The sequence below is a fragment of the Punica granatum genome, chromosome 7, assembly GCF_007655135.1.
Source record: "Punica granatum isolate Tunisia-2019 chromosome 7, ASM765513v2, whole genome shotgun sequence".
NCBI classification, from domain to species: domain Eukaryota; kingdom Viridiplantae; phylum Streptophyta; class Magnoliopsida; order Myrtales; family Lythraceae; genus Punica; species Punica granatum.
The window spans coordinates 24,540,957-24,774,067 of NC_045133.1; the positions used below are offsets into that span (position 1 = coordinate 24,540,957).

General features: G+C 39.3%; 33 protein-coding genes and 1 pseudogene across 57 annotated transcripts; 13 read left to right on the top strand and 21 right to left on the bottom strand.

The window, feature by feature from the left end:
* Positions 1 to 5,654: 5,654 nt before the first annotated feature.
* Positions 5,655 to 7,359, bottom strand: LOC116212653 (homeobox-leucine zipper protein HAT5-like). Of its 3 annotated transcripts, none has more exons than XM_031547291.1 (4): positions 6,888 to 7,359; positions 6,685 to 6,818; positions 6,252 to 6,438; positions 5,655 to 6,170 (listed from the first exon to the last, which is right to left on the bottom strand). In XM_031547291.1, exons 1-4 carry the CDS (start codon positions 6,945 to 6,947, stop codon positions 5,865 to 5,867), a joined length of 687 nt encoding a protein of 228 aa, XP_031403151.1. In that variant the 5' UTR covers positions 6,948 to 7,359; the 3' UTR covers positions 5,655 to 5,864. The 3 variants fall into 3 exon arrangements, with proteins under 3 accessions (XP_031403151.1, XP_031403150.1, XP_031403152.1); XM_031547290.1 differs by having other exon boundaries at positions 6,252 to 6,491; positions 6,888 to 7,358; XM_031547292.1 differs by having other exon boundaries at positions 5,947 to 6,121; positions 6,252 to 6,491.
* A 3,970-nt stretch (positions 7,360 to 11,329) lies between these two features.
* Positions 11,330 to 14,714, top strand: LOC116215509 (bidirectional sugar transporter SWEET6b-like). The gene is made up of 6 exons (XM_031551247.1): positions 11,330 to 11,502; positions 12,325 to 12,361; positions 12,879 to 13,095; positions 13,578 to 13,739; positions 13,980 to 14,099; positions 14,259 to 14,714. Exons 1-6 carry the CDS (start codon positions 11,460 to 11,462, stop codon positions 14,409 to 14,411), a joined length of 732 nt encoding a protein of 243 aa, XP_031407107.1. The 5' UTR covers positions 11,330 to 11,459; the 3' UTR covers positions 14,412 to 14,714.
* A 1,953-nt stretch (positions 14,715 to 16,667) lies between these two features.
* On the top strand, positions 16,668 to 18,116 carry LOC116214537 (annotated as a pseudogene).
* Positions 18,117 to 18,713: 597 nt separating this feature from the next.
* On the bottom strand, positions 18,714 to 23,539 carry LOC116215508 (deoxynucleoside triphosphate triphosphohydrolase SAMHD1 homolog). 2 transcript variants are annotated; one of them, XM_031551245.1, is made up of 19 exons: positions 23,247 to 23,538; positions 22,457 to 22,494; positions 22,311 to 22,333; positions 21,994 to 22,100; positions 21,819 to 21,870; positions 21,664 to 21,748; positions 21,418 to 21,508; positions 21,117 to 21,155; positions 20,905 to 20,972; positions 20,750 to 20,812; positions 20,611 to 20,666; positions 20,463 to 20,536; positions 20,183 to 20,275; positions 20,000 to 20,101; positions 19,763 to 19,843; positions 19,570 to 19,661; positions 19,440 to 19,455; positions 19,240 to 19,350; positions 18,714 to 19,142 (listed from the first exon to the last, which is right to left on the bottom strand). In XM_031551245.1, exons 1-19 carry the CDS (start codon positions 23,367 to 23,369, stop codon positions 19,041 to 19,043), a joined length of 1,416 nt encoding a protein of 471 aa, XP_031407105.1. In that variant the 5' UTR covers positions 23,370 to 23,538; the 3' UTR covers positions 18,714 to 19,040. The 2 variants fall into 2 exon arrangements, with proteins under 2 accessions (XP_031407105.1, XP_031407106.1); XM_031551246.1 differs by lacking the exon at positions 22,457 to 22,494 and having other exon boundaries at positions 23,247 to 23,539.
* Positions 23,540 to 24,564: 1,025 nt separating this feature from the next.
* On the bottom strand, positions 24,565 to 26,256 carry LOC116215699 (uncharacterized protein At4g28440-like). The gene is made up of 3 exons (XM_031551521.1): positions 25,953 to 26,256; positions 25,394 to 25,616; positions 24,565 to 25,181 (listed from the first exon to the last, which is right to left on the bottom strand). The coding sequence occupies exons 2-3, from the start codon at positions 25,614 to 25,616 to the stop codon at positions 24,988 to 24,990; spliced, it is 417 nt and encodes a 138-aa protein (XP_031407381.1). The 5' UTR covers positions 25,953 to 26,256; the 3' UTR covers positions 24,565 to 24,987.
* A 10,167-nt stretch (positions 26,257 to 36,423) lies between these two features.
* Positions 36,424 to 40,721, bottom strand: LOC116214695 (T-complex protein 1 subunit beta). Of its 2 annotated transcripts, none has more exons than XM_031550116.1 (12): positions 40,541 to 40,721; positions 40,370 to 40,426; positions 40,202 to 40,258; positions 39,984 to 40,049; positions 39,778 to 39,889; positions 39,462 to 39,590; positions 39,290 to 39,361; positions 38,982 to 39,097; positions 38,476 to 38,552; positions 37,604 to 38,089; positions 37,071 to 37,386; positions 36,424 to 36,834 (listed from the first exon to the last, which is right to left on the bottom strand). In XM_031550116.1, exons 2-12 carry the CDS (start codon positions 40,373 to 40,375, stop codon positions 36,688 to 36,690), a joined length of 1,584 nt encoding a protein of 527 aa, XP_031405976.1. In that variant the 5' UTR covers positions 40,376 to 40,426; positions 40,541 to 40,721; the 3' UTR covers positions 36,424 to 36,687. The 2 variants fall into 2 exon arrangements, with proteins under 2 accessions (XP_031405976.1, XP_031405975.1); XM_031550115.1 differs by having other exon boundaries at positions 36,435 to 36,834; positions 40,370 to 40,429.
* A 679-nt stretch (positions 40,722 to 41,400) lies between these two features.
* On the bottom strand, positions 41,401 to 45,034 carry LOC116214272 (formate dehydrogenase, mitochondrial). The gene is made up of 6 exons (XM_031549658.1): positions 44,662 to 45,034; positions 43,291 to 43,462; positions 42,574 to 43,114; positions 42,276 to 42,400; positions 42,043 to 42,155; positions 41,401 to 41,779 (listed from the first exon to the last, which is right to left on the bottom strand). Exons 1-6 carry the CDS (start codon positions 44,749 to 44,751, stop codon positions 41,666 to 41,668), a joined length of 1,155 nt encoding a protein of 384 aa, XP_031405518.1. The 5' UTR covers positions 44,752 to 45,034; the 3' UTR covers positions 41,401 to 41,665.
* Positions 45,035 to 51,618: 6,584 nt separating this feature from the next.
* LOC116215009 (transcription factor WER) lies at positions 51,619 to 52,824 on the top strand. The gene is made up of 3 exons (XM_031550565.1): positions 51,619 to 51,784; positions 51,948 to 52,077; positions 52,231 to 52,824. The coding sequence occupies exons 1-3, from the start codon at positions 51,640 to 51,642 to the stop codon at positions 52,613 to 52,615; spliced, it is 660 nt and encodes a 219-aa protein (XP_031406425.1). The 5' UTR covers positions 51,619 to 51,639; the 3' UTR covers positions 52,616 to 52,824.
* Positions 52,825 to 56,846: 4,022 nt separating this feature from the next.
* Positions 56,847 to 65,376, top strand: LOC116214092 (serine/threonine-protein kinase BLUS1-like). 3 transcript variants are annotated; one of them, XR_004158233.1, is made up of 21 exons: positions 56,847 to 57,122; positions 58,423 to 59,051; positions 59,608 to 59,862; positions 59,982 to 60,106; positions 60,252 to 60,296; positions 60,406 to 60,487; positions 60,585 to 60,653; positions 60,729 to 60,899; positions 60,986 to 61,051; positions 61,507 to 61,575; positions 61,687 to 61,821; positions 61,942 to 62,015; positions 62,727 to 62,996; positions 63,525 to 63,616; positions 63,717 to 63,793; positions 64,133 to 64,230; positions 64,318 to 64,360; positions 64,456 to 64,499; positions 64,707 to 64,768; positions 64,853 to 64,904; positions 65,003 to 65,376. XR_004158233.1 is itself a non-coding variant. In XM_031549374.1 (21 exons), exons 2-21 carry the CDS (start codon positions 58,884 to 58,886, stop codon positions 65,039 to 65,041), a joined length of 2,070 nt encoding a protein of 689 aa, XP_031405234.1. In that variant the 5' UTR covers positions 56,848 to 57,122; positions 58,423 to 58,883; the 3' UTR covers positions 65,042 to 65,376. The 3 variants fall into 3 exon arrangements, 2 of the variants coding, with proteins under 2 accessions (XP_031405234.1, XP_031405235.1); XM_031549374.1 differs by having other exon boundaries at positions 56,848 to 57,122; positions 64,099 to 64,230; XM_031549375.1 differs by having other exon boundaries at positions 56,848 to 57,122; positions 58,430 to 59,051; positions 64,099 to 64,230.
* Positions 65,377 to 66,067: 691 nt separating this feature from the next.
* Positions 66,068 to 69,262, top strand: LOC116214093 (universal stress protein A-like protein). Its single transcript, XM_031549377.1, has 4 exons — positions 66,068 to 66,484; positions 67,996 to 68,117; positions 68,296 to 68,414; positions 68,846 to 69,262. The coding sequence occupies exons 1-4, from the start codon at positions 66,283 to 66,285 to the stop codon at positions 68,952 to 68,954; spliced, it is 552 nt and encodes a 183-aa protein (XP_031405237.1). The 5' UTR covers positions 66,068 to 66,282; the 3' UTR covers positions 68,955 to 69,262.
* A 379-nt stretch (positions 69,263 to 69,641) lies between these two features.
* Positions 69,642 to 73,247, bottom strand: LOC116214091. Its single transcript, XM_031549373.1, has 2 exons — positions 73,055 to 73,247; positions 69,642 to 72,800 (listed from the first exon to the last, which is right to left on the bottom strand). The coding sequence occupies exon 2, from the start codon at positions 72,643 to 72,645 to the stop codon at positions 70,057 to 70,059; it is 2,589 nt and encodes an 862-aa protein (XP_031405233.1). The 5' UTR covers positions 72,646 to 72,800; positions 73,055 to 73,247; the 3' UTR covers positions 69,642 to 70,056.
* Positions 73,248 to 74,806: 1,559 nt separating this feature from the next.
* LOC116215531 (50S ribosomal protein L12, chloroplastic-like) lies at positions 74,807 to 75,840 on the bottom strand. Its single transcript, XM_031551271.1, has one exon. It carries the CDS (start codon positions 75,767 to 75,769, stop codon positions 75,206 to 75,208), a length of 564 nt encoding a protein of 187 aa, XP_031407131.1. The 5' UTR covers positions 75,770 to 75,840; the 3' UTR covers positions 74,807 to 75,205.
* Positions 75,841 to 76,755: 915 nt separating this feature from the next.
* On the bottom strand, positions 76,756 to 81,397 carry LOC116214771 (monodehydroascorbate reductase 4, peroxisomal). 2 transcript variants are annotated; one of them, XM_031550229.1, is made up of 7 exons: positions 81,205 to 81,397; positions 80,203 to 80,254; positions 79,816 to 79,896; positions 79,178 to 79,296; positions 78,629 to 78,848; positions 78,174 to 78,292; positions 76,756 to 77,777 (listed from the first exon to the last, which is right to left on the bottom strand). In XM_031550229.1, exons 1-7 carry the CDS (start codon positions 81,322 to 81,324, stop codon positions 77,046 to 77,048), a joined length of 1,443 nt encoding a protein of 480 aa, XP_031406089.1. In that variant the 5' UTR covers positions 81,325 to 81,397; the 3' UTR covers positions 76,756 to 77,045. The 2 variants fall into 2 exon arrangements, with proteins under 2 accessions (XP_031406089.1, XP_031406090.1); XM_031550230.1 differs by having other exon boundaries at positions 79,178 to 79,324; positions 81,205 to 81,343.
* Positions 81,398 to 84,251: 2,854 nt separating this feature from the next.
* On the bottom strand, positions 84,252 to 86,870 carry LOC116212954 (myb-related protein 305). Of its 4 annotated transcripts, none has more exons than XM_031547719.1 (4): positions 86,601 to 86,861; positions 86,376 to 86,505; positions 84,993 to 85,241; positions 84,252 to 84,749 (listed from the first exon to the last, which is right to left on the bottom strand). In XM_031547719.1, exons 1-4 carry the CDS (start codon positions 86,734 to 86,736, stop codon positions 84,431 to 84,433), a joined length of 834 nt encoding a protein of 277 aa, XP_031403579.1. In that variant the 5' UTR covers positions 86,737 to 86,861; the 3' UTR covers positions 84,252 to 84,430. The 4 variants fall into 4 exon arrangements, with proteins under 4 accessions (XP_031403579.1, XP_031403583.1, XP_031403580.1 ...); XM_031547723.1 differs by having other exon boundaries at positions 84,997 to 85,241; positions 86,601 to 86,853; XM_031547720.1 differs by having other exon boundaries at positions 85,056 to 85,241; positions 86,601 to 86,841.
* A 1,676-nt stretch (positions 86,871 to 88,546) lies between these two features.
* On the bottom strand, positions 88,547 to 91,446 carry LOC116212670 (ADP-ribosylation factor-like). The gene is made up of 7 exons (XM_031547310.1): positions 91,291 to 91,446; positions 90,616 to 90,786; positions 90,358 to 90,428; positions 90,106 to 90,225; positions 89,625 to 89,743; positions 89,219 to 89,300; positions 88,547 to 88,882 (listed from the first exon to the last, which is right to left on the bottom strand). The coding sequence occupies exons 2-7, from the start codon at positions 90,761 to 90,763 to the stop codon at positions 88,877 to 88,879; spliced, it is 546 nt and encodes a 181-aa protein (XP_031403170.1). The 5' UTR covers positions 90,764 to 90,786; positions 91,291 to 91,446; the 3' UTR covers positions 88,547 to 88,876.
* A 2,075-nt stretch (positions 91,447 to 93,521) lies between these two features.
* LOC116214336 (polygalacturonase At1g48100-like) lies at positions 93,522 to 96,266 on the bottom strand. Its single transcript, XM_031549751.1, has 6 exons — positions 95,889 to 96,266; positions 95,410 to 95,541; positions 95,049 to 95,291; positions 94,698 to 94,905; positions 94,422 to 94,612; positions 93,522 to 94,213 (listed from the first exon to the last, which is right to left on the bottom strand). The coding sequence occupies exons 1-6, from the start codon at positions 96,201 to 96,203 to the stop codon at positions 93,824 to 93,826; spliced, it is 1,479 nt and encodes a 492-aa protein (XP_031405611.1). The 5' UTR covers positions 96,204 to 96,266; the 3' UTR covers positions 93,522 to 93,823.
* A 4,788-nt stretch (positions 96,267 to 101,054) lies between these two features.
* LOC116214335 (DNA (cytosine-5)-methyltransferase DRM2) lies at positions 101,055 to 106,222 on the top strand. The gene is made up of 10 exons (XM_031549750.1): positions 101,055 to 101,341; positions 102,011 to 102,061; positions 102,166 to 102,258; positions 102,394 to 102,493; positions 102,574 to 102,620; positions 102,728 to 102,850; positions 103,175 to 103,274; positions 104,142 to 104,230; positions 104,344 to 105,081; positions 105,493 to 106,222. The coding sequence occupies exons 2-10, from the start codon at positions 102,044 to 102,046 to the stop codon at positions 105,925 to 105,927; spliced, it is 1,743 nt and encodes a 580-aa protein (XP_031405610.1). The 5' UTR covers positions 101,055 to 101,341; positions 102,011 to 102,043; the 3' UTR covers positions 105,928 to 106,222.
* Positions 106,223 to 107,622: 1,400 nt separating this feature from the next.
* On the top strand, positions 107,623 to 109,412 carry LOC116214538 (GDSL esterase/lipase At5g14450-like). The gene is made up of 5 exons (XM_031549931.1): positions 107,623 to 107,875; positions 108,036 to 108,236; positions 108,333 to 108,496; positions 108,607 to 108,877; positions 108,983 to 109,412. The coding sequence occupies exons 1-5, from the start codon at positions 107,623 to 107,625 to the stop codon at positions 109,219 to 109,221; spliced, it is 1,128 nt and encodes a 375-aa protein (XP_031405791.1). The 3' UTR covers positions 109,222 to 109,412.
* A 1,621-nt stretch (positions 109,413 to 111,033) lies between these two features.
* Positions 111,034 to 114,416, top strand: LOC116213476 (GDSL esterase/lipase At3g27950-like). Of its 2 annotated transcripts, none has more exons than XM_031548437.1 (6): positions 111,034 to 111,184; positions 111,980 to 112,133; positions 112,335 to 112,725; positions 112,832 to 113,032; positions 113,258 to 113,824; positions 113,938 to 114,416. In XM_031548437.1, the coding sequence occupies exons 3-6, from the start codon at positions 112,476 to 112,478 to the stop codon at positions 114,174 to 114,176; spliced, it is 1,257 nt and encodes a 418-aa protein (XP_031404297.1). In that variant the 5' UTR covers positions 111,034 to 111,184; positions 111,980 to 112,133; positions 112,335 to 112,475; the 3' UTR covers positions 114,177 to 114,416. The 2 variants fall into 2 exon arrangements, with proteins under 2 accessions (XP_031404297.1, XP_031404298.1); XM_031548438.1 differs by lacking the exon at positions 111,034 to 111,184 and adding an exon at positions 111,432 to 111,616.
* A 316-nt stretch (positions 114,417 to 114,732) lies between these two features.
* On the bottom strand, positions 114,733 to 117,858 carry LOC116213475 (phosphoenolpyruvate/phosphate translocator 2, chloroplastic-like). The gene is made up of 9 exons (XM_031548436.1): positions 117,362 to 117,858; positions 116,761 to 116,883; positions 116,327 to 116,479; positions 116,006 to 116,091; positions 115,853 to 115,937; positions 115,635 to 115,754; positions 115,459 to 115,536; positions 115,235 to 115,364; positions 114,733 to 115,113 (listed from the first exon to the last, which is right to left on the bottom strand). Exons 1-9 carry the CDS (start codon positions 117,698 to 117,700, stop codon positions 115,037 to 115,039), a joined length of 1,191 nt encoding a protein of 396 aa, XP_031404296.1. The 5' UTR covers positions 117,701 to 117,858; the 3' UTR covers positions 114,733 to 115,036.
* Positions 117,859 to 118,975: 1,117 nt separating this feature from the next.
* Positions 118,976 to 123,666, bottom strand: LOC116213474 (isocitrate dehydrogenase [NADP]-like). Its single transcript, XM_031548435.1, has 15 exons — positions 123,320 to 123,666; positions 122,892 to 122,935; positions 122,690 to 122,799; positions 122,228 to 122,265; positions 121,943 to 122,020; positions 121,759 to 121,812; positions 121,576 to 121,677; positions 121,390 to 121,478; positions 121,204 to 121,307; positions 121,047 to 121,115; positions 120,838 to 120,953; positions 120,563 to 120,597; positions 120,331 to 120,473; positions 119,978 to 120,100; positions 118,976 to 119,373 (listed from the first exon to the last, which is right to left on the bottom strand). Exons 1-15 carry the CDS (start codon positions 123,603 to 123,605, stop codon positions 119,280 to 119,282), a joined length of 1,485 nt encoding a protein of 494 aa, XP_031404295.1. The 5' UTR covers positions 123,606 to 123,666; the 3' UTR covers positions 118,976 to 119,279.
* A 1,912-nt stretch (positions 123,667 to 125,578) lies between these two features.
* Positions 125,579 to 134,866, top strand: LOC116215015 (polyribonucleotide nucleotidyltransferase 2, mitochondrial). 2 transcript variants are annotated; one of them, XM_031550569.1, is made up of 17 exons: positions 125,579 to 126,010; positions 126,393 to 126,548; positions 126,662 to 126,832; positions 127,209 to 127,334; positions 127,416 to 127,577; positions 127,722 to 127,841; positions 128,004 to 128,141; positions 128,250 to 128,412; positions 128,873 to 128,998; positions 129,332 to 129,462; positions 129,717 to 129,936; positions 130,035 to 130,118; positions 130,498 to 130,577; positions 131,158 to 131,301; positions 133,353 to 133,709; positions 133,811 to 134,020; positions 134,286 to 134,866. In XM_031550569.1, the coding sequence occupies exons 1-17, from the start codon at positions 125,645 to 125,647 to the stop codon at positions 134,388 to 134,390; spliced, it is 2,859 nt and encodes a 952-aa protein (XP_031406429.1). In that variant the 5' UTR covers positions 125,579 to 125,644; the 3' UTR covers positions 134,391 to 134,866. The 2 variants fall into 2 exon arrangements, with proteins under 2 accessions (XP_031406429.1, XP_031406430.1); XM_031550570.1 differs by lacking the exon at positions 125,579 to 126,010 and having other exon boundaries at positions 126,411 to 126,548; positions 126,656 to 126,832.
* Positions 134,867 to 137,947: 3,081 nt separating this feature from the next.
* Positions 137,948 to 142,571, bottom strand: LOC116212727 (cysteine-rich receptor-like protein kinase 42). 2 transcript variants are annotated; one of them, XM_031547385.1, is made up of 7 exons: positions 141,503 to 142,571; positions 140,915 to 141,306; positions 140,323 to 140,436; positions 139,771 to 140,121; positions 139,278 to 139,512; positions 138,940 to 139,087; positions 137,948 to 138,749 (listed from the first exon to the last, which is right to left on the bottom strand). In XM_031547385.1, the coding sequence occupies exons 1-7, from the start codon at positions 141,871 to 141,873 to the stop codon at positions 138,393 to 138,395; spliced, it is 1,968 nt and encodes a 655-aa protein (XP_031403245.1). In that variant the 5' UTR covers positions 141,874 to 142,571; the 3' UTR covers positions 137,948 to 138,392. The 2 variants fall into 2 exon arrangements, with proteins under 2 accessions (XP_031403245.1, XP_031403246.1); XM_031547386.1 differs by lacking the exon at positions 140,323 to 140,436.
* Positions 142,572 to 142,897: 326 nt separating this feature from the next.
* Positions 142,898 to 144,839, bottom strand: LOC116212730 (putative cytochrome c oxidase subunit 5C-4). 5 transcript variants are annotated; one of them, XM_031547389.1, is made up of 2 exons: positions 144,708 to 144,839; positions 142,898 to 143,389 (listed from the first exon to the last, which is right to left on the bottom strand). In XM_031547389.1, exons 1-2 carry the CDS (start codon positions 144,711 to 144,713, stop codon positions 143,183 to 143,185), a joined length of 213 nt encoding a protein of 70 aa, XP_031403249.1. In that variant the 5' UTR covers positions 144,714 to 144,839; the 3' UTR covers positions 142,898 to 143,182. The 5 variants fall into 5 exon arrangements, with proteins under 5 accessions (XP_031403249.1, XP_031403251.1, XP_031403253.1 ...); XM_031547391.1 differs by lacking the exon at positions 144,708 to 144,839 and adding an exon at positions 144,105 to 144,194; XM_031547393.1 differs by lacking the exon at positions 144,708 to 144,839 and adding an exon at positions 144,058 to 144,166.
* Positions 144,216 to 151,622, bottom strand: LOC116212725 (DExH-box ATP-dependent RNA helicase DExH17). 2 transcript variants are annotated; one of them, XR_004157902.1, is made up of 28 exons: positions 151,345 to 151,622; positions 150,983 to 151,166; positions 150,571 to 150,732; positions 150,255 to 150,492; positions 150,120 to 150,156; positions 149,991 to 150,037; positions 149,772 to 149,809; positions 149,644 to 149,665; positions 149,320 to 149,532; positions 149,051 to 149,207; positions 148,923 to 148,974; positions 148,715 to 148,786; positions 148,591 to 148,640; positions 148,395 to 148,512; positions 148,246 to 148,309; positions 148,078 to 148,161; positions 147,865 to 147,990; positions 147,575 to 147,771; positions 147,296 to 147,484; positions 146,959 to 147,210; positions 146,813 to 146,862; positions 146,599 to 146,616; positions 146,410 to 146,492; positions 146,159 to 146,309; positions 146,023 to 146,063; positions 145,597 to 145,944; positions 144,708 to 145,515; positions 144,216 to 144,496 (listed from the first exon to the last, which is right to left on the bottom strand). XR_004157902.1 is itself a non-coding variant. In XM_031547382.1 (27 exons), exons 1-27 carry the CDS (start codon positions 151,410 to 151,412, stop codon positions 145,001 to 145,003), a joined length of 3,579 nt encoding a protein of 1,192 aa, XP_031403242.1. In that variant the 5' UTR covers positions 151,413 to 151,622; the 3' UTR covers positions 144,525 to 145,000. The 2 variants fall into 2 exon arrangements, 1 of the variants encoding a protein (XP_031403242.1); XM_031547382.1 differs by lacking the exon at positions 144,216 to 144,496 and having other exon boundaries at positions 144,525 to 145,515; positions 146,599 to 146,619.
* Positions 151,623 to 158,950: 7,328 nt separating this feature from the next.
* LOC116212728 (protein trichome birefringence-like 19) lies at positions 158,951 to 162,448 on the top strand. Its single transcript, XM_031547387.1, has 3 exons — positions 158,951 to 159,482; positions 161,439 to 161,586; positions 161,671 to 162,448. Exons 1-3 carry the CDS (start codon positions 158,988 to 158,990, stop codon positions 162,237 to 162,239), a joined length of 1,212 nt encoding a protein of 403 aa, XP_031403247.1. The 5' UTR covers positions 158,951 to 158,987; the 3' UTR covers positions 162,240 to 162,448.
* Positions 162,449 to 164,735: 2,287 nt separating this feature from the next.
* Positions 164,736 to 165,964, bottom strand: LOC116214539 (pentatricopeptide repeat-containing protein At1g28690, mitochondrial-like). Its single transcript, XM_031549932.1, has 2 exons — positions 165,866 to 165,964; positions 164,736 to 165,548 (listed from the first exon to the last, which is right to left on the bottom strand). Exons 1-2 carry the CDS (start codon positions 165,962 to 165,964, stop codon positions 164,736 to 164,738), a joined length of 912 nt encoding a protein of 303 aa, XP_031405792.1.
* Positions 165,965 to 166,219: 255 nt separating this feature from the next.
* LOC116214540 (pentatricopeptide repeat-containing protein At2g22070-like) lies at positions 166,220 to 166,867 on the bottom strand. The gene has a single exon (XM_031549933.1). The coding sequence runs from the start codon at positions 166,865 to 166,867 to the stop codon at positions 166,220 to 166,222; it is 648 nt and encodes a 215-aa protein (XP_031405793.1).
* Positions 166,868 to 168,692: 1,825 nt separating this feature from the next.
* LOC116212726 (pentatricopeptide repeat-containing protein At2g13600-like) lies at positions 168,693 to 171,655 on the bottom strand. 2 transcript variants are annotated; one of them, XM_031547384.1, is made up of 2 exons: positions 169,522 to 171,655; positions 168,693 to 169,397 (listed from the first exon to the last, which is right to left on the bottom strand). In XM_031547384.1, the coding sequence occupies exons 1-2, from the start codon at positions 171,601 to 171,603 to the stop codon at positions 169,305 to 169,307; spliced, it is 2,175 nt and encodes a 724-aa protein (XP_031403244.1). In that variant the 5' UTR covers positions 171,604 to 171,655; the 3' UTR covers positions 168,693 to 169,304. The 2 variants fall into 2 exon arrangements, with proteins under 2 accessions (XP_031403244.1, XP_031403243.1); XM_031547383.1 differs by having other exon boundaries at positions 168,693 to 171,655.
* Positions 171,656 to 175,260: 3,605 nt separating this feature from the next.
* Positions 175,261 to 177,307, bottom strand: LOC116213229. Of its 5 annotated transcripts, none has more exons than XR_004158022.1 (3): positions 176,641 to 177,129; positions 175,826 to 175,932; positions 175,261 to 175,686 (listed from the first exon to the last, which is right to left on the bottom strand). XR_004158022.1 is itself a non-coding variant. In XM_031548094.1 (3 exons), exons 1-3 carry the CDS (start codon positions 176,732 to 176,734, stop codon positions 175,520 to 175,522), a joined length of 336 nt encoding a protein of 111 aa, XP_031403954.1. In that variant the 5' UTR covers positions 176,735 to 177,129; the 3' UTR covers positions 175,261 to 175,519. The 5 variants fall into 5 exon arrangements, 3 of the variants coding, with proteins under 3 accessions (XP_031403954.1, XP_031403952.1, XP_031403953.1); XM_031548094.1 differs by having other exon boundaries at positions 175,826 to 175,900; XR_004158021.1 differs by lacking the exon at positions 176,641 to 177,129 and adding an exon at positions 177,139 to 177,307 and having other exon boundaries at positions 175,261 to 175,932.
* An 18,408-nt stretch (positions 177,308 to 195,715) lies between these two features.
* Positions 195,716 to 198,497, top strand: LOC116213932 (high affinity nitrate transporter 2.7). Its single transcript, XM_031549084.1, has 2 exons — positions 195,716 to 196,947; positions 197,812 to 198,497. The coding sequence occupies exons 1-2, from the start codon at positions 195,782 to 195,784 to the stop codon at positions 198,056 to 198,058; spliced, it is 1,413 nt and encodes a 470-aa protein (XP_031404944.1). The 5' UTR covers positions 195,716 to 195,781; the 3' UTR covers positions 198,059 to 198,497.
* LOC116213934 lies at positions 197,568 to 200,345 on the bottom strand. The gene is made up of 7 exons (XM_031549088.1): positions 200,123 to 200,345; positions 199,900 to 200,022; positions 199,644 to 199,733; positions 199,326 to 199,534; positions 199,166 to 199,213; positions 198,494 to 198,674; positions 197,568 to 198,112 (listed from the first exon to the last, which is right to left on the bottom strand). Exons 1-6 carry the CDS (start codon positions 200,208 to 200,210, stop codon positions 198,495 to 198,497), a joined length of 738 nt encoding a protein of 245 aa, XP_031404948.1. The 5' UTR covers positions 200,211 to 200,345; the 3' UTR covers positions 197,568 to 198,112; position 198,494.
* Positions 200,346 to 200,796: 451 nt separating this feature from the next.
* LOC116213933 (chaperone protein dnaJ C76, chloroplastic-like) lies at positions 200,797 to 202,921 on the top strand. 2 transcript variants are annotated; one of them, XM_031549086.1, is made up of 6 exons: positions 200,797 to 200,938; positions 201,035 to 201,236; positions 201,597 to 201,783; positions 201,909 to 202,015; positions 202,157 to 202,355; positions 202,461 to 202,921. In XM_031549086.1, the coding sequence occupies exons 1-6, from the start codon at positions 200,850 to 200,852 to the stop codon at positions 202,598 to 202,600; spliced, it is 924 nt and encodes a 307-aa protein (XP_031404946.1). In that variant the 5' UTR covers positions 200,797 to 200,849; the 3' UTR covers positions 202,601 to 202,921. The 2 variants fall into 2 exon arrangements, with proteins under 2 accessions (XP_031404946.1, XP_031404947.1); XM_031549087.1 differs by having other exon boundaries at positions 201,047 to 201,236.
* Positions 202,922 to 204,641: 1,720 nt separating this feature from the next.
* On the top strand, positions 204,642 to 208,088 carry LOC116214180 (altered inheritance of mitochondria protein 3). The gene is made up of 3 exons (XM_031549510.1): positions 204,642 to 205,117; positions 205,580 to 205,858; positions 206,739 to 208,088. Exons 1-3 carry the CDS (start codon positions 204,806 to 204,808, stop codon positions 207,816 to 207,818), a joined length of 1,671 nt encoding a protein of 556 aa, XP_031405370.1. The 5' UTR covers positions 204,642 to 204,805; the 3' UTR covers positions 207,819 to 208,088.
* The last annotated feature ends 25,023 nt before the right edge of the window (positions 208,089 to 233,111 follow it).

A 233,111-nucleotide genomic window follows, 5' to 3' on the forward strand; every position in this document is an offset into this window, starting at 1 on the left:
TACGAAATAACTTCATATTTCGACCCACTCGGTGCCATTTCACACACTCGACTCTCTCACCATCAATGCCCGAATCTCATTCTCGCTTCTTCACACATCTTCTACCTCACTTCAGTCTCAAATTTCTCTTCAGTTTAGCGCTTTGCCCTTTTTCTCCCACTTCATCCACGAGCTTGTTAGTCTTTCTCTTCACACTTCTCCCTCTTTTGTTTCGATAGAAGAAAACAAATTAAGATTTGCATTTCATTTGACAGATATGAGGCTTTCCTTTTCTTTCTAATAAATTTTCATCACTTATTCACTATATAAACTGCAATAAGTTCAATACGTGATTTTTTTTTAATTCTATTGATGGCCTAGTTTTTAGAAAGAGCAGTTATATATGTGAAGAGGCGGGAGCAGGATCTGAGTATTGATGATGAGGGAGTTGGGTGGGTAAAAAGACACCGAACGGATCGGAGTATGGGTTATTTCGTATGTGGTAAGAGTCTGAACTTACTATTCATCCACATATACCTCACATTGGTCTTCTATTTAATTTTCATGAAAAATTTAAGATCATAATTGGCACTACACCGTAAACGTTGACACAAAAAACAAAATGTTGTGCTATGAAACATATTTTTCCACAAAAGTTATTTGTCTTTGTCAATTTGTATTGTTGTTATATTGTCACACGCATCTTGTTTAGGGTCTCTGATCCGAGGGATGCATCGATTGTCATACTAGCAAAGTCGTTCCTCGATTGTCCATCGAAATATGCAACATGTAAGTCCAGAGGAGAGATAAGAGTGCGTTCCTTTCGGCCTTGCACTATTTTTAAACCGGTGGATTATTGACATAATAAATGTGAGGGCATTTACGTAATTGAGATGCTAGTAAGTCTATTTAGGTGAATATATTAAAGAGTTCTTGGAATTGAAAATTTGAATTTGACAGAGTTTCGAATTTGACGCTCCAACACGACTAGAAAATGAAGTTACTGAAATGATGCCTTATCATCATTTGACAGGGATTACTTAATTAATCGCCAATTAATTAAATTAAATTAAATTAAATATTATAGAGAGATAAGGTCTAGGAAGAGAATCCACGCTGGGATCATGCAATTTATGTGCATTTTGGGTATCATCCTACAATTATTAGTAATTATTGTTTCAATCTGCCATAAATCGTATATATTTTATTAGACAAGCATATATAGAAGCTACCAATTGAGTACAAATTTGAATAATGAACCGGAACCCACCCCGTAACTCTATGGTTCGGTTGCACCGGTATTCAGTCCGAGCTAGAAAATGAACAAACTGTTGAATTGACGGACTTAACGGAACGTATGACAGTTGCATGTATGATCTCTCGTTTCGTATGCACTTTTCACAAAAGAAATTAAAGTCAAGCCTAAAAAGCACTCAATCGGTTTATAACAAGAGCGACATTTAGTGCCATGTGATCTTTTAGTTTTTTGAGATTTCGACCATTTACAAAGTTTAACATTTTTCAATTATAAGAAAAAAAATTATTTTTTAGTTATAATTAAAAATTGTATAATGGTATTTACTTAGAAGTAACTTTTTAGTCGTATAACTCTATACTAAATGCCATGAATTTTCACCGATTAACGAAACAAAGTTAAGAACTTATCGTCGGATAATTCCAAATAAACATAAATTATGGAGGGAATTGGACATATATGAGCAACACATGACCCCATGGAGCATTGAAGCCCTTGATTGTATGTATGTATATATGAATAATGCATTACGCGCGCACCCACCACATGCCATCACTATCCACCTTGTCGGTGCATCGCATTATTCCCTCATGGCTTTCTCTTTCTATTTGGGCAGCTCAAGTCTCCATATTTTAACCGCCTTTTCGCTTTCTCCTCCTCCGCTTCTTCCTCGTCGATTTTCATGCCACCGTTGGCATAATTTGCAATCCTTTTCATCCATTGTATGTTGCGAGACGGAAACCGAACATGCGAGTTTACGACTTGATCGATCTGTCGGGGGTTACAGCTGCCAGAGATGTCGGAGTTGATGAAATGCCTTACTTGGTCTGATATCATGTGTTGATCTATGTTAGTTTTGGCAATAGCTATGACGTTGGGCTCAAAAGGCCAATATCTGAAAGTCATGGGCCCATTTAGTGGGCCACTGATGGACCAAGGTTTGGACAGTCAATTGCTTTAATATTATAAAATTATTTAAGGATCACATTAGACCCAAAAAAAACAAGATTTAGATTTAGAAATTCAGACAACATGAATATAAGCTTGACAATCCCATTAAATTGTTGTCTTGGAAAAAAAAATTGGATTTAAATCAGTGACGTCACTCTTAATTTGAAATCAAAATGTTTTAAATTTGATTCTTATCGGTGAAATAATTCTTCATATATTGTACTTTTATTTCTTTTTGAGGAAGCCGTACTCGTCCATGGATACTTTTCTTACTGATTTCATTCATAAAGTTCAAAGGTTGAATGCAAGATTAAGGGTTTCAGATCAATCTATAACTGTAAGAAGAATGAAGAGAAAAGTAATAGAATCAGACAACAACCTTGGTAAGACCAAACTTGTATGATCTAATCTAACAGCTTATATCGATACATATGCTCTATGCTACTCGACGTTGACAGTTCCAGCATCGATATCTACCCGTACTCCTGCGCAAAAGCCAAGCAAATTGATGGCTAAAAGAATATTTTCATGTATAGAATTTGATCTCAACTATAAAAAGTTTTCCTCCCTTGTCTGGTTTTGCAGAACACATTGAATCGGGTCCACGAACATCGCTGTTAACACACACGATGGGTTCCACATCAATATGAATGATTTTGAAATCGAAAAGACCCGCTAAAGGCTAACGACAACTACATGAAGACAGGGGAAAGGAGTTGGGGGAAAGAAGGAACAGATTCTAACTAAGATATAAACGTGCAATGCTAGTTGAAGTGCTTCGTGAGATTGATTCGAGAGAAAGGTCAAAAGAAAATGATAACAATGGAATTATTCGAAGGCTCTTCAGATGGAATACTTTCTCAATTACCCCATTATCTGAATAATGACAAAGTTTTTCGGTTACAAAGGACGCTCACGTCCTAATATAATAAAAGAAAAATCTTAATAACTAATAAAGAAATACAATAATCCCGTTAGATATCGAACCTATGATTTCTAGATCAACAGGCGAAGACGTGCGCCACTCACAACACCTTCTTTTAATTAAAAAAATCTTATTTGTCACGTTACTTTTGGAAAATTTAGACATTGTAGAGCCACAAAAATGTGCATCAAACACAAAGTGCATGTGGTATTCGTGCTGCGCACATCTTTTTTTGCGGGAGGAACCAAATCTCTGTGCTGATGCTCTAGCCAAGATTGATGCCAATTTGCAGGATAATTTTTGTTATTTTTAAGTGATTCTCGTCGAATTTTTCTTTTGTTCTTTTAGCAGATGCTACTAGTATTCATCGTACCAGGATGGGCAGCCTTCATGCGGTCCAGAACTCTCGATGTAGTATTACTGAGCTTGTGACTTATTAACGCTATGCCTTATTTACACAAACTATTATATTAAACATTATATTATAATAAACAATAAAAACTGGTCCATAGCAGTGAGAGGGAGAGAAGTGATCTTTTACAAACTCTCGACAATATTCCTTTTATAATTTTTTTATTAAAATATTATTATTATTTATTTGTTTACATTTCCTATATTTCTTTTGGGTTTTTATCCTATATCTCATATCTGGAAGTCCAATCAGTTATGACGAATCAAGTTCGACTCGAGTTGGGTCGGTCCACTAAGTAGTAAAACTCCCTTAATCATGAATTTTTTCCGCACAAAATACTCAAATTCGACTCAATAAATAAAATTATTTGTTTATTTACATTTTCTATCATTTTTTTCGAGTTTGTATCATGATATTCAAAAGTCCGATGAGTTCCGATTAATCTAGCTGGAGTTGAGTCGGCCTACTAAGTGGTATAATATTCGCATTTTTATAAATTTTCTCCGTACATAAGACTCGAGTTCGCGTTGCTTACAGTAAATAAATGCTGAAATCACCTGAACCAAGCTACATTGGTTACACATTTCTAATTTATTCCCTTGCATTCTAAATCCTTCCAAGAAAATATTCGTAAAAGGACTTTAAAATAACATATATCTTTTTAAATTTATGACCATTTTTTATTTTATCAAATCATTATTCTAGAGTAATCAAAGTGCATCATTCTCATAGGTGTACACATGGAAAAAAAGAATGTGTGTCTTTAATAAAAAAATAAATTAAACAAATTAATAAAATTGCAAAAAAAAATTGTTTTTTCTTGCTTTTTTCTCATTGATGTTCAGGCTTTTTTAATATATTATATTTCACATAGTTTTTATAACACTTTTTTTTGTCAATAGAATAAGTTATAGCCTATTATAAAGATTTTCATTTTGTAAGATATAAGGTAAATTATTTTCTATATTTCAATGTCCTAATGAATATTAGTAATCAAAGCAATTAAATGACATAAAAAAAATGAGTTTGTAACTATTATAAATGTAAAATTTGGAGTAAGCATAAAAATATATTAACTTATACTTCACGTTAACTATATAAGTTAATATACCTTGTAAAAAGTCTAAAAATTAATAGTTCATTCTATTACTATATATTGATGTTATTATTTATATTGAGTATTGCATAAATTAAAATTACGATCTTATTGATAAAAAAAGTTCCAGTCCCACAGCATGCCCTAGTAAATAAATAAAATACATATTTTGTTATTCATTGAAAACGCCCACCGGACTTACGTCCTCTCTGGGTGAAGTTGGTTCAAGTCGGAAGGAAGCCGGCCATGTATCTTCAAGATCAATCGGTTGTCGGATCCAAAAACGCCGAGCTTTACCACATATTGAGGAGAAGGCAGTTTGAAACAATACAATAATTTCGGGGGTCGAAGCTTCCGATACACATGAATATCGACTATGGTGACCCCGACGCTCAAAGCAACCATCACATGGGATATATATAGATCAGCAAAGTCCCTTACTATCCACTGGGAATATCTTTAAATCCTCCCATACCCAGATGCTTTTTCTTTACCTCATTAACTGTAAACAGTCCTCAATTAAAAAGCTATATGATATAGATTTTTTCCACATCATATATATGAAACACGTGCATTGCTACAATGGGATATCACTAAAAATTTAATAATTAAGTCTGTTGCCACTTAATTAGTAAGGGAGTTAGTTATTTTAATTTACTAAGTCGCATTATTATTTTATAGCTTGCTTATTATATTTTATGCACTTAATTTGTCTTCTTAATAAGTTTTTCGATAAAATCCAGATATTAAAGTATCTTCTCAAATGAGAGATTATTCAATTTACTGCACCTAAGTATTTTATATATGCTAAAAAAAATATTCAGTAAATATCTTATCTATCCCGCAAAAATAAATATCTTATCTAGAATTAATTGACAAAATTCCGTCTTGCACTGTGACTTTTTAATTATCCGCTATGAAAATGTAAATTTCTGTTACATACAAGTCATTCTCTTTCGAAGGCTCTTTGTTGAGGTTAAATCCGTGAAACAATCATATATAATCTCATACTTAGGGAAAATATAGATTCAATCAATCACCTCAAGCTACATAATTCTTTTTTCTTTATTTATTTAATCACAATTTATTCATCTTAATTTAGCGCTGTGCATACATTCACTAATTTTTCCCTGAGTCTCATCAGTAATAGTAGAACGTATATAATACACGCGCGCGCACGCGCACACACAATATATGCTGGCTTAATCAATTTACTAATTTACTATGTTGTCTGATCATCATCAGATTAAGGCCAGGCCCACCAGCCCATAGGTAGCTCACCAAACATGTTACAGAAGTGGCTCTGATCATCGACACCCGAATCGTACTCCTCCGATTTAACCACGTCCATCAGACCACCATCGCCAAGAAAGTACAACCTCGAACTGTTGATGTGCCACGGACACTCCTCATCGACCACGGAGCTCCTACCGCTCCCAGTGTTGAGTCCCTCCTCAGCCTTTAATGGCGTTTCATCTATTGGAGCGACGCAGGGACCTTGCCCTGCGAAACGAAATCTCATGCCATGAAGCTTCTCATTCAAGGATGTCACCTGCATATGTAGACCAGATTTTATCCATCCCTAATGGAAAATCGCCGCAAATCGAGTATATATCATACGAAAATAACATACCTCGGATCTCAGCTTCTCATTATCTTTAACAACGGAGTCGTAATCTATAAGTAGGGAACTGTACAACGACTTAAGGTGATCATAGTTTCGTTCGAGCTGCTTTGTCTTCCATCGTGCACGACGGTTCTGGAACCATATGGCGACCTGCCTCGGCGGCAACGCCAGCATCTTTGAAAGCTCTGTCTTCCTGTCGGGTTCGAGTTTATTCTCAGCCTCGAAAGCAGTCTCCAGGAGATATACCTTTGGTTAATGGAGGTAACGATTGCTTTGTGTCAAACCAATGATTCAGTATAAGGTTCGATATGACCTTAAGTTCACGATAATGTTATTGTACCATGGCAACGACGACGATCACCGCAATAACCATAACAATAAGAACCATATCCTAAAACGACCAGAGCACGGTGTGTTATTGTAAATGAGTGAGGCACACCTGTTCGGCGGAGAGGCGGCGCTTTTTCTCTGGTGACTGATCATCGTAATACTCATCGCCGAACATCTCCTCCGGTGATCCGAAAAATGGCCTCCTATTTGAGGATTCATCCGAAGCCACGACCGATCTTCCTCCTGCAAACAAACATCAATCAGAAATCCTCCATTGAAACAGAGGAAACAGAGCGGGAGAGGAATCTTCACCTCGGAAGAGAGAATCTCCGTTCCCCAGGAAGAGCATGTTTCCCTGACAAGCGGAAGCATCAAAGACGATGCTCCCCGGCTCCATGCTACTCCTTTTCATTACGTCGGCTTGTTTCTATGGCGGATGAGGCTGGTTAAGTGAAACGGGTGAGAGAATTAGGATGGTGAGGAGGGTGAAGTTGTTAGAAGAGCCTGAGCTTGTGGCGGAAGAAGCTCGTTGTCCAGAGCAACCTCGCCGGAGTCTCCACCGGGCATATACAGGACCCCATCAATCCCTTGAAGACCTTCCCCAGCTCCTCCTCTCGGTGGTACGCTTCAAACTGCTTTTTCGACCCGAGAGATCACTCAGCAGAGGAGACAAGCCAATTCCTCCACGAGACAAGCCAAGCCCAGAAGGAACCGAAAAAGAAGAAGAAGCAGCTGCTCTGTTTTGGCTATGGAGGATTTGTTCGTCTGCAGCTGAAGTTGGAACTGGGAAGTTGGACTGCTGCTTTTATATTGCCGCTGGCGGGACGGAATGACCAAAATGCCATTTTCCTAACCATCAATTCTGAAGAAGCTGTTTACCAAATAAAATAAAATAAAATAAAACAAAAATTCTGAATAAGCTTCCATTTTTTTTTTTGGCATTTCACCTCCGATAACCTCTCATATATATCTTAATTTATACTTAAATAAATAAATATATATCTTAGCTTTTACTTGTACCTGAATATAAGAGAAAATTTTATTCTTAACTGATACACTCTTTTTTCTAAAATTAAAGCTTATTATACACATACACAAATTATCAGAATCTCATATATTGTCAAGAAAGTTTAAGATATTAAAAAGAAAAATCAGTTATCTAAAAAATCTCTATAATTGTCTCATTGATGTCCTTTTCGAAAAATCAGTGAACTCTAAAGGAATATGGTCAGTTTTATTATGTAAGCAACAATCTTTCATAGTTTGGACAAAAAATGTGAAAGTAATCTCAGAGGCGCTTGGTTGGACAAGCAAAAATTACAACGAATATATATATATATATATATATATATATATGTAAATTACACTGGCCAAAAGAGAGAACAGATGTTTGGTTGCTCAACCAGCATATTCCTCCTGTTGTTCGATCCGCATCAACTTTCTACGTGTTTGTGAATTGAAATTCATTCCCGATATCAAAGAACAATTCGATCTCGATTGAGATATCTCAGTCGTGCTTTCCGGTGGCAACCGCCATGACATTGTCAATTGTAGCATCTTTGATTACTAAAAGAAACTCTATAGTTATCAATTTTCATATAAACAGTGTGCATTTCGTATTATTTCTTTTTCTTTTTCCTATCATTTGAAATTGGGTAATTATATAAAAAAAAACATCACTTTTACATTTTTCCTTAAATATAGCATGACCTTTAAAAAATAGTATAGAAAATCACAACATTTGTATTTTTTCCTAAACATAGAATGACATTTGCAGAGCAGCATATAAATACACGATTTTTACATTTTTTCCTAAATATATCATGACTTTCAAAAAGTAGCGCATAAATGCATGACTTTTAGGTTGAACTGCGATTCTAGTGCTCTGTCAAATGTAAAAATAACAGCTAGCGAGAGTTAACGATGCAATGTGGCACGACATAAACGAGTAGCATCTGGCGCCGTTAGCTCCATATTAACTGTTATCGTCCAATCATGTGGGGTCTACTCGTCAATCATATTCTGTCACGTGGCATCATTAGCTCCACGTTAGCTGTTATCGTTACAAGTTGACTGAATAATTTACATTATGCTAAATGCGCAACTAAACCTAAAGGCCGTGCTATATTTAGAAAAAAAAGTGCAAAAGTCGTGCTATGTTTAGGAAAAAACGCAAAAGTCGTGTATTTCTGTGCTATTTTTTAATGATCGTACTATATTTAGAACAAAGTGCAAAGATTATATTTTTATAGATAATTAAGTCTTTGAAATTTGATACTGAGATGTTTTCTTTTTCGATTTCTAAATTTCTTTAAGTTCATAATAGAAAGTTGATATCCACTTGGTTGCTTTTCGAACTACTATTTCAACTGTGAATTGAACACGTACCGAGGATTAAATTTTGATGATAAAAATATTTTTCGAATTCATTTAAATTACACTAAATTTCAAAATATTTAAATTTTCATAAAAATGACATATCTCACTATTTTTAATATGATTTCCACCAATATTCCACTATATAATTCAAATAATTGAATGTGTGAACTACATAATGATATATGAGGATTAAATGATGCCGAATGAATTAAAAATATCTGTAAGTAATTAGATAAAAAAAAAGTTAAAGAAAAATTGTGCAAATGAGAATATTAAAAGTTAACATACATAGTGCATGCATAAAACTATAATAAGAGAAAAAAGCAACATATATGAATAGGTTCTTGGAGCATTTTATTGCTTAGTAATTATGTTGTTATATAAAGTATCAAATGTAATTATGAAATCAAAATTTAGTTCAACACTATTAATTTAAAATGTACGGATACGATAAAGTTTATCAATAAATTTAATGAAATAACTCATAGTATAATATTATTGGTATGTCCTAAAATTCATTAGTTGAGATCGTATAAGTTTGTATTAGTTAGAATGCTGTTGTAGGCGGAAAAATATAGAGATGATTTAATAATAATAATTTATTGCTAGAAAAAGAGAGGACAAAAAATAGGATTGAGAGATTGATTTGAACCCGGGACGTCACAATAGTCAATACGGCTCTAGTACTATAATAGCACTTACTTCATTGTTTAATTATCCACTAATTTATATTGGTCGAGACTAATTCTGTTTGAAAATCGACTAAATCCTGATTATAAAGCGTTTTCAGTGGATAAGTATATAATCTATCCACTAAAAGTTCAATTCACATTGAGTCACATCTTCGCAAAGTCTCCCTATTTCGATTGTAAAAACCTATCAAATTAAATTGTGAATTCAAAGAGCATACATTCATACATATGTATGTATATATATCTATATATATATTTTGAAGCCGAGCCCAAGCCCCAGCGTTTAAACTTCCTTTATACCATGAGGAAGCCCATTGAATATTAGCTCAATTCAGTCCATTTTATTTCACAATCACGCCATTCCATTCCCTCCGTACCATCGCCCCTCCTTTATTAATCAAACGTGAAATTATTGGATTTATCTTTTAAAAAATCTCGTTGGTTGATCACTTGATTGTGTCAAAGCGAATCTTTTTTTTTTTTTTTTTTTCATGTTTGTGATAACCTTATCTCTGATCTCCATTGAACCAAAATTGATCAGCATATCTCATGTCCAACATGAGCTCGAGAGGATCATCGCAAGACATTGTGTATATTGACATGGACAAAATTATCGAGTGATTTCAAAGTGAAAAATATCCTCTTAAAAGATTGTGCCTAAAAAATCTCACTTTTACTCGCACTAATAAATATGTTTGGACGTCAATGCTAATCCGAACTATGTCGATTCTGAGTAGTTAGGAGCTGATTTAGCGAAAGTCTAGTATTTAAGTAACCGCCTAATATATGATAAGTGGGCCCGGCCGGTCTCTGAGATCTGCCTCCCGAAAGTGTGCTCACGGCTCACGCCGTCTTCGCGCGCTCTCGAATTTTATTAAAATGTATTTATTTCAATTTGCTCCCTGAATTTTACATCCCATTCAACTCGCTCCTTGTGGTGTCGATTATTCCAAAATTGCTTCCCATAATTCGGGACATTATCGGAATTCGGCCATGCGTTCGCTTGTGCTGGCTGCTAGATCCAAGTCAGGAGGACGACTCCGTCCCAGGCTGGATGCTCATACAATGATTGAAAAGAGAATCGCCAAATCAAGCCTCACCTAGCTAGTCGCACGAAAATTAGCGAACAATTTCAGGACTTTCTATGATAAATGAAGCGCAGTGTATGGTGACACTGTCTCATTCTTAGATATAGGACTGACTTTAAGGTTCTTGTTTTCGAGTCGTCATTCTGCACCAAGATTGAGTTGGCCAACCATGGGTGATTTTGGATTAATGCGAAACAATTTCGAAAATTGGATATGGAACTTGGCAATCTCCATAAAACTTTATGTAGACACGCGCGAGCAGATTGTAACTAGCTATATGCTGCAAGACGAAACAAATGGATGCGATCGAGCTCAAAAACTATACTATTGAGGAGAGAACTGAGAATAGAAAAATAAAAATCGGGTGAGTCGAAAAAAATAAATTAGTGGGGACCTTTAATGATAATAATAATAATAATATTTTTTTTTATTGTAATTATCTGTTAATTATTGGCAAATTTAATTTTAAAAAATAAATGACAATAGAAAGAATTAAACAAATCGGATTTGATGATATCTCAAACTCCGGCTATCACTCCCTCACTCACTATTTTCCCGTTTCATTCTCTCTCTCACGTTGCATATATTCCGTACGTAATCCCACATCCCAACTTCCTCTCTCTCACTCACACCAAACTCACCTCTCTCTTCCCCGTCTCTCTCTCCCTCTCCCTCTTCCCGCCTGAGAAGAAGAAGCTCTCTCTCTGAAGCAAACTCGATCGGAGATGGTGAGCGCCGAAGCAGCGAGGAACGTCGTTGGCATCATCGGTATGAACTGTGAACTCGCATCCGCTTATTATTCCGCTGCTGCATGCGTGCTGCATGAGCTGAGTGAATGGGCCGTCTAGCTCGGCAGACAACGAGGAAGTCGAATAATCCGTTTCGTTTCCTCATGAAAAGTCCTGTGTTGATGAACGATGTGAGCTTGAGCTTCTTTTATTGTTCCAAATTCCAATCACGAGAGAGAACACGTACGCTTGATCAAGGTTCCGGTTATTCTCTTTAGTTTGGCCATGTTTTCATCAGTGTGATTCTCTGCTTCCGATGATGATCGGACACCCAGTCTCTGCCGACTGGCTGATGCCGATCCTTCATGTGGACGTATGTATTATAATCTGCCTTCGATTGTGTGAGTTCTGAAGTGAAATCGAAGAACATGCGCATGGTCTTCTCTGCTATCGATGAATTAATTTACCATTGGAACTTATGCATTATATTTATATATCAATCACGTAAAATTATATGTACGATCTCTCTCTTCGTTTGGCTTCTTCGCTATCTATTTCATCTGAACATGTGAGTCTATATATTGCTCGATAATCTGTATTGTCGACAGAATTATCCATTAATTTGCTTTCTCTCGGCTCCTATTCGTTTTGCATGCTTTTCGTAGCAGTCTCCCTAAGATCATGATTTCAAGTAGATGGAGATTGTTTTTCTTATATATAACCGTATCAAATAATTATTTTTCGATGGAATTGTGTGTGTGTGTGTGTGTATATATATATATATATATAATATTGTTATTTGTCGATAATATTTTTTTTTTCTCATGATATGATTCATGAACTGTAATTTTTTGCTGAGCAGGTAATTTTGTTTCCCTGTTCCTCTTCCTCTCACCATGGTAAATCTAAATCCCTATTCACTCTAGATCTTTCAATGACGTGACAAAAAATTGAATAAATTGAATTCATACCTAAATGTCGATCCAACTATGAACATGATGTAAACTGAGACTTTGAGAGTCCATCAATTTCTCAAATATTTCTAGTTAAAAGGGAAGAAGTTCGATTGGCCGGTTTTCACGAGATTCTATTTTATGGTCAAGTAATTTATCTAGACATAATTATTAATTATTAATTAGATTAAAAATTAATCATGAAAAATGACATTTGAGTTTTTCCCTGGATTAATTATGTTTTTCTTCCCTTGTTGATAATTTTCATATAATTGATGTTTTTTCAGCGGATACCATATGATTAATTTTGTGCTAATAACTTCATTATTGATTAGGAGCACGTGGAAACTATTACCTGCCACAAATTAATGGTCGTTTAGCTGAAACATATTAATTTTCAGGTGGGAATTAAGATCAAATTTGAAGTAGAACTTAATCTCTTGCAATTTCATTTCTTTTGCAGCCCAACCTTTTATAGGATTTGGAAGAAAAAGTCGGTGGAGGAGTTCCAGGCGTACCCATACCTGGCAACGGTGTTGAACTGCCTCATGTGGATAATGTACGGGTTGCCGGTGGTTCACCCGGACAGCACCCTCGTCGTCTCCATCAATGGCTTTGGGCTTGTGGTGGAGCTCATCTACCTCTCACTCTACTTCACGTATGCTCCCAAGAACGGAAGGGTCAGTGATCACTCGGTTCAAATTATATCGATAGTTATATATCTCCCATTTCTCCTTCCATCATCCCATGCTAGGGAAAAGTTTAATGAGAAAAAAAAAAACCGCCTATCACTTGACGCTTTCATTTAAACAATGCCAACCAGGGAAAAAAAATTTAAAAAAATCCATTAAGAGTAAATGATACTCAGCGTGAAGGCACCCCTCTAATTCCTATTTCCATAAGAAGCAAAGACAGACAACTAGCTAGGTTGATTACTGCACATCATATATATATATATATATATGTGAAGTTAATTAGTTGCGAGGGTTTTTGTCATGATCATATATACAGGCAGTTGCCGCCTGATTAATTAATCTCGTGAATCCGATCATCGTACTGGTTATATATAGTCAAATTCAGGATCAAGTTTAAAGAACCTTCGGATATCAACAAGCCTCTGAGATCAGTGGTTGTCTTTGTGTGAGTGTGGTAATTTTTTCAGATGAAGGTGGTGCTGACTCTCCTGATCGAGGTTATTTTCGCCGCTGCAGTCATGACGGGGGTCATTTTGGGCCTGCACACCCATAAGAAGAGGTCTCTTGTTTTAGGTGTCATCTGTGACGTCTTCAACATCATCATGTACGGCATGCCTCTCTCTATCATGGTACGTGAACAAAAATCAACAACTCTCTTCAATTTGTCTGGTGTATAGATAGAAATCTGCCAACATGTTTCGAGAGCCATATATAGTAGTAGTAGTAGAGTGGTTGGCTAAAGGATTAATTAGCAGGACATCGCGAATTAATCAACTAGGTGGAGGTCAGAGGCGGATTAACTTAATGCTATACAAGTTATATGTAATGTGGCTTGCGGGTGACGACAGTGTTTGTTTTGCCATTAACAGAAAAAGGTAGTCACAACGAAAAGCGTGGAGTATATGCCGTTCTTCCTCTCCTTGACCGGCTTCCTCAACGGCTGCATTTGGACGTCCTATGCCCTTATCAAGTTCGACATCTACCTCCTGGTGCGTCAAATCATACAAACACACACACACACACACACACACACACACACACATATATATATATATATCCTTATCCTTATTTTAGTAGGGCTTCTTTTGCATGCATTTAAATTAAAGATGTTATATCGAGTGTGCTGATTTTTGGCCAATGTTCTTCAGATAAGCAATGGACTCGGGGCAATACTAGGGGCAGTGCAGCTCGTCCTGTACGCCTGCTACTACAAATCTACTCCGACCAACGTAGTTGCTGCTGCGGATGCAAAGAAGCCAAACCGGCCCAAGATCCAGCTCTCGGGCTCCGACAACGTTTGATCCCCAATTCCAGGACACCGCTCTTCTTAGGAGGGCCTTTCGAAGTTTCACAACTCTTGCCGTAGTCTTCTTGTTCTCTCTTTAATTTCCGGTTGATTTCTTGCTGAGCAAGCGAAGCTCAGAAAGATGTCAATTTTTCGGAGATTCATGTTATTCGTAAGATTAGGTCGGGATACGAATGCTAGGAAGTTTTAACTAGGTTTTTGCATATAAGAGAACGACGATGTTTCTTTCGTGCCCTGCTCAATCCTGTAAGTTTCCATTAATCCTCAAAATAATTTTTATCAGTGATTCCATTGGATATTCATGAATTTTTCCTCGCTAGAAGGTTTATTTATTATTATATTTTGTAATCAAATCACGGAGGTCCTTAATCTATTAGCTGCGACTAATTCGGTTCGAGAGTGGGCTTAGTCCTTGCACTGAAAAAAAAAAAAAAAGGTTCGCCCACACTGAGAGTTGTTGGATTTTGTTTTGGATTAAAAAAATCCTGTTTCGATGACGGCTTAAAATCAATCTTTTTCAGTAGGGTTCAACAACAGAGGATATTTGTGACGACCTTACATTTAAATTTTCGATCCAGCCGGATTGCTTGTTCGTCTTTCGTTTAAATCGAGAAAACGCGACGCATATGCAGATTGCCGTGGTACTTGTCGTTGGAGAATATATATATATTATATTATATTCGTGTGATTAAGATTAAACCGGACGCAATTGATCAGCTTATCTGCACGAGCTTGAGATGATGGACTTATACAAGATTATCGGGTGATCTCAAAGTGAATAATATCCTCTTAGAAGATCGTGCCTAAATAATCTCCTTTCTACAGCTGGCACTAATAAATATCTTGAACGTGAAATGTAAATCCCATACCATACCCATCCCGATTGCGAGTAGTTAGGAAAGGATTGGAATTTAAGTACACCTAATATAATGGTAAATGGGGCAGGCCGCTGCTTGAGACCTGCTCTCAATTCTCAAATTTCATTAAAATGGTTTTATTTCAATCCGCTCCCTGAATTTTAGAATGCATTCAGCTCGATCCCTGCGGTATCAGTTATCCCAATATAGCTTCGCCTAGTTCGGGACACTACCGCAATTAGTCGGAGAATCCCTTTCGTTTCCTCGCGAAAAGTCCTGTGTTGATGAAAGATGTGAGCTTGAGCTTTCTTTTATTGCTCAAATCATGAGAGAGACGAGGCTCGAACGAAGTTCAGCGATTCTCTTTTATTAGGTTAGTGATTCATCAGCAGATCGATGAACTAATTTACGATTTATGCATTATCCATTAATGTGCTCCATTGGCTTGTATTCGCTTTTTTTTTTTTTTGTGGATTATTCGTTTTGCTTTTCGTAACATGCAACACCATCCTACCTGAGATCATACTCAGCAAAAAAAAAAAAAAAAAAAAAAGAAACTACCTGAGATCATGATTATTTTATGAGATCTTATAATTGTATTGTATAAATAAATAATTTTTTTGGGTGAATACATATGAGTAAATAATTTTATGTTATCAATAATATATATTTTTCTCATCATTAAATGGCTTCTTTTTTTTTTTGATGAGCATGTAATGTAGTTGCCTGCAGCCTCTTCTTCTTCTCACCATGGTAAATCTAAATCCTTATTCACTCTCGATATTCCTTTATGAAATTACTAATTTACCGATCTTGCTATTATACATATGTTTTGTTATTCATCAAGCATAGAAAGCTGATTAAACTGAGAGTTCAGTAATTAATTTCTCAAAATACTTCTTAGTTAAATGGGAAGAAGTTCGATTGGCCGATTTTCACGAGATTTTATTTTATGGTCAACTAATTATCTAGATATTGTTATTAATAATTAAAATTACTCATAAAAAATGCCATATGGATTTTTCCCCGGATTATAATTATAATTTTGGTCCTGGTTGATAATTTTCATATGATTAATTTTTTTATTTTTTTATTTTTGGAGGCAATAATTTTGACGGTCGATCTCCGTAAAATTCCAATCGGTCCCGCATCGTCATCCCTGATTGCTAGCTTCATATGAGGACAATGTGGAAACCATTACCAGCCACAAATAGTCGCTTAGTTGAAGCCAGGGGTAAAAAGAATGGAATCTAAATTTAGTACATTTATATGCAGTTAAAAAAAATCAAAATAATGTTTTCGGTTTCAACCCTGGTATCTAAAAATCCAATTGAACCATGAATATTGTAGTCAAGCCGGGTGGACCATCCATTAAGGGATAAAACTCTCGTAGCATGAATTTTCTGTATTCACAAGACTTGAACCCAAGACGTTACTGAATCAGAATAAGTATCGAACCACTTGAACAACCCATTCGTATATATATATATATATATATTACAATTTCTTTTTGCCTGCAGGCCAACCATTGAAAGGATCGTCAAGAAAAAGTCGGTGGAAGAGTTCAAGGAGGACACCGTACCTGGGAACGGTCTTGAACTGCCTGTTGTGGATACTTTAGGGCTTGTCCATGGACCACCCGGTCGGTCAGTCAGTCAGTCATCGGTCCATAATTTAATGGATCTTCGATTGCATTTCTCTTTTCATTCCATGACACATATCTGAACCAAGCGTAGACCATCATTCGACCTTTCACTTAAATAAACACGTACCATGCATTTAGTTAGTAAAATTCCATTTTTTTTGTCCTCGTAACGTAGATGTAATAATCGAACAGTGCCAATACCAGAAATAAATATCCACAAACTTAAATTAGTCTAAGTTAATCCGATCATCATATTAGTTAATGGATATTAACTAAAATATCCATCCATTAACTAAAATTAAATACATTTTTCATGCATGATTATATACATACATACATATATATATATATATGTTCATTGCCTGATTAATATAAATCCCCTGAATCCGATCATCATACTAGTATATATATATATAGTTAAGATTCGCATGAAATGAAGTTTAAAGAATCATCGGATATTAACAAGCCTCTCTCTTGGTTGTCTTTGTGACTCTTAATATTTTTCAGAAGAAGGTGGCGCTATGGCTCCTGCACGAGGTCATTTTCACCGCTGCGATAGCGACCGGGGTCGTTTTGGGCCACCACACCCATAAGTAGAGATCTCTTGTTTTAGGCGTCATCTGCGCCATCTTCAACATCATCATGGACGCCTCGCCCTCTCACTGTCGCGGTACGTGTGCAAAACTCAAGAACCGACCTCTTCAATTATTCTCGTGTCTGTGTATAGATATTTCTGGCGTTGCTTCGATAGCCATATATAGTAGTAGAGTGGTTGGCCATAGGATTAATTAGCGAGACACGGTATACGTCATTGCGAATTAGTTAATTAGGTGGAGAGGGGCGGAATAATGCCTGTACAAGTTATATGTAATATGGCATGAGCGTGTGACGATAGTACGTGTTTGTTTTGTCATTAACAGAAAAAGGTGATCGCAACGAAGAGTGTGACTGTGAAGTATATGCCGTTCTTCCCTTCCTTGACCGGCTTCCTGCATTTAGACGGCCTATGCCCTTATCAAGTTCGACATCTACCTCCTGGCACATCAAATCATACACACAAATATATATATATATATATATATATAGATATATATCTCCTTATTTTATTATGGCTTCTTTTGCATGCATTAAAAGGTCCATATCCGCTCAGGTTCTTCAGATAAGCAATGGATTCGGGGCAATACTTGGTGGAATATAGCTCGTCCTATACGGCTGGTACCACAAACCTACTCCGACTAACGTTGTTGCTAGGGAATCCAGCAAAAAGAAAACGTAACCCGGCATGAGATCCAGCTCTCGATCCGAGATGTCGCTCTTCTTAGGGCCTTTTCGAGTTAGTTTCAGAGCTCTTGCCGTTTTAGTTAGGACTGATTTCAACGTCTTCTAGTTCCCTTCTTGCCGAGCAAGCTCAGCTCATAAAGATGTCAATTTTTTTAGAGGTTCATGTTATTCGTAGAGAGTAGGTCGGGATATTAAATAGTATGCTAAGAAGTTTAAATTAGATTTTACATGATACTGCAAGTCACTTTATGCTGCTATGTCATTCCCGTCAATTGAAAACTCCGTTTCAACGAAAATTTACTGCATTCGCTAATAATATCCAATCAATCTATTTCTACATGTAAGGTGGCTAGTTATTTTGCAATTCTTAAGTTTCGGAATAAGGTTGTTGTAGGAAAAGTGGATAAATACTTTTCGTCACTAAAAAAAAAAAAAACGAATAGAAACATAAAAGAATTTATTCGTAACTAAAAACACGTATTGTCGAGGATATCACAACATATGAACGTACATAGTCAAAGAAACAGTGGGGGCGTTTCGATTTCATCAAAATGACTTTCCACAATTATTAGCTCATATATATGTATTGATATGAAACTCGAGCCGGATGAATGACTCAAATTTTACGGTGCGTACTCTCGAGTGTCCTAGCTTCTATAGTAAAATGTTGCACCATGCATGCGTCAAATGAACTATACAAAATCTACTGTAGACACTTCCCCGTATTGCAAAATCCATAAGCGTATGTGGCATATATGAGACTACTTTCGGATTTGAATTTACTGTGTATATCGATGCAGATGGAGACCTAGAAGAACTGCAAACCTCCACGATGAGGGGATCATAATCGCCGCTTCTTCTTCTCTGGTGTTGCATGCACCTGCGCTTTGATTCCATAAGTCTTCAACTGAAAGTTCTCAAAGGCCTCGGCAATTACACCCACCTGTGATATTTATTCGGATGAGTGATTTAACGAGTTACGCTTATAGCAAAACTTACATTACAACCACCAGAAGGGCAAAAGGAGAGTTCAGACTGACCAGTTCGGGCTTTTTGGAGTAAACTCTCACAATCATGTCTTGGTAAGATGTCGGGAGCAGGTGGCTTATTCGGTCATCAGGAATGGTGAATTTCTCGTCACTCTCGTAGTCCTGAATAACATGGAAATGGATGCCTCAAGAGAAGTTGAAACTACTCAACATAATAAAAAGGAATTTGAGCTAAGTGGAGGAACCAGTACCTTGAAGAAGTTGATGCTGAAAAGTCGCGTCCATGGAAAGGAGAAGCATGAAATTTATAGTGAGTTCTATTTAGAAAGAAAACAGAATGACGTGTATTTAGAAAGAGAAAATATTACATTCTTATGATACCTTTCAAGAGGATTGTGCTTTCCTCGGGTCAAATCGATTTTAACATTGCTGACAGCAACATCATCCTCTTTGAGAGCTACTCCAGCATTTTTCTGATGGAGTCGAAGTGATATAAAGAGGTCAAACTACCACTTATTTGCAGGCTAATGACAGGATATGTATAATAAATGTATATAGAATGAGAAAATAGAACCTGAGAACAAACAATGTCATGGGCAGTGACTTTTTTGAAGTGCTCTATTTTATCCTTTGGAACAGCATACTCATTACAGAACTGTGTTGCCATACATGAAAAGAAACTTTAGAATTCTGAAAGAGTCACAGATTAGCACGATGCAGAACATGAGAGGGCACTGCAATATGATCCAAGTCCAGGACGATTATGGCAATTAAAGAAGAAAGACGGAACAAATTGGTGAGGCTTCCATACCTGGTACAACTCCCTTCTGCGGATCCGTAGGATCAAATCCCTAGATTCACTGAGCGATTGGTCTGGAGCTGTCTCAATGGTTTTGATTATTGTGTCATCTAACTGCAATTCCAACACCCCAGCACTTAGTGGAAGAGGTAATAACTTTTGCAGGAAAATTTGTGAAAAAGCACTTTAAAACACCTTCCAGTATTCACGAGGGTCATGAATGTACGAAGATATTTGCAGATAATCATTTGCTTTCACCAAGGCATCTACTATCATCAGCTCTATAGCCTGCAATAGTAACATTGACAAAGTTATCAGCACTTCAAATTCTTCACATAAATGATATGATATTCAAGGAACTAAAAAGTGACATAAATTGATTGGGAAAAAAAAAAAAGATCAAGAAAAGTGAAGAGAGAAATAAGAGACGTGCACATGCATAGCTCTTTTAGATTTACGGATATGTAAATTATACCTTCACTTTTGGGTGTGTATATACTGTTCGATACAGGTCAGCACGAGTGGCAAACATCTTGTGAATAGTAAGATCTAGCAAATGCAACAAACTATCAAATGACAAGAAACTTAAGGAAAAAGATGAGATAGCTTGAGAAAATACTAACAGTCCTTCGTGCGATAGCAGATCTCATCACCCATAACCCGCATTGTCTCCATTAACCTTCAGTAGAAGAAAATGTTCAATGTATTAATTTCAGTGCTGGAAAAGTCACAGGTTATCAGGGAAAAAGATTTAACAGAAACCTTTGAAACTGGAAATTGCATCCCAAACCACATGCACGACAGTCTCGTACAATGTAATCGAACCTGCACTTTCGTATATATTTAAGAGGGTCACACTGGAGAGACAAAAGAGGATTCATCTAAAGTAAACAAAGGGATAAAATCATAAGACTTACTTGTCCACATCAATACCATTTCGACCATTTGCAACAATGTCATATAGAAAGAGTTTCTCCTTCATTCCCTATACATATGGAAAAGAATTGCCCGACAGTATTAATATACCGCACTAATAAACTTCTAAACTAGATTTAAAGACATGGTCAAGAAAGGATTTCAATAAATGGTAATAACGGTATATTCATAATTGGACTTTGAAAAGAATTACTTTGGGCAGTGCATGTGTGGTGCTGGCAACAATCATCTCCTGCAACAATCACCAAAAAATTATTTGCATAGGCGATTACATTAAATTTACAAGCAAAACAAAACATGAAGCGTAGCATGCTAAAGCCAAGCCGAGAAATCAACAGTCATGATATGAAAATATGGAGATTCCCGAATCTGATAACCCAACAAAAGGAATGACATTTCAGCAGTTTAACTGTTAAATTAAAAATAAAAATAAAAATCTCTAATGCATCATATTAAAGCTTGTAGAACATGGTATTTTGAATACGCTTTTGTACCTTAACTCTCTTAAGCATTTCAGGGTCAATTTCAATGTGATGTTCATCCACAATATGGTCAACCATCTTCACGGACATGTCCTCATGAGACCTAGAGAACCGAGTGAGAAAGACAGGGCGAACTCAATGATCATGTGCAGATATAAGTATATGTGTTATGATATCCTTTGGGCGCATTGGTAAAACTTTTCTCTATAGAGGAAGAACAGAGGAAGCTTTTATCCCAGTGAAGGTCAGAAGACATGCCATTTGGAGCCACTCATAACCAGCGGAAGAAATTCCCTTTCAAATAAGTGACTAAAAGGTCCATGGCCAACATCATGAAGAAGTCCTACAAGATCAATCAAAGAGCATAATGAGCATCAGTTATAAGAAAATATAAAGCATTGCATACCAATTACCTGCAATTTTAACAGTCTGGATGTCAAACCGATCAATTCCGAGCTCCATGCCCTACAACATTGAACAATTAATGTTTTATGAGACTTGTTCTATTCGTTACAAAATCAGAAAGAACCACACAACTTAGCTAATACAATGATAAGGGTAAGAAAAATGGAGAAGATGTTCTTATACTTGATAATTTTTAAGCTTTTGAATAGCTTCACCAGCAAGCCAGTACACGCCAAGAGAATGTTCAAACCGAGAATGAACAGCCCCAGGATACACCATGTTTGTCACCCCTGAATCGAAGTGTAAATCAGAATCATCAATAAAACATGAAAACAATTACCACAACAAGATGGTGTCGCACTTTGGCAAACACAAGGTGGATATAAAATCATGCAATTCACCGTCATGTACAGAAGAATCTAAAACCAACAGAAAAGCTCAGGGGAGAGTACTAAATTTCGGGTGGAGTGTAAATTATGAGATAAGGTCCAAAAACTCACCGAGTTGCTTCAAGTCACGAAGCCTGCACAAATAGATTTAAAAGGGAAAAAGTAAGAACAAGGAATAGCATTAACTTCATAACTGATAATATCTTTAAGGAGAACACGGCAAGTTGAGCGCAGAGAAGGATATTAAATTTACTCGCCTCTGAAACTGCTCGGTATCAATAAACTTCAAAGAGAGCTGCAATCACCAATTAGACATTCATCACATACCATACAGAACTAATTAACAATTTCAATAGCTATCACTCGCTATGTGCAGAGAAGCAACAGGCAACATCGATTCTTCTGTTTAACAACATCGATTTAAGAGCTAAAGCCATATGAAATGGTCAGCAATCACAATCTTACTGTTTGTGTCAACCGAGCAAATTGACCTTATGAATCATATTCAATTTCGAAACTACAACATACGTAGTGAAACACGCTAACTAATTAACAATTTCAATAGCTATCACTCGCTATGTACAGAGAAGCAACCGGCAACATGATTCTTCAATTTAACAACAAGGATTTAAGAGCTAAAGCCATACAAAATGATCAGCAATTACAATATCACTATTTGTGTCACTGAGCAAATTAACCGTACGAATCATATCTAATTTCGAAACTATAACATACGCAGTGAAACATGGTAGAGGTCTCCAAATTTTCCTTCCATAATGAACAATAAGTGACATCCTAATCGAGAACTAACATCAGATTATAAAAACAGGCTCGAATCGCAAGCAACTGGAGCCTCCTCGATTCTCGGACGCCAATTGCAGCATCACAAATAACAACGCGGCACTCGCATTCAAACTCGCATGTACACAGCCAGTAACCGAACAGCACCGGACTACACCTCTCAATGTCCGGTTGCTCAGCTCCACAACGTACAATCCAAAACAACATGAGAGGAGCGAGAGAGAGGGAGAGAGAGAGTGAGTGTACAGGATCGAGGTAGATGTTGCCGTGTACGTTGTCGTGGACGTGCTTGGAGAGGCGGAGATCCTGCTGCGGAGAGGCGAAGCTGTGCAGCGGGAGGCAGAGGTCTTCATTGCAGTAAGCTCCCATTTCCCCGCGCTCTCTCTCTCTCCCTCGAAGAAATGGAGGAGGAGGAGGAGGAGGAGGAGGACGACGACGACAACGGAAGGCGGAGAGAGTACAGTGTCGAGTCAAGCAAAGTGGGAAGCGCTTTATACAGTGAGGAGGAATTAACGGTAATTGGGATGGGAATGACAGGAGAGGGAACGATCTGGCGAGACCTCAGAGATTTATCTAATATAAATAAATTATTATTTACTTATTCATGAATTTTATTATATTTTCCCTGTGAATGGACACAGTAAAAAAATTAAAGCATGTTAGGTTTTTCTTAGTTCATTTTAATAACGAGAGAATCCGGACTTTTGCCCGATTAATAATCACTAGCCAATCCTATTTTTTATGGTTAGTTAATTAATTAATCATATTTAATAGTACGTCCCATGATGTAGTGAGGCTGATAAAGTGTGCGGTCAATGAAATAATTTTTTATATATAATATTAAAATGAAACGTGTTTTGAAGTAGACAAAAAAACGATTTAAATTTATCAATGGAGAAATCTTGTGATTTATTTTTAAAAAATTAATTAATTAGAGGAATTGAGGGAAGGTGTGTTTGTGCTTGTGGGAGTGCCGCCAATGAGATGTGCCGCGTGCATATACGCATGTGTCCATGGGGAATATCCATTGTCAACGCCCATTTGATCAAAAGTATGATCAGTTCTCAGACCCAAATATAGAGACGGGAAAACCTCCCAACTATCGGACCATCTTATTCTTTATAAATGGGTCAGTCTTGATAATTCCCCGTGCCACCGCGATGGGAACGTGACAGGAACATGGGCCGGTGGCACGTGACAGGAACATGACGTGATGTATCGCAATTATCGGATAATTAATTGCTTACAGTGGGCAGATTCAGAGGTTCAATGTGATGCTTAATGACAGTTTTTCAAGCTGTGACTGCGATATGTTAACTGAACTTGCTTGTTGATACACGCAAGAATAATGTACATGTGACACCGATTCTTAATGTACATATAATGGATGATAGATTCATTACTCGCGCTGGTCATGCTAGTATGATAAAATGGAACATATCGATAGCGATTGCACATAAATATAGAGTTCTATATACGTATATTCCATTTGGTAAGATGTTCGATCTGTTCACGAGCTAGATCTGCAGAGAGACAGCAGCACAGTCGATACGTAAGAATCCGATAAATGGTAACAAGTGATTTAATGAGCAACAGTGAAGTGATCCCTCATGTCATATCATTCCATTACAGGAAGCATGTAATCTCTTACAATGGTTTCAAGTGCAATTTGCCATAATCTTATTCACTGCACTGTTACTAATAAAGAAGAAGCAAGAATACCCCCATTATTGCTGCATTTTATAGCTTTCTGATGCTCCAAAGTCGGTTCTTCTAGCGGACTTCGTACTAGCCACAAGCCACGACGATAAAGAGCTTTCTTGAAGTTGCATAAGCAGTTGAGTAATATTCAGTTATGTCATCTACACGAGAGTAGTAGCCAAGGAAAACTTGCAGAAACCTGTGTACTTAATCTAACATTGCCGATATCCAAACCTGTTCTTTCCTGAATGTGAGAGGGTGTGATTGTGGTCGTCCAGAGAAGGTTTCACTCTTCAACGACATTGACGAGCTCGTACTCCACAAGCGATAGATTGTTATCCTCCTTGACGGTAAACTCAGCAGGTTGATCAGTTGCTTCAATGCGACCCCACTTGTCCACTGCGAGTCTCATCGAGCCCTTGAACATGTCGATTTTTGCATTCCGTAGGATCACGATTGTCCCGGGCTTCATCATGTCAACTGCATATCAGATGCACCAAGCCAAAGATGAAACACCAATCCATCACACCATATTTCGTCTGTCTGTTACATTCCGCGTGATCATGCTATTGTCATAAACATGGCAAGCCAATCCCGAAGCATAATTTTCAATTGACCAGAACTAAGAAGCAGGAGCTCGGAGCTCTTCTCCGTTCAAGGATTATGTCATAAGCATCAAACTAGTACCTCACCTTGCTCATTTCGGGCGGTGAACACGATAACTCCAGTCTCATCCCCGATCAAACACTCAGCAATCCTCATCGGGCGCACCTGTGGCCCGTCCGGGCGGCCTTTCTGCAGCACCATCTCCGAGCTCACGACCTTTACGGTCAGAGTGTGCCCAGTGGTCCCGGGTCGCAGCTGATCGACCTTGGTGAACACGGGTTTCCTCATCGCAGGCTTTGCTCCAGACATCTACAATCCAACACAAAATAAGCCCCCACATAAATTTCCGATACGGATTGCCGGGGCACGACAGGATCCATCCCCAATATCGGAATTCCGTTCCAATTGCAACATACCACAACTAAATACCAAAACATCGAATCAAAATTCAAGATCGTCACATAGTTTTCTACCCCAGAATTTCGAATGTCGGAAATCGGAATGTTCAAAAAAACAACAAATCGAGCACAACTACAAACAATTGGGCATGCAAAACATATACAGGGCATGGCTGTTGGATTGTCAAGCAAAATTACAGAACCAGCGGCGGAGACGACACATGCATTTCCGACATCATTACATTACCTCCGATTCGAGATTAACGACGAAGAAGAAGAAGAAGAAGATATGGAAATCGAACGTGGGGGATTGAGGGAGAGATCTGGCGGGTGTTCGTGTGAGGCGATGAGCTCTGATTGAGGAAAGTCGGTCCGAGAATGGGAGGAGGAGGAGGACGAGACCGTTGATCTCGGCCTCCTATGAAAATGCTAGAAGCCTTCAGGCGATTGTGGCCGTTGGATTGTCATGTCAACCATATCCGGACCGTACACGTTGTGATCCATGACTACTCTGCTGACAAAGCAAAGGCCAGAGAAACCATCTCCTAAGGTGATAATTCGTATCTCGTTGTGTATAAATAATTCATGTGAAAATAGATTCGTGTTAGGAAATTCTAAATTCAAACACAACACGTTTAATAAACGTGTCAATAAACAAGTCATGTGAAAATGGATTCGTTCTAGAAAACTCTAAATTCAAACACAACACGTTTAATAAAGTGTCAAGATTTTCAAATACGAACACCACGTTTAATTATGAGTTGATACAGACACGAGACGTCTAATTCGTTTAACTAAGCGTGTCTAAATGTGTATATATACTTATTTATACGATATGATATTATTACCTTTAGGTACATATTATACTTATATGATATGATTATTAACTTTAATTATACATTATTACACGATTGATATAATAAAAGTACCATAAACATGTGATTTATATAAACAAATTTAGATGGTTTTAGTGTACTTTTTTCTATAAATTGATACAATATGTGAAAAAAATTTATTACCACGATAACACATAATATAAATTGGTATAACCGTATCTAAACGAATGACAGGAATTGAACCCATTTAAACACGATTCGTTTCACCGTTTAGACACGAAACACATTTAATCTTAACCCAAATCCGCTTAACTCTGTGTCATATTCATGTCATGTTATTGTGTCGTGTCAAATATTACCGGCCCTATCATCTCCGCCTCTCATCTTTTCTCCTCCTGTGAATAGAGACCCGAAACCTTAACCTAGCACCCGCCGCCCTCCCAATCGTCCTGTTGTCAGCGTGTCTGACCCCAGCTAGGTGAGTTCAGCGGCGATCCACCTTCCTCTCCTGACTGATCATTTCCACTTGTCCTTTTGTCCTTTTGTCCTTTTTGTCCTTCGTCTCCTCTATTTCTTTTTCTTCTTCACACTTGCTTGTAGTGCTACTGCCTTACCACTCAGCTTCGCTCATTCCCCGCGTCCGACCGCTCCCTGTACCAACCGGTCTCTCCCCATGCTTCCTCTGTGCTGCCACCCTCTCATTCACCGTCACAGCTCGAGCAAACTAGCTGCACTAGAGCGCCCTCCCCTTGTTAATTCTTGTAGCCTGGAGGAGAGGTGCTAGATTTCAATAAGACTTTTCGCTAATCGGAATTGAACTGGAGTCCACTATGTATTTCCTTATGTTTTTTATTTGTTTGTGTTAGTGTGCTTTTTGTTGGTGTGTTCTCTTGTTTGTCTAAGCCCGATTCTTCAATCAGGCGTCTCTTCAATACGGTTTGACAATTACTCATGCTGGACACTGGTATGACCACCTCCCACATTTTCGATTAGTAAAATCATTGGTTGTTCGGGTTGTTATCGTCGATGCCTTACTGACGTAGTCCGAGGCCATTCTTGGGTTCGTGCTATGGATCCCTTAGGGGTTATGAGGATTTTTAGTCAGGGTCACTGGATCCTGTTAATCTGTGACTAGATAGCTCTAGTCCATACCCTGTCGCATTAGAAAGGCTCGTGTCGTCGCCGAGTGTCTATTCGGCACCCAAATATACATTATGTTTGCTGTTAATAAAATCTATTTACTATTGACCAAAAAATAAAAATAAAAATAAAGCAAGGCCAAGGGAGGGTCCCTTTCGTGGGACGTAGGGTTTTTGGATAAGACAATTTCTTTTTTTTTTTTAATCTATCAATTTTCATGTGAACATAATTATGTATATATATATATATATATAGCTAGTACTAGTAACAATATTAGTAGTAGAAGGTTCATTCTTTTGCCAATTCGACCCGCTTCATTCTTTGTCCACGGGAATTCTATCATTTCTTGAATGAACTGTTTTTAAGACATTGTGAATTTGTGATACCACAGCATCTATCACCAAGTTTTGATCCAATAAGCGTCAGAATTTCATGAAATGAATGGAAATTATTATTCCTATATTCATACTTACTATACGATGATGTCAGACTTATCAAACGATGATAATTTGTATATCGTACTTTCTTTTTATATTTTAAATCGGTTTTAATTCTATGTTTGTCAGAGGTCTTTATACAGATTCGGGGCGAACCTTTCTCCTATTAGGGGGTCTCGGAAACTTACAGTATGCGCACGTGTGAAGATTAATGAAGCTGCTCGATCTAATAAGGCATGGAAGAGATCGGAAAATCAAAACATATATATAAGGCAAAAACGGCTCGAGCAAAAGATTAAAAAAAAAAAAAGGATTGAGAATACGTTTGAAAGATTAATTCCGGTAAATATAACCAAATACATTTGAAGTAATGAAAATCTTCAGTATCCCACACATACTACCTGAATACTTCAATTCTTTTCGGTAGTGCTTTTTTTTTTTTTGTGTAGGTCGATTACCTAATTGTGATGTCAACCTTCGACGAAAGTACTAGCATTAGAAGCTCCACTTGCAAGGTCCTCGAAGGGGCAAATGGGGAGATAATTTTTCGGAATTGGGAAAAGGACGGGCAAATATTTTTAAAAAAAATCATCTTGATTAATAATATGTAAATTTTCTTATAATGTTGTAATTTAAGGCACGTTGATTAAACGGAAGCCGTATCTCGGACAAAGTTTATGCTTTCGGACACAATCCAGAAAAACACGGGAACTAAGTGAGTCGGACCGAGAGGCGTGATGCTGTCTTCTCTCCTGCGAGAAGGGCAAAAGTGAAAGTAATGAGGTTGCAATATTCCTTTCAGGTGATTGGAAAAAAAAAAGATGCTAATTAATAACAATTTTGTAAATTAATTTAGGGTTTGTTTAGTATATCTAATCAAATATATAACGTGGGCTTTGATCAGATTAGCAGCACGAGACAACGTGATTATGACGCGTCAAGCAAGAGATTTCCTTTTCCAACGGTCAAATCGGTCAAGCAAAATGTGTCCCAGGGTCAATTGTATTTTATATATACACATGAAAGTATACACACATATATATATATATATGTATGAGTTAACCTAGATAGAATAGGAAACTATTTTGATATATATATATATATATATAGGGGACTCCCACTTTCAATTGCAAATTTCCTATCTGTTATCTCTGGTAAGATTAGAAGCTTCTTGTTCCGATACTACTTCTTCCCCACTTCTCGATCAGTACCGTCGATCATCAACCGCATTACTTGTTGTTGGTACGACATAGCCACGGTGAAAGAGAAATTAGAAGTATGGATCGGACTTTGACTCCGGGCAAGTTCGCTACAACGGGTCTAAGGGTTCTCTTGGTGGGTGACGATCCCATGAGCGTCGAACCCTTGAAGAATGCCCTACGAGAGACATGCAAGCACGAAGGTATGTATATCATACACCCACTCCCTTGCCGCTTAAATAATCGACATATAGATGTACTTGAAACGCACTGTAATTCGACATTGCATCATCTGCTTGCTACATACTGCATTCTGGGGATGATGCTATATGTGTGCGTACCCGTTCCCAAGAAGACGATCACTGTACTAGCTAGGGTTTCTGATCAAATCATGTGTATATAGACTACTGGGTCCCCCCTCTTTTCCAGATTAAATGTATGATTGATCAATATATGTAATCGCCTTCATTACAAATTGGATTATTATTTTACTTTTCAGTGACCATATGCACGGGAGCAAATGCACGGTCGTCTTTACTGCTACAGAAAACCAAATTCGATATAGTCTTGGCCGAATACCGCATGGGAGACTTGGACTGTGGTCTTCAACTCTTAGACTCAATCCGATCAATGAAGATACTGGATAACCTTCCCGTTATTTTTGGTAAGTCTCTCATCTGGATTTTCTCTTTCTCGATCTTATATATATAGATATATGTATATAAGTGCACCCAGACATACCCATATAGTGAATATATAATTTGCGTGTATCTCAGTGTTCTCGGGAGACCAGGAAATCGATGTTGATGTTTTGAAGCGAATGATCGAGAAGGGAGCTTGCCATTTCCTGAAGAAGCCCATTGGAGATGACACCTTGAAGATGATATGGACTCATGTGTTTCGCTTTAGGCTCTGGAAGGAGGGGGTCGTCGATAACAATAATGATGTCATCTCGGAAGTTAATCAGCAGGACAGATTGTACTCCCCAATCCAGTCCTCGTTTAGTGACTCCGGAACTCAAGGAAGGAGTGAAGGAAGAAGCTCGGGGAAAAGGAGTCGGGATAGTGCAGATGATGATCAACACGATGAATCGAATGACAGTAAGGGCAACAAAACCGCATCATCAGCTGCAGTGATTGCTAAGAAGTCGCGAGTACATTGGACACCGGAACTCCAACAAAAGTTCTTGGAAGCTATTGACAGGATCAACAAAAGAAAGAGTACGTATCGAATCTTTGAATTATATATACATGCTCGTCTCAGTTAAGTGTTATATATTTACTTGATTATATTCCAAATCATTAATTTATATGAGAATTAATTGTTCGATCATTTTTATAACATGATGATTGTATATTCAGATCCAGGTTGGCGATTAAGAAACGATGAATCGGAAGAGTTGCAAGCCGTTCCGAAGGAGATTCTTGATGAGATGCAACGGATGGGTGTTACCGGTATTTCTAGACAAAATGTCTCGAGCCATCTGCAGGTAATTTTGCATCAATCGTGCTAATTAAGATCTTGTTCGTTCTAAAGTATTTAGTCATCAAACAATCGGAAAGCTTAACAATTAATACGAAGTGGACTTCATCTTGTGCAGAAACATCGGACGAACATGAAGAAGCCATTAGGGCAGTGCTCAGAGCCACAGAACGGACCCCTCGGCCCAATGAATTACTCGAGCCTCGGCCAGTACTCATCTCTACTGGTCGATTCGCCGTATCCTCCGGCTCCATCTGATCCTTATCCTGCTCCCACTCGTTATCTCCCTTCTCAGAATTTCGCAATCGGTCAAGCAATACGGCAACCCGACAACTACATCTCGATCAGCCAACCAGTAGGTCCACTTTTAGTAGGCCCGATGACGGGCCAGCAGCTCGCATTGCCGCTTAACCAGATTAATCAATCACCTAATTTCGGGAACTCGAGCCCCCACCAAGTTATCGGATCGGCTGCTTCGGCAAACCTGCTGTTCGCGCCTCGCTCTGTCTTTGCTAACCAAATCCAGCCACTGATTTCACCAGGTCCACACTCGATCAATCAGTCAACTAATTTCTCTCCCGCGATCGATCATTGCCAGTTCAGCCCAGCCGCTACGAGTCTAAATGAGGTAAGTCAGTCATCTCATTATCGTCAAAATTGCTTGTTGAGTTGTCGACACGAATGTTCCCTTCTGTTCCGATACTAGAACTCACCGTTCCTAATGGTACATACAAGACAGTTAATTCAGTTACCAATTTGATTGATCAGTTCCACTAGTTAGACGAAGTTACTATTTATATATGGAAGGAGACTAATTCCTATTTTCTTTTTCATGCAGGACATGGCAGAACAGATCAGTTTCGATGGTCTTGACGATCTGCAATGGTTCGAGAACTGGAGCGGGGAACCGATCAAGAATGCATGGGATCGTACGCTAAGTGCTGCTTGATATTGCGAGAACAGTTGGCTTGTGAAACTATATATGCAGTTGTTATATATAATGATCTTCCAAAATTGTTTCTAGTAGTATTTGTATTTGGTAGTTCTCCCCCATTGACAATTGTATAGTCCAATCTAGTGTTGACTGATTATCGAGAAGTGGAATTTTGCAATAAGTTCAAGCAATATTTGTTTGGTCGCTCCGCCCCTTCGGTAGTGACATAATTACAAAAATGTCAAATGAATACTAATAATCCATTAATTTATAATATATAATATAAATCGTAATATAATCAATTTTGAGTACAAAATATTTATATAATTTATAAACTTGACAAAGAAAATTATATGAAATAGACATGTCCAGGATTGGATTTGGACCTCTCCAACGCAGCTTAGGTGGGAGGCGAAGAAGGCCTCCTTCCAAGGGGCTTGAGCCATCAATAAGATACTACTCTGGAAGAGATAGAATTTTAATCAGGTCGTCTAGCATGTCTCTTATGGATTAATTTTATGTTGTTAATTTCATTTTCACATGAACATTTATTTTTTATTGTAAAAAAATAATAGTAAAATTAGTTATTTTTACCTGATCTTTTTTTAAAGAATAAAAGGGAGACACCATGGAGGCAATGGCAAATTGGCAAAGCAGTGGCCAATTACTATTTGAATGTAAAGTGGCATTTTAACACGTACCATTTTTTTCAATAAGTAACACGGACGTAATTGTCAATTAAATGGTACGTAATCTCTCAAGCGATAATGCTATGCTTTCCTCTTCTCTCGTCTCCACTCTACTCCACTCCACTCCTCTCCTCCCCTCTCCCTCCCAAAAAAACTCCCAAACGTAATGTTAGGGTTTTTCGACTCGAAAAAAAAAATGCCTTAGGTCATTTCAAGAAAAAGAAAAAAAATAAAGAGAGATAATTAATCTTTTTGTTTATAAATAAGAGAGATAATTAATCAAAACATTCTAATTCACAGTTTCTTTTTTCCCCGGGGGAGAGCAGCACGAGACAATGTCGTGATCCTGACGCGTCAGGCAAGATATTTCCTTTTCCACCAACGGTCAAATTGGCCAAACAAAATATGTCCAATTGATTCATATGCCATTCCCTATATATATATGAGTTAACCCCTGGATACAGAAGAGGAAGTTATTTTAATATCACAAATTTCCTTTCCACTTTGTTCGGTGAAATCAGAAGCTTCCCCGTTCCACACTTCTCTCTTGATCAGTGTCGTGTCGCATTATTTCTTGTTGGTCGGTCCCTCAGTCACTGCGAAAGAGAAAGTTGAAGTAAGGTCAGTGTCGACATCATCGAGATTCATGATGTCGTCCGAGGAATCAAGCCTTGCGAAGACGCAGGAGCGATCTCCGGCCGAGTTTGCTGCCACGGGTCTGCGGGTTCTCTTGGTGGGCGATAATCCCGCGAGCGTCGAACCTTTGAAGAACGCCCTACAAGAGATATGCAAGCACGAAGGTACGTAATAACATAAACCCTGAACCGCCCGATTCTTATCCGACATATATATTTATACTGGAAACAACATTGTGTAATATATATGTATTTCAGTTGTCGCATCTCTTCATGCCAATGAATTCCGGATGCTATGTGTGCGCACCCAAGGACATATTATCCCCTCTCGAACATTAGGGTTTTTAGGGTTTTATACTATCCTTCTTTTTTCCAGATTATATCAACGCTTAATCAATCCGCGTATAATTGCATTTATTAAAAGTTGGATTTTTATTCTAACTTTCAGTAACCACATGCACGGTTCCGAAGGATGCACCGTCTTTGCTGCTAGAGAAGAAAAGGTTCGACATCGTCTTGATCGAGTACGGAACGGGCGACATGGATGGTCTTCAAATCCTTGACTCAATCCAATCGATGGAGAAGGCGGACGACCTTCCCGTTATTTTCTGTGAGTCTCTCATCTCATCAGAATTTCCTTTGCTCACGATATATAATTAAATACGTATATATGCATAATGGACATATACCCATATGCTAGATATATTATTTGTCATGTGTCTTGCGTGCATCTCAGTGCTCTCCGGAGGCCAAGACATGGATGTTGATGTTCTGAAGCGAGGAGTCGAGAAGGGGGTTTGCGATTTCTTCACCAAGCCGATTCGAGACGACACCTTGAAGTTGATATGGACTCACGTGTTTCGCTCTAGGATACTCAGGAAGGAGGGTGTCAGCGTTAATGATGACGTGGTCTCGGAAGTTAATCAGCGGGATAGATTGGACTCCCCGATTCAGTCCTCGTCTGGTCATGACTCGGCAGCGCACGGAATGAGTGGAGGAAGCTCCGGGATGAAGAGGAGCCGTGATAGTGCCGAGGATCAATCCGATGAATCAAATGACAGTAATAAGGGCACAAGAACCGCATCGGCTGCAGCAATCACGAAGAAGCCACGAGTTCGTTGGACACCAGACCTCCAACACAAGTTTGCCGAGGCCATCGACAGGATTGACAAAAGAAAAAGTACGTATGAATCTTTTGAATTATATATCATCATCTCGATCGCTATTCACTTAATTATCTCCAAATTATTCACTTTCTATAAATAATAATTGTTTGATCAGTTTTTTAACATGATGATCCTATATTTAGATCCAGGTAGGCGATTCAGAAACGATGAATCGGAAGAACAAGTTGCTCCGAAGGAGATCCTGGATGAGCTGCAACGTATGGGTGTTATCGGTCTTACCCGACAAAACGTCTCGAGCCACCTTCAGGTTATTTTGAGTTAATCATGCTAATTAAGTTCTAATTCTAAATATGCACATCAGTTTAGTATTTACTAGTCCAACGATCGAAAAGCTTAACAATCAGTGCGATTGGACTTCGTCTTGCAGAAACATCGGACGAACAAGAAGAAGCAGGTGCAATGCTCAGAGCTACAGAACGGACCCCTCGGCCGACTGAATCACTCGAGCCCCGGCCAGTACTCATCTCTACCCATCGGGTCATCGTATCCTCCAGCTCCAACTGCTCCTTATCCTGCTCCTGCTCGTTACCTCCCTTCTCAGAATTTCGCAATTGGTCAAGCAATACGACAACCCGACAACTACATCTCGATCGGCCAACTAGTAGGTCCACTTCCCGTATGCCCAATGATGACCCAGCAGCTCACATTGCCGCTTAATAGCCAGATTAATCCATCACCTAGTTTCTGCAACTCGAGCCCCCACCATGTTATCAGATCGGCTGCTCCGGCAAACCTGCAGTTCGGGCCTCCCTGTGTCTTTGCAAACCAAAACCAGCCACTGATTTCATCATCAGGTCCGCACTCGATCAACCAGTCAACTAATTTCTCTCCCACGATCGATCATTGCCAGTTCGTCCAAGCCACTACGAGTCTAAATGAGGTCAGTCAGTCGTCATCTCATTATCGTCCAAATCGCTCGTTGAGTTTTTGACATGAATGTTCCCTTCTGTTCCGATACGAGAACTCACGGTTCGTTAGCATACATATACAGGACAGTTAATTCAGTTATTTGATTGATCAATTTCACCAGTTAAACAAAGTAACTATATATGGAAGGAGACTAATTCCTATTTTGTTTTTTCATGCAGGACATTGCAGAACAGATCAGTTTCGATGGTCATGACGATCTGCCATGGTTTGAGAACTGGACCGGGGAACCGATCGAGAATGCACGGGAACGTACACTAGGAGCTGCTTGAGATTACACGAACATGAACAATTGGCTCATGACATTATATGTGCAGTTCTTATGCTCTTCCAAAATTGTTTCTAGTGGTATTTGTATTTGGTAGTTTTCCCTCATTGGCAATTGTATAGTCTAATCTAATGTTGACCGATTCCCGAGAAATGGGAAAAATATTTTGCAAAAAGTTGAAGCAAAGATATTTGTTTGGTCGCTTTGTTCCCTCCTCTTCTTATAGTGACATGAATACAAAAATGCGAAATGGATACTGATAATCCAATTAATTCATAATACAAAATATAAATTGTAAATATAATCAATTAAGATTACAAAAATATTTATATAATTTAATTACTTATCAAAATAATTGTATAATTTATTTTGAAAAAATAAATAAGAGCCAGCGTAAACTAATTATAATGCCATAAATAGTAGTATTTCTTTTTTCTTACGAACTATGAAATAATAGTAAATGCTAAAAATAACAATAAAAATAACAGCAGTAGTCGAAGCTTCAATCTTTTGCCATTTCAACCGATTCATTCCATCTATTTGAACGGAAATATTGCGGCTAATGTGTCGATAATTCATGAAGTCATTATTACGACCTTTCGATATCACGAGATCCATTGAGTGTTAATCCAAAGGCGGTAAGAATTTCATGAAATGAATCAACCATTTTTCTACAATTCAAACTTACCAAACCAAGATATCAGAATTACCATTCCCTTTCTATATTCAATAGAGGTCTCAATTTATACCAATTCAAGATGAATCTTTTCACTCACTAAGAAAACCGAAGGGGCAGCCTCCATATCTAGTACATGCATTGTGATAAATGGTAAGGCAACCTTTCCATGTGCAGCCAAATAATTTATGTCAACTTACTGGTTAATCTTATACGACATGATACTGGGAATTTAAGAGAGAGAGTGAGCCGATGAGAGCTCAACTGAAAGAAAACAAAAGATTGAGAATGAAACTGAAGATTAGCAATTTGGGGAAAGAAAACAAAAGGCATCGAAGCAATCAGAATCTTCAGTAACCCAGACAATATTCAATTGATTCAGGTTTCAGATCAACCTTTGACGATAAAAGCATTAGAAAATCCACCTGGATCGAATTACCCTACGGAATTTGATAAAATGGAAGCCAGTACAACATCTTGGACAAAATTTATGATTCCAGACACAACCCAAAAAAAAAACAGAGAGACACGGGAAGCAACTAAAAACCTGAGGACTCTGATGCTCCCATTTCTCACATTCTGTCCTCTCTCCTACGAGGGGCACAAGTGATTATCTCATCGACCCTCAGGATCATCTCAGCAGCTTCAGTGGCAGAGAGCAGCACCGCCTGCTTCACCTTGAAGGACTCGGAGATGCCCAATTCAGCCATGTCCCCGACCTATAGCAGGTTAATTGTTTCAGCAAGCAAGCACATAGGATATTTTCTACTCACTTAAACATCAGATCGATCCATGCAAGGTTGTTGGATCGCTATGAATCCACACTGAATCTAAAGCAATCAACTGTTACTATCAATCCAGTCTGCACAATCATCTTAATGTCTGGTTTGAGCATGAGAAGCAACAAGCCGACAACTGAGAGAGAGAGAGAAAGAGAGAGAGAGAGAGAACTTACAGCTCCTGTGAGGACGTCTATCCCAGCAGTGCATCCTTCCTTGTGGTGCTCAGCGCGGAGCTGAGCCACAAGCTCAGCACTGTCCAAGCCCGCATTGTCTGCAATAATGGTAGGAATGGCTGAAAGTGCCTTCGAGAAGGCTTCAATTGCATGGGATTTCTTCCCAGGAGTCTTACGAGCAAGTTCATCCACCTCCTTGGCCATTATCATTTCGGGCCACCCACCACCAAGCAAAACCCGACTATCATTCACCGTTTGAGACAGCACACAAAGGGCATCGTGGATGGACCTCTCCGCCTCATCAAGGACATGGTGGCTGAAACAAAATGTAATTAAATAAATCAGTCTGAGCAATTCAACTTATTATTCACATGAACGATCCTATGTAATTCAACGGACAGGGCTTTCAGTTGACACTCATATCCATAGGCAGCGTGACATTTCAACTTAGGCAGCATCATATTTTCACCAAATTAACCAAACACAGAACGGAAGTCATGAAAGAAAATCAACAAAACGGTGAATGATGTTACCTTGCACCTCTCAAAACTATAGTGCATGCTTGACCCAATTCAACCCCAGAAAAGTGAATCAATTTGTCTTCACCAATCATAATTTCCTCAATGAGCTTGCAGTGACCGAGTTTGACTGACTCTGGATTGTCAAAGGTTGATGCAATCTCACCACCAGTAACCAGGGCTAGGCGCTCGATACCATCAAAGTCAGCATGCTCAATTGCCAGTATTCCTGCATCTGCAAATAGTTCTTCTGGGAAATTGTAGATCAGCTGCCTGTTGACAAAGCAGTTAATCCCATGGTTTATGATCTTTTGCACCTTTTCCCTCATCTTCTCTTTCTCAGCCCCCTCAATCTCAGCAACCTTAGCCATAGAATCAACACGAACACGAGCCCCATATATCTTTACTTTGTCTGTGTCCATAGCAGTATTTGCTACAAGAATATTTGCATTCTCTATACGTTTCGGCTGTCCAATTCCGATTTTCTTGTCAAGAATAAACCTGAATTAAAGCCATAGTTTAAGTAAAAGCTTGATAGAAAAGTTTACATGTGTATGCATATTAATCATCAACAGCAGGATAAATTTTAAAAGATGCAGCTGATTATGTCACAAAATATTCTTTTCGTAAGTGACAGCAAAGACAGTCCATCCCAAACCTTAGTCCCCAACAAGCTAAATGAACAATCTCAAAGAACACGGTTTCTGAAAATTAAGTGTAAAACTATAAATTTTTGCATTTGAAGAAATAAACGGCATAATCATGAAGCATGTAAATTGAGGCTCAAGCTATAGTTCAGTAATTATGCATAGCCAATGTGTATATGTTATGAAATAAAATCACTTGAAAAAAATCTGAATTGAAAGATAATTAGGTTGGCATCCCACCCTTCATCCAAGAAGGAATCCTTCAGAGATCCACCTGGCTTCTTAATTATCTGGATGGCTTCTAAATTTGTACTACCCTGCAAATCATAATGGTACACAAAAGTGAATCCCAGTGAACTTGCTAAAACAAAGGAAAAGGATTGACCAAGAGAGTTTATTCTAAAAGAACCATTGTCTTGAGAGACTTAAGAATCATTAGGGATGGCGGACAAAAGATGACAAGAAAAGTTATTTCCCCAACTTAAATCGTCAAGAATTAATCCAGAATTAAATTTACCAAACAGCCATGACAAAGAAATTAAGCACATGATGCCACTGACCCCTATGGATATTTGCCTAAAAGACTCCAGAAAGTGAGACCTCCTACAATATGAACATTTGGAAAGATGATTATCTCAAATAGAGCGCTGAACACATTCATTATACTAATCAACAGAGCTGCAGAGAATGCCACACAAGAAAAGCTGGTCGAACTCTAACAGGTGAATCAGGAAGGGATTAATTACCTTTAATCGCATGACAGCATCCACAGCTAGTTTAGCAAAATGATCCTTGTCTTGAGACAATATCTTGGAGCTCAGTGTAGTCATTGCAATTTTCATCAGGTCCGACCTAAATTTCTCTGCATCAACCGAAATCATCAGAGGATAGACATGCAGTTAAGAGAAAAAGGACACTACTTTAAAAATTTATCATAATAGGCCCAGGGAATTGAAAGAAACCTCATGCAATAGCAATTAACAATCTTAGGAAAAAGAGATGCACCCAACGGATAGAAAGATGACAGAAGTGAGCTAAGAAAAGATAATTCCACCTGCATCCTCTTTGTTATCCACAACCTTCTGCAATAAAGCATTGCGAGCACATTCTGCAGCCATCCGGTAGCCTGAAGACAGACAGAGCCATTCATGAATGAACACTAACTCTAATGTCACCTATAATTGGTGAGAAAACATGGGGACTAAGTGAAAAATAAAAGAACTAACCAGATATGATGGTCATGGGATGGATCTTGGCAGCAACCAGCTTCTCTGCCTCTCTCAGGAGTTCACCAGCCAAAACAACCACAGAGGTGGTACCATCGCCAACTTCGTCGTCTTGAACTTTAGAGATATCTGACCACTTGAATTAAGGTAACAACTACACGGTATGCAGCATCTGCCCAGACTTATTGCTACAAAACTCAATATTATACGCAGGACTTCTCTCCAATGTGAGATATTCGGATTGTATTGGCAAGAACTTTTTAAGCTAACAGCTGTTAAGATTCAACTGAATCGAAGCAATAATTTATAAGGATACCGACAAGGACTTTAGCTGCAGGGTTGTCTATGTGAAGCGACTTCAGAATAGTTGCTCCATCGTTGGTGACAGTAACTTCACGCCCTCGGCCAGTTGATTGCAGAATTTTATCCTACGCAAGAATCCAAATTCATCATAATAATTAGAAATAATATAAAACCAGATAACTACCACGCTCTAACTTATCAAGTATCGAGAACACTCACCATTCCCTTAGGCCCCAAAGTGGTCTTAACCAAGTCGGCAATCGCCATGGCTCCAATGAAGGACGCCTACCGCCCAAAACAGAACAAGACATTGAAAAACCAAACAGCATCAATCGATATCCTAGAAATAAGCATAACTATTTAATCTAGACTACCCCGAATTAACTTGTGCATCTAAATTCACAGACTAGCTCAATGCACTTCGATACGTAACTTACCATTCTGGCGCGCTCGCCTTTCTCTTCACTGGCTTCATCCTTAAAGATTCTCTCGACCTGAAAAATTCCCCAGAAATGGAAAATGAACGCTCAGTGCACAAATCAAGGAAGAAGAAAAACACTCAAGAAGCGATAAATGAACACTCGGTCGATCAGTCACTGACGTACCGCCATTGAAGAAGCTCTCGGTGCTCACTGAGATTCAGGAGTTCCTCAGAAGTTGTCCTACTTGTAGAACGAAGAGGAGGTCAGTTTCGCCCTCGAGAAATGCAAATCGTCCAGCTCACTCAGTAGGTCAGAGATCAAGAAACCACAAAAACCCTAAAATGGAAATGTCACCTTTCCGAGATCTTCCGGGCAGTGGCGAGGGGTAACCGGGGAAGAAAGGAGATGCAGTCGCAGTCGGAGATCGACGAGAGAGGGAGCGGCGGAGGCGGAACAAGCCGGAGGCTAGGGATCAGCAGCCACCGAGCGATACTGAGGAAGAGCAGCAAGCAAGCAGCAGAACGAAGAAGTGAAGCTTCAGGAAGGAGGACTGAACATTCAATAGAGCCCGCGGGAAAATGAAATGGGCTGGGCCTGGCCGGGCAATGGAGAAGAGGAAGAAGAATTGAGGCAGCCCATGACAGCTTGTTGCAATTTGGTTCGGTTCGGTTTGGTTCGGTTTCGTTTCGTTTCATTTCGATTCGATCGCATTCGAGCCATGCCACATGGAATATGTATGGTCAAAACCGATGGATTCGACTCGATGACGTTGTTATGAAGAAATCAATGTTGTTTCTATTGCATTTGAGTAATGCCATTTGAATACCGATGCGGTTATGAACTGCCGTTGCAATTACATATCAGCTATGCCATTCGAATATCCATGGATTTGATTCAATGATATGGCATTACGAAGAAAGTACTTGTTTCAATTGCATTTGAGTTATGCCATTTGGATCATCCATGAACTAAACCGAATCAGTAGTAGCTTCAATTGCGTTGGAGATATGTCATTTGGATCATCCATGAACTAAACCAAACCGGATTCACGATGGCATTATAAATGCAACTTCAGAAATCGATTTTGTATTCTTCCCTATTCATATAATATGGTTACGAATTAGGACAACACGCAGTTAACGAGTTTGATTCTATCCATATAGCAGCAAGGCGCATCCATGTCGTAGTTTATGATAAAAGCAATACGTGCCTAATGTTTCAAACAAATGACCATTTATTAGATTTGATCAAAGGATTACAGCCGGCAAGGAACGAGTGTAGCCTGGACAGAACACAAATTTAGGACAGGTGAATATAATGATAACCAAAAGCAGTAAACTACACAATTACCACTGCCAACAACTGCTTGCTCGGGGCCTATGAGCAATTTATTACCACAAGCCTAACATGGCAGTTTTTAACTCATATTAAGGCCCGATGCAACATTCCTCGTCCCGGCAAACGATCCTAGAAGTTTGTTTATCGGTATTGACTGGCAAGCTCGCCCTTCCTGACGATGTAATGTTGCTCGGGGAAGTCATCACCTTTGAAGTACCTATCGAGCATGTCCTTCACTCCCGCCGCATATCGAAGCTGCACAAAGATTTAATCCAATCCACAGTCAAAACGATACTAAAGAACGAAGAAAACTCAATACTTGCTTGAGATTGTTAGATGATGTGTTGTTCGGTACTTAAGATTCCTCTTTTCGGAGGGAGAGATGAATGGAAATCCGACTCCTATTTTGACAGGAAAATCCGATTTCCATGATAAAGCACATTTTACATTTTGAAGGGCTGCTTGGTATGTTGTCCAAAGGATGTGCAATCATTGATGGTTGCTTATAGAATCGGTACCTGAGCATCGATGGTGGTACCAGAGATATGAGGGGTCATGGCTTGGTTCGGCATGTATCTCCATGGATGGTCCTTTGGAGCAGGTTGCGGGTACCAAACATCACCGCTATAACCTGCATTACATCATATAAACAAGAACTGAGTAAACACCCCTCCATCAAGCTTTAAGTTAGCAGACAATCCGAGGATTCCTACACTAAAAGAAAACGGGCTTTAGTTTCATTAAACATTACCTGCAATGTGTCCGCTGGCACAAGCATCAGCAACTGCTTGCGTGTCCATGATTGCTCCTCTCGCGTTATTCACGATTAAGACTCCCTTCTTCAGCTTAGAGATTCTCTCCTTGTTGAACATCCCCCTAACACCACACAATAAGCACCACATTAAGTTTCCCGATATTCACATAAAAACTCAAACATGCATAAAGTTGGAAGATGTCGGTCATAATAGTTGAAGATGCCGATGCCCTGCTCACAATTTTCAGAGAAAAGAGCATGATTCGCGGAAAAACTTGGCAAAGAACCAATTTACCATGTTTTCTCAGTAAGAGGGGTGTTGACGACAATTATGTCACACTTAGCAAGCATCTTGTCGAGATCCTCCTCGAACTTAGCACCAGTCTCTTTCTCTAACTCTGGGCTGATCTTGAGCCGATCGTGATAAAGGAGGTTACAATTGAAGGGCTTCAACCTCTGGAGCAGAAGTCTACCGATCCTTCCCGCACCAACAGTTCCAACAGTCTTCCCTTCAAGATCATAGGCCCGATAGGCGATTCCAGCCACGTTCCAATCTCCATTGATGACCTGGTGGTATCCTGGAAGGAAGTTGCGGACAAGGATTAGGATCCTCATGAGCTCATCCTCGGCCACTGAGACCACGTTGCTTCCAGTGACTTCTGCCACTGTGAGTCCAGCTTCTGCAGCGGCTTTTAAGTCGATGTGGTCGGACCCGATCCCAGCAGTGAGGAGGAGCTGTAGATTTTTCGCCCTCTTTATCCTCTCTGCAGTTACGTAGGCAGGGTGGAAGGGAGTGGTGATGAGGACATGGAGGTCCGGAATGTGCTTCTCGAGCTCTACAGATAAGAGGGATAGACACAATGCATGAGTAATGACAAGAAAATCGAATCAAGTTTGCTCAATTATTTGTCCAAGTATGTTATCTTATTCAAGGTTGAAACCATTGGACGATCAACTCCATGATCGAGCAATATACATATGCGCGCGCGCGCGCACAGATATATGTATTTACCGCAATTGGCTCCCTCTTTGTCGTCGGTGACGATGTACTTATGGCCCTGTGACTCGAGCCAATCACGAATGCCAAGAGCATTCTCGACGCAGCCCACGAAATTGGGATTCTTTGAGGCGTACTCATTGGCCTTGTAGAACACGCCCACAATCTTCTTGCTCTCAGGAGCAGACTGTACAGACAAGACAGAACAGAAACATGAATTCTGTGTTCACAAAGGATAACAGCAGTATGAACCGATGCAAGTCAAATATACACACACACATAACTACAATTTGGAAAGTAAAAGGAGGTCAATTCGGCATTTTGTCATTGCCCGAAGCAGAGCAGTTCCTGATGCTTACAAGAAGTTTATCTTGTACATACACCATGATGGAACTGTCAAAAGTATATCTGAATGCAGCATTCTTTTGAACATATTATAAGAAGAACCCAGACAGAATATTCAAAGGAGAGGGCAGTCTTATTATTTGACATGGCAGTTCTGCATCTTGGCAAGTAAAATGAGGTCGATTCTGTACATCTTGTTATTGCCTGAAACAAGGCAGTTCGGGTCCTAGTTATGTCTACTCTGGCTGCAGGGATTGTTGATTTCCCTCCCGCCTGAATTTTCATCCATGTCACATGTACTGAACCATGAAATTCTGCAGAGAACCATCCGATAACAATCAGACACTACGAAAACGAGACTGTCAAAAAGAATGGCTGATGTTTGACCACTGGTGAAACACTCAATCTGTCAAATTACATAGTAACGGTCCAGCCCCAACAGATCAGACTCCAATGCAAGGACACACTGTAATCGTTTATATCTCAAAACTATTGGTCCATGTAGCACAATTTATTATACTCAGGAAGTGGATGAAGCAAGCTCATTTGACCAAAGTACCATATCTCTGGAATTCGACAGTTTTTCTCGGTGAAATCATGAGGTGTCCCAACACCCTTTTTTCCAAGATTAATCTCGGCTCAGATGTCACTAAGGCTATTCCGGGCGAGAATTCTACACTTCCCAACATTGCTAAACTAAGCTGATGCACGCATTCGATATCCGAAATGATCAGACCATGGAACAAAAATTCCAAAGAACCCCAATTGCTTGCGCATCCCCATTTCTGATCGCCAAAAAAAATTTCATAGGAAAAGATAGAAATAAAATATCAATTAGTAATGTATTGATAGTTTGACTTTGACACCATTTCAGCCATTTCCACCGATCATCAAGGCGCCTCAGTTAACACGACCATCCCGACAGATGATCGAAACACAGAGCAACATAAATCGATAATCCGACCAACAACAACGACACGGCATGGATACATGCAGAGCAGAATCTCGGTCCAATCCAAAAGCCAGAGCTCAATCGCTTACACTGAGGTGACGATTGAAGGAGTTGACCCCTGATGAAGCAGTCAGAGCCCTGACAGCAGAGGAAGCAGCTCTCCTCATCGCCATATCCATCGTCTCTGAGGATGATCGGAGTAATGATTGGAGGAGAAATAGGCTGAAAGGGAAAGGGAAGGTTGTGATGATCTGGTGAGAGCTCACAGACCCATCTAGCAGCTTAAATAGCGGATTCAGCTCGAAATCAAATTGGGTTTTGCTTGGACTTCAATTTTAATTAATTCCGAAATTCTTTTGGAAACTTGGATTGGATTTGTGGTTTTTGTTCGATAATGTGATCATGATGTTGACTGCGCGATACTCTCCCAGTCCAGAAAGCATAATGCGTAACAGATATATCACGTGTGATTATATTATAGATTTGAATCAGCTAATGCGGATGTATTTAATGATCATCCGCTTGTTGTACATGTCACGTCATGTAAATATCACATGGAAGACTTTTTTCTTCCTTGTATTCTATAATGAAATAATTCGATTTGAGTTGTACCAATTTACTATTTTTTTCATTCATAAAATCGAATACGAAATCTTATTTAGGAATCAAGGGTCGAATCCGTTGAGTACAACATTATCAATTACGTACGACTTTCTTCGTTCACATGAGCCGGGGCAGTTGTCCGGCTGTTTTTCCGGGGAGAAGCCGCATGGCTTTTGTGCTATAGATGTTGCCAAAATTAAAGTGTCGGCCTCGAATGAGCCGTCGGATTGGGTGAGGACATGCCACGTGGCAAATGCAGAGAGTTGGAGTATCCAATTTTCCAATTTTTTATTTCTTTTCGTTAGATTAGATTTGCCCATTCCACGGGGCGAGGAGTGACGACTGACGAGTGAGATGAGATGAATATGAAGATCATTAGAAAAATTACAATTCATTCTATGTAATGAAGACCATGAATTCAGTGAAATTTTACAGTCCATCAATCTTCGTATAAGAGTGTCATTGAGTTGGAAAAGCCAAACATGTTCGTTTCGTATCGAGCTTCTTAATCATCATTGATTCCAAGTCCAAGAAAACTGGTGTCCACGGGAGGTCGTCATTGTGGCCGCTATCACAGCCTTTTCATCCTCTCTTTCGCATAAAGAGTTCATAAATAGAACAATACACGGAGAAAATTCAAACCGAAAGAGTTTTATATTTTAAGTGGCCCGGTCCAGTTTGAATAAGATTAATCGAGACCAGTTAGACTCCGAATATTAGGGAGGATAGCGAAAAAAGAAAAAGAGTACTGCCGATATGCTCATTTGTATAAGGTGTCTGTTCAAGTTAAAATTCCTCTTCAAATCTGATGATTAAGACAAATCATCTCAATCAAATGAATATTTACTATAGTTGAATAATGCATGCTGATAAAAAAGGGGAATGGTGCATGCTGATGTTGGAGCAACCCGAGCAAAAGCATTGAGCATCCATAATAGGAATTCTAGTGCAATTTTGCTAAGACTTTGGTCAAATATTAAGGGCTACAGAAACACGTGACAACTTCACTAGTTGTTGTCGACAACTTTTTCCGGTTACAACTTGTTGACAACTTTTTTTTGGATGTGGATCTTAGGTATATGAAAATTTAATAAATTTCAACAATTGTAATTCAAGTCGAATGAATCATTAAATAGTAAATCTTTCTCAATCGTGAATTTTCTCTATTAACAAAACTTAAATGAGAGACTTTCTTTAAGGAAATATACGCCGAATTATCTTAACTAATTCAAATTGGTAATTTTCCGCAACTTTAGATCTCACACATACATTCTATTACGATAAAGAATATAAATTGTCTATTTTCATTCAAAGAAAAAGTGATATGCCGTATTCGATTAAAAAAAAAAGTGATATCTCGAATTCTTTCTGATAAAAAAATATGGATATAAATACTTCTACAATGAGATTTTCTCTGTTCAAATACACCCCTCACGATTCATAGGTATTCGTCGGTACTTAAGCAAAAGAAGTTAAAAATCATTTATTCGCACCTTTTCGGGGTTTTTTCAGATTAAAAAAATCGTATATATACCTATTGGACTATAATAATAATAATAATAATAATAATAATAATAATAATGAAATATTTGAGCAAAAAATAGTAACGATGAAATAATGCAGACGATGGATAGGATGTGATATGATCTTATCCTATATTAATTGTCCAAGCAATTGGTTAACCTCCGACAAAACTTTAGTGCACTTGAGTGTGTGTATATGTTATATATCTATATATCATCCCATGTGTCAACCAGCAAAATTATTAGGCATCCTTCCCCAGATAATGACTGACAGATGGCATTTCTCAGATTTTTCTTTTTCTTCAGTTAATCAATTCCTAGATTTTATTCGCTCGCACCGCACGACTGTATTTTTTTTTTTCAACAATATGCTCATGAAAGGATTCATTTATAAAAAAGGAAAAATTAATGGTGAGAAAAAGAAAAAAGTACGAGTTAGAGATAAAATTTGGAAAAAAAGGCAAAACAATAGGATCAAACCTAAAATTAAGTGGTTGAGAGTGAAGAAAGCAAAATAAAAGGAGCTTGATGTATCCAGCTAAAAAAGGAAGAGCCTGATGCATAAAAGGAAAGAAAGAGGGAATAAAAATATAAAACGAATAATATTATCCTTCTACTTCTCTTTTTTTATTTATTATATTATATTTGAACTAAAAATAAAAGAATAATTTTTTCCTTTTCAACCACTCTTTGAATAAGGAGATGGTTACAAAATGACACTCTTGCTTAAATAATAGTAAGTATAAGATAAATGGTGCTACTACAGTGACCTTGGGTCACCGTAACACCCAGGTCACAGTCGTGTATGGCGTGTGGGGCCCACATCCCACTCACCATATAATGGCTGGGAGGGGTAGATCACGGTGATCCAATGTCATATTAGAAATTCCCTAAGATAAAATATAAGTGCTAAACGTGCTTGCACCACTAACAAAATTTTAAAACTTTTCATTTCGCGTTAATTGACCTTTCAATTTTAATTAAATAAATCTTTATTATATTCTATTTATGATTATATACAAGTAAAGATAAAAAAAATCTAATTGAGAATTTTGAACGATTACATTTGGTAAATCATGACAATAAAAAACTTAAAAGCCAATTACTAGGTAAATCGTAAAAATTTAAAAAAATTAAAGTACGTTTATCGGAAGGTACAATTTTGATATAAAAAAGTAAAATATATTTGCCTAAGTTACTGAAAATCAAAGTATCTAGCTACTTAATCTTGTAAATAAAAGTTTCATGCTTTGTTTGGTTTGCTAGTGTGATTTTAAAATCACACTTTAACTTAATTTTACAAATAATAAAACAAAATAATTCATACAAAGTCAAAGGGTAAACCCCATTTATATCACTTTTTTTCACAATAAAATAAAATAACTCATACAAACTCAAAAGGTGTGTCCCATACATAATCATTTATACAACTATTTTTCAAGATCAAAATCTGATTTTAAAATACTATTTACAAACCAAACGCAGCATGATCAATCTTTTAACTGTGTTCTATATGAAGTAAGCCAAGCAAATTGTAATTTGTTGATATTGTAAAAGGTGAAATAGTTATCAATATTGTAGTAATGAAATGAAAAGAACGTGATCAAAAGTTAAAGACAAAAGAACTCAATGGAATATGTACCAAATCATTCATTTGGCTTTCAAATATAAGCAATTTAAATAGCTTATATTACCAACTTGAATATACATGTTTCACCAATCGTACTAATGAATTCTCATATATAGATATGTATGTATTAAATATGAAAAACCTGTAATATTTCATTGCATATTTATAGTAGGAAATTATGCAATAATGAAAGAATGAATGAAACATGTACAATTATTAAAACATTTGTAAAAATAAATTTTCTATAAGTATAAATATATGACAATCTAAACTTGTAATATTTAAAAAATGACTTTTTTATTTTTAAAAGTAACGTCAAAGTCCGTGCAATGCACGAGTAATTAAATTACTAATCTTATTAGTACATGATAACATATTATACAAAAAAATTTGAAAAATTAAATGTTTTCTCAATAATTGAAAACAACTCCTCGAGATATGTAGTTGTGTTTGGTTTTAAAGTTAAGTTTTGATTTTAATTGATTTGTAATGATTGTGTTGAATTATGAGAAAAATGTGAAAAAAATAATGAATAATTGAGAGAAAGTAATAATTATTTTTTTGAATTGTGGAAAAAGTAATGAATAGTTGAGAAAATTTAGTATTAAAAATTGAATTGAATAGTTAAAAAATTATATAAAAAATGAAAAGTAATAATTATATTATTGAATTGAAGACAAGTAGAGTTAAAGTAGAGTAGAGTTAAAATTATATTGTAAAATCAAACAAGTCGGTAACTTTTCTTTCTAATTTAATGTTCTCTATTTTTTATTCACCCAAAAAAATGTTCTCTATTTTTTTTTATAAATAGAAGATACAAAAATTGATTTTGCACATCACATTTTCACTTAGTATAAAATTTTTTATCCTAAACCCTACGCAATAAATGTATATACATATTTATTATCTCTTAATATCTTAATATATATATATATATAATTTGCATTCATAATATTAGAGCAAGTATTTATTTGTCCTTATTATTTTTACTTTTTTGAATCTTACTCAAAACTTATAGTGTTTATTATATTTATTCATTAGAATATACAGTTTTTAATATACTTCTTTTTTTTCAATTAATAGCGATTCGTCATTTATTAACACGTCTGTCAAACGAGAGAAGATCTTTTTTTGTTCGTCTTCTTTCTTTTCATTTTCCTCCTCTAAACAAAGTATCGGATTTGGTCTTCACTATTCCATACCTCCGATGGAACGTGATCCATGCACATTTAAAGATCAAGTCTCTACTGCCGATTTAGGATGGTCTGCCACACACATACTGCATTCTCTGGAAGTCCATGATTAACCTAAAATAGATTGATATAAATATATAGAAAAAGAGATTTTTTTCATCCGTTCAAAACCAACTTTTGCTACGAGAGTTTCTTTTATTGTCGAGAGAATAAAACTAATTAAAATAGTGAGAGAACGATATTGAAGAAATAACGTCTTGGCATATTGATCCAATAAATAACAAAGTATTGGCACAGTGAAAGAGGATTTCGTGTAGTGTCATCGTTCTCAACTTGGGATAAATTAAGAAGTTCTAAATTTGATTATCATGAATAAAACTCTCCATATTTTTCTATTTCCTCTTTCTATATCTCCTGCTCGATACATGGATTTCGTGAGCGAAAAGAGAATAGCTCAGCACAATTTACTTGCGCGGATTCCCACCTGGGCCATGTACGTTTCAGACAGACATATGAATTGAATTTCGTCAAACGAAGTCCCCCTAAATTTAGTGTGATTAGATCACGTTTCTACTTTTATACAAAGAATTAATCAATTTAGACCTAAAATCGAGTTTTTATTGAAGGAATGACATTGTGTGCACCGATATCAAAGAAAGAAAATCGAAGTTTAAGGACCATTTCTGCTATATGTTCAAAATTAAACTCAAAATAGGAAATTAATGTTGTGCACTGAAGTTAGTGCCCTATAGAGAACCGGGCAAGGTGTCCATAAATGTGCATGGCTCTTGTAAATGGGACCTTCCTGTTCTGATGAGAACTGCCACAAAATTTATTCTTCGGTTAGTGTTTGCATGGTCGTCATCATTGCCAGTTTTCTAATGTAATAAAATCTATGAATATTTGGGTTCATAAATGTGTTGGGAAATGAAAAGTTCGAGAAATTCAAGATGGTGTATTTTTTTTCGGTTATAAAGAATTTTTTTAAAATTTTTTTTGCCAAAGTTAAAGAGAAGGTTTGTGAGCTTAGAAATAGTGATAATAAGGAATAAGAATTTTCTTTTTCTTTTTGGGTTCGGAAGGGATGCCTAGCTATGAGCTTAGAAGGAGAAAAGAGAAGAGAAACATAAAGGAGTAATTGAATCGGATTTTCTTTTTTTCCGAGTCGAAAATGATGTTATAATCTCCTTATATCATTTTAATTTTCCAAGGTACTTATGAAGTGCATTAACTAACCGCTTCGTTAATTCAATTTATTTATGGGATTTGAGCAACAAATTGATGAACTTTTGTGAAACAAAGTGGTTTAATTAAATTTTCATAATATTTTTTTTTCTGAAGTTTTTATAATAAATTTAATATTAACCGTGCGTTACATGCGTCAATGAATCATCTCTTGGAGTTACTCTATGGGGAAATTTTGAACTTACCCGAGAGTATAATTTGCACCCTAAAATTGATATGCTCCGATTACGAATTGCTCTCAGTGAATTTTGAATCATGTTCATTTTACTGAAGTTTATTAATCGTGCCATGCACCCTATGGTTTAAGAAAAGAAAACTGTAGTACTTGTAATATAATACTTGCATGGAGAGGCGTGCCAGATTGGGAACCGATGGAGGTAGCTGCGATGGGCTTCTATTCCGATAATTTTGAAGTCTCCCAGTAGTCAAACTTCCATTATAATCACATCACCATTATTGCCTTTCTTTTACGAAATTGTCACGAGATATGCGAACTTGGAATAGTGGCATAAATGGCCGAATCATATTTCATTCTCCTTTTGTTTAGATTTCTTTATTATTGTATCAGCCTATTAGGTCATGCGCCTCTCTTATATAATCGGAAAAAAATAGTTACAAATCCATTTTACAGCTTACAAAATCTTTAGTCAACTAACCATGATGTGTGATGTAATCGATAAGCTTCGCTGGTAATGAGTAAAGTTCAATTCGAAACACATTGGAAGTATTTCACAATTGAGAACGCCTCGTAATCTCACTTGAGAAAAGTTTAAAAGTTAAATAAATCCTCAGTCTATTGCATATATAATGAAGTAGCAAGTATACGAAAGGAACCCTTACTTCACTTGCATAGGATCAGGAGGAGACAATAGTATGACAAAGACGAAGGGAAAAGGGGACGACAACAATGGCGGTCAGTATAAGAGAGGACTATGGACAGTGGAAGAAGACAAGATCCTCATGGACTATGTTATGGTTCATGGCAAGGGACACTGGAATCTCATTGCCAAGAGAACAGGTATTCAATTTTATTCTTGCTAATTAATTTGTTAATTTATCTATATTCAGTTCATATATAATAAAAGAGCGTAAATGGTTATTGGTATGCGCGCGGGTTGTATCCGTGCCCCTTCACCTTTTCTTGTTACGATCATGAGCAACACGTAAATTGAGATTTATAGGGCTGAAGAGATGCGGGAAGAGCTGCAGGCTGAGGTGGCTGAACTACCTCAGGCCTGACGTGAAGAGAGACAGTTTCACCGAGGAAGAAGAGGACCTCATCATTCGACTCCATAGGTTGCTTGGCAACAGGTTCACCGTATACTCATCATCGATCCATCCATCAGTTCTCTTCATAATTTCTTGGTTCTGCACTTGTTTATATATATATATATATATATGATGCATATGTATCAGTGGCTGCAATCTTAAATGTTCAGTGAACAATGCATTTTCAATGCTCAGGTGGTCACTGATTGCAAAACGGGTTCCGGGCAGAACGGACAACCAGGTGAAGAATTACTGGAATACTCATCTTAGCAGAAAGCTAGGTATCCGGAAGGAAGGTGCTAGGGTTGATTCTGCAAGGGTACTTTCGGAAGCATCCAAGGCGTCGAGCAGCGTGAATTCGACTGATTTTGCGTGCACGAATGATGTGGTGGGTGAAAGCGCCGAGACGACCAAGATGTTTGTAGAAACTCGAGAGTCTTGTCATCAGCGTACTGAAGTTCACCAAGAACAGAATATGATGAGGGAAAACTGCGGCATGAACTCTCTCTGGGATTTAGATAGCGTGACAACGTTGATCCAAGATTACTTGAACAACGACCTCTCCTGGTTTAATTCGTAAAACTGCTATATGTAATTATATTCATGCACAAATGAGACGCTGCAATGCATTTCTACTGTGTCTCAACGCTGCTTCTTCCCACAGTATCGAGGTTCGGACATGTTAGACTGAAGCATTTGATGTTACTACTTAAAGAATCACCATATCACACATGGTAGATTCAACGATTTGTTCTGAATAAAGTTATCATCGGCAGCTCTTGGCCAACACTATCCGTTCAGGCTGCCTCGATTAAGATTAGCCGAAGTGTCTCAACACTGGCTCAGACTAGGCTGGCGCTTTTATGCGTCGGCCTTGACGCTCGGGCCAACCCGTAATTTCTTTTTTTCTTCTTAAATAAAATTAGATGTTAGATATTTCACAGTTCGGGAGCGTACAGCAATGAGAATGATCAGTATCTAAGGCCTGCTATTTTTTTATTTTTTCCCCTTCCTGGTAATACCATAGTTGTCCTCAGCCTATTAGACCGATAATAATCCCGTTCAGGTATCAACTGTTTTTTCTCGAGCATGAAGTGCATATATGAATCGAGTGCATTTTCTACTTTCTATATCATACTGGGTGACCAATTTGGCATGGACTGCTCAATTGTAACTGGTTAAGTTAAATCCCATTCTTAGCGAGAATTGAGAAATGGATGAACTGAAACATTTCCCATTTGATTGAGCAGTTGTACTTTTTCGGTATGAACTATGGTATTTAGAAGCTCAATTGGACCCCAACTAATCATGTCGAGCTGGGTCAGTCCACTAAAGAGTAAAACTCTCATAGCATTTTTTGCATTTACAAGGATTCGAACATGAAACCTTACTTAAGCGGAACAAAAGCTGAACCGCTTAAACCAATCCATGTTGGTAGTTGTACTTATAGTAGCAGCATCACATCCGAATTATGTTTCTCCATCCATCATGCAATTGCAAGCAATAGAGGATTTACCATCGATCTAATCCATTGACACACCCCTAATTCTCCTTTTTATGATCTGAAAATCACTCTAGCCACTAACACTCAACGGGCGAACTTCAGCATGCTCACTTCGGAATGACTCCCGTCCCATATATTTCCCGGAAGTAACGAGTATGTGAATGTGATGAGCTCGGAATAGGGACACCACCAGTTGATATATACGCGGAACTGGACACCAGAGCGACCTGTCCTGGGCACAGTGCCTTCCTTGCGCTGGATCTACCAGCAAACTTAAGAACCACATATATTACCTGGCCTAATGCATCATCCATGTACTAGTGCCGGTCCTCACGATGCCATGATCTCTTAGGCGCAGCCCTTTGTTTGCCTCGCTAGCCATTCCGACTTGTGCAACTACACCTATGAATACATGAATACTTCCCTAACGCAGTGTTCCTTGATCGCAACAGAAACTGTAACCCTGAATTCAACCAAGGCACAATAATACAGGCTTCAACGAGAGAGTGATGGGTCTAGTCTAGTCAGGTTCGGGAAGAAGAGGTCCTGCCGCTCTTCCATATCTTAGATTGGGATGTCCTTCGGCGCCCTAGCATCTTGAGCAAGATGAAGTCGGGGGCCTCGGAGTGGTCTCTACTCCTATGATACATATGCAGGATCCGACCTTGCACTTCGCTACATTATAAATCCCAATTATGCTAGACAGATAACTTGATCGGGTTCGATGTCGATAAGAGTGTCCTCTCCTTCAAGTCTTTTGATTGTACCAAGCAATAGAAATATCTCGTCGTTTAATAGCACGATGATCTCATCTATATGCATGAGTACATTGATGACATTGGTTTTCAAGTTGCAAATTTTATGCACTTAGTCATAATTACATTGATTAGTTTATATTAGTCTTAGTCGATGTTAAATATGAAAATAATACAGTTCCCACCACCTTATCTGTCCATTAGGCAATAATTGCATAAAAAAAATTACTTAAAAAGGCCATTTTTATTCACTACTCACTTATATTTAAACAGTATTGCTAGTATAAGGAGCTTTTTCAAAATTACACTTTTAAGAAGATTTCAAAAAAAATAAGTTTCTTCCTATTTAATAAAGTTTTATTGTATTCAAAGTAATAAATTTCCTACTATTCAGCAAGTATCTTATGGCTTGTTTGATTTCAAAGTGTGATTTTAAAATAACATTTTAACTTAATTCTACCAACAACAAAACAAAATAACTCACACAAATTCAAAGGATGGGTCTCATTTATACCACTCTTTTTTCCACAACAAAACAAAATAACTCATACAAAGTCAAAGGGTGGACCCATACATAACCATTTATATAATTCTTTTTCAAAATCAAAATTTAATTTTAAAATCTCACTTTGAAACCAAACGCAACATTATTATATCAAAAACAATAAGTTTCAAGTTTTTTATTATTTAACAAATTTCTTATTATTTCGTTATCGACAATCATCCAACAAATTGTCACATAGTGCACTGTGATTGGCCTCTGTAAATACCCCTTTAAGGAGGTTCCATAGGGAAGTTTATCTCATATTTAAAGGGGTGTTGCTAAGGTACGGAGGCTCCTTAAAAGGTGAGTTTTATGGAGGTTCTGAAAAAAATAAATTTATTTTGATTTAGCAAGATAACTTATTATTTAAAAAGAGTCTTATTGTATTTAAAATAATAAGTTTCTTACAAAATAACAAGGTATTATTAGCAAGTATCTTAATATTAAAATAACAAGTTTCTTATTAAATAACGACTGATAGTTACTCGACCATCTACAACGTGACGCATTGCGATTGGCCTCCGTAAACACTTCCTTTTAAGGAGCCTCCATAAGAAAGTTTATCTCTCTAGTGTTGCTAGTACGAGGAGGATCCTTAAATGGTAGATTTTAAGGATGATCCAAAAATTAACATATTTCTTATTATTTAGTGAGATTTTTTTTTGTGTGTGAACCTTGGAATTACGAAGCTCAATCGGGCCCCAACTAACTCAATCGATCCGGATCGACTCACTAAAAATAAATCTCTTCCGGCATAGATATGAGACATCTTTTTAAAGAATAAGTTTCTTATCATACTAAGAAATAATAAATTTTATATTAAATAATAAGTGTCTTATTAGTTAAGAAATTTCTTATTATTTCGTTATCCATACAAATCGTGAGATGACAACTTCCAAATGACCTTTGCAAAGAGGAGCCTTTTATCCCATTTAAAAGTAAAACAAGACGGTTCCGCATTCATATTCCAAATTAGTACTCAAAACTTGAAATCAAAATGTGTTTCGGTCCTAAACTTTTGTATCTGACGAGCAGTTACCCTCAATTTCTAATGGAATCCAATTGTTTATGGGAACGGTCATCGTAAATTCAATCCTAAATTTGAGATAATCGGATGCCTGCTGCTCAATGATCACGAGCGATTAATACTTTTCCGTATACAAGCAGTAGCAAATATATTTCTACATATAAGTTCCTCCAGCTCTCATTTGATTAGATTACAAATTATACATTGCACGATTAAGTTCTATGTAATCAACTTACCGAATAGACTTTGATATAGCAGTGCCACTTATGTGTTGCATGCCCTCGCATTTCATGTCTGATACTCGATGAAATTATCCGTACTTATTTATTAACTATTAAGATTTTTATTTCATTGTATTATATTCACAAGTCTCTTTTATAATAGAAAAAAAAAAAGCGCCAGTCACCTGATTATAGGAGGAGCGCAGGTCCATCGGTTCACTCACATGTTGCTTGATAGACTCGTTACTTATCACTTTTCTACTCATATAGACATAAGAGTAAGTAAATCTTCTCCTGTTCGACTCGTCGAACCTGCGATTCACAAAGCATTATGGATCAACTCAACCGTCTAGGAGCCTCGTGAGCCGCAAGTGACCGAACTCGGGTAAATAAAGTTATCCAAAACTTTTGATGTCAAATCGATATTAGTCCTATAAAGAAATTCTTGGATCCAGCGACTGAATATTTAATCATAGAGAATAACGCTTTATACCAGAAGAATAACGTTTCGTACAAAAACATCAGTCGACTGTGTGGACGAATCAATCGACTAATGGTTTTGTACAAAACGCTATGTGTTTTAAGTATGAGAACATTTCGTACGGCTATATATTCAGCAGGTCGAGTCAAGAATTTGCCTGATCGTACATTAGTGTATATGGCAATAATTGAATTTTTATTTCCTGAAAAATGAAATAACATTTTCCATGTATCTCTAACTTAAAATCAACGCGATGGATTTAATAAAAGCTTTCTCTGGCAACAGCAGAAGAAGAAGAAGAAGAGGGAAAAAAGGCTCTCAGCTTTTTTCTCCTCTCCTCTCTTTTTCTCCGTTAATGGTGGGGAAGCTTCGATCTCGGGACCTCGACTGCTCCACGGTCCGTACTGTACCGAAGCAGCCAGCAGAAGCTGACGAAGTACGGTCCCTCCCTCTCTCTCTCTCTCTCTCTCGAGTAGGGCAGAGTCGTCATCTGTTGTCAGAAACGAGCTCGATCAGCAGCTGTCAACGCGTGGACTCCGTTCGTGTCGCTTAGAGGTCAGATTCAATTCCGCATACAATTCGTTTGCGAGAAAGAGCTGAAAATTCAATCGCACAGCTAAATTTTTTACCAGCTCGCGCTTTGGATTTGGTTGTTGGTTTCTATGCTGTTGCGATCACCTTCAATTCCCGTGAGTTGGTGCTGCTGATTCATTAAGCATTTGGATAGTTGCCTTTCTCGTGTTGTGGTGTTAGTTTGAAGAGTTTTCTTCTCTGCGCAAGTCGTGTGATTGCCGTGAGCATCGGAGATTCTTCTCTGAAGTTGCTTTATCGTGATTGAAATATTATCTTTTCAGAATAATCTTTGATCTATGTTCATTGTTGCAATTCCATGTATTCAGTTCTGAGTGCATTGTACTGTTACCATTCTCTATATCATACTGGGTAAGCTATTTGGCATAGACTGGTCAGTGCAACTTGTTAAGTTAGATGATATTGTCTGGGAGCATGAAAAGATGGACTGAAATGTTTATCCTTCCCTCGGATTACATTTCAGGATAACTTTGCTCGAGTATTTTATTGTTGTTTCAGTTGGCACCAAATTGTTATTAAAAAAGAACTATTTTAGCATAAAGCTCTTTTCCTTTTTTGTTTTTTTTAATGTCCAAGGCAGTTTAATTCAAAAAATCGTTTGGAGGGTATATCATGAGTGTACTGAAAATCATGGTTCTGGAATGAGTGGCTATTGAAAATATTTTTAAGTTTACCTGTGCAGCCACTCTTGTGATTTTGAAGATGGTAATAAGGGACAAACTGTTCTGTGATAAAATCTGATTAGCTAGCGGCTGACAAAGCATAAAATAGGCTCATAATGTGCAACAGCATGTTGGAGGGCAGGATATATGTCTGTGTCAGCTGTACTGGTTTAGAATTTTCTATTGATCTCTCTCTCTCCCTGCAGTTTTACTTTTGCCTCAGCCAAAACAGAAAAAAGATACAAATGGAAAATGATTGTTCGGAGCAAATAACGATGTCGATGTGACATGTATAACCAGAATATTAACGTACGAGCTTGAATTTCTGTATTTCTGTAAAAAGTGTGCTTGCTGATAAAGAAATGACAATGAATTCTAGGGTAGGTAGGAGAAAATCCTACAAGCTGATATTGCTGCTATGATGGTAAAGTGTTATTCATTCTGTCCATATCATTCTTAATTTATTGACATATTTATTCTGCTGAACAAATCTTGTCTGTTCTAAATCGAACTTTCAATAGTTGGCTTCTTCATTCCTTGAAATCTCATCTAGGTTCTCTGCTTGCCTCATGCTTTAGTTTGTTAACTGTATGTTTGTTCAGTTTGCAGGGGTTCATTGGTTGCATCTACTTTGGGTTCGTCACTTGGGCTTCATGATCTTTAGGCTTTTTGGCAGGCTATGATTATGGCCATCTGGTACTTGCTTGCAGTTCGCCAAGTACTGGGGATGGGTCTGGTAACCAATTTGACTACCCACCTCTTATAACTTAGATGGGATGATCACACCTTTTACGCTGTCAGTCAAGTTCATAAGAAAGAATCGTGGGAAGGATATATCTGTTCTAATTATTCTTAACAATAACGTGAGCACGCTGTAAGTTGTTGGGGGATCTTGTCGAGATCTTCCTCAGCATATTGGTCCCCTTTCATAAACAAAACAAAGGTACCGTGAAACGCTAGTTGTAGACTGAGTTGGGGCTTGGACATCTCCTATATAGTTTGCTCTTGGTCTTTGGTACATTTATAAGCAGAGAGTGTTAAGGGTGTTATGTGAAGAGAAACCATGGAGCATCCTTGGGAGAAAAAGTTCCCTGTCAATGCAAAAGATTACAAGTTATATGAAGATATTGGTGAAGGTGTCAGTGCTACCGTCTATAGAGCTCTCTGCGTTCCTCTCAATGAGATCGTTGCTATCAAGGTTCTAGATCTAGAAAAGTGTAATAACGACTTGGTAAGTGTGTTATTCTTCCACTGATAAAGGTTAACAGTCTTCTTGTAATTTCTTCCTACATCTTCTTCTGCATGATAACGCGCTTTTTTATAACAATTGAGGTTTAATTCACCACTTTCTTTTGACAATCAAAAAGTTTTCCTAAAATTGGTCGACCATATCTTTACTTTTAATAAATTTGTCTCTGCTTCAGCATGGCATAAATATTGCAAAATTTATCCAGGAAATTTCGTACCACTGAATTTATAATCTATGAGAAATTCACAATAGTAACTAGAAGATTCCAAACAGCGATGCAGAGCTGCATGAAAATTTAATCTTTTGTTCCATATTTTCCTTGAAAATTTTTGTTATGATTCTTGAAGCCTTAGTTAGTCATTTTACTTTCTTGGTTTGGGGTCACTTTTTTTTTTTCATGTGATGAGTATGTACGGGTGTGTCCTTGGATAAAATGCAATTATCTCTTAAGCAGACTCTAGTCGGAACTTAAATTGGTCTCAGAAACTGTTCAGGTTGATTCATTTATTTCCTTATTTATTTAAAAAATCTTGTACAGGATGGTATTCGGCAAGAAGTACAGACAATGAACTTGATTAGTCATCCAAATCTCTTAAAGTCGCTCTGTTCTTTCACCAATGGCCACAATCTTTGGGTTGTAATGCCGTACATGGCTGGAGGATCTTGCATGCACATAATGAAATCTGCCTATCCTGAAGGTTTTGACGAACCTGTTATTGCGACATTGTTATATGAGGTTCTAAAAGCACTTGCTTATCTGCATGAGAATGGGCATATACACAGAGATGTGAAGGTATTGGATTTTCTGTTTGTTTCAATGGCTATGCTGATATTTGATGTCTCTCTTATGTTCCTCCATTCTGTCTCTTTATTTTTTCCTACCTTTTGTGATGTTTAAACAATCCTTTGCAGGCAGGGAACATATTAGTCGATTTGAACGGGGCTGTCAGGTTAGCTGATTTTGGGGTGTCAGCTTGCATGTTTGATACCGGAGATAGACGACGATCCCGGAACACCTTCGTTGGAACTCCCTGCTGGTATTTTGCACCTCTTACATTTTACGTAATGCTTTGAGTTCAAATGAGTGTGAATTTTTAGAGTCAAATCAGATACTTCTCAATAGTAAATAAGCAAGTGGACGGATTTTTCATACCAGATTATTCACATTTAATCTTCTCATAGGATGGCTCCTGAGGTTATGCAACAGTTGCATGGATATGACTTTAAGTGAGTGTCTTCATTCAATTAGTTTTTTTTTTCCCCTTTTCTTATCCAACTTGGCAATGGCATTCTACCTGGTCAAACTCATTATTGATTTTTGTGTCTCTCAAAAAAGAGCCGATGTCTGGTCATTTGGAATAACAGCACTGGAACTTGCTCATGGCCATGCTCCATTTTCCAAGTATCCACCGATCAAAGTAATGACCTACTGTTTTGATCTTGATATTCTTATGCACATTTCATGTATTTTATGTTGCTTTCCCTACCTTTTAACTTCTCATATCACTTCTGCAGGTTTTGCTAATGACATTACAAAATGCCCCTCCTGGTCTTGATTATGAGAGAGATAGACGGTTTTCAAAAGTGAGTACTTTGTAACTAAAGCATCTGAAAAATGCTAGGTCTTAACTTATTCTTTGCAAATTTCATGATTTTCAGTCTTTCAAAGAGTTGGTTGGAACTTGCTTAGTGAAGGACCCCAAGAAACGTCCTACTTCCGAGAAACTTATGAAGCACCATTTTTTCAAGCAAGCTCGTGCTGTCAACTATCTCGCTCGAGCCATTCTAGACGGACTTTCTCCACTAGGTGATCGCTTTAGGACATTGAAGGTTCTTGCTTATGCATTCTATTCCTTGATGTGATTCTACAACTGTTGTCTCTTAAGATGGCTTTGCTGAATGCTTCTTGCTGTCAGGCAAAGGAGGCTGCTCTTCTTGGACAGAACAAGGCCCTTTATGAGGATAAGGAGCAACAATCACAGGTGAGAGATTTTACTTTAGTTATTAAGAAGTATAGTGTAATGCATTAGATTCTTAGTTCACAAGTCAGCTGCTCTGTTTTTTAGTCTTTTCGTGGTTCTTGCTTAGAAGTAAAGAGGTTCTAATACAAATTTACTTGTGTTGTTACGTGAACCCGGTATTCTTAGTCGTTATATACAAATGCCAAGGGATTGTAATGTACCAAGTACTTTAGACCTACACGGTTTAAATTATGTTAGGTTGGGAGCTTCATTACAGTTTATGCATTATGATAGATTCAGCATATTCTTGTTCTACAACAATGAGAAAGTGCTCTTACCGTTATGGAAGATATGAAATTACGCAGCTATTTTCTAAAATCTTATGCAGTTGAAATTTTTTAAATAATTTTTGTACATTGAAATTCTTCTCTTTGTGAATTTCTCATGAGACTAACCAAAATTTGTGTACCTTGCAGAAAGAGTACATTCGTGGGATTAGCGAGTGGAATTTTAACCTTGAGGATTTGAAAAGACAAGCTGCAATGGTTAGTTTCACTATTTCTGTTTCCTGTTACGTGCCAACAGTGCACATGAGGCTTGGCATTTTAGTGTTGGGTAAGGAAACATTTCTTAGATCAGGAAGATTTTTCTTGCAGATTCAGGAAGATGATATTGAATGCTCCGAATGCAACGTCTCTACAAAGCAAGAGGACTGGCGGGACGATCTAAATCCAGCAGAGAGGCTGTCACCTGAGAGAGTCACCTTTTCAAATAGTGCACCCAGTAAGGAGGTACTTCAACATTTATCCCCAAAAACTTGCTTCCTTTTTACCCACAGCCTTATTTGATTCGTCAAACTCCCAAATATTTTATTATTAATTCTAATGCTATAAGTTTCATTCTTTTTTTAGGATGCGTTCGATGGTCTTCATGATTTGGAGACTTCACTTGCTTCATTTCCCATTAAACCTCTGCAGGCACTTAAGTATAAGTTCCTTCCTTTTTCTTTTTACAGCCTTCTCCTCTATGATATGCTTAATTTCATCTACAGAGGAGCTCAATTCCGTTTCTTCCCTTGCCTCTCTTTTGTCACCCTTCTCCTTTTCCTCTTCTGGTCAAACTTTTTACACGCTAAGATTAGAAGGCATTTTTTCCGCAAAGTGAAGGTTAGATGCTTTCTGTTCACAGTGTTGCCTGTTTCTTGACTTGCCCAGTCTTCAACTTCACGGCTGTAGTATTTGGCTGTCGAAGTCATCATCCTCTTGACTTTTAACTAAGAAACAGGCGATTGCTGAACTTGATAGACTCTCAATCTGCACATAGAGGAAAACTTGAGTGTCAATGTCTGTGTCTTAATGTGTGAGTCGTGGCAGTTGCATGCATCTTCCAGCTTTCATTTTTTATATTCAGAACAGTTTCCATAATTCACAAGTTGACAGTTGTAAATTTATGTGATTGGTTGCCCATCTCATTTCTGGGTGCCACACAAGCGGACTGGCTCAAAAAAAGATTGGAAGTTCGTGATTTTGATGTAACCTTCTTGCAATTTTTCAGAAATATAAACACGATGCTGCATTAAGCTACCAATTTTAGCGAACAGTCACCCATATTGTGATGGTTTATACAGAACTTAGGTGTCATTGGCAATCTCTTTGATCTTTCTTTAGTATAACAAAATAATGTTATTTTGATCCAGAGGATGCTCTGATGTTGGTGAGGATGGCCAAAATGCAAGCAATCCAATCTGGAACGGGAGCTTATCTGATTCTGAGGAACAATTTCCTGCACAATCTTCATCGAAGGAAGCTGTTCTTCATGCTGATGAACTTCTTATGGAATCCAAATTAAGGGCTATGGACCCTAAAACTAATAGAGATGAGGGTGAACATCTCGGGCAGAATGGCCTTTCGCATGATGCCCAGTCAGCAAAGCAAAGACCTAAGAAGCTTATCAGTGAATGCGAAAGGTACTCTTTAGTCTTCACTTGTTCAAATGAGATTCTAATCAATACATGCTTAAGAGCGTATAGAGAACAAACCCTGGAAAAGCATAGGTACTCTTTAGTATTCACTTGTTCAAAAGAGACTCAAATCAATGCATGCTTAAGGGCGAATAGAGAACATCCCTGGAAAAGCATTTGCAAACAGCAACTTGTCATTAATGGCAATATATACTCTCAGAAGGTCAGGCATGCTATGATGATATTATTGCTATTATTATAATATATGAAGATTATTGCCAAGAGTGGTGACATCGAGTCCAAACATCTAAGAATGGATTCTCCTCCATGCACCTGATTGTACTGGAAAATCTTTTGAAGAAGGAAATAAACTCATGTATAGCTGATCATTTCTTTGAAAGCTTTGCTTGTCGATTTGGTTTTGTGGCTCATCATCCAAGTGTGAAAAGCCAACAGAAATTTCGGCAGTTTCCTATGTTGCCTAACTTCTGATATTGCTGCTTACTGATGTGGGCTTTTGTGTCATATACTAAGGGATGATTTGCAGTTAAGATATAAATCTGAGAACAACTGTTGTGGGCAACCATTATATTGGCAGAAAAAGGACATTGACAAATTTTCAAATGGTATGTGCTTAAATAAATTCTTTAAATTCAATAAATTTTTTTTGCTGTCTTTTTCGAATTATAAAAACAGCCGTTATACATTGTTACTTCTTATGTGCAGTGGAGGATGCAGCTGATGGTGCAGTAATCCAACGCAAGGGGCGGTTTAAGGTCACTTCAGCGGATCTCTATCCCAAGGTAATGTTACTGTTGCCCCTGGTTCCAATGCAATCTTAATCTGGTGACATGAAATTGTTGTTGGGTGGTGTTTTTTTATCAAGGGGGAAGAACATGCACTTCATGCTTGAGGCCTTCTACCATGTCTTTGGGACATGCATGCTAATCTTTCTTGCAATTTGCTATTTATGAAAAGAAAGTAATGGAGAAAATCTCACGGCCTATTTAGTCTTTCAAACATTTGCTTGTGAAATTTATGGAACTCTTAGCTTCTATTTACCCTAGGGAATATATGGTCTTACGCTGAAAATTTTCATCCCTTTCAGATTCAGGGTTCTACTAATTGCTTGTCCGGTGCAGTTTATGGTGGTCCATCTAGTCATACAACTCCAAACCCAGCCATGTGCCCACTTCTCCCATCATTGCATTCTATTTTACAGCAGAACACCATGCAAAAGGTACATATGTTTACAATATCTGATCTGATACCTATGGCCATATTTAAACTTTTCATTGTTGATATCTTAAATACAATTGGGTGACAGGAAGAAATCATTAAATTGATGAAGTTTGTGGAGCAAATGACTGGTATTGCCTTTCTTTGCCCCTTCTATTGGCCTGCTTATTTCAGTTCATCTGCGAGTTTCCGTTAAATTGAGTTTGACACGCATCATCTGAAACAGATACGCAATCAGAATCTACTGAGGTCATCACCAATGAGCTACAGGTATGAGTTCCCCACTAGGTCTTTAGAACATACTGGAGAAAAAATTTTATCGTGTCGGCATGCTATTTGACGGATAAATTCGTAGGGGCTTAGGCTATATTAGTTTTATTTGGTTCTCCCTCCCATGTCACCATGAGGAAGGATCATCTGCGATAATCTCTGTTCCCCGATGATGTAATTCACTCATAAAAAATCTATGTTTCTCAGGCATCTCCCGTCTCTGTGAGGGAGAGAGAGCTGCAATCTCTTGCAACTCATCTCCAGCAGAGGTATGGTCGATAAATTCCTACGACAGATTGAGTCGGTATTCTCACTTTCCAAAATATCCTACTGAATGCCCTATTGATTTCCAGCCTCGGAAGCCTTATTGAGGAGCTGCAGAAACAGAGAATGAGAAATGCCCAGGTATGCATATGCAATTTACGTAGTTCAGTACGCAAGTTTCTTGATTCATCCCTAACGGGATTTCCCTTCTGAGTGGCCACCTTTGATTGCTTCTGCAGCTGGAAAAGCAAATACATTCTCTCGCCAATCAAAAGTAGAGGCCGAACTTTATATTCGTTGCAACACTCCTCGCTACAAACAGCTTTGTATTGATCTGAATCTTAAAAGGTACCGCTAAAGGCATAGAGGCATTCTTTCGATTGTGTTGTTAATTATCACACTAGTCTTGTTCCATGCTCTGAATGTGCTTATTTGTAAAAAGCTCGTGTTTTGAATTTTGATTTCTTGTTCTTCGATTCTGGTCACACGTTCTTTTTTTTCTTTAAAAGAAAAATGGCTGCAAGTTTGTGTTGCGACAATCTGTAATTGCAGCAATGAGTGTTGTCCACAACAATAAAGAAAATGAAAGATGTTGGTTGGGAGTTATTATCCATTGCGAGACTTGTTTAGCTCAATCAGTATCACAAAGCTATGCTCCATGTTCTCCATCGATTTTCTGGCCCGTCAGTTGGAAGAGTGATGGCTGGATGGGGGATACATATTTTTCCGTAACAGCTACGAGATCTGACGTCGAGAGCTCTCCGACAGGAGTTGAGTCCGTGGCCATCTCTCGGGAAGTTACTAGCTTGGCATTTCATTTTCCCTAGAATCAGAAATGCCAAAGGGGAGCTCCGAGCTTGTCTGGCAGTTGGTGCATTGATTATCATCTTGTCTACCATTCTAAATGGAAAGGGATCGCGTTTTCTGGAAATGAGGATTTGTCCGATAATAGTCTTGAAAACTATTTCGGGAAATCCTGTAATCACTTGGAACGATTGTTGGCTTGTCAAGTTACTAGCTATTTGGATTAAACTAGAAGTAATATGGACCGACTGTTAGATCGCTTTCGGAGACCAAGCCCGAACCTTTTGCCTCGATGCTGTAGCCGAACCGATCAGCACCAACAACACAATCCCTTCCACCTCCGTGTTCCTGTTATAATCCTATATGCGAAACCGCGACGTGGAGAACCTTGTGGGGGGGGGGGGGGGGGGGGGGGGGGCAGTTTTGGAATTTCGAAGCATCCAAACAAGCCCGGGCTATCCTATCCTATCCTATCGAACGAGAAGGCGGGCCCCCGCCGGAGGCGATGACGCGGCCTTTATAAAACTGCCGGGTGGTTCGCTGGGGCCAGTGATGGGCGCACGGTAGCAAACGTCATGCTCATTTCTCTATCCTGCGCCTTCGTGCTCAGTACGCCGGAGTCTCCCTCTTCCCGAGCTCGGGTTATTCAAATCCGATCAGTCTGGTGAAGTTTCAGTTCCGTCAGAGAGTCGACATAGAGAGAAAGAGAGGAGAGATGGCGGAGGCTGAGGCGACGCGGATAATGGCCGAGGCGACGCGGATAATGGTAGGGGTGAACCAGTCGACGATCAAGGGCTACCCGCACGCTTCCATCAGCAGCAGAGGCGCCTTCGAGTGGACTCTCCAGAAGATCGTCCGCTCCAACACATCCGGCTTCAAGCTCCTCTTCCTCCACGTCCAAGTGCCCGACGAAGACGGTCAGCAACTCGCTCCCTCTATCCTTCCTCCTGTCCTTTGCTCTAGGCTTGTCATGTGATCGATCGGTTACGGAAGGATATGTTCAGCTGATTGTGCTTTAGTAGATACTTCGGCTAGGACTTTGGAGCTGAGCTCTGATATTTTCGTGGTCATATTGATGGAGAGCAGCTCTGCGTAGTGCCTTGCAATCACTCTTCCTCCGAGTGGTTTCTACGCCTACTTGCTTATGTTGTGGCTGTGGAAGGAAATGGTCGTCTATTTGCTTTAGATGCCTTGGTTAGGGCTGTGGATCTGGTTTTTAGCGTTGGAATTTGGCCATTGGTGTATTTAGCTCGTACGTAGTGATTTGCAAGTTTAGTTCAATGGAGTGTCTCTTTGTCTTTACCTGATAAGTGTTTCAGTTCTATTTTTTGAATTACGCGTATGCTAGGGTTAGATGCTTCTGACTGCATGTTCATGGAGCTGTAGTGCTCTTGATCAAGCGTGCTAATCTGAAAGAGAAACAGTAAGCAGTTGATCTCGCCAATGAATTGCTAGTTGAAGTCGTCAGATTTGCCACGTTTATTTAACTCCGGCTGCTAATATGAGTCTTTGAGCTACAATTTTACTAAAGGCTGAGAGATTTGGTGAAGAATAGTTTTGCAATCTCTGTCCATTCCTCTGATTATATGGTGGCTACTCTTCCTTTCTCTCAAGAATACGTTTAGGTAGTATCTATTTAAATAAGCTCAGGGTATCCTCTATAAGACATTATTGGACAGAGCAAGGATGATGGATGATTTCTTAATTTGTTTTTCAATTATTGGGCTTCTATTGGTGTTTCTCTCTTTCAAATTTTCTTGATTGGATAGAGATGAGATAGGAACTAGAGGCTTTTGTTTTGCGGCATCCTTTTCCAGAAAGTATGCCACTTAAGTTTGCAGCGTAGAAACCTTCATTTGGCTGGGATAGTGAAATGAGAGGAGCTACTTTGGAACCTGCTGGAAATAATTCTAGCCCTCATGTTTCCTAGACTGCTCTATATCTGTTTCAAGTAGATAAATATATATGCACGCATATTTTGGTGATGAAGGGCTCATGGAAAGCTGCTTTGTCTCATGAGCTCCCCACGAGCCCATGGAAACAGTTTAAGTCTGCGTATCTTCATGTGGTGGTCACACTGCTCTAAATGGATTCAGGACTGCGTATCTAATTTTGGTTGTATTGAGAATAGAAATTTTTGCTATAAAATACTGTTTCATCATGACAAGTTTTGTACTTTAGTGGCAAGTGCTATGGACTTATCTAGTCCATCCAAGACAACTGTAAAGATGCCCTTGGTTCCTGGAATATTAAAACTTAACTGCAATCCACTAATTTCTATGGTTAAAGTTTCACTGGAGGCGCTGCCAGAGAGTCCTTTTCGTCTTTCCCTCAACTAGGCATCTTCAACTCGATATCTAACCTTTTTTCCTGAAGTTGGATCACTCTGTCATATCTGAATAGTCTATTCCTTTACCTTTGTCGATAGGCTTTGATGACATGGATAGCATATTTGCATCCCCTGATGACTTTAAGAGAATGGAGAGGAGGGACAAGGCTAGAGGACTCCATCTGCTGGAGTACTTTGTTAACAGATGCCATGAAGTGGGGGTATGGAGGAGTCTTATTTCTTTTCTCTATTATTGCTGCTAGCACATTTACACATTGAGTAGGCCATTATGATGTGTTCTCTTAATTATCCTTTGGGAAAACCTGCACGATTGGTTAATGGACTGAATATTCGGCATTTGCATACTCATGCAACCCTTTTAATATTGCCATCGTTTAGATAAGCTGTGAAGCCTGGATCAGGAAGGGAGATCCTAAGGAAGTAATCTGTCACGAGGTGAAACGAGTGCAGCCTGATCTTCTTGTTGTGGGAAGCAGGGGCCTTGGTCCTTTTCAGAGGTATCCGTCCATTATTAGATTCTTACAACTCTTTTTGTTACTGCATTTGGAATTCAATGTCTTACATCTTTTTGCCAGTTCAACATCTTATATCACCAAGTTCTGCACTTTAATTTACCCAATCTTCGTAGGGATTGTATGCCAGGGTCAAATGCTGGTAGCCTAATTTAATTGATAATTGCTGCTATCCATTTGCTATTAGGAAATAGGACGTTTAGCAGTAAGTTATTTTACATTTACATTATCCAGCAATGGTATCGATAATTATTGGGAAGCAAATCCTTTGTAGCACACGAGGTGCCTTAATACTGCAACTCATAGTATCTGCATCTTAATCGTCAAAGTCACTGATATACTTCTGCTTATTGCTTTGAGCTGTCTATGAAAATTCCTGAGATTCTGTTCTTTCTCCATCTTATCCTTCCTTGCAGGGTGTTTGTTGGAACTGTAAGTGAATTCTGCGCAAAGCATGCTGAGTGCCCAGTCATTACCATCAAACGCCGAGCAGACGAGGCTCCTCAGGACCCTGTCGATGACTGATTCTCATTTTCTCCACTCTATGGCCTACAAGTCCATCTGCAGTAGTGGATTTTTAGGGAACCGCTTGCTTGGTTTAGGGAACTTTAGATTCGTACATCCGAGTTTCCATGTATGTCAAACATATTGTCCATATTATCATTGGATTCATACTTCCAGTGAGGTTGCTGCTTCTGTTCTGGCAGTAGTTCACATTTCAGAAAAATTTAGATGGATCATATTTTCTAGCAACAGTTGTGTGGGGGGTCTATATCATGCCTCTTGGACCATCTGATTTAATGTGAAATTGCGTAATGTCTGTGCAGTATAAACCTTGTGCAATATGTTCGACAGGTCAAATTGTTTTGCAGTATCGAAGTATGAGTTATCGATAAATGCCTCTGATAACCATTTGAAGTAAAACTTAAATGGTGTTTAACCATATTTCCTCTGCTATTGAGCCAAACTATGCCTCTGCTGAAACTGGAAACTAAAACTAAGTAATCGTGAACCAAACTGCATGGGATATATTCATTTTAATCGACAAAATTATTGGAACAAGGTCGAAACTCAATGGTACGGCGATACATGTTGCTGCCATCAACAGTCTATTAGCTGAATGATATGGTGGTGATCCAGTTTGTATGAACAAATTCTCGTCAACTTGTTTCCAATATGGAGTGCCAAATAAGATCAATCGGTATCGGTATCTTTGATTAAACGGGGGCTTACTCGACGATGGCTATATGATGATAAAAGGACTTCAGACGGCACTAAAGTTTCTCCTGCAACATCAAAACTCATAACATACTAACAAGGAGACCGAAGAGACTGATTACCTAGACGAAATCCAGGCAGCAATTCACCGAACCGAGTGAGCAAAACAAAATCTACTGATCACTGTACCCCTGAAAGCATCATATAAAAAACGACTACCTGTTTTGCTCGGCCAAACATATATCCCTAACTAAATTGTTTTGCTCTGACCTACAAATCACACTTGTCCCTGTAGTTTAGAGAGGCTGTACCCTACACACAGACATCTTAACTAAAACTGAACATGGTAAGCGACTCCTGAAGTTTTAGTCTGTCGGACCCAAAAGTTTCTTTAGCCTATAGCACAGAGCTAAGCAGAGGAAGACGACCCGCCACCAGCACTTACCTTTTCCAGCACGCCCTTCAGCTCGCCCTCGAGTCGTGCCCTCATCTTCTTTGACAGCTTACCATTCGACTTATCGAGCATTGAGGTCACCATCTGAAGCCTCTCCTTTATCACTTCAACCTCGGATGCCTCGGATTTTGGAGCAGAAGCTGATGCTGGCCTTTTCTGCTTCTTGGACTGCGACGAAAGACCCTTCTTAGGCTTCTTAGGGGATGGCGGCTTCACTTCGAATTTGACACTGGCAGACCCAAACGGGCTGGCCTTCCGAGAACTGTCCAGGGCCAACTCAGCATCAGAAGTCTTCTCAAAGGCAATAATACCACAGAAGTTGTTGTAGTACATGTTCGTCTCGCCCTCATTCAACAACCCAAACTTCCGAAATATGCGGATAAGATCCTCCTTTGTGGGCAGAGAAGAACCAGGCCCAAAAGACACCACAAGGTTAGCTCCTGTCTCACCTTTCTTCTGATTTAATGGCTTGGACTCACTCTTTGTTTTCTTCGCATCAGGGGTATCCAATTCTGACTCTTTCGTCTTCTTCGATCTTTTCCTTTTCAGTTTGGTTCCAGGAGATGGGAGGGCAGCTGGAGCTTGGCCCTTCTCATTGTACAAGATAGGAACAGAGTGGAGTTTGGAAGTATCGACTGCTGGCCCAACAATCTTCTTTGGCCTGCCCTGAGATCTAACTTTGGAGGAACCGAGGTCGGATTGAATTTGGTCCTGAGATTTCCTCTTTCTCCCAGTTTTCCCTTTACTCTTCACATCAGACATAGAATAATCATTGTACACAGAGCTTCTGAAATTCTGCAAAAAGCCCTCAACAGCATCAAGGGACATTCTTCTCTGGGGATCGCGAGCCAGAGAATGGACCTTCGACAGCACTTCCTTAGCAGATGCCTTAAGTTCCATCTGCTCACTAGTCTCTCCCTGGACTTGTTTTGGTGTTTGAGAACTGAGTGTCTTCAGCTCGGTCTGAACTTTTCTAGGACTTTTAGGAGAAAACTTCTCCTGGGGCACAACAAGGTTCTCAGCGGCATTGCTCAAGCGCTCCCCTAAGCGAACAATGCCAGAAACCCTCAGCGATTCAGCCATTATATCACCCTTCTTATCTCCTTTGTTAAGGTTCAGGTACGGAGGAGACAAATACTTGCTCTTCTTTCTTTCCCTCGACACATATCCCTTCTCACCCGAGCCTTTGGCCCCAGTCTCGTCACCTGTCTTGTCTTTCTGCTGCTCAGATTCTTCCACCCCACCTCCATCACTTTCACCCCCTGGCGTCGCCGTCTTCTTCTTCCTTCCTCTCTTCTTCTTCTCCTGTTTGCCTTCTCTACCTGACCCTCCACTATGCATCACTGGGGAAGATTCCAGGAGATTAGTCATCTTCCTCTTCCGTTGACCAACCTTGTCCTTTGAATGTGGACCGGAACCCAAAATCTCCGCAATGCTTTTCTGCTTCCTTTGAGTTCCATTTTCTGATGCCCCATGCTTTTCGCCTTCCTTCTCTTCTTCAACAGGCCCTCGACTTAAAACTCCCATTACGCCATTCCCCCCATCCTCTCTTCCATTTCGCCCTCCATCCCTCCGATCTTCAAGACCTGGAATGGGCTCGGGCTCAACACACACAGGCAGCTCGTATCTGAACCCAGCTTTTGCACGATAATAGCCCAAAATCCAGCCTTTCAAGATGCCAAGCTCAATCCCACAGGCTACATCAGCCACCTGTGCTTTATGTCTCAAAATCGTCAGCAAATCGGTTGGTTCAATCGATGCAACCTCAAGCTTCCCGATTCCCTCATCAGGCAACAAAACACCTTCTTTAACACCAGAATTCACCACAAATGGTCCATTCTGTTCAGTTCCTCTCACACAAGGGCAGGTCATCTTCGAGTTTACTAGCCTCCCAATCTCTTCCACGGCCTCCTTCACAGAATGAAGGAAGGCCTTCGAGCTGCTCTGCTTCACCATCTCCTCGAAGTTCTCCTCAAACGATCTCAGCTGTGAAGGGTGGCACCAAGCGAAAGTCCCATCCCCAAAGTACGCAACGAGCAGCTTCCCTTCTTGCCTGAGCTTGGCAGCATATTCTGAAGCCACCGAAGAATCATAGACCCGGCCTGGCCACCAAGGATGACTTTTGATCTTACCCCAAACAAAATCTCCAACAGAGTACTTGTACTCCTCTAGACCCACCAAATCCCCTTCCTCATTCTTGCTTTCGAAACCCAGCTTCCCAGTCTCCACGTCCTGGCCTCCTCCATTTTCAGCAGAAACATTACCGTTAACTCCAAGATCACCCTTGCTACCTAAGCCAGACGCTCCAATGGAAACACTCGCCCCATCAGGTAAACCTTCGTCAGCTTCTTGTTTCTTATCGCCATTATCCTCACGGTTCATGTCAATCCCACGCAAAACAAAACCCAAGCCCTCGGCCTTACCATCAGCCGCATCTTCTCTCCACCCTTCCCTCATTTTCAGCAGCGACGACACCCCCTTTATCTCAGAATCCTCTAGACCCTCACCCGGGTGGGCATTTTTCTTGGGCAATACCTTCTCCATATGAACAATACCAATATATACCTATATTATATATAAGCAAAAGGGACCTCCTCCACCCAAATATTCTTCTCCTCGGATTCAGAGCAACGAAGGAACCCTAGCCCCAGCGCCTCAGCTGCTCCGCCACCGAACCGAACCGAACCTACACACAGAAGCTGCCAAAAAAAAAATCCCAGCTAGGGTTTTAGCTGCTAGACTTGCATTAAAAAAAGACTGAAAACCCTTCCTTGAAAGACAAACCAAATGCCAGACCGAGCAGAAAGCCCTAGAGGGTTTGATTCTCCGAGGTATCAAAGATGCCCGGAAATCAGACAATGAACCTCCACCCAGGTAAGATTTTTTTTTTTTTTTAAAAATCCAAAGAAGATCAATACGAAGAGATTGGATTGTTCATAGGAAAAACCTATACCTGAAGGAACAAGAAGACACGCACCCACAGAGAGAAGAATCAAAGGGTTTTATCATCCACTCCCCCTACAGTGATTCTCTACCACCTTCCACATTCCTTAGATAGAGAGAGAGAGAGAGAGAGAGAGAGAGAGAGAGAGAGAAGGGGTTTGTATATAGGATGAAACTTTGAGCTGCGATTTGAAATGAGAGTGAAATCATTTCTCCCACAAGGGGAAGACGAAAAGGGCATCTATTCCATTTTGCATCCCTAATTTCTCCGGTCAATATATCGCGATAAATTCACGATACATTGCTCCCCCCCCCCCCCCCCCCCCCCACTCCCCGCGAAACGCCGACCGCTTTTTGTTACACGACGTGTCGTTTTCCCAGCCCCGTCGCCCACCTGCTTCTCTTCCGATTGTTTTCCCTACTCGCCTCCATTTGCGGCCTCAGCCTACGATTGAAACGTGTCGAGTCAAAAGAGCGCGTTTGTCCCAACTTCTACTCGCACGAGTGGGCAGGGATAAGCGGGCAACGAGGCTTTAATACGTACGGACGCCTTGTTTGTTCGGGCGTAGTTTAGAGGCGACACGTGTCAGCAGCAGAAATGATCGGGTCAATTGGTAAGGAGACGACGATGACGATGAAGTACAAGATGCGAAACGTTTCGTGGAAAAGAGACGAGAAGAAAAGGAAACTCTTCGGAAAAAATCGCTTTTTTCGCGGGAAGAAATTTTTTCTTGCCTCCTCAACCGTTTCAAAGTTAATTTTAGGATTATGGCCTAGTGGGTTTTATTTTAATATTAAATTGAATTGAATTTTAATTTTAATTGGATTATAATAATTGTATTGTTGAATTATAAGAAAAAACGTGAAAAATTAATGAATGGTTGATAAAAAATAATGATTGTACCGTTAAATTATGAAAAAAGTAATGAATAGTTGAGAGAATTTAATATTAAAAATTAAATTGAATTAAATTGTTAAAAAATTGAAAAAAATAATAAAAATTATATTGTTAAGTTTTGTTATATAATAAGTATAGTTAAAATTTTAAAAATATTATGTAAAACCAAACAGAACTACTTGGATCAAATTTAATTATGGTTGTAGTTTGTAATATGCCATTGCAAATCGCGATTAATAGAACAGTTTGCAAACCGTATTTTTCAAGATAATTTGAAATATCCCGTGATCCGAGCATGCCATAATTTGAGTTAGAATGCACCCGTAGCCTCATTAACAATTTTTTTAAAAAAAAGGTCCAATTAATTCAAACTTTAATCCCGGACTTAGATGAAGCGTTTTCATTTCATTATCATCCGATGATTGATTCGAATATAATCTTCACGAACAAAAGCGTAATCTCATCAACATTTTTTATATAGATTTATAAACAACACTTGTCACATACTATAATTCGAGAATCGACGGTGTATATAGGTTTAGTTTTGAGACTGACAGCAACCGATGAATCTGAAGTTTCGAGCTGGCCTCGGTTTGGCAGAGCTCATCCCTACACGGGCACAAGCCCTTATCTTCGACCCAGACCATGAGGAGCTCGGCCACTCTAGGCCATGGGCCACATCCGCAAGATCAAAAATCTGCATGTTCGGTGGCTTCTATTTCCGGTTCAATGTTAGACGACCGTGGTCAAGACTCAATAATTGACCAAGCCGCCATCGACCCTCGAGCTCGCTCGAGGCGGAGGCCAACGGCGGGGAGGAGAACTACAAGTAGCAAGTTAAGCAGCCAGCCCATTCTATACCAATTTTCGAAAACAATACTCACTTGGGCATTCCATCAAACAGCAAAATGCATATATCCAGTTTCTTCGACAACAATTCGATCAACTGATGGCTCAGGCAGTAACAACATTTGACTCCACGATAACATTTTCTCATAATACTTCACAGGAAAGGAGAAACATTAATACATCAAAACATATATCTAATACGAGCTATACTCTCCGACCAACTTCATCAGCTCTCTGGGCTCCAACAACCAACCCGAATCGCCTCCAACACATTGTAATCATCTTCGAGCTTAATCATAGTAAGATTCGAGCATTCGGGTCTATTCAAACTACGGGAAAGCTATCAATGAAATCGAGATTTCGATGTAATTCGGCTACATTTTTTATCGTACCATTTGCTTGGTTGGTCGCGTATTAAGCAATGGAGACCTTGGCGCCGGCCTCCTCGAGCTGCTTCTTCGCGTCCTCTGCCTCGTCCTTCGACACCCCTTCCTTGAACTTCTTCGGCAGGCCCTCGATCAGCTCCTTGGCCTCCTTCAACGCCAGGCTCGTGAGCGCCCTCACCGCCTTGATCACCGCGATCCTCGCGTTGCTCGGGACGTCCTCGATCACCACGTCGAACTCCGTCTTCTCCTCCACTGCCGCGGCAGCTCCCCCGTCCCCGCCAGCCGGGGCGGCGACCACGGCGGCGGCGGGGGCGAAGGCGGCGGCGGAGACCCCGAGCTTGTCCTGGAGGAGGTCGACGAGGACGCGGGCCTCTGCGAGGGTCAGATTGGAGATGTCCTCGCCGAGCTTCTCGATCTTCTCGGGGGCCTCGACGGCGGCGAGAGGGCGGAGGCGGGAGGCGCGGCGGAGGGAGGGGAGGGGTTTGGAGAGGAAGCGGATGGAGGGTTGTTGGGGTTTGAGGGAGAGCTGAGGAGATGCAGAAGATGATGAGGGGGAGAGAAGAGAGAGAGTTGAGAGAGCCGTTGCCGCCATTGTCCTCTCAAGAAGAGAGCAGAGAAGATAGAAAGATAGGATAAGGAGGGGATAGTGCAGTGCTGAGAATTTGAGGAGGGGAGATGGAGAAGAAGGGACAGACAGATGTTCATGTTTGGAAAAATTACACTTTTCCACCCTAAATTTTTTATATTAACAACTTTGCACCCTAAATTTTCGAATTATTCTAATTTGTGTCCTGTAGCTTATGAGACAACTTCACGCCCCCAAAGCCTTCGTGGCAGTAGTATGCGCCTTACGCTTTTAAATTTGACTCGTGTTTGCACCGAAAGAATTGTTCTACTCCATCCAATGTTTTTTGAATTATTCTAATCATTTGACTCGATACACTTTTACAACTATGTTAAATTGTAAACGAACTTCGACTATTTTTGTGTTCAAGTGTTTGGTCACGTAGTTGCAGGGAGTCGATGCAATGTGATAATGAAATTCAAACTTCGTGTTGCATCGTGCCTTTAGCCTAAAAACTAGAGATGGCGAACTGGGACGAGGTATACTTCGGGACCAAAGTAGTGAAGAAGCAAAACTTCGGGATGCAAATGACAAGTTCCCTCCCCTACCGTTTAGAAAGAAGGGCCGTTGAGAAATGAGTTCTTCCGGGGTTAGATATAGTCCCAATATGCTCAACTTTGGCCAAGCTTACAATTTTGATGGTCTTGAGTTTGAATTGAACTTCGGACAGTGCATTTTCTAATTTCGCTAATTATTCGAATGTTTTCTGGTACACGAACATCCTGATCCGATGATGTAGTGCAATGCAATCTCGGTGTGAACTGAATGAAGTCCATGCCGTACACATCTCCCGTAGTCGAGTTCGATTTAGAATAATAACACATGGTCATCTAACTTAGTTGAGCTCTAGGGTCCAGTCCACTATCAGGTTACTGTAAATCTTATGAACATCTGAACCAAAACGCAGTACACCCAGAGTCACTTGGGCCACAAGCAGGGTATGACTTTTCGACTAAGCAATAAAGCTCGATTATCAGCTATGGACCTCTTCATCTTATTTATCATCGAAGCCGGAGCACTCCTCCAATGAGAAAGTGCGAGCCTAAACAGCAATGTTATTGCTTCAAATGAGAGGTGAATTGATTGTTTCCCTACATCTTTTACACATGTGGCCATATGTAATGCATCATCCAAAGGCATCCACATAGTATATGTAGTCTCCTACCCTGTCGATACCCCGACAAGGGGCATCCATTGGTCTGAGTATCATCGCGAGATTCAATATACCCGCTTTAGCTGGCTCTCACCACCTCCGGCGTTTCCTCCCATACCACAGTGCAAAGGCAGCTACTGATGCAGCCACTATGACACCTGCTGTTGCATGCCACACATACAGTGGCTTCTCGAGGATAAGGCTCGGGCCCCTGACCTCGGTGGGCTGAGGTGGTGCTTGGACTGGCGTCTGACTGACTGCCAAAGCAAACTCCAGGCCCAGCGTCTCTAGCTCAGCAGTATCCTCAATCACAGGTTTGAGCCTTGTGGCCTTAGCTATGGCTTCATACTCCTCCTTGGTCCCTCCCTCGAGAAAGGAACCAACTAGCTGGCCCTTGCTCACCCAGAAGGCCCCAAACTTGCTGCCCCCAAAGTCCCCAAAGTGGATAGCTTCTCCTACGTTATCCCCGTAAAACTGCCACGAGAGAGTGAAGACTCGAGAGTAAAAGAAGGGAAGGTAGTCGAAATCTCCGGTTTTTTCAGGTTCCATTATAGCAGAAACAGCGTGCCTCGCAGATTTTCTGGCTGAGTCAACATGCTCAAGCCTTCGAGTTTCACTGAATAATTTGACAGGGAAAGCAGCGACATCTCCCACTGCATAAACTGAGCTGTTGCTTGATTGCATCTTCCCATTCACTTTGATTCCGCCTTTCTCGAGAGTCAACTGACCTTCGAACAAGCTTGTATTCGGACGAATACCAATTCCCACCACAACCATGTCCGCAGGGAGTCTAGTTCCATCCCGAAGAAGGACAGCTGTCACCTGCACAATAAACAGAAATTCAAAGTGCCAGGTTATAGCAATTTCTAGGTAGAGTCCTGTTGCAGTTATAGTGCAGCCCTTGGGGTTTGTTAATGTCCATTAACCATGGGCGATCCACTGACTGAACCATTATATAACAAATTATAAGTAAAATAAGAAACAGAACCCTTGGATTGAGCCACATTGCATTGAACGAGATGACATCGGATTGTCCGGTTATTAGGCTTCAATAGTATAAGAGTGAGGATATACAGATCTATTAGACTGTTATACCGATATACTAATTTCTATTGGCCACTAACAAACTTTAGATAATATATGGGAAAATCTTAAGTGAAGTTATTTTCATTATTTCCAACACCATGCAAGAAGAAAGTGGCCAAACAGCAATTTTACCTTTCCATTGGAGTCGATATCAAATGAGGATAACACAGTTCCTTTTATAAACTTCACTCCTTTAGCCATGTAATATTCCTCATAGTATGCAGCGATCTTTGGCGTAAAAAGTCGGGCCACTGCAGGAGAGGGGAAAACTAATAAGAATTATTTCTTCAAGTAAAATGAACCCTTTTCCGAAAACGACCAAGAACAGCTTTGCTTTTAGAACTCATTTCATATCAAGTTTTACCAAATGCAAATATCATCTTAAATCAATATGTATAAAACTTTCAAGTGCTGCTGCACTATTGCCAAAGTCATCAATAATCCATAAACCTTAAAACGTTTTGCTTTTTGTTCCTTGTTAAGTAGCCCAACGCTATTTTTCCTTGAATGACTAAATTCATGAGGACACAGGGCTTTTGGCAATCATGATCTCAATTAAATGATAAGAGAGTTGCAGCAATACTCACTGCAATGGTCTTCTGGGAAAACCATCGTGACATTTATTTTACTAATGACCAGAGATGCAGCACATTCCATCCCAATGTAGCCACCGCCAATCACAACCGCATTGCCACCAGCAGAAGAATGCATCACATCAACTATTCTGTTTGCATCAGCTAGATCCCGCAAATAGCATACATTTTCAGAATCTGATCCTTTAACCCCGAATTCCTCAAGCTTCAAAGCCTGCATTAAAATACCAAATCTATTGAAGCAAAATGCTATATTATCTGTAAACAATTTAAAGGATGGCAGTTTAAAATGTCTAGATAATTCCCTAGCAAATCTGTCTTTGTAATTTCACAATGTTCATATGTTATTTAACTTGGCAGAAGCCATTCTACTTATATAAGCTTCAGTATCAAGTCTACCAAACCACGTCACCAGACATATCGTGAAAGCTAAGGGCAGAAGTAAATTACTGAGTCATCATAATTGCCTACAAAATGCAAAATATGATATTTGATCCCCAAAGCAGAAAGAGATATCAGATAGTGAAAGAATAGTTTCAATACCCGAGCACCTGTTGCAATGATAAGAAATTTGTAACTTATTGTCTCTCCCATGGCAGTCAAGAGCGTCTTGCGCCTCACGTCAGCAGATTTCACCCGAGTTCCAAGGACCACCTCAATTCCTAGAAAGGGATCCCAAACAATCCACGACTTAAGCAAAACATAAGAGAACGGCATGTCAAAAAGTGAATAACTTAAAAAGTAATGTGTTAGAGAAATGAGTAAAAGAACAACTTGAGCAAACCACTATATACTAAAACAGCACAAGCGTAAAAATCCATGTCATCAGCAGTATAATCTTGTAATAAACACAATCTGCTCGTGTGCAATTATATTTGCATAAAGCAGCAGGTGCCATGAAATTTAACCCAGATTTATATGGCTGGTGAAGCTATGCTGTTTAAGACAAAGCATTAAACTTTTTGTAGCTTCTTTTGTGGCAATCTATTCAGTACCAGTTTAAGCAGAACATTTTTCAGTATGGTTCTACATAACCTCACAAGCCGTGTATAAAACACTTAAAAGTTTTGAGCAGCATTTAATCCTGCCAAATTAAGTCACAGGATGCAGACTGATAACTATAGTTAAAGTGCATCACAACATATACAAGTCCACATTAGAAACTATTGAGAAGAAATTACCATGTTCTTTATACCACTTGGGGGTCAGCCTTTCTTCATTTGCACCAACGCAAGTGTGAAATGATGGGAGACGAGCAGGAGCTGCATGTACAACACATTGCAATATTAAGAAAGAAAACATATCTCAGGTACAAAATTGTTCAAAAGTAACCAAAAAATGAAGGAAAAGAATTCTCGTCTATATTATTTTCATTTCTTCTGCCTTATCTTTTCCTTCCCTTTCTCTTCTTTTGGTTAAAGCTCTCGGACCTAAACAATTTGCAAGTGATCAACACATGATTTCGTAATTGTCATTCAAGCTTTATCTTTACAAAGTCTAAAGAGAAGCTTCTCAAACATGTAATATACATACAACAAGCTCTAGTAGCAGAAGGACCATTTTCATACCTTCTGGGAGCAAGTAACCTTTGCTTAATGCAGGTCTCTCATAAGGTGCAACCTGAAAGAGATATTGCAGCACGCTAAGGATTTCAAAAACATCAAACAGCTAGAGGAAATTTTAAGATAAGCATCAAGATTAGAAAAGAAAAACAGAGAGAGAGAAATATGCAAGTTTCATATTTATACATACGAACCATGTAAACCATATCTATCCATATGACTCAATCAATTTGTAACATGATAGAAGCTTTTAGATAGCAGTGTTCAAATATCATAGAGCCAGTCTCCTGCATATTGCACGTGCGGAGTACGATTAGAGCTTCCAAAACAGAACGCCCTGAAACTGGGACTAGAAGAGACCTATGACCAACAAAACCGAACTTACAATAGGAGGATGACATGAAGGATTAGCCCCGACCATTTCGAAAATTGGCATGGTTCATCTGGGAATTACCCTTCAAAAATCACATACTTGTGTGTTGTGTCTTTAACCGATTTGCCAATTTCCCCTTTTGCGAGGAAAACTAAGAAAGTAAAAAGACAAGAAGTAAGCAACCAATGGCAACAGGCAACTTCGAACCAGTTACACCATTGAAAGGCAAATCGAAAGAACCCAAAATTGGGATATTCATTACAAAAAGCGATCATCTAATGTCGAGATTGAACAATACAACAGCTTCCGAGCGGGAAGATTCGTGCAGTGACGGCGGATAGGCAGTTGACTCAACTCAAAACAGATGCATTGACTCTACAAGCATTCATCGGAGGTGAGCGGTACTCGCATAAGGTATCAATCGATTAATAAGCTTCGGAGAGAGAGTAGAAAAGAGCACTTGGACTCAAAATCGAGCTGCTCTGTTGCACAAGCAACCGCTTAATGCTGCCTCAAGGAAGCAATACTTATCGAAGGTCGAAGCTTCCGAGGAAGAAGGAGAGAGCAGCGCAGCAAGATGAAAACTTTGGGAATATGAGAAGCAAGAAGTGGAGGAACAGAAGCTGTGGTCTTACGGGTTCGTCGGAGATGATGCAGAGCTCGCCGGAGGAGACCCCCCGCTTCACGAATTCGAGAGCAGCGTAGCCGGCAGCTACTCCGCCGCCCAGTATTACGTACACGAATGCTCTTCCCATCTCCTCCTCTCTCTCTCTCTCTCTCTCTCTCTCTCTCTCTCTCTCTCTCTCTCTCCCCCTTTGGAAGTGGAAGAAGAAGATGGTTTATTTTTCTTCACAGGGTGAGGAAATTTGGAATTTTGTCTTCCTTAATATCACGTATAGCAATCATATTTTAAAATTTTCCATCACACAATACATATTATATTAATTTTACCGTTCAACACGATATTTTAAATTTTTTTCATGACATAGCACAATAAATAATAATTTCACTAAATAGCACAAAATTGTGAAATTTTTTCATCATATAACATAAAAATTTGACAAAAAACTAACGCCGTACTACGTGCTGAAATTTTTTAATTATTTTCTTTTTCTTTTTTATTTTTTAATTTAATATTAGTTATTAATTATTGATAATTTATAAAATTTTACAAAGATTTGCTTTGAAGCTACTCGAGCCATGACTTTCAAGGCATAAATGAAAACTTCTTCACGTTCAATTCAACACTCTTTGCTTCATAGATCCAACTAGAATTATCTCGATTTGGGCGTCGCTATCGTATATGGCTCGAAAAATCTCTGTTTAAGGGAAATGGGATTTTGTAGAACTCAAGCATTGGGTATTGATAGATACCATAAGGAGATAGATGTTGTTTTGAATGGGAATCTCTTTCTTATCAGACCAATTCACATGTACATTTTATATACATGGGTTTAGACAATGCAAGGATCATCTTGGGAAAAGTCGGGTGACTAGCACATGGTCCTAGTAGTTTGTTAATACCGACCACTCCGACCCGATATAGCTAGTTAGGCCACCAAATCGTGTACATTCTATGTACCCGAGTACCTTATTATACGAAGGACATGTCTACGTAGTCAATCTCATATACGGACCGCGAAACTTAACGATATCCAATCGCAAGGCGCCGTGTGTCACGACACGATTCTCTTGGCTCCTACCGGATAGGAGATGCCTAGGGAAGTGTGAACTGTGGAGATGGGGAATGGAGGATGAACGTCTTTGGATGAGACCCCCTTGTCCCTACTGCCACAAGTTGGAGCTGTTCGGGATAGAATCACTTATCCTCTATTTGTGGTGTTTCTTGTTTTGATCAAATATAATATAATGGGCTATAAATTAATGAAGCATTAAAAAAAAATTCCATGATAAGGATCGTTTGGTTTCCGTTTGTGAATTAATGAGACAGAAAAATTCGACATACAAACTGTACAAGCTATTTCAATAAGAAGTCTTCTATTATATGATTTCATGGTGACTCGAATTTGAGCTTTTAACAAGAGAATTATATATTACCTATAAGATAGTTTACGTGAGTTTGAGTATCAATGATGTCTAATGGAATTATTTGATAGACGATATATTTCTCTCATTGATTGAAATGAAGATCAGAAACACAGAAAGTATAAGGTCTGTATACAAAGTATTACATAAAATAGAATCGCATAGTGTTTTTATTTTTTATTTTTTTGGTGTAATAGAATAGCATAGTTAATAAAAAATGTACAACGTAATGGCGTGTGTCTTTTTTTTAGTAGGTATGGAGCACATCTTTATCTAGTAATTAAGAGGTTATTGATTCAATAATTGTTATGAGATCATTCGTGCCATCTTAATAGGTAATAAAATGGGACGATTTCTCATGTTTTAACATGTGCACAATTTGGCTATCCAAACCACATCTAAGTTGCTGACTACAATCAAGTGGCATATATTCGATTGTGATAATATTTTCATATACGGCTATTATTCTAACAAAAAAAAAAAGAAAAAGAAAGAGCATCTAATGTGTTATGAAATATAAAGTGATCATCTACATAGATATATCCAATTGCAAAAGTAAAATTGGCAAATCTGCATGCTTAGAATCGTTTATCTTAATCACATGGAGGGATTGCCGAAGGCAAAGTAGTGACAGAAGTGAACTAATCCGTTTTCAAGATCTCTTCGTTAACTACAAAGAAAAACAGGTCTTTGGCTGATCTTTCATGCCAAATGGGTCCGGAAAAGACCGCAATAAGTCGCTAAAAGGCGTATAACTTACCGATGCAAAGGGATGGAGTTGTAGGGCCAGACGCATCTATATCGATGTTTTCTCATCAATTGTTGGTAAACCTATATAGTCACCTTGGTTATGCCACAACAAAATCTTATAAAGCGTCCGAAAAGGCCGTTTATGGATCGCCACAAAGTTCATCCTTTATAGTGGCTGGAGGGGTGTCTATATGGTTAGATAGATTACTTAAAAAGGTAGTTGTTCAAGGAGCACCTACACAGCAAGATGGATTACATAAAACTTGCAAAAATAAAAAATAAAAATAAAAACTCAGTTATGTTATATATATATATTTTCTATTCTACGAGTCATAGATCAGCATTAATTATTGATCCGGCTTAGCCAATGATAATTAAATTTGAATACTAGAATTGCATTAGTCCCCCTCCATTTTTTTTTCCGGTAGATTTGGGGCCGAAGCCCGGGCGAAAAAAATAAAATCAAAGCATACAATGGCTGGGTATGGAGATCCAATAAGACTTCTCCCTCTACTTTTAATCACGTCTTCTTCGATGAATAACTACATGCCTTTTTTTATGCTAATTTATTAAAGAAAACAACTTGTTTAAAAAACGAAAGAGAATAAGAAAAAGAGAATCAGTTAGTTGTACTTTTACTGGGCCCACAAAAAGAACACAACGGCCCAGACACGTGAGAAGATAAAGTTGGGCCCATACATTTGTTGGGCCCACTAACAGCAGGCGAGTCTTATGATAATGGGGAAGCACGACGTGTGGTCGCGTACCCAAACGCGGCCTCCATCGACACGATGTTAATGCAGAATTTGATTCTTGGTCGCCGTAGTAAATTACTGAAATTGAAACCAATTTATATTATTTGCCTGCTAACGGGATTGCCTCGACATATAAAAGTACAAGAGTTATCAATCATATATATATATATATATATACACTACACGGTTTCATATCCGAAATCTTAGACGTAGGTCGGACAGCTTTATTACTACAAATATACTAATATAGGGAGCTAAATGCATTTATTCATATAGTTACATCAATATCTTCAATTACTATATTCAGCAACTATATTGACAAGAGATCCTCCAGGCTCCAACCGACGAGACTGGTGCCCGGCTCGGCTAGTGATGAGGCACCAGAGACCTCTGTGTTCCCTTGACATGTCGATGGTTGAGAGAAGCATGTTCCTGTAGGGTACCCCGTAGTCGTCTCGATTACCACCCAACCGGTGTCCCCTTGGTGCTCATATTGTTCGCTCGTATCACGGTTGTACAGAACAGAACTGTCTCCGTGCTTATTGATATGCTTATAGATTTTGGTCCTCCAGTGATTCTTTATCTCGTTGTCAGTCCTTCCGGGCAGATACTTCGCAATTTTCGACCACCTGTGGTTGAGTAACATAACATTATACCAATGCTTATAAGCACGTGAAAGAAATGCACGTTTTGGCTCCTCCGCATTTTCCACATGTTCTTAAAATTTCCAACCAATTGTAGCAAAAAAGACACTTGTTTATGTCAACTTCCACCAAAACCCAAAATAAGATTTCAGCTTTCCAAAAAGAAGATAAACATGGGAACAAGTTTTTGCCGGCTTAGTCCAAAATAGAAATTAATTTCATCAACACCTACAAATCGACGCATGAATTAACTTATGCGATGGTTGAGAGAAGCATGTTCCTGTAGGGTACCCCGTAGTCGTCCCGATATCCATCCAACCGGTGTCCCCTTGGTGCTTATATTGTTTGCTTACATCACAGTTGTATAGAACAGAAGTGTCTCTGTGCTTATTGATATGCTTATGAATTTTGGTCCTCCAGTAATTCTTTATCTCGTTGTCAGTCCTTCCAGGCAGATGCTTAGCAATTTTCGACCACCTGTGGTTGAGCAACGTAACATTATACCAATGCTTATTAGCACGTGAAAGAAATGCACGTTTTGGCTCCTCCACATTTTCCACATGTTCTTAAAATTTCAAACCCATTGTAGCCAAAAATACACTCGTTTATGTCGACTTCTACCAAAAACCCAAAATAGGATTTCAGCTTTCCAAAAAGAAGGTAAACATGGGAACAACTTTTTGCCGGCTTAGTCCAAAATAGAAATTAATTTCATCAACACCTACAAATCGACGTGTGAATTAACTTATGCTATCGGTTTGTAAGAGAATTTTCATGAGGATAACTTTTTATGTATTAGTGATGGATTGCGAATAAAAATAATCAATGATATGAGAGCCTACAAACAAAAGTTTAAATCCCAAAGTCGGAAAGCGATACAAGCGCACAAACATGTCTTGGCGAGTGACATTCTATAACGCAACTCAATTTTGTTCAACCGAAATTTACACGTGAAATTACTTAAATAGGAAGATAAGGAAGGCAAACAATTGAATAGCGCACATGGAATTATCCAAAATAAAAAAAAACACACGTGGGAATTACAATGAATATAGAAGAAACACGTGTTGGAATTTAGTGACCAGAAAAAATTTGCAATGGTACTCTGACCAAAAATTTGATTCATGGTCCAACAGTCCATGTGTTGATTTTTTTTTTAATGTTTTCTATGTGACTAGGAATTGCATTTCAGACCCTCTCCTTGGCTGGCAGCCCTCCAATCTTCTTGGAAATGGAAGTATTTTACAAATTTTTATGCATGAATCAACCCTACTTGCTATACCGAGCGTCAGACCGATAACATTTCTATCCATTCCAATCAAGGGTGTGCCGACTACGATTGCCGGAAGCTACGTATTCATGCTCGGAACTTGAAATCTTATAAATCATCATGGACCTTTGTTCTTAAGTGATGATTGATCAAAGTATGAGAGAGGTAGACTTTCGAATTCCTTTCATATGGCATGTGAAGAGTTCGATCTCATTAATAAGTACTAAAGTAATACGAAGAAGATCAATTTAGTACGTGCACGAGTACATATCTATGAGGCATGTAAGTGAACGTATAGTATAACAATTTTAGTGATGTAACAGTGTTCAGTACATGTTCACCTGTTTCCCAACTTAGAGTGCAATTCTATGATGAGGAGCTGTTCCTCGGGAGTGATGTTGCCCCGTCGAACATCAGGCCGAAGATAGTTCAGCCACCGGAGCCGGCAGCTCTTTCCAGTCCGCTTCAAGCCTGCAGGACAGTGTTAGAAGGTCTAACAACAAGAGATCAATCAACGAACCAATCAATAACAAAGCATGGCTAGCTAGCTTAGCGGGTTCTAATACCGGCGGATTTCGCGAGGGAGTTCCAGGCGCCTTCGCTGTGATTGGCTATGTAGTTCACGAGGATCGAGTCTTCTTCCATAGTCCATGGCCCTTTTCTTACCTCTGGGCCTTCAGAGCTGCATCCTTTCTCTTCCATGGCTTTGCTTCCTTCTTTTCGTTTTCTTTTGGGGGTTGGGAAATAGTGAAGATGAAGGGGGCGGATGTGTGGGTTTTATAGCGGATGGTCTAGGACTTTATAGCAAAGGAGAGATGTCGAGGTTCGATATTTATTTAATCATACCGAACGTATAAAAACATTTCCCGCAAATATTAATTGTTGTGATGAAAGACGTGATTCTGCTCCTAAAGGTAATAAAATTATATGTGAGGCTGGCAGATGGAAGTTATAGGAACAGCGATAACAGGGTAAAAGACTTATTCCTCGATCGAGGAAAACCGAACATTGAAAAGTTGAGATTTTTATTTCACTGTATTTAGTGCATGTGTCTAATCGAAAAATAGCAGTGTTTTCCTAACCAAAATGGTTAAGGCTTGCGACAACTAATCCTGAAATTTCATATGATTTAGATTGATGGTGACATTCCCTTCCGAGGAAAAAGTTTTAAATGCTAAGTAGGATTTGTCTCAGCTTTCAACAAAGTAAGAATTAGTAAAGCAGAAATCACAGCTCAAGCACAGTAAAAAAAAGAAAAAAGAAAAAAGAAAAAGAAAAAACAGAAGAAGTCAACGTCCGAATAAGAATTAGTTTCTGTGAATAAAATGAATACTATTGTTGTTTTTACTGGAGAAAAAAAGCGATGGAAGCCGTAATACTGGGAGATCTTCAATGATTTACCGGAATTTTGGGGATCGTTTCGTGGCTACCAATTAGTTGTTTGCTCTGAAAATCTTCTTCCGTGCCTCGTGCGTGTACGAAACATGTCCGTTTGCTGGGAGTACACCAAATCATATTAAGGGCATTATCATTACATGGATTAATTAGTTGATTAATTTAGTAGGCAAGTAGAGTTTCATAACCGGGATGGTTAAGGTGATAGTTCGATCTCGTAAATGACCTAGGATGGTTAATAAGGTTTAGCGAAGAGCACAAAGATGTGACAAATGTTTTCAACGCTTCGAATCTGGCAGCTCTCAGGCATGCCAATTGCCCATAAGGGGCCGTTTGGATTCAGATTTAAAGTTATTTTGATTTTGATTTTGATTTTGATTGTGGAAAAAGACAAATGAGATGTGATTATAAATTTGACTTGGAAAACGTGTGTTTTTATTGTGTAGTGTGTTGAGTTAAAGTTAAAGTTAAAGTTAAAATCAAATTTCTCTGAAAACAAACGGAGCGGACTGCTTCTTCTATCTCATTACCGGGGATGACTGTGATTTGGCTTGAGCAATCCCTTTCCTCTCCGAGAAATTAATCTATACGGCAAAAGAAAGGCAGCTCAAGAAGAAAGGAGTCGGCCGATAGGAGGAACTTAATTGCGGAAACCGAGCGTTTCGTGGTTCGAAAATGTTGAATCTCGTCTCAATCATCAATTGTCAGGCCTATTCGGCGTAAGTTCTTTGGCTATATTAATATTATTGAATCATCAGAACTACTTATACAGCTCTTATAGCTAATTTTTATTTTCTATCAACGGGATTTTTGTGAATCCATACGCTCCTTCCAGTATTTTACGTACCACAGAAATGAGGAATAGCAAAAGATTCATGTTCGGTTCGGGTAGGGATTATGGAAGTTCTGAAATGAATGGAAAGATAATCTACTTTCATCGAGCGATTTTATATTGGAATGGGTGAAGGGTCATATGTTTTGGCACTTCTTCGTGGGGGATGAATCAAGATGGTTACAATTATCTACGTTCCCAATGTGCTTATGATGTAACACCCGATGGACTGTTAGCTAGTACCGTCTTACGAGAATAGAGTATGGTGTGGATCAACAAGAAGAATCACAAAATATCCCCAGTAATTTTTATTTCTTTTATGCGATTCAAGAGTAGTAACCGATTCCATAAATCTTTTTAGGTTTATGAAATTTCAAAAAATAAAATAAAAAAGACAGGAGTCTTTATCTCGCGTTACCAAGAACCTCGTCATTTATCCGATTAGTGCAGCAATCACCAAATTACACACAGCAAAAAGAGAAAAGGAAAAGAACGAAATCGAATAGAAGAATTCTATCAAAATATATGCTGTTACAATATTTAGTGATAAGAGAGCTAGTCGTGGCTCTGGCGATTTTCTTGATCATCCAAGATTAGGCAAAATCCTCAAAAGACTCAAGCCTGTGAAAATCAATGCAAGAGAGAATGCTTAAATTTGTTTCCAAGATCCCAACGGATGCAATCTTTTCTACACCAACTTTTCAATACTTGGTAGAAAATATATTTTTTTTGGCTAAATTGCAACTCCACGACCAGTACGAAAGTATGAAATTATCAGAAAATTAAATTGCCATGAGAACCATGGACCAGTATGGCGTGTAGGCCTAAACACTCTTACGGCTACTCTTAACTGCATGGACAAGCTAAGCACTGACTTGGCTAAAATAATCTGCCTTGATGGTTGGAACTGTCAACTGGCAACAAAATCAAACATTTTGTGGTTTATTAATAGCTCACCTTGCTGGCAATATGGCTGGAAAGCCAATCCAGACCTTCATACAGACCGTCGCCTGAGGTCGCACATGTGCTCTGGATGTACCTGAGAGAGGATTGGGGTATCAGTATTAATTAATTCGTAGTAATGGTGATAGAACTATTCTTTTAAAAACAAGAACAATTTATGGCATGTAATCATGTTCAGAAACCTCAAAATTGGGTCACCGATTGGATTTACAGCAAGTAACGGATTATGAGTTTTCTTAATCCATATCAAGAGTTAGGAGTGAACCACCGAAGTAACTCGCTCCAGGTTCTTTCTACCATCAGATTTTAATCATCATGCTCGTTGAGAAACCCATAACATAAATTGCAGCAATCACGTTACTTTCTCAATTTTTATTACGTATCATTGGGCGGCTCATACCAGTGGCGCTGGCGCAGAGAATGAAGGCCAAGTTTGTCAGTTATTTCTGCAGCATTCATCGCGTTGGGAAGATCTTGTTTGTTGGCAAAAACGAGCAGAACAGCATCTCTTAGCTCATCCTGTGAAAACAAGAAATTGATAGTTTGAGTCTTAAAACATAACACCAAATGTTCGGTCACATCAGATCCTAACAACAATATCGAGCAAAACAATCAGAAAAAGTCATACGCATTCTACATCTTCCAATGGCAGGAAAAATATGAAAGTTCAGAAGGGCTCCATAATAAGTGCATGGATGATAACATTGCAAACTTCTGGTTAATCAATTTACTTCCATGAGAAAAAACTAGAGGATAAGACTTCATGAGGAAGATATATAAAATTGAACCCAAGCAACACGTTTATTTTGGGTCATCACAAGATACTGGCAAGGAACTTTAGCACAGAAGCAGGATGACACCGCTTTAAAATAACCAGTTACCTCATTCAGCATCCTATGCAACTCATCCCTCGCCTCGACAACTCGATCCCTGTCATTGCTGTCGACAACAAATATTAAACCCTGAGTGTTCTGGAAGTAATGCCTCCACAATGGACGGATCTGTATAAATCAGGTACTAGGTGAGCCTACATTTTGCATTTAAAACTTCTCTAAAATAAATAATCCTCAAAGTTCCAGACTTCCAGCATATATTTAACACAAAAGGGATAGCTATAAGAGAGAGCACATTACTTTGTCTTGGCCACCAACATCCCAAACGGTGAAACTAATGTTCTTATACTCAACTGTCTCCACATTGAATCCTGCACATAATTCCTTGAGTGACAAACAAGCAAATGCAATCGTTCATCTCAGAAGATAGATCTGAAACCAAGAGCATCTAATCCCGTTGACCACGGGAAGATCCTCGATGGGTGGAAGTCAGATATACTGAAAGATGAGCATACAATGGACAAGCACTGCCAAAACATATATGATTCATCCTCTTACCGATAGTTGGGATCGTGGTTACGATTTCTCCGAGCTTAAGCTTGTACAGGATCGTCGTCTTACCAGCAGCATCAAGACCCACCATCAAGATGCGCATCTCCCTCTTAGCAAAAAGCCGACTGAAAAGCTTCGTGAATGAAAGCCCCATGATTGCTTCCCCTGTATATCAACCTGCAATCAGTCAACAACAAAGCACGCCAATAAGATACAGCAACGATTAGGCCAGATCTTCATCTGATGCGCAAACTTCAACACTGCACGGGCCATAATTCAACAGGTTCATACAGGAACTGACATGATCACGGAGAAAAAAATATGCGCGATAATGCTTCTGATCTTATGATTGTTCCAAAACCGATACATAAAAGAAAAAAAGCAATCTTAATTGGACAATCACTCTGCGCGAAATTGACCAGAATTTTCATAGGCACTGCGTATATCTACAGCAAACAATCATAACAAATGCAACAGCAGAGATTATGAACAGTGGTCATTCTCCAAACCGAGACAGGCACCATTTGAGGCATACGAAACAGATTTCAGTGGTTCCCAATCGGATCCCACAATCCAGTAAGCTTTCACCGAGTTCATCGCGGATCGAGACAGACAAGAACACAATCTCAGGCTTAACAATGGAGATCGACGAAAAATTGGCAGGCGGAGGAAGAAGATTACGGAGACAATGGAGGCGACGGTCGGGACGAGCTGATCGGCGTTGCTCGATTGGTGAGATCTGGAGGACGCGCAGTGACAGACGAACGAATGGGGAGAAACGAAGAAGAAGAAGAAGGAGAAGAACCGACCAAGCTCTTCACGGCATAGATTAACGAATGGGAGGAGAAGGGAGGACTAACTGTGTTAGATTTAATTTCAAATTTGTCCCCCTAAACTCTTAGTTCTTCTCAATTTTACCCCTGTGTTTGCTTCAACTTTACCCCTCGGTTCGTACACTCTATGTGATTTGATATTTTACTGCTAATATGTAATATCCTTGATTTTTTTTTTCATCGTGACAGTAAATGTACAGATAGTAATTATTATATTTTATTGCAATTTAGCATTTCTTAATAGAAATGATTATTCTTATTCGATCATATATACAAGTATGGACATTTTCCTCAATTAATTGCCCTTCAACGGTGTTGCCATTTAATTTATTGAAATTGTGTTTGTGCCTTTGGCATTCTCTCTCGCTCGACCGACACAGAGAGATCAGGAGAAAGATTAGCTGGGAGCGATCGGAATGAAATTATGATAAATACATCTTGACCAGTAATCTATCCCAGATTAGTACTTTCAAATCATAGGTATACGATATTTAAGTTCCAATATCATGATGGTGTTAGTATTTCCGATCTCAACATATATTTGTTTTGTTATTTTATAGATCGATCTCACTAAAACATCTTGTTAGACTAGCTGTTTTATGTGACAACACATGAAGCCATCTGTAATTGCACATTTAGACTAGGACATCGGTTAAATCAGGGTGTACACTGTATATTGTCATATGTAATTAGGAGGAATCTGTTAGTTAGTTGTCTTAGTCTGGCTTAATTTACACTCCAAATTGAGCAGAGCTCCATGGCAAAAAAAGTTGAAAGGAAAAATGAAAGAATTAAATTATCACTTATCAATTTTTTTATTCTTACCTCTAAAAAACGTTCATTTGAATATCATTTTGGGTATAACTGACTCCACAACGATCTGTCACTGATAGAAAGAAATTCAAAATCGCTAAATCGTTCTTGACTCTTGGAGTGTAAGTGACGATTCAAACAACAGCAACGTCAATATCGCGATTCTATATTGCAGAGTAGTCTTCTTCTAACTCCGAAGAAAAGACTCCACATATCATCAAGTTAATTTGGATGTATTCTCTCATTGCTACCTAAACTCTTAGTTCTTCTCAATTTTACCCCAATGTTTGCTTCAACTTTACTCCTCAGTTCCTGCAGTTCACGAAAGACTAGATTTTCAACGCACCAATGTTATTATTAAAAACTAGTTAATAACCCACGCATTGTCTTGTGGGAAAGAATTTTTTATTTTTTAACAAAAACTACGGTGGCGTTTGATAATAGAGTGGAGTTAAATTCCACTTCATTCCAAATATTAATGTGTATATTTAAGTGGGGTTGTAATGATGCTTATAAAAAAGTGTGAGAAATTATTATTATTAAATATTAGAAAAAGGTAAAAAAATGATTATGTTGTTATATTAATGGAAAAAATGAAGTGGAGTAGAGGAATTTACTATTAAAAAATTGATTATAATAATGATTAAAAAAATATATGTGAAAATTTATTATTAAATAGGAAAAAATAAAATAGTAATAATTATATTGTTGAATTTGAGAAAAAATGAAGTGGAGTGGAGTTGTAATGGAGTTAAACTCCTTATGAAACCATAACTCTTCAATAGAATAGAAAATTCTTAGTAATTGACCCAAGGCAACTATCTAAATACTCAATGATGAGTAGTGCGGACTCATAATAATTAAAGAGATCATAATAAGTGGAATGACTCTACCAATAAATTTTATGTGAACTAGGAAAAACTAGATATATGTGAAAAAAATAAACGATGAATGAAAGAAAGAGCTACCAAATATATTACGAGCCTCATAGAAAATGAAGAAAAAATTTACCTTCAACTGCTTGATGGAAAAAAAAAAACTACCTTCTGGTCTGATTTTTCTTGCCAGACGATCAAATATATATACATAATTATTTCCTTAATAATTTTTAAAAATTTCCCATCTATTAAAATATTACACTTACATAATATCACAATGTACGTCAAAACAGGTTATATTTCGCTAGATGCCGTTTTAGAGTATATTCAATTAATATGCCCTATCCAAAATATATTCCACTACATATCCTACTTCCCTTAATTCCACAAATATAACCCTATTGAAAATGTATATTTCAATTTGATGTGACACAGTATAGTACTCGAGGCCAAATTTCATTACACGGTATGGAAATGAGTCGGACTAACGACGATAAATAGTCGGACAATAATTTATGCAGTACACGGCCTCCCTAAGAATGCCAATTCGTTGCAAGAAGAATGAAAGCATCCCTAGCTAATATAATCTTTCTAGTTTTGGTAACTTTCTATTTTGTCTACAACAAATGATGAGGACCCTTCTTATAATGCGTATGTACACGACTCCGAATGCTGCGAGCATGACTGTCTTCAGCACGAACTTATCTTCGATGGAACTTTGGCGGGGTTGCCTTTGCTCAGGCAGTCGATCAGCGGAGGATTGGTGTCAGTTTTCACTTCCCCGTGTGCATTCCAGCAGAGTGCATTGTATAAATGGTGGGTCGAGTGGACCGGCTTGAGCTGAATGCTCGAGAGGGATATTCCTGTGCATGGGACGCTATCGCTGCAGGCTAAGCGGACGGGTTGGACAGTGTATGTTCCTCGTATGTCCCCATAGGTTATGCCTGAGACCGCCATGGCTGACGTCTGGTTCTTGCACTTGGCATGGTCGCAGTAGTATTGGTCGATCATGATCGGGGTCTGAACTTCCGAGACCTGGATGTTTGAGAAGATGATGTTCTGAGCTGAGCCTGAGGCTCCCTGCAAAAATAGTCGTATAGAATGAGATTGACGTGGTTCGATTCATACAATTTATGAACTCCGTGTTGGAGCAAAACAATACCGAGCATGGTGTACTTCCCGAAAACCGAACAATGGAAAGAACAGTGTGAAGAAAATTGTCCTGAGATGATGGGGACTATTAACTTCTTTATCACCGGAAAGCATTCTGCTGGTTGATTAGCCCTACCTGCCATGTCTTTATTCTCACGCCAGTCATCGCATTGCTTATAGCTGCATTTCGGACGGTGACATTTGAGACGCATGCTTGGGTGTTGTCCTTTCCGAGTCCTCCAATGCTGATGCCGTGTCCCGGCCCACAGTTCACGTCGTGGATGTATATGCTCGAGCTTCCGGTTTGTATGGAGATACAGTCATCACCTACAACCAGATATTGAATGTCAGTACAAATGTTTTCATCCTGATTATGAGATCTTAAGGAAGTATATAAAAATGAGGAAATTACCGCAAGCAAGATCTACGTCATGAATGAGCACGTTTTGCGAATTATGCAGGTGGATCCCGTCTGTGTTGGGACTGTCCCCTGGGGACGAAATTTGAATGCCGAAAACAATGAGATTTGTGCACGCGTCGAACGTGAGGTGCATCTGAGGGCTGTTCTGTATCGTGATACCTGTGACGGTCACCTGATCACTCCCATAAAACTGAAGCGCCTGCATTATAAGAAGTAATACAACAAGTACGAAAATCTATTCATTCAACGATGGTCCAAAAGCAGAGGAACAGACGTTTGGTTCAGGATGTTCGCGTAAGATGCATGTACCGATGGAATTCTTGGAGGGAGATAGGTAATTACCGTTGGCTTGGTGTTTGGCATTTTATCGAGCTCTGCATCAACAACTAAGCCAAGGCTTGAATTGGTTCTATCTTCTTGATCTAAGTTATAACTGGCGACATCGTTCCACCAGACCGAGCCTCGCCCGTCCATGATACCCTTTCCTGTGATTGTCATCCTGCTCAGCTTCGTGAATTCGATCCAATGTAAGATACCCTTTCTCCACGCACTCGAGCTCGTAGGAGCAATTATCTTCCCGTCCAACTGCACAAAAATATCGGTTAAGTTTCCTGTCTTTGCCTCCTAATACAGATTTATGAATCATTTGCCACTAAACAGTGATGCCTTCGAATTGATTTTAACTGGTTGGAGGGAAAATAACCTGAAACACGATATCTGGTTTGCAGTCAGGCCCCGTGAAAGAAACAGGATTGACAAGGAAATCGGAGCCTGACGGTATGAGCACAGTTGAGGCCTCCACCTTACAAGCTGCAGCCCATGCTGCTAGGAATGCCTGCATACCCACGTTCCCAATTAAACAGCTTATTCAAATATGTCTTGAATTGGAAGATGCGGCCCCTTCTTTCTATGGACATCACATGAAAATTCTCCAATCTATATCAGTGATCTCGGTTTTGAATTCTTGCCTTCGTAGGCAAACTTACGACGCAAGGTGCACTAGAAATCATCCTGAATTTGCCAACTGCTTTTTACTTTAGCACGACTAACATTATTTCCAAATCATGGATTACTTATACCGAATGCCTCTATTTGGTCTAGTTGTGCGTTAAACAAAAGTAGGAAGAGTCATTGCAAAAGAAATGATCCCGAACCATTACATAATAGCATGACAAAATGTACCTTGCTATCGTCTGAATGCCCATCACCCTTAGCACCAAAGTCTAGCACATTGAAGACTGTCGAGTTCTTACTGCCCAATGGCGCTGGTGTCGGAGCGGGCGGTGAAGGTGGCTTTGGCGGAGAATGGCCCTTAGGTGGTGGTTTGTGGTGGCCATGACTCTTTTCACTTTTACTTGTAAGGCCTTCTGACGAGAGGTGGTGACGGCCGCCACCTTTGCCATATCTCAAATGCTTGCCTTCTCTAGCATGGCAAGTCCCAACAGTTACACACAAACACAATACAATAGCAACCTTAACAATGTCAATGCTGCCCATTTTCTTTCTTCCTGAATCGGGTTTATGGGATCTAATGCAAAGAGATGTAGGGAGGTTGTACGATAATTTGGTCTCGAAGCTAATTAATGATCAAAAGGAGGGTTCGATATGTATATATAGAAGATCCAATTAAGCCTAATCTTTAATTTTGTCACTGTTCATACATATGTGGAACAGTTCATGAAGTGACAAAGAGAGTTCTTCTTAGAGTGCACCTTTCATTTCCATTTACGATTTCCCATCTCTCTCGTATAATCTCTTCCTTGATTGTTCAATGGCATAGTTCGTCAACCTAATTGGTTAGTTAATAATCAAAATTCAATCGATTACTTGATTCCATGAAACCCGACAAGAGGCAGGTTCATATGGCAAGGGAAGATTACTCCTATAATATTTTGGATTCGAATCTTATTAGGAGGGAGAGATCCGACATATATATGTACATGTATATATACATATATATATATATGTAAGAGATTCCATGAACCGTTACAAAGGACATATTATGATTGAGAACTTGGGCATATTTGATCACATCTTTATGCTTCAAAGTGTTGATATGCTAATTCGATCTCACAATTATGAATGCAATTAGAAATGACAACATATCCTCTTTTTTTTTTTTTGAATTATTGAGTTGTAAGATCACGACACGACCACGTACTAAAGTTTCCATATAATGAGGATATCTCGTACTTTGTATATGGATGCTATTTTCATTCCACTCCTTGAGGTCTTTTTGGCGTTTGGATCTTGTTAGGAGGGAAAGACCCTGACGATTACAACGCTCCCATTTGCATACATTCTCTTGAAGGAGAATATCCCTCGATGATTCTTCCCAGGGTCTGCTCGAGTCCCTGGCTGGGACTGACCCTCCCGGGGAGCTGAGAGCAGACTCGGAAAGCCTCGACTCGGGTAGGCTATGGTTGTGCGCATGAAGGCAATGGGGTCGAATGCCAGTGGATGGATGAGAATGTGCTATACAACATGCAAGATCGGGATCATTTTTATTTCCACAAAATTATTGCCATAAAAGAAAAAAAGACAAAACTGGAACCGACCGGTATGTTCAACCTGATCCTTCAGTTTTAAGCTAAACCGAATCAGAAGAATTAACTGATCTTTACGTGATTGTATGTAATTCGTCGTCACGGGCCGTAAGCTTTCGTGTATAATATGGTTGGAAGAGTCATGTCACCAAGACAAAACAAGTGGAAGCGGATAATTATCCATCGATGCTGAAAACGATCGATGATATGATTGAAATATTCATGAGAAAATGGTCAAAATTAATTAATTAATTAAAAGCATAAATAAATTTAAAGAAAAGCCAAGGTCCCGTGAGATTTTGTGAAGCTGAAACTCTTCCTACGTCCATGTTTGGGCACAGCTCTACAACTTTCCTAGTGTTTGGAACTTTGCATACATTCATTTATTTTTTTTCGATTACAAGAAAAATTTATGAATTTATTGAAAAATAAAACCAAAAGAAATAAAGGGACACGGATGTTTCATTAATGAGAGTCTAACTCGAAATTGTGTTAAGGAGGAGCATGCGTTATCCTTGAGCTTGATTTCGCAATGTTTACCGATTAAGGACGGATTTTCTGTCCCTGATTCCGACTTTTCTTGTTGTGTGTATAATATAATACCCTTTCTTTCTCGAACATGGATTTATCTATCGGGTAGTATATAAGTGAAAACGGTCCAAATGCAAACACCAACCAACAAAGTTCATTGAGCTTTTCCTTCTCTAAATCATCTAAATGCGATGCTTAGCCACGTAAAGTCTGAGTCTTTCCAGCATTCGTTTCATCGAGTATGAAATATTTCAAGAATCAAAAGGGTCCGAATTCGAAGTTTGAATGATCCACCAAGTTCAATTGAAATCTTTTTTTTTAATAAGAAATATAAATCAGTTGGAATCGTTTGGACGTCGATTCAACAAACTTCATTCTCAAGCATTCTATCTTATTCAAATGATTAACTTCATAACTATATATAGCCGCTAATATTTTATACAAGTAGCATTGACACGTATACTTAAGTGAATCATAATAATTAATTTTTTTTGGGTGGGAATAATTATTCATATTTAAATATTATTATAGAGAAGTCATGTATATAGATATTGGTGAGATTATTATATTACTTTTGTTAAAAAATAATCACTAATAATCAATTTCCTCCAAATCTTCTACGTGGAAGATTTTGCCACATCACAAGTCATACAAGATCGTGCATCACATGCAAACATGAACGTGACTTGCAAGTCATATTATTTAAAGCATAAGGATGTTCTATCACACAATAGGTGACTATTTAAAATTCCCGCCAAATTGCGAGCTTCCTTTGTAGTCCACACGATATGCTAATGTTGGGTGGAACACATTGAATTGAACAAATCTTCTCGATAGCTTTTACTAGTGCAAAAAAATAAAAAAAAGTCGCCAAATAGCCACCTTCGATCACATACTAAGCCAAACAATCAGTTGGACGGTGCGAACAATTGTGTTGGCCGTATGATTCGGCATAAACCGAAAGTTTAGAGGTTGCATGATACTTGATGCATCAGAATGACAAACATTAGTTATATTTTTGCTCCAATAGTAACAAACTCTTTCAGTCCAATAGTAATTAAAACCCGACGGAGCATGGAGTCGTAGAAGTGTCTATAGAAGAATGAAACCAGTCCCGCTGTGAGAGTATCCATGACATCTGAACCTCATGGCTAGAGAAGTGACCAATTTGCAAGTCATTGGGCGCTCATCGACACGAACCTGATTCAGACAAGAATTTTATGGAAAGTTTCTCGTTTCATGAATTGAACCGTTCATGAAACCCTCGAAGGCTATTGGATTAATGCGGGGTCCATGATTTGACATCTACGAGGGATTCATGAATGGTCCCGTCCAGTACATGAACCGGAGTACTTTTTTGAACGTACCTTACCGACGAAAGCTTAAGCCTTAGGGTCGCCGTTGGACTTGGAGGGTTGAGACATCCCAATGCTGTGATTTCGATGGACCACTCAGTAATGGGCCCAACGAAGCCCAATTGCTTGCCCTCTCTTCTCTCGGGTCTCATCATTGTTTAAATGTCATTTTCCATTTTTAATATTCTCCCTTTCCCTTTCCTTTTTGGGTAGCTCTTAGCATTACATTTTGTGGACCATATATCAGCTGAACACAAATTTGACCAACCATTCGAAATGTCGTAAACTTTGATACTCACTATCGTAACAACACGGTATTTTGAAAGTAGTTGAAGAATTCAATACATATGTGATTTTCCCTCCTTAAGAAGAAACTATTTAATCTCAACTGTTTATCGATATAGATATCGAGATATATAATTAATTAATGCTTCCTTTGAAATTTAAAAAATTTGGTGGGACTCTGTACCCCTATAGGAAAGGTAGTGCATTTAATTATTAGATGATGCAGCACTTCCAATAAAACATGCTAAAATTACATTTTTGACTCATAAGTTTAGCCTTTTAGAGGGAAAAAGTGAGGGTAAAGTGGGAAATTCATGTGAGGTCACATCATAGGGAGAGATGCTGAGGGACAACACCAGAGGAAAAGGACGATAATCTAAGGCCACGTTTGGTAGGGAGGAATTAAACAGTGAAATGAATTGGAATTCATTTGTTTTATACTATATATTTTGCAGAGTTTTATAAGACCTTGTGTGTTTGTAAATTAATATATTATTATGATAATGATTAATGAATATATAGCAGAAAAGAATCCTATATCCTATTCTATATTCATCTATGGCGGGCCTCATATGTTTGAGTTTTTTTCTTTAACTTTTATCAAAGGATAGTATGTCTATAATTGTTTCCTACTTTGGAATATATTTCATAATTACATGTATATGGAATAAAAGGAAAAGAATCGAATTAAATGCTGTCTAGATATATAATTTCTTCTCTTCTCAACATAAAAAAAATAAAAGAAGAAAAAGAATTTATTAGGTGACCTTTATTTATGTGGCTTGGTCTGCGCGTCAGCTTGCACTAAAGCAAACAAGGACAATATATGCTCCGTTTGTTTTCAAAGTCGTGATTTAAGATTTTAACTTTAACTTTAACTCAAAACACTACACAACAAAACACACATTTTAAAAGTCAAATTGGTGGGCCTCATATATTATTAAAATACAATCCCATTATAATTAATTATTTATACCTTCCATTCATTTCATATTTCAAAAGTCAAACTGGTGGGCCCCATATATTTTTGTCTTCTTCTACAATCACAATCACAATCACAATCACAAATTCGTGACTTTAACTCCGAAAACAAACGCATTTATTCTCGATATTCTCAAGAAAATCAAATTTATCATAAGTAGATAATTTCATGATATGCTCTTAATTTTAAATATATTTGATGGAAAATATGAAATCTCGAAATCTATACTGAGAAGTACCTCGTATCTATTTGCAATATGCAATATAAAAGATCCTACCAATTTTGTACTTTTATGTAGTCGAACAAAATTATGAAATTAAAAAAAATGGTCAATATGACGTATTTACGATTATGAAGAGAAATGAAAACGCAAAATTAAATTTTCTAAAATTACAAATCATAACTGAAACTCCTTAACCCTAATTTGGGCCCCTGATTTTGCAAATCAGTTTTTTTCGTTGGAAGCAATTATTGGAAAAAAAAATTGTAAAAATGGATAATCCAATGTGTTTATACACAGGAAAAGAAATAGAAAAAGAAAAGAAAAAGCGAGCGGGCGAGTACGTAAGTAATTTTCAGACGCGCGAGTGTTCTGACATCACTTCTCTCAAAAATTCCGATTCCCGCACCAAACAGGTCGTCCCCCTCCTTTTCCCGTTCCTCATTGAGGAGCGTGGAGACGATTCCCTCTCCCTCCTCCATAGCCAAACCTTCTCTCTCTCTCTCTCTGCAGAAGGTTAGAGCTGAGCTCTCAGTAGCGTGGCGGCAGCAATTTGGCTTCCCTGATTCCTTTGGGTCTTCAAGCCATGGAGACATTATCTTGACGTTTGGTACTGACGAGCACTCCATCCCCGTTTATCCGTCCTCCAGACGCTGCCGGTGCCGCCGACGAACGCCGAGGCTTGGAGCTCAATCTGCTCTTCTTCCGTTCCGCAGGTTTCTTGAGCTTCTGAATTTTCTCTGATTCTTCCGTCCTGTTGCCTTTTTTCCCCCCAAACTTTGGTTTTATGGAGTCTTTGTGGCTTTCGTTCTGTAGCTGTGGTTTTGATTCTGAGCGGGGAGGGCGCGACTCTCTTGGTTAGGAAATGTAGGTGATTGTTATTCTGGGATTATGTATGTGTTTGATCTTTGCGAAACCGGGTTGCATGGACGTACTGTCTTGATGGGATAAACGATTGCGGCCGAAGCATTTTGCCTCTCAATTTCTGTGTTGTTTTTTTTTTTGGGGCTAGCCCAAGGTGTTCAGGCTTCGCCTGACTAATTCCGGGCTCCATGAACCCCGGCAACACATGGAGCCGGGTTTAAGCTAAAGGAGCTCCAGTGACTCCAAGGAATTTTTCTCAATTTCTGTGTTTCACTGTGCGTAAATGGTACCAATTTTGAGGTTTCTTGCTTAAATGTAGCATCCATTTCAACTCTGATACAGTAGAACTGCTGTGATCTTTGTCCTTGTTTTGATCTTGAGCAAGAAAAGAATCGCCTTTGGTGGCTTTGTATGTATCAAGCCCTGATTCGGTGTCATGTTATTATGCTGACAAACATGTTAACGATCCGATTATGATTGTGAGGAGTTTTGCATGGCCTTACTTATTCATGTATTTGCAGTTAACTCCTGGTAATCGTCTCAGCGTTGAGGGTATGGGGAACGGGGAAATGGTACTCTTCTTGCTGTGTTTAATTCTGTTATCTGTTTTGAATGTGCTATCTGTTTTATCTTGGTTGATTGCATTGTGCTAATTTTGTGTATTCTCTATTTCTAGGATGGGAGTGCGGCTGGTGATAGTGACATAGATTGGAATACCGAAGATGAGCTCGAAATTGAGAACTATCCCGTGTCTTCCTGCTCTGGAGAGGTAAAATTTGTATAAGGGTCTGCTGTTGTTTACCTACTTCAGCGTGGATATATATTGATAATTTTTAAGCCACGAAAAATGTTTGCGAAAATTTATAGACTTACTTCTTTTTTCCTTTTTTTCCCTTTTGTTCAGGCAAGCTCTTCTGCAGGTTCTTCCAATACGAAATTGTTTGATCATTTTGTTGGGATGGGGTTCTCTGAGAAGTTGGTTTCAAAGGCTATAAATGAAAATGGTAAGTCCTCGATCGAGCTGTTTCTTGTAAATGTTTTACATATGTATAGCTATTTTAATTAATTTGAAGTGCTTATACAGAGGATGGAAATTCTGACGTAATACTGGAAGCCCTTCTAACATACGCGGTGAGTTAAAAGTTCTTCATATTAATAGAACCTGCTAGGATTTCCAACATCTGTCTTCTGTGACATGTGAGTGCTTTTCTGTCTAATCAATCCATCATCTATTTCAGGCTCTCGAAGACTCTCCTCAAGAGCAAGAGACTGAGACTGTTGTCCCTAATATCTCTTCTTCGGACTATGAGGAGAACTTTTTAGATGACTTCTCCGATATTGATAGTAACTCCGATAGCGAGGTTAGTTTCTTCTTGTTATTTCATACTCCACTGAGATAGACTGTCTTTTCTGGGAAATTCCAAATGTGAACCAAGATTTCGTTGGTAGAATCCGACTGAATCCAATTCAATTTTGTTTACATATTCAATTTCAGTGAGTGAATTTGCTTCCCCCACCCCCCCAAAAAAAAATTATAATCCAGAATTTCATGCTGATGTCTATTTTGTTTACCTATGTGCAGCTCTTGAGAACATCAAAGAATTGGTTGTTTCTACATGTGTTTATGTTATTATTTTGGCTTTTCACTTATAATTTTCTCTCGTTGTGATGAATCTGTCTTTCAGGGCATTTATGAACCTGCGTCAGAGGAGGAGAAAAAAATGATGTTATTGGCAGAGATGGGTTACACACTGGATGAAGCTTCAATTGCCATGGAAAGATGCGGTATGTTCTCTCCTTGAAACTGGTTTTCAGGCTTATCTCCTAAAAGTATGAAAAGCTCATATGCTTGGTAGTTCTGATACTCTGGAGATTCTTGGATATTGGTTTTGCTTATTGCCAATTCCATACGATCTTAATATAGCATTAACTTAAAATACTGTTACTTCACAAACAGAAAAAATAGGCCACGATATTGTGCAAACCCATCACATTTGAGTTGGGAAGCAGTTGATCTGAGTGCATCCAAGGAGCTTAGTTTGGTCTGTTTGTGTCCATTCTTAGGAATAGGGCACTCTATTGTTTATGCTGTCTCTACTACAAATGGGATAGTCTGTGTTTCAGAAAATTCAAATGATGAGACACTTCTTTTAGGCTGTTACTGTATGAGTAGAAGAATAGGACATTCTCCTTTGCTGCTTCTCTTCAGAGGTTGTTTCAACCAATTTAGTAGATGCATTGAAGACTGAACAAGCATTTTTTTTTTCTTTTTTACCTTTTCTTCATATTGCATGCATATTTCATTGAAAACTAGAAAATTTCCATTTAAACAAAATATTAGTCTTCAGTTTAGTTGAGCTTGCTTGAAATTGCGTACTGTCCGGAGATTTGATTGTTTGCTTTTCCTTCTCCTTCAGTTCCCTTGAATCTGATAGATCTCTTAACTTGCCCTCTCAATCGTTTTGCTGTACTCTCTAAGAGTTGTGAAAGGGGATTTGATTAATGGTTGTGGTGGAGCTTTAGACCAACTTAGAGGTCTTTATGAACTATGTGCAATATTAGATGACTACTTGATTAAGAAAAAAAGGTAGTTGATTATAACAAATCCCGGTGGATATAGCGGTAAAAGAAAATTCGACCTTATTTATACAGGTGCATCTGCCTCAGTGGCAGAGTTGTCAGATTTCATTTGTGCTGCCCAGATGTCAAAAGAAGCAGATGCACTTTTACCTGAGGAGAAGGTACATTTTGATTCTTTCTTTCTTTCTTTATGTCGATGTATATATTTTTTGGAAATTCCTCATGGATTCTCATCCCCACTTTATTTTTGCAATTGTTCCCTCTTTTTTTGCAGCCACAACCCAAGCTCTCAGTGGAGGATTTCCAGAAAAGCAAGAAGAGGAAACATGGAGGCTATGAATCATGGAAACGAAGTTTGCTGACAAAGAAGCCTCTCGACCCAGATGATGAGCCACTTCGCCTCCCAAATCCAATGGTGGGCTTTGGGGTACCTACTGAACCATGCCAACAGATCCACAGAAATCTTCCAGAGGCGGCCATTGGACCGCCGTACTTTTATTACGAGAACGTGGCACTTGCCCCAAAGGGAGTTTGGGACACCATTTCAAGATTTTTATATGACGTGGAACCGGAGTTTGTGGATTCCAAGTATTTCTGTGCTACTGCTAGGAAAAGGGGTTATGTGCACAATCTACCCATCCACAACCGTTTCCCCATTCGCCCACTCCCACCATGCACCATCAGTGAAGCTTTGCCGCTGACAAGGAAATGGTGGCCTTCATGGGACACCAGAACTAAGTTGAACTGTCTACAAACATGCATTGGAAGTGCAAAGCTGACAGAGAGGATTCGGAAGGCTCTTGAAGACTATGAAGGCGAGCCTGCATTGCATGTCCAGAATTATGTTCTCAATGAATGCAGGAAGTGGAACCTGGTGTGGGTTGGGAGGAACAAACTTGCTCCCCTTGAACCTGATGAAGTGGAGATGCTCCTAGGGTTCCCGAGAAACCACACGAGAGGGGGTGGGATCAGCAGAACGGATAGATACAAATCATTGGGGAACTCGTTCCAGGTGTGTCTTCTTTCGTTGTACTGATGTTCTTTCTCGTTCTTATTGTACTTCTCATTGTAGATCAGTTTGAAGTCTTCACTGCTGGATGCCTGCTTGATAAGCTTAAAGATTAAATGCCAAGATGTTCGTTAAAATTTGTTAACAAAAAGAATGGAGGTAGGAAGAAAGATAGGGTGTAAGATACGTACAGAGTTTTGGACACTGATTTTGAGTAGAAAAACGTTGCACTTAATTTAGGAAGTCTGGTCTACTTTGATGAAATGATTTGTAGCTTGAAGCTCCATCTTCTGTCTCGCTTGCTTGGGTCTGTGGAGGTGATATGGTTTATTGGTGTTCTTATGGCCTCTTTATTTTTGTTAAAATGGGCATCCGTGTTCGATCAGTTTTTTTCTTGGGGAAAATCTCTTTCAGGTGGATACTGTGGCCTACCACCTTTCTGTTCTCAAGGAGCTCTTTCCCGGGGGGATAAACCTCCTGTCCCTTTTCTCTGGGATCGGAGGTGCTGAGGTTGCATTGCACAGGCTGGGTATCCCCCTTAAGAACGTGGTCTCGGTCGAGATTTCGGAGGTCAATCGAAACATTGTGAGGAGCTGGTGGGAGCAGACCAACCAGAAGGGAAACCTGATTGATCTGGCAGACATTCAGGAGTTGAACGGGGACAGGCTGGAGCAGCTTATAAACTTAGTTGGGGGATTCGATCTCGTCGTTGGTGGGAGTCCCTGCAACAACCTCGCTGGCAGCAACCGTCACCACAGGGATGGGCTCGAGGGTAAGGAGTCCTCCCTGTTTTATGACTACTTCAGGATTCTTGATCTCGTGAAGTGTATAATGTCCAGAGGCATTTGAAAACCTTGAAACGCTGACCCATTAGACTCCTGCGGTTCCCTCTTCTCCAATGGCTGACATAAAAATTTCAATTGTGAAGATAGACTTGGCATAGGTTCCTGATAAGGGGCGTGTGTTTGTTTGTACATCCATTTTATCAATTCCCCTCTGGGTCTCTCTGAAATTAAACTAATTAAATTCATGACAACGAATGAGTAGACTATTTTCCTTCGTTCGGGACCGGGGAGCCTGTTAACAATCCTGCGAATCTTATACGATCCTATGATCCTAGTTCTGATCATACGATGGATGTAAATGCTCATCCGTTCAGGACTTCTGGTTGTTCATTTTGGTTTTGGATAGTTGCATATTGCGTTATGAGCACAAGGTTCTTAAGTTGCCCGGCATCGTACCTTCTGCACGCTAGTATATATGTGCCCTCTTAGTGGAGTCTTAGCGGAGTACTCTGTCTTAACGGAGCCCTCCCTATCTCGTGCGGAAAAAATGCTTAGTTTGCTTTTGAATGGGATATTTTATTATTTGATACGTAATATGCTTATAATAAATTGGAACGTAGCAAATAATTTATTACTTTTAAGCCTCCTAAGACGTCGTATTATATCATCCCAGTGAGGAGCTTAACTTACCATGATTAGATGATATCAATGCATTAGTTTTGGCAAACATCGAAACATTGGCTCCGCCAAAAACTGTTCAGAAAGAACCTCAAATGATTCGTTCCATCTTGCGTCTGGGATCCTCGGAAGCATCATCAACTCAACTGGGAATTACTAAATTAAATGAAGTGCACGAGCCAACTGGTGCCTGGAATTCTCCGTGTGTCCATGTTGTTCGGGAATATACCACGAGTTCCGGTCGTAAGCGTAGATTGCAGATGTAAGAGAGCATCGAGGCCGGCCTAAATGTGAAAGCTCTGTTTGGTTCCAGAAATGGATATAAGATTTCTAGTTCCTGCATTCCCCTCTCAAATGTTTTCAGAAATGGGGACGGGCATTCGTATTCTAATCATAAAGAACTTTTTCGAAGTTCATAGTAACGAGTATTGCCTATCTCTGTGTCCATGAGATTGCGAAGATTGAAAATTGGTAGCGTTTACAACAAATACCCGCTTAACGTGCGGAGTTATAAGTTTGGACCATTAAGTGCAGATAATTTTCGCTTCGATGTATATGTATCTTTACCACAGAAAGAGATGGCACATACACTGCTTCGCTCGCTCCGCAAGGCCGATCGATTGACAAAATCCAAATCTGTAACATGCAGTATCAGACGGATCCCGTCTAATGAGGTTGACGTACTCAAGGGAAAATGGTACAGTTTTTATCAAATCCGATAAACATAATAATTTATCGTATGCAGAGGGAGACGAGTCTCATCTCGCAGCATCGATCTCTTCCATTAAGAATCAGCAGCACTCATGCAACGAACTAAACCGGGATAAACTACCGACACGATAAGATCAACTGAAGTCGATTGACGGTTTTAGTTTTGTTGGAAGTCTCCCGATTAAGAAAGTTGCCAAGAGCAAGAATTCCCTTCATTGAACTCTTCTACTTCCAAAGCCGACATTCCCTTCTAATATGTCTTGTATTCCTTATCTAGAGCAGCCTATAAATAACCATTAACTGCTACACCATCAATGCAGCAAAATACCGATATCCAGTGTCTGTACTTGCACAGAGTAAATTTGAAAACATGCCACCCAGAAGAAGTTTGTGCATCTTTGAGATAATTTTTGTTATTGTACTTGCCACTACGAATGGTAGCCTCGTGATTGGGGATCCATCGGGATGTAAGTTCCCTGCCATCTACAACTTTGGAGACTCGAACTCAGACACCGGGGCAAATTCTGCCGCGTTCACTCAGGTTCCAGCTCCGTACGGTGAAACCTTCTTCAAGAAGCCATTTAAGAGATTATCAGACGGCCGTCTAATTATTGATATAATTGGTAATGTAGAATATCGGTTATGTATCATTGGTTAGCATTTTCAGGAATTGCAGGTTCAAATCTTATCAATGCATTCACATAAATACGACCTTACAGTGATTTTGGATTGGTCCCAATGAGTTTCAGGCTCGTTGATATTTGTTCTTGAAATATATTGCAGCTGAGAAGCTTGGGATGCCGTACTTGAATGCGTACTTGGACTCTATTGGGACGAGTTTTAGGCACGGGGCAAACTTTGCAGCTGCAGGCTCTTCCATTCTACCCGGTCCTTTCAGCCCCTTCGATCTAGCTGCTCAAATGTCTCAGTTCTCTCAGTTCAAGTCACGAACTGCTGAACTTTATTGCAACTCATCCTCTTCGGGTAATTTGTTTCCGTATGTTTGTTATGCACTTCCATAACACAAGTGATCCCTGTGGAATAACAAGTTTTAATGCTCAACTTGATGCATGGAAGTAGCGAGTGATGGAACGATTCCGAATCCCGATGACTTCTCAAAGGCCCTCTACACGTTCGATATTGGACAGAGCGATCTCACACTTGCCTTCCAGAACAGGACACCCCCTCGAGTCATCATATCAACGTTTCCCGGCATCCTTGATCGCCTCTCACAGTCATTGCAGGTAAAGAACATACATCCAGCAGTTTTCTGGGACATCTCGGTAAAAATTGTTTTCTTGAGCATAGCGTCAGAAGATTTCACACATTTTTTCGGTTCTTCCTTTTCCTGCAGCAACTTTATGGAGAAGGGGCAAGAGCTTTCTGGATCCATAACACCGGTCCGATTGGTTGCTTGCCCCTTATGGCGTTCCAATTTCGGTTCAGGGGTGGTACTCTGGATTCGAACGGGTGCGTGGGGTTCATGAATGATGTGGCTCAAGAATTCAACCGGCAACTTAAGGGCAGTGTGGCCCAACTAAGGGCACAGCTCCCACTGGCAAAGCTTACTTATGTCGATATCTATTCGTCTAAACTCGAACTCATCATCAATGCTAAGAGCCAAGGTATGCACAAGACTCTTCGGAGTGGCCTAGAAAAGTGCAGTAAACTGGTATAGTATTGTAAACAGAGTATAATGTGAAATTACGGGTTTGTTCTCTGATTGGCAGGTTTTGCCAACCCGCTGGATAACTGTTGTGGGACATTTTTGCCGTACGTTGTGATGTGCGGGACTTCAATGCAATTGAATGGGACCACCATTCATGGCTCTTCGTGTAGTGATCCTTCGACTCGAATTAGTTGGGATGGCATTCATTATACAGAGGCTGCGAACCTGTGGGTTGCTTCTCGAATCCTCAACGGTTCCTTCTCTGACCCGCCAGTCCCCATCTCCGGCGCCTGTCCCTAGATGAAACCAGTCTGGTTAGTTCTTTAATTTTTTTTCTCGCTTTTCCGATACAATTTGAGAATAAGTATGTCACAGAGCAAACTATTAGTGAAGCTAGTAAATGCATCTAAGCTTCAAAAATAAGAGGTTGTGTAACATGTTCCCATGGAAAGTTAGTTAAAGTCAAGTGCAAACGTTCTTGTTCTCTCCGATAAGACCGTTTGATGAGAATGATGTTTTGCTATTAGATTTTCCTTCAGAGGATTGAGATAGGAAGATACAAACTGCTTGTATGCCTGCTTTGTTCGGGATAACTCGAGATCTAGTTGATTTCTCTATGGGACACATGTACAATGAATACAAGATGCGCAGCTCAAACCATGTTCGTGAAAAAAGCAGGCCTACGAGTTTGTGAGTAGTCTACTCTAATGAATGTTCCACGTCGAATCGGCATAAGCCCAGCTTAGTCGGGAGGCAGGGGTGAGCCTTGATGTGGCCTAGTGCCTAAGCTTGAGCCGTCTCTAGCTGGCTCGCACATCTCATGTCTACGACTCGACCAAGTACATATATGGATGAGTTAAATGATACAAGCAGCTAGATGATGCGGTGTCTGTGAGACCGTATACGATGTATGATCGTAAATGGAGCTAGCTTAGCTAGCTAGGTAGCAATGAGAGAATACATCCAAAGTAACTTGATGATGATATGTGGAGTCTTTTCTTCGGGGTTAGAAGAAGACTACTCTCCAATATAGAATCGCGATATTGATGTTGCTGTTGTTTAAATCGTCACTTACACCCCCAAGAGTCGAGAATGATTTAGCGATTCTGAATTTCTTCCCATCGGTGATAGATCATTGTGGAGTCAATCAAGCCCAAAATGATATTCAAATGGCCATTTCTTCGGGGGTAAAAATGAAGAAATTGACAGTTGGCATATCAATTCTTTCCTTTTTGAACTTTTTTTGGCCATGAAGGTTTGCTCAATTTGGAGTGTAGACTAAGTCAGGCTAAGGCAACTGACTAACAGATTCCCCCTAATTACAGGTGACAATATACAGTGTACACCCGGATTCAACTGATGCCCTAAATCTAAATGTGCAATTACAGATATCTTCATGTGTTGTCACATAAAACAGCTAGTCTAACAAGATGTTCCGGCGAGATCAATCTATATCATAACAAAAATACATATATGTGAGATCAGAAATACTAACATGATTGTGATAATGGAACTTAAATATCGTATGCCTATGATTTGAAAGTACTAATCTGGGATAGATTACTGATCAAGATGTATTTATCATAATTTAATTCCGATCACTCCCAGCTAATCTCTCTCCTGATCTCTCTGTGTTGGTCGAGCGAGAGAGAGTGCCAAAGGCACAAACACAATTTCTAGAAATTAAATGGCAACACCGTTGGAGGGCAATTAATTGACGAAAAAGGTCCATAATTGTAATATATGATCAACTAAGAATAATAATTTCTATGAAGAAATGCTAAATTCCAAATAAAATATAATAATTACTATCTATACATTTACTGTCGCAATGAAAAAAAAATCAGGGACATTACATGTAGAGTGTCTGTACTTTCATACCTAAATTTGAAAATCATGTCATCATCTTGGAGAAGTCTGTGTATCTTTGAGGTCATTTTTGTTCTAATACTTGCCACTACGAACCGAGGAAGATGTAGTCCTTTCGTAAACTGGAGGAACCGAGGGGTAAAGTTGAAGCAAACACAGGGGTAAAATTGAGAATAACTAAGAGTTTAGGGGGACAAATTTGAAATTAAATCTAACACAGTTAGTCCTCCCTTCTCCTCCCATTCGTTAATCTATGCCGTGAAGAGCTTGGTCGGTTCTTCTTCTTCTTCTTCTTCATTTCTTCCATTCATTCATCCGTCACCGCGCGTCCTACAGATCTCACCAATCGAGCAACGCCGATCAGCTCGTCCTCGCCATTGTCTCCATCGTCTCTGTAATCTTCTTCCTCCGCCTGCCAATTCTTCATTAATTCTTCTACCAATTTAGTATTGCTAGGTGTTGAAGAGGTTTGAACTCGTCATGTATAAAATAAAAAGGGCAAGTGCCTTAGAAGTGAATATTTTTAATATTTAATTTAATTTTTTTATCGTTTATTTTATTGCCAAGTGAATAATAGAAAAATTATCCATATAGTATAGTCAAAATAAAAAAGGAAAGGGAAAAAAAAAAGTGTGAGTGAAAAACGAAAGAGATAGCAGAGAGGAGGTTTGAACAGGGGACAGTAGCTTGAGTGGCAAGGTGTCCAACCGTTACACCGTTGACACACTTTTGCCTAGTTCATAATTTCCGTCACCACGCGTCTTCCATATCTCACCGATCGAGCAACGCCGATCAACTCGTCTCGGTCATCGCCTCCATTGTCTCTGTAATCTTCTTCCTCCGCCTGCTAGTTCTTCGTTGATCGCCATTGTTGAGCCTGAGAATTGTGTTCCTTGTCTGTCTGGATTATGGGATCCGATTCGGAAACCTGAAATCTGTTTTGTTGGCCCCAAATGGTGCCTGTCTCGGTTTGGGGAATGAGCATTGTTCCTGATCTCTGCTGTTGCATTTGCTATCATTATTTGCTGTAGATATACGCAGTGCCTATGAAAGAGTGATTGTCCAATACGTCCTGAATGTACCTGTTGAATTATGGCCCATGCAGTGTAGAAGTTTGCGCATCGGATGAAGATCTGGCCTAATCGTTGCGGTATCTTATTGGCGTGCTTTGTTGTTGACTGATTTGCAGGTTGATATACGGGGGAAGCAATCATGAGCCTCCCCATTCACGGAGCTCTTCAGTCAGTTCTTTGCTAAGAAGGATACGCGCATCTTGATGGTGGGTCTTGATGCTGCTGGTAAGATGACGACCCTGTACAAACTTAAGCCCGGAGAAATCGTCGGTAAGCGGATGACTCATATATGTTTTGGCAGTGCTTGTCCATTGCGTGCTCATCTTTCACTTTCGCCTATCGTCATCGAAATTATCAATTACTGGATACAACAATAGGATATTATCCTAATAAGTCAGGAGCTCTTAATATATAATTATAATCTTCTGACAATGTTAAATGATTCCATCCCTTGACTCTTATGAGTCTTAGGTTGCAATTCCTATTCTTGTCGTACTGTCCGTTGAGCAGAGTATAAATAATTCAGAACAGCTAAAACATTACAACGACATACGAAAGACGAGTAAGAGAACCAAATCAGCTAGTAGTTGCGGACTAAAACAGCAGAGGAACATGTTACTGGGAAAAATGCTGTGCGTCTTTGTTTTACTCGGGTTTTCACTGACAAGTGGGAAGCTTGCTGGGGGTGCTTCATCTTCGCCAAGCTGTAAATTTCCGGCTATTTACAACTTCGGGGACTCAAACTCCGACACCGGGGCCCACTCTGCTGTCTTCGTTCAGATTCCGGCTCCATATGGCGAAACCTTCTTCAAGAAGCCATCCAAGAGGTTGTCTGATGGGCGTGTCATCATTGATATTATCGGTAAGAAGGAAATTATTTACCGTAATTGCAGACCTTCCATTCAGTATGAGAAAGAAGTGAAACTCATTCTGGACTTGTTTCGATATCTGGTTCTTGAAATATGCAGCCGAGAAACTAGGAGTACCATATCTAAGCGCGTACTTGGACTCCTTGGGCACAAATTTTAGACAAGGAGCGAACTTTGCGACAGCAGGCTCTTCCATTCTGCCTGGTTTTTTCAGCCCTTTCGATCTTGGAGTTCAGATATCTCAGTTCTCACAGTTTAAGTCCCGAACTACTGAACTCTACAATAATGTATCCAGTTCCGGTAAGTCGCTATATTTTGATATCTCCTCTGTATAGGAAATGGCACATCTTTTCAACATATTGAAACGAACTTGTAAGTAGGCACTTAGACATTCAGTGAATTTTTTGAACTGCAATTTGCTCAGATTGTTGGCTGAAAGCCCCGAACAGACGATATATAGGAAGCGTGGTTTACATTTTCATAGAGAACTTGATAGTAATCGAACTTGTTGAATGACATATGCAGGCGAGGCGTCGCATGACTGCGTCATTCCGAAGCCTGATGATTTCTTGAAGGCCCTTTATGTGTTTGATATCGGGCAAAATGATCTCACTCTTGGCTTCCAGAACATGACACCCCCTCAAGTTGTCGCTACTTTCCCCAACATCCTCAACCGCTTCACACAGGCCGTGCAGGTGAGATATACATATACTCATTTAGTCTTCCATAAAAATCCTCTCTGGGACTTTATGGAGAAAGAAAAAAGTCTCTTTTGTCGGAATTCATGCCCGAAAAACTTGTTTGTGCTTTCGATTCTGCAGCAACTCTATGGTGAAGGGGCAAGGTCTTTCTGGATCCACAACACGGGCCCGCTTGGGTGCATACCATTAATGGCATTGCCTGTTGAGCTCAGAAATGTCACTCTTGACCCGATCGGCTGTGTAGGCTTCATGAATGACGTGGCGCAAGAATTCAACCAGCAACTTAAGGAAGCAGTGACGCAGCTAAGGACACAGCTCCCACAGGCTAAGCTCACTTATGTTGATGTTTACGCCGCTAAGTTCGCACTGATCAGCGATGCCAAGAACCAAGGTAAAATAATCAAACTTCTTTCGGAGATCTTTTTTTGTTTTAAATTTTTTCATAGTTAATTTTAACCTTATAAGATCTATTCAGACATGGGTTTCGGGTGGGCGGGTTGGCAGGTTTTGCTCCTTCATTGGAGTATTGTTGTGGGACATTCTCGCCCGTGTTCGTAATGTGTGGAACTTCAGTTCAAGTGAATGGAACCACCTTTAATGGCACTGCCTGTAGTGATCCTTCGAACCGTATCATTTGGGATGGGATTCACTACACAGAAGCAGCTAACTTGTGGGTTGCTTCTCGGATCCTCAACGGTTCCTTCTCCGACCCTCCAGTCCCTATATCTGGCGCCTGCCCTTAATTACCTCTATTTCATGGAAATCCTACAAAAATAAATAAATAATAAAAATAATATATGCCATGGAAGAATGGTTGAGGCTTCAGTAGAAGCTTGTGCTCTAAGAAAAGCGTGAGCAGAGGATAGTTTAGTTTGTCTGAATAAAAGGATGTCGAAAATACATTTTCTTCAAATAAGCCAAGCATATGTAGTATCCTCCAGAAGATTTGATGAATAATAAGAAACCAGAACATCTTACCTGTACAATTCTGTTCTGTGTACCTCTTTGTGTAACAGTTTTGATACTGTTATGCTGATCTTTGGGACTTTGCACTCTCTGTTATGAGGTGATATCCTTCAAAAGATTAAGCTAAATGAGTATTTTGTATATTGATGGAAAATTATCAACACCGGGTACTAATGCAGCTATGCACAGATCAGAGTACCAAATCCGGAGAATTTATTGCGATACCCTCAGGCGCATATTACATACCAGAAAAGATGGCTATTCCGGAAAGTCGAGGTAAACTTATAAAATGAGTTAAGTTATTGAGATTGCCTCTAGCGTGTGAACACATACTAGAAAAGATAGCTATTCCCGAAAGTTGGGGTACCCTCAAGTATTCCCGATGCCTTGGCAGCTTGCAGTAGACAGTTTAAAATTCAATATGTAAGACAGTTCCGGAGAAATATATGCTTGAAATTCGAAAAGAAAACGATTACAGGAAAGGGTGGAAAGGGTTCTTCCTCTTAGCTTTTTACAAGCTCAAGAGCACGTTAAGTGTTAAATCAATCTCTGTAATCATCAGTCAGAACCATTTTCAGCAATAGAGCCCAAATTTGCTGCGAAGCGTGTGAATGTTACATTATTCTACATTTTCCGTTCACGAAGCTTTTAACTTTGGCTTCATTCGCTTTGCTCCTGAGTACAAGAACACTCCGGCAAGAGCCAATGCAGTTCCTGCACATTTTTTTAAGTAACATTCAGTTGAAGGCCAAAAGTGAGCAAACTTTTAATGGATTCACAAGAATTAAGATCTGAGAAATCTTTTTCTGTGGCGGCATAATTATGAGTTACGTACCGAGGGCGTTTATTGGAGAGATTGGAGTCTGGAAGAAGAGGACTGATGAGACTATAACAACCACTCGCTTCACGCAGTTTCCTACCGAATGTGTGACGGGAGACACCATTCCGAGTATACTGTAGGAGACCTGCCAATGGAAGTTTTGTTTGGATTGAGAGAAAATTCAACGTGAGGGCAGAACACATAAAATCAACTTGGAGGGATCAGTAGTGTAGCCTCACCTGCTGATATGAGTGGAAGCACAACCCGGAAACAAGGGATCTCACGTACAGCTCTTTAAGATTTAAACCTTGACTAGCCTAATAACAAGAGCAGGAAAAAAACTACTTAATGAAACACATTCTCGATAAATTTGAGTTGACGGAAATCTCTTCGGTTTCAAGGAATTTCGACTTACAGATGACTGCAGGTATGAAGGGCTAAACTTGATGCCCTCCATCAAAACAGCTGAGGGAACGAGCAATATGAAGGAAATGACGGTTATCACTGAAAAGAGATTGATATTGTCCAGTGTTTCCTGAAACCACCAAAGGAAAAGGGAAAATGAATCATAACATGATTTGAGTGACAAACGGTTGAATCTCAACAGCTTATGTCTGAGATATGTGACATTACCTCTTCCTTAACCATCAACTTCTTGCTAAGAACGTTACGGGACTGGTTGGTCAAGTTGGAAGCCATTGCACTGCAGAACCCGATCCTGTTCGACAATGAAATGTCAGTTCATATCTCAGAACTGGGAAAGAACTTGTTAGAGTGACGGCTTACCAATTGAAAGAAGCCTCGGTGAAGGACGCTAGGGCTACTCCGCCGACAATGGGCACTAAAGAAGAAACCACCCAGAGAGAAGGCTTCTGCAGGCACATATCAATCCAAGCTGAAGCCCAATCAGTTTTTTTTTTTCCTCAATCATATCTCATGAACAATTCCGAGATGCATACATGTTTTATAAGCAATATAAACAAAATCATCTAACAAGTTTATGTTTTTTTCAATCAACGGACAGTAGTCTCGAGAACTATTCACACCATAGAGAAGGGCTAGAAATTGCGGGGACCAAAGGGCGGAGAGCAGAAATATCTCTTTTACCTCCCCAACTAGCAGGGCACCAAGGACAACCGTGAAAAAGGGCTCCATCGCTTTGATGGTGTGAGTGAACGAGACTGCAACTTTCCCGAGACTTATGTTCGTTAAGAGGTTGCCCATTGTGTGAGCCACAGCAAGTGGCAGAACTGCTGCAAGCTGATAAATTCATAATAGAAGAAAACACCAAGTCAGCTCCTTCACACTGGCTCCAAAATTATTCTTGGAACTTCGGACCCGTGGTTATTTTTTCGGTTTCTATTTTTGGTACCAGGGAAACTACATCTACAAGTGAGGTAGCAGAAGCCAAACCAGGCAACATCCCTTTTCAGATGAAACAGGAATATAGCAATGAAACCGACCCGACTTTTGCAACTGCTTAGAATATATTTTTTCCTCTGGCTTCTAAAAGCTATTTCCCAGTTGAAAGCTGCTCTTACCTGAGATTTAGTAAGTTTTGGTCTCGGGTGGAGATTGAACGTCCACATGAGCAGGATGATCAGGGTCCCGCATGCGAATTGGAAGGCTGTGACTGTTGCTGGGAATGGATACACCTTCAGGACCTACATCAAACAGTGGTTGAGCTTTAAGTCGGTGTTCCTATTTGCTTTTCTGCCCTTCTTCTTTCGGCTGTGAGAGAATAGCCTATTTTCTTTGTACTAATCAATCTTCTGCATGTGAAAATCGATCTGCCACCACTTAATCGATCTTCTGCATATTAAAAGCTAAAGCTTGCTCGTTCTTTGTATCAGGTTAAATCGCGTCACTGAACCTAAACGTAGACAAATCCTATTGTAGTGCTGTACTTACTTTCCAAACAACGTTCGAAAAAGATGCTTTTAAAGCACTTAACAGATCCTAAACTTATACACATCATATTGTATTTACTGTTCAAACAAAGTTTCTTTAATGGTTCAATAGCGTCCTCTTCGTGAACCATCCATGGCTTTTCTTACAGAGTCATGTGATTTATGGGTGTCTTCAAAACACAAATACGCTTTCCACAGGAATTTACACATAGATCAGAGATTTGAACCGAACCTGCTTGTTATATATGTTGAAATAAATGTTCAAAAGGTACCAGACTCCGAACATGACTGCAAGCTGCAGAGTCCTGACTGCCGCGCCGGACTTTGGCGAGCCATCATCAGAGGCGCTTCCCGGGACCGAGGTGGCCCTGACCTTAACACCAACCTCTCTTTTCCTCAAACTCAAGGCGAGAAACAAAGAAGAGATAACACGAGTATCGAACCGCGAAGGAAGACAGCAGCAGCCGGGAGCTGGTCTGCGAGGGAGTCTGATCGGGCTGAGGATTAGTGTCTGGTTGCGAGGTTTGAGAAATGGAGTTGAAGGAGACAGAGCAAGAGCTGTACTCTGCATCTTCAATCCGTTATGGGCTTCCTCAAGAAGGAAGGATGAAGAAGAAGAGGGAGAGGGACAGCGGTTCTGCTTATGCCTCTTTAACGTTGCATGTAAAGTAATAACATTTGTGATTATTATTGAACTTGAAAATGATTCTGGAATCTTATTATGCTTACAGCTCTCGTGCATTTTCAATTTTAATTAATTAATTATTTTTATCCCCCCTTTAAATTCACATTTTTTCGAAAGTTTGCAGATGCAGATACCAGTAGACCGCTCGTTTCAGGCACCCGGTTATGTTTGTCGAAGAAAACAAGAGATCGACATGAGTAACAGTTGGAAAGGCTCAAATCGAACCATGCTACATCCCCTGCTCTAAAATTGGTAGTATTAGAGATTTTTCTCAGAAACTCGGCTCTGACTCTGATATGACGAAAGATAGAAGCTTACTAATCCGAGTTTCGGGTTTCGGTTTCAGTTTTGCCTTACCAGAAGGGTGAGGGAATTAATCAAGGGAGTGCTTTTGCACGTCTGTGGATTGATTGCCGTGTGGCTTTGTTATAATGGATGGATGGCATTAATCTTCCCATTTTCTTGTGTACGACATTTTGTTGGAGGGAAAATTGTGGCTTCGAGGAATTCTTTTCTTTTCTTTATTTTTGTGTGTGGATATTTCTGAGATTCATGAGGATAAACGACAAGACCATGGCATGGACCACACCTCATATCATTGTCTTAACAATTGGTCGGGCTAGCAATGGAGGAGACGTCATAGTTTAGGCCTTTCGAACAAAGACGTAATATCCCAGAGGAAACCCGAGCCTGGTTATCATCGGGGACCCACTGGCCCACTACGTGACCTCTCGTGTTCATTTTCTCATCTCAGTTACTGATAATGATTAGACCGTTTCACAAGATTACGGCGAAAATCCGTGCACGGTCATCACTGATTCACTGGGGACCCATAAGCACAATTATACACATCATAGCTCAGATCCTGAGATGAGCAATCTCTGCGTCTGTAAGTCACAAAAAAAGATTTTCAGCATAAAACTGAATACGATTATAAGCCTGTCACCACGTGGGTCCTCTCGCATTCGGAGGTACTTCTGCATCTCCGATTGGGGAATGATGCATAAAGCTCACCGAACGAATGGCTGAAGCGCGATCTTAAAATGGATATCTTTATAGATCATGTTTGGCTCAGTAAATGAGACGGTAAGCAATGGACAAATGACATCAACCAGTATGTGAATGCAGTTTTCATTCGACCTCCACCCATCATACCAAAAATGTCAAATAAGTTTTTTCACTTCATCTCGGGTTTTTCTCTGAATGAGAGAAAACATGATCCCTGGTCACAACGGATTATTTCATTCGTAAACAAGTCCTACATTGATTCATTTGTAAGAATGATTATGGGGATCAGAGGAAAAAATGAAAAAGGAACTGTATTTCTGTCTATTTAGATAATTCTGAACTTTCGCGCATTTTGCCATTTTCTCTCTACAAAAATAAATGTAGAGTTCTTCCTCGAAAATGAGAAAGGTTTCTGTGCAATCATCTCCCAACAGATCACGAATGCAAAAGAATTCACCTAGACGGGGGCAGGTTCCCGAAGTTTGGAGTTCAGATTCTGAGCGACTGCATCAATAAATTCTTCTGTGTCCAGGTAATGCTCCCTCGATACTCTGCAAAGGTCGACGAACATGTTTAGCCGAAAAAACCTCAGGGGGAACTGAAAGACAAATAGCGAGAAAACAATATCAATTGTTTCTTATTTTCTGGCAGCCATGTGGTAAAAAGAAGTGGATTTAACTGAATATCAATTGTCAGACCAGAGAAAACCGTGATATAAAACACTTTCTTATTCAATTCTATGCTCAAAATTCTTTTGAGCTTGAACTGATTTAAACCAGTATGAAACTGTCAAACTGGGTGCTTTAGCAAGAAATTGGTCATGACAAACTGTTCAATCATTCCCAGAAAAGCTTGCCAGTGACGGCGAATATTGATCTTGGGACTTGAAAAGGAAATGTAACTGCTGTACCACTCTGACAGACCTCAGCTGTTTAACATGTACACTGAAAATAAAAGTGAATCTTGAATTACATCATGACTCATGGGAATTAGTGAAGACCCAATCAGCCACTTTCCCAGTTCAATGAATGGTCCAGTTCTTTCAATGCCGGCATAAAGGCGTAAATAAGAACACAAATGATCTTCAAAAAAAGGAACCTCTCGGTGCCAAATATGATCGACAGAAAAGGACAAGGTACTTATAGAGCAACTTACTTGGGTCCGTGAACCAAGAGGGCGAGATCTTTGGTCATTTTCCCGGCTTCCACAGTTTCAATGCATGCTGATTCCAACTTGTGAACGAAATCAAGCAGCTTATCATTCTTATCCAGCTTTGCCCTAGACCAATACACACTACCAGTAAGTTACTTGTACATTTTTCCCCAAAAATGTACTCATTCACATTATAAAATGCAACCAGGCATCAAGATTGCATGAACAAATTTTATACCATAAACTCAGTATATTTGCTTTTTCTTATTTCCCACCAAATTAGTCAAGGTCTATGATACTATAATCAGAATCACGAGATGCATCCAACCAAGATGTTGAGCGGCTAGAAATCATACCTATGCTCCAATCCTCGAGTCCATGCAAATACAGAAGCAATGCTGTTGGTACTAGTTTCTTGTCCCTTCTGATATAACCGGAAATGACGAGTTACGGTACCATGAGCAGCCTCAGCTTCCAATGTCTTGCCATCAGAAGATAACTGCAAAAGTCGTGATTACGGAGATTTTCTGAGATGTGATTGAACATCAAGAGAGACATGGTAAACTGGATGTATCTAGTTATACTAACCAATACAGAAGTCATGAGACCAAGGGAACCAAATCCTGCAAAAACATACATCAAAAGCACATAATGAATCATTATCACCACAATAAATCATAGATTACTATTTACTAAAAGAAAAAAAAAGGGTAGGACTAAACCAAGCACTTATTTTCGTGTATTGTGATCTGTGGAAATACATTTTTGGGTTTCTTCGATTCCAAATCAAAAGTGTTCCTCAACAGTTACAAAAGACCAATAGATAGAGTAATATAGCCATTATAGATAAAAAGAAACAACACCTTGAGCAAGTAAATCGCTTTGAACATCCCCATCATAATTCTTGCAAGCCCAAACATAACCACCTTCACTTTTTAGTGCATAGGCCACCATGTCATCAATTAATCGATGTTCATACCTGAAAAATAAGGCAAAATTCTATTTACAAAATATTACCATAAAAAAACAAAAAACAAAAATTAAGCATAAACCAGATATAACAATCACTCACCATATAGAATGTTCTTCAAACTTGTGCTTCCAATTCTTTTCATATACCTCCTGGAATATATCCTTAAATCTGCAGCCGTGAAGTAAATACACGCTTTTAGACAGAACCTTCAAAATACTACAAGAAGTAAAATAACCTATGCTGACTAGAATATTACCTGCCATCGTACTTCTTGAGAATTGTGTTCTTGGTGCTCAAGTATAAGGGCCACTTCTTAGAAAATGCCATTAACATTGAGGACTCCGCAAAAGCTTCAATGGACTTGGGAATATAAACAACACCATTTTAGAAAAAGGAAATAATTGTAGGATAACTGAGAGTAAACTGAGAAATAATGGCAAACCTCATCAACATTATACATTGCAAGTGCGACACCTGGTCCCTTGAAATCATACACATCAAGCTCCATGGGCTTGCCTCCATCTTTTGGAACTGAATATTAAAATAATAATAATAAAAGCCAAAAGGTTAACAGAAGAAAAGGGTAAAATGCAGTGATTTTTCTGATATATGATGCAAATCAACTCACCATAAACCATTTTGAGCTTTCCTGGCCCATTAATAATCATGTCAGTAGCACGATACTGATCACCAAAAGCATGCCTACCAATGCAGATGGGTTTCTTCCACCCTGTAACAAGGCGAATAAGTTACCCTAATTGTTTTTTGCAAATTCACGAGTTAACAAAATCTGCAATGAAAATATAGTTACCAGGTATGATTCTTGGGATGTTCCGACAAAGGATTGGCTCTCGGAAAACCGTACCTAACAGTTAAGCAACCATCTCTAAGATGCTGTACCATATTGAAATATATGGGGACAAAACACCAAGACAAAGGATCTTAGATCCCTCAATTTTCTCAAAACAGAGAAAGATCTATTTAAAAGAACCGACCATTTAGTATGTTTCTAATTGTTCCATTTGGACTCCTCCACATAGACTTCAAACCAAATTCTTTCACTCTGGTCTCATCTGCAAAACAAAAGCAGCCAGGAAACGAAGTTAGACATGTAGTCATTTGAAAGCATAATAACACAATAACTAAATGAAACTTCAAGATCAAGCACAAAATGAGTTGCTTGAGGCCAGCCATGCTCAAATTGCAATTATAGAAGTAAAAGCTCAAGTGAATCCAGCAAAACAATTTCAATAAGGGAAAAGTAAATAAAGATGACAAACCTGGGGTGATCGTAGCACACTTTACAGCGACATTATATCTGCAATACATGAATAATATAATGATCAATGCACCCTTACAATTCGAGTTTGACTAGTTTTACCCTGTTCAGCTTTCCATTTTGAGTATAGAGTGGCTGACCAAAGTTTATTCATGAAACTGGCAACTGTTCTTTTAAGCACCAACCATTCATTATGGTGGATATCTACGTGGGACCGTGCCTTTACACTTATTTGTCAATAAAACTCTCACTGGTCATCTGATTGTTGGAAATTGACCACTTAAAATTATATTTGCTAGATCAAATAGTTCGTTATCTCTACCTTTGACAAGGATGCAATCATAAAATTTAATTCGGAATACTTTCTCACTTTTCCTTGCCCCCCCCCCCAAATAGTTTACATTCTTTCAAAATCTCCTTATGAACCTAGAAAATGGCAAAATTCCAGATCAAGATTACTTACTTTAGAGTGGCCTCAGCACTCTCTACAGTGATTTTGTCATCGGTTGCATCACGATTCAATATCCCCAAGTCATAATATTTAATATCCAATTCCAGATGAGGAAATATGAGCTGCAAACAAAACAAAGGACCAGTTCATAATCATGGTCATCTCGAAAACAAAAGGAGGATGGAAAAATGAACAATAAACTAAAAATCAATACTTTATCTTTTATCATTCTCCATATTATCCTCGTCATCTCATCACCTATACCAACAAAGGAGGAAATGATAAAGGAATCAGTACAAAACTCCAATGTGGTAAACTGAGGACAGTCTACGAGGTTCGATTTGCCTGCAGATGAAACCGATGAACATTATCTAATGCATTGGAAGTCCAAGCCCGTAATTAAGCCAAGAAAGCTTCATTTTTTTGGCGTCGAAATGCAAAACTACCAAAAAATTCCTGCTTACAACTGGAGAAGGCACCGACACTAAGCAAATTACTGGTGACCCAAAAAGAAAAAAATAAACGAAGAAGAGCAATTTGACAAACATTATCGAGCAAATTATTCACATTCCCCGCCATTTTCTCCTCGTTTCCTCATAATCCACGAAACTTTCCAGCTTATCAAGTGGCAAGGTTGCTCACCGTCCATCTCTACGATAGGATTCTGGACTTGGATTCTATCAGCAGAAGGTGCAGCCGCAGAAGCGAAACAACGGAGCGTGACGCGACCGCTGCCACCGGCGAAAGACACTCTGTCCCTTGGAATCCCGCCATGGAAGAGGCACGAGCTCCAGGAAGAGGAGGAGCTATGGAGGCGAAGCCCCGGGTTCGATAGAGAAATGAAAGAAGAGCGCGGCGAGAGCTTCGAGGATAAGAAAGTAGCGCCGGCGGTCATGGCGGATGATCGGAGGATGGCGGATTTCAGCATTCGAGTCGTCCTAGATTCTTTCTTTGTCTCCACTTCCTCTTCGTCAGCAGACAAAGGGTGGGAGGGGATGCGATCCTCTGTGTCGAGCCCACCGGAACCACTTCGGAATAGATCTTCCTTAAAATTTCATTTTGCACCCTAAATTTTTGAGTTTGGATCTTTTTCCCCCCAAAAAGTTCATACCGTGCCAAATGGCAACCCGCAAATTTCAGTTTTTCTTCCGCTTAACAATTTGGCCCTTACGACTTTGGAGGATTATGAAGTTTGAGATTAAGATATTTTTTCATCCTAAACGTTGACACCGTATCGAATCACATCCATAAATTTCAATTTTTCTCATAATGTTTCAATTTTGATAACTTCTAAGGATCTATAATACTTTATTATGAACGGTTCCGTGTCATGGGAGTAATAAGTGATTATTAACTGTAACAACTCAATTCACGTCAAGGTGGCCAATCCTTGGCCTAGGCTTATTGGGTTATTGATAATGTTGGGATTCAAAAAAAAAAAACTTGGGGATGTTTTGAAGATTTTTGATACCTTTGACATGAAAAACATAATGCAGCACATGCCTTGCCCAAGCATAAGACCACTAAGGCCTTTGATGAGGACCCAAAAAACTTAGGCCTCAAGTTTAGAAAAATATGTGTAATATGAGGTTATTATATTTCCCTTAATAATAAATCATGATCTAACTCTCCAAATAAATCTCTCTCTTTCTCTTGTATTTATTACCAAACTGCAACCTAATTAATTTTCCACAATACCATTTTCCCTATATCAACTTAATTAATTTTCTCATTTTTTCACAATACTTAATTTTAGTCTTTCATTGGACGCTCATTTCCTTCTAATAAAATGCAAATTGATTCGTGAGAGATGTTGTCCACTCCTTCAAGTGTTCACATTTTTACTTAGTTCCAAATGCCCTAGCACCTTTGTTGCTAGGAACTTTATGAATGTCTCCATACCCCGTTTTTATAATATATAACTTGTCTTAGGCTTTTGCCCACTTTATCTATCAAAAAAAAAATCTTCCATTAGATCATCTCGATTCTCTTTATCACACCATAATATTCAATTCATATATTCAATCGTTGTATTTTCTAGCTGATTCTATCAACCACTTTCTTTAGTACTTATTTCATCTCTCATAATATTCATTGTTGTTCTTTGTAAAATGTAGTTTTTATAGATTTTTATAAAATGCAATGTCGTTTTTCTTATACATCGCCTGAACTATAATGGTAAAGTTTATGGTAATTGCAATTTCATAATAAAAGAAGCCTAAAATTGAAATCAATAAAATTTTACTTAAAATCAAGAATATATATGTCAAAGAAAGATGTATGGATTAACTCTATTATCAATTGAAACAAAGAAATGATAGAAGAATTCATTAAAAGTTATATTTACTAGTTACACATATTAATAAAAAGCTACAATATTAATTTTTTTTGCTGAATAAAAAAAATACAAGTTCTACAAAATAAATTTTATATAAAATGTATGTTATTCTTATTAAATAAATCAAATGCTTCATTATAATATTTCACTTTAGGCCACCAATTCTCTTGGACCGCCCAGGTAATGCACTTTCTTTGAATGACTACAAGGCAAATCACAAAAAACTTCATGTCGTGGGACATCATTAATCCATGAAATTCTATTGTGACTCTAACCCTATGTTTCCGCCTCTTTTTTCCCTCCATTTCTCTCGTATTCAAATAAAGTATTGAAAGACATTGGACAACATAGCATAAACTTCAGGAAGCGAAATAGTTCGATTTCAAAATTTAGGGGGCGAAACGAAATTTTCATAATCTCTCGCTTTTTTGCATATTCGCGCCCCCTTAAGACATATAATCGGACCTGCTTAAACCCGGTTTAACAGAAAGACCGGTTTAACTAACCAAGGAAGGAACCGCTCCGACCCGCCTCTCTGGCGCTAAAAATCGCAGCTTTTGCTTAAACCCTAAACCCTAAACCCCCCCTCTCTCTCTCTCTCTCACTCTTTCTCTGTGCTGTGAGCAGAAATGGCCATGGCGTCAATGGCCACAAGGGCCAGAAACCCTCTCCGCTCCTCATTTCGCCGCTTACTGACGAGGCGGTCCCTCAACTCTCACGCAGTCTGGTGCGGCCGCCTCGGCTTCGCTTCCTTCTCCTCCTCCTCCGTCCTCTCCGACCCGGCGCCGGAGCCCTCGCCAGTCTCCGCAGGGACCAAGGTCCTCGAGACCTTCAGAGAGGAGTTCGAGATTGGCTCGCGCTTGATCACGCTTGAAACTGGGAAAATTGCGCGGTTTGCCAATGGAGCTGTGGTCTTGGGGATGGATGAGACGAAGGTCCTGTCTACTGTCGCGTCGTCTAAGGGAGACGCTGTGCGGGATTTTTTGCCGCTCACTGTAAGTGAAATTCAGCTTTGTGGTGTCAAAAAGTTTTTCTTTTTCTTTTTGTTTTTTTTGGTGGAAGTAGCATTCTCTAATGAAGGAGCGAATAAATTTGTTCTTCATTTCCATCTTCAAACATTTTGTTTGAATGAGATTTGATAGACAAGTGCATTTCTCGGAGAGTTGGCAATTTTCATAGTCTAGGATGGACAAGGAACTATCGTGTTGTTGAACATTAAAGCCCCTGCACTCAGTTGAACATACTGTGAAAATTTGAGCATGGTGCGACATACGCAAATGCAGTTTTGATTGTTTAATTGGAATGGTGTTTTGCCTGCGTTGTGGGCGGATGCTCATAGTCTGGGTTTTGAATATTATGCCTTTTTTGTTTGCAAAGGTCGACTACCAAGAGAAGCAGTTTGCGCAAGGTTTAATCCCAAGCACATTCATGCGCCGGGAGGGTGCTCCCAAGGAGCGGGAACTTTTATGTGGCCGACTGATTGATAGACCAATCCGTCCTCTATTTCCTGCAGGGTTTTATCACGAAGTGCAGGTCTGATGTTGCTCTATGCAGTTTTTTGTAATTTCTGGTAATATTATTGAAGGTCTGACGTTGCCCTGTGCCATCTTCTGTAATTTCTGGCAACTGATATTCCCTAGTGCTAGGTAACGGCGAGCGTCCTATCTTCCGATGGGAATCAAGATCCAGATGTAATGGCAGCTAATGCGACATCTGCCGCTCTCATGTTATCAGACATTCCGTGGGGTGGACCCATTGGCGTGATTCGTATCGGGAGGATTTGTGGGAAATTTATCATTAATCCGACAATGGATGAGGTAAAGCTTGCCATAAGCCTTCTCCTTATTGCCTGACTGCCAATGATGAGTTAACAATCACTACGTAAGCCTCCTTTGGGACTATAGTGATGTATCTTCTACTTTGATAAGTGTGTGGTAAATTCATCTGAGACTGGATAAATTCTCCTCGAGCTTTTATATGACGGGCTTCATTTCAGTTGTTTTAATGCTTTGAATGAGTTGTACAACATGATCTAGCTATCTCGGTATAGTAAAATCTAAGCAGAGTCCTGAACTTGATTTTGTACCCCAAACAATAATTTGATATCACCTGCATCTCCTGTTTTCCTTCCACTAATGTACATGATGTCATCTATCTTTGAGATTCTTATTGTACTCGATATATGAATTGCAGCTCAGTTTAAGTGACCTCAACTTAGTATATGCCTGCACAAAGGACAAAACTTTGATGATAGATGTGCAAGCACGTGAGATCTCAGAGAAAGATCTTGAGGCTGGGTTGAGGCTGGCTCATCCTGAGGTAATTGTGAAGAAAATATGCAAGATTCTGGATATGTTTACCATATTGTGTAGCTAATGATTCAGTGCTCTTTTCCCCCAGGCCGTCAAATATCTTGAACCTCAAGTTAGATTGGCCGCCAAGGCTGGTAAACATAAGAAGGAATATAAGCTGTCCATGGTCTCAAACAGAACGTTGGAGAAAGTTAGAGACTTAGCTGCAGCACCTATTGGAGCTGTTTTTACTGATCCTTCATATGGCAAGGTGCTCACAACTTTTTTGCTGAAATATTGAATTTGAAGTTAGTCAGTGACTTTAGAATCCTGTGCCTTCGCATCTAGATTATAGAAATAATGCTCATGTAATGATTTGGCATTGTCTTTTTATTTCCTTTTTTTTTTTCTGCAGTTTGAACGTGGGGAGGCCTTAGAGAATATAGCGCAAGATGTAAAGAGAGCTCTTGAGGAGGAAGGTGATGATGAAAGCCTAAAAGTGTTGCCCAAGGCAGTAGACACTGTGAGGAAACAGGTATACTCTTGCAGCTTGCTAATGGAGTTTTGCATGTTGAACATGATGGACGGCACTTGGCTTGGGCATATTGATGAATAAAGTTTAGGTATATGTATGTGCAGCAAATATTGTTTTTCGGTTTGTAGATATGGATGAAATTTGTCCTCTTTGAAAATGTAGATTGTACGCAAAAGGGTTATTGAAGAAGGATCCAGAGTTGACGGGAGACGCCTTGATGAAGTCAGGCCGGTTTACTGTGAAGCTGGCAATTTTCCTGTATTGCATGGATCTTCGCTATTCTCTCGAGGAGATACTCAGGTCACGACTTATTCATATTTTCACTCGTGGAATAGGTGTGGGAAGAGTAATCATTTGGCAATTTTATCTACAGTTTGAGGTTGATAAGTGTCTTTTATGTCTGCATAGGTTCTATGTACTGTGACACTTGGGGCTCCTGGAGATGCTCAACGGTTGGATTCACTCGTCGGGCCCCCAACAAAGCGCTTCATGCTTCATTATAGCTTTCCCCCGTTCTCAATAAATGAAGTTGGCAAGCGAGTTGGCTTAAATAGGCGTGAAGTTGGTCATGGTAAGTTAGAATTGGCATGTCAATTTAATGCTGAGACTGCTTTTATGACAGGACTGTTAAACTGTTTCTTTGGATTGTATTTTTGGATTGTATAAAATCTAGCCTTTGTTTTATTTAAATAACGTTGCCAAATGAAAATACTGAGATCTTTACTTGGTCCATTACTAATGTGAAAAAATCCAATGAAAATATGGAAATCATGATCATGGAAGATATTTTGTAGTCATCAATTTATCACTGTCTGCCACTTAAAAGTATTTGTAATGATTTTTAGAAAAGGTACTAACTATGCTGTCTCTTTTCTTTTGTCAAAATAGATTATAATGTGTTAATTAGTCCAAGATCCTTTTATATCTAGCACATTTCTTGATTCATCAATTGTAGGATTTATCTAAGAATTTCATCATCATATATAAAGTAAGATTGAAATAACTTGAGAGCTTAAAATTAATTTTGACAGGCACCCTAGCAGAAAAAGCTCTTCTTGCTGTTTTACCTCCTGAAGAAGATTTCCCCTACACAGTTCGTGTAAATTCAGAAGTGATGGCTTCTGATGGTTCAACATCTATGGCAACTGTCTGTGGAGGTATTCCTTTCAATTAACCATGCAGTGACTTTAACTGAAAATCCATTATATTTAATATGTGAATGTGGAAGATCATAGTAGCTGTGCTTAGATACTTGTTAAAAGTTCTAGCTGGTGGCCTTAGGTACAAAACATGGTAATATTAATTGGATCTTTAACTTTAAAGCACACACTAGTGAGAAGGCAAGCCAACAGTTGAAGCTTCTCCTTGTGTCTGAAAGGTTAAGCTAGTGGAAAGGTGGTCCAACGATGTTTACTACGTATATTTTAGCAGGCTAATGCATCTTTCAGATAGAAAATTTGACATGATAAGATATGGTTTGACTTTTTTAGGAAGCATGGCTCTCATGGATGCTGGCATTCCATTACGAGAACATGTAGCTGGCGTTTCAGTTGGTCTTGTTAGTCAAGTCGATCCAGTAACTGGCGAAATCAAGGATTATCGGATACTGACTGATATACTGGTAAGATACTGATCCAATGCGCCAATGATTCTCTTTGATGATGATGGTTTGAGCAATTGAATCTCTGGTCTACAATGTTTGGACAAATTAACTTTTCTTCCCTCTTTGATCATTTTCTGTAATCTGAAGTCCTTAATGCCTCAGTAACACGAACTACCAGTGATGAGATGGGAATTATAAGCTGAAATGTGCTTCTTGTTTTTTTTTTTGCTTCATTCATTTGGATATCAATTAATAATGTCATCTTATTATAGGGCTTAGAGGATCATCTTGGGGATATGGACTTTAAAATTGCTGGCACTAGGAAAGGGGTCACTGCAATTCAGCTTGACATAAAGCCAGCTGGAATCCCTTTAGACATTATTTGCGAGAGCCTGGAACCTGCATATAAAGGACGTCTTCAGATACTTGACCACATGGAGCGAGAAATAAATGTCCCACGTACTCAAGATGATACGAACGCTCCTCGATTAGGTTGGTTCTGTATATTTTGTTGATTTTTTGCATTTTTTCAGAGCCACTGAAATTGTGTTTTATTTTGCTTACTCTGAGATGCGATGATTATAATACAGCTACAATGAAGTTCAGTAATGATGCCATCCGTCGCTTGATTGGGCCTCTAGGTGTTCTTAAGAGGAAAATTGAGGAAGAAACAGGTCTGTACATTAAATTTCTATAATCCATTCTTTTAATTGTATACATCAAATGAATTTTCATTGGAAATCCTATCTTGCATTTCTCTGTTTCAAGTCTCATTTATTTTATTAGTTTCGGAAGATCATTAAAATTGCCCATGGGAAACTCATCCATAAATATTATGAAATCAATCCACCAGTAACCCGTCTATTTCCTCTCAGTAGTCATTAATGATAAATCTGAGTATTCATTCATCTAATATATGACCGGAGATTTTATGGTCAGTTACCAATATCCCTGCATAATTTGGCTTAAGACCTGTGCTGCAAATCTTGAGCTAAATTATTTGCTGCCATTTGGTATTACTGCTTCCTTGATATTTTACTTTTGACTGTTCAGGTGCACGAATGTCGGTGAGTGATGGAACACTGACTATAGTGGCCAAGAATCAATCTGTAATGGATAAAGTACAAGAAAAGGTGTATTAAATTTGCCCCAACTCATTTTACATTTTCATCATGTATGACTTAACATTTCTAGGAAGCCACCTACTTGGTGTGTAGTCTAATAAAACCTTCCTCAATAGTATTTAGGAAAATGCGTGCATTACTTTTTAATTAGCTCCATTTTGCACAAAGACAATACATGTGATGAAAAACAACAAAGAATTAGTTTACTATCAGAATACAGTGATTCTGTTTATGTGTTTTGCATTTTGCCAGTATCTACTTTGTGAGTTTTTATCAAATTTTCGAACCTCTGGCTAGAGACAAAATATTTGAATGAACTTTAGGTTTTCATTTATGTCACCAGTTCTATCCTCTTTTGAACTTATTACTTCTCAATCGAGTAGTTCTGAAATTTCTCGTTTTAAAACTATTCTTTCATCCTTTCTTACTTAACATTGTTATTGAAGATGTTAGTTGAGATTGCATTCCTCATGCACCATGTATTCAAAATTCGTCGGATCGACACAGTTTCAAATGTTTTAGTGGGCGGTGGATGGTTTTATATTGAGAATATGAGCTGATTTTATCTTTTTCAAATCTCTGCTCTTAGATTGATTTTATAGTTGGCCGCGAGATTGAAGTTGGTGGGATCTATAAAGGCGTTGTTACATCAGTCAAGGAATATGGAGCTTTTGTGGAGTTTAATGGTGGGCAGCAAGGCCTTCTCCACATTTCTGAATTATCTCATGAACCGGTATGTCTTGAGGGTTTTGTGAATATTTTTCTCTTTTTCTCTTTTACTCTTATCATTTGCTTACAAATGAATGGTTTTCAGCTTAGAAATGAAATGTCATATCTTCTCCATGCTATGATTGACAATGAAAATTTTGAATGTATATTCTTTAAGACATTGGGCAGTCTTATGCATTTCGTGGTTAATTACATGGTAAGGAACTGGGTTCCGTTTGAGTGAGTAGGGTGGAGGCTCGCTACAGAAATCCTCATTACTTTTGTGAAGAATTATGTAGCTTAGTGTTTTCTTTTTCTCAGTGTAATCTATATATATATATATATATATAAAGTTGTATCCCACGCATTAATAGGGTTAGAAATGTAATTTTATAAGTATTATAAGGTCATAAAGGTAGATGTGTAAATAATATTCTGAATTAAATAATATTATCTAAAAGAAAATAAATACTATATTAATGATATATGTACATGAATTATCTATCTATATATATATATATAAAGTTGTATCCCACAAATTAAATAAAGTTAGAAATGTAATTTTATAAATATTGTAAGGTCATAAAGGTAATAAATAATATTCTGAATTAAAAAATACTATCTCAAAAAGAAAATAAATACTATATTAATGATATATTTACATGAATTAAATGCAATAAAGAGTGAAGTAATTGTAAATACATATACAATTAATTCACATATATACCAAAAAAAAATATTTTTTTCAAAATTATCCCAAAACTTAAATAATCGTATGAGATTTGACTAAAATAAATATACTTTGATTTCTCATGAAAATAATTGACTCATTTTAGCTTAAATTATACAAATTTTAGCTATCTTCATTCATATATATGTACATATCGATATATAAACTTGACTACAGTTAATGAATTAGAGTGTATATCTGTTTGATGGTCAATATATCTCAACGGAAATATATTATATATATATATATATATATATATATGGAGAGAGATAAATTACGATCAATACTTTAAATTGTTAAATATGATATTAAAAGAATATTAATTTCCACCTCCTAATACTAATAAATTGACTATAAAAGATGAATTGTACTAATTGCTTGCATTAAATGTTCTCATAATAGTATTTTTACCATCTATGCCAAATGCCAATTCAATGTAAATTTTACTGCCAATGTTGTATGTAAATGTATAATAGTAAATGTATTGTAATTCATAGATTAATATGCTAAATAAAAATTAATTAGTAATACATAATATTATAAATAACAGTAGCCAATATAAAAATGAAGAATACATTACTTCGAATCATTATTGTTATCTCGATAGCAAATAAATATTTGTAATCTTACAAAAATAAAGAAAATTTATAATTATGTGAATTTAAACTTTATTGAATAATGTTTTAAAACTATTGCAGATCTTATAAAACTCAATTAAGTAAATCTTTCATGGAAAGAATTGATTTGTTCTAGCTAATATTATTCAAATCCACAAAATTTAATATATGAGATTTGAGTAAGAATAGCACAATATATACTGAAATTTGATTTTTTTGAAAAAAATAAAAAATTGTCCTCAAAAAAATTTTGATAACTCATCATAAATCCCAATTAAGAGAATATTATAGAGTACAACAAAGAGATCAAGTTGTTACTTTCAATAATAAAAGATAACAAGAAAGCAAGTATAATGAAAAAAGTTATAGTTACTAATGTTTTATTGGATTGGAAAATTAATAATTTTGAAAATGTTACACCCTTATTTTTCTTCTACTTCCCCCAATATATTTATAATTTTTGAATTGATCAAAATTTTTAAAGATATTTGGATATAATTAGTAGATATTATATAATATAGAAAAAAGGAATAGTTTTTCAGGAAATTTTTGAAATTTAACTAAAATAATTAAGTTTGAATTATATAAAAATATATTTGTTTATTGCACGGGTAAAAAAACCTAGTTAGCTTAGTATATTTGTGGCTGAATTTGCTTTTCTCCGTAAGAAGGTGTCTTTTCTCCGTAAGAAGGTGTATCCTTACATGAATGCTAAAATCTTCTTTTCAGGTATCCCGAGTTACAGATGTAGTATCTGTTGGTCAGCATCTTACTGTAATGTGCATTAGCCAAGATGTTCGGGGGAACATCAAACTTTCCCTAAAAGCGACTCTACCACAACGGAAGTCGAGCTTACAGAATGCGGTTGAGCAATCTCGTCCCCTAGTGAAAGAGGCATCTAATATCTGGGCATCAATTGAAGATAAACCTAATGATAACAAGGAAAATAATTCCCAGCTGGAGAGCTCCCCATCGATCGAACCTAATACTTCTGTATCCTCTATACCTTCAATCCTAATCAGAAGTGCCGCTGAATGTGATGAAGCAGATAAATATGCAGAAACTCCAAAGAGTTCTTCAAAACTGGTAAGCAAGTTCACTTTGATGATAAATCATTAAATTTACAAATGTAAATTAGTCCTACGGTGAGCGGTTCTTCTCATTCCATTTTCTATTTCAATTTGAAGATCAACAAGTCCAGTAATTCCAGGAAGAGGAAAAATCAGTTCGAGCATGATTCCACTGGAAGCGATGTAGAAAAAACTGAGGAGGAGGATCTTCTTACTGCGAAGAACTTGAAGTTGGGGACAAAGGTGGCTGCGAAGGTCCATCAAGTTCGTGCGAGAGGACTAGTCCTTGATTTGGGTAATGGACTCCGTGGAATGTACAGATTCGAGGTATGTGTCGTTCAAAAACTGTAGTTTAATTTCATGTAAGGAGATTTACGAAGAATTGCAGTCTGTTGTAGCTGTGTTATCAATTCTAATTGTTGCAAATGGTTCTAATATCAGCCAGAAAACCAGAGCATCTGCAGGTTGTCTAGAAGGATCTGCTATCCCTTTAATTTGGGTTACTCGGGCATTTTCCTTTCATCAAAATATTATAAAGTGTGCATATAGAATTTGAATGCAATCATTCGACGTCTCAACTTTTTTCATGCAGACGACCAAGAATGCAGAATTTGAGGTAGGTGATGAGATGGTGGTCGAGTGCATGAGCTTCTCTGCGAAGGGAGTCCCTGTCATGTCCCGCGTGAAGGATGAATAGATAGCTATTTATCTTGAAGCCCATGGACTAACAATACGGCAAGCAAATTCTGCCTGATTGTCAGAAGCCACGATTTAACTAATGTCTCGTCCACCATGCTATGGCTTCTACACTCGTTCAGGTGAAGTAATCTATCCTATGCTCGAGAATTGCTATGGCTTCTACACTCGTTCAGGTGAAGTAATCTATCCTATGCTCGAGAATTACGAGTGCTCATGGAGTTGACACAACTCTTGCCGAAGATTACGATGGAGCTTGAGGAGCAAGACATATGTGTAAACTAATTCGATAATTGGTATGATAGTATGAACTATCATACCTTGGAGTTGCATGAAGCTGTTGAGTTACTTGGTGACTCGTAAATTTTGTTACTCAGGTAGATTTTTTTCCTTTTTTTTTGGTGCCATGTATTTATCGGAACTGTGATTACTTATAGTAGAGAATTCGACGACCGGACACGGGAAATTTTTTTTTTTGGGATAAGTGGTAAAATTTCATTGATAACGAAAATATGTACAAGCACCCACCCAAGTACAGCCTATCAATACTGTTTCCATTTTAACAAAGAAACTAGCTTAAAAGACACCTTGGAAATTCCAAAAGCGTCTCCCTTACCCTTTGATTAGATACCTTCGAAAGCATCCAAACCTTCTTTGGCATACAAACTTTGTTTAGCAATCTCTGCCAAACAAGCTTCACCACTTTCTTGGGCAAGATAAAATTTTGCACGCCAAAAGTAAAGTGATCATACTAAACAAAAACAGAATTCACCACTTAAATGTATAACGATGATTGCATATTCAGTTTTTTTTAAGCAATCTACTATGAGTTTCCATCGTCGCAACTCCACCCTTCCCGATCTTTCCTTTCCTCTTTGATTGTTGGCATAACCATTGCTGGTTTGTGTGTAATAGGAGGTTGAAATCTGTCAACATCTGATCATTTAGCAGCCGTCGGGAGTTGAGTTGTCGGGGGCGCCGGAAGACGAAAGACTGACTTAATTTTTATTTTGAAAGAGGGCCCGGGGGGGCGGAGAGGTGGTGGTTTGTTGTGTGGAACGGTCACCGACGGCCATATAGGGCTTTGGGGGCCAGGAGGCCGGATTGGGCCTGGAAGGGCTCTGATGAAGATCAAGCCCATGAAATCCTGGCCCGTCCCAGTCTGCCTTGATCGGCCAATCTTTTACCGGTCGGCCTGGCCCATGAAAGAACCTTTAAGAGGTAGCAATATCTATATCTATATATATCTTAAAACAAAAATCTCGAGCAGAATTCTGACGCCGCCACATAATCAAAAAAAAAAAAAAAAACGGAGCTCTATCATGTCATCACATCATCGATTTATATCAAGAAAAATATTATATTCTTGTAAAGGAAGGAAATATTCTCATATAAATTGTTTTAAATTTGATTAATTAATTTTGTAATAATAGAATATATAAATTATATGTATATAGCTCAACGGAATATATACAAGGAAAGAAAATATGCAGTAGAATATATACATTGGCCAATATATATATTATTTACAACTAAATATTGCATAATAAGGGCATTACAATAATTTATTGTTATTTGTAATAAATGAAAAAATATATATCGATTGCATAAATATAATTAAAATATATTATACACCATTAAGAAAAAAGTTGATAGATGCATACATGTTAACGTCTGTATATTTAAAGTTTCCTTATTTAATTCAACGTATATGTACATATATATCGCACGAAGAATCAACAGAAAAGCGTATAATATTGTATGCACATATATCTATTCCAATTGTGTATATATTATTTCGGTATTTTAAATATTATATTTTCTTTTATTAAATTTAGACATCTCTCTTTAGTTGACTATAAATATGTATTTTCTGCTACTCGAGTTCTTTAACAAGTAACAAACGGTAGTTTCTCGAATGAAAGTCGTTTTTTTTCTCTCTCTTTTTTTTCTTCTCCTTATTTTTAATGAATTGTCATATGTAGATTTTCTCCTCTATGATCGAAGTTCCCCAAGTCCCAATCTAGATTCAAGTGGTAAGGGATTCGATGGACCCTATAGATTCAATAAACAGTTGGTTCTCGAATGAATGTCACTTCTCTCTTCTTCTTCTTTTTTTTTTGTGAATTGTCACATGTGGATTTTTTCCATTATGTTTGTTAGGAATAAATGGGAGGTTCTCGAATGAATGTCGTTTTTCCTTTTTATTTTGATGAATTTTCACGTGCGAATTTTCTCCAGTATGTTTGAAACTTCCCAAGTCATGCTCCAAGTTCAAGTGGTGAGGGATTTGATTGACCCTATAGATGTTGCCCTACAATGAGATGACCTCCTACCTACATAAGAACAATTTATACAAGAGATGATCCAATTCTTTTATATAATTTTTTTGGAGTTTTGGTCAACAATTTAAATTTTCATTAGGGTTTTTGTTACGATGTCGATAACTATATCAAATGAAGAAAATATTCTATGAATAGTTATATATTAACTATTTTGTCATAAATAATATTTTTTTATAGAATTATTGCATTTTTATTTACTAAGAATCCAAAAATTCCTTATTTTAATATTTAACTATTTCAGAAATAATTTTTTCATAATAATGAGATACTATATAAATATAGTGAATGATGGTTGATATTTTGAATTCACGATTATTTTGTCTTATTGGATATACAATGAGATACTATATAAATATAGTGAAGTATTGATGTTTGATATTTTGAATCGACGATTATCTTGTCTTATTGGATATTGTATAGTTTTGAAAAATTTTATTTTGCCCTATACATCATATTCAAGAAATCAAGATTTGATACTTATGAAGTTAAAGATATACAATTCGAATATACTCTATTCCTTAAATATTAAATACAAACCGATATTATTTCTTATGACTTTAGTTTTTATAATTTGTAGTATATATTCAACTGCAAGTTATGAAATATCCTGAGTAGGTCTTATTTTCCTAAACGAATTTCTTAAATTTTGTTTTTGCTTTTTTTTTTCAATTTAAATATAAACTTTCCAATTATTTTACTTTTCTAAAATAATATTTTAGATTATGTGATTTCAACCTGAAGCCATACAAGATCGTGGAAGGGCAATTATTCTATATATTAAACTTATTTGTTGTCACTTTGCCACCAAACGTTTGAATTTGATGTGATGACCACATGGATGTGGTCCAGACAGGCATTTAAGATGCAAACCCCCCAACACCTAACAGATTTGGCCGCAAATTTGTTTCCCACAATGCAATCAATTTGTCTCTCTTCATGTCACAGTGTCTAAACAGTCGGATGATCTTGACGAGTTGAGTTGAGTTGAGCTGTCCCATTAAATAGTTGGCAGGTCGTCTCTCTTATCTATATATAGTGTTTTCGCGATGTCAATCGTGGTGACTTTACTTGGAACTGATGAAAGGTTCATTTTTTGGATTCTTTAGACAGCCATCTCTTGTACGAGCTGCCTATTTAATCTGACTGCTTTTACTTATTGCTTCCTTATCCCTCTCCCTTTCTGTCGACTGCCTTTCTTTCTTGGCTGTACAAATTCATGGATTAACATGGAGATGGAATTTATGCCACGTAAAATTGTACATACATGACAGGGGCTGGTTGGGACCCCAACGGACTGGCTACTCAAACTATCGTATAACAACACAAATAATCCGGCGGCATATGTTACCGCAACTGTCAGGCAGGCCAGAACGTGATGCTCGGATCTGGCTCCCTTGTTCCGGTGCAAATCGGGAATCTTTCAAACTCTCACAGTGCAATTTTCTTGGTATATGCCTGTTGTCCGATCCCGATAAACATCACGCTCCCCGTAATGGTTTTCAGGCTTCGGGATAGTCCTAGTAAACATCTTAATCCCTGCAACGGTTTGCAGGCTTTGGTAGGACTGTACCGTGGCATAATGTGGTGAAAATATTACCACAAAAGCCATTCTCCACTGAGTACGCTAATCCCTTGCTAGATCCTCGCCTCTCGATTGCCTATCCATGACTCTTTGAGCCCGTGCTGGAGCACTCTGAGGATGTGTAGAACGTTGCCATTTTAGTGGCCCCGTTTGAGATCAAACTGTTTGTGCTGTAAGATGTGGTGGAGCTTGCCGAGCCCATGGCTCTAGCGCTCAAGAACGGTGGTTGATTTGGCTCAGGAACCTCAGAATCGCCCTTTGTTAGCAATAGCATCTCCAAAACTCGAGCCATAACAGGTCTATCAGCGGCAGAAGCCTGAGTGCACAGAAGCCCAATCTTAAGCACATCAGCAGCCTCTTCCCTCGGGAAATTGCCTTCTAAGGAAGGGTCCACAGCTTCGCACAAGCTGTTCAGTTTGTACAGCCTCCACATCTGCCAGATCAATTGCAAAGATTAAAAGGAAATGTCATCAGCAATCCACGAAAAATAATCTATCCGACTTATGCGGCATTTCTGATGAAAAAATACTTTTATCTATTTATGTGATCCTCTTAGCAATAGCTAATGTTTCTTGGGAATCAGGATAGGAAAGTGAAAGATTTTCGAGCTTCAAAGTCCATACCATCTGTAAAAGGGAACCAGCAGAGTTCTCTATGAACGAGCTGTTCCTACGGCCGCAGACAATTTCTAGGACTAGCACTCCAAAGCTGTAGACATCCACTTTCTCCGTGAGTTGTCCCCGGACAACATACTCAGGAGCCATGTATCCCCTGCACCGAATCAATGATTCTTAGCCGAACTGTAAACTGGCGCAATAAAAGTTGATGGTCGGGAATAAGCCAATTGAAGTGAATTATTTGCAAGGGAGCAATTTGATTTCCGAGGCAACATTCTGATCCAGTGGATTGTTATATAAGAAGTCCGGCAGAAAACTAGATAACACTTCTTTCCTTTACTTACAGTGTCCCAGCAATTCCAGTGCTGAGATGGCTCATGTCGGGCCCAAAGGACCTAGCGAGGCCAAAGTCGGCGATCTTGGGATTGAGATTCTCATCTAGAAGGACATTGCTGCTTTTGATGTCTCTATGGATGATTCTGACCTTACATCCACAGTGCAAATGTGCGAGCCCCTCCGCTGTCCCAACAATGATGTTGAACCTCTGTTTCCAGTTTAGTGTCTGAATCTTGTTCTTATCTGCAGAAGAAAAGGGGGGAAAAAAAATGAAACAAAAAACGCATTGGTTTATATGATGCAGGTAACAAAATTTTGGAACAGACAAAATGCCATCGCATTAATCGAGTTGCATAATGAGAGATCTCTTATATACTCAATGTACCAGATGAAATTCTCAGATACAGTTCTCTGAGGGGGATTACTTCCAATCGATTACCATGCAAAAGTACGTAATTTAAGTTAGAACAACAGAAAAGAAGATGGAATCATTATCATTACCAAAAATGTAATGATCGAGGCTCTTGTTCACCATGTACTCATAAACCAGGAGGCTCTCGGGCCCTTCGATGCTACAGCCTAGGAGCTTCACCAGGTTCTTGTGATGAATCCCGCTTATCAAGTTCACCTCATTGAAGAACTCATCAACCCACTGCCTTGTGTTGTAAACCAACCTCTTGACCGCTACTGTTTGCCCATTGGGGAGCGTCCCCTTGTACACGGACCCTGTCCCTCCTTGGCCTATTTTCCTCGATGCCTCAAAGTTATTTGTTGCCTTCTCTAGTGTCTCATACTTGAAGTTTAGACTCGACCTGTCGACACCAATGGAAATCTGTCGGAGATAAATGTTCTCTGCACGACATTATGGTGGAAATTGTAAATACCGAGCTTAGGTGAGAAAAGATTGCTCTCAGAAATCCAAAACTGAAGAAAATTAGAAACACAAATGCATCATTAAACAGAACTTTACAAGACATGACAGATTTACACTGTTTCATGAAGGACCGTATATATAAACACACATATACTCATTTTGCCGGAAATCGTCTTTACCTCGTCTCAATTTAGTTATTCTCTTAAAGGCTGCATAGGCAGCAAACATAGATAGCATAATGAAAGCAAATGCTACCAATGCAATTGCTACTGCAACCCCGATTGCACATGATCCTGAAAAGTTGACAAGAGATTAGCATATTGATAAACATTCCGATCGTATAAGTACAGTGAAATTTCTTCTCTATGTAATCTAGGAATGCAGATACACCAGTAATGCCAAAAAACAAAAAAGATTTATATCGCAGAGCAAAAGCAACCTTTTCTTGCATTATCTGATCATATGATATGGTCTAATCATTGCATTTATCTCATAACAAATAACCAACGAACTTTATTTAATAAGCTTAACATCTTATATCAGTCGGTTTTACTACTGGAAAATGAGAGATTTATTGTCACTAGTAATCATACGGAAAATGGATTCTGTGAAGATAAAGCCCCAGTAGGGATCAGAATACTAAGTTCATAACGCGAATCATAATATGGTTAAACAAGAAACATACAGTGGTATAGACCAACGAATGCCTTAATAAAATCGAGAAAACAAAAGGGCAGAAACAGAACTTGGGGAAACGTTTGAGGGCTTTACCAGAATTGTTGGAATCTTCTGCTTTTCCCCCATCATTATAAAACTTCACAGTTGAGTACCTCAAGTAACAGCCTGCATTCAAAGCCCTCCCTTCCCTGCTTGGTGCACACCTCCTCACTTCCTCCCCTGCCTTCTCCAAACAAACCTTACACTCCCCACTGCTCAGGCTGCTCCAGCACTGGCCCAGTGTATACACTCCCCTCACCTCCATGGCCCCGAACCCTCCCCCTCTTCCCGAGCCTGCAATCTCCGTCACATTCCCGACTGCATAGCTCATGCTCTCCTCAAATTTGGGCCTGTCTGGCCCTTCCACTGAGCCCAACCCCGAGCTGCAGTTGGAAGAATCGCGGGACGCATCCACGGACTCCTCAAAGAAGCGGTATGTGTCGTACCTGAACATAAGAGTTAGCATTGTCAGATGATGTGAGAGTGCAACTAGACCTGTCCGGGAATTGAAACATGACAGTTCTGCCTGGCCTTCGTGGCTATGACATGGCACTGTGAATTGCCAGCATAGCTACAATTGCACTCACTAGTACCCGGACCATGTGACAGGATTTATAGGCCATCAAGAGGGGCTTCCAGTACCTGAGGAAGCAGCCGTCGAAGAAGATGCGAGCGGAGAGGGAAGGGAGGCAGCGGGGCAGCTTCGTGCGGCTGGCGGCAAAGCAGAGTAGGCAGTCGGTCTGAGAGAGGTCCCTGTGGCACTGTGAAAGGACGTAGATCGGAACGACAGTGGAGTCTATGAAGTGGGTGGCAAAGTGGTGGGTGGCCATGCGCTGTGACAGAACCTCCATCTCCTTTACGAACCTCGGGACATAGCTCGGGTCGGTGCCGCCACTCTTCCGGGCAGTCATCCCGGCCGTGGCATTACCACATAACAGGCCAGCCTCGTATATTCGGGGGTCCGACCGCGAGGGCGAGAGGAGAGCGAGGAGGAAGAACAAGGACACCAACATGGAGTTTTGGTTCTGTGTTCAATGATGCTCCGTGCAGCGCTGGAGATCATATAAATTGTCCGTCTTTTGTTCACACTAATTTGAAATTATTGTGGTAAATTATTGTGGTCCCATCTCCATTAAAAGCCATAATGTGTTCTCATTCCCCTGAAAATGACAGGAGAGCTATACCCGGAACGACGTTCATTTTCATCGCGTCATAACTTCAGTTTAATATCCCGTGACCAGGGAACTACAACAAAACTAGTTCTTCTGGGGTGCTCAGCTCATCCAATGCCTGAGCTTAATATGGTAAGTCGAATCGCAACACAAGATGTTGTTGTTATCACAGGATTTATTCCGTGGACGGTTTCGGAACACAAGATGTTGTTATAACAGGATTTATTCCGGGGATGATTTCCGAACACGTTGATCCACAAAAGTTTTCGAAATGTGAGTAGAGGGAAGGTCGGGGATAGGTTGGGATGGGACCTTTGCAACATTAATTTCAAAAGGGCAAACACCAAAGAGACACGACGGATTTGATGCCTAACGACCATGACTATGAGAGTTTTCATTGCCATGCACCTACTTATGGGACTCCCCTTTGAATTTCATACTCACATATAGACACGTCTACACTAACTGGGTCCCCCTAACCTTTTTTTTTTTTTTAAAGGGGTCCCCTTGCCCATGCGAAAACAAGGATATCATATCTGACGAGAACAGACCGAACCGGAGTTCAAGCCGCCACATCGGAACCTTGATATACAAGTTGATACTAGCCATGTCAAAACTGGAGTTCGGGCCACCTAACCACACATATTATGCTTTCATCCAAACATGACAAACTGTAATTAGGCCCATGAGCCTCCATTATAAATGAAAAAGGAAAAAAAAAAAAAGTAACATGCTTAAACTCGGAAAAATGCCTAAGAAAAGTAGAGTTGGCTATGATTCATCTAGTTTACCTTCCACCAACCTACTAAGAGGACTGCCGCTCCTAAATAAACACAAACCACATCACATGATGAAGCAAATCGAATGAACTCACGGCATGAAACGGTTGGATTTCATGAATAGGCCGGAATCTGCATGTAAGTTCGACTTTGCCTTGAAAGTTCCAGGATCTATGACATGAAATAAGTAAAACTGTGACATTTTCCTTCCTCAGGAGCAGATTCCAAGTTCAGCTTTTAGGGCATCAGTTTAACAGCTTTGCAACTTCGAAATGAGATCCTAAATATAAGTAGGCTATCATAACAAGATAGGTTTGAAACGAGTTCCTACATATAGGTAGGCTATCGTAACAACTAACCAGGAAGGTTTGTTACTCATCTTTGAGGACTACGCTGATTTCACCTCTCTCGAGGAGGTCATAGAACTCTTTTGTCCTCCTCTGGTTATTCCAGTGGTGCATCTTCCACAAAAACCCAGCAGCCAGCCCGGCCATGATCCCGTATATGATCTCCTTCAGGATGCTCGGTCGGTTGTATGCAGCATGGGCAACCTTGTGGGATGCAGCCATAACTTCTCTCTGCAATTATCAGAGGCAAGAAGTTCGTGAAGAAGCCCGTAGATAAGCAATACTTTAAGATGACGATTACATGCATTAAGTTATTAGTGATTTCAAAGCTAAATTACAAACAGAAAACAGAGCTTCTCAACTCATCTGATAGTTCTTCACAGGGATAAACACAGATGAATATATTGAACGTAAACTCGACCCGTCGTGTTGAGAAAACTTTACGAGAAGGTTTAACTAGTCACACTAATTAACTATCAAGCATTAACGAGATTAATTAGGATTTTCCCTCGATTATCCTTCTCAAGCAGGTGAAGCACACCCCTCTTCCGTGTGTGACCTCCCAGCTATAAGCTCACTCAACCTAATCTCCCACAGTGAGTAACACGAAATTTCGTTATCGGTCTTCCATTCACCCCAAAAAAACCCGATGCTTCGATGCTCCACGATTTGCCTCTACCTGAACTAGAATCCTGGTTTTGCGGATCATCGCTACTCGAAAGCCCCTCGATTTCTAGACCAAACTCTCAGCAAGAGTACGTATTAGCAATAGTAAATTCTCAACTAAGACGAGCTCACTCGACATTTCACTCGCAATTCAGCTCAGACTGAACAATCAACAACTTCCCGAAGAGGGACCGGAGAAGCCCCGAGACAGACGGTCCGAGAGCAGAGATTACAGAAACGCGGAGAAGAAGCGTTTCGACAGCGAGAATTGGAGCTTAACCGGTGCTTCGATGGAGGAAGAGGACTGATCGATTTCCAGCCGAAAGGAGACTCACAGAATATAATGAACTGAACAAACTACAACTCCAACAAAGGCATGCAAAAAAGAATATTATATAATTTCGGGCAATTTTTATGAGGAAGCTTTGCATGCCTGCCACGTCTTGCAACCAGTCAGGATAAAGAACATAAAGGCTTTACGTGATCAGCCATCACTGGGGATCGTGTATCTACTCTATAGAATTACCATAAGGGGCTTTTTCCTTTTGGACAAAGTTGCCAACTATGAGAAAGAAATGTAAATGTGGGTATATGTCCAGAGTAGGAGAAGGCCTTGTGTGCCGCATGGTACCGCCGTTGGATGGATACAAGACTTTCTCCCAGAGTAGGCTCCTGGAAATGGAAAATAAGGCAAACGGAATTTCTGGAACATGCAATGTTTGATCATAGAATCTCCAGACCCTCTGGAAGGAAGAATTCGGTCTAGTACTTGCATTTATAGGTTTAGAACACAGTAATCGTAATCGAGGAAGTGAAATAGAATACACGAGGATAATCACAAGAGTTGCCCCTCGGCCGGCAGTGCTATGGTAACCGAACTTACCTTCATGTGAATAGGATGCAGTTGCGGCCGGGAAGTTACAAGCAGCGGCCACAGCACCCAAGAGCTGATCGAGACGCTGATTAAAACATGCTTGCTACGCCTAAGACGGATTACAAGGATAAACCACCCGATGTCGCGGAGCAAGTTGATATTGGATGGAGAGGAGGAACATATAAGAGTTGGCTAAACAGACTGATATGCAAGGATCAGCATTAGCTCACTTCATTTCTCATCCCTCTTTCTTCATCTCCATGACTTTCCAGTTTCTGACTTTCTGAGGATCGAATGAAGCATCAAAGGAATGAGAAGACACTTTTGAACCCGAGAAACGAATTGACTTCTGCGGTTTTCCCCGCCATTCCAGACAAATTTCCATAGCTTTCTTGTTCTTTAGGAGAACGTTTCCGCTTCTTCTTTACCTCCGGGGAGGCTCCTAATTCCATCCCCAACGAGCTCTTCTTGTTGACCATGGAATTATCGAGACAAACCGTGTCCTTAGGTAAGGTATCCAAACTTGTTCTCGAAACAACTGATGGGTACAGTTTCTCGATGAGGTCCAAGCTCGGAATGTTAGGAGAGATTCTCAGCATTTTACGAGAATGCACCTCCTTGGACATGGTATGATCAGGCTGCATTCCGTCAAATAAGCCATCCTCCATCCCAAGGAAAGGCTCAGGCTCGGAGTCTGTGACCTTTAGTCCATTGAGCACCGGAAAGTTCTTTGATTTTTTTCTGATAAGATCAAAAATCATCTCTTCAGTTAAGGGCTTGTTTGGGGCACCTCGTTTCATCTCCAATGAGGATCCACCTACACGATATACGCAAACTTTAGCAACTATGCACAACGATGGAACTGAACAAAAATGCTAATAGATTCACATGATCGAACCTTCGTTTCCAATAGATTGCTTTGAATCAGAATCACCGGTGCTGTCGATGTTGAATCCACTCTTGACAGTTTCCGAGGGCTCACGCAAGGGACTGAAAGCACTCTGTTTAGGGATATTGTCTGCAAAATCCTCTAACAGAACTATCTCACAGTGAGGTTCGAGTAGCTTGTCTCGACTGCGCTTTCTTGTGAGATTTAAGAACTGAGATGACAGGGGATGCAAGTTGTTTGAAGTGGACAAGACAGGGAAAGATTTTGCCTTTTCACGAATGTGATCAAACACGGTACTCTCAGATATGATTTTGCAGTCTTCATCTTCGGCTTCAATTGCAAGCCTGCCTTCAGTACCTGCAAGAAAATTGCAATATAGAAAGGGAAAAAGATGATAGAAGAATAATTGGATGTGAAATGATCTTTTAGCAATACCTTCGGGGAGTTCTTCATCTATGAGGTTAAAGCTCGGCAGCCTGCAATATAGAAGCAACAGGCAGTTCATGAATATCAGAAAGTTGCATATTGAATTCAACTAGCAAATCATAAATTATAAGGATCAAGTACTCACGCAGAACTTTGCATTCTTTTGGATTCACCCGAATTCTTAAGTGTGCCCACTTTAGGCTCAGAAGAGGGAAAGGACTGCTTGTTTTTGCTTCTTGGATTGGAATTTGCATTGGTCTCCTTCAACACAAGCTTCTTGTGAACATCGACACCAACTGTATTCATGGTTGCCAATCAACTTGCATGTGAATCTTCAGTTTGTTATCAATAACTGTACGTTGCATATAACAGAGATCTCGAGTCAAGGTACTTTACGGTATTCTTCGAAGATTAGATCAGCCTTAACGGTCAAATTTCCCTTGAGAGAGTGTGACAAGAGAACTGTTGCATTGTAAGGGCTGCAAGAATAGATAAGCAGCCAGGAAGGTATAAAATAGGGAAACAGGGGATGATTCAACAAACTATGGACAAATGACATGAAAATAACTTCGGGGGTTGGCTCACCTGTTGAACTCATCCACTCTGCTGCCATCAATTGAATTGCACGGATTAGTAGCTTATAGTGATAGTATATGAAGCAAGTTAAATGAGATGATTAACCATCTTGAACTGTTAACAGTGCTAACAAATTGGTAACAAGGCAGATCTTGGTGTTATGAAAAGAAACTAATCAGATTAGGCTTTTAAAAATAAATTGGATATGGACAAAAAAAATAACCTGATTTTCTCATGGAAATGAATTAGATTATCTTCTTCTGAACCAACAACCTGCAAGAAAGAAACTCCAGTAAATGCCTCTGTGGTAGTTCCATTCCGAAAGAAAAAAAACTCAGAGAGTTGGGAGAAACATTCCTGACTCCATACCATGTCAGCATAATGCCTTTTACTTGACTGGACTGGCTCTGATAGCCTAGTCAGTGTTATCAAGAGCTTTGTTTTCCCTTGTTTCTGGTTGTCTATCTCCTTGACTTCCATCTCGACTTTTGGGGGTAATGACTGCAGAGATTCTTTGATTTGATTACCAAATGGATATTTTCGACCAGTCACTATCTCTATCTTCCTGGGATCTGCCTCTGCTAGTTTCTCAAATGAATCAATTCCCATGGAATGCAGTGCCTACAGCAGAATTTTCAGGTAAGAAGGAATGAAAATGGAAACAAGAAACTGAATTTACAGACTGTTTCTCAATGGCGGAGGAAACCTTTGCAGTCACCATCCCGATGCCAGGTAATTGCTTCAACAAGTATTGGCTATTGTCCCACAGCTTCTGGTATAATGACTTGGCAATAAGAGTTGAGTTAAGGGCTCCTGTGTAGCTTTTCTTGTGTATGAAATACTCTTTCATGCACTTGGCAATTCTACACCCATTTGAACATATAGAGTTCATGTCCTGCAGCAGGAGAAAAACAAATACTTCATGATGAAGAAGAATCGACCATGAAGTAGAAAACATTACTATCATGATTGTGATGAGATGAACCTGGGTCATTGATAGATCATGCACTAACGGATCACCAGTCAAAAAGTCATTTGCCAGAACAAATATCTTCTCTTCTGTGGTTTGAATGCGCTTTTTAGGTTTCCCTTTGTCACCAAGAACATGGAACCGAAGCCTTCTGTTTTTGTCAATATTTATGTCGTTCAGAAGCTTCTTCTCATTGCGTCTGAGCTGTATCCCTTCATTCCCAAGCAATGAAAGAGAAACGGATTATCTCAGGTGGAATTCCACATCTAACTCAAATTTATTAATATTGATACTACTCGGCTTACAAGCAATTTCTTCCGCTTGGCTCACAATACGAAGAGCATCTTCTAAACTACAGCTTGCTGGAGCCTGCATTATGTACTTCATTGTGTTGAATCTCAAATAGTACTTTGTCATCAGGCGCCCAGGCTCTATATAACAGAGAAAAATGGGTAATATATCAGCAAGAAAAGTCCAGTTACAAGCACTTAAAGATACTGTATGATGTGCAGATATACCTAATGGCTTCAATAGAAAACCGTCTTCATCATTCCAAATTAGTTGATGCTGTGATAACTCGTTCACTTTTTGAACACAAATCTCTGATAAAACATCGAAGTCCATAAGCCTGGTTGTTTAGCAGATTGAGTGGAGACTGGAGAACTTTATTTATAAGTGAATGATACCTTGCATGTGCTTCTCTATTTGTTCATTTGTAATCCCTTTCCTGACTGAATACTTCCCAGGGTCCTGATGCAGGGCATCACAAGCTCAGAAAGGAAAAGAGCCAGAGTATCTCAATGATATCAATGAAGGGTTTCCTTCCAGTACATGCCTTTTTTGTCCTTACGTACAAGTAGGAGCACTTGATCCATTCAATTGCACGCGTTATATCAGAAATGGTTAGTTGAACAATCTCAGCTGTCAAATGCTCAGTCATACACGAAAGCAATCTGCAGGAAAATCAACATTTCAATTGTGTCGTCTCTAAAATATTTGAGCATGATAATTTAAAAATACTTGTGACATACTGTGACTCCACCACTTCGCATCCATTCAGCATATTCTCATAAAGATGGACCTAGGATCACGTTAACAAATAGTTAGAACTCTGCCTTCTCATATCCACAGCAGTAAGGTATCAATCAAAGGTACCGTTTCTTTTCTAGTCATGATTATAACAGTGCCTGTATCATCAAAGGGTGGCCGCCCTGCCCTGCCACACATCTGCATATTAGAACAAATCATTGCCTTTCGGTACAGGAACAAGATAAGGAAATAACAATATGCAGTAAATTTGATCAACGGACATTTCTTCCAATTCATATATTTTGATGCCATACCAGAATGTCTCTTGACCTACCTGCATTACTGTGGACCTATCATATTCCATGTAGAGGCCTTTTTCCTTATTGCTGAAGGAGTCAAAAATTGAGTCAAACAACCAGCATGAAGATCTTCACTAACAGAGTGACAACAAATTAGACATACTAATTTCGTGTAGATTTGATAACCACGGTATGGGCTGGTAAGTTGATTCCATGAGCAAGAGTATTGGTGGTGCAGAGAACTTGTATATCACCCCTGAGAAAAAGACCTTCAACAAGGTTGCGGTCCTTCAAGCCGAGCCCTCCATGATGATATGCAACTGTAATGGGCAGTCTGTTAAAATTCATTGGCGAACCTTTAACTCTAGCAAAGAACCATAATGTTGTGTAATTTCCACAGTATCTAGTAATAAATATCCAAAACTTTTGTACCTCCATAAGGGATGTAAGATTGCATATGCTTGTCACTGCAAGACAATGAAGCTTCCCTCAACCTTTCTTGCTGTTCCTTGCTATTAATGAAAGGATTGGAGTAACCATAGGTAAGAGCCGTCTGAGTGAGTCGTTGTGCAGCTTCCTGTGCTCCTTTTCTCGTAGAACAAAAAACTAGAGCAGATTTTCCCTTTGAAAATTGCATGAGGATATCTGTGCATCATGCAAAAAGTATAACTGCCATATTGTACACCAAAAAGATGTGTTGAAAGATACATATGAAGAAAAGTCCACTGAGTGGTTCTTCTAAATTGTCCTGCTCACCAAAAACAAAGTTTTGAAGGCGCTGCATCATGTAACAGAGATAATGAAGCATCAGAACTTGCAAAGTGATCAACAGATCATAAGACTACGAGGATGAGGAGGTTGGGTGGTGGAACAGAACAACTTGCCTGTTCAAAAAGAAAGTCGTTTTTGGCTGGAGTATAGCCTGCATCAAATAGCATGACAATATCAGTTAAATGAGAAGAAAGAAAGACACGCAGGTTAGTTCAGAGTGCTGGAAAAGCTTTTGCCATGATATTGTCAGTAGAGTTCTTATAAGAACATAATAGAACAAGAATGATGAATGCAAATTCTTCAAAGTGGAAGAGATCGTCAAATATGCCTACCTAAAACTCTGGTAGTCAGTTTCACAGGCCTCATTTCTTCCCCAAACCTGAGCAAATAGAACTTTTGTCAAGAAGAAGCACCTTAACAAGAGCATTATCTTGGGGGAAGAATATTGGAGCTGCAGATACCTTTTCATCCCTTGAGGGGGGACCATAAGCCATTCGGCTGCAGGAGATAGATTCCAACTTGCCAGGTTAACGACTATTAGAACGTTTTAAAAAACAAAGAATATACTTTTAATTATTCCTATAACGTCTCATTACCTAGGTCCTCCAAGTTCGGGATTGTGGCTGAAACAGCTAGAAGACGCACATGTGCAAGAGGACTTAGTTTCAGATCAGGGTTTCGCGCAAGCATTTTGATTCTACTGACAATTGCCTCCAGAGCCGCCCCACGAGGATCATTCAAAAGATGAACTTCATCAATGAGTACAAGTGCTATATCACTGAAAAAGCTCAATCCTCCATCCTTTATACGGTACCGAGTCACTGCATCAAATTTCTGCAATATGATCGTAATTTCAGGTGCACGCTTTCCATATTAAGGACAACAAGCAAATATGCACTAGCTGATTATTACCTCGGGTGTTGTAAGAATAATGTCTGCTTCTTGTAGATTACGGGTGTTATATGCATCGTTATCGCCGGTCAGCTCCAGGCAGCTTATTCCCCATGATCCAAACCTTTTGTTCCAATCACGGAGCTTCTCCTGGACTAAAGCCTTGGATGGAGCTATGTAGATCTTCCACCCACAACACACAGATGAATCTTACATAAGTATCATCTAATCAGGTTGAGCATAGCCTATTTATCCGGATTCCAGAATAAAACAATTGGATAAGCTGTTCTAGACTGCTTTATCGTGTTTGCCTTAGTAAAAGAACCACCACCGAACTTCAGCAAGACAAACTACGAACCACAGAGCTTCACGTAAGGAAAGCGAGGAAAATGAGTCGCTTCCATGGAGTTGGATCGAGAATCGAACAGCTTACTGTCTTCAGAGTTCCTTTTGCATGGATGAATCTCATGTCCTGAGTCATGAACCTCGACAGTAGCCTCAGGATGCAGAGCTCGAAGAGAACCGTCTTGCCGCTACCAGTAGGTGCAGAAACAACCATGTTGATGTCGGAATGGTAGCAGATGGAAAAGCACTCGCTCTGTAGCGAGTTAAAGTACCTGCTCGCATAAGCAATTGAATCAATCCGAAATCCGCATTTTCGCAATATCGCATTATCCATCCGATTCGCGATTAACCAAGACAGTCGAAAGTAATCGATGAAAACAATCAGATGGAGATGGTGCTAAACTGAAAAAAACAAGCAGAATCTGCAACTCGGCATCGTGCCACTATTACCTGAAACCGAAAATTGATCGAAACGGAGGAGGCAGGTCGAGCACTGACTTCAACGAGTCCGAATCCATATCCAGACGAGCTTTACGGAGCAAAAATGGCGATGATGAGCTGATTTCTGCTCTCGCTGAGAGCCGAAGAGATGGAGCAGTCGGAAGCTTGAGCGGAGCAGCTGAGAGAAGCGGAAGATGAACGGAGAATGAGAAGCTCCGATGATCTTTTACCGCGGGAGAGAGCGAGAAGAGCGCGAAAGAGAAGAACAGTGAGGAAGTAAATAAGGGTGGAATTCGAATGGGAAGGGTTTTTAAATGGTAAAACTTAAAATCCAAAACTGCCCGATCCGATGGGGATAAAAGTAAAATAAAATAAAACTGGCCTTTTTTGCCCGCTCGTTGCGCCGACTTGATGAATGAAAAAAAAAAAGAAAAAAAATTAAGTTCATTAAAAATTTAAAATATGTGATAAAAAAAGATAGTATTAAAAAGATTAATATAATTTGATTTTTGTGTAAAGGTGCTTTATCATGAACTAAGGTTTACGAAAAATGCATACATGAAATAATTTCGCGAGAATAGATTGAATTACATTATATATAAACTAGTCATGTTCATGCATTATGTAGCCCATTAAATTGGATAAATTCAGAAAAACACCTTAATTATTTAAGAAATAGGTTCTTTGCAATAATTTATATATAGCCATTAGTGAAGGAATAAAATTAGGAAAATGTTTTGTAAAAATATTTCGAAATAAAAAATTTATTAATGCATAGGATCGCAAGGGACAGGTAATTATGAGCTGAAATATTGCCCAAAAAGTCTATAATAAAAGTGAATAGGACAATCTCGTCTCACAACCCGAATTAACGCGCGCACACACACACACGTATATATATCTTCCATTCTACTATATAAATGGAGGACTTTGTGTCCTCCTGCCGTTACAAATTGTATAAAAGGTCTAATATACCCTTCAATTCTAGTTTAAAAGAATTTATTAGAAAATATTTAGGACAAAATTATCCATTTAATATTGAAAAAATAATCTCATATATCCCAACCTTTTTAAATTTTATTAAATCTATCACGTACTCTTAAAATTATCTAAAAAGACCTAGTGTTTCTATTTTATTTGCCATTTATCCTACTGTTACTTTTTCAGTCTAGAATAGACGGAAAAGCTTACTTGGCTCTATTAAACCGTGACGGTGCCTACGTGGAAAAAAAAGTGGGTCATCCCTGTCCTTGTCCTTCCCTACCCATCTATCCCGTTCTCTTCTATTCCATTTCCCACTGTGCCAAGAGCACATAATTTCCATCAACAGGCCTGTGTGGCTGTGAAAACCAAAAGTATTGCTCGGGCTATTAACATGCTACTTTTTTGGATTTTCAACTCTTTCAAGATTAAAACACAAAGAGAAATTTATCAAAAGCTGGGAATTTTCCCCCTACCAAAAGGTAAATTGCAAACAAATAGCTGAGAAGCAAATTGAGAAGAACCCACCATGGCAACATAGAAGGATGATGATAAAGAAAGTTGCGAGCTTCAGTTTGAAGGATGTCAAAATCAGTCAAAATCAGCTCCTACCCCATTTTCGCCTTACCAACCCCAAGGAAACTCCGAATACATGCCTTCCAAAGACGGAAAAAAAAAACAGACGGGATTCGATCGGGAGGGGATTTCAAAGGGTACCCCTCAACTCCAACAGACAGGGAAAAAAAAACAATCCAAAGACTTTCTTCAACAATTGTAATCGTCAATGCCACGTTCAATCTCCAAGATTTGTTTCCAATCGGAGAGAATTCAGAAATTTAACTTTTGGGTTTATGAAGAGAGAGAGAGAAATTGGGAAAGTTTGGCACAGTGGGAAATGGAATAGAAGAGAACGAGATAGATGGGCAGGGAAGGACAAGGACGAGGATGGCCCACTTTTTTTCCACGTAGGCACCGTCATAGCTTAATGGAGTCGAGTTAGCTTTTTCGTTTATTCTAGACTGAAAAAGTAATAGTAGAATAAATGGCAAACAAAATAAAAATATTAGGCCTCTATAGATAATTTGAAGAATAAGGGATAGATCTAAAAAATTTTAAAAATATTGAGATATATGAGATTATTCTCTCTTTAATATTTCTCTCTCATTCCTAAATAAACCGCTAACCACATTTACCAATCCAATGTTCTGCTCCTATATCTTCTTCTTTTTCTTCGTTCAATTCTTTTCATTTATTGTTCTCACCCTCAAACTTCTATTTTCTTACATAAATTACCCTATTCGTAAATAATTAGAAAAAAAATATTATTAGAGTGTGAACTATTCGCTAATGTAAAATTATGTGCAGATAAAGAGAATATAAAAAGAAACACACGCCTTAATTTTATGTAGAATTTCATGAGTAGCGCAAATCAACAATCTAATATATATTACTTATTTCAATTAAATTAACTTTTTCGCCACCAAAATTCTCAAAAATAATTTTAAAAGAATGGATTATTTCGATATTTTATGGTATCACTCATTTCTCAAATTTAATATATGCTTTAAAAGTTACTCAAAAATGCCTATGGTTTACATCTTGATCCAAATTTATCATGCCGTCAATTTGTTTTTCAATGAAATGCAAGTGAACTCCAAACCTACCCCATTATTTTAATTTTTTCTAAAATCTATCCTATAGTTTTAATTTTCTTCCTCAAATCTATTTTGGTTAAAGGACCACAGTGGCAAGAATGGACCCGTTTACGTTCCACATCAGCAACACCATTAAATGTTAACGGAGAAATTAACGTCATGATAGATTTTGAACTAGATATAAATCATGGGCCTTTTTGATAATTTTTAAATCATGTGATAAATTTGATAAATGGATAATAATATGAGATATATGGCGTAATAACTCTTAAAAAAATGGTAGGAGCCCTGTCGGAGTCGAGCCACACTTCGATAAGGTGGTGAAGGCCAAAACCCGGCTTTGGGCATGAAGCCCGGGATGGAGGTCCTGCATGTTGGGCTTGTCGACTTTAGCCTTGGCCCAAACGAACCAAGGCCTGATCTAACTGGGATTGTGAGTTTGGGTGAATCCATCTCAGATTACCACTTAAAATTTTTTTTTATTAGATTATGAGGGAGTTAGTCTAATACAGTGAAATAAAAATCATAAATAATTAATAAATGGACATTGATTGTCTCATAATACGCATCGAATTTAAAACATTTTAGTTACTAAGCGAGAACTCACGCAACTATATAACACCATTTGTTATATTATTACTGTTCTTTATTTTTCATTCTTTATTGGCTTCTTTTATTTTACTTTTTATTGAACATAACCATGAGGATCCTTCACATATTCGCCGCAAAAACGTATACAAGGGTAAAAATGCCCAGCTGGTATAAAGAAGAAAACAAAGACATGGCTTTGCAAATGATTGTGCGATTGAAGACCCGAGTCGATTGAGACGAACCTTTTCAGAAATGTTCATATATATATATATATTAATAGAATCCACGTAAATTTAGTGAAAATGATCAGTATTTGCAAACAAAGCTATCTACCCGCTACCAAAGTAACAATACAAAGGACGTTTGAGACAAAGATATGTCATGCTGCCAACCAATAACGTTCTTGATTCGTATGAATTTTAATTTTTATGACATCATAAATCCAACAAAAAGAACGAAAAATAGCACCGAAATAGGTTTTTCCAACCCATGAGCAAAATTCATCGAGCCCTTCTATTTGTCGATAAGTAACATAATTATTTAACGGAACATAACATAAATTGAGTAGCAGCCAAAACCGCAAAGCAACTAGTAATAATGTTTGGTTTTGCAATCAAGTTTTTAAAATTTTAACTTTAATTTTAACTCTACTTACTACACAATAAAAATCAACAACACAATTATTACTTTTTATTTTTTCTTCAATTTTTTTAACCATTCAATTCAATTTTTAATACTAAATCTCTCAACTATCAATTACTTTTTTCACAATTTAACAATACAATAATTACTTTCTCTTAACTATTCATTACTTTTTCACATTTTTTCTTATAATTCAACAACACAATCATTACAACCCAATTAAAATCAAAACTCAACTCTACTTAACTATAAAACCAAACACACTTAATTAGAAATTGAAGTTAATTCATTCATTTAAGGGGAATTTCCTTTTTGGGCAAATCTTGCCTGACAGAAAAGACGGTAAACATGTCGGAATCCGATAACGGCAGTTCTTTTTCTTGGCCAATTCCGATCAACGCAGTCAAATGATAAGATGGGGGTCGACATTTTTTTAAACAATCGCCTCCATCGTTCTCTATCATTTTTAAATTAATGCATGTATCGGTATGTAAGATGGCTATCTCTACGCTTAACTAGATTTTGTTCGATCCACCCAAAAAGAAAGTTGGATTTTTTTGTTCGTGAATTCCACCTTGCTTGCATCAAATTTTTATCTTAATGAAAAGTTTTGTTCGTTAATAATCCGAAGAATTTTTGTACATAGATTCTGTTAATTATTTGAAGAACTTTGCCAATTTTCATTTGCTTTTGCATCGTGATAAATGCACACGCACATATATATTCGCAATTATAGTTTATGAAAAGAGAAATCTAAATAAAAAGACACGGATAATCTCACGAGCAAGAATCGAAGCTAAAATCTCTAAATTACTACACAAGACGTGCATAATTTGACTACACTATACCCATTCTCTAATACAAATATAGTTATTTTTTGGGCTAATCAATACCAATATTAATGAATTTTGAACTTTTAATAGGATAAGTATCCCCGACTCAAGAATTAGGTGCATACGTGTTTTTCAAGCTTTCGCAATCGGGACAATGCTAATTATAATACAGCTCTAATTAGCAATTGAAAGTATTTGTGGCAAAAAGAAAAACGTTAAACACAATATTTAACAATGGATTAAACTTCTATCCGGACCCTCCTCAAGAGGAGCAGTTTATGGAGAGCAATCGGAATGTGTCATGTCCTTGTGTTTCTGACAATTATCCATGTGCTGCCTTATTGAATAGCTAGATTCTTATTATTTTTTAAGAAACTTATCATTTTTAATCAAAGAGAGTATAAGTGCAGAATGCATGCTTTTCATCTAGTGATCAAAAGGTCTCAGATTCGATATTTAAGTGATACTAACTGTGCTATTTTATTAGATATCATTTCATTATATTCATTGTACTAGATCTATGGACATTCCTTGTAACCGAATAAAAAAATTATTGTTTTTAAATATAATAAAATAATTATTAAATAGTAAGAACTTACTTTCTAATAAGATGGCATATTTTTCTATATAAAACTTATCAATTTGAATTTAAAAACACTCTTACTAAAGAACAAATTATCTGGTAAAATAGCAACGATTTCATTATTTTTAGATAAATCTTTAAAAGTACACTTTTTAAAGACTATAATTACACTATAATGACATTCATTCCACATGCAGGTAATTAAGTCTCGCATAATCTGTAAAACTTTTGAACCGCGTTTATTTCTTGCAACAATTCAAACCGCAGTCGGATATAGATAATTAACTAGGGCATGGTGCCCATGCTTTGCTACGGTGTCAGAAAATTACATCGAGAATTTTCTATAAGATTATGAAGATTATTACTATTACTTTTATGTTCTTTTTTTTTAGCCAAAATATCTTAGTGCTTTCTCATTTTATTATCATTCTTCTGATTATATAAGTTGAAGTATTCAACCAAATCACATTTATATTTTCAAATAATATATAATTAAAGTATTGAACCAATCAAACGTAAGTAGTTCAAAAAGAATTAAAATGTGGGCATGCATTATATTTTAAAATCGCATTGAATTCTTCAACTTAACTTAGTCATTTTTATTATAGTTTTTTGGGTTGGCTTTTTAATTGCATTTTTTTTTGTGATCACTTCACACTCATCTGTATAGTATATCCTTTTCTAAAGATATTGCGTCATGATATTAGAAATTTATACATATATTTCAGTAAAAAAAAATTGCTTTGATCCAAAAATTTAGTCTTCCATTGTCGTTGTTTGATTTTGATCTATTCATATCAAAACCTATATTGATCTTATTATATTATTATAATAAAGTCACCTTTGTCTGTATCCTTAGAATTTTTGTGTATATGTTCATATAACATCTCCTTCTTGACCAAAAAAAAAGAAACTTTAAAGTGGACAACAATTTAGTGTTATTTTGTGAATAAATATGTGTGAGTATCAAAATGATACTCACTTCATTATTATAGGATATGAAATGTTTTAGTCAATTGTATAGATAGCATAAACCTCGAAATTCTTTTGGAGAAGATGAAAAATAATCAAAAGGAGACACACAAAAGAGAAAAGGGACATGTAGTGATACAGTTCCTTATTTGGAACTAAGAAGTTATGGATTCGATTTTCGCCAATAGGACTTTTGATTCCTTTTGTTTAACTTTTTATCTATCATTATTAATCCTACAGTCTTGTTAATAATAAAAAAAAAAGAAGGGACAAAAATCAGAAAACAATCAAGTTCGTGGACAAATCATAAAAATTAGGAAAGCGACTGCTAAAATGAAAAAGAAAAAGAAAAAGAAAAAGGAAAGGAGGGCACAAGTCATGTTGGGCTTCCCATGAACCTTTATACGAGAGTTTTAGTTTATTTAGATTATGCCACAAGCATTGGATACTTCTACGCCATCAATCAAAAACATAACTCAAACTAAAATAATGATATACCATTCATCATCATCATTATTACTAACTAGACGAAAGAGCCGTGCTAGGCATGGCCTAGATTTATTGATCATATTAACGAGTCAATGACTATAATTCAATGAAAAAATCAATGATTATGTTAGATCGGACATATGAGTAACATAAAATTCCATTCTTGGCTAAGGTCTGTTTATAAAAATTAGTTTTTAATTTTTTTCATTTGCAACCGCATTTTTGGTTTAAATTTATTTCTTATTAATAATATTTTTGTTTAAGTTTCTTTATTTTTATGATGAAACGATAATATTTACAAAAAAAGGTAAGTTTCTTGTACTTCATAGGGTAGAACAAGTTTTGTTTTGTTCATATGGAGGCATTTAGCCACAAAAGGTGAGTTCTTTTTTTTTTTGGTAGAAAACGGGGCAAAACCCCTTAAGTTAACAAAATAAAGAGTACAAAAGCGGGGAGCAGGTACCCCATAAATCTCCTAAAAATGTGAGTTTTTTTAAAATATATATATATATATATATGCATATATATGATTTTTGAGCTTCTATCAAGAAATAACTTTTGGAGTGAATAAATAATGTGGCGCGATAATAGCATGTCACTTGTCTCGTTATAATTGGTGGGACATCAAAAGTCATTAAACTATGGACCACCCAAAACCTATATGACATCGTCTAATGAGTTAATCTGGCTTTTATAACTATATAGGTTCATATAAAATTGACGATCAAGTTGGACTTAGTTAAAACTAATTAATAAGTAGAGAAACACTAGCTTGGGTTTTACCCGAATAAGTAATAATATACGATACTGTAGCACCAAAGAATTAATTGCTAGTCAACTGACAATCTAAAGGGGGTCCATAGATCTCTCTATATCTTCTCTCAATCACTCAAAACGATAATAAAGATGGTGAAGTTCCAACAAGAGACTACTTCATACTTTGTCCTAATACTTCCCCTCAGCTTCCTTATCTTCACTGCTCTCTTCACCTTCTCTTCCAATAATCCTAATATTCTCCTCCTCACCAACACAAGGAACACCATCAGCACTTCTCCTGCAGACCTCTCGGGCCGCCGCAACACGAGTGCCGCCATTATGACATCGAGGGACGACCGAGTAACACGGGAATGCGATATATTCTCTGGCGAGTGGGTCCCGGACCCGAGTGGCCCGCATTACACGAACGAGACGTGCTGGGCGATCCACGAGCACCAAAACTGCATGAAGTACGGGAGGCCCGATTCTGGGTTCCTGAAGTGGAGGTGGAAGCCGGAAGGATGCGAGCTGCCTTTGCTCGATCCGTTGCGGTTCTTGACTCTCTTGCGAGGGAAGTCGATGGCCTTCGTGGGAGACTCGGTCGCTAGGAATCAAATGCAGTCTCTAATTTGCCTACTTTCCCGGGTAAGAGATCAGATTAATAAATCATATACCCTAAATCATACTTATTTTTACTTTTTGCTTTTTTGGGCACTAAGAAAAGGTTTGTAGTTATTTTTTTTTAAAAAAAATTTCTCCTCTCTCGAATTCCTCTCTCGTTGATTCGTGTTGTCCGCAAAATTGCATATCTATCCCATTTCACTGGACCAAATAGATCTTAACGAGCCGAGCCGGCTTAACTTAGCGTATTAATTCCATTAAACTTTAAGGCAATCAATGATGTAGCTAAGGTTCTTCGCCATTCTCGATTTTATCATTTATATATGTCTATACTGATATATATATAGCAAGGACAACTAATGCACAGGTGATTAATAATTAATCAGTGGTCTATGGAAGTTAGTCAAGGATTAGGTATATGAGTAGGTCTGAAATAATATGTTCATAATTAAAAATAAATCACTTACAAAAGAAGGTATATGGCAATGACGCGGACTCTTGCCTATCAACCAAGAGGCTGCGGATTTGATACTCGTAATGGAATTTTCCGTACCCCTTTATTAACTATTAGAAAGTTTATTTCACTGTGTTAATCACTTACCATATTTACAAGTGCTGTCAATATTCAAAATAATAATTTTCCTATGCATCAAATGATAAATTACTTGACATATTAAGAGGAGTGATGCTACGGCGGTTGGTACCTAAAAATAATCACCACGGTTATTTTATTTCTGGATGTCATATCGCCTTACTTAAGATCCTAACCGTACTAAAAGAATTTATAACACGTGTATAGTCAGAATCTTAAGTAAAGAGATCTGACAGCTAAATTAAAACAACTATGGTGGTTTTTTTTGTTGTTGTGCCAAGTGCTGTAAAATCTCAAATATTGATGGAATGTACGTTATTCAAAATATAATAAGTTTCTTCCTTATTAAACAGTAAGTAATTTCTTATTATTTAAGAATTGTCATCCGACCTTTTTCCCTTCTATAATATAGGGCGCACTGATTAAAAAAACAAGCAAAGAACAAGCATCTGCATGTGACTCTACTTTTAATTAATTCTAACATATTAAGAAAAAGGGAACAAGAAGATAATAAATAAATATGATTAGTTAGATGATGATACAACTTTTTCAGTAATTTAAAAATAACCTCGACCCTGACATGGTCATGTTGGGAGATGTGTGCCAGCTGAAGTCCCAATGAAAAATTTCTTGTTAATAGTGTTAACAAGAAAAGAGAAAAGTATCAGGAAGTATAATTTATTAGTCATGTGAAGACCAAGTTGTAAGCTGAATTAATTTTTAATTATATTCTATCTATCGTATGGACCGGCTATATATAAATAAAATAAAAAATATTATATATATACAATATTTTTTATTAAGAGAGGTCGATAAATTTAATATTAGAAAATTTAAATTTAAATAAATAAATATAAGCGTGAGAATGAAATTTCTTAATTCTTTGTCATCTTGTACATGTACCTTAATTACTATTATAGGACTGTAAAATTTGGAAAGGAGCTCTGACATTATATATTAGGGATAAATTTCTCTTAGGAGGCTGATCAAAAGGAGCATTTTGCATACGTCAATCAGAAGTTACCTCGTCATAGTTAGTCGGGTGATTGTCAGTAATAAAATAATAAGAAATTTATTATTTTTTAGTATAAATAAAAAGCTTGTTAAATAGTAAAAAAAGTGTTCTTTACAAAGACGACTCATGATGACAACATAATTAGATAACTTGCTAAAAAATAAGTTACTTAATGGATAACTAGAAATTTTTTATCTTTTGGGTCATTTTTAAAATCCACCTTTTAAGGATCCTCCTGATGCTAGCAACACTCTACATACTATTATAAGAGATTATGATCTAAATTTATGAACTTCTTTCAAATTGGATTTTCATATTTTTATATATTATGTAAAATTTTAACACTCTAGTCTTAATTTTATGTTGTTTCCAGGCTGAATATCCTGTAATCATTTCAAGCTCTCCGGATCAAAGATTCGTACACTGGCGATACCCGACCTACAATTTCACCCTAGCGGCTTTCTGGTCGCCCTATCTAGTGAGATCTGAAGAGGCGGACCTGGATGGCCCGACCCACAATGGTCTGTTCAATCTATACCTGGATGAGTTCGATGAGCAGTGGACGTCTCAAATAGACTTGTTTGACTACGTGATCATATCTGCAGGTCACTGGTTCTTTCGCCCGCTGGTTTTCTATGAGAACCGTCAAGTGGTCGGGTGCTATGAGTGTCTAGCGAAGAACGTGACCGACCTCACGAGGAATTACGGGTATAGAAACGTATTTAGGACTGCCTTCAGGGCCATTAATAGCAGGGTTAATTATCGGGGCGTGACATTTCTTAGGACTTTTGCACCCTCGCACTTTGAGGGCGGGCTATGGAATACCGGGGGAAGATGCAATAGAACGAGGCCGTTCAGGTCCGATGAGATCCATCTACGGGGGGCACAACTGAATCTCTACGGGATCCAGGTGGAAGAATTCCGGAGGGCAGAAGAAGTTGGGAGAAGGCGAGGCCTAAGGTACAGGCTGCTGAACGTGACTCAGGCCACGTTGCTCAGGCCCGATGGGCATCCTACCGTGTACGGGCACCGACCAGAGGACAGGGTCACGTTGTACAATGACTGCATCCACTGGTGCCTACCAGGGCCAATTGATTCCTGGAACGACTTCCTATTGGAGATGTTAGAGACGGAGTTACGAGGAATACTGCATGAAGAAAAGCGTAGCCGATAGGATATTAAAACCAATGAAGCTCTAAGCCACTTCCTTAATGCGTAATCCATCGTATACGACCGCCCATTACTTATTCGAATTTTTGCGTGCTTAGATCACAAATAAGTATAAGAGAGAGTTCATCTTTCTTTGCTGAGAAGGAAATTTCGTCACTATTATTTATAAAAACATACGCCCGGGTTTCACATCATATATGCACACATGGGACATACTAAAACATCTGCCTGTGTCTCAGTCTTGAGGGGTTTGATCGTAGAAGCAGTAATTCTAAGTCGTGTCTTCCCATGATCTGATCGTCATGATCTCGAGCTGCTCCCAAAATGGATGCCTTGTGAGTAAAGGAATTAGGGCTCCATCGAGATTTACCTGAATGCAGATCAGAGATGGGAGGATCTATCTATAATCAAGATCGATCCCTCCTTGAGAAGGTACGGTGACGAGTCCTTTTTGCAAAAATCAGCAGTTCCAGGGCTGCGTCCCATCAACGTGCTATGTCATAGTTGTGTAGTAACAAACTGCGAAGAATCTGCGAATGGTCGTGCTTGCGCTCATCAAATGAAAGAATCACCGACTTCACCATTGGTCTGATGAGCAAGTCATGTAGAGAGAGACAATCGTTTTCAATGAGGTTCAGCCCATCAGTGACCGGGGGAGTCAATAGTATTAAACTGGAAATAGTCTTGCTAATGCTAATGCTCCTTAAACTGCAACACTTCAGAGGCAGCTCGGCTCTGAGTTGATCTGCGTAAACTCGGTGTCTGCAAATCAGTTGCTAAATAAAAATTAATCGGGAAGCAGGCTGTGCTAGCTGATGATGGGAATAGATTTTGTGCAGTTGAACTTTGAAATAGTGGATAATCAAACAACCAATAAGATAATAACACTACTAAAATTCTCGCTATTTTAGAAATGAGTGTAGCATAGTAGCGCACGCCCTTGTCCGGTAATCAAGAGGTTCTGAATTCGATATCCAGTAAGACTACCCGTGCTCCTTTGCTAGCTATTAGAATTTCAACTGACTAAACCCACGTGCCTCCTTTGTAATTAAAAATATATATATATATATTTCTTGCCATTTTAAAATCATTTTCTTATATCAACTCCTCATCAGTAAAATCACTCGGAAATTTCTTGATAAGTCACCAAATTTTTTTTTTGGGAATTATCGAGGGATATTTCCTCAAAAATTACCAAGGTATTTTCCCTCCAAAATCACTCAGTAAATTAAAAAGATTTTTAAAAATTACTGATATCGAGGGATTACTAAATCCATACCTTCAGGAAATTGTAGAAAAAAGAAAATATATTATCAAAATAGATCGGATGCTTCAACAAATAATTTCTATTGAATATAATGGAAACCATACGAATCCATATATATATACATACATACATATATATATATATACATACATACATATATATATATATACATACATATATATATATATATATATATATACTATGACGAGTGCATTCATATATATCGATTTATATATACTATGATGAGTGCAATGCACTCGTTGTTCTTATATATCCATAATATATGGATTTTCAAACAACTAAATTCGATTACCTGTGATCTTTATTAGTCGTCATTTTTTTTAAAAAAAATGTAGTAGGTCCATGGGTCATTCCTATAATCAAAAAAATATAATGTAAAGGGAAAAAAAATACAAACTCAACCATTTACATTATGATATATTACATACAAGAAATATAGTAAGAAAATTGCTTAAGTATACATGCTTAGATATATACTCTACCCAATTTGCTAGGTTTTCATTTTCTTTGGATATTCTACACAATTTCGAAAAACAATTAAAGGGGTATGAATGAAAGATGGTGAGATCAAAGAGTGTGAATAATAGATAACGAGACTAATTCAGATATACCCAAACCCAAAGAAAACAGAGGATGGGATGCAAAAGAGATAAATAGAGCAAGCACTGCAATTTGCCATTATAAGGACGAACTTGTTTAGCAGGGAGTGGGTCAGGCATGCGACATAGGTACATTCCTTGACGAATGGGATCACATTATTTGAAACAAAAAAGAAGTTTAATTCGTTAGTTCGGAGTTTACTAAGTCCGTAGTAGTTATTGAAGTGAGAGAGAATCGGCCGCCGTACGTAACAGCCAAACCATATCGAAGGTACTGAAGATTTGCATGATTCAGAAGTGAAGAATGAGAAGAATCTCATTGCAAGAAGAGAGCTTATACTGACTTTTGGAAGATTCGTAATCGGTTGCGGAGTCGAAGCCGGGGTAATATAGATATGATTTTCAAGAGCTGCGTGTTATCAGAGTTGATAAGTTGAAAAAGGTTGCTGTAGAGAGGCTGTTTATTCTTATACTTATCGAAAAAGGCACCCATTGATATCATAGGTCATGTCTTTGTACAATGAATAGTTTGATCAGAGGAAGAAATAGTCTAAACACATTCAAATGATCACAGAATTGGATACATGAATTGCGGAGGAACATTTGCTGAGCTTCAAACCTTGATCCAACTGCGCCCGCCGCACTTCTTCAACCCTTTCTCCCTCATCAGCCTCCTCACATTCAACGCCTCGTCCCACTTCCCCAACGATGCATACATGTTCGAAAGCACAACATGACCTGCAGCTGAGTTCTTGTTGTCCGCAAGCTCCAAGAACTTCTTAGCAGTCCTCTCCGCTACTTCTCCGTCCCCCAATTTCAGGCATGCACTTAGTAGGGCAGCATATGATGAGAAAGCGCCATTGGCCAGGACAGGCATGGATTCGATGAAGGCTTCTGCTTCAGACAGTCGACCTGATCGAGAGAGCATGTTCACCACACAGGTGTAGTGCCTGGCATTTGGTTTTACTCCGTATCTCGTCTCCATTGAATTAAAGAGTGCTAGCCCTTTATCGACTAGGCCCGGGTGGGAGCATGCAAACAGGACTGTGGAGAACGTTAGTGCATTCGGAGTGATAGAGGAAGTTCTTTCCATCTCTTCGAAGAGTTCAATAGATTCTTCCGCGAAACCATTCTTGGCTAGCCCGTGAATCATAACAGTCCAGGAGAATTCGTCCCGCTCGGGCATCCAATTGAAGACCTTTCTTGAGCTAATCATCTCTCCACATTTTGCATACATATCTGTTAATCCCGTGCCCACATAAACATACCCCAAGAAACCCAGCTTGATCGCCTTAGCATGACAATTCTTCCCCATCTCGAACGAGGCTGTACTTGAACAGGCACTGAGTACGCTTAAGAACGTGATCTCATTCAAAACTTCTCCCGACAATAGCATCCTATTCACGACCTCAAACGCCTCATCAAACTGTCCATTTTCCACATAACCGGCAATCATACAACTCCAAGTGACCGATATCTACGATATCTTGTGTAAGAGCATTCTGGAACATAGTTATTCAAATGATACTATACAATTAAGAAATGTGGTGTAGTACAGTGGCTAATACCATCACTTGGTAACCTAGAGGTTTCAGATTTGATTCTTATCAGTGGGACTACCCGTACCCCTTTATTTAGATTTCCTTTCAATTTCTTTGTATTAGGCCATGAGCCTTCTATTGTAACCGAAAAAAAATTGATACTATACAATTGAAATGTGAAATGCGATGAACAGCTTTACACCTCGATCCAACTACTCCCGCCGCTCTTTGTCAATACTTTTCCCCTCATCAGCCTCTTCACGTTCATCTTCTCGTCCCACTTCCCACGCGACGCATACATGTTCGAAAGCAGATCATGATGTCCTGCTCTTAGGCCCGAGTGGGAACACGCGAACAGGACTGCTAAGAGCGTTTGCTCATCTGGATTGATTGAGGATGTCTATTCCATCTCTTCAAACACAGTTCAATAGATGCTTTGGCAAAACCATTATTGGCTAGCCCTTGAATCATAACAGTCCAGGAGATCTCGTCCCGATAGGTCATTTGATTGAAGACTTCTCTTTAGCTGATCATGTCCCCACACTTTGCATACATATCAGTTTAACACTGTGCCCACACGAACATCCCCCACGAAACCCAGCTTGATCGCCTTCCCATGAGAATTCTTCCCCTTCTTCAACGAGGCTGTCCTCGAACAGGCACTGAGTACGCTTGAGAAAGTCATCTCGCTCAGAACTTCTCCCGACAACAGCATCCTATTCATGACCTCAGACACCTCGACAAACTGCCCAATTTCCATATAACCAGAAATTATACTGTTCCAAGTGATGTTACCTCTTGTAGGAGCAATCTGGAACAATTTCTCAGCCTCTTCCATTTGGCCATTTAGGTTGTAACCAGAAATCATCGAGTTCCAATAAAACTCGTCCTTGGATGCAACCGAGTCAAATACCAGTCGCCTTGCCCTAGTGTTCCCGCACTTGCAGTATAAACCAATGAGTGCACTACTGATATAAACATATGCGTCCACGCCGGTTTTTAGGACATGGGCGTGGACATTCATCCCCGCCTGCAAAGCTTTTACGGCCGATAACACAGAAATGATTGACAAAAGGCAAAATATGATTAGTTTGATCCCGTCTCTAATCATTCTAGAGAACAGTGTCAACGCTTCTTCATGAAACCCGTTTTGAATGTACCTACTAATCATAACATAACAAGAGACCTCGTTCCTCTTTGGCATCTGGTCGAAAATTCAGCGGGCTCGTGCCACGTCCCCTGATAACTGATACGAGTACAAAGTAAAATGTTCAAGAGAAGGTTATAAAGATAAAAAATACAGTAGATCTGTTGGGATCACTGTAAAGGAAAAGTATAATGTGGCAAAGCACATATAACAAACACAGATACAGTTGCAGAAATCCTTCCAATGTTGTATGTTCCCACCTCTTGTAACTAACTCTATGTGGACCCCAGTCAATACTAAGAAGCGGAGCCGAATGCAATCCATATAGAGGCTACTATTGTGTGAAAATAGAGAAGCAAGGCAAAGATGGGTCTTGAATGGGTACTCGCACATGAGCCCTTCACAGATCATAACATCTAGATCTAATTAATCAACTAAACCCTAAACAGCTCACTCCCTAAATAATCAAATCAAACCAGCCAAACTTCCTTGATTGGCCAGCGATTATCTATCTAGACAACCAAACCAAATCGGTTAGGCTATCTTCATTTGTTCAAATTAGCGACTATTTTCGGGGCCCAAGGCCCAAATTATGTTTATTATTATTGTTATTTAAATGAGGAATCTTATGGACAATTATTCAACACACTATGACATGGCATTCTAGCATTGGTCTCTAAAACATTCCCTTTTGAAGGAGTCTCCCCATGGCGATTCATCCTTAGTATTTATACAAGATGTGATTTTAGGTCCCATTACGGTACCAGGGGGAGAGTAGGAATATTTTTCCCACTCTCTTCCTTTCCTTTTTTTTTACATTTTTTAATTTGTAATTTGAAACTCTCGGGTCCTTTTTTAACTTAATTAAAATGATTAGTTTTGGAATATTTTTTTTGTGTATCTCTAGTATCCGAAAACCTAAAGTAATGGAGTTCAAACCTAAGTCAACTCACTAAAGAATAAAACTTTACCAATTGTAAACTTTCTCTATTTACTTGATTAAAACTTGAGACCTTATTTAAGGATAACAGTCGTCGAATATTAATTTTGGAATTTATAATATTAATTTTGGAATTTATATCATAAAAACTCTTGATCTGCTTTTCCTTTTCCTTTCACGGTTTCTTTTTTTTATTTGGGCAGTGGAGTGTTGAAGGTCACCACCATATTTGTATGGTCACCAACAACCTATTTAAAATATTATTTTGGAGCCCACTTAGGATAACTTCGGTGAAGAGGCGAACATCGCCGGCCCTTCCCGCAATGGTATCTTCAATCTATACCTGGATCATATCAGCAGGGCGCTGGTTCTTTCGCTCACTGGTCTGAACTCTCTAGTAATTGGTTGCTACGAGTGTCTAGCAAAGAATGTGACTGACCTCCCGAGGAACTATGGGAACAGGAACACTTTCAGGACTCCCATCAGTGCCATTAACAGCAGGGAGAACTTTTAGGGCGTTATGTTTCTTAGGACTTCTGTGCGGTCACACTTTGAGGGCGGGCCTTGGAATATCAGTTAAGATGCGACAGGACAAAGCCATTCAGAACTGATGAGATCCATCTACGGGACGAACAGCTGAAGCTCTATGCAATCCAGCTGGACGAGTTCCGGAAAGGTCACATTGTACAATGACTGCAGCATTCCAATGGTGCCCACCAGGATAAACGGTGTCTGGATCGACTTCCTATAGGAGATATGCAAGAGCCAGAGTTTAGAGGAACACCATGTGAAGAGAAGCTTAGCCGATAGGATTGTGAAGCCAATGAAGCTCTGGGCCGCTTCTATGATACAGATCTGTCCTGTCCGACATATAACCCATTACTTAATCGAAATCTTCCTTGCCCATTGCCCAAGTCACAAATAAGTATGATAGAGAGTTCATTTTTCTTTGGCTGAAGCAAAATTTCATCACTATTATTTTTCGGCGTGAATGAATACAAAGAGTGTAATGTGTGGTGTTAGCGATTTACAGGAACATACACCTGGATTTCATATGATATATACAAGCACAAAGAACATACTGAAACAGCTGCCTCTGCCCAGCCTTGAGGGGTCAATCATAGGAGCAGCAGTTCTATGTGACGTCTTACTAATGATCTCGAGCGGCTGCCACAGTGGATGCCTTGTGAGGAAGGAAGGGCTGCATCAGATCTACCCAAATGCAATCAGAGTTGGAGAGACTCATCTAAAATCCAATCGTGCCAATTCCTCCTCGCAAAAATCTGCAGGTCCAGGGCTGAATCTGCATTGACGTATGTCTGTTGTATAGAAACCGGGGCGAACAGTCATCTCATCACATGAAAGAATTCCCGACTTTTCTTTAGTCAGAAAAGAATCCTCGACTTCATTGGTTTGCACAAGTTACATAGATAGATAACACCATTATCGATGAGGTTCCACCCATCAGTGGCCACCGAGTTGATGAATTCAACCAAAAAATTTCTTGCTCGTGCTTTTTAAACAGCAATACTCCCTCTGCAGCTCGACTGTGGGTCAATTGTACAACCTTGATGTCTCCAAATCAGCTGTCGAAACCATGAAGTAGGTTGTGCTGCTGATGGGAATAAAATTCTGTGCAGTTGAATTCTGAGACAGTGAACTAACAAACAATTAGCATCTCACTTCTTAGTAGCTCTAGCAGTTCATATATCTCACGAAACTGAGAATGAGATCCATCTTCCGAATAAAACGAATGAACTGAACTTTTCACCTCGATCCAACTGCACCCACCACTCTTCTTCAACCCTTTCTCCCTCATCAGCCTCCTGACGTTCATCACCTCGGCCCACTTTCCCAAGGACGCATACATGTTTGAGAGCAGAACATGACCTGCTGCAGAGTTCTTCTCAGCAATCACTGAGAGCTTCCTAGCAGTCCTCTTCGCTAATTTCTCATCCCCGAATTTTGTGCACGCACTTAATAGGGCAGCCCATGCGTTGCCCTCAGGCAGAACCTTCATGGAGTCGATGAAGGCTTCTGCTTCAGATAGTCGTCCTGATCGAGAGAGCATGTCCACCACGCATGTGTAGTGCCTTGCACATGGTTTTACCCCGTATCTTGTCTCCATTGAATTAAAGATTGACAACCCTGTATCGACTAAGCCTGAGTGGGAACACGCAAACAGGACTGATAAGAGCATCAGTTCATTTGGAGTGATTGAGGAAGTTTTCTCCATCTCCTCAAAGAGTTCAATAGATTCTTTCGCAAACCCATTCTCGGCTAGCCCTTGAATTATCACAGTCCAAGAAAACTCGTTCTGATCGGGTATCCGGTCAAAGACCTTTCTTGAACTCATCATATCACCACACTTTGCATACATATCCGTTAATCCCGTGCCCACATAAACGTCCTCCAAGAACCCAAGCTTGATTGCCTTCGCATGAAAATTCTTCCCCTTCTCCAACGAGGCTGTGCTTGAACAGGCACAAAGCACACTCGAGAATGTGAACTTGCTCAAAACTTCCCCCGACAACAGCATCCTGTTCACGACCTCAAATACCTCATCGAACTGTCCAATTTCCACATAACCGGCAATTATACCATTCCAAGTGACATTATTTCGCACTGGAGCATTCTGGAGCATTTTCTCGGCCTCTTCCATTTGGCCGTTGAGACTGTAACCAGATATCATTGAGTTCCAACAGACCACATTCTTGGATGGAATCGAGTCAAATACCAGTCGCGCTGCCCCTGTGTTCCCGCACTTGCAGTATAAGTCAATGAGTGCAGTACTGATAAAAACATATGGCTCCACACCAATTTTTTGAACATGGGCATGGAAATTCGTCCCTGCCCGCAAATCTTTTAGGTCCGATAATGCACATATGATTGACGAAAAGCAAGAGATGCTTGGTTTGATCCCTTCTTGAATCATTCTAGAGAACAGCCTCAATGCTTCTTCAGGAAGCCCATTCTGAACATACCTAGCAATCATAGCACTCCAAGAGACCTCATTCCTCTTTGGCATCTCGTCAAAAATTCTCCGGGCTCTTGCCAAGTCCCCTGATTCAACATACATATCCAGGATCGCAGTCCATGTGACAGTGTCTCTCTCCTCCATCAGATCAAACACTTGTTTAGCAAGATCGGCCTCACCCATCCTCAAGAATAACGTGATCAACGAGTTAGAAACCGAGACAGAATGCTCAAAACCAGCTTTTACAACCAAACCCAACACACTCATCCCCAATCTAAAATTGCCTGTCTCTACACACGCCCTAAATGTGGAAGTGAAAGTCACGCTATTGGGCCTAACCCTAGACTGGAGCAATCCCCTGAAGAGATGTAAAGCTTCAAGATTCAGCCCGTTCTGCACCATCCCAGTAATGCCGGCAGTCCACGACACCACATTGTGGAACGGGTTTCTTTCAAAGTACCAAATTGACTCCCTCACTCTTCCCCAACTCATGAGACCCGAGATCATTGCTGTCCACGAGACTTCGTTCCTCTCAGGCATTTCATCGAACAGGCAGCGGGCCTCGTCGAGTTCGCCCCATTTAAAATTGGCATTTATGAGGCAATTCTGCACGACCAGATCAAAGCCATCAAAGCCCTTACGGATCTGATCAGCTTCTCTCGACCTCCGGTGGTTCAAGTACAGGATCAGGAGCTTGACTGCTATGAACCTCTCGGAGGAGAGACCTTTCTTGATTAAATGACCGTGGAGCACAGTTCCCTCCGTGAGAGACCCCTCGGTGGAGAGGGTTCTCAAGAGGGAGAGAGACTTGTCGACATAGGCGGTGAGGCTGGCTGGTGGGTTCAGGGACAAGAGGCTCCTCAGTGAAACTGCCATGTCGGAAGAGGAAGTTAAGTTAGTTGGGCGTACATGTCCCAGAACAGAGCCATGACCGTTGGTTTTGGAGGGAAACGATGCACGCGGTTCGGTCCATATTTGAAAACGAAGAGCATCTTTCTGGCCCCTAACGTTCTTATTTTTCTCGGAAATGCCCCTAATTTCTTATTTCGTCTCATTTTGACCCCTAGAGTTCCCCCTCCCCCTCTCTCTTTTTTGTTTTTGTTTTCTGTTTTTTTGCGAACTCGAAAATGAAAAAATTGTGCTGCTCAATGGAGCAATTAGTCTGGTGCTGCCATGCGAAACCAAACAATGTGATCTGATATGACAACCAAAATGTGCATGGATTGTTTGGAAAACCTCTCGTTACCGCAATTATCAAAAGAAGTTGATCATGATTTGTTTAAGATCGAAAAACAATACTTGGAGGGATATCTATATGATAGGATCGATTGCGGAAAGCCAGTTACTCTTTTTATCACTGTGTAATTCAATGAATATGAAGTGTTGGAAAAGCTGGTACTTTATGAATATTTCATCGCACTTGCAGGAATCAATTTGAAAAGCTTAGAATATGGTGGGAATTCGCGATCGTATCTTTTTGGTTGCCTGGCTACTAGTTCGATCCACCCGTAAGCAAATCATATCAGTTGGAAGCTTTCCCATTTCTGCATGTACAGTTTGCATCAACCATGAAAGTTGAATTGGACATACGTTCCTTCCTCTCACTTACCACTATCACTATCAAATAATAGAGACAAAATTTTTTTTTTCCCGAGGGGTGTCAAGAGACACTTAAGCTGGGTCATATAGACCATATAGGTGGTACGATAAGAAGTATTTTTGTGTAGTTTCGTGATAACTCGAATATATATATGTATATATAATAACAATGTCACAAACTGACATCTCATACCACTTCACGTTTAAAAACTTGAATCGAGCTCTCTTGTATACCACCTCATTATTTATACTAAGGAAATTTTATATATTTATTAAGAAAATATTCATATAGATTGCCGTAATAGAATATATTCATAATATTATCTTATTAAATTATTAAGGAAAGTGGATGTATAATTGAATATACAACAAATATAGAGATATCATTTGTTACATTATATATATATATATATGTATATATATATTATAGTGAAATATTTTACTGGGAGGGGTAACCCAATACATTGTGAAGCCTAAGGCAAAACTCTAATAAGATGCCTTTAATTTATATAATGAAATTACTATAGACTTTTACGTAATTTTTTTTTAATTTTTTGAGATGCAAAGTTATTAAGGAAACTTTTATAATCAGTTTATTTTAAAATTTGTTTATAATTTGTGCCAATCAATTATGAACTAAAGTCTGAAATTTACATAAATTAAGATAATATAATGATAGAATAATAGAACCTGAGTCTAGAAATTAGTTCTCATTTCGCTTGACTAAGAAAGATCGGTTAAGATCTTGTCAACTTAAAGTACCTCAGCGTATTGTTATTTCTGCAATTCCTCTCAACATAAAGTAGAATAACTGATACTTTGTTGATGTGCTGAGAATGTTTAAGAGAAAGAGTGAAAAATATAAAAAGAAGATTAGTTTATATATATATATATATAAAGGACTTCTGATTTGGGGGTGGCCGCGCCGTGAGAATCAAGATAATTTGAAGTCTTAAATTTATTTTTGATGATAATTTATAGAAGTTAACAAAGTTACGAGGGTTGATGATAATTCGAACTTGTGTTCTCCTTTTTACAGGGGTTTAAGCGACTTACCACTCAACCGACACGTTGTTGGTGATGTTCTGTTAATTCGATAAGAGACATTAATTGGATTGCAAGAAATTTTAGATATAGCAGTAAATTAATTAGGCATTATGGGGAAAGTGAGGAATAAATTGGAGAAAAATATGGATTGTGCAAATAATTAGGTAGTAGTTGACTATCAATGTAAACTAGTCTTGAATCCTGCGCATTGCGCGAGCGCTAACGGTTAATCGAATTTTTAACAAAATCCGCCGGAACACAATTCTGATTTTTGTATGAGAGGAGGACTTTCATTGAAAATGTAATATTGAGATTAATGAAATAATATGAAAATTCATGTCTATATTAAATAATAGAGAATCGAGTTTAGGGGAATACTCGAAAATCCTATGTGGAAGGCTCTTGTTGATTGAATGGAGGACTCTCATTTGCGTGAGGCTAATTAATTTATTTTCACATAAAAGAAGACACTTGGAGAATCGAAAAATTAATTATCTTAACAATTCGAGGAATTAGTTAAGAAATATATTTTACGACTTACTCAACCATGCAGTATTGGTAAAAAAAATGTAGCAGTGCATCTAATATAAATATAACATTTTAAATATCAATATCAATCATAAATTTATCACATAATTATAAAATAGAATAATTATTATGCCCAGAAAATGAGAAATTAATGAAATAAAACTTTGCTCATACTAAAAAATTATTAAAAAAAATAGTATTTGAATATTTACGTATTTTATTTTTTAAGATTTTTATATTGAACTTATTTTTGTGCCGATTGTGTTCAACATTCTAATATTATCAGCGTTTTTATTGTACTTGTATTTCCGTGAATGAAAATACATATGCAAATTTGCGGGGCCAAATTGATTTGTTTTCTTTTACAATTATTAAACCCATCATTTTTTGTTTATGTATTTTATATAGGTTATTATATTAAATAAGATGAGTGAAAGACACTCAACCAAGAGTCAAGGAAATAGTCTAAAATTCTATGTGACATGCTATCATCAAACAAATGATGGCTTCTCATAACCAAGCCCGATGAGTCAAAATTAAGTACCTATAGTAGATAAGATACTTGCCAAAAAAAATTGTAAATAAGATGGATTGAAATTTATTAGGGATTAGGGGCTTTAATTATGATGTACAAATACAATAATTCTATAAATAAGATATATATCATTTTCTCTTATAATTATAGGCCTAAAGTTTTGGGGGCTTAAGCGACTGGCTTTTCGGCCTAATGGAAAGGCCTACCCTGTTTACTGGATAGGAAGGAAATTTTCGTATTTAATTGTTGAAGAAATAATTTGCAACTATATCTTATCTGAAAATTATTAAATTATAAGAAAAATTTGAAATATGCACAGTATAATACTATTTATCAATTTGAGATTAAGAATTAAATAATTCATATATGGTGTTTCTAATTACATATTTTTACTTATAGTATAAGAGCCTATAAATTGTTTGATATAAAACTACAAATTCCGTACTCCGTTTACTCCCCCTCTGAGCTCTCTTCTTTAGGTTCTTCTCTCCCTTCAGGCTCTATTATTGTTTTCTTATTCTATGCAAACTAATGCTTACATGCAATTAGCCGTTCTATTTCGATGAATAATTGCACGTTCACATAAAAAAATAGTTGAATAGTTTTAATTTTTTTTTCTAAATTCATATAGTTAGGTTTATATTTTTCCGGAAACAATTTAATATTGGACTTTATGAGTCAATATCGAAAATAAGCTAATTATAGAATTTTAAGCGAAGCTATATGACTGTTCTATTAGTATAAATTCTTTATATTTTCTCATTATGACTATTCTATTGACCATACTTATGTTAGGTAATTACCTTTTTTTTTCTTTTTGCTGAATAAACATTGAATAATATTATTATTGGACATTGTTACAAGGGTAATCCTCAAACATATAAAAGGAAAGAAAATTTGATCAAATGCCAAATTGGCATAGATCGCGCGCATGAAGGTTGGAGGAGCAGGAACCCAAGTACAACGTCAATCCGAGAAAGAGGAAAGCAGTAGCCTAATATCTAAGACAATGTTCTTAATATCCCAAGGGACATTCCAGGGATTAAGCAATGCATTAGCTAGGACTAAAGCAATGTTCTTCGACTAATTGTGATTGAGAGCTAAGGAGACAGCTATAAGAATGGCTTGTGCTTCCGCGTGGGTTGGAGAAGCTGCTGTGATATGAGCGAACCAGGAACAACATATATCTCCGTTAAGGGGCTTTGCTATACCAACAATGGCTGCTGCCTTAGAGTCTCTCCAAGTTGCATCTGTGTGAATTTTCCACCATGTTTAGTCATGAACACTAGAGAGGGGAGTGGTGGAGTTGTAACAGCGATAAATAGTAGATGGCTAGCTGAATTGCGGCTCATATGGTGGGGCCTCAAGTATGTCAGCGGTGGGAAGGACCTGAGAGTGAAGATTTGCAGTGTGCTTGTGCTGGGTTTGAACTCCCAAGTGCTCCACGAAAGATCAACGAATCTGCTGAAGTGCAAGCCCAATGTCAGCCTTACCGCCTGCATATAAACATTTGTTCCTCAAATTCCATAAAGTATAAAGAACAATAGCCCCATATAGCATAAAATATGAAGGTTCAATGCAGTCATTCAATAGCACCACAGGAGGTTGAGTAATAAATCTGACAATCTCAGACGAAGTATTATGAGGAACGTTATCTACTATAAAATTCCAAGGCGATTTTCTCCATGCAATGCGATAATAGATGCATTCACCATAAAGATGCACATAATTATCGGAACCAATTCTACAAAGCGAACACGGTGTTTCACTTTGCGAGAACCAGGGGAGGCACTCGCAAGCAAGTCTCCAAAGATGGATTTTGAGTCTCTCGTGCATTTTCAACGCCTAAAGGCGTCTCCAATTGAATGACGAATGAGAGCTGAACCTGTCTTTTTGGTCTAAAGCATAAAAAGATTTAACCGGGTGTTCACCGTGGGCATTAGGAATCAAGCTAATAGAATCAGCAAATTTAGAGGCAGCTAGATGAATATTAAGAATGTTACTCACAATTTCATCATCAAACAAATTAATGATCAATGGTACATTCCATCTAGTCGGGGAGAAGAGCATGAGATCTCTTATCTTGATATCTTGGTCGATATGAATATCAAAAGTAGGAATTGGTTTGAAGTTTGGCATACCAAAGATCTACGGGTCGTTCCAAACAGAGATGGAGTTACCATTACCAATTGAATAGCACATACCTGCTTCGAAAGTTTCTTGACACCATTGTTTTCCCTTCCACACATATGAATGAGTCGCAGCTGATCTGTTTGATGGAGTAGGGAAATTTGCCATATTTTGCAACCATGGCTCTCATTGTGAGACTATCATTTTTAGAAATAAGAGCCCAAATGGTTTTCGAAAGCATAGCCTTATTCATGCCAGCTGCTCGCCTAAAGCCAAGTCCTCCCACTGGCTTGGGTTTGCACAGCTTGTCTCAACTCAGGGGGGGGGCCTCATAATTACCCCCACCAAAAATGTCTAGAAGCCTAGTTAATCTTATTAAGAATGGATTTAGGCAACCGAAAGAGAGACATAGTATAAATGGGCATGCTAGAAATAACAGATTTGATTAAAATTGCCCGGCCGGCCCAAGAGAGATTTTTGCTTTCCATGAAGCGAATCTATTCTTGATTTTTTTTCCAAAAGGAATTGAAAAGAGTCTTTCTTTTCCTTACCATTGACAAAGAGGGGATTACCTAAGTAGTGTGAGTCTCTTGAGTTTTTTCATACCAAGCCTCCCTATGATTTGATGCCTCCTTGGCGCTGTTAGGTTTTTGGAGAAGAGCAAACCGGATATGTCTGTGTTGATCTTTTGGTTCGACCAAGTGCAGAATTTATCAAGAATGCTCTTTATATTGAGAAGGTAATTACCTACTCAATATTATTAAAATACAAGCATAACGTACTCGATATTAAGTATTATTAAAATATTTTATTTAGCTTCTTTTTTTTTTTAATTCAGTGTATCGTGCAAATCATCATCTAGTTTGAGTTATTATTAAGAGAGTTGTGCCGTTCAACTACCGAGCCGACCCTATCGGGTGACCAGAGACAAGTACTATTCTACGAAAGGGAAACAATGAAGACAACTGTTCCAATTTGAAGACTGAGACCGCCCTCGAATATGTAACATGGGTGTGTACATGAAGAGACACAACGGGGCCACATATTACCATCACCACAAGAGTAATTTGGAACAGCCTGCCTTATATCAAACCTCACCACGTCCCAACAAAATACAAAAGGGTCTTGTTTGTTTCTTCGGGGGAAGAGAGAGAGAGAGGGTTACGTTACGTTACGTTCCTCAATTATTATGATGGTCATTTTCAGTACGCAAGAGATATCATCTGCGTTAACATTGGATCGAAACTGCATTTTCGGATTTGGTTCCTCTGCAGTTGCCTCAAAGTTACGGCGAAATCTAATTCGCAGTCATATTAGCGGGATCCTGGTCAAAAATCTGAAAGGGGCTCTAAAGTGCAAAACCTTTGTACATCTGTAGGAAATTGCGACTGTCAGCACCCAATTTTGGTCCACCGGCTCCAGAGGGGCAAAATCGCCGTTTTTACCACTCGTGAGGGAAATATTTCCGATTAATTACTCGAGTATTCACGACTTTTTAGGACATTTTTGGAAATAGCAATTTGCCTAATTTAACACTAATTTTATTTGGGACATTTTCGAATTTCGCGTACATCGACGTCAATTTTCAAAATTCGGGACAAAATTCGAGATTGAAAATAAATTCATCGCACAATATCGATCAGCGAATTTTTCTGAACACGATGGCAATCTCGAATTATTTTTTCGACGTCCGATCAAGAAGATGGAATTTTCAATTTATACGCGCGTCAAAAAAAAAAAAAAGGGGTCAAACGGTCAAAGTCTGACAACTTTGACCGTTGACCAGGCCCCCCTCCCCCCATTTTCCTGTTCTTCTTCTTCATCGTTTCTTCTTCTTCCTGTCTTCTTCTTCTTTTCTTTTTCTTTTCTTTTCTTCTTCTTCTTCCTCCTGGCAGGGACGGACCGGTCTCGGGACCTCTGCTGCCGCTGCGCCCGAGCCTGCCTGCCGCACGCCAACCCCTATGCGCACGCGACTCCTCGAACACGCAAACGCACTCTCTCTCTCTCTCTCTCTCTCTCTCGGTTTTTCTTTTCGGACAAAAACCCGCAGCTCGTCCGGGGGAATGGGGGGGGGAGCTGACAGACAAAAAAGATCCCGGAGCTCACAGACAAACAAGACCCGGAAACCTCCAGCTCGCCTACGACCGAGAAATCCACAGCTCGACGATTTTTCGAAAAATCTCTCAGCCCCTCAGCCCAGAAACCAGGCCAAACAAGGCCAAACTAATCCCGTTTTCCGGCGACCGCCACCCAACCTTAAGCAAACTTCACCAAACTTCATATTCTACATGTTTTCGACCCCCTCTATCCATTTCTGAGCTTAGATTTTAAGTTTGAAGCCTCTAAACCATAGAACCAGCCTTGAACAAATCTGGACAGATTTGGTCCTTCCCGGGTCAAAACTTCCAGCCCTGTTTTCTCACCTTTTCGAGTCGGTCTGAACTTTCAAAACCCATCAAACACCTCCGGGGGTTCGTTAGGAGTCGGGAGCCACCGATCTTGCTCAAAAATTCCATCGGAATCCGCCGTTATGAATTCCGACCCGGAAACTGCTCAGTTGGGCCGGCGTTTCTGACTGTCTGTTCGGTTTTCTTGCAGATCGGGTCGATCCGTGACCCTTTTCGACGAACGACCACTTCGACCACCTCCAGGGGTCAGTTAGGAGTCGGGAGCCACCGACCTCGCTCAAATATTCCATCGGAATCCACCGTTATGAATTCCGACCCGAAAACTGCCCAGTCGGGCTAGTTTCCAGACGTGCTCTGTTTTCGGTGATTTTTGCAGGACTGTACGGGTCGACCCGACAACTCTGGGAACAAACGACCACCACCGTCACCTAGAGGAGTCCCTTGGCTATCCAATGCCGCCGACCTTGCCTCAAAATTCCATCGGGAGCCTCCGTGGCGACGTCCGACCCGACTTGTGCCAGTCGGGCCTGTTCCTCTGGTCGTCTTCTCTGATCCGAACTTTGAAGGGACGTACAGGTCAGCTCGAGTTGAATCTCGCTACGAGCCACCTATCACCGTACTCCTCAGTCAGTTAGGATTCCAATGCCGCCGACCTTGCCTCAAAATTCCATCGGGAGCCTCCGTGGCGACGTCCGACCCGACTTGTGCCAGTCGGGCCTGTTCCTCTGGTCGTCTTCTCTGATCCGAACTTTGAAGGGACGCACAGGTCAGCTCGGGTTGAATCTCGGTACGAGCCACCTATCACTGTGCTCCTCAGTCAGTTAGGAGTCCAATGCCGCCGACTTTGCCTCAAAATTCCATCGGGAGCCTCCGTGGCGACGTCCGACCCGACTTGTGCCAGTCGGGCCTGTCCACCCTTCCAGTCGGGTCTGTTGCTACCATTCGGGTCTGTGCAAGCCAAAACAGCCCAAACCCGACTCGGCAACGGTCCAGCCCGACTCTTGAAGGCCCTATCCCGCATCTCGGGACTAGCCCATTATTTCTCTGTTGCAGGTCCGGCCCAGTCCGCCAACTTCGGCCCATCCATCCTTCCGAAGCCCAATCTTCCATTCGGCCCAGTCCATTCCATCGGAGTTCGGCCCAATCCAGCTCAGACCGGCCCGATACTGTTCAGACCGGCCCGGTCAAACTCGCCCAGCATATCTTTGACTTTTTTTTTTACAGAATCACCCCTCAACTTTTCCGAACTAGGTAAATTCTCAACTTAGTGGCATGATTAGGGCTCATTCCCTGAATATTATTGCTTTCTTGATGGATATAATGTGCAGTGTATGTTCTTGAGTCGCGTGGGTGATCGTTTTGTCTCCGAACTCGATTTTACAAACTTTCTGTTTTGTCACATTTCAGTCCAGAAGAAGTATTTTTATTTTCTTAAGATTTGCCCCGAATTTCAAAATCATTTTCAATCAAGCCCCGGTCACTTTATCATTTTTCAATCAGTCCTTGAATTTTCCAGAATTGTTCTAGCATTCCAAGAAACTTTCCGAGTTGTTTCAGTTTAGTCCTCGGGCCTCTTTTTTTATCTTTCAGATCAGTCCTGATTTTCAATTTCATTTCAAATAAGTCCTAGGACATTTTCAGTAAATTTTTACACAGTCCCAATTTTTAGAATTTTCAAATCAGTCCTCATCTTTTAGAATTTTCAGATCAGTCCCTGAACCTTTCTGAATTTGCAAATCAGTCCCTGAACTCTTCTGAATTTATAAACCAGTCCCTGTACTTTTCTGAATCTTCAAACCAATCCCTGAACTTTTCGAATTTTCAAATCCGTCCCTGTTCTTTAAAATTATCCAAATCCGTCTGCGAACATTTTTCCAAAGATATCCAATCGCTTTTCCTACTTGGATTCCCCACCGATAACGCATACGCCTCATTTAAATAATTTTGTTTATGTAATTATATGTATGCAACATGATAATACGTGCTCTTTGCAACATGTACTTTTCTGTTATTTGCTGTATTCATCGCGGTTCAAGCCTGAACTCATAGGAAACGATATCACGGGGTCCAACGCCCATGCACATTGAGAGCGCGCAACCCGAGTGCGGCATCGGGTCTTGCCTCGACTCAACGTCCCAATCTTAGTGATGTCTAAATGGAAAGACAACTCGGATTGGATGAATGAGTCGTGGTCAGGACATGACCCGGGAGCTCGACCTGTCCCACGGCTGTCTCAAGAGTCAAACGATTCTTCAGTTATCCGTCGGTCCGGTCGGACCCGACCACCGGCTCCATGAGCCCGCGTTGCATTATTTTTTATTTCGGTCCTTCAAGACTCACGGCATGCACGAGAGGAATATTTGGCTTGATGCAAATCAACCGGGTCCAAAACACAGTACAAGCGTCTGTATCTTCATTTATGCAAGCATACCTGTATTTTCATTCGGTCAATGTAAGGATCCCGGTTGATAAGCAGAAAAGGCCTGAGAGTGCTTACGAATTTACGGTGTCAAAACGGGCGAGTCAAGTGCAACCTTAAATCACACGGTAAATAAACAAAACGGCAAGCCTAGCAAGCTAGAGTACCGAAAGGGCGTGCGGGATGTAGGCCCGCACGTAATAGAACCCCCGAATTCGGAACTTTCGGTTCCGCATGATCATTGCCTTAGCATTTAGGTGTACCCCGTACCCCTAGACCCGGGCGACTCAACGGCCCTCGACCTACGGGTCGTAAACAGTAAGTGGCGACTCCTTCTCACGTGCGTTCGTCGCGCGTCCCCGGGAAGGTGGACACTCCCAAGCCGCGTTGCAATGAGGCTTCGCGCATTGCGTGCCCCGACGAGACGAAATTCGGGTGCGCACAGCTTGGCGACTCCACTGGGGACACTTAGAGGGTTCGGGCTCGTTTCCGCTTGCTTTGTTTGCTTGTTTATTTATCGTTTTCCGCATTTTCCGCTTATCTACTTAAACGCACTTTTATTTCCCGTACATGTATTGCATATCATACTAGCTTCTAGGTACCTATGGGTCGCGTCCCACGACCGATAATAGGAGCATAGGTTAAATAGGGGTTCCGAGTAAGGGTACGTCGCACGGTTGGACCGTCGATTAGGCCCCCAAAGATCCCCGCTCGATTTCAAGGAATTGACACCCTTGAGTCGTGAGCCCCCATCCTTACGTAGCACGGTCCCTGTAGCACTAAAACCATGCATTCTGCAGGAGCTCCATGCTATCCTCTAACCCGGTTTCGACAAACAGTCCGTTGAGTCGGCCTGCGTGCCACTTGAATCTTTTCTATTTCAAGAGCGATGTATCTTGTAATTTGTATTAAGCCGTGGGCATTAATTTTTTTTCGCACACACGCATCATCTGTTTTACAAAATTAGGGTGTCATTCATATGAATGAGTCCTAAGGCAGTCTTCCTTTCGTCTTGGTAAGAGACGCCTTGCTCGGTCTCTTGTTCGTGCCTCGACAAAGTCCGTCAATGCACCAGGTTCCCACCAAGTCTCCACAAACCAAGACCGGCACACCTGTCAGGACACCCCCCACTTCAGGCACATCCACAATAGTCGACCTCACCAACAACAGGATCGATCACCTTCGTCAGTAAGCTGCTGAGAAAGATGTGGAACTGGTCGGCTAACCATAACCTCAATGGGAGCTTACTCCGACCCATGCCAAACTACAAAAATGCAATCAGGAGCTCGCTTAAACTCCGAGTGTAGTGGAAGACTGGCTTAGGGCTTTATTTTATAAAATTTACATTGTACTTCGATCGTTTTGAGTTAATGTGAATGGCGGCATTAGTTTTGAAAAACTCACGCATCGCATGTATCCTACTCATTTACTGTTTTGCATAACAGCTAACGTCTCACCATGCAAGTGAGTGAAGACCTTCTTCGCAGGTAGACCAATCACGACTTTCACGGCAAGGCAAGCCGTGACCTGAGGACCAATGCACCTTCCTTGGCAAAGCCAGCTTCTCACTAATCTCACACAACTAAGCGTCATCGCGTGATCGCGCACACGTCTTTTCGCGCAACTGAGCACATCCACAAGCACAACCGAGTGCGTCCTCCCGCGTCGTGCAAGCATGCCTCCACCTTACCCATGCACACACCCCGACACGCTCGCACGACGCCTACCAGGCTAGTTCGATCCCCTACGCTTTTGCGTTAAAATTGCGAACATAGTTTGCTCTTTCATCGTTCCTCTTTTCCCATTGCAGGAAATAACCAACAAGAAGGCAACGTGAATCCAAAACGGCCACAATCAAGACTGGAAACACTTCTCTGCTACCTCCTTGGACTCCAAACACTCAAGACCGACCTTCCCTCCATGAAAGATCACAAGCGACAGCTCCAACGAACATAGCATGTCCCAGCCCACCCGCCACGAAGCTTCTAAACGCGATCACGCTGCCAATCGAAGAAGGGGTCCAACTCATCTCGCATGACCAACAAGTCGTGCAAATCATCGCAAAGAGCATCACCGCGTGATCATGTGCACATCTCTCCGCAAGACCTTGCGTATCTACTAGCAACTAAGCGTGCCTCACACATGTCCGAGCACGTTCACACCAACTCATACACGCATGCTTAACATATCAATGCATGTCTCTTGGTGTGCTCGCGCGTCACCTACCAGGCCAGTTCGCTTCCCTACACTCATACATTGAAATCTTGAACAGTTTATGCTCTTTCATTGTTTTCTTTTCCCATTGCAGGAAATTCTCGACAAGAAGACAGCCTGAATACTGGGCGACCGCAATTGAGACAACAAACGTCTCTCATCCAGCTCCTTGGGATTTCAACACTAAGTCCCCATCCTTGCTTCACAAAGCAAGACCGCAAGAAAAATCAGAGTCACCGCTTTGCAGTGCCCTGCACTGTTCCTCAGCATTGACCTTTACTTTTGCATCTCTTGCACTTTCCTATCAATCCCGCATTTATCGCATCGGGTTCCGGGCCTGCATCGGGCTCCAGCCCCGCATTTACTGCATTAGGCTTCGGCCCCGCATCGAGCTCTGGCCCTGGATCGGGCTCTAGCCTTGCATTTACTTTTGGGTTTCGGCCCTCATCAGGCTCCGGCCCCACTTTTGGGCTTTGACACCACTTTGGGTTTCGGCCCTCGTCGGGCCTCGGTCCCGCATTTGCTGCTTTTGGGTTCCGGCCCCGCATTTACTACTTTCAGGTTTTGACACCTCGCGTTTACTGTTTTCAGGCTCATCTGAAATCCAAAATCGACTTGGATTCAAATTCATCCAAGCGATACTCCGAGGAGCAAGTCTAATCCTTCAACCGCAAAAGATCACAAGCAACATCTCCGACGAACAGAGCATGGCCCTGCCCACCCGCCGCGAAAGTCACTAGCACGGTCACATCTCCGATCGGAGAATGAATCCTGCCCACCATCCACTATGGCCATCAACTAGCCACTGGGGCAACATGCACCCTTCCCTAAACTCTCTTTTACATTTATGTGCATTCCCAAACAAGCTCCCGACATGAACGAGCCCTTCACGGGCGCACTAGGATAGCCCTGAAGATGCCCTGTTGGTTCTGTCGGAATTGTTCGATTCGTCTGTCCTCATGGGATCCAGCTTCTCGAGCCTTCCCTAGGACGGCTGCGCATGCCAACCAGCAATTGGGGAAAGTACACCTATGTGGCCCCTAGCAACGGTCTGCCCACTCTGGGGTGGCGATGACTAGATCTCGAAATTGAGTGTCCCCCACGCGCGGCACCCCATGGGTCGCGCGCTGGATGAGGGAACTTTCCATGGGTCCACCTTACATTTCTTACCACATACTTCACCGTATAATCACCTAATACATCATCTTCTTCGTCATACTTCACAGGGGCACGCCGGCTACAGGCGAAGAGCGATACACGGGTTCGCACTTCCACGAGAACTCTTATCAGGTCTCTCTCCCTATACTTTGATAGGAAAGAGGCTTGATGTGGAAGTACCCCCTTTTAACGAAGCCTAAGACAAAAACGACTAAGTGAGTCACATGCTGTCAACCCAACCATCTCAGTCGATAGCAAGCATGGCCCCGAAGCAAAGCACGTACGCCGACTTCAAGAGCACCTATCCTCCCAGGGGCATCCTCCACGGTCAGGAACGGCATCCGCGTTCAACACCCATGCCGGGGCAACCTCGGTCACCTGCATCCCTGGGAAAATCTTATTCTTCTTCTTAGACGATAGGGGAAATCATTTGTAAAGTTTGCAAGGACGAGCAACGCGAAGTTCGGCTTCCGAATATCCTGAAGCCAAATCTCCATGAAAGGCCGACCTTCACAAAATGGGGCAAGGCACACTAAAGCAACCACGCAATGCAAAGTCGAGGAGTTTTCAAGAAATACACGGGGCACAAAATAAACCCAGCTGCAAGGGAAAAAGACACAGAGCGAAAAGAAGAGGGAAAAACCCGCCAATGAAGAGAGAGAGAAAAGACGCGGGAAAAACCCGTCAATGAACAAAACAAGGTACCGTCGAGATATAAAACTCCGGCACCGCCAATTCAAAGAAGAATCAACAAACCCCGACAAAAAGGGAAGCAGCAAACGCAAACTCCTCGACGGAGACAGAACACAACGCACTCGGAGGTCGAATTATTCGAACCCTTCGCCCTTGCAAACTCGAGAGAAAAAAGAATCGAGCCTGCTAGGTCGAAAACCCCTCGGGGCGATCTAGGCAAAAGTTAGGGCAAAAGAGAGGCACGACTGAAAATCCCGAGGCGGGCAGTCTTGGCAAAAGGAGAGTTCATCCCCTTTAGGTTGAGAGGTACGGCCCCGAGGTGGGTGACCGTAGCAAAAGGAGAGTAAAACGAGAGATAAACGAAATAGTCACCTTGGGCCTTCGCACACTGCGCGGACCAGGGCTCCCCAAGGGAAATGGCCAGGTTATCTACTCCAACACGATCCCCGATCGGCTATCCTACCGAACTCAACCATCCAAGGCGGATTCTTCTTCAAGCAAAGCGGGCGACCAAGCACGCAATCCAAACAGTTCAAGACAGCCAACACTAACCGAAGGACGGAAGAGAAGGGGGTACATCTCACGGCAAGCGTGAACTCGTGTATCCTTTTAGCCTGGGGCAACGCGTTCCCCCCAAGCTTTCTCTTTTCTGTTTGTCTTTGCTTTACTCCAGAATGGGTCACAGCCACCCTTCAACAGGCTACCACAAAGCCGAAATCTCAGACATTCCTTTCTGAGGTCTAGTCATAGTATTCTGGAAATGGTCAGACCGAGCCTGATCAAATCTAGGCAAAAAAATCCCCACGCGGGTCACAAGCGCAGCCGCCCTTCGAGATCTTGACGAGAAGGGTCCTAAGTTCACAGGCGCGTCGAACAACCGATAGAGCCGCTTGGGCACCTTTGAGAACGTCTCGATATGCCCATGTAAGGCCAACAGGAGCCCCGGAGGCCTCGCATCGGGGCCTCAGAAAGCTGTACCCCCATTTGCATCCCCAAAGCAAAAACTCTTCACGAGTCGCCCAGGCGACCCGAAACCGAAGAGCATGCGTCACAAACACTTCCTTTTACCTGTGCTTACAAATCGCTAGTAATCTCATGACTTACTAATGATGTCAAGATCACAGGTACAACAAACACGGGAACTACGGCAGACTCTGATTCCCGACTCCACGGGATACGTAGGCACTCTACCCTAGAGTTTGAGTCCCTCATCGCACGATCAGGGCATCTCCAGCGAACTACAATCGCCACTGCGACAGAGCTGACATCCGGTAGAGTAACGAGTCATCGCCCTAGCGGCAAAGCCGGCTTCTGACAGATCAGACACACCACCACCCCAGGGGCAGAGCACCGACGAAGCAACTTCATTGTGGCAGATACGCATGGAACCCCAAGGGGCATCTCCTCCTTGACGGACATGCGATTGACTCATGCAACAGATCGCAACCTCGAGCCGAGTGGAGGGCCCTATGGGGGGGCCACTTGACTACGGCTCAAAGATGCAACAAGTGGCATCCTACGTCGCCCGACCAAGCTCGACTTGGAATGGGACAATCTGCCTCTGCCGACGTCCCCGACATACCGCCTAGCATCCATCCCCGCCCTTACCTTCCCTTATACTCCGCTGCATTTACTGCTTTCCGGACTCCGCGTCCAGGACTCCGTGTCCATCTTTACTGCTTTAGGGACTCCGCGTCCCCGGACTCCGTGTCCGCATTTACTGCTTTAGGGACTCCGCGTCCCCGGACTCCGTGTCCGCATTTACTGCTTTCCGGACTCCGCGTCCAGGACTCCGTGTCCATCTTTACTGCTTTAGGGACTTCGCGTCCCCGGACTCCGTGTCCGCATTTACTGCTTTAGGGACTCCGCGTCCAGGACTCCGTGTCCATCTTTACTGCTTTAGGGACTCCGCGTCCCCGGACTCCGTGTCCGCATTTACTGCTTTCCGGACTCCGCGTCCAGGACTCCGTGTCCATCTTTACTGCTTTAGGGACTTCGCGTCCCCGGACTCCGTGTCCGCATTTACTGCTTTAGGGACTCCGCGTCCCCGGACTCCGTGTCCGCATTTACTGCTTTCCGGACTCCGCGTCCAGGACTCCGTGTCCATCTTTACTGCTTTAGGGACTCCGCGTCCCCGGACTCCGTGTCCGCATTTACTGCTTTAGGGACTCCGCGTCCCCGGACTCCGTGTCCGCATTTACTGCTTTCCGGACTCCGCGTCCAGGACTCCGTGTCCATCTTTACTGCTTTAGGGACTCCGCGTCCCCGGACTCCGTGTCCGCATTTACTGCTTTAGGGACTCCGCGTCCCCGGACTCCGTGTCCGCATTTACTGCTTTAGGGACTCCGCGTCCCCGGACTCCGTGTCCGCATTTACTGCTTTCCGGACTCCGCGTCCAGGACTCCGTGTCCATCTTTACTGCTTTAGGGACTCCGCGTCCCCGGACTCCGTGTCCGCATTTACTGCTTTAGGGACTCCGCGTCCCCGGACTCCGTGTCCGCATTTACTGCTTTAGGGACTCCGCGTCCCCGGACTCCGTGTCCGCATTTACTGCTTTCCGGACTCCGCGTCCAGGACTCCGTGTCCATCTTTACTGCTTTAGGGACTCCGCGTCCCCGGACTCCGTGTCCGCATTTACTGCTTTAGGGACTCCGCGTCCCCGGACTCCGTGTCCGCATTTACTGCTTTCCGGACTCCGCGTCCAGGACTCCGTGTCCATCTTTACTGCTTTAGGGACTCCGCGTCCCCGGACTCCGTGTCCGCATTTACTGCTTTAGGGACTCCATGTCCGCATTTACTGCTTTAGGGACTCCGCGTCCCCGTACTCCGTGTCCGCATTTACTGCTTTAGGGACTCCGCGTCCCCGGACTCCGTGTCCGCATTTACTGCTTTCCGGACTCCGCGTCCAGGACTCCGTGTCCATCTTTACTGCTTTAGGGACTCCGCGTCCCCAGACTCCGTGTCCGCATTTACTGCTTTAGGGACTCCGTGTCCGCATTTACAGCTTTAGGGACTCCGCGTCCCCGGACTCCGTATCCGCATTTACTGCTTTAGGGACTCCGCGTCCCCGGACTCCGTGTCCGCATTTACTGCTTTCCGGACTCCGTGTCCATCTTTACTGCTTTAGGGACTCCGCGTCCTCGGACTCCGTGTCCGCATTTACTGCTTTAGGGACTCCGTGTCCGCATTTACTGCTTTAGGGACTCTGCATCCCCCGACTTCGTGTCCGCATTTATTGCTTTTCGAACTTTAGCCCTGCATTTGCTTTTTCAAGTTACAAATTCACACCGTATCATTTCCTTGCCATGAATCCTTTGTCTTTTTCCTCCCACAAACAGGTCCGTCGCATCTGGGAGAATGGCCAGGTGGTCGTCAAGACCGAACGGGTGCTTCTCATAATCTTTGGCTGCACCCTCTATCCGAGCACGCAACCAAAGAGGGGCAAGCTGTCAGCACCCAATTTTGGTCCACCGGCTCCAGAGGGGCAAAATCGCCGTTTTTACCACTCGTGAGGGAAATATTTCCGATTAATTACTCGAGTATTCACGACTTTTTAGGACATTTTTGGAAATAGCAATTTGCCTAATTTAACACTAATTTTATTTGGGACATTTTCGAATTTCGCGTACATCGACGTCAATTTTCAAAATTCGGGACAAAATTCGAGATTGAAAATAAATTCATCGCACAATATCGATCAGCGAATTTTTCTGAACACGATGGCAATCTCGAATTATTTTTTCGACGTCCGATCAAGAAGATGGAATTTTCAATTTATACGCGCGTCAAAAAAAAAAAAAAAAAAAGGGGTCAAACGGTCAAAGTCTGACAACTTTGACCGTTGACCAGGCCCCCCTCCCCCCATTTTCCTGTTCTTCTTCTTCATCGTTTCTTCTTCTTCCTGTCTTCTTCTTCTTTTCTTTTTCTTTTCTTTTCTTCTTCTTCTTCCTCCTGGCAGGGACGGACCGGTCTCGGGACCTCTGCTGCCGCTGCGCCCGAGCCTGCCTGCCGCACGCCAACCCCTATGCGCACGCGACTCCTCGAACACGCAAACGCACTCTCTCTCTCTCTCTCTCTCTCTCTCGGTTTTTCTTTTCGGACAAAAACCCGCAGCTCGTCCGGGGGAATGGGGGGGGGAGCTGACAGACAAAAAAGATCCCGGAGCTCACAGACAAACAAGACCCGGAAACCTCCAGCTCGCCTACGACCGAGAAATCCACAGCTCGACGATTTTTCGAAAAATCTCTCAGCCCCTCAGCCCAGAAACCAGGCCAAACAAGGCCAAACTAATCCCGTTTTCCGGCGACCGCCACCCAACCTTAAGCAAACTTCACCAAACTTCATATTCTACATGTTTTCGACCCCCTCTATCCATTTCTGAGCTTAGATTTTAAGTTTGAAGCCTCTAAACCATAGAACCAGCCTTGAACAAATCTGGACAGATTTGGTCCTTCCCGGGTCAAAACTTCCAGCCCTGTTTTCTCACCTTTTCGAGTCGGTCTGAACTTTCAAAACCCATCAAACACCTCCGGGGGTTCGTTAGGAGTCGGGAGCCACCGATCTTGCTCAAAAATTCCATCGGAATCCGCCGTTATGAATTCCGACCCGGAAACTGCTCAGTTGGGCCGGCGTTTCTGACTGTCTGTTCGGTTTTCTTGCAGATCGGGTCGATCCGTGACCCTTTTCGACGAACGACCACTTCGACCACCTCCAGGGGTCAGTTAGGAGTCGGGAGCCACCGACCTCGCTCAAATATTCCATCGGAATCCACCGTTATGAATTCCGACCCGAAAACTGCCCAGTCGGGCTAGTTTCCAGACGTGCTCTGTTTTCGGTGATTTTTGCAGGACTGTACGGGTCGACCCGACAACTCTGGGAACAAACGACCACCACCGTCACCTAGAGGAGTCCCTTGGCTATCCAATGCCGCCGACCTTGCCTCAAAATTCCATCGGGAGCCTCCGTGGCGACGTCCGACCCGACTTGTGCCAGTCGGGCCTGTTCCTCTGGTCGTCTTCTCTGATCCGAACTTTGAAGGGACGTACAGGTCAGCTCGAGTTGAATCTCGCTACGAGCCACCTATCACCGTACTCCTCAGTCAGTTAGGATTCCAATGCCGCCGACCTTGCCTCAAAATTCCATCGGGAGCCTCCGTGGCGACGTCCGACCCGACTTGTGCCAGTCGGGCCTGTTCCTCTGGTCGTCTTCTCTGATCCGAACTTTGAAGGGACGCACAGGTCAGCTCGGGTTGAATCTCGGTACGAGCCACCTATCACTGTGCTCCTCAGTCAGTTAGGAGTCCAATGCCGCCGACTTTGCCTCAAAATTCCATCGGGAGCCTCCGTGGCGACGTCCGACCCGACTTGTGCCAGTCGGGCCTGTCCACCCTTCCAGTCGGGTCTGTTGCTACCATTCGGGTCTGTGCAAGCCAAAACAGCCCAAACCCGACTCGGCAACGGTCCAGCCCGACTCTTGAAGGCCCTATCCCGCATCTCGGGACTAGCCCATTATTTCTCTGTTGCAGGTCCGGCCCAGTCCGCCAACTTCGGCCCATCCATCCTTCCGAAGCCCAATCTTCCATTCGGCCCAGTCCATTCCATCGGAGTTCGGCCCAATCCAGCTCAGACCGGCCCGATACTGTTCAGACCGGCCCGGTCAAACTCGCCCAGCATATCTTTGACTTTTTTTTATTTACAGAATCACCCCTCAACTTTTCCGAACTAGGTAAATTCTCAACTTAGTGGCATGATTAGGGCTCATTCCCTGAATATTATTGCTTTCTTGATGGATATAATGTGCAGTGTATGTTCTTGAGTCGCGTGGGTGATCGTTTTGTCTCCGAACTCGATTTTACAAACTTTCTGTTTTGTCACATTTCAGTCCAGAAGAAGTATTTTTATTTTCTTAAGATTTGCCCCGAATTTCAAAATCATTTTCAATCAAGCCCCGGTCACTTTATCATTTTTCAATCAGTCCTTGAATTTTCCAGAATTGTTCTAGCATTCCAAGAAACTTTCCGAGTTGTTTCAGTTTAGTCCTCGGGCCTCTTTTTTTATCTTTCAGATCAGTCCTGATTTTCAATTTCATTTCAAATAAGTCCTAGGACATTTTCAGTAAATTTTTACACAGTCCCAATTTGTAGAATTTTCAAATCAGTCCTCATCTTTTAGAATTTTCAGATCAGTCCCTGAACCTTTCTGAATTTGCAAATCAGTCCCTGAACTCTTCTGAATTTATAAACCAGTCCCTGTACTTTTCTGAATCTTCAAACCAATCCCTGAACTTTTCGAATTTTCAAATCCGTCCCTGTTCTTTAAAATTATCCAAATCCGTCTGCGAACATTTTTCCAAAGATATCCAATCGCTTTTCCTACTTGGATTCCCCACCGATAACGCATACGCCTCATTTAAATAATTTTGTTTATGTAATTATATGTATGCAACATGATAATACGTGCTCTTTGCAACATGTACTTTTCTGTTATTTGCTGTATTCATCGCGGTTCAAGCCTGAACTCATAGGAAACGATATCACGGGGTCCAACGCCCATGCACATTGAGAGCGCGCAACCCGAGTGCGGCATCGGGTCTTGCCTCGACTCAACGTCCCAATCTTAGTGATGTCTAAATGGAAAGACAACTCGGATTGGATGAATGAGTCGTGGTCAGGACATGACCCGGGAGCTCGACCTGTCCCACGGCTGTCTCAAGAGTCAAACGATTCTTCAGTTATCCGTCGGTCCGGTCGGACCCGACCACCGGCTCCATGAGCCCGCGTTGCATTATTTTTTATTTCGGTCCTTCAAGACTCACGGCATGCACGAGAGGAATATTTGGCTTGATGCAAATCAACCGGGTCCAAAACACAGTACAAGCGTCTGTATCTTCATTTATGCAAGCATACCTGTATTTTCATTCGGTCAATGTAAGGATCTCGGTTGATAAGCAGAAAAGGCCTGAGAGTGCTTACGAATTTACGGTGTCAAAACGGGCGAGTCAAGTGCAACCTTAAATCACACGGTAAATAAACAAAACGGCAAGCCTAGCAAGCTAGAGTACCGAAAGGGCGTGCGGGATGTAGGCCCGCACGTAATAGAACCCCCGAATTCGGAACTTTCGGTTCCGCATGATCATTGCCTTAGCATTTAGGTGTACCCCGTACCCCTAGACCCGGGCGACTCAACGGCCCTCGACCTACGGGTCGTAAACAGTAAGTGGCGACTCCTTCTCACGTGCGTTCGTCGCGCGTCCCCGGGAAGGTGGACACTCCCAAGCCGCGTTGCAATGAGGCTTCGCGCATTGCGTGCCCCGACGAGACGAAATTCGGGTGCGCACAGCGACAGACTCCAATATTGTTTATAACCATCTCGATCGCAGTCGTTTTGTCGATTCTGTATATATGTCGATGAGCTTAAACTGTTCTGTAGAAATTGTTAGGCTAGAAATCGACTGTTGAAACTTCTCAGAAAATCAGATTTGACCATAGGAAGCACGTATAATTCGACTTGTGGATCGATAAAGTAGTATCCAGATTTTTGATACCCATAGAAGCCAAAATGAAATTGATCTTGTCTTCACCATTGATGAACTTCAGTCCAAAATTAGGCGCTACATATGATAAATGTGGCAAGCTAATAAATGTAAATAATTTTAAAACGACAAAATTAATTATAACTAACTTTTTTGTCGTGTGCATTACAAGGGTTCATATTCAAAATATCTCTAAATGATTTTTATTGTAGCTAATTATATTTTTTAAACATGAATTATCTTATACAAGATAATAATAATTGTCAACTTTTAATTTTAATACAAATAATAGTCTTCGATTATTTTTCAATAAAACTTATTATAATAATAATTTCTATTCAGTTAATATGCATCACATTCTTAAATTAACCGTTACTATAAATTTATCACATATATTAAATTTTGTAAATAGAATATAAATTTGTATTTTAAAAAACGCTGTTTATAACATCCTTATATTTATAGTTTATTTTTATTTTTTATCAGTTAATAGCATTATGTTATAAATTTGTTCTTCTATAGGATTATGATAATTTTAGAAATTCTATATATCATCAAACTTTTTGTGGTGTTTATGTCATTTATTGTTTTATATATATGTTCGTTTTTAACAAGTATATATATCATTTCTTATAACAATTGTTTTGATTTTTGAAACATATATTTGCTCTTTAATACAATAAAATATGTTGAAAGTTAGTTTGTAGTTTCATTCGATAATCAATTAATAAAATTAAACTAATTTTGAATGGTTCAATAAATATTTTTATCTAATGGTCTCAATGCTTTATATATTTATCTAATTGATCAATGTATAATATGCACATTTTTATAGATATTCAAATAAAATTGGTTATGTACTTTTTAAATATAAAATTTAATGAAATATTTCAAATATATAATTTTCGTTTTATATATTGCAATAAGTTCACATATTACAATAATTTTACCCTTCTAATAATATGCCATAAATTAATTTGAAGTTTCATTCTATAATTTAATAAAATTACACTAATTTTCAGGGTTCTACAAATATTTTTTTCCACTAATGGTCTCAATGCATTATATATTTATCTAATAATTATATAATATACATATTTTTATAGATATTCACACAAAACTGGTTACGTACTTTATAAATAAAAAATTTGTTGACAATATTTATTTTTTTATTTTTTTTATTTTTATATTACCTGAATTTCATATATTACAAAATTTCACCATTATAATAATAGAAATTAGGTTAATATCGAATTAAATAATTAATTATTAAGATACTTAATTGTCACTTAATTTTTTAAATGAGTCTTTTCTAATAAGCCGAGAAGATATTGGGTTTTTATAATGAGGTTTGATTTGATTAAATCAATTCTCTTAATTATTTAATATATTATTTAAATAATTTTTTCTATTAATGAAAGAGCATTTATTATAATAGGATGCAATTTTACTTATATATATGGATAGGTGATCCAATTCTAATTGATTAATCAATAATGCATGCTTTGACCAATATGAATTGGTTCAAAATTCTGCACTTTTCTTCCCTTAAACAAGATCTCATATTCGAATCCTGTGAATAAAATTTTTTTATAATTGGGATATTTTTATCTTTAGTGGACTGACCCGATTTGAATCAATTAAATTAGTCATTCATTGAATTCCGAAATATGTGGGAGAAAAAAAAATGCATGCTTTGAACAAAACCGACTTGAGTTTTTCATCTCCTCAAAGGGAAATTGAGGCTCTTTGCATCACTCAAGAGAGATGTGTAAATAAACGTGAAAATAAACATATGTACTGAATTTTCACCCAATTAAAAATATATAATATATGGCGTAATTAGCAATTACTAATGCGTGGGGATGTTCATTTTGGATGAAATTCAATCACTTCCACATATAACAAACGTAGATGCTTGGAGATTTAAATTTTTCCACCTTCGACATGGACATATACGTACAGATCAATACATATACGCTTATTTCGGAAAATTATGGGCTAGAAGTATATATCGAAACATTGCCTAACGATCATTAGGGTTGATAAACGCATTACGTTTTAATAAAAACTTCCCACATACTTATCGAGAAAAATTAATAATATTGTTATATTTTTGTATTAATTTACTTGCATTAAAAAGGGTCAGATTTATGCCATGCACATAAGGTATTATGCATCTATAGGTATTGTTCTCCCATGAGTAATTAATGTAAGCTTTTATAACTTATTTGGATGGCGGATTATGAAGAGATAGATTAAGGAGGATTATGATATAAATTTGTACAATAACCTTCCATAATCCACTATTCCATATCTCTCTTTAACCTATGATCCAAACAAACGGTTAAACTCATATGGTTTTGCATGTAAATAATCAATCAGTGACGCGCGTTTCCGTTTGATAACTTACCGTTTTTTAATTTCATCCCTATCCCCTATCCATACTCCTTTAGTGAGTTTCCATTTTTCTTCTATCTGATCCATGACTCTCTTATAATAAAAAAAATTATCAATTGGGTCACGAAATATTGTGCAGTTGACAAATTATATATATTTCATGATGGTGGACTTACTCTATAGTGCAGATGTTCGAAAGGAGAAAATGTACTTTACGCTTAGAGTCAAGTTGACGTTCGAGTGGAAGTCATTAGGCTGACGAGATGGTATTAATTCCTACTATATATATGTATATATATATATAATAATAATATATAATCCCTCTCATTTCCCTCTATATAGATCTTTAAATTCCATAACACATAATACCAATTTACTCCCATTCAACCTCCAATGGAAGCTCATCAATTTGAGAAGCTCCATCATCAACAATATCATTCCTTCTCAATCCCAGTTGATTCCAATGGCAAGGCCACTCAGTTCAAGCCCTTCTCAGCCTCATCCCCTCACATGCTTGCCTTCCACCTTGCATGGTTCTCCCTCTTCTCATGCTTCTTCTCTACCTTCTCCATCCCCCCTCTCCTCCCCGTCATCCGGGCCGACCTCCACCTCTCTGCCTCCGATGTTGGGATAGCTGGCATCGCCTCCTTCACCGGTGCCATCCTCTCCCGCCTCGCCATGGGCCCTGCCTGCGACCTCTTCGGCCCCCGTGTGGCCTCTGCTGCCCTCTCGCTCCTCACTGCCCCAGCCATCCTGGCTGCCTTGCTTGTTTCTTCTGCCCGGGGGTTCGTCGTTGTCCGGTTCCTCGTCGGGTTCTCCCTGGCCAACTTCGTGTCCAACCAGTTCTGGATGAGCTCGATGTTCTCGGGCCAGGTTGTGGGCCTGGCCACGGCTGTGTCGGCAGGCTGGGCCAACGCGGGCTCAGGCCTGGCCCAGCTCATCATGCCGCTCATCTACTCCTCCCTCGGAACAGCCCTACACTCATCGTCCTCCACTGCCTGGCGGCTCTCATTCGTCTTCCCTGCCCTCTTCCAGGCCCTGACCGCCATCCTGGTACTGGCATTCGGCCAGGACCGCCCTTACAGCGGTTCCAACGCTAACCCGATAAAGCTGAACTCCTCCTTCTCCTCAAAGGACACCAAGTTCCTGAGTGTCCTCCTCCACGGGCTCAAGAACTACCGGGGGTGGATCCTCGGGCTAACTTACGGTTACTGCTTCGGGGTTGAGCTGACCACAAACAACATCCTTGCCCAGTATTTCTACGACCGTTTTGGTCTGAGCCTACGCACAGCGGGGCTAATCGCAGCCTGCTTTGGGGCCGGGAACATCATATCGCGGCCAGCAGGGGGGGCGGTGTCTGATGAGCTGGGGAGGCGGTTCGGGATGAGAGGACGGCTGTGGGGGCTGTGGGCGGTCCAAACGGCAGCCGGGCTGCTGTGCCTCTTGCTAGGGAGGGTGAGTTCTCTGTGGGGATCCATCGTGGTGATGTGCTGCTTCTCTTTCTTCGTTCAGGCTGCCTCCGGGCTCACGTTTGGCGTTGTTCCATTCGTCTCTAAAAGGTACAATTCTTTCCTCTCCTTATATATCGGATTATATAAACTGATCAATTTAAATTTTCATAAGTCACGTGACGTGATGCAATTAGCAAATTGCCCTCCGTATGGACGATTTTTCACATGGTACATGAATTCGGAATTACTGAAAACACCTTATGTTATGTACCCTGTTAAGTCGGGTTTCACATATTTATCTCGAACATATACGGGATATATGTAACCGGGCAGGAAGAAGCCGGAGTTCAAGAGTACCAGATAGAGGAATTTCGTTCGTTCTTTTGTAAGATAACATCACTACTTGAGTCCCACACGACCAGGCAGGAAAAGGACACTTAGTGCTGTCCCCAGCAGTGTCCTATTCTGTTTCATACTCTAATAATGTAGACATGATAAAAATAATTTGTGAATTTTAAGGAACGGATCAAACTCATCAGAAAGCTCAAAGAAGTTCGACGGTTCGGTTCATGTCATTAAATAAATCGCCACGGGCACCTGTGTGCACTGTAAGGAATAATAGGTCGTGATTGCAGAACCATGAGATAGAACACTCAAGAAGAGAGAGAGAAACTCGGAAGGATCATGCATTACAACGAAGGTACTTCGAGTAATAAAAACAATCAAAGTAGATGAAGATTGCAAACATATTATTAATTGCAAAACTTCCACCCCCATTTCGGAAGAACGAAAGGTGCTAAAGAATCGGGAAAAAAAGGCATGATCTGCCCCGCTTCCAGTTAGCAGAGTAAGCGATTTCAGATGCATTGCTTCGCGTGGTCACAAAGATAACTGTATTTACTCTCTTTACACAGCATCCTTTCTCTGTACATTCTATAAGATAATGAAGATACTGAAGTGAAATTATTGCAGGTCTCTGGGAGTTATATCGGGGATGACAGGGAGCGGAGGTACCATAGGAGCAGTCGTGACCCAGCTGCTGCTGTTCTCAGGGTCCTCCGGGCTCTCGAAGCAGACGAGCATCTCTCTCATGGGCCTCGTGATGATCGTCTGTACTCTGCCCATCACCCTCATCTACTTCCCAGAGTCAGGAGGGATGTTCTGCAGGCCCTCTGAACACCTGGACTCGGGCCTTGAAGAATACTACCTGCTGTCTTGAGTTGAACTGGGGGCGGGTGCATAAGTTTGATACCAATCTCCATGCTCTGAACGGCTGAAATAGAGAAGGATTGTCACATGCGCAGAGCATATATTGCCATCATGTTAGTATAGAATTGATTATGTATTATCACATGCTGTTAGTATAGAATTGATTATGTACAGAACGGAGGGAAAAAGAAATTTGGTCTTCTGTGAGGAAATGATCAATTTATTCTATGAAGTTGTAGCTCAAAGAAGCTAGATTGGTGGTTGACAAAAGTTTCTCGGAAGCATGTTTCTGGAAATTATAGAAATCCACTGGAAAAAGCCATTGAGGGATAGCTAATACCTTCCAGGCGATCCATACAATTTTTTAATTCGAGTAGGATTTTCAGTACCAGACAGGATCTGGATCACGAGCTAAAGAGTTTTAGATCTAAACAGTAGAATTTACCTTACTGAGATAATCTTTGGTATAATTTCGAAACTAAGCATGACCCATTCCCAGGAGATAGCGACAGCTTCCACCAGCCCCCAAGAATTCCGACCAAAGTAAGTTTCTGGCCTCTCATATCGACCCGCGCGAGACAGAGTAATTTATAATCGCAGATTTCAACTTTGCTGGCATATAGAGACTACAGCGAGAGAATGAAGAAAACAAAATTGTAAATACAAAATGCGGATAATTCAGCAAATAACCTATTCACACTATGCAGAAACCAATTGTTCCTCTTATATAAGTCTACCGTTGTTTTAAAAGCTGGAGAGGACCGACCAGTTTGACAACAATCAGGACCACCACTGCTGGTTCTTAGAGGAATGCAAGCACACTGATGGAAACCACTGAACCACCTGAGTCTTCCTTACGGCTGGCTGATTCAAGCCGGTTTATTTTTTGAATCAACCAGTTCTTGCTTTAAACCAGCTTAATTTCCATCAATTCATGTTGTTTTATAAATCTATTTGCTATTTTTCACATACCAGATTGAACCTATGGAACCCGAAAAGGTAGAACTAATTTAACGATAACCCTAAGGCAACTCGTCAGTAACCACAGCCAGTGGAATATAAAGAACACAAAATACCAGTTGAACCAACCACTATTGGAAGCTAGCAATGGACACACCTTGAATCTAGAAATGTGGGGTTCTCGGAGCATAGATCGGCAACGCATCTACAGAATTAAACAGTAGCAGTCAAAGTATTTCCTCCTTTTTGAAGCCAAGGACACTATTAACTGCAATCGTTTCATATAGACAACGAATAAAACCGATGAGCCCATTTACCTGTTCAATGAAAAGGTAAACTGATGAAGGGCTCGGCCTTGTGCTAAAAAGGAAGAGAATGACTTTCAATACTAGCTGCATAGGGTGATCCAAGTTCAACAACACCGTGAGAGTGAAAATGACGGGGAGCCAGATTTTTCCGGCGAAAGTCCAGAAAACTTTCTGATCATATTCCTCATCTGAAGCTCCCACCCACTCTTCATGCTCATCTACATCATCAAAATTCAAAGAATAAGCTATTCACATTGCTTCAAAAGACACCAATCATGGAGTTATCGAGCTTTATTGTCAATCCAAAAGCATAGAAATACCACAGACCGTCAAAAGAGTACGTGACCTCTGGCAGAAAGGTGACTATTCCGACTATGACTGAGGCCCCGAAAGCACTTCCAACGCCGACTTTCCCACCTAAAGATTAGAAAAAAAAAGCCCAAACTTCAATCGGGCCGCAGACACAGCATTCGATTTCCATAAAAAAACAACACACCGTACGTTTCCAGAGTCTCAATGATGTCGAAAAATCTAAAGAAACATTTCTTTGGCGTGATCAAAGCCCAATTTTTCGCAGGATTACCTCGGCGACAAAAATTCCTCGTATCGAACGACCTCCGGCCGAGGAATCTATGGCCAAATGCTGCCGGCCGGGCAAGAGGACCAGCTTCCAGGCCCTTAATCCACGACTGTACGCGAACAAACTCTGCGGAAAAAATTGAAGGGTTCATCAATCAAGAAGAAAGCGAAGATCTTCCACTGATAAATCAACAGAAGCAGAGCAGACGATGATGGCGATAGCTCACGGGGAGCTTTAGAGCAGGAGAGTGATGAGTGGAGAGAAGCCCTGATTGGGCGAAGAAGAAGAAGAAGCCTTGCTGCTACTTGCGACATCTCTTCGTTCTGCTCTATGCTTGCTCTCTCTCTCTCTCTCTCTCTCTGTTCTCTTCTCCGTCGACTGCCGCGGAAAAGGTCAGCTCGGATGAACCGACGCTGCTGTCCCCGTTTTCTAGGTTACTATGCTATTGGAAAAGTGTTTTCCTGAAACAGTTTTTCATTTTCATGTCAATTATTCCCTCTCCTCTTTTTTTTTTTTTTTTTTTTGCCCCATTGAAGATACTCTTCTTCTTTTCTTTCTTCTACGTATTTTTCTTTTTTTTTAAATGGCAATGAGTCGTGTATTATTTGGAGGTCTCTATCTCGACCCACACTCGTGACACATCGGACTAGAGTTTTCTCGATCCATATTAGTAGTTACATCTTCAAAAAAAAAGAATTTACTCCTGAATTTTTTTTTTAGGACCTAACACAAGAATGAAGCGATAAAACCAAATATGATTTCTAGGAAATTCTTCCTTGGAAAACCTTTTCCGGACACGAAACCATTTTTGGGAGTGAGACAAAAGTGCAAAGATATTTCCCATGTCAGATTTTTTCCATCAACCAATTTCCAACAGATATTTTTCCATCTACCAATTTCCAACAGAAGCTCTGGACATCAGAAGATTATCCAAACAAAAGAAGACTTAAGACATGTCGTTGACATTAACACATCAGCTTCTGTTCCTCGGCAAATATCAGAAACACCATTTCCATTTCAATGAATCCAAACCCATCTCAAGGTTCTATTTTCTGGGAAATTCTTCGAAACTTCTGTTCATGAGATTTGATTGATTTCATTTTCGGTGTAATATGAAGTCTCTCTTTATATGTCAAAGCTGCTGGCGCAGGAAGAGATGTGAGGGGATCAGGTGCTGCAGCAGCAGAAGCAGAAGAGCAATGGAGAGATTCAGAGAGGAGATGAGCAATTGGAAGTACTACGAGCTGCTCGGAGTTCCGGCTGGTTCGAGTTTGCAGGAGATCAAAGAGGCTTACAGGAAGCTGCAGAAGAAGCACCACCCTGACATTGCAGGGCAAGAGGTCATTTTACTTGTTCAAGTTGGGATCTTTTCTTTATTCATGTGAAGGCGTTGCATAGGAATGAAGACTCGCCTCGGGTTCTCGTTAATATGATAAATGCTTATGGAATTGACTATTAGTTTGGTAGGAAGGAAAATGGATTGGTGGAATGGATAGAAAGGAAAAATTGAGAAACATCGTGGGAGAGATTTTATTACCTATCAGGTCGAAAACCACTTGATTAATTTATTTAGATTCTACAAAACCGAATGATCGAGCGATCTCCAGCTCATTTGGTCCTTTTCGGTGTTTGTTTGAGCTTATATCGAACTGACCGGTGATCTTGAATCTGAAAGGCTCGATGCATTTGGCTTTCACTAGGGACATGAATATACTCTGATGCTCAATGAGGCTTACAAGGCGCTGATAAAAGGAAACCTCAGGAAAGATCATGACAATCGAGCAAGAGCGCCGTTTGGAAGGCACAAGTCTAATACGAGTTCCTACAGTTCGTGGAACGGACCCTTGAGACCTCAGGCCCTGTTTGTCGATGAAAATGCTTGCATAGGTCATCTTCCTACGTTACACAACCCATCATATTTGTGCTAAATAGTAGTTGCTCAGCCATGGATTTTCCAGGATATGCTAGGAAGTAATGCTGAATCGAGTTTTGGTGTCTTACGGTTGTTCCAGGATGCAGAGAATGCGTATGCCATGCTGGCAAGACCTTTGTCATGGACGAAGATCTCGGATGTGCTCGAGTGAAATTACAGTTTGGGGATGACCAACAAAAACTCGAGGTACACCGATCTTTGAAGTTCGTGATTATAATTGATCAAAAAACCGGGGGATGAAAAAGGAAAGAAGATGAACCTCGTGACAACTTTAACTACATTGATTAAGTCCATATAGTATTGTGTAACTCTCTGCCCGAGTTGCAGGTTTCGGTGGACTCGTGCCCTGTGAATTGCATCTACTGGGTGGACTCTGAGGAGCTCGAAGTTCTCGAGTTCCTAATTCGGCCTCAGCAGATGGCAGGATACGGTGTCTTCGGAGGAGGTTGGGAGAGGCCTGCTAATGTTTTCTCGGCAGCTAAATCCTTCATCAAGCAGCTCAAACTGGAGGCTGCAGCGAACAATGGTATGAATAACACCTTACACCTCGTTCAATCGGCTCATTCAAATCGACTTTTGTTATTTGGTCATATATATATGTTTTTCAATAACTGAGGATTTTTGGTTGCAGCAAGTGTAAGTTCCGAAGAAGAGACGCCGGCACAGGCTGAGGCGCGGGCTCAAGCGAGTAAGGAGATAAATATGGAGAGATTCTCGGAAATCTGGAGACTGTTAGAAGTGCTCGGCTTGAAGATGCAGAACAAGGAGTGAGTGCAGACATCGAGTAATTATATAGCAGCTATAGAACCTTGATGCCGCGACGGAGATAACCTTTTGCCCTCGAATGGACATCAGCATTCGGCACCTGTGACCGATCAGGTAGGCAATGGTGGATTTATCTCTAAGGGAAATCGGATGCACATAACACGTATATAAGTCGATGTAAATGGTGTCGGATTGTGAATTAGTTTGGACAACAGAACGATTTGGTTCGGGGGGAAGTGCAGTGATGGTCGCGGTTTGATTTCCCTGGTTGGCCATTTTGGATTCGAGATGTTCCAATGATAGAATTAGTGAGAATTTGACTGATGATCATGAAGACTGAAGTTCGAGTCACCGTGATCTCACTCTTGATCATCCAACTCAACCATACCATAACGAGATTGGTAAATCGAGGTTCTCCATGTTGCCTTAACTAGAATCACAAGGGTGATCGAATTCGACCTCATCGACGCACCAGTGGTGCTTGTAGGCTTGCATTGCATCGAGGAGAAATTAGGCATGACAATATCTCAAGCCACTCGAGGAACAGAATTCCCCCATCAAGCTATTCCAATAACAAATAGAATTCCCACTAATGAAAATCCGATCCAAAACCTCTCGATTTTAGTCGTTAGGTTAGTGGCATTGTACTAAATCTCAATATTCAGATATTTACCTATATACGATATATAAAGTTTGGAGCGAAATATAATAATGTGCCAATACGATAGAATAAGTTCATCTTTAAGTGATCTTTCAAGTAATTATGAATAAGAATATAAGAAAAGGTGCGACTCCCGCATGTATTTATATAGTGCCTACTTTTAAGAAGTATCCCAATATTTTTGAGGAAACGGTAGCAATTAAAAAGAGAAGGAAAGCAATTGGGGCTTCGGTCTTCTAATTCACGAAAAAAAAAAGAAGATACAGTGAATAAAAAAGGGAAATGAATCCGTTTTTAAAAGAGAGACGAACAAAAATGTTTAGTTTTGGGGCTCTTTAAGGAATTGAGTTGTGTTTAAATTCTTTTTCCTAAATATATTCTAACATTTTGTAATAACAAAAGACAGTTAAATATATATATATATATATATATATATATTTTTACCCTTTTGGCGTGTTCAGTTGATTTGGCAAGACAGACTTCGAATAACAGCGATAAACATTGGATAACAAGATTTCTGACTTGTAAATTCATCTTTTAGATATTATTTTCAATACTATTATTACTTATTTAATATTTTTACTGTATTTTTTTATAACTTTTGTTATCAGCAGTTCTAACATGCTCGCATGCAAGGGTTCTCATCTACTCTATTATTATCTATTATAATATATAAAAGTCGAGCAGTGCTTAGGAGACGTCGTCTTTTAAAAACTTTTAGCTCGTGGTTAATCGTCTTTTGAACTACTCAGAGAATTTAATTCTTAATTAGAATATTCAACGAATTTCGAATATATGTATGTGTTATTTGTATATATTGATATATAATTATAAGCACTCTTGAAAACTTAAAAATCTTTCGATAATACAATAACTCATCGAGCTACGATATATTTTTCCAAATTTAACGTACTGAATATCCTATAAATATTGTACATAAAAATTTATTTTACACATCTCTTCTATTCGCTTTAGTTTTCCTACACCTTTATCTCTCTAAGGTTGATTTATATATATGTAGATGTCGTCGGCATTTTTATAACACTATGATATAATCATTTTTCACTCACAATTTATAGTGATAAATCTACCCGGTACATACATTTTTGTTTTATCCGTATCATATGTGTTGGTTGTCTTCAATTGGTTATAAAGAATTAATAAAATATTACCGAGCAATGCACGAGTATTACCTAGTTTCTATAAATTTGAACAAAATTGAAGGAAATCACCTGTTAATTGAAGTGCAGACGACCACTGAACAGATTTGGGCCTGCGGTCCACAAAGGAGGCCCAACACGCGTCCTCTCACGAAATCCTTCGTTTCCGTTTTCCACGAAAACATTTTCTATTTGCTTAAGAAACCGAAACTTGTCTTTGTCTTCGTCTTCCACTCTTCGTGTTTGCTTATTCCTCGTCTTGTTTGCTTCTTCCTCTCGCAAACGCTCTCATCAGCTCATTGACATCGCTATTTCACGTCATACTCGGCAATCCGTCAAATCGAACGTCAAGAGCCCCCGACGATTCCGAGCAGCCGAGGCCGATCTTCGATGAACACGTCGCAGTACATGGACAAGCAGATAATGGATCTGGCGTCGTCGACGAACGCCCAGACGCAGAGCAAGGATTTCATCGACCTCATGAAGCACCCCGAGGAGGAGCACCAGGCCAGCAGGAACGGCGGCGGTGACGAGATCGATGTGCTCAGGGCGGAGAATATCGTGCCAAGCTACGATTTCCAGCCGATTCGGCCAGTCTCCGCTGGGCTGTCCAGCCCCAAGTCGTTGAGCTTAGACGGTGAATCGATGGCAAGAGCTTGGAGCTCGGTCGATTCGAAGGCCAACGACAACGCTCCAGTTCGGGTGAGTCCTGGTTGAATTATGGATATTTAGCGGCTGTTCGTTCATATTTGGTGTTATAGTGCTATGCTTCTGATTTGATTTCTAGTACTTGATCGAATTACGCCTAGGGACCGTTTCAACTTTTGAGTGGATTAGAATTGGTCCTGCAAAATCGGACAGAATTCTCTGCCGTGACTGTTTGCTCATGGTTTGTGTGCATATGAACTCGTATTGATTGCTGCTGTTGTGGATTGATGAGGTTATGCCCGTGCTTTCCACCGTGTGGAGCTGATTGATGCTTATACTGAAGTGCAGTTACACTTTAGTGTGTTCTTTTTCTGGAGTTCTGGATTGGTTAATAACTCGATCGTGTCCTCGATGATTTGTGATTGGTCAGGCTCAGCCGCTCAGCTCCGATTTCTGAGCATACGAGCTGGTGTACTTGATTGTTGATGATATTGACCTGCTTCAACATTTATGCAGAACTACAGTTCTTTAGATTCGTTTGAACCTGCAAAAGTCATACTTGAGAAGGATCATCATGCCCGCGATGCATCCATAGTGTCTGAGATCGATCAAACGATGAAGAGACATGTTGATGATTTGCTGCATGCATTTGATGCCGTTAGTGCACGACTGACACAGCTGGAAAGCAGAACTCGCAGCCTTGAGAATTCTGTTGATGACTTGAAGGTAATTGCTGGGAACAATCACGGGAGTACTGATGGAAAAATGAGGGAGCTGGAAAATATTCTTAGAGAGGTAATTTGGCTCCCTTTATTGGTCTCTTTCAGTGCTTATATTAATTGCTTGCTGCATTACTAATTTTATTTATGGTAAGTAGAACGACAGCTTGGTTTCTGCACTGAGTGAAGTAATCTCGTTACATCCTTAACCGCGAATTGCTTACTTTTTTCTTGAATGCCGTCTGGCCCATTATCCCATTTGAAAAGAAAGTTTCACTAATCTTCACTAGAGGATGCAATATGCATGTAATTTTTGTTAGATTCTTTAGTTATACCGTGAAGAACACATTGTATTTGTTCCTGTTATTCTGGTCTTTAATGAAGGCCTACGGATAAGTGTCATCACAAATCTTTGATGAAGTGTCACCATACTGATCAAATTGGTTGTTTTTGGTTATATGAGGCTAAGCTGCTCCAATTAGTAGTTTTCCGAGGTCATTACATGCCCATAACAACTAACTTCAGACGTATAAATGCAAAAGGGGACCTGGCCTTTGCTATTATTAAAGAATCAGTCCCGGTAGCAGCTAATATATTTCGCATAATTTTAAAGGATAAATAATACTACGTGACTTTTGTATCAGATGTTCAGCTGATGATAGTTCAAATATATTCACGCTCGCTATAGGTGATTGCCTTTTGTTTTATGTATGCTATGTTTATGGAAACGTCTTTTATATGTTCGATTTGTTTATTCAAGCCTGAACTTGAGAGGTGGACAATTCTGACACTAGGTTATTCCTGCTGACCCTGTTCTCGGTTGTCGTTTATTTTGTTTGGAATCTTACTGGTTTATCTTGAATCCAACTGACTTATCACATTGAGTTGCCTGTATCTTTTCAAGGTATTATTGTGATTGCTGAAAGCAGTTTATAATCTTCTTCAACATCATGCAGGTCCAAAATGGTGTACAGGTTATAAAAGACAAGCAGGACATAATGGAAAGTCACCTTCAGCTCGGGAAGCTCCAAATCTCCAAGCCTGATCAGCCTCGAGAAGGCCACAACCCTACCCATGCAGATTCTGTGCAGCCACCACCACCGCCTTCTTTTCCTCAGCAATCACACACTCTTCAGCAACCTCCTCCTCCTCCTCCTCCTTCCTCCGCACCTTTCCAACCACCAGTCCCTTCGCTTCCTCCATTAATGACTCCTCTTCCTCCGCCTCCTTCTCAGCAGAACATGCCGCCTCCGGTTCCAATGCCAAACCAGTTCCCACAGCTCCCAAATCCTTCCGTTCCTCAGCGAGAGCCTTACTGCCCGCCACCTCCGAGTCAACCTCAAGAGGCCTCAAATCAGCAATACCAGCTCCCCACGAGCCAACAGCCACTGCCTCCTGCGGCTCCCCAACAACATCAGCAGTACCCCCCACCTCAGCAGCCTCCATACTCCCAGCCTACACATCCACCTCAACATCCTTCTCAGCTTCAGACCGCTCCTGGGCATCATCTGGAGGAGCCGCCTTATATGCCTTATCCACCGCCGAACCTCCGTCAGCCTCCACCCTCCCAGCCACCACAAAGTGGGGCCCCTCCATCCCAGCAACTCTATGGATCACCAGCCCAAATGTATGAGCCACCCCCTGGCAGGTCGAATCTCGGGTTTTCTTCTGATCAATATCCTTATGGTGGGTCTCCTCCTCAGTATGGCCCCAATTCCCCTGTGAAGCCTCACCAGCATTCTCAGAGCAGTGGTGGAGGTGGGTACCCACAGCTCCCGACTGCTCGTATTCTTCCTCAGGCACTACCCACTGCTTCGGGAATAAATAGCGGGTCAGGATCGACTGGGACTGGGAACAGGCTCCCTGTAGACGACGTGGTGGACAAAGTCACAAGTATGGGGTTCCCGAGAGATCAAGTGAGGGCTACAGTCAGAAAGTTGACAGAGAACGGGCAGTCCGTGGACTTGAACGTGGTGCTAGACAAGTTAATGAATGATTCTGATGTTCAGCCCCCTAGAGGTTGGTTCGGTCGGTAATGTTCTATAATTGGAGTCGAAAGATTCCCCTCGTTATTTAGGTTTTCTTTTGCCCGTAAGAGTGGTTTTTTTTTTTTAATTATTATTATTATTATTATATATATACACACTTTTTGTGCATTCCTCCTCTTTTCTTGTGTCGTTTGGTATAGCATGGACATGGTTGTAATTCCGGGATGGTTGTGGAGCTTGTTCATTTTTCTGATTTGTCATCTGCACTTACTTCTTATTGTTTCAAGACTATTCTTAAGCTGGGGTGTAATTTGTCAATTCGATATTTTTCCGACGGGGGTGCTGTGCTCCCTTGTATCAGTGAGTCATAATTAATCCATGTTCATCATGCCATCTCATGTAATGTGTAACTGTTTTCATGGACCTATTGTAGGAATAGGAAGTAAAGAATAAAAGGAGCATAAGTCCCTGGTGACCTGGTGAGGATTGAATTTTAGACATTTTAATTCTTAGAGTAAATGGCACTTTGCACCCCCACCTTTGGACCTAATAGCGAGGTACCCCCTATCCTTTAAAATTTTGCATCGCCCCACCCAACCTATTTAACAAGAAGCATATTGCCACCTTGGTTATTTTCTAGCAATTTTTTGGCCAAAATTAATTTATTATCAATAAATTAATTATTTAAAATGTAAAAACTTGAAAGTTAGGTGGAAAGAAGATAGAAGAGCCTAAGACAGAGAGGGAGAGGTGAGATCTCGGAAGAACAAAACAATGAGCTAAACATAATCTGGAATTTGATTAGACAGGCCCAAAGGTGAGATCTTTTATCGAATCAGAGACTCTTATGACCTCCCAACGATGAACAACTCCGAGACTGACCTGATCCAAAGGCGAGACCTTTTATGTATCAAAATGTTGGATGGCCATGGAGGAAAAAGACCTTGATGGAGATTTTACAAGGACGAAGAAGAAAACATTGGGATTGACTATGTGGTGGAGGTCTTGGGGATTTAGGTGGAGAAGGGGATAGCTCATGAGATTATTAGGGGGAAGCAGAGAAAGAATGTTCTATTGAATGAATAAAAGAATTCAATTCTCTTGTCCTTTGATGTTTCCATGTCAAAAAACGAAGGTAGGAGAAGATTTTTAAAAAAAATTTCAAATTTTTTAATATTTTGAAATTATTTTTTCTAAATTTGAATCGATAATAAATTAATATAATTGAAGTTTTGACTGGAAAAATAATCTAGTTGCACTTTACTTTTTTTTTAATAGATCGGATGGTATAGTGTAAAATTTTAAAAATTGAGAGGTACTTTATCACTAAATTTAAAGGTGAGCGTGTCAACTGTATTGTACTCTAATTCTTTTGTTAATACACTTTTTTGGGATTTTTTTAAATAAATGCGAAATTTAATAACAGCAGGAAATAATAACATAGTTAAAGAAAACTACATCTTGTTGCATGAACTTTGTCGGAACTTTGCTTTTTGACACAACACCAATTTCCCGCCTATGGATGGAAAACTTTCTTTCTTTTTTCTTTTTTCTTTTTTTTTTCCTATGAACTGGATAGAGAACTTTTTTTGATGTGAAATATCATGAAACCATGAATAGAGAACTTTTAACCATTATAATTATTATCATTGGAAATAATTGGACCATGCATCCAAACGGTCTAAAACCAAAATCAATCAATCAATATGGAGATTCGAAATACTCCGGTCATAGCATGGCTTGACAAGCTATTCAATTACCATAAGCTAGCGACTAGCTTTGAGACGAACCTCGGTCGTGTAAGATTAAAACCTCATGACGACTAGGGCTTATGAAAAGTATTAGCCAATTTGGTAATTAAAACATATATAGCATCAATCTATATCGAGAAAAAATTCTTGAACAAAACATATCATTTTCTAGTACTAAATTTGCAACTTTATAACTCCAGTTAGGGAAAAAAAAAAGGGATAATTGCGCCATATAGCCTAACGTTTGAATAAATTTTTATTTCTAACTAAAACTTGATTTTTTACTTGAGATATCCAAACGTTGACGTGTTAGTTTCACATTTATCCTGACACTAATTTCCCATCCAAAATTGATGGAATTGCACACGTGACAAGTTAATTTTGTAACAAGTGTCGGGATATATGTGAATTTAACGTATTATGTGTGCAATTCCGTCAATTTTGGACGGAAAATTAGCGCCGGGATAGATGTGAAACAAACAAGTCAACGTTGGGATATCTCAAGTAAAAAAATCAAGTTTGGACTAGAACTAAGAATTCCTTCAAACGTTAGGCTATATGGCGTAATTAATCCTAAAAAAAAAAGTATGGCTGGCTGTCAAAAATTAATGAGCAGGTTGACAGAGACTGTATAGATCATCAAGCTAAAATGAACCGTCGCTGTCAAAACTAACGGAAAAGATGTAGTCAGGCACGGATCGAACTTGATTAACTCTTGCGATCAGGAAAACCAGGAAGATTAACCTGGCATCTGTGCAGCTTCTCCCCGATTCTCCTCCTTCTTAATCTTCTCCTTAAGCATAAAACTTCAACCAAATAAAATTAGATATATGAGCCAATGTATCAAACGATTAATATAACTAGACTTGCATGCCTTCATTATAATTAAAAATTTGATTGTAAATGGAGAAAATTTACAGTATTGGAAGAGTTTTACCCCTTAATACGCCTTCGGCTCAAACTGGATTATCGGAGCCCATTGAATTTTTGGATACCTAGCTGCACAACAAGAAAAATTTTAAAAAAATTTTAAAAAAAGAATGCAAGCATGAATATCACAAACAATATTATCAATTTGTAAACGTAATTTCTCTATGATTTGCTTCCGGTTGTAGATATATTGATAATAAGGCAATGCCTGGACTATTGATTGAGTATTATGTTTTTTTTTTCTTTTTCTTTTCAATTCTTTGGATATTGATCGAGTACAGTATTATGTTTGTTTTATATCATGCTTTGGTTCGATTCCATCATCAATTCTCCGAATTTGACTCTTATATAATAAGATTAATCCACGCCATTTATTATGATTCTTTTTTTTTTAAAAGCCAATATTGGTGGTGAGAATATTGACATTCGAGATACATGTATGAGTACGTAATTTTGCTATATGTATGAGCGTACGTAATTTCATGTTTAATTGATAATGCAGAGAAAATCCTTTTGAACTCGATATATATATATATATATATATATATCGAGATACGTTATAAGGATCAAAGTGTTATAGTGTATTTGATTTTAGAGTTGAATTGAGTTGAGTTTTGATTTTAATTGGGTAGTAATGATTGTTTTGTTGAATTATAAGAAAAAGTGTGAAAAATAATGAATAGTTGAAAGAATTTAGTATTAAAAATTGAATTGAGTATAATGAAGGTGTATGTAGATTTATATATAGATCTTATCTTTTTTACTTTGAAAAATTAATTTTTGTTATGTAATTAGTAAAGTTAAAATTAAAGTTAAAATTATTGCGAAATCATACAAAGTATTAGTCAACCTTTTTGTACGAGAATCAATTTTGCCTTTTATTGGAGAACGAATTCTGTTTACTCACTTTTTTTTTTTGGCTAAATTCTCCTTACTCACTTTAAATTGAGAGGCCGTTTCCCAATATCCGACAATTTCGGGAAGGAAAAGAAAAAAAGTGAGAGGAGGCTCCACCTTTCTTCTTCCACGCCCCCACATCCAGGAAGTTTAACTGGGCATCCGTGCAGCTTCTCGCTGACTCTTCTCCTTCTTAATCTTCTCCTTAAGCATAAAACTTCAACCAAATAAAATTAGATATATAAGCCAATGTATCTAACGATTAATATAACTAGACCCGCATGCCTCCATTCTATTAAAGGATGTCTTTAGTTTACTAGAAACATCGACGTATTTTTTTAGCTCGGTAATTAAAAATTTAATTGTAAATTAAGAAAATCTACAGTACTGTGAGAGTTTTATTTCTTAGTATGCTGCCGGCTCGAACTGGATTATCGGAGCCCATTGGATTTATGGATACCCTGGTGCACACCAAGAAAACTTTAAAATAAAAAAAGGAAAATTAGTTAATGCAAGCATGAATATCACAAATAATACTATCAATTTGTAAATGTAATTTCTATATGATTTGCTTCTGGTTGTAGATATATTGATAATAAGTCATAACAATTATTCGAGATTTCTTTATGGAAATTACATTATTATTGAGGGTTATATCATTTAACCCCCGTCCATTTTGTACCCGAAAAAGGAAAAAATAAAATAAAATCAAATTTACTCCCCACATGGATATATAGATATAGTGTCAGCGGAGTCGATGTACTGTCAAGGGGTAATTGCCTCCCTTGATCTTTGAATTTTTTTAATTTTATCTCTAAAAGTATGAGTTTTTTTTATGTAATCCCGAACTTTGATATTTTTAAATTTTGTCCCAAAAGTATGAGTTTGCCCCACAAATGAAAATCTTGGCTTCGTCCCTGCCTGTAGGTTCATAAAGTAAAATAGGTTCCATATGGTTATACTAGAGCAAACTCTGAGGAAAAAATTGAAGGGTTCATCAATCAAGAAGAAAGCGAAGATCTTCCACTGATAAATCAACAGAAGCAGAGCTGAGGATGATGGCGATAGCTAACGGGGAGCTTTAGAGCAGGAGAGTGATGAGTGGAGAGAAGCCCTATCTCGACCCACACTCGTGACACTTCGGATCGGAGTTATCTCAACCCGTATTAATAGTTTCATCTTCTATAAAAAATTTTACTCGTGAAATTTTTTTTCTTAGGATCTAACACAAAAATAGAGCGAAATTATAACATGACATTTGTTGTGTTATAATTAATTGAAATTTTAAAAGTCGTTGGAGCTATCTATGTTATAAGTGACATCACTTGATCAGTTGCAGTACCTTTTATCATTGTATATTAGATTGTATGAACAATTGCCGAGAGAAAGTGACGCCCAGGGGTTATAACTAAAAAAAGAAATAATATATATTTGACCCAGTGCCACCAGATTCTGAAATATATTATATTACGAAACATCATCTAAGCCCCCTGGACTGCTGTCTGGAGAATATCCAACAATTATACAATAGATGGGTCCCATTCGAGAAAGGAAAAGGACAAAAAAAGAAAAAGTGAGAGGAGGCTCCACCATTCTTCTTCCACGCCCCACATGAAAAGAAGTGCGGGATTTTCCACCTATCTCGAGTTTGAAAGGATCATAAATCGATAATATCTCATTCTCCCACGTAGTTATATGTATCTCGAGTTCAAAAGGATTTTCTCTGCATTATCAATTAAACGCGAAATTACGTACGCTCATACATATAGCAAAATTACGTGTACTCGTACATGTATCTCGAATGTCAATATTCTCACCACCAATATTGGCTTGAAAAAAACATCATAATAAATGGTGTGGATTAATCTTATTATATAAGGGTCAAATTCGGCGAATTGATGATGGAATCGAACCAAAGCATGATATAAAACAAACATAATACTGTACTCGATCAATATCCAGAAAATTGAATAGAAAAGAAAAAAACATAGTACTCGATCGATAGTCCAGACATTGTCGTATTGAGAGTGTTATCGCATTGCCATTATGTTTTCTGAAGTGAAGATCAATGACTCGCTGGAATTAGTTGCTTCTTGTGGGCTTCTTGAGATCAATCTATATAATGAAGTAAAGAAGTGTTCATCTTTCTTCCACAGGACCGAACTTGTATTAATGCAGAAGATTCCTATCACATATAAATTGCATCTTGTGGGAAAATATCCAAGCCAACATCTTTGACCTAAATCAAAATTATATCGATTCTTATTACAGAATGTACGGGTGTCTCAAAGTTGGGTGAATTGATGAGATTCGACCAAATTAACATGAAAACCTGGTACGAACATTCGTTCAATATCCAAACAATTAGAAAGATCGACAAAGAAAAGTCGGTACATAACTTGATAAGCCAAGGGGCCGCCGTACCGAAAGAGAGAGTTATTGAAGCCATTATATATTTTGAAGGGAAAATCAAGAACTCACTAGAGAAACAATTGAATCGTTTCGTCGCAAGCTCGTTAAACATATTCATCTATAAAAATATTTATATATTTGCATATGCGCATATATCTATAAAGTAAGCGAACATTCTCAACTTACGCTACATAACAAAAGAAGCAACGTTTAAATTAAGGAAAGAAAAAAAGAGACATCCTTCCGGTCTTTCCTTTCTCATCAAGTAATCGTGTTCGTATTGTTGCCTATTTGCAATTAATGGAAATTAGAACCTTTTATTTCCCTAAAAATAGGGAGAAAAAAAACTTCCTTTTTTACTATTGGATCTATTATTTGAACGAACGTATTAATCGATCAAACTTACCTTATTTACATAATTTATATTTATAATATGTAGTCGGAGATATGATTGCATATTTCTTATACGTACATAGCTAATAGCTAACATATGTATTTCAGTCATGCGCATCTACGCATTAATTCTGTTGACGACTTCTCTCCATTTGTTACCATAGACAAAGGTGCATTATAATATGGTGAAACTGACCTTCATATAATCAGTAAGCGAGGATTTCTTGTATTTATTTTCAATGTAGTTAATTTATAATTGAATTGAATCCAACTTAAATGAACTTAATAGAAATCATTCCTTACTAGAATTGATTCCAAAAGGGGGGCAAAGTTCTTACTCGAATTGATTCCAAAAGTTCAAAAGGGGGGCAGAGTTCTCACTAGACTTGATTCCAAAGTTCCAAAAGGGGGGCAGAGTTTGTTACTAGACTTGATTCCAACAGTTCCAAAAGGGGGGCAGAGTTCTCACTAGACTTGATTCCAAAGTTCCAAAAGGGGGCAAAGTAGAGTGTGTAGGAGAAAAAAGAGAGAACTGAACTTGTGAGTTTAGGCACTCCTGTTTAGAGGAGTTTCGGAAATCTGTATTAAAGTATCGAAATATGTATAAAATATTTAATTGCACTTAACAAGTAAATATATGGCCAATTATGAATGTCGTTAGAGATAGTCGAATATCCCATATTCAAAATATAAACAGAATATTAGAGATACTTTACGAGTTCTTTCTTTTCTTTTCTTTTTTTAAATTAAGTTTTTTCAAAATATCTCTTATATAATGCGTGGTGCATCCTAATGATATTCTATATTAAATAAGAAAAGTTTTGTGCGTTCTGAATTATTTATTTTCAACTCAACTTATCATCCTTTGAATAAAAAAGATTAGTTTGATAGTTTCTCTCATGTGATATACGTAGCAATGTATTCTATCCCTGTTCATAAAAGATAATGGAGGACTCATGTCTATGTAATTCGAACATAATAGCATGTCGAAAAATGAGGGAGTCTCGTGTAGCTACTGGAATTACGATGATTCCTGGAACTTTGTGTGATGCTAAAACAGTTACTGAAAACTTGGAATGGAGTTACGATAACACGGCTTTTCCTCTAAGGGCTATAATATAAGGTATCCAATTCCATAGGTTGGTCTTTATTAACCACTTCACTAACTCATTCTTCATCTATATGGGATTTTTGGGGTGTTAGTCAACCCGTGCGTTGCATGAATTCTATAAAGAAAAATTTATTATAAAATTTAAAATGTAGAGACACTAATTGCTCTCACTATATAATTTATATTAATGTATAGAAAAAATTATTTTTATACTATGTTAATTTCAATAGGGCAAATTTAAAACCCGCACTAAATAATATTAATTGAAGAGTTCAAGCAAATAATTAATGTAAAATATTTCATCTACATAATCACAATTATCAATCTAATTTATAGAAAAATAATTTTAAAATCCTAAAAGTTTGATATTCTTAGCTTAAATTAATAAAAGAATAATAATCATAAAATCGATATGATTCTAATCACATTTCATGTATTAAATTTCATGAGTTTGAGCAAATTTTGACAAAAGGGTTCGGTGTGAGATTTCTTGGTAACTTTTATAAAGCTAACAATGATTTTTGAAATTTATTTTGAAATTTTAAATTATTCCCAATTTTCTGAAAATTATGAATAGTTATTTACTAATGAAATCCTTAAAATTATGAATAATGATTTACTAAAGAAATCCTTAAAATAATGATTATTTATTTACAAATGAAACAATGATAAATGATTAGTATATTTCTTTGGATATAATTATTATGCATTTACATATTGTACACACATTGATAAGAGAACGAAGGCATGCCATAGGGATAGATTTTATGGAGGACAACACCCCCATCGAACACTGTGTTACAGACAATAGCTTAGATAAAGGGATATGAGATGAGATCAAATCACACCAAAGCGAGGATGCAGATGAATAAGATCATGAGCATCCATATGCTGAAGCGACCGTTCCTGTGAAGTTCAAACCCAAAGGCGATCACCCCGCAGAAAGTGTGAATGCAAATGATAAAGGGGTGGGAGCTCAACCCCCGTTTTAGCGTCACCCCAGCAGCCGTAGATAAGAACTTAAGACTGCATTCGACCACACCAGCTTCTCCAGATAGAGGTATTAACTCCCTTACAATCTGTGAGAAAAGTTCATGGCTGTCTTGAAAATTATGCACGAACTGCATAACTCCGCCAGCTGATTGGTGACCACTCTCATGAGACCTACGGAGTGAGGCGAGGATGTAGATGAATAAGATCATGAGCATCCATATGCTGAAGCAGCCGTTCCTGTGAAGTTCAAAACCAAATGCGATCGACCCGCAGAAAGTGTGAATGCAAAAGATGAATGGGTGGGAGCTCAACCCCAGTTTTAGTGTCACCCCAGCAGCCGTAGATAAGAACTTAAGACTGTGTTCGACCACACCAGCTTCTCCAGATAGAGGTATTAGCTCCCTTACAATCTGTGAGAAAAGTTCATGGCTGTCTTGGAAATTATGCACGAACTGCATAACTCCGCCAACTAATTGATGACCACTCTCATGAGACCTACGGAGTGAGGCGATCCGCGTTAGCTGCAGTCTATAAGCAAAAGCAATTAAAGCAATTGTGGAGTTTATCGTTACTTTACGTTTGGCGTGGATCAGACACCGCCATTTTCCTGAGCCTGCTAGCCAGAACGGATGACAATCTGCACTGCAGGGAATTGAGAGAGAGAGAGAGAGGTGTGGTGATTGCAGAAGAGAGCCAAGACATGGAGTCTATTTATAGGGCCTCGCCAACCCCCACCCAGTATATCTCTACGTCTTGTGCCATGAATATATAAAATTATTATGTTATACATTCGCGCCGCGCTTAGGATATGTCCACGATGCTGGTCCCTGACCCCACAAAAGTTCAGATGGTGGGCCCTCATCAGCCTCTATGTCATGTAACGGCTGTTTATTATAAGAAAAAAAATACAAACACTCACTCTCTCTCTCTCTCTCTCTCTCTCTCCATGTTCCCGCCTATAGATTTTTCCAAATATTCATCTTCTCTTTCCTCCTCTCTCCCCCAAGGAAATGGAAACACCATCTCGCTGGCGTCCGTGGAAATCGAGTGCTCTGCGGCTCCGAAAACAGAGTGCTCTATGGCTCCGGAAATGGAGCAGAGCACGGAAAAATTTTCACATTACACCCATGCGTTAATATTGTCCCCAATTGTTTGTTCGTTTTCTTTTTCTTGGATGCATTCCACTCATGAGCTCAAAAGAAAAGAAGAAATAAAAACCTCCATTGACATAACAATAAGGGTCAAATTCAAATCCTTGACTCGGATTAGACAGTCGTTAATTCGGGGTCCCGACAATAATTAATCGAGATATTGAGTAGAGAAGCCGAAAGATGCACCGGTAGTTTTGGAGTTCAGGAAAAGGGGCATCCTTTTTATGTCTGATGTTCTGTCCAATTGCAAGATAATTAATCCTCATTGTGTGGAGCAATTTTCGATATTTCTGCTCTGTGCAAGGAATTGAGTCGTCCATGCAGAGTCAGGGGAGGAAGGAAGAATGGTTTGTTGGATCAAAACCTTTCAATGCTTTCATTAGTTACGGTGAAACCGGACTTCCATGGACGCCGCCGGCAAGTTGGCATCTCAATTTCGTTGGTAGAGAAAGACGAAGGAAAGCAGACAAAAAGAGAGAGAGAGACAGAAGAAGAGGCGGAAGAGAGAGAAGACGAATATTGGAAGAATCCGTAGAAGATAGGCAACGCTAAATGAAGATAGAGAGAGAGAGTGTGTAATCCCCTTTGCTCATTGCTTGATCGATCGATCCCTAGCCACAGGAATAAAGTAATACTGATTTGACAATTGGCTTCCCTATCGACATTTTTTGACTCACAATCTTATCTTTTCTAACCCCTAATTTCAGTCCTTCTTTGATTCGCAAATTTCTAACCCATAACTTCACAGTCTTGTGAAAAGAGATTTTCTAAATCATGGCTTGCGGACGATACGACAAGATTTAATGAATAAGTTACCTTTCTAAAGTTACATCTAACTTCATTAAGCTTAAACCAAATTATTAGACCAATTGAAGAAGTTTTAAAAACGTTCGAGAATAGCGAAAAAACGAAATTGACATTTTTCTTCTTTTTTCCCCAAATTGATTAAGAGGTATAATAACAGTAAAATATAATTATTCCTACAAATAATCTTAGTTGATTTATATAAACGTATGTTTATAGATAAAAGTTTCTATCGACATGATAATTTTTTAATTAAAAATTATATGAGGGCTTAGTATTCCATCTTGATGAAGTAATATACCGTAATAATAACGAACTTTAACACCGACACCTAGAAATTCTATAAGGTAGTCGATTAAAAAGAATGTGTAATGCAATAGTCGTTACTAGGAATCAATAGATTATATATGAATGTGTTTGATTTTAGAGTTGAGTTTTGGTTTTAATTGGTTTATAATGATTGTGTTGTTGAATTATGAGAAACAAATGTGAAAAAATAATGAATAGTTGAGATAAAATAATGATTAAGTAATGATTGTATTGTTGAATTGTGAAAAAAGTAATGAATAGTTGAGAGAATTTAGTATTAGAAATTAAATTGAATGGTTAAAAAAATTTTAAAAAAGAAAAATAATAATTGTATTGTTTAATTAAAAATAAGTGCAATTGAGTTGAGTTGAATTAAAAAAATTTTATAAATCCAAACAAGCCCTATATTTGATTTTCAACCAATGCAACCAAGAGATTTCAACTCCTTATAGTCAAAATTATGATATTCCGAAAATCTCTCTCTCTCTCTCTCTATATATATATATCTATATTAAATATATCTATTTATACTAAATAGACTTTCGTTTGTCCACATTTTCCTTTCAAATATGCCATTCCCTACTTCATTTATTTACGAAAATGTCATTCCCTTAAATCTCTTCTATTACCATGGCAGTTACCAAATATAACGCGTCGGCTTCTACAGCCTATTCTATTATCGAGCAAATACTATTTTATAGCCATTTTGCTGTGTAACAACCAATCATAATGCTTGTAAGTGGAAAACTGTCTCCATAATGGGCCACAGATTTCCACTTATAAGCATTTTGATTGATAATTACTCATTTAAAATGAATGAATAACACTCAATTAATATTTTCTCCTTTCTTATCCCTCAAAAGACTTCTCTTCTCACAGTTGAATTACATTTCTCCTTGAGGAAACGTTTCACATCCATCCCCTGCTTGTAGAAACGCTCCCAGTTGGACCTCCCGTGACTTGAGGGAAAATTTTCGGAATAATTATAAGCGTCATTCATTTTTTTTTAATAAATAAACACTAAGACGGGATTCTATTCCTGCAGGCCGGAATTGCTTACTGCGTGCACGGACCTCCGTTAATGCTGAACTCGGTGTCTGACCATGCGCAGCACATTCCAACGTCTTGCTTCATGCTATTAATATTATTTCTTTGAAAAGTCAACACGAACTTCCTAGTGCATGCAGTCGGCATCATGTAAAGCAGATCGAATCTTGATTCTATCATCTGAAGATTCCCCAAAGTATGTAACTAAGTTTTGCATAGAAGGTGAATCATCGCTTTGTTCAGCTCAATATGCCATTCTGCCATTATCATAGGAGCAAGGAACTAATGCTACGTTTGGTTCGCTGGATATGAATAGACAGGAAATATAATAGACAAGGAATATAATAGACAGAGAATAGAATAAAAAATCTGATGAAATATTTTTGTTTGGTTGGAGGGAATAACAAAACTGAGAGTTATAATTCTAATGTTTGGTTGAATTGAATAAGGAATGGGAAAGAATTTTAATAATTAATAAATTATAAATAATTTAAATAAATTAAAAGTAAATAATTTTAAAAAATTAATATTTTTAATTAAATTACTAATAATTGGGTTTATTAATAAAATTAATATTTTTAATTAATTAAAAATATTTTAAAAAATTGAATAATATTTGAAAATAAATTATTTTAATTGACTTACTAAAAATAGTTTTATCTAATAAAAATAATTAAATAATTATTTAATAAGCATAATTATCTATTTGTATAATTAACAAAAAAATATTTTAAATAATTTAAAAGTAAATAATATTTACAAATTAATTATTTTAATTAATTAAAAATATTTAAAAAATTAAATAATTTTTGAAAATTAATTATTTTAATTGAGTTACTAAAAATTAATTATTTGAACTAATTAAAAATATTTCAATTATGAAATAATTTAAAAAAATCATTATTTTAATTAAATTAGTAAAATTTGTTTTTCATAATAAAATTAATTATGTATTAATTTAGTAAGCATAAATATATAAAGAATTAAAATAATTAGAATATTGAAGATTATTAAATAAAATGTAATAAATTAATTTTGGTAATTAAATTACTGAAAATTGTACTTATTAATAAAATTAATTATTTTTATTAATTTAAGGGGTTTTTACCTAAAATGGCCCATGATTTGTCCGTTTTGTCAAATATATCATATGTTTTTTTTTGTCAAATCTATCCCATGATTTACTTTTTGCATCAAATCTATCCCGGTGTTATCTTTTCCGTCAACATTTAACGGTCGTGCTGACGTGGCACGTGGAGACATAGTGGGCCACACTTGCCACGTAGGCGCCACGTCAGCACGACCGTTAGATGTTGACGGAAAAGATAACGCCTGGATAGATTCGATGCAAAAAGTAAACCATGAGATAGATTTGACAAAAAAAACATAGGATAGATTTGACAAAACGGGCAAACCATGGGCCATTTTAGATAAATACCCCTTAATTTAAGAAGCATAATTAGCAGAATCCTGCAAACCAAACACAGACGAGGAATGTTACACTTTGCTTGATAATTAACAAATACAGTTCATCGTTCATCCAAAAAAACAAAAGGACATATTTATTACATATCAAACACTAGAACTAGAAAACATACACATAAATATCCCAATACATCCATACTGGATATAATTACACATCAACCTCCCATTCAAATACAATATAGCTACAATTTGATTTTTCTCCAAAATGTCATACTTTCCCAAAAAACTCCATGAACATGTTTATCTTGTTGTCCTGCTTTAATGATTTCCAATGAAATCCTGAACCATTTCCAAGCGGTATTCTGGATCGGTACCAAAGAAAAGCAAGATATAATTCGGGTGGTTATCGAACTTTTGAATAGCTATGCGAACTTGTGTTGAAGTCAGGCCATCAACATTGTGAAGAGCTCCCGAAAGTTCAAGGAACTTCTCTTGAACGATGTTCGAGTGAACACTCTTTGATAGCATCATGCAAGCCTCCTTCATGTCGGTTGCCATTGTATTCACGGCATGTGAAATTGTGGAGAAGTCAGATTCACCTTGTTTCCTTTTTTTTCCCAAAGAAGCACTTGCCGTTGCATTTGTAGGTGGTTAATGAGCATGCGAAACATCTCTCGATATAGGGGTATCGGCTGCGAAACATCTCTCGTACAACCTACTGCTTGGTTTAGGACCATATAGAGCAGCTAATTCTAACATTATTCCCATCAAACCCCTTACTATAGTACACATTTGAATAAAAAAAGTTAGAGAAACGACTTTCCTCTTCTTGCTCTTACTCTGCAAACTCAACTGATTCATAACTGGAAAGTTGAGTCGTACAAGAAGAGCCTCAGTCACAACCCATGTATTTTCAAATCAACTATGTAAAATAACACTATAGCATAACCAGCAAACAACTCACATATCCCCAATTGAATCAGCAAAGACATATCACAACTTCTATCAGCAAACACAATCAGCAACACACAGTACGAGTTGAATCAACAAATACATATCATAGTTCAATTGGCAAACACATATAAATTGAATCAACAAATACATATCCTCGGTAGCATTTAATAATTCTAAAAATGTGCAGAAGCATGTTTATCAGTCAGTTACTCCCAATTCTCAGCCAGTTACTATTAAGTCAGCAAAACCGAAACTATGCCTATCAGAAGATAACCCAAACGGAAAACCCAAATCAGCATTTTTTCATACAGACAGAAGCTTCTAGTTTCTGAAGAAGAGGACCGAGCCGACTCAGCTGAGCGATGAGAAAGTTTGACTTGCTGGTCTAACCATTTGTTTTTTTTTTAATCAAGAAGAGAAATAAAATTGCTGCAAACAAGCCAGAATTCCATTCACCATTTCTTGGTTCAACCATTTGTCAGAGGGAGCCAAAATTCCTATCCACAAGCCAACATATCAACCATATTCAACCAATTCCATTTGCCATCAACTAAACTAAAAGGCATAAGTCTAGAAGAAACCGAATTTTCAAAAACCTTCAGTTTTTCACACCACATTGTCCAAACAATGAAGAAAATAAACTCCGACATCATTTCAAGAATCCAAATTCAAACCCAACAAAAGTTCGATTGAACTAATCCCAAATACCAACAGGATAAAAGAAACTGTGATCATCAATATAGGAAGAACACGCACAAACCTAACATAAATCAAAATGGAAGGAACTAGCCGATATTATCGACAAAATACCTATGATGAAGCTGAGGATGAAGTTGTCGACTTAGAGAGGGATCGATCGGAAGTCCTCTCTGTAGAAAAGGGAGTCGGGAACCGGGACAGGGACGGAAACGACTTGGCTAGCAGCGGCTTCTCCTGCAAAAATAAACATCGAAAATCCGTCAAATGGGTCGAATTAAACATGAAGCAATCAACACTGCAAAAGCAAGTGAAGAAATCACCAGAGATTTGAACTCTACCTTCTTCGGATCAAGGGATGTCCGTCAGCTTCCGTCCCTCCTTCGAATTTCCGACCGACAGTGGAGTGGTGGAGATCAACACCGCAACCCTTTTCCTCTACGAGACGACCGAATCGACTGTCAAAACGCGAGGAATCGATGAGAAATTGCTTGCTTGCGCTCTGCTAGGGTTTCGAATGTTCAGACGAAAGGGAGAAATGTCGACCTCTGAAGCTGTTTTATGGGATGGCATGAAATTGTAATTACTTGAAGAAGACGAGGGTATTTTTGTCCTTTCGCGTTCATTTCCGGATCCGAAAATCTTAATCCGGACCATACTGGGGGCTTACCTAATCCTCATATAAACCGGGTAAGTCAGCCCGGTCGAAATAGTTATTCCGCATTCCTGTGAACCAAACGCCATATTAGCTATTACGTACGGAATAGCTAATCCATGTCCGACCTAATCCTGCGAACCAAACATGCCCTAACGATTGGATATAAATAACAAATGAAATTAATTTTAAAAAAATAAATTTAAAATATAGTTTTTCATAATTAGAGGACCTAATATAAGAAATTTCAATAAAATTTAAAGCGCCAAATATAAATTTACTCAAGTTTTAAGAATTCTAGGAGGGCGACTGTCACCCCTAATCTCCCCTCGGTCCGTCCCTGAAGCCAACCCCCTTGATGTTGCCATTTGTAATTGTTAATTTTTACAGCTCGATTGGTTGGGCGGATCAAAATCGCTGATCCAGCCCAATTCGGACAGAGTAGAGATTCCTTAGTTCAATTGTTCTTTGGGCTCAGAATAGCAACTCCGACGTTGGGTTTATTTCGGGCGTGACCCGAATGGCCTATCTTCTTTCCACTCTCTCTCAATTCTTTTCAAGAGCCCGCCATGGACGGCGCAACTCCCTTTGTGGCTCGCAACTAGGTCGCGCCGAGAAGGAACTCATGAAGAAGGAACGCTTATTAATTCTGGCGATATATTTTGTCTTATTACAGATACTAGATGAAAGGCCGCACGTATGCGCGAGCTTGGTTTTAGACATAACAAAAAAAAGGAAAACAAAATTCATATCAATTTTTTAAGTTCATCCACGAGGTAGTTTTATTCTTTTTTTTTCATATGCAGTTTTGGTAAAGTTTTTTCTGTTTATTGAAGAAATCGGAATGGAACCGATGATTGAAGAAATTGGAATGGAACCAATGATAAAATCAATGTTGCAGTGTAAAATCTGCTAGTCTATCATTCAATGGTGAAGTCATGCTTATATGGGCATATACATTGAGGTAAATCCCTAGGAATATGGAGCTCAGGCGGGGAAACAAATAATGTCGAACCTAAAACAGAAATACTTTACAAAGTTACATGATACTGGAGATACTCGAGATACATCTGTTGAGATACAACTGTAATACTCCCCCTCAACTATATATATATATATATATATACACGCATATATCTAGTTTGTGTGCCTGAGCAAATATTATGCGAATCTTACTCAGTCACTTGACTGTGTAATATCCAATCAGAATGTTTGAAAGTGAAAAATTGATCCTATAGCGAGTCTACAAACTCTCGCTTATAAGCATTCTGATTGGTTGTTACCTCATCCAAAGTGAATGAATGATACTCAATGAATATTTGTCTACTGCCACTACTATTGTAGTCAGAATTGCGATTCTACGATTCAAAGGGGGGTTTCTAATTTCGATTCAACGGGATGAGTCGAAAATAGTACAACCGGAGAAACTCGTAAAAGCCTCCGGTCGCTTGATGGCGATGTTTGTTTACCCATTTAATTATGTCACATGGAGGACAAAGCTTGATTGAGTTAATCGGAATTTCACGATAGAAAAGGACCCCCTAATTGTGAATTGGGATAAATGGGAAGGAAACTTTGCCCCCTTCTAACCTCTCTTGGCAATAGCAATCTGCCGATGATATGTATGAAAATAGCTGTGGGTAACTTCTCTGCATTCTCAACACCTATGATATTTTTGCCAAAAAAAAACAATCTCAATTATCTCCCGACTACTCGTATTCTGCTTCAGAGCTACCATTGCTTCAATATAATAAATAGCGGGGTCAGGATCGTCTGGGACTGGTAATATTTGGGTCCCTGTAGATAAAGTCATGGCCGAAGTCCCAAAAATGTAGGGACCCCGAGAGATCATGTGAGCGGCCAGAGTCTGAAAGTTGACAGAGAAAGGATATTACGTGGACTTGACGTGCTGCTAGACAAAGTTAATGAACGATTCTGATGTTCGGCCCCCTAGAGGGTGCTTTGGTCAGTAATGTTCCACAACTGTCAACTTTACTCATCAATCTAGTTTAATAAAATATAAACCACATATAGCATCAATATATATATATATAGAAAAAAAAATCTTGGACAGGATATATTGTTTTCTATTCTAAATTTATTATATAGCACTGTTATAACTCCAACAAACCAAACAAAAAAAAAAGTATGATTGATTACCTAAGATTAGCAGGTTGCGTATGAAGATATCAAAATCTGTTTAGGCACTCCTGTTTAGAGAAGTTTCGGAAATCTGTATTAAGACATCGAAATATGTATAAAATATTTAATTGCACTTAACAAGTAAATATATTGCCAATTATATATGTTGTTAGAGATAGTCGAATATCCCATATTAAAGATATTAACAGTAGAGATACTTTATAGCTGATATTAGACGTATCGGTTAAGGAATATCGAAACATTCCTAATAGGTTTTGAAATCTCAAAGTGTGGTCGATACGGACAAATTCGTGGCTCTGCACCCCTATAGAAAAAGGTCGTGCATTTTAATTATTGGGTGACGCGGCACTTCCCAATAAAACGTGAGAAAATTAGATTTTTGGCTCATATGTCTCCGTCTTTTAGAAGGAAAAAAGTGAGGGTAAAAGTGGCGAATTCATGTACCCCGCAAATTTTTGTTATACGGAGTCTTTGTGGCTTTCGTTCTGTAGCTGTGGTTTTCATTCTGAGCGTGGATGGCGCGACTCTCTTGTTAGGAAATGTAGGTGATTGTTATACTGGGATTTTGTATGTGTGTGTTCTTTGCCAAACCGAGTTGCATGGACGTACTGTCTTGATGGGTTAAACTATTGCGGCCGAACCATTTTGCCTCTCAATTTCTGTGTTTTTTTTTTCTAACCCGGAGTATTCAGGCTTTGCCCAACTAATCCCCGAGACTCCGTGAACCTCCGGTGACACACATAACGAGTAATCATACAAGAAACGCTTCGGTGGCTTCAAGGAGTTTCGAACTCAGGATCCGGTTGATACTTGACCTCTTCCTTAAACACTAGGCCAAACCCCTTGAAGTTAGCGACGGATTTCGAGTTATTGATACAAGAGAGAGTTATCTCTTGAGTTTATCAAAGAGCCTGCTCTTAATTGAAAACAAAGTGAGACTCCATCCGTATAGTGGAAAGTTGATTGGTTTCTTCGGGTTTTTCCACATTAAAATCTTGGTATCTCTATTTAAAAAAAAAAAAATTATTGCCGTACGTGTTTGGTTATCCTTTCCGAACAAATCAGCCACTCAAAGGTGGCAATTGGACTTCACACCACCAAAGGGAAAGAGTCAATTAGCGCATACTTGCCAAAGATCTATTTAAACGGTGATTTGATCTATTCAAACGACTGCTTGTCGGCAAAACTAAAACTGTGCATATTAGCTAATATGCGCGCAATCTATCACAGTTCCAATCAGTACAGTGGATCGAACCTCCCGAATGCACGACAAGGTTTGAGATTTTCAACATGTAAAAAGTCTTACTTTGAAACACAGACAGCTTCAAGTTTATGAGAGAAATTCCCATAATCCAAAGATAATGTTACAACACCCACAAACGTATGCAGAATAGAAGTACACACATGGATAAGAGAACGAAGGCATGCCATAGGAATACATTTTATGAAATAGCTCAGATGCAGACAATAGCTCAGATGCAGGGATATGAGATAAGATCAAATCACTCTAAAGCGAGGGCGCAGATGAATAAGATCATCAGCATCCATACGCTGAAGCGACCGTTCCTGTGAAGTTCAAACCCAAAGGCGACCGCCCCGCAAAAAGTGTAAATGCATATGATGAAGGGGTGGGAGCTCAACCCCAGTTCTAGTGTCACCCCAGCAGCCTCGGATAAGAACTTAAGAATTTGCTCGACCACACCGGCTTCTCCAGATAGAGGTATTAACTCCCTTATAATATGTGAGAAAAGTTCATGGCTGTCTTGGAAATTATACACGAATTGCATAACTCTGCCAGCTAATTGATGACCACTCTCATGAGACCTACGGAGTGAGGCGATCCACGTTAGCTGCAGTGTAGAAGCAAAAGCTAGATCTGAGATGAAATTAAGGCAATTGTGGAGTTCAACGTAAGCTTACCTTTGGCGGGGATCAGGCGGCGCCATTTTCCTGAGCGAGAGAGAGAGAAAGAGGGGTCTGCTGTGATTGCAGAAGGGTGGAGGATTTGTAGACCACTATTTCCCCATGCATCGTAGCAGGGGAAAACGACAAAAAGCTGTATGTCATTGTCAAATAATTCATCAAACAAAAAGAACCGAAATCCATCTCGGCAGCCATAAAGCGGTGCCTTTTCCATCCCAACAACTCTATAAATCACCAGCCACGTGTACTGAATGAGAAAGTTCTGAAGGGAAAATGGAAAACTCGCTTGAGAAACAATTGAATTGTTTCATCTCTCTCTCTCTCTCTCTCTCTCTCTATATATATATATATATATATATTTGTATATACGCATATATCTATGCAGTAAGTGAATGGTCCCTATATATTTGTATTTTGCATGCATCGTAGCAGGGAAGGAGAAAATTCTCAAGAATAGAATTGAAGCGGAAGAAGATACTCCGTTTTACCTTTGGCGTGGATCAGGCGGCGCCATTTTCCTGAGCCTGCTAGGCAGTACGGAGGACAATCTGCACTGCAGGGAATGAGGAAAAGGAGAATTTATAAGCACAGATATTCACTTTGAGGAGGGAGAGAAGAATAAGATCAGTATCAATTCCATTTGGGTTCTGAACACAACTCGTATCAGTAAACACCAAAGTTGCACCCAGAGGCCGAAGGCGTGGGCTGCCCAGGGGTACTGACAATGTATGGAATCGAATCCCAGTGTCACAACGACAAAATGAAGTCATTATGAATTGAAAGCACTGGCACATCATACGTACGGCCGACCCCACGGAAACAAGAAAAAGAAGTGGTCCATATATCCGGAAGCCGAAGATATTGGGCTCTACCAAACAAAACCTGTTTAAATGGGAATTAGGAAGATAGTTTGTGTGCCTGAGCAAATATTATGCGAATCTTACTCAGTCACTTGGCTGTGTAATATCAAATTAGAATGTTTGAAAGTGGAAAATTGGCCCTATAGCGAGTTCATAAACTTTCATTTATAAGCATTTTGATTGGTTGTTACTCATTCAAAGTGAATGAATGATACTCAATGAATATTTGTCTACTGCCACCACTATGGTATCGCGATACTACGATTCAAAGGGGGGTTTCCAATCCCGATTCAACGAGATGAGTCGAAAATGGTACAACCGGTGGCAAATTGGGCGCTAAATCGCAGAATCGTGGAATCGGGGGGAGAACTTTTGTTAGCTTTATAAAAGTTATCAAGAAATCTCACAGCGAACCCTTTTGTCAAAATTTGTTCAAACTCATGAAATTTAATACATGAAATGTGATTAAAATCAGATAGATTTTATGATGATTATTAAAGTTGGGTGAATTGATGAGATTCAACCAAATTAACATGAAAACCTGGTACGAACACTCGTTCGATATCCAAACAATTAGAAAGATCAACATTGAAAAGGTGGTAACTCGCAACATGTAAAGACATGCATCGAGCCAAGTCGCAAAAGGACCGAAGCCTAAAGATCTGGCATGAGATCCGAAAGAGAAGATCTCAAACTCCTTCAAAAATACCCAGATAAGATACTTCATCTTCGAAAAGCGACAGTAATAAAATCCATGCTTATACATCTTGAACCTAATGGATGGTTTGAGCAATGGAAGTTGCTACAGGGAAAGAAATCCAACTGCTGACCTGGACACAAAGGGCGTAAAACATGAGACTGAAATTTAAAGAAGAAGCGCTCGACGTGCCAATGTTGTCTCCAGTATCCAGTAAAAGCATAAAGGATTACACTGGGTATGTCGGCCACATGGTAAGGTCGGTCATGCTGTAGGATAATAATAAGCTAATACGTACATACATTCATACATATATATGTATATATATGTTCGATCTGTTCAAAACATGCATTTACGTTAGAGATATATGAACGTCCCTTAACGATTAAGGACTGCTGATATGTTTTCAAAAACGACATGTTAAACTGTATTAGTTTTATATACATGTATATGTATATGTCACGGGCCAGCTTCCTAGTCCCTCCCCAAGTGCGATAATGGAGTTCCTATGACTGTATACTGATTGCCTTCATTGTACGTGGACTAATATGAGCTGCTCTATCACAGGTACGTACTTTGGGTGTTGTACTTCATATCGGTCGGTTATCGGTGTTAGCCAGTTAATCCTGGGGAGGGCTGGTCCAGCGAGCCTTGGTGCTCGTATCTCTGGACGCCCGCACGGGCATCAAACAGTGAGCCCGTGACAAGTGGTATCAGAGCTAGTCCCGGTGGGAGCAAGCCATGATGACTAAGGTCGACAAGGATCAAGTGACAAGCGTCGTGACGCTTCGGCTCAGGCAGGAGAGTGCTTTCCTACGAGAGGAAAGCATGGAGACTCCAAGCTTGGGTGTCGAGAGTCGCCGGTCCTCGTTCAGCAAGTAAGCTGGTCATGGTGTCTCACTGGGACGATCCAATGGTTAACTGGCTAGGAAAGACACATAATACAACAACCAACGAAGGCGTAAATAGTCATGGAGCCTGATGAGTCCTTATGTCCTTGTCCGTGGGGGAGTTTGTGTAGTGGGAGCCGAACTGCTCAGGAATTGACACCATTATGACGTGGTGTGGGGTGAAGGCAGTGTTGTTGCTGAGGTACTGACACCACGAGGGTTGTGGTGTGGGGTGAAGGCGACGTAAGGCGTTGGGACTGCTACATGGACAAGCCCGCAACGAGGACGTTTGCGGATTGGGTAGGGGAGAATGTCACGGGCCAGCTTCCTAGTCCCTCCCCAAGTGCGATAATGGAGTTCCTATGACTGTATACTGATTGCCTTCATTGTACGTGGACTAATATGAGCTGCTCTATCACAGGTACGTACTTTGGGTGTTGTACTTCATATCGGTCGGTTATCGGTGTTAGCCAGTTAATCCTAGGGAGGGCTGGTCCAGCGAGCCTCGGTGCTCGTATCTCTGGACGCCCGCACGGGCATCAAACAGTGAGCCCGTGACATATACATGTGTATTATGTAAACTGGGCCTCCATTAGTCTTTATCAATTTGATTTGTTTTTTTCCTGAAAAAAGTAATCAGTCTCTATTCACCATGAAAAAGAGAGTAATAAATCACTAAAACACTTGACGACAATATCTCAATGAATTATTTTCTGGAGATTTATTAATTTTTCAATAGAGAAATTACTCTTATGCAGAGTATATACTCTTGACTTGATCAGTTGAAAGTGTCGATAACAAATGTTAAATATATCGCAAGCCCTTTTAACTTGCATATGCATCAAAATTAATTGTCTTGCTTGGGTCTTCGTGTTTATTCGATTGTTTGGTTTAATATACACATTATGGGATATATCAGAAAGGGAAATGAAGAAAAACCCGAGAAATTTAATGCCAGTTTTGCTGGAAAGTGAAGAAAACATCCAACAATTCACGGTCACCGCTATGACATGTTAAAAAGAATTGGTTGTGATATATGCGCTTACAAACTGATTAAAAAACTCAAGGTTCAGTTACTCCCTCTACAAGAAGCTCCAAGGAGATATGTAAGAGTTAGAAAGACCAACAAGTCTCTATGATGTAGAAAAAGCCGCCTCAATGCTACGCGCATTGGAAGTGCACAAATCACTGGAACAATGGAGGATCAAGAAGCATATGGTGTGGAAAAGGCTATCCAGGAATTTAAAAAAAGAAAAAGGACGACGTCTGACGTTTAATAAGTACTCGAGGCATCGAAACCCAAAATGGGGACGAGAGAAGTTTCGATTACTCTCATGAGAATTCAAGTATTGTCTTATTGATTTCGCATATATGCGCTAGGGCACATACATATGACGGGCCTACAGATTCCTCAATGTCTTAGTTCTATGAATCCAATAAAGATCCATGAGTCCATAGAGAAGTTTTTGGTTCCATAATTTCAAGGTCTACAAACTCAATGAGACCCACGGCTTCATAAAGAACATATTGTATCCACAAATTTAAGGTCTACGCCACGAGGTTAGTAGAGAACCTACGGATTTCAAAATTTCAAGGTCGAATGACCCAATAAAAGACTAATATATATTGATGTTTTGAATCTAAAATTATTCTATGGATGCAATCAAATAAACATAGAGGGCAAAAACTTGAATAATCTCTGCCTGTAATTTTTAGTTTTAGAATATAATGACAAAGTTGTAGCCAATACTTGATTAACCTGAGGCGAAATAAGGTCCGGGTAAATTGGACCGAATATTTATATGAAGTCTGTATATCTTTGTGACAGACGACCTAACACGATTACAAATTACAATGTTGTTGTTTGCATAATTTGTGCAGGTAGTAGATATAAGATGACTAGAATCGATTAAAGCTTTCGACTCAAAGTGAAAAAAAAAAAAGAAAAAAAGAAAAGAAAAGAAAAGGGTTTGGGGTTTCCCTGTATCTAAATAAAGTCAATTCAAAGTGTTCATTCAATAATGTTCTCTCTTGAGTACAAACGATTTTGGCATATAGGAGGTCGAAAAATTATTTCTTCAATATCTTTACTATGCATAGGTCTGATCGAACCCTCACCGCCATGGTTTGTGATGGTAGCTTTCATTGCCTTTCCCTCACCTACGTGTGGCGAGTCATCTCGTGTCCTCCCTTGCGTTCGGTATGTACCAATCAGCATTCAATAAATTCGTGCATGGACATCGATGTTCCTTTTTTAGGGCGCTTGAGTGTAGACTGGCGCCCACCCGACTAGTCAAAGACTGATATATACATTCACAGTTAGTTAAGTGACTTGGGGCATAATTAACTATCGGATAATATATGTACCGAGAAAATAATAACTGATATAAACCAATAAAATGAGTTGATCTTTTTGCTATTTCTGAAAAGATCATTGAAGCTTCATGGGCCAGAATCTCCAATCGGTCCAGACAGATCCATGTCAAAGCCCATCATCGTTAGGCACATTTCTGGTAAATTATGTCCCGCCAACTTATAACAGCCGTTTCACTCTCCCTCCACCATCAACCGTCAAATGTAATCCACAGATTGATCATCAAGCAACAATAGACAACAAAGATATAAGCATAAATTCATTCTGTTTGCGACAAATTTGCCAGGTGCTTTCAATTTCAATGAGCAGGCGGACAATATTTCTGAGCAAAGAGGGGTTCCAACATCCGGAATCCTCTCGGGGGGTCGCATCTGCTGGCCTCGTCTGCAGGAATCTCTCTACTCACTTCCTCTCCAATCCATTGACCTTCCAGGTTCGATCTCTCTCCCTCTCGAGCATCATTCAGCGGTTGTTATGAAATGAGTTCCAGTCTGAGTAAGGTGACCTGTGTGACTGTCAGGTGTCAGTTAGGGGTGGCAGCACCATTGTACATGAGAGTCTTCCTTCCAGTTTCAGCTGCAGATGATGAGCTTTCTGCTCCAGTTATCACCAATGCTGGAAAAATAGGTGATGAGGATTCGACTTAGAACTCGTAGATCTTTAAGAGGATGTTGTCCTTGGAGAACATGGTCGCTCTGGTGAAGAGCAAGTGAGCCGGCTTGACCTCGAACAAGTTGAAAAATGACGGGGGGGCTTGAGATTATGTGCTCATATAGAAGTTAAATCATAAGTCGTAAATTAGCTATATTAGCAGTGTTCCGTATGCGTGTTTATATTTCGTATGCTCTTGATTTGCATCTTAACATATGTGCAAGTAGCATTGGTTGAATTCTTCGGGAATCTTGC

What these genes read in the sequence shown, in the direction of transcription:
- LOC116213476 (XM_031548437.1), top strand. Translation starts at nt 112,476, where the DNA reads ATGTTACTGGGAAAAATGCTGTGCGTCTTTGTTTTACTCGGGTTTTCA. An exon ending in TGTCATCATTGATATTATCG is followed by an intron (nt 112,726 to 112,831) that starts GTAAGAAGGAAA and finishes TGAAATATGCAG; the next exon opens with CCGAGAAACTAGGAGTACCA. An exon ending in CAATAATGTATCCAGTTCCG is followed by an intron (nt 113,033 to 113,257) that starts GTAAGTCGCTAT and finishes TGACATATGCAG; the next exon opens with GCGAGGCGTCGCATGACTGC.
- LOC116214272 (XM_031549658.1), bottom strand. Translation starts at nt 44,751, where the DNA reads ATGGATATGGCGATGAGGAGAGCTGCTTCCTCTGCTGTCAGGGCTCTG. An exon ending in CCTTCAATCGTCACCTCAGT is followed by an intron (nt 43,463 to 44,661) that starts GTAAGCGATTGA and finishes TTGTCTGTACAG; the next exon opens with TCTGCTCCTGAGAGCAAGAA. An exon ending in TGCCAGCGGACACATTGCAG is followed by an intron (nt 42,156 to 42,275) that starts GTAATGTTTAAT and finishes GATGTAATGCAG; the next exon opens with GTTATAGCGGTGATGTTTGG.
- LOC116214091 (XM_031549373.1), bottom strand. Translation starts at nt 72,645, where the DNA reads ATGGAGAAGGTATTGCCCAAGAAAAATGCCCACCCGGGTGAGGGTCTA.
- LOC116212954 (XM_031547719.1), bottom strand. Translation starts at nt 86,736, where the DNA reads ATGGAAGAGAAAGGATGCAGCTCTGAAGGCCCAGAGGTAAGAAAAGGG. An exon ending in CTCCCTCGCGAAATCCGCCG is followed by an intron (nt 86,506 to 86,600) that starts GTATTAGAACCC and finishes ACTGTCCTGCAG; the next exon opens with GCTTGAAGCGGACTGGAAAG. An exon ending in CACTCTAAGTTGGGAAACAG is followed by an intron (nt 85,242 to 86,375) that starts GTGAACATGTAC and finishes GCTCAACCACAG; the next exon opens with GTGGTCGAAAATTGCTAAGC.
- LOC116213934 (XM_031549088.1), bottom strand. Translation starts at nt 200,210, where the DNA reads ATGTCGCAAGTAGCAGCAAGGCTTCTTCTTCTTCTTCGCCCAATCAGG. An exon ending in CTCCTGCTCTAAAGCTCCCC is followed by an intron (nt 200,023 to 200,122) that starts GTGAGCTATCGC and finishes TTTTTTCCGCAG; the next exon opens with AGTTTGTTCGCGTACAGTCG. An exon ending in GGTCACGTACTCTTTTGACG is followed by an intron (nt 199,535 to 199,643) that starts GTCTGTGGTATT and finishes TTGATGATGTAG; the next exon opens with ATGAGCATGAAGAGTGGGTG.
- LOC116212728 (XM_031547387.1), top strand. Translation starts at nt 158,988, where the DNA reads ATGGTGAAGTTCCAACAAGAGACTACTTCATACTTTGTCCTAATACTT. An exon ending in TAATTTGCCTACTTTCCCGG is followed by an intron (nt 159,483 to 161,438) that starts GTAAGAGATCAG and finishes TGTTGTTTCCAG; the next exon opens with GCTGAATATCCTGTAATCAT. An exon ending in GGATGGCCCGACCCACAATG is followed by an intron (nt 161,587 to 161,670) that starts GTCTGTTCAATC and finishes TCATATCTGCAG; the next exon opens with GTCACTGGTTCTTTCGCCCG.
- LOC116213475 (XM_031548436.1), bottom strand. Translation starts at nt 117,700, where the DNA reads ATGCAGAGTACAGCTCTTGCTCTGTCTCCTTCAACTCCATTTCTCAAA. An exon ending in TCAACATATATAACAAGCAG is followed by an intron (nt 116,884 to 117,361) that starts GTTCGGTTCAAA and finishes TGTTTGATGTAG; the next exon opens with GTCCTGAAGGTGTATCCATT. An exon ending in CAAAACTTACTAAATCTCAG is followed by an intron (nt 116,480 to 116,760) that starts GTAAGAGCAGCT and finishes TGAATTTATCAG; the next exon opens with CTTGCAGCAGTTCTGCCACT.
- LOC116212670 (XM_031547310.1), bottom strand. Translation starts at nt 90,763, where the DNA reads ATGGGGCTTTCATTCACGAAGCTTTTCAGTCGGCTTTTTGCTAAGAGG. An exon ending in AACCACGATCCCAACTATCG is followed by an intron (nt 90,429 to 90,615) that starts GTAAGAGGATGA and finishes AATTATGTGCAG; the next exon opens with GATTCAATGTGGAGACAGTT. An exon ending in TCTCTGCGCCAGCGCCACTG is followed by an intron (nt 89,301 to 89,624) that starts GTATGAGCCGCC and finishes ATCCTCTCTCAG; the next exon opens with GTACATCCAGAGCACATGTG.
- LOC116214540 (XM_031549933.1), bottom strand. Translation starts at nt 166,867, where the DNA reads ATGCCAAAGAGGAACGAGGTCTCTTGTTATGTTATGATTAGTAGGTAC.
- LOC116215699 (XM_031551521.1), bottom strand. Translation starts at nt 25,616, where the DNA reads ATGTCTGGAGCAAAGCCTGCGATGAGGAAACCCGTGTTCACCAAGGTC. An exon ending in CACCGCCCGAAATGAGCAAG is followed by an intron (nt 25,182 to 25,393) that starts GTGAGGTACTAG and finishes TCTGATATGCAG; the next exon opens with TTGACATGATGAAGCCCGGG.
- LOC116212725 (XM_031547382.1), bottom strand. Translation starts at nt 151,412, where the DNA reads ATGGATTCGGACTCGTTGAAGTCAGTGCTCGACCTGCCTCCTCCGTTT. An exon ending in CAAAAGGAACTCTGAAGACA is followed by an intron (nt 150,733 to 150,982) that starts GTAAGCTGTTCG and finishes TGTGGGTGGAAG; the next exon opens with ATCTACATAGCTCCATCCAA. An exon ending in TGTACGTAAGGACAAAAAAG is followed by an intron (nt 148,310 to 148,394) that starts GCATGTACTGGA and finishes GCCCTGCATCAG; the next exon opens with GACCCTGGGAAGTATTCAGT.
- LOC116215531 (XM_031551271.1), bottom strand. Translation starts at nt 75,769, where the DNA reads ATGGCGGCAACGGCTCTCTCAACTCTCTCTCTTCTCTCCCCCTCATCA.
- LOC116212653 (XM_031547290.1), bottom strand. Translation starts at nt 6,987, where the DNA reads ATGAAAAGGAGTAGCATGGAGCCGGGGAGCATCGTCTTTGATGCTTCC. An exon ending in GCCGCCTCTCCGCCGAACAG is followed by an intron (nt 6,492 to 6,684) that starts GTGTGCCTCACT and finishes CATTAACCAAAG; the next exon opens with GTATATCTCCTGGAGACTGC. An exon ending in ATGAGAAGCTGAGATCCGAG is followed by an intron (nt 6,171 to 6,251) that starts GTATGTTATTTT and finishes CTACATATGCAG; the next exon opens with GTGACATCCTTGAATGAGAA.
- LOC116214539 (XM_031549932.1), bottom strand. Translation starts at nt 165,964, where the DNA reads ATGTATGCGTCGCGTGGGAAGTGGGACGAGAAGATGAACGTGAAGAGG. An exon ending in GCGGGAGTAGTTGGATCGAG is followed by an intron (nt 165,549 to 165,865) that starts GTGTAAAGCTGT and finishes GAAAATGGACAG; the next exon opens with TTTGATGAGGCGTTTGAGGT.
- LOC116214092 (XM_031549374.1), top strand. Translation starts at nt 58,884, where the DNA reads ATGGAGCATCCTTGGGAGAAAAAGTTCCCTGTCAATGCAAAAGATTAC. An exon ending in CATTGACAAATTTTCAAATG is followed by an intron (nt 63,617 to 63,716) that starts GTATGTGCTTAA and finishes TCTTATGTGCAG; the next exon opens with TGGAGGATGCAGCTGATGGT. An exon ending in TCATCACCAATGAGCTACAG is followed by an intron (nt 64,500 to 64,706) that starts GTATGAGTTCCC and finishes TATGTTTCTCAG; the next exon opens with GCATCTCCCGTCTCTGTGAG.
- LOC116212727 (XM_031547385.1), bottom strand. Translation starts at nt 141,873, where the DNA reads ATGTTGGTGTCCTTGTTCTTCCTCCTCGCTCTCCTCTCGCCCTCGCGG. An exon ending in TTCGACGGCTGCTTCCTCAG is followed by an intron (nt 141,307 to 141,502) that starts GTACTGGAAGCC and finishes TCTTATGTTCAG; the next exon opens with GTACGACACATACCGCTTCT. An exon ending in AGAAGATTCCAACAATTCTG is followed by an intron (nt 140,437 to 140,914) that starts GTAAAGCCCTCA and finishes TCAACTTTTCAG; the next exon opens with GATCATGTGCAATCGGGGTT.
- LOC116214180 (XM_031549510.1), top strand. Translation starts at nt 204,806, where the DNA reads ATGAACACGTCGCAGTACATGGACAAGCAGATAATGGATCTGGCGTCG. An exon ending in ACGACAACGCTCCAGTTCGG is followed by an intron (nt 205,118 to 205,579) that starts GTGAGTCCTGGT and finishes ACATTTATGCAG; the next exon opens with AACTACAGTTCTTTAGATTC. An exon ending in TGGAAAATATTCTTAGAGAG is followed by an intron (nt 205,859 to 206,738) that starts GTAATTTGGCTC and finishes AACATCATGCAG; the next exon opens with GTCCAAAATGGTGTACAGGT.
- LOC116214771 (XM_031550229.1), bottom strand. Translation starts at nt 81,324, where the DNA reads ATGGGAAGAGCATTCGTGTACGTAATACTGGGCGGCGGAGTAGCTGCC. An exon ending in CAAGTGGTATAAAGAACATG is followed by an intron (nt 79,297 to 79,815) that starts GTAATTTCTTCT and finishes ATCCCTTTCTAG; the next exon opens with GAATTGAGGTGGTCCTTGGA. An exon ending in ATATCGACTCCAATGGAAAG is followed by an intron (nt 77,778 to 78,173) that starts GTAAAATTGCTG and finishes TTTATTGTGCAG; the next exon opens with GTGACAGCTGTCCTTCTTCG.
- LOC116214335 (XM_031549750.1), top strand. An exon ending in AATTGCCATGGAAAGATGCG is followed by an intron (nt 103,275 to 104,141) that starts GTATGTTCTCTC and finishes TTATTTATACAG; the next exon opens with GTGCATCTGCCTCAGTGGCA. An exon ending in CATTGGGGAACTCGTTCCAG is followed by an intron (nt 105,082 to 105,492) that starts GTGTGTCTTCTT and finishes AATCTCTTTCAG; the next exon opens with GTGGATACTGTGGCCTACCA.
- LOC116214093 (XM_031549377.1), top strand. Translation starts at nt 66,283, where the DNA reads ATGGCGGAGGCTGAGGCGACGCGGATAATGGCCGAGGCGACGCGGATA. An exon ending in CCAAGTGCCCGACGAAGACG is followed by an intron (nt 66,485 to 67,995) that starts GTCAGCAACTCG and finishes CTTTGTCGATAG; the next exon opens with GCTTTGATGACATGGATAGC. An exon ending in GGCCTTGGTCCTTTTCAGAG is followed by an intron (nt 68,415 to 68,845) that starts GTATCCGTCCAT and finishes CCTTCCTTGCAG; the next exon opens with GGTGTTTGTTGGAACTGTAA.
- LOC116213933 (XM_031549086.1), top strand. Translation starts at nt 200,850, where the DNA reads ATGTCGTTGACATTAACACATCAGCTTCTGTTCCTCGGCAAATATCAG. An exon ending in GAATCCAAACCCATCTCAAG is followed by an intron (nt 200,939 to 201,034) that starts GTTCTATTTTCT and finishes TATATGTCAAAG; the next exon opens with CTGCTGGCGCAGGAAGAGAT. An exon ending in CTGACATTGCAGGGCAAGAG is followed by an intron (nt 201,237 to 201,596) that starts GTCATTTTACTT and finishes GGCTTTCACTAG; the next exon opens with GGACATGAATATACTCTGAT.
- LOC116213229 (XM_031548092.1), bottom strand. Translation starts at nt 176,819, where the DNA reads ATGAATAAGGCTATGCTTTCGAAAACCATTTGGGCTCTTATTTCTAAA. An exon ending in TCAAGAAACTTTCGAAGCAG is followed by an intron (nt 175,901 to 176,640) that starts GTATGTGCTATT and finishes CTTGCACTTCAG; the next exon opens with CAGATTCGTTGATCTTTCGT.
- LOC116214695 (XM_031550116.1), bottom strand. An exon ending in AAGGCGAGCGCGCCAGAATG is followed by an intron (nt 40,050 to 40,201) that starts GTAAGTTACGTA and finishes TTTGGGCGGTAG; the next exon opens with GCGTCCTTCATTGGAGCCAT. An exon ending in TCCCATGACCATCATATCTG is followed by an intron (nt 39,362 to 39,461) that starts GTTAGTTCTTTT and finishes GTCTGTCTTCAG; the next exon opens with GCTACCGGATGGCTGCAGAA.
- LOC116215508 (XM_031551245.1), bottom strand. Translation starts at nt 23,369, where the DNA reads ATGGGAGCTTACTGCAATGAAGACCTCTGCCTCCCGCTGCACAGCTTC. An exon ending in CCAGACTGTTAAAATTGCAG is followed by an intron (nt 21,749 to 21,818) that starts GTAATTGGTATG and finishes TTGATCTTGTAG; the next exon opens with GACTTCTTCATGATGTTGGC. An exon ending in ACTCCAAAAAGCCCGAACTG is followed by an intron (nt 19,143 to 19,239) that starts GTCAGTCTGAAC and finishes TAAATATCACAG; the next exon opens with GTGGGTGTAATTGCCGAGGC.
- LOC116212730 (XM_031547388.1), bottom strand. Translation starts at nt 143,867, where the DNA reads ATGATCCGCAAAACCAGGATTCTAGTTCAG. An exon ending in AAACCAGGATTCTAGTTCAG is followed by an intron (nt 143,390 to 143,837) that starts GTAGAGGCAAAT and finishes TGATAATTGCAG; the next exon opens with AGAGAAGTTATGGCTGCATC.
- LOC116212726 (XM_031547383.1), bottom strand. Translation starts at nt 171,603, where the DNA reads ATGGCAGTTTCACTGAGGAGCCTCTTGTCCCTGAACCCACCAGCCAGC.
- LOC116213474 (XM_031548435.1), bottom strand. Translation starts at nt 123,605, where the DNA reads ATGCTGAAATCCGCCATCCTCCGATCATCCGCCATGACCGCCGGCGCT. An exon ending in AGTGCTGAGGCCACTCTAAA is followed by an intron (nt 122,266 to 122,689) that starts GTAAGTAATCTT and finishes CATGTATTGCAG; the next exon opens with ATATAATGTCGCTGTAAAGT. An exon ending in CAATGTATAATGTTGATGAG is followed by an intron (nt 121,308 to 121,389) that starts GTTTGCCATTAT and finishes TATATTCCCAAG; the next exon opens with TCCATTGAAGCTTTTGCGGA.
- LOC116214336 (XM_031549751.1), bottom strand. Translation starts at nt 96,203, where the DNA reads ATGGGCAGCATTGACATTGTTAAGGTTGCTATTGTATTGTGTTTGTGT. An exon ending in AACCAGATATCGTGTTTCAG is followed by an intron (nt 95,292 to 95,409) that starts GTTATTTTCCCT and finishes ATTTTTGTGCAG; the next exon opens with TTGGACGGGAAGATAATTGC. An exon ending in TGCCAAACACCAAGCCAACG is followed by an intron (nt 94,906 to 95,048) that starts GTAATTACCTAT and finishes CTTATAATGCAG; the next exon opens with GCGCTTCAGTTTTATGGGAG.
- LOC116213932 (XM_031549084.1), top strand. Translation starts at nt 195,782, where the DNA reads ATGGAAGCTCATCAATTTGAGAAGCTCCATCATCAACAATATCATTCC. An exon ending in GTTCCATTCGTCTCTAAAAG is followed by an intron (nt 196,948 to 197,811) that starts GTACAATTCTTT and finishes AAATTATTGCAG; the next exon opens with GTCTCTGGGAGTTATATCGG.
- LOC116215015 (XM_031550569.1), top strand. Translation starts at nt 125,645, where the DNA reads ATGGCCATGGCGTCAATGGCCACAAGGGCCAGAAACCCTCTCCGCTCC. An exon ending in CTGAATTATCTCATGAACCG is followed by an intron (nt 131,302 to 133,352) that starts GTATGTCTTGAG and finishes TCTTCTTTTCAG; the next exon opens with GTATCCCGAGTTACAGATGT. An exon ending in CAAAGAGTTCTTCAAAACTG is followed by an intron (nt 133,710 to 133,810) that starts GTAAGCAAGTTC and finishes TTCAATTTGAAG; the next exon opens with ATCAACAAGTCCAGTAATTC.
- LOC116215009 (XM_031550565.1), top strand. Translation starts at nt 51,640, where the DNA reads ATGACAAAGACGAAGGGAAAAGGGGACGACAACAATGGCGGTCAGTAT. An exon ending in TCTCATTGCCAAGAGAACAG is followed by an intron (nt 51,785 to 51,947) that starts GTATTCAATTTT and finishes TGAGATTTATAG; the next exon opens with GGCTGAAGAGATGCGGGAAG. An exon ending in CATAGGTTGCTTGGCAACAG is followed by an intron (nt 52,078 to 52,230) that starts GTTCACCGTATA and finishes TTCAATGCTCAG; the next exon opens with GTGGTCACTGATTGCAAAAC.
- LOC116214538 (XM_031549931.1), top strand. Translation starts at nt 107,623, where the DNA reads ATGCCACCCAGAAGAAGTTTGTGCATCTTTGAGATAATTTTTGTTATT. An exon ending in GCCTCTCACAGTCATTGCAG is followed by an intron (nt 108,497 to 108,606) that starts GTAAAGAACATA and finishes CTTTTCCTGCAG; the next exon opens with CAACTTTATGGAGAAGGGGC. An exon ending in CATCAATGCTAAGAGCCAAG is followed by an intron (nt 108,878 to 108,982) that starts GTATGCACAAGA and finishes TCTGATTGGCAG; the next exon opens with GTTTTGCCAACCCGCTGGAT.
- LOC116215509 (XM_031551247.1), top strand. Translation starts at nt 11,460, where the DNA reads ATGGTGAGCGCCGAAGCAGCGAGGAACGTCGTTGGCATCATCG. An exon ending in TTCCTCTTCCTCTCACCATG is followed by an intron (nt 12,362 to 12,878) that starts GTAAATCTAAAT and finishes TTTCTTTTGCAG; the next exon opens with CCCAACCTTTTATAGGATTT. An exon ending in GCATGCCTCTCTCTATCATG is followed by an intron (nt 13,740 to 13,979) that starts GTACGTGAACAA and finishes TGCCATTAACAG; the next exon opens with AAAAAGGTAGTCACAACGAA.